Source organism: Puma concolor, chromosome B3 (genome assembly GCF_028749965.1).
Source record: "Puma concolor isolate L17-30 chromosome B3, mPumCon1.1.hap2, whole genome shotgun sequence".
Classification (NCBI taxonomy): Eukaryota; Metazoa; Chordata; class Mammalia; order Carnivora; family Felidae; genus Puma; species Puma concolor.
Window position 1 is genome coordinate 26,124,454 of NC_141672.1, and position 243,793 is coordinate 26,368,246.

General features: G+C 41.9%; 7 protein-coding genes, 1 non-coding gene and 3 pseudogenes across 16 annotated transcripts; 7 read left to right on the plus strand and 4 right to left on the minus strand.

The window, feature by feature from the left end:
- Positions 1 to 2,124: 2,124 nt before the first annotated feature.
- LOC147579808 (cytochrome c oxidase assembly protein COX19 pseudogene) lies at positions 2,125 to 2,393 on the minus strand (annotated as a pseudogene).
- Positions 2,394 to 7,803: 5,410 nt separating this feature from the next.
- Positions 7,804 to 118,763, plus strand: SPTLC2 (serine palmitoyltransferase long chain base subunit 2). 2 transcript variants are annotated; one of them, XM_086709146.1, is made up of 12 exons: positions 7,804 to 8,039; positions 36,151 to 36,345; positions 44,543 to 44,697; positions 46,149 to 46,297; positions 47,985 to 48,109; positions 53,484 to 53,577; positions 55,162 to 55,267; positions 56,497 to 56,716; positions 59,376 to 59,502; positions 104,375 to 104,510; positions 107,620 to 107,749; positions 112,627 to 118,763. In XM_086709146.1, the coding sequence occupies exons 1-12, from the start codon at positions 7,902 to 7,904 to the stop codon at positions 112,744 to 112,746; spliced, it is 1,695 nt and encodes a 564-aa protein (XP_086565272.1). In that variant the 5' UTR covers positions 7,804 to 7,901; the 3' UTR covers positions 112,747 to 118,763. The 2 variants fall into 2 exon arrangements, with proteins under 2 accessions (XP_086565272.1, XP_086565273.1); XM_086709147.1 differs by lacking the exon at positions 7,804 to 8,039 and adding an exon at positions 16,297 to 16,354.
- Positions 84,616 to 91,354, plus strand: LOC147579809 (ubiquitin carboxyl-terminal hydrolase isozyme L5 pseudogene; annotated as a pseudogene). Its single transcript, XR_015252140.1, has 2 exons — positions 84,616 to 88,382; positions 88,604 to 91,354. The product of XR_015252140.1 is annotated as a ubiquitin carboxyl-terminal hydrolase isozyme L5 pseudogene (transcript).
- Positions 118,764 to 119,368: 605 nt separating the features above from the next.
- LOC112856558 (U6 spliceosomal RNA) lies at positions 119,369 to 119,474 on the plus strand. Its single transcript, XR_003223130.1, has one exon. It is a non-coding gene; the product is annotated as a U6 spliceosomal RNA (small nuclear RNA).
- Positions 119,475 to 124,698: 5,224 nt separating this feature from the next.
- On the plus strand, positions 124,699 to 138,411 carry ISM2 (isthmin 2). 5 transcript variants are annotated; one of them, XM_086709148.1, is made up of 6 exons: positions 124,699 to 124,926; positions 131,534 to 131,776; positions 133,054 to 133,414; positions 135,090 to 135,230; positions 135,483 to 135,566; positions 136,747 to 138,411. In XM_086709148.1, the coding sequence occupies exons 1-6, from the start codon at positions 124,801 to 124,803 to the stop codon at positions 137,262 to 137,264; spliced, it is 1,473 nt and encodes a 490-aa protein (XP_086565274.1). In that variant the 5' UTR covers positions 124,699 to 124,800; the 3' UTR covers positions 137,265 to 138,411. The 5 variants fall into 5 exon arrangements, with proteins under 5 accessions (XP_086565274.1, XP_086565276.1, XP_086565277.1 ...); XM_086709152.1 differs by lacking the exon at positions 124,699 to 124,926 and adding an exon at positions 125,246 to 125,352; XM_086709153.1 differs by lacking the exon at positions 124,699 to 124,926 and adding an exon at positions 130,301 to 130,804.
- A 3,990-nt stretch (positions 138,412 to 142,401) lies between these two features.
- On the minus strand, positions 142,402 to 150,252 carry AHSA1 (activator of HSP90 ATPase activity 1). Its single transcript, XM_025919070.2, has 9 exons — positions 150,028 to 150,252; positions 148,483 to 148,673; positions 146,666 to 146,748; positions 146,152 to 146,269; positions 144,969 to 145,057; positions 144,029 to 144,157; positions 143,442 to 143,543; positions 142,909 to 142,960; positions 142,402 to 142,792 (listed from the first exon to the last, which is right to left on the minus strand). The coding sequence occupies exons 1-9, from the start codon at positions 150,105 to 150,107 to the stop codon at positions 142,620 to 142,622; spliced, it is 1,017 nt and encodes a 338-aa protein (XP_025774855.1). The 5' UTR covers positions 150,108 to 150,252; the 3' UTR covers positions 142,402 to 142,619.
- A 430-nt stretch (positions 150,253 to 150,682) lies between these two features.
- Positions 150,683 to 175,098, plus strand: VIPAS39 (VPS33B interacting protein, apical-basolateral polarity regulator, spe-39 homolog). Its single transcript, XM_025919469.2, has 20 exons — positions 150,683 to 150,815; positions 154,718 to 154,810; positions 155,916 to 156,018; positions 157,686 to 157,832; positions 158,667 to 158,705; positions 159,056 to 159,120; positions 159,848 to 159,904; positions 161,085 to 161,177; positions 161,820 to 161,853; positions 162,344 to 162,446; positions 164,127 to 164,154; positions 167,423 to 167,496; positions 169,197 to 169,272; positions 169,724 to 169,858; positions 170,532 to 170,573; positions 170,900 to 170,989; positions 172,044 to 172,130; positions 172,713 to 172,802; positions 173,202 to 173,306; positions 174,046 to 175,098. Exons 2-20 carry the CDS (start codon positions 154,718 to 154,720, stop codon positions 174,064 to 174,066), a joined length of 1,482 nt encoding a protein of 493 aa, XP_025775254.1. The 5' UTR covers positions 150,683 to 150,815; the 3' UTR covers positions 174,067 to 175,098.
- Positions 174,190 to 195,484, plus strand: NOXRED1 (NADP dependent oxidoreductase domain containing 1). 3 transcript variants are annotated; one of them, XM_025919963.2, is made up of 7 exons: positions 174,190 to 174,328; positions 178,368 to 178,539; positions 180,212 to 180,414; positions 184,792 to 184,972; positions 185,570 to 185,721; positions 186,384 to 186,606; positions 194,786 to 195,484. In XM_025919963.2, exons 1-7 carry the CDS (start codon positions 174,292 to 174,294, stop codon positions 194,961 to 194,963), a joined length of 1,146 nt encoding a protein of 381 aa, XP_025775748.1. In that variant the 5' UTR covers positions 174,190 to 174,291; the 3' UTR covers positions 194,964 to 195,484. The 3 variants fall into 3 exon arrangements, with proteins under 3 accessions (XP_025775748.1, XP_086565281.1, XP_086565282.1); XM_086709155.1 differs by lacking the exon at positions 174,190 to 174,328 and adding an exon at positions 175,253 to 177,840; XM_086709156.1 differs by lacking the exon at positions 174,190 to 174,328 and adding an exon at positions 175,253 to 177,836.
- A 900-nt stretch (positions 195,485 to 196,384) lies between these two features.
- Positions 196,385 to 208,478, minus strand: SAMD15 (sterile alpha motif domain containing 15). Its single transcript, XM_025919369.2, has 3 exons — positions 205,870 to 208,478; positions 204,788 to 204,886; positions 196,385 to 197,888 (listed from the first exon to the last, which is right to left on the minus strand). The coding sequence occupies exons 1-3, from the start codon at positions 207,901 to 207,903 to the stop codon at positions 197,652 to 197,654; spliced, it is 2,370 nt and encodes a 789-aa protein (XP_025775154.2). The 5' UTR covers positions 207,904 to 208,478; the 3' UTR covers positions 196,385 to 197,651.
- On the plus strand, positions 207,963 to 243,539 carry TMED8 (transmembrane p24 trafficking protein family member 8). Its single transcript, XM_025919031.2, has 6 exons — positions 207,963 to 208,336; positions 226,452 to 226,533; positions 232,696 to 232,825; positions 234,389 to 234,515; positions 234,743 to 235,048; positions 236,374 to 243,539. The coding sequence occupies exons 1-6, from the start codon at positions 208,252 to 208,254 to the stop codon at positions 236,589 to 236,591; spliced, it is 948 nt and encodes a 315-aa protein (XP_025774816.1). The 5' UTR covers positions 207,963 to 208,251; the 3' UTR covers positions 236,592 to 243,539.
- On the minus strand, positions 218,209 to 218,675 carry LOC112855385 (large ribosomal subunit protein eL37-like; annotated as a pseudogene).
- Positions 243,540 to 243,793: the final 254 nt, after the last annotated feature.

Consider the following 243,793-nt stretch of genomic DNA (forward strand, 5'->3'; position numbering starts at 1 on the left):
AATAAGATACCAACAACTTTAATCAGCTTAAATAAACATAAATCTGGAATGAATTTTGGAGGCTGGATTTGGGCAGGAGGGAAAGTCTAAAACTGGTATTTCTTAATAACATCTTCTAAAAATGTTGAGAATCTCCTAGGCATTCTTACCACCTCTTCTTGTTATCATCATATCCAATATGAGCAGTCTATCTGTTTTTTATGCCTGCCCAGCACCCTTTTTTCTGGAAACAGAACCCATCTTTTCTATTTGGGAAACCATTGGTCGGTCACCCATTCTCAGAGCCTGTAGAGCAGAACTGAGGGAATGGGTGGGCATAAGACTCAGGCCTGGCCAATCAATTCAACATCTGCCTGGGGCCTGTGACCTGAGGTGGGTCAATGGGAATTTAGCTAGGATTCTCACTGGGAGTCCAGAAAGGAAGCACTTTTTCTAGGCTGAGATTTTAAAACTGGTAGAATGCAAGTTTGCCAAGCCATAGACCATCCTTACTATCATAGGGTAACCCCTTCTGTGTGAATGAAGCCAACTCAGAGGGGTGCCAAGCCAAGGATAGAGTTGGATTCCTGATGACATCATTTGAGCACATGAATCCTGTCAGATCTATCCCTACTCTTTTTTGTTATGTAAGCCAATAAATCTCTATGCTTAATCCAATTTGAATTCAGTTTCAAAACTTCCAACTCAGGGGCGCCTGGGTGGGTCAGTGGGTTAAACGTCCAGCTTCAGCTCAGGTCATGATCTCATGGTTTGTGGGTTCGAGCTCCGCGTCGGACTTTGTGCTGACAGCTCTAAGCCTGGAGCCTGCTTCGGATTCTGTGTCTCCCTCTCTCTCTGCCCCTCCTCTGCTTGCTCTCTCTCTCTCTCTCTCTCTCTCTCTCTCTCTGTCAAAAATAAACATTAAAAAAAATTAAAAAAAAAAAAACAACCTTGCAACTCGAAGAGCTTTGACTAATACAACCACCCGTTATCATAATCGTTATCTTCAGCACCACCCCTTCTTCCTGGAGCCAGAAGCAAAAGTCCACTTCCTGAAGCAGAACATCAGATGATTGCGACAGTCAACTGAGTGAATACCCACAGGAAGTATGGAGTGGCAGTGTGGGGTGTGGTGGTTGAGTAGGAGGCTTCGAGGTGCTTCTAGGGCCGAGGAAACATACAGGCAGAGAGCAACCATTGAGACACAGGCTCTAGCTGCCTATGCCTGGAGCATGCATCAGTCTTATCTCCTAGCTCCAACTGCAAATGCCTGTTAGACACAGATTCGAGTCACTCTTCTGGGCTGCTTAGCAGGCAATCAGGAACCACCATTCCTGTTAAAACTTCATATTTGCAAGCAATCATTCCTTTAAACAGCCCAGGCCTCAGCAGAATAATGCAATTCTAGAATAACGCAATTCTAAACTCTTGTCCCAGGGCCTACTCAGTTTTGTGGATGCAAATATTGCCACTAAAAATGGTCCAAAAATGTTATCCAAGATTTTCCAGCAAAAGGAGGGCCAGAAACTCAGGGAGAGAGTCAGACTTTTTCACTCACTGTATCAGGAGTAGTAAAAAGGGAAATACCAAACCCATTTCTTGTAAATCAAGACCATAAGCTCTACAAGGGCAGAGACTATGTTTCTTTCTATCACTGTATTTTTTTTTCTCATTTCCAAGTTTATGCTCTATTTTTGTTTTTTAAAAAAGGAAATTGACATATGTATTTATGAGTACAAAAAGGAAACTGTTTTGCTAGGGAATGGTTTTCTGACAATATCTGAAGCCATGAACATTGAGCATATCACTATTGGGAAGCTATGCAGAGTATTACCATATGGAGTCACTGTTTCACGTGTCCCCTCGGTAAGCAGGTGTGATTCTCATTCTTAACTCCCACCTGCCATGGGTCTCCCTAGGAACTCTGCCACACACGATGTGAAGATAAAACCTGACACTCTTGGGGGAAAATGAGATCTAAAAGGAGCAATAATTTTTCAAAATAACCTGGTAAACGTCAGGATGAGATGTTTCCATCAAGGAGGGTGTTCTGGAAGCCCCTTTCTAAGTCACAGCACCTAACCATAAATTGTCAGGTGATGAGGTCCATACTGGACGACCCAGCAGCCAGCAGTCTTTTTCCCATCAAAACTTAGTCTTTGCCTTTGGTTTTCCATCGATCAAATCTTCTAATCTCAGTTTTTCCAGTGGTTCTTGTTCTGTCAGCTGCCTATCCATTCTGCATTCTAAATAGTCTTTTGGTTCATTTCTGCACAAAGCATTTTCAAATTTATTGTCACAGAGACACTTCCTGAATTTCTCTTTAAAGCTTTTACATTCACCGAAGTGATCCAGTGGGAAGCGGCCCCTGTCCAAGGCGGCGGCTAGAAGTTCTTGGACCCAAAATTCATGACTGTGGCTCTCACTGTATATATAATTTTTATTTTTTAAATTTAATTTATTTTTGAGAGACAGAGAGAGACAGAGAATGAGCAGGGGAGGGGCAGAGAGGAAGGGAGACACAGCATCTGAAGCAGGCTCCAGGCTCTTAGCTGTCGTCACAGAGCCCAACGCAGGGCTTGAACCCACAAACCGTGAGATCATGACCTGAGCCGAAGTCAGTTGCTTAACCGACTGAGCCACTCAGGCGCCCCTATATATATATAACTTTTAAAAGTAAGCTCTGCCTCCAACATGGGGCTTAAACTCACAACCCTAAGATCAAGAGTCACATGCTCTACCAACTGAGCCTGCAAGGCGCCCCTGTCATTGTATTTATAGGGGCGCCTATAGATGTAATAACATGATGTAATAACATGATGGTTAGAAAAAAGTATTTGTCAAATGACTTGTCAAATGACTTGTCAAATATAAAAATGAATGAACGAGCATGAAAAGTTTAGAAAGGAAAAACCAAATGATGATCCCAGGGTCAGAATCAGATAATACCTCCGAGGTGTCCAGCCCTAGTTTTTGTACCAAAGCAGAGAACAACTAAAGGGCCCCTTTTACCTTATGATTCTTCTGCAGTCTTTTTTTTTTTTTTTTTAATGTTTATTTATTTTTGAGAGAGAGAGAGAGGGGAGGCAGGGTAGAGAAAGAGGGAGACACAGAATCCGAAGCAGGCTCCAGGGTCTGTGCTGTTAGCACAGAGCCCGGAGTGGGGCTCGAACCCATGAACTTCTAGATCATGACCTGAGCCAAAGTCAGGTGTTTAACCAACTGAGGCACCCAGGTGCCCCTCTTCTGCAGTCTTAACTGATTTTCGTCATTTCTGCCTGCCCAGTGTTGGCTCCCGTTTTCAAGAGGTCCTCAATTTCCTTTTGGGAAATCACCTGTCTTCATTTTGTATCCTCTTGTGGGAAGGGTGAATTTTGGTAAGCAGCTCCCACCATGAAAGGTAAAGGAATCACATCCTTATGTTTGCCTCCCTTTCAGCCACTCTCTGTATGGACCAGTGTGACCTAAACTCAGCCCATCAGATGCTCTCTCCTAGGACTTTGACTCTTGGGCAAATGACTCAAGGATGAAAAAGCTGGTTGGAGATCATTTATCTTAGTGGTGATACCCTTACCAGACAGTCTCTGCCACAAACGCTTGCTGCCTAGCCCTATGGAGATTCCCCTTACTCCTGACTTTTTCCAAGCCCTGTCCTCCAGCCTTCAGCCATGCACTGAGCTGCTAATAACCTTCCACTGAATCCCCTTCTCAGTCAGCCAGTGTTAACTTGCATGCATGTGACCAAGACCCCTATCCTATTGTGTAGGCCGCCTGCTCCTCCAGCTAAATAGCCTGCCTTCTCTCACTTCACTTCTCTTTCTAGGCAGGCATTCTGCATGGCCATTTAAAAATGCCATACCCGGGCATTCAGTAGAACAAGTGACTCTTGATCTCAGGGTTGTGAGTTTGAGCCCCACACTGGGTGTAGAGCCTGCTTACACATACATACATACACACATACAAACAAATGCTATACCGGAAGCCTCCTCCTTCAATACTTCTTCCAAGTGATTGTTATCGGTTCTTTTCATTCCCAAGTTCTATCTCCTTGTAGCAGACAATGATAGGGTTGTCCTTTCTTCTCTGCACTGATTCTTCTTTCTCTGTAACTGGTTCCTCACCTCCAGCAGCTTGGACTTGTGCTTTGGCCACCATGTCTAATGTTTTTGGTCAAGCATTAGACATCTCACCCTAAGCTGGGCCAATTAGATTTCTCTTCCCTGGCATTTTATAAATTTGACCTAGGGAATTTGAAAGGGGTCGGTTGCTGAGAGCTAAGCCTCAGAAGTGGGTTGGTGCTAGGAGGAAGGTCTATAAGTTTCTGTTGTCCTGAGTCCCCACACTTCCCTATCATGAGGAGAATTCCAATAAATGTACCTTTCTTGACAAAGTTTTCTAATATTGACTTATATTAGCCTCAATCATAAGAATCTTAATACAGTCTCCATGTGATAGAAAGCTCCTTGGAGGCAGGGCCAGATTTTCATTCATTTGTCCATTTATTTATTATTCATCCGACATTTCTTGAGCATTTAGTATGTTCCAGGCACTGTACTGGGTGCTGGGAACCCAAAGGTGAGTTAAACAATCTCCTGTACTCAAGGAGCTTGCTCTATGTCTGGTTGGGGGTATAAATATATTTAATCAATCATTTATTCATTTAACAAATAATTCATTTATTAAAAAATGATTGCTAGCACTTACTATTATGTGACAGGCCCTGTAAGTAAATGCTTTTCTTATTTCATTCTCACAACAGAGTTATGCTTCATTTTACAGATGAAAGAACTGAGTCACAGAGATGTTAAGCAGCTTTGCTAAAGTCACAAGGCTTCTAAGTGCTGAACCTGGGTCTCCAATTCTGTGTGACTACGGAGCTCTTGCTTCTTCTTCTTCTTCTTCTTTTTATTTTATTTTATTTTTAATGTTTATTTATTTTTGAGACAGAGAGAGCATGCAAGCAGGGAAGGGACGGGGGTGGGGGGAGGGCAGAGGATCTGAAGCAGACTCTGTGCTGACAGCAGAGAGCCCAATGAGGGCATGAACTCATGAGCCATGAGATCATGATCTGAACCAAAGCTGGACACTTAACTGACTGAGCCACCCAGGTGTCCCTGGAGCTCTTGCTTCTAACCACTGTGTAATCTCCCTCTCAAAAAAAAAAAAAAAAAAAAAAATCCCAAAGAAGTAATGTGACACATGCTTACACAGGTGTGTATAAGTTCACAGTGAAGAAAGGGACTAATTTTGTGAGGAGTTTGGAGTTCAAGAAAGGTTTTACAGTTGATATGGTTTGAGCAATCTTGAAGGAAGGGTTGTAACTCTGGTGCCTAGCCCAGAACTTTGCATATGAACTCAGTAAAATGGTGATGAGGTGGCTTATGCATCTGGAAGGAGCTGTTTTTCTGTTTGCGTGGAGCCTGGGGTGTTTCCTACTGCCTTCTGAGGCATCCGTTTTGTGATTTAGCAATGGTGTGCAAGGTTATCAGATCATTTGCATATCATATCATTGATGCTCACAAAAGCCCTGCAAGGTAAGTATTACAGGTATTAATTTTGTAAGATGGGTGCGGAAACTAAGGATAATGTTGTATGACTCGTCCAAGACCACACATGGTGAGTAAGTGGCAGAACAAGACAAGGACCTGTGTCCTGCCCTCTGGAGAGAGGCACTAGCTAACAGGATTCCTCTAATCTAGCCGCATTCTTCACCATTATGCTCCAATTTTTAGTCTTTGTTCTTTCCAGCCTCTGCACCTGAGTTTTTGAAGGTTCTGTCTCCAGGGAACACTGTCCCCTTCCTTCTCATTCTCAGCTCTCCAAATCCTGCTCATCCTACATCGTCTTTCCAAGTCTTTTCCAATTTCATTCAACCCGATATCTAAGCTTCAGTTTAATCCTTTAGCCCTGCTTCCAACCAGATTCCTGCCCTGAAAACTTTCTATATGGGAAGACTAGACTTGTCACTGCGGTCCAGCTTTCTTCATCAGAACTCCAGCCTTCCATAGGACTTTTATTGCTGTTTGCTTTATCTATGTACATCTTTTCTCACTATAATGTAAGCTCCATGAGGTGCAAAACACATGCTTTTCTTCTTCTTTTTAAAAAATATTTATTTATTTTTGAGAGAAAGAGAGCACAAGCAAGGGAGAGGCAGAGAGAGAGAGAGGGAGACAGAGAATCTCGAGCAGGTTCCACACTGTCAGCACAGAGCCTGACATGGGGCTTGAATTCACCAACAATGAGATCATGACCTGAGCCGAGACCAGGAATCACACAGTCAACCAACTGAGCCACCCAGGGGTCCCCACATGCTTTTCTTTTAGCCTCATACTTCTGTCACAAACTTATATTCTTTGGGATCACAGTGTTTGTTAACTCAAAGAAGAAAACTCTCTGCCCATCTGCTGTTAGATTGTTCAGCTCCTAAACCACACAAAACTGATACCTTGTCTATCCCTTTTCTAAATATGGGGTAGGGGGGAGAATGCAGGGGCTCTCATAGGCCCATTCAGCAGTTAAAAATAACCAACACTGAATGAATTTTTACCCATGGCCATGTCTTATACAAAATACACTACATATATTAACTCAAATCCCCAGGACAACTATTATTGTCTTCACTGAACAGATGAAGATATATAGTGGTCACTCAGCTAGTAGTAAGTGGTGCAGCCAGGATTCAAACCCAGACCACCTCCAGAGTCCATGCTCTTGACTGTGACACGAAATTCTTTATGGGTAACCAAAAGTCTCTCTCTTTTTTTATGTTTATTTATTTTTGAGACCTAGAGAGAGCATGAGCAGGGGAGGTGCAGAGAGAGGATTCGAAGCGGGCTCTGCTCTGACAGCAGAGAACCCCATGGAGGGTTCAAACTCATAACTGTGAGATGATGACCTGAGCCAAAGTCAGAGGCTCAACTGACTGGGCCACCCAGGCTCCCCCAAAAGTCTCGTGTTATGATGTAGATCCATTTCGTTTCTAACCCCTACGGGAAGAGAGAACTAAAGGGGTGCGAAAATAATATTTATTATGCTCCTACTATGGGCCAGGCATTATGACAGGTGCATGATGTTTTATTAATATATTTCTTGCTGTGAGTCTATGAAACAAGTGTTAACTTTAAAGAATTTGGCTCCCAAAGTGGCTACTCAAGGTTTAGCTTTCAGTTCTTCAGGTTTCTTGGCTCTCAAATAAGTACCCTTTAAAGGAAATTGTACAGAAAATCCTGATTGGGGGCAGATGTGAAGGGCCAAGCGACGTTCGAATTACTAAGAAATATGTTATTGTAAGGTGCATATCGAGGAATGGTTAGAGAATGCTGAAAATGCTCTTCTACAGACACCTACATAGGAATTCGCAAATTAAATAAAGGATCCCTGTCTCGGGCTGGGATTCACATCGGAGAACTTCCCCGAAGGCAAGGGCAAAGAGGGCGCCACCTGTCCGGGAGAACCCAGGAACCCGCTCTGGACACTTGGGCTCAGCCCCCTTCCTTTTCTCACACTCTAATTGGCTACTTCTTCCTGGGCCCCGCCTCCTTTGCGTGGACCAAGAAGCCGCCAAAGCCTCCTCAGACCACCTCCTCGACACCAGCAAGCTGTTTTGCTGTCGCCCCCGTGATTGGCCAGACAGTAGCATGGGGTCTGCCTCCTCCTCCTCCTGATTGGTCATCAGTCCTTAGGCTTGTGACCCTCCTGTCCGGCCCCGCCCCGTTTCCCCTTGGCAGCAGGGCCTTGGGCGAACCACCTACTCCGCGGGAGTGGGCCCCGCCCCTATGTGACGGCCAGGCCGGTAATTGGCGGGGGCGTGCAACCATTTCCGGTTTCGAGGAGGTGGGTGGGGTGCGGAGCGGGACTGAAGCTGCTGCCGTCTCGGCCGCCGCCTACAGAGTCGCCTTGTGCCTGGTGCTACCGGGACGATGCGGCCGGGGCCCGGAGGCTGCTGCTACCGTCGCCCTGTGCGGGCGAACGGCTGCGTGGCGAACGGGGAAGTGCGGAACGGGTACGTGAGGAGCACCGCCGCTGCCGCCGCCGCCGCAGCCGCCGCCGCCGGCCAGGTACGGTGGGACTGGGCGGTCGGGCTGAACCGGAGGCAGTGGGCCGGGACCCCGCGAGCTGCGCCCGTGCCGAGTCAGCGGAGGCGGCGGCCGGGCAGGGCGAGGTCGCGGTGACCGTCCGCGGGGCCGGGAGCGGGCGCCGGGCACGGCTCAGGTGTGCTGGAAGCGGTGTCCCGGCGCTGACCGGGCCTGCCCGGAGCGGGAGGCTCAAGGGAGGCGTAGGGGCTCCCCCATCTCTCCGCGTCTGAGGTCTTCCTCTTTTCCTCCAGAGGTTTGGGTTCTGCTCAAAGCCACAGTGCCTTCCTCCGCCTGATTTGACCAGAAATTCGTGCCCCTCCTCCCCTGGGGAGGCAGGGAGTGACCCTGCGGACCCTGGGTGGATCCACTCCGGGGCTCTTGGTTTTTTCCCTGGAGGCTCCCTCCTCTTGTCCTCGAGGTGGTTGCTTCCTTTAAGAGTCCTGAGAAACACCCTCGGGGTCCTCAGGAGGCAGAGAAAGTTAGGAGGTGGTACCAGGCGGAAACACACCCAGTCTCTCCCTAACACATACCTACCCCTTCTGCAAGCAAGGCATTGGACCACAGATCTGACCGTGAACCGGGCCTGGTGCCTCACAAGCATTATGCTTCTACCCAGCCCTTGGTGAAACCCCATCCCGGGCTCTAGGTAGAGTTAGGTGGTCCCTGTGAGCAAGCGTGCTATCACAGAAGGGGCTGTTGAACGCAGGTGGTGACTTGTGATGCGTCTCTATACCAGTTAACCAAGGTTGAATCACCAACCAAGTTCAGGCAGTTCTGAAATATTTTGAAAAGTTGTGAATTGAAGACAATAATTGTTAACAGCCTTCCAATTCTCTGGATGACATATTCTCCTGAGTTGTGTTTTTAAACACGAGCTGTTTAAAAAGATTAAAGGACAGTGTTACTTGAAGAAAGTGTTGTGAGATTTACAATTGACTTTATTTTTTTTTTCAACGTTTTTTATTTATTTTTGGGACAGAGAGAGACAGAGCATGAACGGGGGAGGGTCAGAGAGAGAGGGAGACACAGAATCGGAAACAGACTCCAGGCTCCGAGCCATCAGCCCAGAGCCTGACGCGGGGCTCGAACTCACGGACCGCGAGATCGTGACCTGGCTGAAGTCGGACGCTTAACCGACTGCGCCACCCAGGCACCCCTGACTTTATTTTTTAAATTATTTTTAATGAAAAAAATTTAATGTTTATTTATTTTTGAGAGAGAGAGAGGGAAGGGGCAGAGAGAGAGGGAAACACAGAATCTGAAGCAGGCTCCAGGCTCTGAGCTGTCAGCACAGAATCCTTTGTGGGGCTGGAACTCACAAACCTCTAGATCATAACCTGAGCCAAAGTCGGAGCCACCCACGTGCCCCTGCAATTGACTTTAATACTTATAAATCCCAATCAGATATTAAGGAAAACTTTTTTTTCCCTCCCAAGGCCATCTGTTCCCAGTAGCAGTAGTGTGACTATTGTGATTTAATTTGGCTTTAATATATCTAGCAGCCCCCGCCCCCCCAAGTCAGTAGATGTGATATGGTAGATAGACCTGTTACTGTTTGGTGTGAAATAGAAAATAGAGCATTTCTCCAGGTCATGCTGACATAGTAAAATTATGAGAGTTGGGGGACAAATAAAAGACTTGACCTCCCTTGAAGTTGTAAGATGGAAGGCGCCATAATGCACAGATTCAAAAGATTTATTTTCGGGGCACCTGGGTGGCTCAGTCGGTGAAGCCTCCGACTTCGGCTCAGGTCATGATCTTGAGGCTCATGAGTTCGAGCCTCGCATCTGGCTCTGTGCTGACAGCTCGGAGCCTGCTTCAAATTCTGTGTCTCCCTCTCTCTCTGCCCTTCCCCTGCCCCTCTCTTCCTCTGTCCTTCAAAAATAAATACACCTTAAAATTTTTAAGAAAAAAAGATAAATAAAAACTATTAAAAAACAAAAGATTTATTTTCATTTTTAAAGAAATGTGTGAGAGAAGAAGTGGTAAGAATGCTCTCGTTATTAATGGTGTAAAGGGTTGTTTTTTTTAGTAACATAAATGGGTAATAAGAAACTTGTGGTATAGGGTACAGCATGGAAACCTAAGGGGTAGGAGTCAGAGAATACATTGCAGATGAATGAGTGGATTATGATTTTTAAGAAGGAAAAGGAAGACAAGAGAAAGGTGTTTGCACTTCAGGAAGTGTTTTGTGTTTAGCTGCTCTTTTCACCTAACAAAGGAGTTATGTTCTGATTTAATAGTAAATTTCTCCCTCCCATAATCTAGCAATTTAACATTTGTAGGCATGATATATATTTCTTTAATGTTTATATTTATTTTTGAGAGAGAGACAGAGCATGAGTAGGGGGAGGGGCAGAGAGAGAGAGGGAGACACAGAATCCAAAGCAGGCTCCAGTCTCCGAGCTGTCAGCACAGAGCTTGATGTGGGGCTCGAACTCACAAACCTCAAGATCATGCCCTGAGTCGAAGTCAGACGCTTAATCAACTGAGCCACCCAAGCGCCCTGGCATGATATTTTTTCAGAGACAGCTGATTAATAATAAGATGACACATCAAGTTGCTAAAGTGAAATTTAAAAATTTGTATGACTCTAATAGCTGGCTGACTTTTTCTAGTATATTGTAGAGAAAAATTCCACTCAAGGCACTGTGGTGGCATCTGGAAAAATGGTCTAGTAGAAGGCCTGAAAGAATTTTTAGGGCTCCACTGTCCCTTCTAGAAAACGGTTTGTCACAAGTCTTTTTAAAACAGAGACTTTAGAGATACAGCTTTGTACATGAATATGAGGAATATTGACCATGGGTTTGTTTTTCCTTAAGCCAAAGAGATTTTTGGTAACTTCATGGGAGCAAGAGTATCTTTAAAAATTTTTTAGTTGTTTTTGTTTTAATTAAAGTGATTAATTAAGTTAATCACTTTAAAGTGCTACATTAGTGCTCCAACCTCTATTTTTCCTCAGTTGCTGGAGAAATGTTCCCAATTATGCCGTAAAAATACACATAAGATATTAAGTCTGCAGGTTTGTGTCCTCTTTTAACTGAAATATAAATCGAGAGTTTTTAAACCCCGAGATATAGGTTTGTTTCCTCCCATATCCCAGCATTTGTCTTTGGATGAACAGGAGAGAAGTTAGAAACTTCTAGGGTCCTTTTACACTCTCAAGAGTTTCTGCATCTGATGGGATGGATATATATGCTTGCCCTTTGTTCTATTTGGGTTTAGAGTCTGAGTAAATAGATCCTGTGGTAGAATGGGCATATAAAACAATCAAACATTACTGTTTGTTTTTGTTTTCTGGGTCCCCCCCCCCCCCAGTTTCTTCTCATTGTAGTAAAATACACATAACATAAAATTTACCATCTTAACCATTTGTAAGTATACAGTTCGGTGGTATTATATACATTCATAATGTGCTACCACCACCACCATCCACTGCCATAACTGTTTCTTCTTCTTCTTCTTTTTTTTTTTTAATTTTAAACGTTTATTTATTTTTGAGACAGAGACAGAGCATGAACAGGGGAGGGTCAGAGAGAGAGGGAGACACAGAATCTGAAACGGGCTCCAGGCTCTGAGCCATCAGCCCAGAGCCCGACTCGGGGCTCGAACCCACAGACTGTGAGATCATGACCTGAGCCGAAGTCGGACGCTCAACCGACTGAGCCACCCAGGCGCCCCAACTTTTTCTTCTTGTAAAACAGAAACTCTGTCCCCATCAAACAGTAACTCCCCATTCCCTCCTCCACCTAGCCCACCCAGTCCGTGGCAACCACCATTCTACTTCTGTCTCTATGAATTTGCTGTAAGTACCTCATATAAATGGAATCGTACAATATTTTTCTTTTTATGACTGGCTTATTTCATTTAGCATAATGTCCTCATGGTTCATCCATGTAGCACTGTGTATCAGAATATCCTTCCTTTTAAAGGCTGAATAATATTCCATTGTATGTATAAACCACATTTTGCTTAGCCATTTATTTGTTTTTTTTTTCTTGTAGGAGTTTATTTTATTTTATTTTATTTTATTCTATTCTATTCTATTCTATTCTATTCTATTCTATTCTATTCTATTCTATTCTATTCTATTCTATTCTATTCTATTCTATTATTTTTCTGTATTTTTTATAATTTACACCCAAGTTAGTTAGCACATGGTGCAACAATGATTTCAGGAGCAGATTCCTTAAGCCCTTACCCATTTAGCCCATCTCCCCTCCAGCAACCCTCTGTTTGTTCTCTATATTTCAGAGTCTCCTATGTTTTGTCCCCCTCCCTGTTTTTGTATTAATTCTGCTTCCTTTGCCTTGTGTTCATCTGTTTTGTATCTTAAAGTCCTCATATGAGTAAAGTCATATGAGATTTGTCTTTCTCTGACTAATTTCACTTAACATCATACCCTCTAGTTCCATCCACCTAGTTGCAAATGGCAAGATTTCATCCTTTCTGATTGGCGAGTAATACTCCACTGTATATATATACCACATCTTTATCCATTCATCCATCGATGGACATTTGGGCTCTTTCCATACTTTGGCTATTGTTGATAGTGCTGCTATAAACATGGGGGTGCATGTGTCCCTTTGAAACAGCACACCTGTATTTCATGGATAAATGCCTAGTAGTGCAATTGCTGGGTTGTAGGGTAGTTCTATTTTTAGTTTTTTGAGGAACCTCCATTCTGTTTTCCAGAGTGGCTGCACCAGTTTGCATTCCCAGCCATTTGTTAATTGACACTTGGGTTGCTTCCAAGGTTTAGGTATTGTGAATAATGCTGCTTTGAATATGGGTATACAAATACCTCTTCAAGATCGAGCTTTCTGTCATCTTGGATATATATTCAGAAGTGGAATTGCTGTATCATATGATAATTCTATTTTGAAGTTTTTGAGGAAATGCCGTACTGTTTTCCACAGCAGCTATACCATTTTACATTCCCATCAACAGTGCACAAGGGTTCCAATTTCTTCACATCCTCGCTAACACTTGTTATATTCTCTCTCTCTTTTTTTTTTTTTTTTTTTTTGCATAGTAGCTGTGAGGTAATAGGGAAAAATGTGTCTATGTGTTTCTGCTCCCATATCCTGGCACAGAGCTCATGAAACTTGTGCAATTTCCTAAGTGATAATACTAGGAGCATCTTTTGTTCTAATATTTAGTCTTTGACCCTTATTCCTGACACAGAGTATCTAAATCCCTTGGAATTTCCCCAGTGATAGCAGTGTCTTTTGTTCTAATGAGGTGACTCTGTGTGGGTTCCCGGATGGGGGCTGCTCACCAGAAAGACCAAGCCAGGTGTCAGCTCCACCTCCATTCTCCACAGAGGAGCGAGAGGCTGGAAATGAAGTTAATGATTGCTGATGCGTGAAGCCTCTATAAAAATCCCCAAAGTACCAGGTTCAGGGAGCTTCCGGGTTGTTGAACATATGGAGATGCTAGGAGAGTGGCTCCCCTTCCCACACACGTTGCCCCTGTTCGTCTGTGTCCTTTATCGTATCTTTTTATAATAAACTGGGAAATAGTAAATAAACAGTTTTCCTGAGTTCTGTGAGCCATTCTAGCAAATTATCAACCAGAGGAGGAAGTGGTGAGAAACCTGATTTATAGCCGATGGGTCAGAAGCCATGGGACAACCTGGACTTGTGACAGGCATCTGAAGGGGGTGGGGCCTTCACCTGAGGGATCTGACACTATCTCCAGGAACAGAGTGTCAGAATTGGGTTAGATCGACACCAGCTGGTGTCACGGTGGAACACCTCCCCCCGCCCCAATCAGGTGTGAGAAGTGCTGTGAGCGTGGTAGCTCAGTGAGAGGAGAGGAGAGGAGAGGAGGAACATCTCAGGAGCACTGGGTTTTGCTCTTTACGGGAGCCCTGTGTAGACATGACTGCTTTTTAACGATGACAGTAGACATGGAGTTTTCACAAGGAAGAGGAGCAATAAAGCAGTAATTTTTCCTCCCTTACCATTCAGAGGGGTGAGAGGAGGGCCAGCCTTTATTTGAGGTGAAGGGTGGCAATTAGCACTAGGAAAACTTTGAAAGAGTTAGAATTGGGAGCTTTGGCAGAATTAGAGCTAGAAGGAACCTTTAGGGGTTTATGTAATTCAGTTCTTTTATCTCTTTGTAGGACTTTATTAAAAAGTAATCTTGATAGATGATTCTATTCTATTTTTAAAGACCCCTAGAGGATTTGCAGGAACTTTTCTTCAGCGTGTTGCAGCATTCAGTGATCTTAATTCCAAGAGTTTCTTACTGTGGGTTTAACGTTTGATCAAATAAATGCCGTATTTTGGTTGCACCTGAAATAGAATACTTGTTTTTACTTTTAGAGCTCCTGGTTTACAGCCTTTAAAAAAAAATCTCTTTCATTTCTTTAAGGAATGTTTGAGGTTTGGGCACACATTTTACCTTCCTTAACTAGTTAATAAGTATTGAAGGGAAAAAAAAATTACCTGCCTTTGAGACCATTTTGAACCTAACTTTCTAACCTGTAGAAGTAGTTTTAGAAGTAGTTTTAATGATATATTAGAATGATGACAGCCTTCTAGCTGCCAGAATAGGATTCTATCCTAAGGAGGACTTGGGGCACAAGTCATGTTCTTATTTAAATAATAAGACAAGCAAAGTAGAAAGAACAAAGGGCCAGTCTTGCTACTTAGGAGGCAAATGAATAACTAATGGAGGGTGGTTTACTAAATAGCTACTAGCTTTTGTTTCCACTGAAAGGAAACAGTAACTGTGAAAAGCAGTTAGTTTTAAGACAAGAGCTGGAGGAGTATCTGTTCACACTTGGCCATGATACCTGTTCACACTTCACAGGTCTCATGAGACATCCAAAGACCTCAAGGCGTTGAGCCAAAATAATGTTGTAACTACAGTTGTGGGACTAGATTTTTGTTGTGAATGCACTTCTTCCAAGGAGAAGAACATTTCAAATCTTCCTAGCTGGATCTGAAAGATTCCAGAGTCATTAATTCCACTCAGGAATTCTCTCGAATAAAACGTCTTGGGCAATGAAAGCAGTATTTAATACGTAAACCTCTGTATTCTTGAGACAGTATTTTAAAACTTGGATATTCAGGGAAAGCAGGCTTGCCCACTTTTTAGGGTTGGCCTAGGTGCCCTAGAAACTTTGTAGTGCTCTGGGGCAAGATAGTTAATTGGTTGAGATTCAATTAGATTCAGTTTTTGAAAGAAAGAAGTAGTGTTTTATTGGCAGAATAGGCAATTGAGAGGGATGGGTAGAGACTGTGTTTGCATTCTGAGTGGGTGTGCCTTACTTGATTAAATACGTGGTTTGTGGCCTCAGAAGTCCGTTGCCTTCTGAATAGCTTCTAAGAAGGCTTCCATAATATAATTTGTAGTTTGTGACTGATTAAGCAAGTAAGCCCTTTCTCTCAACCCATTTAATCTGAGAACATTTATGTTGATGTTTGCGGTCTTTAATGCTACCTTCAAGACCCATAATAAAGATTAAGGTTGCTATTTTTCCTCTTGAAAAAATTTTTGCTTCTGATTGTAGAAATAATACATGTGTACTGTAGGACCCAGAAGGATTGGGATAATCCCTGGTGTAGGGGTATTGATTTTTTTTAGTGTGGTCTGTTTTACCAGCCTGCTGCTTTCTGCTAATCTCTAAGTACAGTGAAATACGCAGTTGTACTGAGACTATGGGTATGGCCCAGCCTTACTCCAAATAACGCGTATTGAGGTTGGGGAAAGTATTCAACAAATTTGGTAATCTGGTAGGTTTAGAAAGTAAAGTACTGACTTCCCAAATTTGATGGTTTTGACTTATTCTAAATAAGCCTCCTGCTGTCTAATTAGTAAGCCTTCAGCAAACATCTGAGATCTTACTGCATAGTTCCCCTTATCCGTGGGGCATATTTTCTAAGATCCCTAGTCGATGCCTGAAACCACTGTATACAGTACATAGTATCAAACCCTGTATATGCTATTTTTTCCTCTACATACATTCCCATGATAAATGTTAATTTATAAATTAGGCACAGTAAGAGATTAACCACAATAAGTAATAATAAAATAGAAAATTATAATGATACGCTGTAATAAAAGTTATGTGAATGTGGTTTCTCTCTCTCAAAATACCTTATTGTACTGTACTCACTGTTGTGATGATGTGAGACGATAACATGCCTACAGGATGTGACCAAATGAGGTGAATGATGTAGGCATTGTGACACAGCATTAAGACTGGTGTTGACCTTCTGGTGATACATCAGAAGGAGGATCATCTTCCAGACTGTGGTTGACTGTGGGTTTGGAAAACATGGGTAAGGGGGACTTCTATATTTGCCTTGTGCCTGGGGTGTGGTAGGATCTTAGGGAATCTTAGTTGAAGGAATGAACTGGTGGTGGTTGAAGCCATGAGAATTGGTGAAACAGAAGAAGGCACTAAGCAAGAAGAGGAGGCACCTAGGAAGTAATATGGGGGAATCATAATGTTACTGGGAAAAGACACACACACTGCTGAAGAAGGCTGATTGTGCAAGAACAGAATCATTGGGAAGTGGCTTGAGAAAGCCCAAGGAGAGAGAGAGGCCATTTCATTAAGGAGGGTATGCAACGTGGTGGCGGTGGGAAAGCAAGGCTATAATTGTAACAGGCACCATTTACTGTGGCCAGGAACCTCCTCCAGCTTCTTCACGTATCTAGTCTTCACAAGGTCCTTTCTGGGTGTATATTATCCCTATTTTATAAATAAGACTGAATTCCAGATCATTTAAATAACCAGTCCAGTTAGTAAGTTGATAGAACCTGGTTTGTCTTCCTCTATTAAGCCACTGGATTTGGCAGTTTAGAAATTACTGGTAAGTTTTGAGGAGTTTAAATTAGATATGCCACAAGTTATGCCACGCTCTGAACATATATTCCCAGAAGTGTCCTCCTTTTTTCAGCAGGGGAATTTTGAAAAGTAGGGAGTCCACGTTTTTTTTTGTTTGTTTGTTTGTGTTTTTTTGCAATCAGGATAAATTCCCTCATTTGTGTCAATAGCATCCCCATATGGAATGACTGAAAAGTGCTTCCAAAGCTAGCTGTAAAGCAAACATATTTTGACATTACTGTTTTCCTGCCTCAAAAATGGAGACCCCCAAGTATGTATGCACGGGAGCGTTTTCAGTTAGTTCAGTGGCATCCTGTGCACGCGGGCAGCGAGGCTCTGCCCCGGAGTTACCGTGCTCACCTGCCGCCCACATCTCCTCTGTAGCGTTTCCCAGTCTCCAGGTCAGCGTGTCACGGCATCACAGACCCGCGTAACAGGAGAGCGGAGTACGAGGGTGGCTCTGCCACAGGTGACTGCACCTTCAATCTCGGCTCTCTTCCACCTCTGACACGTTCTGGGCCTGTGGCACCACACCCTCCGCTCTGGCTGTGTGGTGGACGCCGACTGAGAGGCAACCTGGTTCGCGTGCCTTTGCCTTCTCTGCGAATAATCTCGGATTATTCCGGTGGTCGCCTCTGTGCGACACGATCACGTTCCTTCCTCAGTCCTGACTGACACGGGGGTAGGCTCCTGTGCCACAATGAACCTAACAACACTCTCTCACGGGATTTAAAATTTCCATGGGGAGAGTTTGCCCTTAAGTAGAATAGTATCTGTGTTATATACTCTCCATCAGAGTTAACGTATCTGAAAACTTTTACAAATTTTTAGTTTTAACAAGTATTTCTTGAACGTTTGCATATTTTCAATAAAATTTAAAGTGGGCATATGTAGTGTTTCTCTTGTAAAGTCAGCATACGTTACATACAATTTTACATGCAAAATACTGGAATTGGAAAAACACCATACTTGGAAAGCATTAAACCAACACATTAAAGTATAAAGAAAATAATCTCCTGAAATTCTACAACCCAGAGATAACCACTGTAACATTTTCATGTATATCCTGCCAGATAGGTAGGTAGGTAGATAGATACACATACACACAAATATATAAATATATATATTTATTTATTAATAAGATTTTATTATAGATATTTATAAATTATAAATATTAAAATTATATTTTATTTTATTAATAATAAGATTAATATGTTTATTTATTACATATTTATAAATATATAAATATATATATGTAATAGGGAGGGGGTACAGTTTTATGTAAAAGACATTGCTTAATGTCATTAATATATTCTATCACCAGTCAGTAAGACAAACATCATTCTTTTAAGGGGTACAAAAATTTCCCAGTATGAATATATAGTGTAATTTATTTAACCAATCCCTGTGCATAATGTTTACACTTCCCCAGTATTTTCAATATGTCAACACTTTGTATATCTTCTCACACTTTTGAGTTTTTCATAGGGATAAATTCCTGGAAATGAGATTGCCCACTCAAAAAGTATATGTGTGGGACGCCTGGGTGGCTCAATTGGTTGAGCGTCCGACTCTTAATTTGGCTCAGGTCATGATCTCAAGGTCAGGGGATCCTGTCCCACGTGGGGCACAGACCACTTGAGATTCTCTCTCTTCCTCTCTCTCTGCCACTCTCCCGTGTGTGCTTGCGCTTTCTCTCTTAAGAAAAAAAGGGAGGTGCATGGGTGGCTCACTGGGTTAAGCTTCTGATTTCAGCTCAGGTCATGATCTTATGGTTCATGGGTTCAAGCCCCACATCAGACTCTGTGCTGATAGCTCAGAGCCTGGAGCCTGGTTCAGATTCTGTGTCTCCCCCTCTCTCTCCCTCTCCCCCGCTCATGTTCTATCTCTTTCTCTCAAAAATGAGTAAACATTAAAAAAATGTATATGTATGTATGTGTATATATATGATTCTGATCAGAATATCATTTTAAAATGAATTTAAAGGAAGCTGTAGAAATATTTTTTAAGCTTTCTGATTTCTAAAGTGCAATTGACTGCAATTTAAGTGATCCAAACCATATCTTTAAATGAGTAAAACTACTATCTCAAAATACAATGTAACACAGAATCATCTTGGGTTCCCAAAATGCATTGGTGAAAATGTGATACAAATGTCACTTTCCTCACCTGATCTTTAAGTCACTTTCAGGTACACAGTCCTACCTTCTGAGTATTTTGGGTTTTTTTTTCTTCTCTCTCTCTCCCTTCCTCTCTTCCTCATGCTTTCTTTCCTGACACATTGATTCTAAAATTCATGTGCAAAAGCAAAGGACCAGGAAGAGCCAAAGCAGTTTTGAAGAGAAATTAGGTAGGAGGAATCACCTTTATTAGATAATAAGACTTGCATAAACCTATAGTGATATTGGCAGTATGATTTTGATGGAACAGAATAGAAAACCCAGAAAGAGCACACTATGAATATGAAATTTGATTGATAATGATGGTGGCATTTCAAATCAGTGGGGAATGGACTAGTGCTGAGAGAGGTGATTTTCTGTATAGAAAAAGAAGGAAAAAAAAATCCCCACCTCACACCAATCTGTAAAATCAATTCCAGGTTGTTAGATACTCAAATATGAAAATTATATATATATAATTATTAGTTATATATATATAACTCTGGCATAGAGTTATTTACTCTATGTTAGATACTCAAATATGAAAATTATATATATATAATTATTAGTTATATATATATAACTCTGGCATATTTATGACCTTAAAGTATAGAGTGACTTTCCTAAAACTACCAAAGCACAAATTATAAAATAAAGGTTGATAAGTTTGATCGCTTAAAACCTTTACAGGGGCACCTGGGTGGCTCAGTTGGTTGAGCGTCTGACTCTTAATTTTGGCTCAGGTCAAGACTCAGTTGCTCAACTGACTGACCCACCCAGGCACCCCTAGGCAGTGGTTTTTTAGATATGGCTCTGTAAGTATAAGCAACCAAAAACAAATAAATTGGAGTAGATCAAAATTAACTTTTTCCCTCTTTGTACTTTTGTATTTCAAAGGACACTCTCCATAGAATGAAAAGATAATTCACAATATATTTGAAATCATATGTGGATAAGGGACTTGTTATATAGAATGCATAATGTACTCTTACAACTCAACAATAAAAAGACAACCCAATTTTAAAACAAAAGACTTGAGGGGCGCCTGGGTGGCTCAGTCGGCTAAGCGGCCGACTTCGGCTCAGGTCATGATCTTGTGGTCCTCGAGTTTGAGCCCCGCGTCGGGCTCTGTGCTGACAGCTCAGAGCCTGGAGCCTGTTTCGGATTCTGTGTCTCCTTCTCTCTGACCCTCCCCCGTTCATGCTTTGTCTCTGTCTCAAAAATAAATAAATGTTAAAAAAAAATGTTTTTAAATAAAAATAAAAATAAGAAAAATAAAATAAAAAATAAAACAAAGGACTTGAATAGACATTTCTCCAAAGAAAATATACAAATGACTAGTAAATCCACGAAAAGATGCTCTGCATCATTAGTCATTAGGGAAATGCAAGTCAAAACCACAGTGAGATGCTACTTCATATCCACTAGGATAGCTAAAACCCTTGTACGTTGCTGGTGTGATCACAAAATGATATAGACACTTTGGAAAACAGTTCCTAAAATGCTAAACATAAAGTTACCATATGATGCAGCATTTCTAGTCCCTGGAGAAATGAAACATACACACAAAAACTTCTACATAAATGCTCATGGCAACATTATTCCTAAGAGTCAAAAAGTGGAAACAATCCAAATGTCCATAAATTGATGAACAGATAAACAAAATACAGAATAATTTTACAGTGGAATATTATTTAGCAATAAAAAGGAAGTAATGATACATGTTAACGATGAAAGAAACATTATGCATATTATAAAAAGCCAGAAATCAAAGGCTTTATACTCTGTGGTTCCACTAACATGAAATGTCTAGGACAGGTAAATCCACAGAGACAGAAAGTAGACTAGGAGTTTGCCAGGGCCAGGGGTGGAGTTTGTTTTTGGGGCGATGAAACTGTTCTAAAGTTACGTTGTGATGATTGCACCATTATGTGAATATAATAAAAACCAATGAATTGTACACTTGGGAAGGGCGAATGTAATGATTTGTTAATTACATTTCAATAAAACTGTTGTAAGAAACAGGCCTTGTGCACAATATGACATCATAAACACAGTAACACCAGGGGTTAGTATCCAGGTGCAAAAGCCATATAAATTAGAGGCAAGTATGCACTCCAGCAGAAAAATGGGCCAAAGATAGGAACTGTCAATTCACAGAGAAAGGAACTTGATTGCAAAATAAATATATGAATATGCTCATCCTCACTAGTCCAAGTTATTGTAAATTAAAACAATGAAGTAACTGTTTCCATCTTTACCTTTCTGAAAGCTGTAAAAATAAAAGACCATATTAAATGTTGGCAATGTTATGTAGCAATGGGAATTTATATACAGGTGCTCTTAGTATAAATTGGTACAATTTTCTTGGAGAATAGTGGCAATTTCTAGAAAAGTTGAAATAATGACCACCCTATTAAGTTTTTATCTGGATATATACAATAGCTGAGATTTGCAAACATTTTTGTTCTAGCCTATACTAAGGATGAACATTTTTCTATCAACCTAATGCATGTATAATGTATGAGGTCTTGGGAATGAGGACCTCAACATATTACTTTTGGGGGGATCAGTTCAACCTGTAACATGCTGTTTTCCCAAGAAATTCTGCTCATGCCACAAGGAGACATGTTTAAGAATGTTTACTGTAGAAATGTAGTAACAAAAAAATGGAAGTAACCTAGTTTTTCATTAGTAGGAGAATGCCTACCCTCCTACAACAAACAAGCATAAAACCAGTATGGCATATTGGTAGAATGAATACTATACAGCAGTGAAGAGATGACTCCAGATCTGTATTATCAACATGGGCAAATCTCAGAAACATATTGTTAAACAAAAGCTGCAGAAAGATACATATGGTGTGATATGTATATAAGGATTAAAAACATGCAGGAGAATACTGTATTGCTTATGGCTGTGTCTACAGGGAAGGTTTCATTCATTCAGTCACTCATTCATTCATTTATAAAAGGAAAGGTATTTTTTTCATCTTTTTAAATAATTTGTTTATTTTTGAGAGAGTGCTTGCACGCGCATGGAGGAGGGGCAGAGAGAGGGAGAGCTAGAATCCCTAGCAGGCTCTTTGCTTTTAGTATCAGAGTCTGACGCAGGGCTTGAACCCACCAACGGGGAGTTCGTGACCTGAGCTGAGATCAGGATGTTTAACCAACTGAGCCACCCAGGCATCCCAGAAAGGTATTTTTTTTCATGCATGGTAATGATAAACACCAAAATGAGGGTAGTTTTTATACTTTTGGGGGAGAAAGGGAAGTTAACACTTCACTAGGACAAACTTCTTAAACGGACTGGGGGAATTGCTTAAACATAAGTCAGATCAACACTCCCCTGAGAGCTTCTTATCACTGACAACAAAAGACAGTTTCTGTTGGTTTGCAGGGCCCTGTGTCATCAGGTTCTCCCATACTTCTGACTTCATTCATATCCCGTCAGGTGACTGCACTCCAGCCGAGTGGGCCTTTCTGCTCTTCCCTGAACACATCAAGAAGCACCTCTGCCCTTCCCCCACCCTCCGCCGCGGGGCTTTTGCCCTCACAGTAGTAACTCCAGCCTGGAAAACTTCTCTTCATTAGTTTTCTCCCTGCCTCTGTGTACATTTTGCTTACCCCTTACCTGCTTCTGACAGGTTATCCTTGACCACCTTGTCTAAAATGCTTTCCTCTTCCCATGATTTTTTTTTTCCCCCTGGTTATAGAGCTTACAATTGCCTGGTATTTTAGTGTATATCTATTTGCTTATTTATTGTCTGCCTCTCCCATTGGAGTGTATGGTATTGTATTCCGCAGTGTTCAGATCATGCTTAGCTCATAGAGGCTCAGGAAGTATTAATGGAATAAATGAAAGAATTAATGATAGCTTTAATGTTTCATTTAATGGGAAAAAATAAGATCTAAAGCCTGTAAGCTAATTGTTAAGTTTTGATAAATCTATATGTTGAGTATCTTTTAATCTGCTTTTTGTATTAATTACAGTGTGCTATTTCATATATACTTGCTAGTTGACAAAAACCAGTTTCCCAAAATAATGTTGTAAATATACACAAGAAACAAGTTGTGGTATGTTTGCCGTTCAAGAAACTCGTAGCATAGTTTTGTTTCAGGTTTACAGGTGGTTAGACTCAGCAGGAGCTTACTGAATGTTCCTGGTAGTGGCAGTGACAGCCTGTGAGGAGGAGCGGGAAGAGGCCGATGACAGTCCGATGGTCTGGAAATGGCACAGACCCTAGTGTATTTTATCACCTTTCCATTAGTTCTTTCTAAGGGGCGGCGTGGCCAGAAGTGGGACTTCTGTAGCACCCCTTCCCATTGTCCTATGAGGGGTCTAAGCTGTGACGTGCTGGTTAGTGCTTCAAGGTAAGGGAAGCCTGTCAGCACGGACTTTTCTGCCATGTCTCCCGTTCTCACCTTGATTTGAAATGCCATGAAGCTGGGCTGAGACACCTGTGATCACCAATTAGACTGTAACAGAAGTACATGTTGGAGACCCCTGTTTATGTGCTAACAGCTAGGATCTTTATTGCCTCCTGCGCAGGCTTGGCTTGCATGTAGAAGCACAGGGAGCAGTTTATTTCTAGGACAGCTAAATTAGTGTGCTGGTTTCCTAAAAGCAGACGTTTTCTTAGCAGTGGAAGCTCATATAACTATTTATCTCAATCCAAGTATAGCTAAGTAATATGAGCAGCAAAATTATCTAATTACTGTATGAGTAGCAAAAAAGGAGCACAAATGGTGAGTTTTAAGTGAAATTCTAATATTAAGCCACTGATGATTTTAAAACAGACTAAGTTGTAGTATTTCTGAAATAATTAAAGGAAAATTTGATTCATAGAAAATCTGAGAAATATGACTAAGAAATGGCAATAAATTGAAAATGTAAAGACTTGGATTCTAATCGCAATTTAGAACTTAAGAATTACATTTTTGAATTCAGTTTCCTAGAATGTGTGTGACTGGACACATTGCTCAATCTCCTTTCCTTGGTGCTGTCATTTAGTCATGTGAAGAGGACTCAGAATCACTTGTAAAAGAAGGGCTTCTCACTGTGTTGGTGTATTTTTCATCCTGTGTATTTAAATATAAATCCCTTTTGACAGTACTCTTTAAAGTAGTTTCCTTATTCTCTTTAATCTCAAAAACCATATTGATCTTTGCATCCTTTTTTGCTAAAAAAAAAAAAAACCCTGAAGAGTCCTTGAATACAAGGATTATCTCTTTATTTGTGTCTTCAAATACAGAGTACAAACCTTGATACAGAGATTAAATATTTGTTGAGAAGAATGAGATGATAACGCTGATTTTGAGCTCCTTGGTAGAAAGGGGGCTCTGGGTTCCTAGGAGAGGCTTTGATGTCTGAAAGTTATTTGTGCAGTTTTGGGATGTTAAAAAATGAAACAGGAGGAATGTCCATTCCCGGGTACGTGAAATTAAGGAGAGAGGGAGAGGGTCAAGTTATAAGGGATTTCCCAGGGTTGGTAGTACCGAAGTGAAGAGAGGGAATGTGTAGACTATTGTATTCTCTGCTTTCTATTTCAGGCATGTCCACATTCTCTCCCTGCCCCGAGAAAAGCAGACATCTTTGATTGATTGCTGGACACTATATATAAAGGACCTGCAGAGACTCAAGTCTATGTTGTTTTCTCCTTTTGCTCTGAGCACCCGCAATCTAACCAGGGACTGAGATAGGTGGGACTGGGCTAAAACTTTGGGTAGATTCCATCTAAGGATGGGATCCACTGTGTTTGTTGCAAGCCCCTCCCTCTAGCATTGTAAGACTGTGGCTGATTTCAAGCCACTTTTCTAGTCTAGCTCTCTAGCTTCTCTAGCACGTGATAAGTGTCCTGTGCAGAAAACTGGCCGTAGGTCTGGGGCTCTGCTAGAATTCAGTCTGTCACACCATCCTATAGAGCTATCATAAGCTCCACTGGTTTTTCTTCCTCTTGGCAGAGTTCTTCTGCTTGTAGCAAGCCCATTTATGATCATTCGTGCTCACACTCTGCAAATAACACCAGGGAAGAAAATGACTAGCGATTTCAGCTCACTAAGGAAAGGTTCTTCTTCTCTGGAATTTTAGTTTATTTGCCCTCTTTGCTTTGCATGAGAGACAGTTCTTCAATGTCTTTAAAACTATTTCTTGTTTTGAGTAATCTGTGTAGTTTTATCTAGTTGTTCTGTGAAAGTGATGGTTTGTCTCTACCTATTAATTTTAACCTATAAGCAGAAGTCTCAGTATGGTTTTTTGTTTTTGTTGATGTAAATGGGACATCAAAATAAAGTTGTTCAAACAACTTTGATAGAGGGTGCCTGGGTGGCTCAGTCGGTTAAGGGTCCAATCAGGTCATGATCTCCCAGTTCACGGGTTCGAGCCCTGTGTTGGGCTCTCTGCTGTCAGCACAGAGCCTGGAGCTTGCTTTGGATTCTGTGTCTCCCTCTCTCTCTGCCCCTCCCCAACTTGTGCTCTCTCTCTCAAAAATAAATAAACATTAAAAAAAAGATAGAAATTCTCTTTGTAAAGTCTGAAGGTAGACAGGTAGCATTCAGTAGGGTATGAGCTATCTTTGTTTTGTAATCTTTTAGGATGTTTTTATTTTTATTTATTAAATTTCTTTTTGTAGTGTTTATTTTTGAGAGAGAGGGAAAAAAAAAACCCACAAGTGGGGAAAGGGTGGCAAGAGAGGAAACACAGAATCTGAAGCAGGCTCCAGGCCCGAGCTGTCACCACAGAACCCAAGGAGGGGGCTTGATCCCACGAACTGTGAGATTATGATGTGAGCCAAAGTCAGACGCTTAACCCAGGTGCTCCTGTTTATTTTTTGTTTGAGAGAGAGAGAGAGAGGGAGAGAGAGTACGGGAGCATGAGCTGGGGAGAGGGGCAGAGGCGGAGAGAGAGAGAGAATCTTAAGCAGGCTCCATGTTCAGAGCAGAGCCCAACGACGGGCTTGATCCCACTACCCTGGGATCATGACTGAAGCAGAAATCAAGAGTCAGAGGCTTAACTCACTGAGCCACCCAGGCACCAGGATGTTTTGTTGTTGTTGTTGTTGTTGTTGTTTTTTCAGCATCTCTGTCTTCAACCACATCCATCTACATTCCAGGCCACTGGCACTTCATTCTCTTTCTCTCCAGGAAAGAGAAGTGGAAGGAGAACAATTGTTTTAAAGGATGTAATCCGGCCCTGGTACCTGCCCCTTCTGTTCACTTCCTGTTGGCCAAAGTTCGTTACATGGCTACCCCTAGCTGCCAGGGAGATTGAGAAATGTAGACTGTAGCTGGGTGACCATGGACCCAGCTAAATCTGAGAGCTTCTATTACCAAAGGGGAGATAGGAATATCTACAGGGGGCCAGTTAGCAGTCTCTGTGATGCTATGGTGTGGGGAGAAGCTCTAACCAGAGTTTTCTTCTAAATAGTCCCATTTTCTTAAACTCTTGTACTAAATGATCTATTACTTCCTCTTTGATTTGTGATTTTTCAACCCTGAATGAGTCTTGTTTAATGTTTATGAGCATGTTCTCCATAGTTAGGCAAAGTTAGCAGACAAATCCTGTCTGAATTTTGATCTGTGGTCTTCAGTTGTCTTTTTTTAAAAATACTAGTTCTGATTTTTGTTTTTCCTTTTTTGGTCTGTCTTCAGGTGTGTTAATGAGAACCTGGAAAGGGTTTAGTTATAGGTGGCAATGAGACTCTCACGTCTTCAAAACAGGAAAGGTACTGCCTTATAATTTTGGACCAGATGTCCCTTATCCCAGATTAGAGTAAACAATATTCCAAATGCACAAAATTAACAGAGTTAGGAGCCCTTTTAAAAATTTTTACTGACGCTCTGAAAATCAGTAGGTGCCTAGTCAGTGTAAGTGTACAGAAGTTCTAAGACATTTTAACACAGAATATATACCTGTTAAATTTCTCTCAGTTGATAGCAGTGGAAACTGACTCTAGCTAACCAAAAAGGTGATTTACTGCAAGGATCATAGGCATGCAAAAAATAAATAAAAGGAGGGAGCAGGGTAGAACTGATGAACAACTCAGAAAAGTCAGACGGGAACTAGCACCTGGGACCTCAGCAGCAGGAGTTCACAGACCTTTTCTCCAGGATGTTGGAGATCCAGTGCCCTTCAGACTCTTTCCCTGTTGAAACCATAAATCCCTGTGAGAGAGTGTTGTTAGGTTCATTGTGGCACAGGAGCCTACCCCCGTGTCAGTCAGGACTGAGGAAGGAACGTGATCGTGTCGCACAGAGGCGACCACCGGAATAATCCGAGATTATTCGCAGAGAAGGCAAAGGCACGCGAACCAGGTTGCCTCTCAGTCGGCGTCCACCACACAGCCAGAGCGGAGGGTGTGGTGCCACAGGCCCAGAACGTGTCAGAGGTGGAAGAGAGCCGAGATTGAAGGTGCAGTCACCTGTGGCAGAGCCACCCTCGTACTCCGCTCTCCTGTTACGCGGGTCTGTGATGCCGTGACACGCTGACCTGGAGACTGGGAAACGCTACAGAGGAGATGTGGGCGGCAGGTGAGCACGGTAACTCCGGGGCAGAGCCTCGCTGCCCGCGTGCACAGGATGCCACTGAACTAACTGAAAACGCTCCCGTGCATACATACTTGGGGGTCTCCATTTTTGAGGCAGGAAAACAGTAATGTCAAAATATGTTTGCTTTACAGCTAGCTTTGGAAGCACTTTTCAGTCATTCCATATGGGGATGCTATTGACACAAATGAGGGAATTTATCCTGATTGCAAAAAAACACAAACAAACAAAAAAAAAATGTGGACTCCCTACTTTTCAAAATTCCCCTGCTGAAAAAAGGAGGATACTTCTGGAAATATATGTTCAGAGTGTGGAATAGTTTGTGTGACCAGTGCAAAGCTCCAAACTATTTTCGTTAGTATGTGTGGTATGCGGTAGGGAGAGGATAGTACATTTCAGTAGGATTCCAAGAAAGGGCCATTTCAGTAGAACTTTTTAAGGAACAACAGAGTATACCACTGGAAGTAAACAGGGTTCATTTAGCAGAAAAGGATGATAACAGTCCTTTGGTTGCCAAAGAATAATAGGTGTTCATAGTGGACATTGATTTCTTTTGTAATGTTCCAAAATGTATGCCGGGTGGGCAGGTTCTGTCATCGTGCTGTCACATTCAGTGGGGATATATCTATTGCTTATAAAATCATGCTTGTATGGTTTTGTATTCCTGTCAAATGTATGAATATACTTGCTTTTGTTTCCCAATAATTGCTTCCCCCTTTTTGTATCATTATGTAGTTATCTTGTGTTCTTTCATGGGATTCTCAAAACCTCTGCTCAGGATCATTCCTTGTAAGTCAGTTTACCCTGTAATCAAAACTTACCTTTTTCCTTTTCTGAAACTGAAAAGCCAGAATGCAGCACATTATCAAGGACTCTTTTGCTATAAAGACGTTATTAGGAAAACTGGCAAAATTTAAATAAAGTCTGTAGACTAGCTATTAGTACAGTACCCTATCGGTTTCCTGATTAGTAATTATTCTGTAGTTATGTAAGATAATATCTTTGTTTTTAAGAGAGACATGATGAATTATGGAGGTACATCATAACTGCAACTGACTCACCAATGGTTCTTGAAGAAAATTCTCCATCATTCTCTCTACACACCACACACACACACACAATTATTTTTTCCTGAGCCAATTGGAAGTAAGTTCTGTATATTATCTCCCCTTACTTTTTTTTTTTTTTTTCTTCAACGTTTATTCATTTTTGGGACAGGGAGAGACAGAGCATGAACGGGGGAGGGTCAGAGAGAGAGGGAGACAGAGAATCGGAAACAGGCTCCAGGCTCTGAGCCATCAGCCCAGAGCCTGACGCGGGGCTCGAACTCACGGACCGCAAGATTGTGACCTGGCTGAAGTCGGACGCCCAACCGACTGCGCCACCCAGGCACCCCTCCCCTTACTTTTTTCTTAATCAGTGTGGGCACCTGTAACAAAACACCATAGGAGTATGGATACCATATCTATCTTAAACAATAGATATTTGTCAGGGCACCTAGGTGGCTTGGTCGGGTGTCCAACTTCGGCTCAGGTCATGATCTCGCAGTCCATGGGTTCGGTCCCTGCGTCAGGCTCTGAGCTGTTAGCTCAGAGCCTGGAGCCTGCTTTGGATTCTGTCTCCCTCTCTCTCTGCCCCTCCCCGCTCACACTCTGTCTCTCTCTGAAAAATTAAAAAAAAAAATCAGAAAACAATAGATATTTGTCATGGTTCAGGAATTTCAAGATCAAGTTGCTGGCACATTCAGTTCTTGGTGAGGGCCCTTTTCCTGGCTTGTAGATGGCTGCTTTCTCATTGTGCATTCACAGGGTCATTCTTCAGTGGAGATCTCTGCTTCCAATACTTACAAGGGCATAATCACATCATGGGGTCCCACCCTCGTGACCTAATACAAACCTAATTATCTCCCAGAGGCCCCACTTTGAAATTCTGTCACACTGGAGGCTTAGAGCTTCAGTATATAAATGAGGTGGGAAAGAGGGGAGACAAACATTCAGCCTATAACAGTCTGCCTATGACCCCTCTAAAATCATGTTCTTGCATGCAAAATACATTCATTCTGCCCCAACAGCCTCAAAAGTCTTAACTCATTCCAGCATCAATTCTAAAGTCTATAATCCAAAGTCTCATCTAAATATCATCTACATCTGATATGGGTGAAACTCAAGACACAATTTATCCTGAGACAATCATCTTCAGCTGTGAGCTTGTAAAGCCATGTAAATTATGTGCTTCTAAAATGCTATGGTGGGGGCGCCTGGGTGGCGCAGTCGGTTGGGCGTCCGACTTCAGCCAGGTCACGATCTCGCGGTCCGTGAGTTCGAGCCCCGCGTCGGGCTCTGGGCTGATGGCTCGGAGCCTGGAGCTTGTTTCCGATTCTGTGTCTCCCTCTCTCTCTGCCCCTCTCCTGTTCATGCTCTGTCTCTCTCTGTCCCAAAAATAAATAAACGTTGAAAAAAAAAATTAAAATGCTATGGTGGGACACAGAGGATAGACATTCCTGTTCCAAAAGGGAGAAATCAGAATGAAGAAAGGAGTAATGGGTCCGAACCAAGTCCAAAATCTAGCAAGGCAGATTCCATGAGATTTTTAAGGCTCAAGAAAAATCCTCCTTGGTTTGATGCTATGCCCCCTGGACCCACTGGGGTTGGGGGGGGGCGGTCACTTTCCTCTACCTCTTATGCTTCAGGCTGCCTTTTGGAGTCACTCACCTAGTGAATCTTTTTTTTTTTTTTTTTTCTTTTTCTTTAAGTAGGCTTTATGCCCAGCACAAAGCTTGAACTCACAACCCTGAGATTAAGACCTGAGCTGAGATCAAGAGTCAGACACTTAACCAACTGAGAGGCGCCACCCCCCACCACCCCTTTTTAAGTAGGTTGCCTATTGGATCTGAAGTGATGGTCCCTCCTTGCCACCTTTGAAACTGAGGAGGGAACCCGACGGTCTCTGAATTGTCTTTGGAGTTATTCTTTTCTTGTCTTGAAAATAGCACATGATCACAGCCACATAACCCTATGGTCCAGTCCTCTAGGATCTAAGAATTCCTAACAGCCTGTAGCACATGGTTTCAAGCATCAAATGGTTCCACAAGGCTTGTTTTGAAATATACAGCAGTCTCCTGCTCTCTTCTACTCTTTTCTCCATCTTCTTTTTGGCATTGATCTCCACATTGCAACGTGCTTATGTTACTGCTTCTTGACTGTTCACATTGGACATTATTTATTGCCTTATTGCTATTAGAAGACTTGCAGTCCCTCTAGGAGAGGATCTTTGTTGGAAAGACTGCAGCAAGAAGTTTGGTGTGACTAGAAGGATAACTGGCATGTGTGGAGGGTGTTGGTGGCAGGGAGACCAGATGGGAAGAGGAGGGCATTGCAATAGTCCACCGAAGGAAGAGGCACTGAGGGCTTTTTAAAATTGAGGAGTAACATACATCTGTTAAGTGCATAAAGTATATCCTGCTCCCTGACTTTTTTAACCTGTGTGTATACTGTGTCTCCAGTACCTCTCTCAAATTGTAGAACATTTCCAGCCTCCTTAAAATGTCCTTGTGCCCCAAAAGAAGGTCTTGAACTAAGGCACAAAGATGCATTACTGGTTCTAGAATGAAGTTAGAAAATGAGGTGGTGCTAAAGATGACTCCAAACTTGGGAGACTGGGTAGACTGGGTGGTGATGCTGTCAACGAGGTGGTGGTTCAGGGGGAGATTCCAGTTTGCATTAAGGGAGGAGTTAAGAGGGTGAGAGTTCAGCCTTGGACTTGCTGAGTGGGGATGTCCAAGTGGAACTTGGTGGTGGGTGGAAGTGTAAATTTGGAGTACTGGGGAAAGTTTGGAACTGACATGTGGATTTGTGTATACTCATCAGCATTTGCGGTCTGAGAGCCAGCAAGAAGATGAGAATTCTCTAGAGATGCTATAGAGACCCAAGGTTATGATGAAAGGCATATGTTGCTTTTATTAATTCTGTTTTTATTAATAGTGCATAAAATCAGTGAGAAAAATTCAGTGTAAACTTTTTTTTTTAATTTTAATGTTTATTTATTTTTGAGGGAGAGAGAGAGACACACACACAGAGCACGAACAGGGGAGGGGCAGAGAGGCAGGCAGACACTGAATCCAAAGCAGGCTCCAGGCTCTGAGCTGTCAGCACAGAGCCTGACGTGGGGCTCGAACTCACAGACCGGGAGATCATGACCTGAGCCAAAGTCGGATGCCTAACTGACTGAACCACCCAGGTGCCCCTGGTGTAAACATTTTTAAAACAAAATGATACATAAAAATTCAGTAATGTGTACTCTTTGTTAAAAAAAAAAAATCACATCGGTTCAGAGGGTTATGAGTAGGAAGTATGCTCTCTTCCCACTCCAATTTCTTGTGTCTCCTTCCAGATGATTTTAGTGCATACATATTATGTTTATGGTTTATCTTGATTATTCCTTTCCACTATTGCTTTGGTTAGGAGTGGCAGCAGTTTAATAAATATGGCTGACAGCCTACAGGCATGTGAATAGTATGGCTTATTAGTTTGATTTTCCCACCCTCCCCTTGTCCTGTAATGTGTTTTATGATGATATGCTTATAATCTCGACTGGAAAAAATTTTTCTTCTTTTGCCTTTTTTTCTTTTGCATTTTCTTGGAAAAAGATGTTACTGTTCAGGCAAACATCTTAGTAGTCGTTGTAGTACTTAAATCTTCCCTTGATTAATAGTACTAACACTGTCACAACCTTGTCTGCTTAATGTGAGCAGACTAGTAACTTTTTTTAACCTGGAGGTAGTGATAAGCTAGTATTTTTCTTGATTGCCTTGTCGACAGTGTAATTCTCATTAGAATGAATGAAAGCCTTTTAAGAGTCCTCTTGCCTGGTGAATCCAGAGACTAAAATACACTGGAAAAGTTTGTAGCCCATGTTTTCTTTAGCATGGATTTGATCTCCAGTCTAGTTGAGACTAAAAGGTATTAGATGTCGTTTCGAGAAATGTCCTAATGTTAATTGTGCAATCACTGTAACTTGTTTAAACCCTTCTATTACAGGGTACTTATTGTTGAAAGAGCAAAGAGCATAATGTGTATTTTCATTCATTCAACAAACACTTGTAAGGTACCGCTTTCTGTAATACTAATAGTAATAAAAGGAAACATTGCTTAGTACTTACTATTTGTTAGCTCTTAATAAATACTATCCTGAGTGCTAGATGTTTAATAATGAGCAAAATAAACCTGGTGCTTTCCTTTATGGAACATTACACATGTATAAGATAGTAATACTGTCATTTTTATTTGAATCATGTCAAGAAAATTTAGCATCAGTAGTTGAATTGATTTTCTTCTGAGTTCTAAGACTTTGTCACCTTTATCAGAGGTTTGCATACCAGTTGGCCTGTACATTCTGATCCTGAATGATCAGAGTGACCTGTATTTTTTTTTTTAACTTTTTTTTTTTTTTTTTTTTTTTTTTGAGAGAGTGGGAGCGGGGCAGAGGTGGGGTGGAGACAGAGGATCCCAAGCGGGGTCCGCGCTGACAGCAGCGAGGCCCATGAGGGGCTCACAAACTTTAAGATCATGACCTGAGCTGAAGTTGAACACTCAACTGACTGAGCCACCTAGGCATCCCCAGAGTGACCCCCAGTGATTTGACTGAGGCTGTTTTCCAAGAGTTACTTAGTTGAATCTCAGTTCCTTAAAATGCAATTAAAGTGACACTGTGATTATAATTACAATATTTAAAATCAAACTAATGATTTAACTTACTACTTCCTAGACAGTCCAGCCAACAGTATGAATACACTGTGGGTAGTGCTGGTTTGGGTGTGTCTCAAATCAAGGCAGATATCTTTTAAAGAGATACACTCACAGCATTCCTGACATACACACCTGCCACACATTTGTTACTTAGGAGCTCTGAAAATTGTCTTTTTACTAGTATGTTCTATTGCGAGGAAATAGTTTAAACAATTTCAGAGTTAAGAGTTGGGTACTGGTATTAAACACAGTGTTCTTTTAGATATAGTTTTTTATTTTTTATATTTTATTTATTTACTTATTTATTTTTTTAAATGTTTATTTATTTTTGAGAGAGAGAGAGAGAGAGCACAAGCCAGGCAGGGGCAGAGAGAAAGAGAGGGACAGAGGACCCGAAGCAGACTCTGTGCTGACAGCAGAGAGCCTGATGCAGAGCTTGAACTCGTGAACTGTGAGATCATGACCTGAGCTGAAGTCAGACGCTTAACCAACTGAGCCACCCAGGTGCCCTAGATGCAGTTTTTAAAAGAGATGATCAGAATATTATTTTATTTTTGTTGTGTTTTTGATTTGTCCAGCTTAAAAAAGTTTTAAGTTTATTTATTTTGAGAGAGACAGAGACAACATGAGAGGGAGAGAGGGAGACAGAATCCCAAGCAGGCCCTGCACTGTCAGTGCAGAGCTCCATGCGAGGCTTGAACTCATGGAACCGTGAGATCATGACCTGAGCTGAAACCTAGTTGGACGCTTAACTGACTGAGCCACCCAGGTGCTCCTGTCCAGGTTTTTAAAAATGTTTATTTATCTTGAGAGAGAGAGAGAACGTGTGAATGGGGAAGGGGCAGAGAGAGAGGGAGAGAAAAAACTCCCAAGTAGGCTCTGAGCTATCACCTCTGAGCCCAGTGTGGGGCTCCATCTCACAACTTTGAGAAGAGGACCTGAGCTGAAACCAAGAGTAGGACACTCAGCTGACTAAGCCACCCAGGTGCCCCTGCTTTGCCCAGTTTAGTAACTTGTTTATATGTTATATTGTTAATTTTTAAACAATCTCCTGTCTTCAGTTATTGGCTCATTTCTAGCTATTCTATTCTAAACACATTGCAGCCTTGCTCCTGCATAAAACTTTCAGTAGTAAACATCCACACAAACTTCTACCCCTTTGGGGAAGAGATTGATGAAGATCTATATCAGTTTTACAATTAGTTTTCACAAGTTTCTTTAGGCCATCAAATGGAAGCAGTACCATCAGATTCTAAGTATCATGCCTATTTGAATGCTGTTCCTTTGTTAAGAACGAGTTTTTATTTTCCAGCTGTTCTAGCTTGCAGCATTCAGATAGCTTCCCCAAATTAATATTATCGGTATGAAATATTCTAAAATATATTTAACCCCTGGATCAAGTTGCCTGAGAGGCCAAGAAAGAATCTTTTATTCCTTTGGGACTTTTCATAACTCTAGTACAGTGCTCAATGGAAAATGTGTGACTGATAAATTGTGAATGACCATCCTCACTGTAATTGGCTGTTTCATAGTTAAGATTAAAGTTAACACACAGGGGTGCCTGGGTGGCTCAGGCAGTTTAGTGTACGACTCTTGATTTCAGCTTGGGTCATGATCTTACGGTTTGGTTTGTGAGCTCAAGCGTTCTCTCTCTGTCAAAATAAATAAACTTAAAAAAAAAAAAAGGTTAACACACAAACTCCTCCGATGAGATTTTTCTATAAAACAAGATTTCCATTAAGATTGACCAAAAAGTGGGGTGCCTGGGTGGCTCAGCCGGTTAAGTGTCTGACTTCGGCTCAGGTCATGATCTCACGGTTCATGGTTCAAGCCCCACGTCAGGCTCTGTGCTGACAGCTCAGAGCCTGGAGCCTGCTTCAGATTCTGTGTCTCCCTCTTTTGTGCCCCTTCCCTGCTCATACGCTGTCTCTGTCTGTCTCAAAAATAAACAAACATTAAAAGAAAATTAAAAAAAAAAAAAAAGATTGACCAAAAAGTAAAAAGCTTTGAGGCATGAGATCAAAAGTACAGTAGCTTGGTATTTTATATTAAAATTCAAGTGTCCCAAAGGATTAAACCAGGGATAATCTTAGAGTGGAAATGGGTACTTAGTTGAAGATGAAGGGGTCAGAATGATTTCATGACAGTTGCTGACCATTCTTAACTGTTTTTCCCTTGTGTTGCATTTCACTTTCTACTTCTGTACAGTGCTGGACCACTCTTATGTAAGCATTTTACTTTTGTGCATAATTTATTTGTGTTACCACAACAAAGGCTGTTAATAAACCACGTGTTTCCCATAGGAACCTAGTACTGGTCATTATTTGGAATACTATGGCTGGTGGCTTTAAGACTATACAGCAGTAAAACACTATAAATAGTTTATTCTAGGACTGATCTACTTTGACTGCTTCATTTGTAAGTTAATATACTATTTTTCAGGACAGGCTTTTTCTTTGTTGATTTATTTTTTAATTTGCTTTATTAGAACAAAGGAAATTATACATGCTCCAACCATAGCATTTTAGGATCTATTTCATAAAATCAAATAATGATAGAAATAAGCATTAAGCATTGTTCTTGGGCACTTCCTTCTCTCTTTGTTTTTCTTTGTTTGCTGTTTATCTAAAGTATATATAACTTACAATATTTCTGTTGAAAAAAATTATGCCCTGCTTAGATCTTAGTGGATTTATTTTTACTAGTAGAGAATTCTGAAGTTATGCAAGTCTGTAAGGACTTAGAACTTAATCTTTTTCTTACTGGGATTGAAATAAACATTTTTAAACTCCCTTTTAGGTCCATCATGTTACACAAAATGGAGGACTTTACAAAAAACCGTTTAATGAAGCTTTTGAAGAAACACCGATGCTGGTCGCTGTGCTTACTTATGTGGGGTATGGTGTACTCACTCTCTTTGGATATCTCCGAGATTTCTTGAGGCATTGGAGAATTGAAAAGTGTCATCATGCAACAGAAAGAAAAGAACAACAGGTAATTGTTAAGAGTCTTTGATTCTATAAATGGAAGCCTTTTATAGAGATCTTGGTATTTTCACTCATTATTTCTTTAGAGATCTGGGGACACGTTAAAATAAAAATATTCCAGATGAAGTTAAATGAAAGCATTTCACAAAGGAAGTGGAAAACAAGGTTAAGGCATGGAGAAATCAAGGTCTTTAAGATATTTCTAATTTAGTCATCACAAGAATTTATTCCTGTTTGATGGATGAGAAAGCTAAAATTCACAAGTTAAAATAACATTTCCTAAGACACTTCGTGTCAGAGCTGGTACACAGACACAGGTCTGTGAAGTGCCAGAAGCCATGTTCTTTCTGTTCGTGGTACTGTGCTGTATCCCAAGTTGTGGCTCCATTCGTCTGAGAAGATGAAGTTCTGGAGAACTCATGATGTGTTTTCTCATAGACACATTGTACATAGATGTTTGGCTCACAGATCAGCTCCTCTCCCCAAACAAGTCTGTAAACAGAATGTGGTTGAGCTCTGTTCATGGTAGAAAAACAATCTTGTTTGAGTAATTGTAAACAAAGATAATAATGGTGGTCTCTGGGAGGAAAGACCTCACTTCACTTTTCTCTCTATACTCCTTTGCACCTCTAGAGTTCTGTACAGTATGCATGTATTGCCGATTCTCAAAAATCAGCCAAATTAAGGTGAAAAATGCCTGGTATTTCTAAAAACAAACTTGTTTGTTCTTGGCATGTGAAGTATGCAGAGGTTGTCCTCTAACCCAAGGAATATTTAGATTAGAGATAGATTAGGTAGATAGATTAGATTTAGATTAGAGATAGATTATAGAAGGGCTTCAGAAATTAGATTTTTTTGGTCCATCATACTTCTCACTTTTGTGGGGTTTTAGAGGAGAGAGGCGGATGTGGTGGCAGCAAGGTCACCACTGAGAGAGGAGCCATTAGACACTGGGCATGGATGGTGGTCCCGTGGGGGGAGGGACGGGGGCATCCAGAAATGTGGGCAAAGAAGGGACGTCATCAGCTGCTAGAAAGCCAAAACCAGTCTGTATGGAATTGAGGATTCTGGTCCTGGGAGAACCCAGAACCCAGGCTGTCTTCTCTCTCATGTCAGTCATTCTGCATCCTCCCCAGCACCAGAACCACAAGTTGGCCATCCTTCACTGCGCTGAAAGGCCTACAGTTCACTTCATCAAGAAGGTATTTCTTGAATACCTAATGCAAGCAAAGCCCTGCACTCAGAAGTTTGGTCCAGTAGGCAAAACTCGTTGTATGGTATTGCTGTTACTTATTTATGGGCCAGTATCTTCCTATTAGACTGAGTTGATGGTGGTTGTCACTGATGGGAGCTAACGTTTGCTTCACATAGCCACATTCAAAAATCTTTGTCTACAGGGACCTCTCCTAGTGTGGACATACTTCAGAGACCTACTAACTAACATGTAGAGGTGGGTGTGGGGGTACTGGTTTTGATGTGGAGAGTATTCCAGGCTGAGGGGATGGGGTGGGCAAGGGTATGAGGAATGTTTGGGAGCAGCTGGGTTTTGGCTGTATGAGAGATTGTGGTTTGAATGTCAAGCTAAGAACTTTCTGGGCAGTGAGGAGTCTGGGCAGTTTTTGAGCAGGGGAGTGGCCGGAGAGTTTGCATAGCTGGTGTTGTGTCATGGTGTGATAAAGAATGAATGGGGTTGCATCAGAATTACTTTGTAAAAGAGTACATCACGTTTCGAACTTGTTCTGTGTTTCCAGAGGGTGAATTGACTCTTGAGTATTGGGGCTGCCTGTGTGTACTTGACCTTTGTGTTAAGGAGTCAGAACACATAGATTTTATTAAGTAGTTTCTAATTCTGTTGAGGAAACATAAACTCTTCAGATTTAACGGGTCTTTGCAAAGCACTATACACGTAAATAGTGTCTGAATTGTATGCAGATGTAGAACAAAAAAATAGCTGACTAGCATTGAATTAATCAGGAAATAATTGTAGGAGGAAGTAATAGGAAATATGTGGGACAGAGGGGGGACATTTGCTTTTACGGTTTAGAGGACTGTACTAATTTGTTTGAATTCTTTCAATAGGATTTTCACAGTAGATAACATTAACAGTTAAAACAGTTGAATTCTGCCATTTTCTTTTCTTTCTTTCTTTTTTTAATCTTTATTTATTTTTGAGAGAAAGACAGTGTGAGCAGGGGAGGAGCAGAGAGAGGGAGACACAGAATCCGAAGCAGGCTCCAGGCCCCGAGCTGTCAGCACAGAACCCAAGGTGGGGCTCTAACTCACGAACCGTGAGATCATGACCTGAGCTGAAGTCGGACACTTAACCGACTGAGCCACCCAGGCGCCCCGAATTCTGCCATTTTCTTATCAAAGTTTAGCTTTTAGAGGGAAAGGAAGATCATTCAGCCCTATGGTAGAGCATGTTTATTTTCTGATACTGGATTAGATGTAGTGAGAGGGATATGCAGAGTTTTAAGTGTTACATTGGAAGAAGTGAGGGAAAGTGCTTGGGATCATAAAATGCAAATCTAATGTTGCCACTTCCTCATTTCACTGAGTGAATGGTGTTTGTAACTGCCTCCTTACTTTCTTCCCCATTCCATTATAAAAGAGAGTCCATTTTAACTATTTATGCTAGTTCTTTATATGTTGCTTTGGGTAGAACTGAATCCCATGGCCCCAACTAATGAGTTAGCATGACTATGTTCTATTCTATGTAAATTGTAAAAAAAAAAAAAAAAAAAAAAAAATTCTTTGAATTCTTTACTGCTTGATCCTCTCCTATTAGTGTTATTTTGGAGGAGAATGTTGTTTTTCCCAGTCTGTAGTCTGTTTCTTTTTTATGTGAGATGAAGCTACTAGTCCTCTAGAAACATGTATGTGATTAGATATAGCAAAAGGTTGAATTTAAAACATTCCAGTATCTAGACAAGAAATACCTAAGAAATTTAAGGATCAAATCATGGTAGGTAGTTCCCATACAACTTACCAAACTTAATATTTTGCCTCTACGGTTTGTTTATGATCAAATATTCAAAAATGGGAAGGATAGGATATTGGGAAAGGACATTATTTATCCACATCCTGATATGTTTAATTTTCAAGATACAAAAGAAGAAAATTATTTGAAATAGATTAATAGAAATTCCTGGAAGTATTTTATTCTTGACCTTCCTCAAAAAGTAGTTTACTAAGAATATTCTGATGGTTGCCATTGTAGCAGTATCTTTGGAAACTATTAATGTCATATAGTTGCTTGATGTATTAAGCTGAGGGATTATCAGTTGGTTTGTCTTTTTTCGTTCTGTGGACTTACAAAGAGCTCTACTTTCCATTGTTTTGTGGTGTGTGTGGACCCCCGGACAGCAGTCATCTATTTTTTTTTAAATAGCCTCATTGAGATAAAATTTATATACCATAAAGGTCACCTGTTTAAAACATATAATTCAGTTAATTTTAGCATTACAGTTGACCCTTGAAAAATGTGGAGGTTAGGGGTGCCGACACCCTCCACATGCAGTTGAAAATTTATGTATACTTTTGACTCCCCCAAAACTTAACTAATACTCTTCAGTTGACCTGAAGTTTTGCTGATAACATAAACAGTCGATTAACACATATTTTGTAAGTTATATGTATCATACTGTATTCTTTTTTTTTTTTTAAGTTTATTTATTTATTTTGAGACAGAGTACCAGCAGGGGAGGGGCAGAGAGCAAGAGAAAAGAAAGAGGATGCCAAGCGGCAGTGCAGAGCCCAATGCAGGCTTGAACTCAAGAACCATGAGATGATGACCTGAGCCAAATCCAACAGTCGGACGGACATTCAAGTGACTGGGACACTCAACTGACTGAGCCACCCAGGCACCCCCACCTTTTATTTTCTTTTTTAAGTAATCTCTACACCCAAGGTGGGGCTTGAATTTACAACCCTGAGACCAAGATTACCTGCTCCACCAACTGAGCCAGCCAGGTGCCCCTTATATACTGTATTCTTACAGTAAAGTAAGCTAGAGAAAAAATATTAAGAAAATTATAAGGAAGAGAAAATACATTTATAATACTGTACTGTATTTATTAGAAAAAAATCTGCATGTAGATGGACCTGCAAAGTTCAAACCCCTATTGTTCAAGGGTCAAATGTATTTTCAGAAGTGTGCAGCCAGCACCATAATCTAGTTTTAGAACATTTTTATCATCTGAAAAAGAAACCCCATAGCTGTTAGCAGTCACTTATTACTCCCCCTTATCACCCTAGGCAACCACTGATCTACTTTCTGTTTCTAGATGTTTCATATGAATGGGATCATACAATGTGTGATTATTTGTGTCTGCCTTCTTTTACTTGGCGTAATGTTTTTTGAGGGTCATCCATGTTGTAGTATGCTTCAGTAATTCATTTCTTTTTATTGCTGAATCATCTTCCACTGTATAGAAGTCATCTATTTGTATTTACTCTAGGGATTTCTCACTAGTACCAAGCTGTATCCCAGATAAACCTTTTCAAAGAGTTTTGTAGTAGATTACCACCTTATCCTTTTGCACTAGTGACATTAGTAGGTTTGCAAAAGTTTCCCTGTCACCTTTTGGGCTTTTTGTTTGGAGCAACAGTGTAGCTTTTTAAAATTTAATTTTATTATTATTATTATTTTAATGTTTTATTTATTTTTGAGAGAGAGAGAGACAGCACGAGTGGGGGAGGAACAGAGAGAGGGAGACGCAGAATCTGAAGCAGGCTCCAGGCTCCAAGCACAGAGCCCGACTTGAGGCTCAAACTCATGAACATCAAGTTCAAACAGCGCATGAAGGCTGTTTGTACTTTACCATTGCCACTCACCTGCCAGTTAAGTATTTTTTGTCTGAGCAAGTATCCCTTTAGAGTACTTGTTATATTGTATTATAACTTCATTTGTGTGCCACTCCGCTCCACTAAGAGATCCTTAGGAGTGTAAAGGTTGTGTCTTACTCATTTTTATTCCTAATGCCTACCTTAGTGCCTGGAAAGGACAGCTCAGTAAACGTTTGTTCAGTGACTGAGCAAACAAGTATTAGGTTGGCCTGACTAAAGTCATTTCACAGTGACTAAATTAAGAAGGAGGAGGAAGAGGAGAGTGAGGATGTGGAGTGGGGATGGGGGACAGGCTGGGGGAGGGGGAGGGTAGGAGTAGTGGGGGTATTGTAGTTTGTGGAGAGAACTGTCTTGTTTTTTAATATATCCTGAGTCTGGCAGAAGTATTCAGCAAAAGGCATTGGAAGGAAGGAAGGAAGGAAGGAAGGAAGGAAGGAAGGAAGGAAGGAAGGAAGGAAGGAAGGAAGGGATAAGTCATCTATTTTAACCCTGTCTTAGAATATTTAAACTGTAGGAGATATTTTTGGGAACAGACACTCTTGTTGCCTAAACTGGAACCCTGAATAGTTACCCTGTTCCATCCCCATTCTTGCTTCATTGCTAAGCTGCAGGGAGTTTGGTTAGCGGCCTTTCAGTTCTTTTCACCGAACCTTCTAACTGTAGTCAAGCTTCTACCCTGGCCAGGAGTCCTTCTCTTCTGCCGTTCTGTCCCACCAGCTTTTGGTCTCTAACATCCCTCACTGTGGCAACTTTCCTGTCACTCTGTGTAAGTCTGTTCCTGTCTCAGGGACTGAGGTGTTGTCTCATCGGAACAATGAGGAGTGGTGAGCTCCTTGATCTTGACAGTCTCTGCCCTCCCAGCCACACCCTGGCTGCCCAGAGCTTTACTTCACTTGAGCCTGCAACCGTTTTGGGTTTGGTAACCTTTCCAATAAATGGGACCAGACTGTCTTAAGCGTTTTCTGATGTTTATATAGTAAAACAAAAATAGTGCTCTTTCTTCTAATAAAAATTTGTCTGTGATGGAGTATTTCTCTCAGGTGTTTGAGTTAATACTTTTAACATTAATGTGCAGTATTTAGAAAGGGTTTAAAGAAATGAGATCAAGAAGAGTTTGTACTGTTTACCCTATTTGATGTGAATGGACAAAGATTGGAAACAGCTCCCCCGTTCCCCCAATCCTACTTTGGGAAATAAATGCATGGTGAATGACAGCCAAGGGAAAGTCCCAAATTAGAATTTGGATGTCTTTGTTCCAGTTTTCATTCACTTAGTATTCTTGTTGGAAGAAGAGACTATCAAAAAGGATACATTATTTAAGTAGTAAATTTCCAATTATGATAGACACATTATTTATGGATATTTTCTCAAGGAAATGTAAATGTTAGGGCAATTGTGAAAGAGATGGTATCGGGTACTGCACATACCAGAGAGTACTTTCTGACTCTGCTCAGCTTTATTTAAGATTTTATCTACTGTGAGGCTTACTTATTAGTTACTTTATAGTCCAATGTCATAGAAGGTTAATTATAAAATTTTATGAAGAGTCTTTTTTAGCAATAAAAATCTTACACAATAAGGCTTAAGCTTTGCATGTTTCTAATTAGCTTATTTAACAGATTAATTTAGATTGACACCAAGTCCAGATCTCGGGGCTAGAAGTTCAACAGTTTGCTAACTGTAGTATAGTTTTCTTTTTATTTGGATTACCCCTTATCTTCAGGAGTCCAGTTGCTCTAATGTGGTCTGATCATGTGGTCATATCACATCAGTCATAACATTATGCATTCATTTTAGCTCCACCCAGACTATTTTTTTATAGACTTAATTTTTAGTGCATCTTATTTCAGGGAAGAAGGGAGGGCTTTAAGTCCCTCATCATGGGAATTCATCACGAGAATCTTTTTTTCAAACTCCCATCCAAGGAAAGAAACCTGAGATAGGTATCTTTCCATATAAGCAAACTTTTAGTCTTTCTTGCTTATCATTTTTCTTTGGATATATTTCACTTTGATTTTAAAAATATGCAGAGGGGGGCGCCTGGGTGGCGCAGTCGGTTAAGCGTCCGACTTCAGCCAGGTCACGATCTCGCGGTCCGTGAGTTCGAGCCCCGCGTCGGGCTCTGGGCTGATGGCTCAGAGCCTGGAGCCTGTTTCCGATTCTGTGTCTCCCTCTCTCTCTGCCCCTCCCCCATTCATGCTCTGTCTCTCTCTGTCCCAAAAATAAACGTTGAAAAAAAAAATTTAAAAAAAAATATGCAGAGGATGGAATTTTAATTTCAGAATTATTATTTTTTGTTTAAAACTGAAATTACAGTGGTTTTTTTTTTTTAAGTTTAATTTATTTTGAGAGACCGAGAGAGAGCATGAGTAGGGGAGGGGCAGAGAGAGAGAATCCCAAACAGGCTTCACGCTGTCAGCACAGAGCCAGACAAGGGGTTCAAATCCGTGAACAATGAGATCATGACCTGAGCCAAAACCAAGAGTTTTGAATGCTTAACCAACCAAGCCTCCCAGGTGCCCTTAAAATTACAGTGTTTTTATTAAAAAAAAATTTTTTTTTAATGTTTTTATTTATATTTGAGAGAAAGAGAGAGACAGAGACAGAATCAGAAGCAGGCTCCAGGCTCTGAGCTGTCAGCACAGAGCCCGACGCGGGGCTTGAACTGAACCGTGAGATCATGACCTGAGCCAAACTCGACTGAGCCGCCCAGGTGCCCCAAGACCTACTTTATTAAGTTAAGTTCTTTGACTCTACGTTCATGCAGTCAGATGATTATTTACAACAATTTCATATAGGTTAGCCATCAAAGCCAAGTGGTTTTTACCTGATTAAGAGTTGTTTTACCTTGAGGCGCCTGGGTGGCTTAGTGGTTTAGCATGGGACTCTTGGTTTCAGCTCAGGTCATGATCTCACGGTTTCGTGAGTTCGAGCCCGTGTGGGGCTCTGTGCTAGCAGTGCGGAGCTTGCTTGGGATTGTCTCTCTCTTCCTGTTTCTCTCTGCCCTTCCCCACTCTCTCTGTCTCTCTCAAATAAAAAAACTAAAAAAAAAAAGAGTTGTCCCCCCCCCCCCTTTTTTTAAAGTAATCTCCACACGTACATGGGACTCAAATTGCAACCCTGAAGTCGACAGTCTCATGCTCTACTAAGCCAACCAGGTGCCCCAGAGTTGTTTTAAAGTTTTAAAGTTGTTTTTAACATAGAGAATTGATGCCTTTGTGATTGTTTTCCTTATCAGCGAATTCAATATAATTGACCTCTCATTCTTAAGTGCTCTTACAACATGAAAAGGGAAGTTGTAAAAATTTTCTAAAGCAATTTAGTTAAATTCATGGTATTTCACCATTTGTTGGCAGGACTTTGTGTCATTGTATCAGGATTTCGAAAACTTCTATACAAGAAACCTCTACATGAGGATTAGAGACAACTGGAATCGACCGATCTGTAGTGTGCCTGGAGCCAGGGTGGACATCATGGAGAGGCAGTCTCATGATTATAACTGGTCCTTCAAGTGAGTCTCAGTTGGGAAATTATCTCTTGACAGCAACAAAAAGGAATTTCTTCACTTCAGAATTTATTCTATTGCAAATTGAGTATTCTGTTAAAACAAGAGTCAAAGCTGAGAGTACAGCACAACATAATTAGTTTCCTTGCATATAGTTCATCGTTATCCAGATTTTTAAATTATATTTTTCTGTTACATTTGATACTGTGTTGGATTATAACTGAAAACAAAGTTTGACTAATTGAAAAGAAAAACAAGAAGCCAAAGAAAAACTGTCCTTTCTGTTATGCCACTTACAAGAATCAAGTGTCTGAATATACTTCTAGATATTTTGATTTCTCGAATGGTTCCAGGATATATGCAATGCTTTTACTTAAATAGGCTGAATAGTTTAGAAAACTTTTCATATTCATAAAACTTTATTGTTTAGATCTCACAAGTATTGCATCGTTTGCATTGTTACTATTAAAAAAAGAAAAAGATAATACAGATAAATGAAACATTCCCCCATGACAACTAACCACTATCCCTTCTGCAAATCCACTTCCCCACAAATCTTCACTCCCCAGAGGTGACCACTGTTACCAGTTTGTTGTGTATGATTCCTCCAGATGTTTTCTGTGGGGTATGTATGTGGTGAATCCACTGGGGTTACGTACAGGTAATTTTTGATTTATAAAAATGGGGACCGTACTGTAGAAATCATTTTATACCTTGCTTTTTTCTTGCTAACATGTTGGTAATATCCTGCTTGTCTGTATCCACAGCCAGCTTAATGTTAGCAGTGGCTACTTAGCATCGTATAGTATAGATGTATATAGTGTATGGCAGGTTGGGCTGCACCATCCTTTGTTAAAAACCCCAAAATTTCAGAGTTCAAACAGCAGCAGTTTCTTGTCCACACTTCCCGTGCACCTTAGGTTGGTGGAGCCTCTGAACCATGTTATTCTCACTGGTGGGCCCAGGCTGATTGAGCTTCCATCATATGGAATGTCACTGGTCTGTGTGCCTGGAGAAGGGGCATGGTAGATAAATTGTGCAGTGACTCTGAAAGGATCTTTATGCAGCTATCCTTTCGTATCTGTGTGGAAATTGCTGAGTCAAAGAGTATGTACTTCTTTTAATGGAGAAGTCCTGCCAAACTGCCCTCCAAAAAAAGAAAAAAATTACTGACTGATATTCTTATCTACAGTATGTGAGACTGTCCTGGCCAACACTGGCTATGGTCAGTTTTTAAATCTTTATCATTATCTATACGTGAAAATTACTATTTTGTTTTAACTTTCATTTGCTTAATTTTAGTTTCTTAGTGAGTTTGAGCTTCCTTTCTACTAGGCCATATTCTCCCTATTTTCTGTATATGGTGCTTCCTTTTATATCATCAGTGTGTTTATTATTACGTGTACATATTTGATTTGCTCATGAGTTTCATGAACTTTTATGGTATTGAAATACAGGTACACAGGGAATATAATTAAAGGTGTTATAAACATGGGTTCCTACAACTATCTTGGATTTGCACGGAATACTGGATCATGTCAAGAAGCAGCTGCCAAAGTCCTAGAGGAGTATGGAGTTGGAGTGTGCAGCACTCGGCAGGAAATTGGTAAGTGCAGGCTCTGTTTGGCCAGCTAATGTTCTTAATTGTGCTACTCCGGAGGCAATAATGCTGATACAGAGCTAGAATAGTAAGCATCCAAATACATACTTTGCCATAGTTTCTGAAATAACGGATGATTTTAATGGGTTCAACACATGTTGAGACATATTTATCTTTTCCATTATATTATAATACAAAATATCTCTAGAAAAGTTCCATAAGTATTTGACTCATTTACAGCTTTAATGTTCACTTTGTTGGCTTTTACAAATGGTAGTGGTTAAGAGTGCTGTTTCCTAGGCCTGACCCTGTGGGCATATGAGGGTTATTTAATCTGTTTCCATGCTGGTAAGTGGGGGTAAGAATAATTACTACCTTATAGGGCTATTGAAGAATTAATTCATATAAAGCATTTTGTGACTTGGTAAATATTCAGTAAATGTTAACTTTTTGTTATTGTACCTTTACAAAATGTAAAGGTGAATATATTTATATAAATAAATTTCATTTTTGTTCATAGGACGATTTCAAATTCTTCTGTTTTGTTCCAGAGAACTGATAACTATAAAGGTTAAAAGGCAACTTCTGGATATTTATTACTATGAATCACCCTCAAACTTAGTAGATTAAAACAGTAATTCATCATTATTTCTCATAGGTCTAAAGATTGGCAAGTTTAGCTGGGTCATTTGTACTCAGGTCCGTAATGACATAGTTTAGGAAGCATGGTGCAATGACGATATATGGTAATCAGACCTTACATCTTTATGACACTTTGTAGTTTATAAATTTCTTGAGCCTTTTCTCTCTTTTGATCCTCACAACAATGTCATGAGGTAGATAGAGCAAATATTATTATTAGTATTTAGCAGATATGAAACTGAAGCCCAGGGAGGTTAAATGACTTGCTTAAAGCTTTGAGGACTTGTAGCATCTCAGTTCAGCAGTCTTTTTTTCATCATCTTTTCTGCATTGATCAGTCTTGTTCGGTCCTTACAGATTTGATTATTGACATAAAATCACAATACAAAGTGAGGGAGGATGTTTTTTAACTTGTCTTTTGCTACATAACAAATCATTCTAAAACCTAGCAACTTAAAACAGACACATTTATTTGCTTATAATTCTGCCATTTGGAGAAGCCTTGATATTTACCTTAGCTCCATGTGGTGTTGGGTGGGGCATTATGGCTGAGGATAGAGTATCCAGGGTGGTTTCACTTACATGTCTGATACCTCAGTTGGGTAGTGGGATCAGTCAAGGGCTGGCTGAGCCCTGCATTCCTCTTCCATAGTCACTTATCCTCCAGAGGCCCTCCTGCTCCCCGTGGCTTTTCTTTACAAGCTAGTTAGACTGTTTTGTGTGGCAGCTGACTTCAAAAGTATAAAAGCGGATGTTGCCAGGCCTCTCAAGGCCTAGACTTAGAACTATCATGTGTCAGCAGGAATGGGAGAAATTGTTGGCAATCTTCTTTACAGAAATTCCATCACAGGTGCTGAATCTGAAGGTATTCAGATCTGAAGTGGTATCGACCACGATGTCTTTCGTTAGCCATTTCTCTTCATACTACTCTTCCATAGAGCTTAGTCTGAAAAGGTTGTAACGTGAAGACTGTGATTTCTTTTTATAAAGTAATGAGTAACTCTTAAATTCAGGATTTGGCAGTGTTAACTTCACTAAGTTCTTCACACAGGAAACCTGGACAAGCATGAAGAACTAGAGAAGCTTGTGGCAAGTTTCTTGGGAGTAGAAGCTGCTATGGCATATGGCATGGGATTTGCAACAAATTCAATGAACATTCCTGCTCTTGTTGGCAAAGTAAGACTTGTCATTTATGAAAACTCTCTTGTATGTTGTAAAGCATTCAGAACAAGCCAAAGGCTGTTGTAAACTTCATACCAAACCTGGTCTGCTGAAAGATATATCTATCACAAATTTTTGAATAACAATATCACATGGAGACTTAGTGGAAGCTTTCTTGCTAGAACTCATGATTCTTTACTCTTCCATTAGAGGACTCTTGCCTTCGTCATTCATGTGGTTTTGAAAGGGATTCTGATAAAAACCTCATAAAATGCTAAAATTTTGAAAGAAACAATGTTTAATTTGGAAGGTTGTTTAACAGGTGGTTTTTCCTAAGTAGAAAAATTTGAAAATACATAGGTACCCTAATACTTGTTCTTATAATGCGTGTTGCTCAGAGATAATATAGGCAAATTATAGGTATATATGTAAAGTGAAGGTAATACTATAGGTTAAAAGTAAGAATATAAGTTAATAATAGTGAAAGTTTAAAGCACCTGGGTGGCTCAGTCAGTTAAGTGGCTAACTCTTGATTTCGGCTCAGGTCATGATCTCACAGTTCATGAGATCAAGCCTTCATCGGGCTCTGCACTGACAGTGTTGAGCCTCCTTGGGGTTCTCTTTCTCCCTCTCTGCCCTCCTGTGCTTGCACTCTCTCTCTGTCTCTCAAGATAAGTAAATAAACTTAAAAAAAGTAATAATGAAGGTTAAAAGTAGTAGTACTAATAAAAATAATAATTTAAGAACTGTGTATTTTTTGCTCCCTTGTGGGTAGAGTTTGTAAGGGGGCAGTTAAGGAGAGAAGAGATAAGAGACTTTGTAAATCACATTTTAGCAGACTGACACTGTCCACTTGAAAGGGCCCTTAAGGAATTTTATTTATTTTTTAAATTTTATTTTAAGTAGGCTCCACACTCAGTGTGGGGCTTGAACTCACAACCCTGAGATCAAGAATTGTATGCTCCACTGACTGAGCCAGCCAGGTGCCCCAGGTTTTTTAATATTGATATTTAGGAATTGTATATTGAAAAATTGGTAGATTACTGAGTTGAAAGACTTGGGTTTTTGTTTGGTTGCTTATATATTCAAATTTATTTATTTTTTTGTATATTCAAATTTAGCTCTATGACTGTGAGCATGTCACAGCCTTCCTTTTTTTTTTTTTTTTTTTCTTTTAAGTTTTATTTATTTAAGATATCTCTACACCCAAACCTGGGGCTCAAACCCATGACCTCCCAAAGTCAAGAATTGGCCTGCTCTTCTTTTTTTTTTTTTTTAATGTTTATTTATTTTTTGAGAGAGACAGTGTGAGTGGGAGAGAGGGAGGGAGACACTAGAATTGCCTGCTCTTCTGACTGAGCCAGCCAGGCACCCCGTCACAGACTTTCTGAGCCTCAGATTTTGCCTTGTAAAATGAGGTCCTTGGACTAGGTTAACTGTAAAGTCCTTTTCAGTTATATAATGTATGGTTTCTTTTTTTTTCTTTTTAATTTTTTTTTTAACGTTTATTTATTTTTGAGACAGGGAGAGACAGAGCATGAACGGGGGAGGGTCAGAGGGAGAGGGAGACACAGAATCTGAAACAGGCTCCAGGCTCTGAGCCGTCAGCACAGAGCCCGACGCGGGGCTCAAACTCACGGACCGCAAGATCATGACCTGAGCCGAAGTCGGACACTTAACTGACTGAGCCACCCAGGCGCCCCTATAATGTATGGTTTCAAGGAACACATGGAACAAATAGAGAACAAATACCAAGGGAGGAGGTTTAAACCCAATTATATTGATATTATATGATACTATATTAAATATAAATGGCTTATATATTCCAATTAGAAAAGAGAGGTTGGGGGCATCTGGGTGGCTCAGTCATTTAAGCATCTGACTTTGGCTCAGGTCATGATCTCACTATTCATGAGATCAAGCCCCACGTTGGGCTGTGCACTGATGGTGCAGAGCCGGCTTGGGTTTCTCTCTCTTTCCTTCTCTCTGCCCCTTCCCCCCACACGTGCTCTCTCTCTCAAAATAAATAAACCTAAAAAAATTATTTTTTCAAAAATAAAAAAGAGCTTGTCAGATTAGATAAAATTAAGTAGGTTTCTACCAAAAACCTACTTTAAAGACACAGGTTAAAAGTAAAAGGATGAAAGGAGATACAGCAAGCAAACAATAATTTGAAAAGAAAATTAGAGTGACTATATTAATATAAACAAAGATTTCAGAGCAAGGAATATTTCTCGGGGTAAAGTGGAACATTGTATAATGATACAGGAGTTAATTCATTAAAAAGATAACAATTTAAAATATATCGGTACCTAAGTAGAGCTTCAAAGTACATGAAGCAAAAATTGATGAAAGGAGAAATAGACAAATATATAATTGTTACTAGAGATCTCCATATCTTTCTCTGAATAATTGATAGAACTAGGCACAAAATCAGCAAGGTTAGAGAACACTTGAAAAACATTACCAACCAACTTGACCTAATTGACATTTATGAAACATTTTACCCAATAACAGCAAACATTTACCAAGATAGGCCATTTTCAGGGCCATTAAACAAGCCTTAACAAAATTTTAAAAATTTAAATTATTCAAAGTATGTTCTCTGATTCTAATGCAATTAAATTAGAAATCAGTAACATAAGGGGCACCTGGGTGGCATCCGTAAGTGTCAGACTTTGGCTCAGGTCATGATATCACGGTTTATGAGTTTGAGCCCCACATTGGGCTCCATGTTAACAGCTCAGAGCCTGGAGTCTGCTTCAGATTCTGTGTCTCCCTCTGCCCCTCCCCAACTCGTACGTGCCTGCTCTCTCTCTCAAAAACAAATAAAAAAAAAAAAAAGAAAGAAAAATCAGTAACACAGAGATACCTGGAAAATGCTCAAATATTTGAAAAACCATACTTCCAGATAACTCATGAGTCAAAGCAGAAAGGAAACATAGAAAATAATTTGAATGAAATGGAAGTGAAGCATATTATAATTTGTGAGACAAAGCTAAAGCAATTCTCAGGGAATATATAGTGTTAAGTGCTTGTATTAATAAAAGAAAAGTTTTGGGGTGCCTGGGTAGCTCATTTGGTTAAGCGTCCGACTCTTGATTTCAGCTCAGGTTGTGATCTCATGGTTCATGAGATGGAGCCCTGTGTTCCATGCTGACAGCTTGGAGCCTGCTTGGGATTTTTCTCTCTCCTTCTCTCTCAGTCCCTATCACCCCTCCCTTCAAAATGAAAAAAAATAAACATTAAAAAAAAAAGAAAAACATTTTTTTTGAAGGAGAGAGAGACAGAGAATGAGGAGGGGAGAGGCAGAGAGAGAGGGAGACACAGAGTCTGAAGCAGGCTCCAGGCTCTGAGCTGTCAGCACGGAGCCCGATGTGGGGCTCAAGCTCACGAACTGCAAGATCATGACCTGAGCCAAAGTCAGATGCTTAACCAACTGAGCCACCCAGCCACCCCAAAAAAGAAAAATTTTTATGGAAACCAATTTGACAATAAATTTTATATTAAAAAAAAGCCACATTTTGAATCAGCCATCTAAATAAGGACTTTGAAAAAGAAGAGCAAATTAAAGAGTCCCAAAGAGTCCAAACAGAGGAAAGATAAAATAAAGGTAAATTCAGAAATCAATGATTTAGAAAAGAGACAATGGGAAAAATGTGTGAAACCAAAGATGGTTCTTTGAGAAAATGAATAAAATTGATAACTCTCTAGCCAGACTGGTGAGGATAAAAAGAAGACACAAATTGCCAGTGGCAGGAATGACAGAGGGCACATCACTACACATCCCATAGACATTAAAAGGATAATAAGGACATTTTAAGAACTTTATGCCAGTAAATTCAACAACTTAGATACTGTGGACACATTCTTTGAAAGACCTAAATGTATGGTTCTTTGACTTCATCACGTTGATTATAATACATTCCTGTCCTGCATTTTAGCAGTATAAATCTTGAGATTCTTACTTGGAATTTCTCAGAATTTTTCACAGTAAAGAGTTAAATAATCTTGTTCTATTCTTCCCTGTATGTTCAGAAACTCTAATCATGTAGAATTAGAGATCTTATATACAGACACGGAAGGTCTTACCTTAAAGATTTATCTCTCAAATCAAGTATTTTAGTTGAAATGTTATTAAGTATCATTTAATCTATTAAAGGCAGGAACCAATACAGTTTTAATATTTCTTTGAGTCTGATACTAAATTCTATGTGAGGTTGTTGATTATTCAGCTTCAAGGAAGGGGGAAACCGTATACTGTAGAATAAGAGCATGTGTTCTGGTAGCAGAAGCTTTGTAATGAATCACTTAGCATGCTTGTGACCTTGGGCAAGGTTTGTTAACTTCTCTGAAAGGGAATTTCCTCATATGTAAAGTGGGGATAATAATAGTACCTGCCTCAGAGATTTTTTTAATGAGGATTAAAAGTAATAATGCCTTTAAAAGCCTTAACATAATGCCAGGAACCTATTAAGTACTTAGCTGTTAACTGCTGACATTTAATTTTATTTTATTTTTGAACTAAGGATGATAGTTCATGGTAGATTGATACACAGAAATGGTGAATAAGAATGTCTAAAAAGGAGGTAAGGGGCTCCTGGCTGGCTCAGTCGTGGAGCATGCAACTCTTGATCTTGGAGCTGTAACGAGCCCCACGTTGGGTACAGAGATTACTTAAAAATAAACTCTTAGGGCTCCTGGGTGGCTCAGTCGGTTAAGCGTCCGACTTCAGCTCAGGTCACGATCTCGCGGTCCGTGAGTTCGAGCCCCGCGTCATGCTCTGGGCTGATGGCCCAGAGCCTGGAGCCTGCTTCCGATTCTGTGTCTCCTTCTCTCTCTGCCCTTCCCCCGTTCATGCTGTGTCTCTCTCTGTCTCAAAAATAAATAAACGTTTAAAAAATAAATAAATAAATAAATAAACTCTTAAAAAAAATACGTAAAAAGGTAAATAACAAATCATATTGCAGATTTTGTCAGGAAAAAAAAAATGAGCTGAAAAGAGAAGAAAATAAAATTGTATGGAGGGAAAGGAGGAGGATCCTTTTAAGGTACAGTGGAATGCAAGAGTGGCAAGTAAAGGATTTGAAGACTTGCAGAAGAGAAATTCAGAGTTTGGATGTAAATAAAAGCTTGTTGTTGTATACCTGAATATTTAAGTCAGTCACAGGACTGAAGAAATGAAAAGGCTGGAATTCTGCATCTACTTCTAAGTTAATTTTGCAAAACAAAAATATGTATACTTTTCTTCTTCTTGAAATTGATAGTTTTGCTGTTGTACAAGCTTTCCTTAATAAGATAGCATTATTCATGATTTTAGCGTTTTATAATTTGTGTAACTACATCTTTCCTCCCAGCTTCTTACCTTCCTGTGCTTGTGGTTTTGCAGGGTTGCCTGATTTTGAGTGACGAACTAAACCATGCATCTCTGGTTCTAGGAGCCAGACTCTCGGGAGCAACCATTCGAATCTTCAAACACAACAGTGAGTTTGATGTGGAATCCACTTCAGACTTTAGTGTTTAATATTTTTTGGGTTAGTGGCAGTGGTACCATTAGTTACATTAATAATAGAAAATCTAAATGAAGCATGTTGCGACATTTAAAATGTCCTTCTGGTCCAGTCTTTTAAAAGTTATTCTTGGGGCACCTGGGTGGCTCAGTTGGTTAAGCGACTGCCTCTTGGGTTTGGCTCAGGTCATGATCAATAGTTTGTGAGTTCGAGCCCCTAATCAGGCTCTGTGCTGACAGAGTGGAGTCTACCTGGGACTCTCTCTCTCTCTTTCTCTGTCTCTGTCTCTCTCTTTCTCTCTCTCAAAAAAATAAATAAACTTTAAAAAGTTATTCTCTTCCTCATTAGAATAGAAATAGAGGCTAAAGGAAGCCTTTTGGTACAAAATACAAGATTCTCCTTTTATTTGGCTTTCAACTTTTTCTAAATAAATTTTTTCAATGTGTATTTATTTCTGAGAGAGAGAGACAGAGTGCAAGCAGGGGAGGAGCAGAGAGAGGGAGACACAGAATCCGAAGCAGGCTCCAGGCTTTGAGCTGTCAGCACAGAACCCAATGTGGGCCTTGAATCCATGAACAGTGAGATCATGACCTGAGCTGAAGTCGGCCACTTAACCAACTGAGCCACCCAGGTGCCCCGAGAGAGGCAGGGGAGGGCTTGTGGTGGGGGAGAGAATCTTAAGTGGGTTCCACACACAGCGTGGAGACTGATGCCTGACATGGGGCTCGAACCCCTGACCCTGGGATCATGACCTGAGCACAAACCAAGAGTCGGATGCTCAGCTGACCAAGGCACCCAGGTGTCCCCAGAGCATTTATCATTAACAGGAAAATTATGATCCTCATTAATGGTAGTACCAGCCCAGCTGTTTCTGGGCCTGTTAACCATCCTTAAGGACCAACAGAGCCATGAGAGCTAGATAATGTACAGACAGCTGATCAAGTCAAACAAAAGGCTAACTAATTGCCAAGCTTTCTTACCACATAGTCTCATGGATGCCACTGGCGTATTTTTAGCACACTACTAAGTTAAAGCTGTTTAACAAGCAGTTATTGAGTGTATCCTGGGTGAAAGGAAATGGAGCATGCGCATGAATTTTCCCTCCTATTTGCTTTTTAAGAGGTGCATGTATTTTTAATAGTTTATTTGCACTTTCTTGCTCAGTCTTTTATGTGTGTATTTCTGAATGACTCACTAGGATTAAAGATACAGTTGATTCTACGAATACAAAAAAAAAAAAAGCTAACTGAATGGTCAGGTATTTAACATGAAACATGAGCCATTTCACAAGCATGCTAACCAACTCTGAATCACCTATGCCACAGTTATTTGGTGGAGTTTTTGTGGTTTTGAACATTTATTACATTTCAGATTGTCATTCAAGCTAGCAGTAGCTCACCCATTTTGTCTTTTTCGGCTCAGTTCTGATTCCATAAGTTAATGTCCTTTGCTATTTGAGACACCCTTCCTGAATAAGAAACGTGTATTTGCATTTCTGAAATAAAGTTCAGAAAGAGGAAGGTACTTTGTGCTGAAATTCTTTTTTGTGTGATGTAGATATGCAAAGCCTAGAGAAGCTGCTGAAAGATGCCATTGTTTATGGTCAGCCTCGGACTCGAAGGCCCTGGAAGAAAATTCTAATCCTTGTGGAGGGAATATATAGGTAATCCTACTTTCCTATTCTTATCTTTTCTGATTTGGCTCCATGAAGTTACAGAATTTTTAAGCAGAAGGGAATGGTAATCTAGACCCCTCTGGAAACTAAGGAAACAATGTTTATGATTTGTTAAAATACCTGGAAGCAGGGGCGCCTGGGTGGCTCAGTCGGTTAAGCGGCCGACTTCGGCTCAGGTCATGATCTCGCGCTGCGAGTTCCAGCCCCGCGTCGGGCTCTGTGCTGACAGCTCAGAGCCTGGAGCCTGCTTCAGATTCCGTGTCTCCCTCTCTCTCTGGCCCTCCCCCGTTCATGCTCTGTCTCTCTCTGTCTCAAAAATAAATAAACGTTAAAAAAACCAAACAAACCTGGAAGCAGAGTTTGCACTAGAACAGAAGTCTTTTTCTCTGGCTTTTCTTTATTCTTTCTGTTGTGCTTCATAGTCTCCAGATCACCCCTCTGTTGGGGTCCTTTCTTTTTCTGCTGTTTATAGAGGGAATTTATACAGAGGGCCAAGAATTGGAATATATTTTCTAATATGTCAAAACAAATCATACATCATTTCATTTGAAGAAAGATTTTATTCTGGTTTATTTGCAGTCCTCGCACTTACTTTCTTACGTCCTATTTTTTTTTTAATTCTTTTATTTCATTTTATTCTGTTATTTTAATTACACATGCAACATAACACAAAATCTAATGTTGCCTGTAATTACAAGCATTGGAAGAATCTGGTGACCTTTATCCCTCTGTGGTAAATTAAGATCAGTTCTGTTCTGATGCTTGTTTTAAAAGATCCACTCTCCTTTCCCCTAGACATCTGCCTGGCCATGGCATCACCTAACTTTGCTAGTTTAAAATCACAGGCAGATGGGGCACCTGGGTGGCGCAGTCGGTTAAGCGTCCGACTTCAGCCAGGTCACGATCTCGCGGTCCGTGAGTTCGAGCCCCGCGTCAGGCTCTGGGCTGATGGCTCGGAGCCTGGAGCCTGTTTCCAATTCTGTGTCTCCCTCTCTCTCTGCCCCTCCCCCGTTCGTGCACTGTCTCTCTCTGTCCCAAAAATAAATAAAAAACGTTGAAAAAAATTAAAAAAAAATAAAATAAAATCACAGGCAGAGTTGTCAAACTATTTTAAAAAAGCAATAAACTGAAAAAATTAATAATAACAGTAAGTTGACAGACCAGCCCCTAATTTTGAGTTAAGAAGTCTCTGTATGTATTTTCTCCTGTCTTGCCAGCATGGAGGGATCTATTGTTCGCCTTCCTGAAGTGATTGCTCTTAAGAAGAAATACAAGGCATACTTGTATCTAGATGAAGCTCACAGCATTGGGGCTCTGGGACCTACAGGTCGAGGGGTGGTAGATTACTTTGGCCTGGATCCTGAGGATGTGGACGTTATGATGGGAACATTCACAAAGAGTTTTGGTGCTTCTGGAGGATACATTGGAGGCAAGAAGGTAAATGGGCCATGTGAATTGAGCAATTGAGGATAAAGGGACTGGTGATTAGACTTGGTAACTCACTTGTGACAGATAAGAATCTGGAACCCCGATGTGGAGACCCTGAATTTGTTTGTGGCTTAGGCTCACAGTGCCTTTGGGCTTCACAGTTCAGCTTAGGGAGTGACTGATAAACTAAAGGCGGGTTCTGTTCATTGTTTGTTGTTTTCTTATTTGAGCTTCGCTCTAAACTACACACTGGTCTGAGATACAGAACACCCTCTTGTATGAGAGAACACACAGTGGTGCTGCCTGTTTGCCACAGTCTTCTACTGGGTTTGAGTTGTGCCCACAGTTTCAAAAGTAGAGTTTATAATGAGAGCCAGTGGGAATAGAAGACCAGTTTCCCTCCCCTTGACCTCAAATGCATCTTGGGTGAGCATAGAGACAGGAAGAAAAAGATTATTTTGCCTGCTCTGGTGTACTACAAGGCATTGTATTTTTCAATTGAAAAATTATGTAATGAACTCTGAGGTTTTTGAGAATCAATGCGGTGTGATGGAAATGGCTGAATCATGAGACAGAGGCCTAGGTTTGAATATTTCCCTAACTTTGTGAGACCTTGGGCAAAGCATTTAACCTTCCCATTTCCTTATCACTAAAAACAGAGATAAATATGCCTAGTTTATAAGATTGTATAGTAAGGGTTGAAAAAATAATGTACGTCCATGTTACAACATGGATGAATTTGAAAGTTCATGTTAGTCAGTTTACATGAACTTAAAGAAGTCAGTCACAAAGGTCACATTGTATTATTGCTTTTATATGATATATCCAGAGCAGGCCGATTCAGAGACAGAATGTAGGTTCGTGGTTGCCAAGGGCTGAGGGGATGGGAGAAGCGGCAAGTGATTGCTGATGGGTATGAGGTTTCTTTCTGAGGTAATAAAATGTCCTAAAATTAGATAGTAGGGCCCGGCTCGCTCATTTGGTAGAGTATGTGATTCTTGATCTCAGGGTCATGAGTTCAAGCCCCATGCTGGGCATAGAGCCTACTTTAAAAAAATAAATAAAACAAGATTAGATAGTGATGAAAGTCGCACAGCTCTATGAGTATACTGAAAGCCACTGAATTGTATACTTTAGTAAAGTTAATTCCATCTCGGTAAAACTGTTATTTAAAAAAACTCTCCATGGTATTAGAAAAAAACACATCATTTGTTAGTATTTGTATGAGGTATGTGGTAGGAGCTCATACATATCTCTAATTCCTTTTTAAACCTTGACATTGGGAGGCTTAAAGCATGGACTTTCTCTTAATAATTGATTGCCTTTTAGAGAAAACTCATTATTAGTGGTTTTAGTCAAGGCTGATAGAGTTTTACCTCAAATTTTTGTTAATGGAACCAGGCTCACTTTGGAGAGTTTGATTGCTAAGATTTATTGCCAAACCAAAGGACTTGAAATCATACTCTGGGAGATCATTTAGGTATGGTATATCTTTGCTTTTGTGGGTTTTGAATAGTTTTTAGTGTTTTTGAAGTGAGACACTATTTTTGTAGTCCTATTCTGTGTGTCCTTTTTGGGTTCTGATACATGAGCTACTTTGCACATTTTATTTAAAGATTTAGTGAAGTTAAAAGGAGAGAATAGGGACATAGACCTGATTGTTTTGGACTCCTTGTAACTGGCATACAAAGTTTTTCTTCACTCAGTGAGATGGCTTTCCTGTTCTCATGAAAGACCCAGTGAATTTCTATTCTGCCATATTTATATTATTTTATAAATCTGTATCTGGAGGATATTTAGATTTTTTAATGTTGGGGGGGCAGAGAGACAAGGGGACAGAGAGGATCTGAAGCAGGCTCTGCTCTGACAGCAGAGAGCCTGGTGGGGTGCTTGAACTGAGGAACCATGAGATTATGACCTGAGGTGAAGTCGGACACTTAACCAACTGAGCCACCCGGGTGCCCCTAGAGGATATTTAATACCTTTAAAATTGATGCTAGAGAACGGTCTTACTCTTACTCAGAAGTGTAAGGATGGGCTTAGCAGACATAGGGTAGCATGTAGATGATATTTTTTGTAATACTTAAAAGTAAATTATTGTGGGGTGCCCAGGTGGCTCATTTGGTTAAGTGTCTGACTCTTGGTTTCGGCTCAGGTCATGATCTCATGGTTTGTGAGATTGAGCCCCAAGTCGCTGACAAGTGTGGAGCCTGCTTGGAATTCTCTCTCTCTCCCTCTCTCTCTGCCCCTCCCCTGCGTGTGTTCTCAAAATAAATAAATAAACTTAAAAAAAAAAAAGGAAATTATTGTATCTAAAAAGCAATCCATATGCCTTGTTTATTAACACAGCATTGCAGATACGTTTATAACATTAAGTGGTATGTTCTCCAAATTTAGAGAGCTTCTTTAAAACTAGTTTTTCTTTCTTTCGTGTTGTGGCACATTTAACAAACAAAACAAAGCCTGAGGCTGTTGCCATGTGTCAGATGCAGTTGTTGCTGGTGGTGTCCTTTGACCGATGATGCTGGTTGATCTTGAGTCTCAGATTAGTGTCCCCATCCCCATGCTCTTGAAGGGAGGAAGAGTGCTTTCACCTGGAAGGAAGGCAGTGATATCGCCCGAGGATTCAAGCTTTACCTCTAATGACTTGCTTCTGTGAACTCCACAGGAGCTGATAGACTATCTGCGAACACATTCCCATAGTGCAGTGTATGCCACGTCGCTGTCACCGCCTGTTGTGGAGCAGATTGTCACCTCTATGAAGTGCATCATGGGGCAGGATGGCACTACCCTCGGTAAGTGTGTTTTCTTGGAAAATTTCCTATGTTCAGTAAATGCTTAGCAACCAAACATGCTCTTTTCTTGAACTTTTTTCCTCAAATGAGGAGTCAGGTCTACTAATGGGCAGAACTGGCAGGTGTGTGAGGCCTCGGTTGCTATGGGCACTTTTCAGTGTGTTTGGTACACATATGCCATGACAACTAGCCTGGCTTGCTTCCAGTTGAATTTTCTTGTCTACAGATGGTGACACTTTAATCTTATGATCTTACCTATCTTCATAAGTCTTAGGTAATGAGCCCCAGAGTCTTTCTCAAATTGTACAGTTTTATATGAAGATGTAACTCACTGTGTGTAGTGAGAATCTGTTCCCAATGTATTTAAAGTCTGCTGTTTGCATATATTAGTGTCCTTGATTCAGTGCCTTTTAAAAGAGTTTCTAATTTAAGAGCGGATAATAAAAGTCATCCTGGATTTGTTTATTCTGTCTTTGGTGGGATTTGTAGTCCAAGCTAGGTGCCCTGACATAAACATACTAAAATGAACAATAAATAAAATGTAGTACTTTCTATTTGGCTTTTATTCTGCATCACTAGAGGGCAGTATTGACTGCAGAAAATGTAGAACAATTGGGATTTTTGTTTTGTTTTTTTCACTTCTGAACTATTTCCATTGTGTGTATGAGACATACGTTAGTTTTGGTTGTTGCTTTTTTAAGTGCGTCTAAAATGAGTCTTATTCTTATAAAAGATCCTGCATTATCAGCCTTGAGCTGTCTTCATTTATATAATATTTTGTGGTAAGATTTATTTGGTTTGCACTGAAAAACAGGAAGGAAGGAGTATGTCTGATTTTGATTAATGTAAGCCTGTTTTCTTAAATCAGAATTTTACCTTCATATTTTTTCTCACCTGTGATATATCCTTATTATCTCTAGTAAGAGATTTTTGTAAATGGATTTTGAAAGTGTTGGTCATTTTCAGTTTCATGAATTCATTCCTTGGGGAAGGAAATACTTCATTCATATTGTGAACACAGTATGGAGCCTTGTGAGTAACCCCCTGTTAACAGTATCTATGTTATCTCCTCTCCTTCCTTTATGGTGTTAATTACAAGTAGCATGTTCTGATCTGAGATATACATATATAGCTAGCAGTCATCTACCTCCTTCAGGTAGGTGCCATCAACCTTACTGATCCAGTATATGGACTGAGGTGACTGCAATGAAAGGCCAACAGCTATCAAAGTTAATTTTGGATAATTTTTTTTGCCTGTCCTAGAGCATGGATCTGTGTGATGTGTGACCTCTGGATAGATGACTTATCCATACCAAATAATGAAATCTAGGCTCTGCTGGCGGTGAGAAAATGAAATATGGTAATTAGCTATAGATAGACGTTGGGGTTAGCACTCATTTTCCAGTTTATTTCTCGCCTCTTTAACCACCCCCTATGCGTAGTGGTGTGAAATAAGAGCCGTCTTATTATGCTCACAGATTCTGCAGGTCAGGAATTCGGTCAGGGCACAGCAGGATGGCTTGTCTTTGCTCCGTAATATCCAAGGCTTGAGCTTGGAAGACCCAAACGGCTGGGGAAGACTCAGATGGCTGGGGGCTGGGATCATCTGGAGGCTTCTTCCCTCCCATGTCACTTGGGCCCAAGTGTCTTGAATTCTGGGCTCAGCTGAGACTGTTGACCAGAGCACCTTCACATTCCCTCCCCGCGAGGCTGGGCTCCTTATTGCACGGTGACTGGGAATCCAGAGGGATGCTTCAGAGCAGGCATTTCCAAAGGATGTGCTGTAACCCCATGACCTTTTCTGGTTTGTTGTTAACAAGCAGGTCACTAAGGCCAATCCAGATTGCAGGGCAGGGAAATCAGACACCGTCTCAAATGGGAAGTGGGTCCAAGAGTTTGTGGCCATTTTTACAACTTGCCACTACCAGCTTGTATACATTTTAAAAATTACTCTCTAAAACTTTTAATTAGTAGTGACAAGCTTCTTTTGGTTACATTATTTCTCTGCCAAAATAGAGGATAATAAAAATGAAACCAAAAGTAGAGATAAATTCCGTATCTCTTAAATCCAGCTACCCAGTCTTAATTAAATATGACCTGATTTCTTTTAGATTTGAGTGTGTAAGGTAATGTTTATTTTTATGGTATCACTGAATGCATCTTTTCGTTGTCCTTGCAGAAGGAAAAAAGTGTGACTCAAGCAGCAGCCCTTTGACTATGCCTTAAAGTGATTTTTAAAAAGAGGTATCTGCAAGTAATTGCCTGAGTGTGATTTTATAATAGAAGTGGCCTCCCTGAGTGAAACTTAATCTCTTATGTTCAAGACATTGAATTTCATTCATTCCACAAACACTGAGTATCTCACTACGTGTTAGGCTCTGTGAATCACAATCCACAGGAAATGGGCTTACAAGCAGATCATTTGAGTGGAGTATATACTTGGGCAGTATTGGAGATGCAGAGGACAGTGGCTTGTTGTGTTAGTCTTGGAGAGTACTATAACAGAAAAATTGAAGTTTTACTATTTTACCAAATATTTGAGCGCTTGCTGTGTGCTAGGTGCTGTTTCTAGGCACTCGTGATTCATCAGGAATGAAACACCCCCAAATTTTTGCCTAATGGGGTTTCTAGTGAGGGAAACAGATTATGGAGTATGCTAGAAAATGGTGAGTACTCCGGAGAATAAGTAGAGAAGTTTCGAGGGACCCAGTTTGCAATTTTAAATAAAGCTGTCATTGAGAAGACAAGATTTTATTTTATTATTTTTTTTTTTTTAATTTTTTTTTTTCAACGTTTTTTATTTATTTTTGGGACAGAGAGAGACAGAGCATGAACGGGGGAGGGGCAGAGAGAGAGGGAGACACAGAATCGGAAACAGGCTCCAGGCTCCGAGCCATCAGCCCAGAGCCTGACGCGGGGCTCGAACTCACGGACCGCGAGATCGTGACCTGGCTGAAGTCGGACGCTTAACCGACTACGCCACCCAGGCGCCCCGAGAAGACAAGATTTTAGCAAGAATTTGAGAGAAGTGAGGATTTGGCCCTGAAAAATCCAGGGATAAAAGAGCCTAGAGATGGAGGCAACTCTATGGTCAGGAAGACCAAGGAGTCCACTGTGGCCTGAGCATAATAGTACGGATAGAGGGGTTGCAGGTGAGGTGTGGAGGATGGCAGTTCTGATAGGAGGCGCACTTGTCTTGTTAAGGGTATTAGGGTGACACAAAAAAAACAGACACACTGTTTCTCTTGCCCTAGTATCAAATTCAGATTCTTGTCTAGTTTTGAGTTCAGATTCTTATGAATCTGTGGCCTCACTAATGTTGGCAGGCTTCTGGCATGCTTCAGGTAGGTTAAAAATGTTATTGGTCCTTCAGGGGCACCTGGGTGGCTCAGCTGGCTAAGTGTTTGACTTTGGCTCAGGTCATGATCTCATGGTTCATGGGTTCGAGCCCTGCATCGGGCTGTGTGTGCTGACAGCTTCGAGCCTGGAGCCTGCTTTGGATTCTGTCTCTCCCTCTCTCTCTGCCCCTCCCCTGCTTGTGCTCTGTCTCTATTCCTCTCTCTCTCTCAAGAATAAATAAGCATTAAAAAAATGTTATTGGTCCTTCAGATTTGATGAAAAGGTACAGAAAATAATGTACCCATGATCTAATATTTTAATGATGTTAATATTGCACCCCATTTATCCACTTTTTAAAAAGAAAAAGATAGCTAAAACTCCCTGTAATGTCCCTTCTTGTTTCTGTTTCTCTCACCCATTCCCCAGAGATAACCACTATTCTGAAATTATCTTTCTGTACTTTTATGCTTTTACTAGGAACATATCCATGTAATGTAAGTATCTCCCACTGTTTGAAGGCTCACTCTTTGCTGTGATGACTTCCAAAAATGCTTATGGAATTTAACTGTCTGAATCAAAACCCCCATCATGTGCACACCATCAAAGATGTTTTCACTTGTGCACAAGTCTGGGGAAGAGGCTGTGGAGTGCACTTCAGTTGTATTTCTCCTCTTTTCCTGATAGGACCCAGTCCCTTGTCCACTTGTGTTGTAAAATGTGTTGTGCAATATCTCTTACCTTCCTTATATTACTAGTGAAAATGTCCTGTGATATGCAGGAAAGCCTATGAAGGAAATAGGTGAGCACAAGAGGCCCACGGATGTCCCTGCATTTGAAGAAAACGTGGGAGTGCTCATGCTCCTGGAGACGAGTGAATGCCTAAGTAGAAATATAATAGACTCCATACTGGGCAGCATCACTGAATGATGCACGCTAGAGTACTTCAGTTGTTTGAGGGTTAAAATAGGTCATTGGTATTTTAGGTGCCTTCTATTTTATAGAAATTCTTGGTAGGCTGTTATGTAGATATTGAAGACTGTTTCAGTTTGGAGCTTTGGATGAGCCAGGAACATGTAATTTTTCTTATTTTTGAATGATGTAATATACAGACTCTGCCGCCTGAAAATTCACAGTGTGACACACTTAGGAACAGACTGGATTCCAGTAGTGAGGACTGTCTATGGTATTTTCTGTTTTTAAATGTTACATAAGTTGGTCATATGAGGGAAGTTTTTCTGCCATTTATTTTGTTTGCTTAATATTGTTTGCATTATTTCTGTTGAGTGTGAGGTTCTCATTCATTTGTTTTTGCCGTTACATGTTCCACGTAGTATTACCACAGCTTCTGTGTTCATCGCTCTATTGATGGACATTTAGGTTGTCAGCTCTTTTTCGCTGTTGTTACATGGTGCTGCAGCAACAGTGTGGCTGAGATTCTTTATCTTGCAGTGATATTGGTGGACATCCTCAGAGGCTGCCAAATTCTTTCAGAAGTCCTTACAGCAGTTCAGTCTCCCATTCTAGTATATGAAAGTTATCATGTGCCCATTTCCTTGTCTTTGTAGATACTGTCAGTCCCTTTAATCCTGCACATAGGATCTGTGTGAAACAGAATCTCATTGTAGTTTTTATTTCTATTTTCCTGATCATTTGTCCCATTGGCTGGGGGTTTTTGTTTGTTTGTTTTTGTTATTTTCTTAAGTTAGGTTCACGCCCAGTGTGGAGCCCAAGGTGGGGCTTGAACTTACAACCCTGAGATCAAAACCTGAGCTGAGATCAAGAGTTACTGAGCCACCCAGGCGCCCCTGGCTGTTTGTTTAGATGGGTATTTTTAAGAGTTCTTCATGTATTCTGGATAATAATTCTTTACCACTATTGTCTCTCAACCTGAGAGACATGGCTTTTCTTTAAATCTTCTTAATAATTTCACAAAACTTTCACAAAAGTTTTCATTCTTAATGTGATAGAATTTATGATTCTTTTCCCATGTGGACAATGTTTTTGTGCCTTAAACAATCTTTTCTTTAGTCTGAGTCAAATATATCTTCTGTAAGTGTTTATTGCTTTCTTCTGTTTTGTATTAATTTGTAGTATGTCTTTATGGTTATATATGTATGTGCATGGCTTATTTTAGGGGCATTTTTCAGTTTCATCTTGGGTTATCTAGGCTTTCTAGAACCATGCATTTTAATATTGTACTGTTTTTCACTTTTTATGTGTTGAAGAAGTTTATCTGGAAGGAATCAGATTTACATAAGAGCTGCACCAGTATTTCTTTCATTGAATTTCCACAGTGCTGTGAATTGGAAATGGGGAGAGCTAAAGATAACCCATATGTGAGCTGAAGACACTTTTACATCATGACAGTGAACTTGCAAAATGAAGAGCCTTTTCTCTACCTTGTGTCAGATATCTCATGTTTAACTTCTGTATAGGAAGGAGGGAGAAAAAGTCACGTAATGTAAGTGCTTGGTCCTGGCTTTGATTTTAGTTTTAGGGAATGTTGGACTAAGAAGCTGGTTTGCTTTCTTTTCATGCCTTACCCTCTAATTTTCTGATTTCTGTTATTGGATATAAAATATCAAGCATTATTTTGAATAAGTTCATTTTTGACATACTATTTTCTCCTTTTTATAAGATATGACAGTTCCTGTTTACTTGCACGTTTTCAATCTCTGTTGTGTAAAGTTATTTCACCATAACTAGTCCTTGCTGTAGGACCACTTCAAACAGGATGCTAACCCAATGGAGTTCTGTTGCAGATGGGGCTGAAGGCAGTGAAGTCACTGGGAACTTGATTCCCTCCCTCCCTCCCTCCCTCCCTCCCTTCCTTCCTTCCTTCCTTCCTTCCTTCCTTCCTTCTTTCTTTCTTTCTTTCTTTCTTTCTTTCTTTCTTTCTTTCTTTCTTTCTTTCTTTCCCTCTTTCTCTCTCTTTCTTCTTCCTCCCTCCCTTCCTTTTTCTTTCTTTCTTTCTTTCTTTCTTTCTTTCTTTCTTTCTTTTTCCTTTCTCTCTCTCTCTTTCTCTTTCTCTCTCTCATGTCAGTTTCAGATAATTCAAAGAATTATAGCTAGATGCTTTAAATAAGCTGCAGTTATTAGCATGGCATTTTTTTGTTTGTTTTGTTTTTGTGTTTACACTTGACCACTTGGAGTACCATATAATTGAATCTACCCTTATTACCACACACTCTACCCTATTTGGCACTCAGATTCACTTTTCTGAACATGCTGTATTTGATAGATGTGTTTTTTTTTTAATTTTTTTTTTCAACGTTTATTTATTTTTGGGACAGAGAGAGACAGAGCATGAACGGGGGAGGGGCAGAGAGAGAGGGAGACACAGAATCGGAAACAGGCTCCAGGCTCTGAGCCATCAGCCCAGAGCCTGACGCGGGGCTCGAACTCCCGGACCGCGAGATCGTGACCTGGCTGAAGTCGGACGCTTAACCGACTGCGCCACCCAGGTGCCCCGATAGATGTGTTTTAGTTTTCTGTTTTTAAGATCATGAATTTATTATATATCTTTTCTTTCTTTTTTTTTTAAAGTTTATTTTTGACAGAGAGAGAGAGAGAGAGAGACAGCGAGAGAGCATGAGTGGGGGAGGGGCAGAGAGAGGGAGACACAGAATCTGAAGCAGGCTCTAGGCTCTGAACTGTCAGCACAGAGCCCAATGCGGGGCTCGAACTCACGGACCATGAGATCATGACCTGAGCCAAAGCCAGACGCTCAACCGACTGAGCCACCCAGGCACCCTGATTATGTATCTTTTCTTTAAGATAATCTATTATTTGAGTTTTTAGCATTTTATATGTGGTCATAAATTTGAGGCTTTTATTCAAAATGTCAATTTTGAGACTGATTTAGGAAGTTCATGTATTACCTGTGCTAAGGTAGTTTTTATTTTCTTCTTTCTTGGCCAAGTATGGACCCCTGTTGATTTGCAGCACAAGTTTCTTGTTGCCATACAAAGATCATCTTTCTTATGTCTTTTATTTTTAAGTGTGCAGGTTTCATTTTTTGAAACTTTGCAGCTTCTGGAAGAAAATAGAAAATGTAGGGAGAAATTTGAGCATTTTTTTTCTTTTTAATTTACCTCCAAGTTAGTTAGCATATAGTGCAACAGTGATTTCAGGAGTAGATTCCCTAATGCCCCTTACCCATTTAGGCCATCCCCCCTCCCACAACTCCTCCAGTAACCCTCTGTTTGTTCTCCATTTTAAGAGTCTCTTATGTTTAGTCCCCCTCCCTGTTTTTATCTTATTTTTATTCCCTTCCCTTATGTTTGTCTGTTTTGTATCTTAAAGTCCTCATATGAGTGAAGTCATATGAGATTTGTCTTTCTCTGACTGATTTCGCTTAGCATAATACCCTTTAGTTCCATCCACGTAGTTGCAAATGGCAAGATTTCATTCTTTTTTTTTTATTTTTTATTTAAAAAAAATTTTTTTTTTCAACGTTTATTTATTTTTGGGACAGAGAGACAGAGCATGAACGGGGGAGGGGCAGAGAGAGAGGGAGACACAGAATCGGAAACAGGCTCCAGGCTCTGAGCCATCAGCCCAGAGCCCGACGCGGGGCTCGAACTCACGGACAGCGAGATCGTGACCTGGCTGAAGTCGGATGCTTAACCGACTGCGCCACCCAGGCGCCCCAAGATTTCATTCTTTTTGATTGCCAAGTAATACTCCATTGAATATGTATACACCACATCTTCTTTATCCATTCATCCATCGATGGACATTTGGGCTCTTTCCATACTTTGGCTGTTGTTGATAGTGCTGCTATAAACATTGGGGTGCACGTGCCCCTTTGAAATAGCACCCCTGTATCCCTTGGATAAATACCTAGTAGTGCAATTGCTGGGTCATAGGGTAGTTCTAATTTTAGTTTTTTGAGGATCCTCCATACTGTTTTCCAGAGTGGCTGCACCAACTTGCAATCCCACCAGCAGTGCAAAAGAGATCCTCTTTCTCTACATTCTCGCCGACATCTGTTGTTGCCTGAGTTGATAATGTTAGCCATTCTGACAGGCGTGAGGTGGTATCTCATTGTGATTTTGATTTGTATTTCCCTGATGATGAGTGATGATGAGTGTGTCGGTTGGCCATCTGGATGTGAAATTTGAGCATTCTAATCTTGCTCCGTGTTCTTGGCTTTTCCTGTTGGCTTTAAGAGACTGGGGCAGGGGAAGACAACTAAAAACTGTGGGGAAAAAAATCACAATAATTTGAAATATTATTCAAATATTTCAAAATTCCATGATGTAGAGCTAGCTATAGCCATACGGTAGAGTCAGTATCTCTGAGCATAGTATTTTTAAATCATTTTCTTATTTAAAACAATCACACAGAAAAGTTGGAAATAGGGGCGCCTGGGTGGCGCAGTCGGTTAAGCGTCCGACTTCAGCTCAGGTCATGATCTCGCGGTCCGTGAGTTCGAGCCCCGCGTCAGGCTCTGGGCTGATGGCTCAGAGCCTGGAGCCTGCTTCCGATTCTGTGTCTCCTTCTTTCTCTGCCCCTCTCCCCTTCATGCTCTGTCTCTCTCTGTCTCAAAAATAAATAAACGTTAAAAAAAAAAAAGAAAAGTTGGAAATAAAGCACAAAAGACTTTTTTTTCCTGAACCAGTTGAAAACAAGCTGCTGATGAGAAGCTTCATCATCCCAAATGCTTTAGTGAGTACTTCCTACATTTTCCTACATAACCACAGTACAACCATACAAAGCCAGAAATTGACACTGAAACAATTAACAATTAACTAAACAATATGGCATGATGTTATTTCAGTAACTAATACTGAAACGTTATTACTGTCTATTCCACAGACCCCTTTTAAGTTTGGCCAGTGTCCGAGTGATGCAGGTGTGGTTCAGAATCACGTGTTGCGTTTAATGGTCCCCGTCTCTAGTCTTCTTCCGCCACAGTTCCCACTCTTTCTTTGACTTCCATGACTTTGACACCACGAACGATTACAGGCCACTTATGCTATAGAATATTCCTCAGTTTGGGTTCACCCAGTGTTTTCCTCGTGATTAAGACTCAGGAATGTATCTCGAACAGGAACAGCACAGAAGTTACACTGCGGTTTTCTATCTTCAGGTTATTCAGGCCTGAAATCTTGGTCAACTTCCCCCATATCTAAGTCAGATTTTGTTGGTTCTCTCACTTCTGCTTACTCCCATTGCCACATTTCTATTTCAGGCCCTGATTACCTATTGCCCAAACTATTGCCCCAGCCTATAACTGCCTTTTTCTTGCTGCAATCTTTCCTGAACACGGCCACCTGTTGCTCTTCCCAACAGAGAGCTGTTTGTCAGCATCTGCTTAAAGATGCAGAAATAGAAAATAGCAGTCTTCAGTACCTACTAGTTGCTCACAGAATAAAGTCCAAATTCTTGATACGATGCTCAAGGTCCTCTACATTTAACAGTAGCTTAACCCATCTTTTTCTGTATCCTCTCATGTATCCTTATTTAAACCAGCTTGGTCCCTCTGCTGGAATGCTTATCCTCCTATCCCCCAAATTCTGTTCATTCTGCAGGACCAACTGAAAGGCTTTTTTACAACACCTTTGTGCTAATACCCTTTTTCTCTCAAAAGCCTTTTTTCACAGCTTTATAGTATCACAGACTTATAATTTTGTCTCACAGGGTTGGTGTTTAATGTTTGAACACAGTGTTTTGTCTAAAGTGTGTATGTAAGTCAGTTCATAGACTTAACTGCTAGATGTTAAAATTGGTGTCCAGTCCTAAAACACCAAATATGTGATGAAATCTCTAAACCTTACCGTTTCATTGTAATTTTGACTGTTTTAAGTATTTTAAAGTATTTTATGTTACTTGCTTTTGGGTTTTTTTCTTCATAACTGATTGTGTAGCTACAGTACAATTCCAATGAGCATATAAAGTTTATTATTGTCATATTCAGCGAGTCTAATAATTTTTGGTTTTGTCTCAGATGAATTAAGTTTCTGAGTGCTGTGTTAGTATTCACACTTTATTTTTTCCCTTTAGTTAATATTTTTGGTAATACAAGGATGAACTGTCATAGAATAATGCTGTTATAGAAAGACAGAAACTTTTCCAAAAATGAACGTTCAGTTATGGCAGTATTACTGGGTAGTAACTTGAAAAGCTTGTTGGTCAGGTGCTGGAGCTAGACCAGTAGTGTGGAGATTTCACTGTATAATGTATTGAAGTTCCCTAACCGTTGGCTGTAATGTTTCTGTATGTATGTCACCTCCCCTGTTAAGATCCTTGTCTTGTTCCTCCTTCGCACCTTAAATAGTGCCTGTATCAGGAACTTAGAGTCAATAATTGTTTGACTTGATTATTCTCATAATTGTTACCTATATCTTCCCAAAGTAGAATATAAACTCCACAAAATCATGGAGTTTTGGCCATCTTGTTCATTTTATTCTTTCTGTTTAGAACTGTGTTTGGCACATAGTAGGCATGCAGTAAATACTTGGGGGATGATTAAATGAATACTTTGGTGCCTTGAAGAGAGGCATTATTAAGAGTTAATGACCTACGATTCAGTCCCTTATATTCTTTGTGCTCTTAAATGCTGAGGACTTGATAAAGCTATGCACCTAAGAGGAAAAGATCATTCATTCACTCATATAGGATTATTCCTGAATTGAAGCCTCATGTATGTATACTGACCAATGTTCCTAGAATTATAGGATTTAGGAAGAAACGTACGAGAGACTTAAGATTAATAATTTGGTTTTTAAAATATAAATGTATCTTTGATTTGGTGTTGTTACTGATTTTCCCTTAGTGGGATAAATCCTCAAACTTTGATGATACAGGTGATTTGACCTTTGCTGTCCCTAACCAGGTCCACTTGTAACGTAGCAACCATTTGTAAGCTGGCTTTCTGAGCCTGAGAAACATTTGCTCCATTCTCACTGGCAGGTGTTGTATCTCATCAGTGATAAAGAAATGGAGCCTAAGAATTGTTGGAGAAATGTTATGAATCAGATTAGGATAGAGACACTGAACCTAGTTTCATATAAATAGGATTTATAGGTAACTATAAAACAGATAAGACTTGGATTATAATATAAATGCTTGTTTGTCATTAAATACTCTAGTTGAGCTTTAGGGTTGTCTCTGAACATCATTCTAAGCAAAGATATGACCTGCATCAGAATGTGGGACTTATGGCACTCGTTGTTTTCACAGGAGCTACTGTTCTCTCTCCAGTTATGTGCTTAGTATGATTTTTCTCCCTGCCCCTCCCCAAAGCCAGAGTTAGTGGATCTGAAATAGTTGTTTCATAATGATAACATGGGGGTGCCTGTGTGGCTCAGTTGGTTAAGCTTCCGACTCTTGATTTGGGCTCAGGTCATGATCTCATGGTGGTTTGTGAGATCGAGCCCTGTGTTGGGCTCTTCATTGACAGCATGGCGCCTGCTTGGGATTCTCTCTCCCTCTCTCTCTGCCCCTTCCCTGCTCACGAGCATGCTCACTCTCTCTCTCAAAATAAATAAACTTAAAAAAAAAAGATGATAATATGATGAGCTATGAAATAGTGAACAACTCTTCTTCATTTAAGATGAAATTGGGTGTCTGGGTGGCTCAGTCGGTTAAGCGTCCGACTTTGGCTCAGGTCATGATCTTGCTGTTCGTGAGTTCAAGCCCCACATTGGGCTCTGTGCTGACAGCTCAGAACCTGGAGCCTGCTTCAGATTCTGTGTCTCCCTCTCTCCCTGCCCTTCCCCTGTTCATGCTCTGTCTCTCTCACAAATAAACATTAAAAACAATTAAAAAAAGATGAAATCAAAACTAAAATGTGACTTGAATTGTTGGGTGTTAAAAAAAGAAATCACTTAGTTTTGACACTTGGAAGACTTTCTTTTGTTTCACACAAGTGTGGTGAAATAATCATAATACTATTGCTCTTAATTAATTTCTAGTTTATAGGATCAGTTACAGGTAAAGCATGGAAAGTTTAGCAGTGGTTATAAACCAAATGTGATAAAAAAAACCTCGGCATTGTAAACAGTAGCAGACGGAAGACAGGAGGTGTCGAAAGGGGTAAAGGAAGGTGAGGGACATGAAGGTGTATCAGCTTCTGTTATGTACTTGGTGGAGAGTCAGTAGATACTATTTTAAGTTAATAAAGTATTTTAAAGTAAAGGAATCATCTTCATATTTATGACGGTGCTAGCCACTAGAATTAAAAACAGTCATACAACAAAACTGGGCGGTGATTAGTAGCAGAAGCACGGCTGTCTTGGCACGCCGCCGCCGCCGCCGCCACCACCACCACCACCACCACCACCACCACCACCACCACCACCACCACCACCACCACCCTGCAGCGCTGCTGGAACCGAAGCAGGGGTGTGAGCGTGTTAATCAGCATTGTGGTGCTAGCTGCCAACAAGCTGGATGGAGAACCCGGCCCCGCTTCCTGGGATGGGAAGGGAGGTGGCTGGTTGGAGGTGGGCAGGGGGCACTTCTGTACTTTGTATTTAATATTCGGTACTACTAGACTTTTATCCTATGTGTATGTCACTTTTGTGAGTACAACTTTTTTGTTATTAGATGCCAGACTACATGGATAACCTACATGGAAATAAATCCTGCCTAAAATATGAAAGTAAGGCTTAAACGTACACAGATATTACATGGTTGATTGTTAAGAAATGTTCTCATCTTTTTTGTGGGAAGATGTATTGCTCTGTGGTGATAAGAGTGTGGAGCCTTCAGAGAAGCCGCAATGGCGCAGAGGAGGTTGAGATCCACCCACTCCCCTACTTTGTAAGCCCTCCTCTCCCTCCCTCCCTCCCTCCTTCCCTTTCTCCCCCTTTCTCCTTCCAGTTCCTCTCCTTTTCCCAAAGAAGAGAGGGTCATGTGACTGGATTGATGAGGAGCTGTTGAACCGAAGCCAGAGAAGAGTGGGTGGGAAGTGTGCGGGGAGGAGGGGGGCTCGTGCTTTGAGTGGACACACGGAGTTAGAACAGGCCGGCTAGAAAAACTGACAGCTAGGAAATTCTGACAGATTCCGCCAGACATTTGAAATTCTAACTTTTACTTAGCACACCTCCAATAATGGAAATTTAGCTGTAAGATCTATTCATGAGTCCAGGCAAAACATGACTGACCAAAAGCAACTAAAATTGTGCTTTTTCATTTTCCAGAGCTGTGCTTGGCTGTATTTTATTTCTGGCTAGAGATGTAGTTAATAACATGCGTAGCACCCAGCTTAGTGTCTGGCATCTAGTAGTAGCCTTTTGATAAATTTGCTGAATGAATGAATGCACACATCCATAACTATTAGAAAATGAGTGGGTTCTTAAAGTGTATTGCTTAAGTAGATGAATGTTAAACGGAATGGCCAAATCATGGAACAAATTAAATAGATAGGTACATTTTACTAGGTAAATTTAAAAACGATGACAAGTAATTTTCCAGAAAACTGCACTTTTTGTACTTCTTAGTTTTGAAAGAACTGAGCCTATTTAGGCGGTTATTGTATAGGAGAAAAAAGGAATACCTTGGGCAGATTGAGGTTTAATTAAAATTAGTTTGGGCTCATTTGAATTAATTCCTGTAATAGACTTGTTAATGAGGTGTTAAATGATCATCTTGAGAATCCCAGGAACTGTCAAAAGTTAATTTAGGGAGAACTGAGAAACTTAAAAAAATAATTTAAAAAAGCATTCCAGGAGTCCCATGCTGAGGAGGCTGAACTTTTAAAGAAAACAGAATCTTGGGGCACCGGGGTGGCTCAGTCAGTTAAGCATCTGACTTCGGGCTCAGGTCATGATCTCACAGTTCATGAGTTTGAGCCCCACATTGGGCTCTGTGCTGACAGCTCAGAACCTGGAGCCTGTTTTGGATTCTGTGTCTCCCTCTTTCTCTGCCCCTCTCCCACTCTTTGTCTCTCAAAAGTGAATACATGTTAAAAAAATATTTTAAAAGAAAAGAAAAGAAAACCGTCTTTTTGGGAGGAGAGGTAGGCATAAGGAGAATCTCCTGCTTTTCTGCAGGAGGCTGCAGCTTTTCCATCCATTTGTTACGTTACGTGGACAGGCTAAGCCTGGGCACCCTTCTGTAAGTGCTGAGCTTTCTGCGTGCAGGACTGTTTTTGGATTCCGCTTTTTTCGTTGTCATTATTTATCTGCTTTTACCTAAGTGTTTAATTCAATATTAGAAATTCATGTAAATAAAAATCAAGTTTTCTAATAAACAGTTTTCTTCTTAGTATAGCTTAGCAGTATATCTGACATCGCGAGTCAAACCAGATTACCTACTTTCTTATAACTGACTTCCTTGAATACCGTTAAAAAAGATACTGGCTTCGACATTTATAAAACATTTATCCAGCATCTACTGTGTATCCTGTGGTAGGTTTCAAACATGATACTTGCCTTTGAAAAATCTTACTGTCTAGTGCTAGGGATAGGATTCCAGAAAAGACCTGGTCTCAGAGCCACAGGTAAATTCTTCCTTTTTTCAGCTTCCTCTTTTCTCAGGTTCCTCCTTCTGCCTCCTCCCCCAAAAGCTCCTTCCTCACCATCATCCCCCCAAAATCTTTAAAATTTTTTTTTTTCCAACATTTATTTATTTTTCGGACAGAGAGAGAGACAGAGCATGAACGGGGGAGGGGCAGAGAGAGAGGGAGACACAGAATCGGAAACAGGCTCCAGGCTCTGAGCCATCAGCCCAGAGCCTGACGCGGGGCTCGAACTCACGGACCACGAGATCGTGACCTGGCTGAAGTCGGACGCCCAACCGACTGCGCCACCCAGGCGCCCCCCCCAAAATCTTAAACTTCCTTGAAGCTAGTTAATTATTTGAGGCAAACTCAGATTTTATTAATCTTATGTTCCTTTCATTTTTCTAAATGGATTTTTCCCTTTTTTTTTAATGTTTATTTTTAGAGTGTACTTAAGCAGGCGGAGGAGAGAGAGAGGGAGGGATGGGGAGAAACAGAGAGAGAGAGAGAGAGAGAGGGAGAGATTGAGAATCCCAAGTGGGTTTCGCACTGTCCACGCAGTGCCCACCGCAGGCTCACAAACTGTGAGATCGTGACCTGAGCCGAAATCAAGAGTCAAGACCCTTAACTGACAGAGCCACCCAGGTGGCCCATCTCAGTGGATTTTTTTCTATAGAAGCTTTCACTCTAGTAAATTACCAGCAATTAAAGAAAAAGAAAGATTTTCCTTTTGTAAATTAACTTCATCATTATGTAGCCTAAAGGGCTTTTTAACCAATAGCTTAAGCCTTCTAAAATCGGCAAGCGATATGACCACTTCAGGGGTGCCTGGGGCTCAGTTGGTTAAACATCCAACTTCGGCTCAAGTTATGATCTCACAGTTTGTGGGTTCAAGCCCCACGTTGGGCTCTGTGCTGACAGCTCAGAGCCTGGAGCCTGCTTTGGATTCTGTCCTTCTCTCTCTGCCACTCCCCTGCTTGTGCTCTCTTTCTTTCAAAAATAAACATTTAAAAAAAAAGTTAAAAAAAATCAGCAAGCAATATGACCGCTTCATAAGTGGAGAAATTTCAGCCCACAAATGATGCAAGTTTTCTCAATATCTTGTCTCTAAATTGAAAGAACGTGGCTTTCTTGAACTCCGTTTCTTCTGAAGTTGCATTAATGGTATTTAACATTTTATTAAAATAGACCTTTATAACCTCATTCTAATTTCCTGATTTCTGGTATGCTAGTATTCCAAAAAACAGCTAAATTTATTTGTGAGTGATTAGCCCTGCAAATGAAAGTCCTTTGGGGTATTTACCTACCTATTTCCTCTCCATGGATCAATAACCCCTTAAGCCTCCTTCTCTGTTTTAGGAATCTGTTCGGAATACTCCAGAGCTCTGTTGCACAGTCTGTTTCTTCTTCCACTCCCATCTCTTTCTTCCACATCCAAATGCTAATAAAAGTGTCTCACCACAAGAGTGGTCTCTCCCTTTGTGTCTTGCTTCAGAGTTTGTTTGAAACTAGCTATTAAGATGCCCACAGGCAGCAGGCTGGGAGCTAACCTTTGAACAAATGTAGACTTGTTCAGTTCGTAGAATATGGTTCTTAATGCAAAACATAAATAAGGAGTTGGAGGTTCCCATGGGACAGGAAAGGAGACTGCACTGGATGTTCCTCCTTTGGGAGATGTAGTAAGATGATATAAGGAAGCTAATTCTTAATTAAAGCACTGTGAGTCAGTACAGGGTCATTTTGTTTTTTAAGATGAAAGTGGGTGAATTACCTTAGTTTTATTACATAATCAAATTTATTTTAGGGGCGCCTGGATGGCTCAGTCAGTTAAGCGTCTGACTTTGGCTCAGGTCATGATCTTGCGGTTTGTGAGTTCGAGCCCCGTGTTGGGCTCTGTGCTGACGGCTCAGAGTCTGGAGCCTGCTTCAGATTCTGTGTCTCCCTTTCTCTCTGCCCCTCCCCTGCTCATGCTCTGTCTCTGTCTGTCAAATATAAATAATAAAACATTAAAAAAATTAAAAACAAGTTTATTTTGAAGATTTTTTCCCCACAGTTTGATTTATTCAGTTACTGTTTAGCTGAGCCTTATGACCATTCCTTAAGCCTGTTCTTATCATTTCTAATTTGTGAACCTTTATAACCCAGGCTCTGTTTTGTTTGTTGGAGAAGAACTTTCTAAACCTTAGCATGATTAGAATTGCTTCCCCCCTGCCCCCAGAATTATTTCTGAGGACTTTGTCTAGGAGACTTGATCCTAGTTTTTCACCAATTTTGCTACATATTTAAAAAAAAGGAGAGGGTGTATGGACTCTGTTCTCAATTAAGAACCAGATACCCTTCTGAAGCCTTGCCACATTTGAGAGCTTTTTGAAGAGGAATTGATTTAAGGAAACAAACAAAAAGTCACCTATGGTTTTTCTAATTATCTAAATATTTTAATCTGCCTGCCGTCTGCTCCGGTGGTGAAGTAAGGTTCAGAAGGACCTCATTAAGATACACTGTTGTAAGCCTCTGTTCTCAAGCTTTGTCCATGGACCCTGGGCATCAAAGGCACTTTTAGTGAAGTGGTTCTTAACTTGCTCACACAAAGGAAGGCTTTAAAGTTAGTAATAATGCTGATGTCAGGGTCCCTTGCAGACCCTGTGAGTATCTGGGGGTAAGACCCCTGCAGGGTGTTATTTAAAAGCACCTCGAAGTTGAGCACCAGTGTTGTAGAGCTTGTTAGAAATGAGGATTCTAGTCCATTCTACCAGCCCACTGAGTCTTGGTGGACAAGGCCCTAGAATGTGCATTAAAAAAAAAAATTTTTTTTAATGTTTATTTATTTTTGAGAGAGAGACAGAGTGTGAGCGGGCAGAGAGAGGCAGAGAGGGAGGGGGCAGAGAGAGAGGGAGGGCAGAGAGAGAGGGAGACACAGAATCTGAAGCAGGCTCCAGGCTCCCAGCTGTCAGCACAGAGCCCAACGTGGGGCTCAAACCCACAAATTGTGAGATCATGACCTGAGCCGAAGTCAGATGTTTAACCGACTGAGCCACCCAGGTGTCCCTAGAATGTTTATTTTAAAGAAAACCTCAGTTGGGGCGCCTGGGTGGCGCAGTCGGTTAAGCGTCCGACTTCAGCCAGGTCACGATCTCGCGGTCCGTGAGTTCGAGCCCCGCGTCGGGCTCTGGGCTGATGGCTCAGAGCCTGGAGCCTGTTTCCGATTCTGTGTCTCCCTCTCTCTCTGCCCCTCCCCCGTTCATGCTCTGTCTCTCTCTGTCCCAAAAATAAATAAACGTTGAAAAAAAAAATAAAATAAAGAAAACCTCAGTTAATAATGCAAACTAGTTTTTAAGGAATTTAAGGGTTATTTTTTTTTCTTTTTCTTCTCCCTTCCTCCCTTCCTCCTTCTTTCTTTCTTTCTTTCTTTCTTTCTTTCTTTCTTTCTCTCTCTCTCTCTCTCTCTCTCTCTCTCTCTCTCTCTTCTTTCTTCTGCTTATTTACTTCAAAGAGAACCAAGAGCTACTCTACTGGTAGGTGTCTGGAAGGCATGATATATGACCTCTTTCTTTTGAAAGAAAAATAAAGGGACATGTTGGCTTGTGGAACAGGAGTTTGGTGGTAAAACTGAGTTGCCAATTTTAATTGTTTTTGGAACTCTGGATGCCTTGATGCTTTCTTCTAAAGAGCTGATGATCCTTCCTGAATGAATCATTGACACAGGTGGAGAAGTCAAAAACCAACTAGGAAAGGAGAAAGAGAAGTAAGAATTCAGAGACCCGTGATCATGCTTCTTAACTCTGGTTGGAATTACTTTTGTTTCGCTCTTTTTTTTTAATGGCCTATTAATTCAGAATCAAATTTTTCTAGTACATAACCTACGAATGGCTTTCCCTGCTATAAACTTTAAAAAGTTCAATACTAATTAGCTTGTGAAACTTATTATTGCTTGTCTTCCACCCCTGGTAACTATTAATTTAATTCCAAGCCTAGCCTTACCAGCAAGTGTCTTATTTCCTGGCCCTCCTCATCTGAGGGTGGATGCTTGAGGGCAATACATCCCTTTAGTTCTGCCTAAATGTATTCCAGCCCCAAAGCATAGTCTTTGGACAAATTAAGACTTTCTGTCCTGACCGTGAGCTGGCACCCTTTAAACTCAGTTCCTTAATTTTTCGAAAGCACTTGGCCTCCTTTCTTCCTTTTGTTTAGGGCCCTCTGTTTCTGGCTGTGCAATAGCAACCATGCTTTTGAACTCTTGATTGCATTGAATCAACAACTTTAAGCGTTGGCCCCTGCAGCCTGGTGCACATCCTGTGGCAGTCCTCAGGAAATCCTAATTTTTGGCATTGAAACTAATTAAGAGATTAAACTACGGTTAGGGAGTGATAAGCAGTACTTGAGAGAGTAATTTACTGTGCAGTGCTTGGTGTTAGCAGAAGCTGCTCTAGTTGCGGATGAGAGAAAGAGCAACAATAATGTGGGAGAGTAGACTCAGATAACTCGGCTGCATTCTTGTAGGGAGACAAAACGCCAAAGTCCACTTTGGAACAGTAGTGTCCCTAGGGGAGGAAGAGGCAGGCTGTCTGCTTTGATGTTCATTAGTTTGACAGTTGCCCAAACTGAGCGCTTTGTTTGTTGCCAGTCTGGCAAAATAGAGGGGCTGCTTCTAGGAGATGGTGAAACTAGTTCCTACTCCTTTTGCTTCAGTGTTAAAGTTACTGAACTCTTGCTTTCTGGAAGTGCCTTATAAATATCTCTTTTATAAGACTGTTCGCTGGAGCACAAAAATAGCTTGTTAAGAGTGGGTTGGAGGTACATTTATTGTCCTATTCCTTATGTCTCTTATAAGGACCTTCAAACAGAAAGATTTTCTAGGGCAATTTAGCTGGTACTTAAGGGGAACATGGTATTCAAATCAGTCTGCCCTGCCGTTTAGCTAATATATCTTTTATTTTTGTCTTAAGTAATATTTCCGGATAAGATACTTTATCCTTCTTTCTCTGAAATCGTGAAAAACCTGAACTCATACATTCAAATTCCAACATAGTGTGGTTTTGCTAATGTTTTTTCTTTACATCCCATGGTCTCCTCTCTCTCTCACTCCTGTTTCCTGCTCTAGTCCTGTTTGGTACTTAAAGATATTTTTAGGTATAGTGATCTTAATTTCATTTACAGATTGAAATTTTCAGGTGTTCATGCAGAAGTTAAAGAACAAAGGATGACCTCATAGGTCAGTTGATTTGTGTGTTTAGGCATTCTTTTGTCCCTCCTTTCCAGTAAACCATGAGATCCTACTCCCCTGGTATATCCCGACTGGGTGCTTGTGACACATGTACAGTTTATTGATCTAGAAAGTTCTCTGATGAGTGGAAAGTGTTGTCTGCTGCCTTCTCCACCCACTTTAGAGCTGTCCATAGAAGGTGACCATTGGTAATTAAGAAAGATGAGTGAGGAGAGACTGCTGCTTCTTTAGGAAAGAAACTGGATGACTTTGTTAAGAATTCATCCCTGTTCTGCCCAGCCCCTACGTTAAGGTATCATCTACGTGTGAAATAATAAAAATAATAATATGGAGTGGAAGTTCCTTTGTAGTGTAACCTTGTTAATTCTCGGTATATTTCTGTTGGCAGGGAAATCAGCTTTGGTACTTAAGCACTCATAAGATTCTTAAGATAAACAAAAGTTTAAGAAATTTCAACAAGTACCAAGGGTTTGCCACTACTGACAGAAAGGCTTTCTGTTTTCCATTAATGGATCTTCACCTTTTCTGAACTTACCATTCAGTTTTAATTCGTTAGCATACCCTGATTCTTGGAGGAATGTGCAGAGAGTATGGCTGCAAGATTTTTTGCTCTAAGATGCTTGCTACTGTATGTGATTTTGAGTAATGTGTACCATTCAATGATTCCTAAAAAACACCCCATTAATGATAGGATGTTGTCTTCCCTAGAGACCTAGAGTGCTGTTTTTTGCCCATTGATAGAGAGCAAAGGAAGTACCTGGCTATTTTTATATTTGGTATGGGAAGGGGGGTTCTTCTCTCTCATAATCAAAACTATTTAGATGAAGTACAGTAATTATATGGGTTAGTACTCTTTCCAATTCTGTGCTTGTTCTTCAGATAGTGGTCGCAGTGGGGATGGTGACCATTTGGGGAGAGAAGTAGAAAGAAGATGGTAGAAAATGACTGGCTTTAACAGCAGTTGGAGATTATTTTTAACATCTAAGTAAGAGTGTGGCCATTATTCAAGAAAATGTTCTATTAAGTATCATCTTAGTCCCATTGGGCTTGGGATAAGTTGGTTAGATGAATAAATGGCCATTTCTTGGAGAGGATCTGAAGCTTTCTGAGGCATCAAAGCTGCAATCATCATCATAAAGCATTTGCTGGACTTTTCCTGTGCAGTGTTTTTATAGAGAGGAAGAGGGAGAGTGGGCAAGAGAGGTATTATAAGAAATTGGCTCACATAGTTGTGGAGGCTGACAAGTCTGCAGATCTGCATTTGGCAAGCTGGAGGCCCAGAAGAGCTGATGTAGTTCTAGTCCAAATGCCGTTAGTCTTGAGACCCAGGAAGAGCTGATGCTTCAATTCAAGTCTGAAGGCAGAAAAAACCTGATTTGCCAGCACGACAGGCAGGCAGGAGAAATTCCTTCTTATTCAGGAAGGCCCATTTATTCTTGTGAGGCCTTCAACCAACTGGATGAGGCCCACCCACATTAAGGAGGACAGCCTTTACTCAGTTATTCAAATGTTAATCTCATCCAAAATACCCTCACAAGCACACCCAAATTATGTCTGACCAAACATCAATTAGCCATCACAGCTTTCTTCTCTGTTGATTAGCACTCTCTCTCTTTTTTAAAAATGTTTATTTATTGAGAGAGAGAGAGAAAAAATGTGTGTGTGTGCAAGTGCACAAGCTGGGGGCGGGGGGAGACAGAGTGAGGGGGAGAGAGAATCCCAAGCAGGCTCCACATTGTCAGCAAGAGCCCAACAGGGGCTCGGACTCACGAACCGTGAGATCAAGACCTGAACTGAAATCAAGAGTCAGATGCTTAACTGACTCACCCACCCAGCACCCCAGCCCTCTTGTTTTTGAACACTAAAATTTGCCTGCAAAGTTTTCCAGGTTCACTAGAAGTAAATACGTGAATAAACTCTGTTCTAGGCCTGTCACTTTTGTCTCCCTCTGCAGTGGGCTTGGCAGTGAAGAACCGGCTTTGGGTTCTAAACTCTGGTTCTCTTCAAATGTAAACAGTTTTTATAATATTGTTTGTTAACTTTATATTTTAGTTTATTCATTGATTTTTAGTTGGTTTCATTAATAATGTTCAAACTCTGGGAAATTTGCTGTAAAGTAACATCAGTAACATGATGAGTATATGCAGCTCAGGGATCAGTCTGTTAAGGATCCAAAATACAGGATTTTTAATACCAATTTAAATGTATCCATCTATTCATTCTTTATTTTGTTTATAAAACTAATAACATGCTTATTTTCAAACCCAAATATTACAGAAAGTAAACAGTCCCTATGATCTTATGTCTTGGGATAACTCATGTCAGTTGTTTGGCATATAGTCTGCAGATTACTGATTTTACATGCCCTTCTATACAAATAGTAATTTTTATCACGGTTACTCCTTTTTAGCAATGGCGTGTAAATAAAACCACTTGATTAGAAAGAGTTTGACTGGTAGTCATGGGAAGGAAGAAAATGAGAATATTTATTGCTTTTTTAACCGTTGCTGGGGACAGTTTTGTTCTAGGATTATTACACTTTACTCCGTAATTTTGGCAAGAACAAAAAACAGATGAGTTCTGCTGGGATACCTCCTCTACCGTCTGTGTTTAATAGTACTTAAGTATTACAGAAGAGAAAGAAATCACATTGTGAGAGGGCTGTCAGCTTGTGAATTCTCCATAAATGGGGGCATTAACGCCTAAGCAAGTGCTAATATCCAAGTCGGCTTGAAGGTCAGAATCTTGTCCTTATGGTAAGCGGAATTGTCTGTATTGTTTCAGCATTTCTTGTGCATACACCTTCATCTGAGAGAGCACCCCACATAAGGCTAATGTATTACAATGTTAATTCTCTCTGAAGTGTTAAAAAAAATGAAACAAAATAAGCCATGTTACTGTCAGTTGTTAATAAGAGTTGGTGAGAGGTGAGTCTAGCCAATTGCTCTCCTCACCTTAGACCAGTGAGAATTGCCCTGGCAGAACACAGATACTCTTGTGCAGGAAGCTCTTTCTCTGTCTTGACTTGAGCATGTTGGTGTCTTCTTTTGCTGTTGTTATTTTGTATTTTTTTTTTTTTTTTTTTTTAGTTTTTTAAAATGTGCATCCAAATTAGTTAGCATATAGTGCAACAGTGATTTCAGGAGTAGATTCCTTAGTGCCCCTTACCCATTTAGCCCATCCCCCCTCCCACAACCCTCTAGTAACCCTCAGTTTGTTCTCCATATTTATGAGGCTCTTCTGTGTTGTCCCCCTCCCTGTTTTTATATTATTTTTGTTTCCCTTCCCTTATGTTCATCTGTTTTTGTCTCTTAAAGTCCTCATATGAGTAAAGTCATATGATTTTTATCTTTCTCTGACAAATTTCACTTAGCATAATACCCTCCAGTTCCATCCACATAGTTGCAAATGGCAAGATTTCATTCTTTTTGATCACTGAGTAATATTCCATTGTATGTATTTACCACATCTTCTTTATCCATTCATCCATCGATGGACATTTGGGCTCTTTCCATACTTTGGCTATTGTTGATAGTGCTGCTATAAACATGGGGGTGCATGTGTCCCTTTGAAACAGCACACCTGTATCCCTTGGATAAATGCCTAGTAGTGCGATTGCTGGGTCATAGGGTAGTTCTATTTTTAGTTTTTTGAGGAACCTCCATACTGTTTTCCAGAGTGGCCGCACCAGCTTGCATTCCCAGTGTATTTTGTATTCTGACAAACAGTTTTGACCTGTGTGTCATGACCGACAAATGTGTGCAAGTGATAGAGCTATCATGCAAATGAGGAATGGATTATGCCAGGTGTTCAAATGCACGTTTCATGGCTTCTGGATGTTTCTTCAAGGAAATGGTTGAGGACTCAGCCAGTAATGATCGGCAAAAAAAAGAAAAAAAATAGGATTAGTTAGTTAAGGCCTTTGATACTGTAAAGCATCACAGATGTCCCTGCAGCCTGCGAGTATTGACCAGTAATAGTGAGGATAGTAGAGGAAACAGTGGAGTTACCCGAAGCCTGCCATAATTACAGAGGATGCCAAGAAGCGGCTTCCTCTGTTCCTGTCTGAAAGTGCATCTCTGTAGGATTATGCTCAAACACATTTCCTTACAGATCCCACACCTCTCCTAAACGGGGTTATGTGTATGTCCAGATAATGCAGTCTGTGTACCTAGAATCTTTGCATTTCTAAGCTGAAAACAGTAAATTGAAATGAAAATAGGCCATGATAAGACTTTGCTTGGGAAAAGTTTTTTTGATCGATGCATGTGCTGCTTTCAGTTGAACTGGTTTGTTCTTCTGTATAGTTTAAACGATTGCGGGAGCACCTGGGTGGCTCAGTAGGTTGAGTGTCCAACTCTTGATTTCGGCTCAGGTCATGATCCAGGATCATGAGATCCATGCCCAGCGCGGAGCCTTCTTATGAGTTTCTCTTTCCCTCTCCCTCTGAGCCTTCCCAGCTTATGCACACCTGTGCATCTTCTCTCTCTCTCCCCCCCTCTCCCCCTCTCTCTCAAAAATAATTAAAATAAAAAAATAAAATGATTGCAAACAGACCTTCTTCGTATAGTTAATTTTTGCATGTTCTTGGATTTTGCATGTTTCATATATTTTTGGTTTTGCAAACACATTATCTATGGCACATTTGTTCTCATAATCCACCTCTGCAACTAAATGTATCATTTCCCCTAACTATGTGTTAGTTCCCTTCTCAGTGGAACTGCCATATGTGGACTTAGGCCAGAATTAAATGTTAGCAATTAAGGAAGTCTGCTTTTAAGGTAACAAAATATATTTCAAATTCAAATGGAGACTTTTTTGGTTATCTGAGCACCCTTGCTGCTGTACCTCACCCCTCTCCCATCTGCACAGTTAATTGAGAATATGTTGTTAAATTTATTTTAGTAGCAGATAAGAACTGTATCTTGTTACATTTTTATATTTTTTAGTCTTTTTAAGGCATATTATTCCTTTTATTGATATCATCCAGATGTTTGTTTAAAACATCCAGAGGGAGCTGCTTACTATCTCCTCTATTTGGTTTTGGCTTTTTAAAAATTTTGTGTTATGTTATGTTATGTTATGTTATGTTATGTTATGTTATGTTATGTTATTTTTTTAGTTTAAGCCACAGTAAGACCTCATTCACTCAGCAGTCAGTTTTTGACTACTGTGTGCCAGCTATGGAAAATGACATAGTATCTTCAAAAACTTCTTAATGCAAAACATTCAGGTTTTTGAATTCTCAAAATAAGCAACATTTTCCTAGTATTTCTTAATACCTCCTAACCCCTTGTGTGTTTTATTTTATTAATTTTTATTCTCTCGTTTTTGGTGTCTTATTAGGCTTTAGAGTTAGAAGAGTCAGTTGGCTTTTTCTCTTTTTGCTCAAGATATTTAATATCTCCTTATTAAGACAAAATATATATAGTCATCTATTCTGGCTTTTTTCTGATTGGAAGAAAGAATAATGCCTCAACACATTGTTATAGGTAAAATAATAAATTCTTATATAATTAATGAATTTTTAAGTACCAAATGTGAGGCATTTTATTAAGCACTTTACATGTATTATTTCACTTCATCCTTCAAACAGCCTTACAAAGTAGGTGAAATCATCATTATCAATTCCATTTTGCAGATGAGGAAACAAGCTCAGAGAGATTAAGTGACCTAGCCAAAACCTTACAGCTGGTAGATGATGGAGCCAGAATACAAACCCAGATAGCCTGACTTCAGAAGGGTATGTGCCACCAAAGAACCAAACTAAAGCTCATGAGTAAAATTTAGGAAGACAGTAGAATTACTAGTTCCTTTCTTTCTCAGACCTGCTTTTACTGCTTTGATGTATTACTTAAAAATGGTTGTCTGATGGTTTCAGGTTTTAAAATGTCCTCAGTGGGGGCACCTGGGTGGGTCAGTCAGTGAAGCATCTGACTCTTGATCTCCTCTGCGTCTTGATCTCAGGGTAATGAGGTCAAGTCCCTTGTTGGGGACTTTTAAGCCTGCTTAAAAATAAAATAAAATAAAATGTCCTTAGTGCAAGCATGTCTGTATGCCTCTTCTGAATTAGGTGGAAGAATCAGTTTAGCCCAGATAGGGACCAGGTCCCATCCCTGTTAAGGTGAGGAGTGGTTTTCAGAAAATAAGGGTGTCTGCTTGCCATCTTGAATACTCCCAACTGCAAAGGTAATTTGCTTCATCTGGATGGTAATTAATGGATAATGTGATGGCAGAGATTGTCTAAATTGGTGAGTAAGGGAACACTGGCTAAAACTAGCTTTGAAAAGTTGATAGTATAGTATGATGGTATGATAGTTGCGTATTTATAAGTTGTAAACCTTTATATGTTATGTGTTTATATGTTAGTAATGTCAGCTGTGTCCTATGTTATGTGTTAAGAGTATACTAAATTAAAAAGTGGGGAACTAGAAACAGTGAGGGAAAGCAAGAGGGTACTTTATTTCATCTTTAAAAGCTAAGGCTAAGCTAAAGCCAGATCATGTCATGTTGTGGAAGATGTAAATGGCATAATTTTAAGGGAAAAATACACAGGTGGCAGAGAATAATAAAGTGGACATGTATTCTGTTTACTATGTACTGAGCACTGCTCAAAATTTTTAAATTCTCAGAATATGTATTAGACATGATTTTCCTTCTTTTAGAAAATGAGACAGCCGAGAAGTTAAGTTGCTTACCCAAGGTCACAGAATTAACTAACTGGAAGAGCCAGAATTTGAACTTGGGTGTCCAGTGTGAGGATGCTTTTTGTGTATGAGCTATTTCATATTTCATTATTATTTGTATTTGTGTGTGTGTGTGTGTGTGTGTGTGTAATTGAATTAGGTAATTCTGTGGAATTCAAATTAGTTTGGACACATAAAAAAGGTTTCCATTTTCTCAATATTTCAACTTGAATGTTTGTATATTCTTGGTGGGGAGGTGCTGGGGGAGAAAACCTTATTTGCCCTCAGAGTTTGCAGTTTGTTTTGAGGACAGGAGGCCACACATCAAAGGTGTAAGAACAGAAACAGGGACTTATAAAAAGAGCAAATTAATGACATACAAAGTAGAGGCATGTCTTAAAGGGTACCAGGAATTTTTCCACGACCTAATTTTTTACTTCTATCCTTTGTCTTTCATAAGGCTATTGGTTCCTTTGAGGTTTTTCAAAAACTTAGAACTACATAAACATGGGTAAAAATAACAAAAACAAAATGAAAATGAGAAAACAAATTGCTTATATTTACTGATTTGTATGATTTTCACCTACTGGAAAAAAATTGTCCACAGGAATTTTTGTTAGTAGAGCTGTGTGTTTACCACCAAGCTAACAATGAGGAAAGATGTGTGGGCTTTGTTCAGAAGTTATCCCCCTAAGTCTCTTGTTTATGTAGAAAAAAGCGACTTTGGGATAAATTATTCCTCAACAAACGAACAAAAATTATTGCTTACACCTGACATATAGGCTGGAAGATTAGGGTGAAGTGGGAATGATTGACTGTGATACATGCCAGTTTCTTTTGGGGAGCAGTGAAAATGTTCTATAATTAATTACTGGTTACACAGTTGGTTACACAGTTCTATAGTTACACTAAAAAACTTGGAATTGAACACTTTAAATGGGAATGTGAATTATATCTCATTTAAAAAAATGACCTCAGGGCGCCTGGGTGGCTCAGTTGGTTAAGCAACTGATTTTAGCTCAAGTCATGATCACGAGCAGTTCATGAGTTTGAGCCCCGCATCAGGCTGTGTGCTGACAGCTCAGAGCCTGGAGCCTGCTTCAGATTCTGTGTCTCCCTCTCTCTATGCCTCTCCGCCACTTGCACTCTGTCTCTGTTTCTTAAAAAGGAATAAATGTTAAAAAAAAAACAACAAAAAACAAAAACCACTTGACCTCTAGTGAGTGAACATGGTGGTAAAATATACATAACATAAAAGGTAACATTTTAACTAATTTTAGGTGTACAATTCACTGGCATTAAATACATTATAGAATGTTGTGTAACAATTACCACTGTCCATTTCCAGAATCCTCTCATCATTCCAAACAGTAATTAACTTTTAATATGCCAATCCGAGTTTGGAAGCAGTAGTCTTGACCTACTTAATTTTAAACCTTTAGACTTTAAAAATACTTGCTTCCCCCATATTGAGTTTTGTTTCTCTAAAATTTTTAGCCTTTTCCATTTGTTTCCCCCTCAAACATGCTTTTTCTTTCATGTTCCTTCAGATAACGGCAAGTTGTCCAAATAAGAAACCCCTATTATATTTTCTCTGCTTCTTTATCCCATGTATTTAATCACCAGAGCCTTTAGATTGTGCCTCCTTAATATCTTTGAATCTGTCCACCACTCTATTGCCACTGTTATTTACTTAGACTTCTGTCTACTTTCACTTGGATTTAATAGTCCTAGAAGGATCAGTTGAGCAAAAATAATTTCCAAGAATTAAGATAAATAAACATGCTTATAATAAGGAATAGGAGACATCCATGCAGAGAGTTCAAGTGAAACGTGGTAAGTCTGATGCCTTTCCTGAGTACTCTAGTCCACATTGGTTCTTGCTATCCAAGATTCATTCATTCATCAAATATTTATTTTGTATCTTCTGTGTGCTTTAACAGTTTGTAACACTCTGTCCACCTTCAAAATACATGTCCTATCCACTTTTCATACCCATTGCTGTCACCCTAGTACAAGCCATCATCGCCTACGCCCCCTGTCTGCTTCTCTCTTCACCTGTTTAAATGCAGCACTTAGGTAACCTTGTTGAAACAGGAGATCTTATCAATCTTCTGTTTGAGAACCCTTGTGGGGCTTCTCCCACCTCTCAAAGTCAAAATCAGAGTCTTTCTTCAACGTTTATTTATTTTTGGGACAGAGAGAGACAGAGCATGAACGGGCGAGGGGCAGAGAGAGAGGGAGACACAGAATCGGAAACAGGCTCCAGGCTCTGAGCCATCAGCCCAGAGCCCGACGCGGGGCTCGAACTCACGGACCGCGAGATCGTGACCTGGCTGAAGTCGGACGCTTAACCGACTGCGCCACCCAGGCGCCCCAAAATCAGAGTCTTTCTTACAGTGAAGACCTGTGAGTCCCCTGTGGATTGGCCCTCTATAGATCGCCTGTATCACACGCTCCCTTTACTGGCTCAGTTCCAACCTTGCTGGTTCACTCCACCCTAGGAAATGCCACATGTGCTTTTGCTTCTGGGCCTTGGTGCTTTATGGAGATAGTGCTTGCTCATCCAGGTCATTTCTCAGACATCACTTGAGTGAGACATTTACCTTTTTTGTTGTCCATTTCCCACATTGGATGAACTTTGCTTCTTTTATTCCATGCAGTGTATCCAGGGCCTAGATGTCTGACAGACACACTAGACAGGTACTCAGCGTGTATTTATTTAATGTCTGCTTGCCTAGCACATAGTACGTTCTTCCTTTTCTGTGTAGCCTTCCTGGTGAGATTTTTGTCTTTCGTGTAGTGACTATGATGCTACTTTTGTATCTCCTCTATTTCTAGCAAATATATGCTGAAATAAATGACATCTTTATTATTTATTTTTATGTGCTAGATTTGTTTTTCTTCACAGTTTTGTGTCTTAAAAGTAGATGAGGCTTCAAAAATGTTAGTAGCCCCCCAAATCAACTTCTTTAATGTTTGCTTTTAAGTTTCTGTAAGAAATTCTGAAGCAGGCTGTCGGCGGAAGTAGGAGGAGTGACCTGGGTTGATGAACTCCGCAGCAGGGTTGCTGAGATCAACGAGCTCAGTGGCCAGTGGCAGCTGGTACCGGGTGGGATGAGGGGTGGGCAGAGCCTAGGTGGCAGCAGGGGTAGTGTGTGGCCTAGGCCATGACAGCCAATGCTGGGGAATGGTGCTTCATGGAAAACGACCCTGGTCTCTTCACTGAGCTCATTAAAGGATTTGGTTGCTGAGGAGCCCAAGTAGAAGAAATACGGAGTTTAGAGCCTAAGAATTTTGAAAAGTTAAAGCCAGTTCATGGGCTATTTTTGTTTGTTTGTTTGTTTTTCAAGTGGCAGCCAGGAAAAGAATCAGCACCCTCTGTATCTTTAGTTCAGGACTCCAGACTTGACATGATATTTTTTGCCAAGCAGATAATTAATAATGTTTGTGCTAGTCAAGCCACAGTAAGTGTGTTATTGAATTGTACCCATCAAGGTCTCCATTTAGAAGAGACATTGTCGGAGTTTAAAGAACGTTCGCAAAGCTTTGATGCAGCTATGAAAGATTTGCATTGAGCAATCCAGGTGTGATTCGACAAGTCCACAATAGCTTGTCCAGACAGCAGATGTTTGCATTTGATGCAAAGACATCAGCAAAAGAAGAAGATGCTTTTCACTCTGTCAGTTATGTTCCTGTGGACAGAAGATTGTATGAATTAGATGGATTAAGAGAAGGACCGACTGGTTTAGATGCATGAGATCAAGATGACAGCACAATGAAGCAGTCATAGAAAAACGGATACAAAAGCACAGTGAAATTTGATTTAACTTGATGGCCATTGTGTCTGACAGAAAAATGAGACATGAACAGATAGCAGTTACAAGACAACTTGCTGAGGAACTCTTGGATGCAGATCAGGATAATAATATGTTAAGTGCTGTTCAGTCAGAGGTTGCCAAAACTCAGATGCTTATTGAAGAAATAGTACAGAAACTAAAAAGATAAGAGATCAAAAATATCAGAGGGTAGCATAATTATCTGCCTTTCATTATGGAATTTTTAAAGATTTTAGCAGAACACTTAGCAGTTAATGCCACTAGTAGAAAAGGCAAAAGAAAAACAATGCAAAGAAAGCACTGGAAACAATGAAGAAGACGCTTTGGGATGTGTACGCATTTCTGCTTCTGCACTTATTTTCATGGAAACCATTAAGTATAAAGAGCTTTGAACAACATCCTAGTTGACTCACCTTGATAGCATGTCTATAGTTTGGCAGTAGTACCAATCTGTCTTTAACGCATGGATTCTTTCTCTGCTTGCAGCATACAGTATGCATGTAGTGCACAGTAAATAAAGGTCATTTGGGGCACCTGTGGCTCAGTCAGTTAAGCGGCCAACTTCGGCTCAGGTCACAATCTCACAGTCCGTGGGTTCCAGCCCCGCGTCAGGCTCTGTGCTGACAGCTCAGAGCCTGGAGCCTGCTTATGATTCTGTGTCTCACTCTCTCTCTGCCCCTCCCCTGCTCATGCTCTGTCTCTGTCTCAAAAAATAAATAAAACATTAAAAAAATTTTTTAAAAATAATAAAGGTCATTTAAGAGTGCTTGCCCACATTCCATTATTCGACATTGGATCTGAGAACTTCTGTTGGTTCTCTGGATGTATACTATCCTAATGAACCTAGAAATCACACAAATGATCATCTGTTCCTGTAGTTGTTATTTATAATTAATCTCTTAATCTTTTAGCTCACTTGCATGCTTAAAATTTATAAATGTCAGATCTTGATTAAACTGGATCTCTTGTTTCTCATCATTAATGAAAACAAAATCAGTATTTGTCTTTGATATCTAAACGTTTTGAGGATTTTGACACTGAATGCAGATTATTTGAAAAAGACAAAAATATGATTTCTAGTGATTTTTTTCATTGCTGCCAATAGAAAAAGTAATAAACATCGCAATTGTATTTTAGCAGACTTAAAAAAAAAAAAACAAAACCGAAATCCTGAAGCATATTCACAACTACTATATATGCACTGTTTCTTTCATTTGGTGACCTTAATATAAATTGGTCATTTTTCTCAAATCTGAGCACTTTTTAAAAAGTTTTTTTAATGTTTATTTGGGAGAGAGATTGAGAGAGAGAGAGAGAGAGAATATGACCAGGGGAGGAGCAGAAGAGAGGGAGACACAGAATCCAAAGCAGGCTCCAGGCTCTGAGCTGTCAGCACAGAGCCCAAGGAGGGGCTCAAACTCACGAACCGTGAGATCATGACCTAAGCCAAAGTCAGGCGCTTAATCGACTGAGCCACCCAGGTGCCCCATGAGCACTTTTGTTTTAATTGACTATATTGAATTTGATTAAGTGGTTCATCATTTACATGGAGTAAATAATTTGTATGAAACAAACTTACACATTCTTTTGAGACTTCTGTAAATGTACAAAAAAAAAATTTTTTTTTAAATAAGTAGCAGTTTTAATGGGGATTCAACATTCAGCTGTTTTCCTTTAGGCTCTTGAAAACCCCAGAGACTTAAGAATGTTTTTCATTACTGTTGATTATCAAATCTAAATGTTCACTTGCCAACCCACTTCCCCTTTCTTGGAAGAAGTAAAAGTTACTTTTAGACCTCTGATTTCCTGATTAAGTGGAGTCAGGAATCCCAGCAATTCTCCCTATTAAAGGATATGCTTGCACATGTAAGGAATGTTCTGTTTACCTAGGGTTTATTTAGTTCAGGAATATCTTAAACCCTGGGACAAGTCCAGCCTTCCCTAAACTGTCTGTCTACATCTACACCCTCTGCTCAGCTCTACCTTTTAAAATGGAAATCAAGCTGTACTCCTTTCCAAAAGAACCCATCCTTCTATTGTAATTTAGCAAAAGCATTAGTCCTAAGAAATTAATATTTTGCCATTGCCATATTTGATGGTCAGAATTTCAGATTTGAGTCTTAGAAAGCACAATCTCAAGAGAACCCATTTTTGTACATCGATAATATATTGTGCTTACTGAGAGATAGGCGTCATTTTAACTTTTCCTTTGCTAATCTGATTAGTTCTGTGCCCATCGCAGGCTGATAATCCCGGTGATAATGCCCTGCAGCTCTCCTAAAAGGCCTTCATCCAGTAGGGCAGTCGGAACCAGATTCGTGCACAATACTTGTGCCAACCTTTCATCAGCTACTCCCCCTTACGAACTATGTAGACAAAACACCTAATACTAAAACATCTAGGGAAAAATGACTTTGAGAATGAAAGCAGGGGGCGCCTGGGTGGCGCAGTCGGTTAAGCGTCCGACTTCAGCCAGGTTACGATCTCGCGGTCCGTGAGTTCGAGCCCCGCGTCGGGCTCTGGGCTGATGGCTCAGAGCCTGGAGCCTGTTTCCGATTCTGTGTCTCCCTCTCTCTCTGCCCCGCCCCTGCTCATGCTCGGTCTCTCTCTGTCCCAAAAATAAATAAACGTTGAAAAAAAAAAATTTTAAAAAGAGAATGAAAGCAGATTCACAGGTGGAAAATAAATATTTTTATGGCCAGATTTGTGCATTTGTTCATATCATTTAAAAGAGAAAGGAGGAATAAGAGGAAGGGCCAGCCCCTTTATGCTTTCATTTCCTGCCTTGGGGCAAGGGCTTTAACTCCAAAGTACGCTTTTCATAACACTTTCCCTGTCTTACAAATTCCTGGAACACCTAGCAAATTTCATTATTTTTCCAGGTTTGTCTTAACTAACAAAGGCTGACAGGAGACCGCCTGAGACCACCCTGCATATATTGCCATTTTTACAAAGTCCCAGTTTGCCATCTCACTAGCAACGTATGAGAGGTTTCATATTTTTGTCAGCATTTGCTAGAGCCTCTCCAACATATTTTAATGCATTTAAAGACACATTTTCGTTAAGGGAAATCGGAGAGGGAAGTGGAAAAAAGAAGAGACATTTATTGTTATGCAAATTAGGACCTGTATCATGTTGTATTTAATATGTTTATTCGTTTCTCCCTTTGCGTTGCCTTCTCAACCCAACTCAGTATTTTGAGAATATTTACTACATTCCATCCAAAGGAAAAAAAATGTACAGAAACAAACAGGAAGAAGACCTAAACAAATAGAAAGATTCCTGTGCTCATGGATTGGAGGACTTGGTATTGTTAAGACAACAGTACTTCCCAAGTTGATCTACAGATTCAACAATATCCCCATCAGAATCCCAGCTGCCTTTTTTGTAGAAGTTGGCAAGTGGATCCTCATATTCATTTGGAAATGCAAGAGACAAGATTTCCAGAATAGTCCAACTTGAAAAAGAACAAAGAGGAGTCACATGTCCCGAAGCTGTGGTATCAAGATAGTGTCAAACTGGCATAAGTATAGATAGACAGACCATGAAATACCAACCAGAGTCCAGAAGTAAACTTTTAATTTAGGATTAGTTGGTATTCAATAAGACAGTCCAATGGAAAAGAATAGTCTCTCTTAACAAATGATTCCGAGACAATTAGATATCCGCATACAAAAGAATGAAGTGGGACCCCTACCTCCCACCATGTACAAAAATAACTCAAAATGGATCAAAAGCCTAAGTGTAAGAGCCAAATTTACCAAACTCTTAGAAGAAAATGTAGATGTAAGTCTTCATGACTGTGGGATTAGGCAGTGCTTTCTTAGTTATGACACCAAAAGAATAAGCAACCAAAAAACATATATTGCACTTCATCAGAATTACAAGCTTTTGTTCTTTGAAAGACACCCCATCCAGAAAGTGAAAATACAACCCTCAGAATGGGAGGAAGTTTTGCAAATCATGTCTGATAAGACTCTAGTATCCAGAATATAGAAAGAACTTTTACAACTCAAACTAAACAACCCAATTAAAAATGTGCAAAGGATACAAATAGGTATTTCTCCAAAAAAGATAAATGGCCAATAAACACAGAAAAAAAGGTATTTAAACCTGTTAGACATTAGGGATTTGCAAATGAAAATCACAGGATACCACTGTACTCTCACTGGTATAGCTTAAATAAAAAAGTAATGTTGGTGAGGATCTAAGCAATTGGAATGGCGTGTTCCCATATCACTGGTGGGAATGTAAAATGTCCCAGCCACTTTAGAAAACAGTTCCAGTTCCTCAAAAAGCAGACACCAAAGAGTTACCACTTTACCCAGAAATTCTCTTCCTAGGTATATTCCCAATCAAATTGAAAACATACGCAGCATTATTCACAGTAGCCAAAAAGTAGAAACAACCAGTGTGCATCAACTGATGAGTAGATAAACAAAATGTAGTATATCCATTAAAAAAGAATGGATTAAAAAATAATTCTTAAAAAAGAATGAAGGACTGATACGTTATAACATGGATGAACCTTGAAAACATTAAGTGAAAGAAGATACAAAAGGCCACATAAAATATGATTCCATTTATATGAAATGTCCAGAATAGGCAAATCATAGAGACAGGAAGTAGATCAGTGGTTGCTCAGGGCAGTGGAGAGAGGGAAAGGAGTTTCTTTTGGGAGAGATGAATTACATACTAGTGATGGCTGCACAACTTTGAATATGCTAAAAACCATTGAGTTGTACATTTTTAAAAGGGTGAATGTTACAGGATGTGAATTATATCTTAATAAAAGGAGAACTGAAAAAGAGTAGAGTAATGGGGGAGTACAATTTATTATATAAACTGTAATAATTTGTAATAGTCAAAGTAATGGAATAGAAATAAAATTCCAGAAAGGTAAGAAAAGGGTCTGCTGAAAAGAAGCCCTACCTAATCATAAAGTATTGTGTTTTAATGTACTGCTAATCATTTAGCTCATATTTTACATTGGGTTTTCCCATGTGTGGTTTTACACTTTAAATATACCAGATTGCTCCACATTTATATCTTCCTCTACATAATTGGTAATATCGTAATTAAATCTAGGGGAGGTAAAAACATACCCAAGATCATATAGCTGATGTGTCTCCAACTCAAGTTTAAGGGTAAAGAGAAAAGAAACCCCTGGTTCCTATGAAGAAAGAACGTTAGGGCCAGTAGTGGCTCTCAACTAACCAGGAGCAGTGCTGCCTTCCTAAGACATATTTGGAAAAATCTAGGGGCATTTTTGGTTGTCACCGATTAGGCTATGGGGTGGTGGTATTGGCATTTATTGCCAAGGGGCCAATGATTCTAAGTGTTCTTCAGGACACTGGACAGCCTTGACAACCAAGAATTGTGTCCCATATGCCAATCGCAGTCTTACTGAGAAACACTGGCAGTGGTTGACTGAAATTTTGCAGGATGCCCCCTGTTGGAAGATAGAGCAGTGACTGAAATCTTAGAATGGAAATTTGGAAGTGTTACTAGACAAGAGAACTCGTTCCAATCTTAGATTTGTTTCCTTGCCGCTCAAAAGTCAATAGTGGAGAGACAGGTGATGTTGGGAAAGGAAAGGTTGCTTTATTCAGGAAGCGGGCAACATGGGAAGATGGTGGACTAATATCTCAGAGACCATCTGCCCCATCCAGGGGAAGCCAGAAGGTTTTAAAAGGGAATGCACAGGAAAAGGGAGGGGGATATATGCAAGAGAAGCAGGTGCCCAGGCAGCCACTCCTCTGTTGACATGAGTGTGAACAGAATTGCTGGCAGCAGCAATAACTGCTTTCAAATGTAGTCAGACCTTATCTTCTGAGAAAGTTTGGTCCTTCACTCCTCAAGGCCAGTGGTCTGCAAATCTCAGAGAAAGTCAGTCAGGTCTGCTACAGATCAAGGGACTTGGGTCAGAATAAGCTTGAAACAATTTAACCCTTAATACTGGTTGAAGTGCTATTATACGAAGGATGCGGGATGAAAGGAAATCTCTCGGCACCAACTCTTTCCCTAGGAACAGATGGATCAGGGCCCAAGAATCAAGGAGATGTGTGGCCTCCAGGGCTGGGTGGTGGAGGCAGGGTTAGTGTAAGGTTCTTAAGAGGCAGGTAAGTCTCCAAGGGAGGCTCCAGCAGGCACCATCAGTGACTTTAATTAAACAGTTACTCAGTTCTTTTTTTTACATTCCTGTTAACTACCATTCCCTTTTATGTCCTACTTAATACAGAAGCTAAACAGGATCTGTGAGCAGTGGTTGAGGGTACAGTCTTTGAAACTAGAAGAACCAGGGAGTTCAAATCCTGGTTCCTCCTCTTGGAGTTACTTAGCCTCTCCTGGCATTGGTTTACTTTCCCCAGCTGCAAAATAACTCTTAAATTTGCCAGTTTCTAAAAGGGAAAGGAGGGCAACCCTACTAAGTCTCTTCTTCTCTCAGAAATTATTGATGTGGTATAGGAAAGACACTGTGGTTTAAGTATCGTAGCCAAGGTTTACTTGTCTCTTTTGAAAGTGTCGTCATGATTGCATCTGAGATTTTCTACCGTGCAAATAATTTACAGTTCGTGGAACTGCTGTAATAGCAATAGTTAAGGCAAACCTGACTCCCTCTTCAGCTAAGCCCAAAATACTTCCAGCCAAGCAAGAGATTGAGCTGTTGTCCTAACATTACATTTAGATGTAGCACCACTCATATAAGAGAATGCCAAGTTCATTTACATTAATATAAATCAACATGTTCTTCCATTCACTTATGGGAGACTATACAGTAGTATCTTATTAGAAGATAAGGCTGGCTGGTAATGGACTTGGTAATATTTAGAGATATAGCAACTGAAATGAAATACAGTTTGGAAATTGCTTTACCAGCCAAAGGAAAGGGAAGAAGCCTTTAGTGAGCCTGGCACCCTGCTCGCTATACTACATACTTTCTGTGCCTTGAAGGGAATCAGTACTAAGAGCTTCCATAATCACTATGGGAATAGCCTTTGAAAACATAGTTTGCATGTGATCTCATTTACTTGATATAATACTTGTTTAAGAGATCTTTAAGATATAACCCCATTTTAGGGGCGCCTGGGTGGTGCAGTCGGTTAAGCATCCGACTTCAGCCAGGTCACAATCTCGCAGTCCGTGAGTTCGAGTCCCGCGCCAGGCTCGCGCCAGGCTCTGGGCTGATGGCTCAGAGCCTGGAGCCTGTTTCCGATTCTGTGTCTCCCTCTCTCTCTGCCCCTCCCCCGTTCATGCTCTGTCTCTCTCTGTCCCAAAAATAAATAAACGTTGAAAAAAAAAATTTTTTTAAATGGGGTTATATCTTTTAAATTTTTTTTTTCAACGTTTATTTATTTTTGGGACAGAGAGAGACAGAGCATGAACGGGGGAGGGGCAGAGAGAGAGGGAGACACAGAATCGGAAACAGGCTCCAGGCTCTGAGCCATCAGCCCAGAGCCTGACGCGGGGCTCGAACTCATGGACTGCGAGTCGTGACCTGGCTGAAGTCGGACGCTCAACCGACTGCGCCACCCAGGCGCCCCATTTTTTTTTTTTTAATTTTTTTTTTCAACATTTATTTATTTTTGGGACAGAGAGAGACAGAGCATGAACGGGGGAGGGGCAGAGAGAGAGGGAGACACAGAATCGGAAACATATAACCCCATTTTAGATTTGAGTGGAGACACGTTTAACATAGGCAAAGTAAGTACACAATGTGTGAGTTTATTCTACTTTTCTAAAATGCTTTTCAAGAGAAAAACCACTAGAGTGAAACATAGTTGCTTTTCACTTGGCAGTATAATCTAACCAAAGTAAAATATTAGAAAAAGTAACTTTCCAAATAGCAAAAATAAGCCATTTGGATAGATGATTAAACGAAAAGATTGATAGTTAAATTCAATTCTTAGACCTATAGTATTAAAGAGATTCTATGTGAACTGTCCACAATATAACATTTTTTATAGTTTAAATTAGAACAAGGTGATGGGTAGTATTTTTCCATATTTTATCCTGCCTTAATAACCCTTACCTTGTAGTTAAAGCTGAAAACCAATTGAACCCATTCTTGGGGCTGTTTTGTTTTGGGGACCCTCAATTAAGAAAACCCTTACCTACTTTGAGATTATGACCTTGAAGAAAAAGGGGGGAGGGAGAAGAAGTTCCTCAATTTCAAATTCTTCCAGCCCGTTATAATTAATTGGAAAGTGTAAGTCTGAAGAGTAGCAGTAATTTTATTTTATTTTTCCCAGGAAAGCAGATTATATCAGGATATCCAGGAAATCTAAGAAGATTAGGAACTGTGTAATGGAGTATGATGTGAGTTAGGGGATCAGATCTGGCTGAACATCATTTATATTTGTGTCCTTTATTTTGAAAGATTTCAGTTAACACCAGAGATGGTATTTTTGAAGTTGCAGACTCAAACACATTTTGTTGATTATGTTATAAGTTATATAAAAGCTCATCAGCTAAATTGACAATTATATTGCTATTTAAGCAGGTGAGTACATGCTATAATTTTTGAAGAATAAGTTCTGAGTAGTTAGCACTAATGCCATTTCAGACAAAATGCTCCCTTTTTTATCCCCTTACTCTATACATAGGTCTTGTCCTGTTGTTTTTGTAACCAGTCCTGAGACATCAGGAAATTTGTAGCTCATAGAACACTAGCTGTTCTGATTGATACCTGTCTGGGAGGGCTTACGAAATTTTATTTGAGTAATAATCCAGTAGTTCCTTCAAACATTAAGTTCACATGGCTGGCAATCGTGAGGAATCTGGATTAAGACTTGATAAAAATATTCCTTTTGGAGAACATCTGGAATGCATTTGGTACAACCTCACAATCTATTTGGCAGGGTTAATAATTATAGCTCCAAATCTAATCCTATCTTGTAATGGTGACTTGAAGTTATTAATACATAGTGGTTATCAATAGGTAGATAGTTGTGATGCCCCACCTTTTGAGGTTTTGTTTCCTTAAAAGACCTAAATCTAATGATGCCATCACAATCTATTGATCCTTCATTACTTCCTAAGCATAAAATTCATTGCAAAGAAGTTGAGGACTAAAAATGATGTATTAAAGTTATCTCTTACATTTTCTGAGAAATGAAATTATGTGCTCCTGTTTCCTTTTCTTTTTTTCATGCCAAACTGTAGATTTTATTAAGGAAGTTCTAAAAATGGTTTCATTTAACCATATTGAAGAACTCCAAACTCATGGCCACACAGCAAGGCTTAGCTGTAAAGTTAAAGAGAAATCAGTATTAAGGTTTTTTTTTTTTTTTTAATTGCTTTGATGCTTTTTATCATCCTTAAAAGTAAAGATTTATGTTTGCAAAGTAGAGAAGAATTCTGGCCTCTTCTATTACCATCTGTGTTCTTAAAAAGATAAAGACAGGGGCGCCTGGGTGGCGCAGTCGGTTAAGCGTCCGACTTCAGCCAGGTCACGATCTCGCGGTCCGGGAGTTCGAGCCCCGCGTCAGGCTCTGGGCTGACGGCTCGGAGCCTGGAGCCTGTTTCCGATTCTGTGTCTCCCTCTCTCTCTGCCCCTCCCCTGTTCATGCTCTGTCTCTCTCTGTCCCAAAAGTAAATAAGCGTTGAAAAAAAAAAAATTAAAAAAAAAAAAAAAGATAAAGACATTTTAAGAGTTAGATTTTTTAAGACAAGACTAAACCTTCTTTTTACACTTTACATTGTTTTAAATCCCTAACAGTTGGTCAGACTCTTGGTCTTGGGGTCATGAGTTTGAGCCCCACATTGGGTGTAGAGTTTATTTAAATTAAAAAAAAAAAAAAGAAAAAAGAAAAAGAAATGGTCTAAATCCCTCTTAGACCATTCTTCCAGCCTGTTATAACTTGTGGCAACTCTGTAGTAAGAAAACTTCTTAGAACTGAGCTAGCAGATTGGACTTAAGTAGCAGTTACACTTCTTGCATTAATGTTAACTAGTATTTTAGGTGATATTTAATTCAAAATAGGTAACTGTGTTGTCTTTAAAATTCAGCGTCCCGTCAAAAAAACGAATAACCACTTAACTACTTCCCAGTATATGTAAATGCCAGAGCTTACTGAATTGTGTGCTATTATTTGTTTATTTTTTCCTATTATTATCTTTGATATTATTAGGTTGTACCACAAGAAATTGCCATTTTTAGGTCACAAATAGTCAAATATTAGCAGTTCATGGTTCAGGCTGTGACTTTTGTAGCATAAATAGACCACTGAACTTGTATGATTTGCTGCCATTTGTGATTGAGTTGACTTCTTTCTTTAGCACTGGTCTTGACACTTCCTCTCGGTCTTTATTCCCCGTACTCACCAGCAGTGACTGCGGTCCGCTGCTCAGGGTGAGTTCATTGGAAGAACTATTTTTCACTTGTCTTGTACTTGCCCTGTGTCTCCCTAGGCTCCTGCACCCATTCACCCCTACCCATTCATTTGCCAGTAAGTGCTGTTTTAAAAATAGGACACAGATACTCTTACCCAGTAAAGGGCTGTGCTCTTTAAAGTTTGAAAAATACATAATTTCTTGATGTGGTGTAGAAGAAAAAACACTGACAGACCCAGAGAACGTTGATCTGCCTCCTACTGAAAGAAAGGCCTTAGAAAAAGTAATTTAACACCTGCGGGCAGTTTCTTTTTGTCAATAGTACATTCTTTTACTATACCCATCTAAAAGCAGTTGGGATCAAATGAAATGGAGCTGTTAATTTCTTCTTTTTTTAAAATTTATTTTTAAGGGGCGCCTGGGTGGCGCAGTCGGTTAAGCGTCCGACTTCAGCCAGGTCACGATCTCGCGGTCCGTGAGTTCGAGCCCCGCGTCAGGCTCTGGGCTGATGGCTCAGAGACTGGAGCCTGTTTCCAATTCTGTGTCTCCCTCTCTCTCTGCCCCTCTCCCATTCATGCTCTGTCTCTCTCTGTCCCAAAAATAAATAAACGTTGAAAAAAAAAAAAAATTAAAAAAAAAAAAAAATTTATTTTTAAATTGTATTTCAATTCTAGTGTGACTATGATACCTAGATATATATTTAGGAGAGAATTCTTTTTCATCTCAACTTTTAATAGCTGCCAAAATGAAGGTTGGTGATCTCTGATGTCCATTAGCACGTGAGTATACAAACAAAAAAATAGTGGTGTTATCTTTACAAAGGAACACGAGTCAGCAACAATGGGGCTATATAAGTTGGGGATCCTAAATGCCTACTCCCACTGTCTTCAGGTTGTGTGATGTGAGTGTCATTTTAGATGTATGTTCTCCTGGGACTCTTCTTGTCTGGGGGCAGATGGTGATGAATCATGCACCTGAGATTTTCACTTCCTTCTGTTAGAGAAAACTTGCTTAGAAAGATATAATAATTGAAAAAGTTAAGGTCTTCATCTCCTAAGATTTCTTCTCTTCCTTGATAATTTTTCTTTAAAAAAAATTTTTTTTAATTAATGTTTTTTATTTATTTTTGAGAGAGAGAGAGAGAGACAGAGTGTGAGCAGGGGGGAATGGCAGAGAGAGAGGGAGACACAAAATCTGAAGCAGGCTCCAGGCTCCGAGCTGACAGCACAGAGCCCGACGCAGGGCTCGAACTCACGAACCGTGAGATCATGACCTGAGCCGCAGTGGATGCTTAACCGACTGAGCCACCCAGGCGCCCCCTTTCCCTTGATAATTTTTCTTGATATTCTTGGAATGAGAAAAAAAAAAATTTTTTTAGGATGAAGTCTTGCCATTTGCAATGAAAAAAATTTTTTTCAGCTATTTGGTTTGTGATGAGAAAAAGGTAGCAAATTGCAAAATAATAAGGTGAATGCAGAAAAAAATAATGTATACTAATATGCAGGTGTATCACTCAATTTTTTAAAAACCATCTTTAGTGAGATATCACTTGTATACAATAAAATTCACCAGCTGTAAGTGTATAATTCCATGAGTGTTGACCAATGAATGTAGTCAGGCAATCACACCACAGTCGAGGAATAGGATGTTTTTGTCACTCCCCAGGAGTTCCCTCATACCCCTTTGCAGCCAGTCCTCTCTCCACTCCCTGGCAATCACTAACCTGTGTTCTGTCTCTATAATTATGTCTTTCTTAGAATTTCCTATATATGAATGCACTCAGTGTATAGTCTTTTGTGTCTGGCTTATTTCATGTAGCATAATGCTTTTTGAGATTCATCAGCATATTTCCTTTCTCCCTTTTATCGTGTTTTCCCCCCACTTTTCCGAATGTATGGCGCATATTTACAATAGCATTTTGTGCATCCTTGTCTGCTGGTACTCTTATTTATGGTCTATTGCTATTGATTGACTTACCTCCTGGTTGGTGGGTCATATTTTCCCGTTTCTTTGAATGGCTGGAATTTTTTATTGTATGCCAGATGTTGTAAATTTTACATTACCAGGGGCTGCACTTTGTTGTATTCCTTTAGGTAGTGTTGGACTTTGTTCTTGGAATTAGTTGGATCCTTTTGAGACTTGCTGTTAAGGTTTGTAAGGGTGGATCCACAGCAACTTTGAGTCTAGGGCTAATTTAGCTCCACGACTCGTGTGACTCTCCATTTTGGAAGGTGACAATACACACTGTTGCCAATTCCGTATGAGCTCTGGGAACTGTTGAGTCTGCTGCTTTCTGCTGGCTTTTTCCCCAGCCCCTGGTGGTTTCTTCTCAAGCACAAGCAGATGACACTCAGCCAGAGGCTCAAGGGGACCCTTCTGTAGACCCCCACACTTCTCTCTTTGTACACTTCTCCCTCCTTTCCTGTACGCTGCCCGGCAAATTCTAGCCACCTTAGCATCCCCAACTCTGATCGCTGGTGTCCCAACTGAGGAGACTAGGTTCCTGTCCCTGGGCAGCAGCCTGGGACCTGCCTCTAGGCAGTCAGGGGGCAATCCAGAGGCTTCTGTATTGTTTTCCTTCTCCCCAGCAGCATAGTCCTGCACTGCCTGTGGCCTGGTGTTTGAAAACCATTGTATATACATTTTGTTTTATGTGATTTGTCCAGTTTTCTGTTGTTAACGGCAGAAAGGTAAAACTGGTCCCGGGTATTTTACCATGGCCAGAAGTAGAAGTCTCTTTTTCTAAATGTAGAGTTAAGCGTGTATTGGTATTTCTAGGGAAAACTTGGGCACAGGGCTCCGAGATTCTCAATATACTTAAATGTAACATACTTTAATGTCTGCTTTAGTGTAGGACATATGTCATAACTTAAGTGATGTTCTTCAGTGTTCACATTAAGCGAGTCTAAGTTTGAGTGTTATTCTCTGGTTAACTTGAAATTATTTACACAAAGTATTAATTTTGGGTTATTTGTAGCAGACTTATCTAGAGTGGCTTTGCATCAGTGGATGGATATGTTAGCATTCTAAGCACGTTTGTTAACCATCTGTGTCTCTGATCAACTGATTAATTTATCTTTGGAGGTATATGACACTTGTACTTTAAAAAATACAAATTTGTTGGCTCCCTAATATATGTGAGAAGATGACTGCAACCCTTTCTTATTTGTGAGTATTTGTGGTTGGGAAGACCCTTAACCAGTGCTGAGCCCTTTGCGCGCTGATCTTTTGAATTTAGGCTTGCTCTCCATGATGTCTGTTCGTGGACGTCTGTTCATAGATTTACCTACCATAATGTCAAAACCCAGTTCAAATATTTAGTCCGCGGTTTGAGAAATGTTTGTTATAATCCATTCCTATGTAAGGAAGATGAACAGACTGGGATTAAAAATATGATTTTACATTATTACGGATATGCTATTGTTGTCTGATAGTAGTTTCGGGGAAATGGTAACATAAAACCAGACTCTTAAGAGGAAAGTTTGGGGCTCTAAATGGCTCCATCTCTGGTCTCGTGTGTAAAATTATTTGCAGCATAGTTCATTGGAATGAATATTGAAGTCAAGGGACCTAGATTCTTGTCTTGGCTGTGCCACCTGTTAATGTGTAACTGCAGGCCAGTCACCACCTTTGTGGGAGTCACCCAACCTGCAAAGTGAAGATAATAGTTAATATTGTACCTACTGTTAAGGGATAGAAGAATGTTAAATGAGATATATTGAAAATGTTTAATGATGCTAATGTGCCATGAAAATATTAATTGTTAAACTTCATTTTGTACATTATTACAAAATCTATCAACACCTACTGTGACAGAATACAAAGCAAGATTTGTTTGTATTTATATTTCATACAGTTTGTTATGTGAAAATATTTTATGTTAGGACAGAGGAACCAAACATAGGACTGATTGATAGAATGGAGATAGAGGAGATTGCTCTCTTTTTCCCCACTCCTTTTTCTTAGTGTTATTGTTTTCCTCCTCTTGATTTTCCAGGCAAAGAATGTATACAGCAGTTAGCCGAAAACACCAGGTATTTCAGAAGACGTCTGAAAGAGATGGGCTTCATCATCTATGGAAATGAAGATTCTCCAGTGGTGCCTTTGATGCTCTACATGCCAGCCAAAATTGGGTATGTTTTATTGCAGATTACAGATGGGTCTCTAATTAGACTTAAGGTTTCTGTGCTGTTAGACTCAGGCTTATGTATTTTGTCAGCAAAAATTGTCTTGGCTTCATTATATTAACCTACCTTCATTTGCTAGAAATTCCGTAAATAGTGGATTCCAATTTATGAAATAATGTTAACTTGTTAGTCTTTCATTAAACAAATATTGAGTTCAGTGCCCTCTTCTAGGAGATTGGCATAGATCAGTGAACAAAACACAAAAATAAAATCCCGGTCCTTGTGGAGCTTAATGTTCTAATGGGGCAGAAGTCAGACAAACGTAATAAATAAGTTATGTAATTTGTGAGAAGATGTTACATGTTATGGGGAAAAGTAGAGCAGGGCATGGGGGATGGGGAGAGTACCCTGTGGGTGGGCAGATGACAGTATTAACTTGGAATGGTCAGGGTGAGCCAGTGGAAAGGGAAGGTGACATGTGAGCTTGAAGGAGCTGAGTTAGCCACTTAGAGAAAGAAGTTCTCTGCAAATGCCATAGCACAAGAACATGCTTAGCCGATAGAGGGGTAGCAAGAAGGTGAGTGGAGCTGAAATGCAGTGCCCGGGGGGGAGTCGTGAGCCTTGAGGTCAGGGTGTGTTGTTGCAGATTACACCAGTTTCTTTGATTTGTGCAACTCGTGTATAATGGAAAGCCTTGCTCTGGAACCGCTTCCAGTGTGTTTGACAACAAGTCCAGGTATATAACAAAACCAGAAGACATTTGAAAAGTAATTTAAAAAAAAAAAAAAAAGGAAGGAAGAAAGAAAAGTAGTATGAAGTGAGCAAATATAGTTACTTGCAAAGTAGGCAAAACTGCATCAGAGATTAGAAAGGAGTTATCTGGGGCGCCTGGGTGGCTCAGTCGGTTAAGCGTCCTACTTCAGCTTGGGTCACGATCTCGCGGTCCGGGAGTTCGAGCCCCGCGTGGGGCTCTGGGCTGATGGCTCAGAGCCTGGAGCCTGCTTCCGATTCTGTGTCTCCCTCTGTCTCTGTCCCTCCCTCGTTCATGCTCTGTCTCTCTCTGTCTCAAAAATAAATAAACGTTAAAAAAAAATTTTTTTTAGAAAGGAGTTATCTACTTAGTATAGACTCGGGTTAAAAAAAAAGGCACATTTTTTCAGATTTGTGGGTTTTGACTGATCTTAAATATAAAACTGGATAAGGATCGTTTCTCAGGTTTAATTGAACTCATTAAAGAAGCAGATGTTTTTATTCATCTTTGAATCCCCAGTGCCCACCATGATCCCTGTCACTCAGAGGGCAATCAGTAAATGTTTATTAAAGTGGATATAGGAGGGAAAATTAAAGCGGAGAAGTATGGTGATTGCAAAGATAACGAGGAGGAAATTGGGGAAAAGTGCCCACTGAGGGAAAAAAAGTTCAGTTTTCAACAGGAAGTCCTATGCGCATTTGGCCTCATAGCCTTACAGGGATGGAGGAAATGAACCAAAGCAGAGGTGTAGATTTTCTCCCTCTTCTTTAAATGGAATTATCATAAATAAACAAAGAGTTGTGTGGTCTGAAGGACTTAGTCTAGAACTGTTTCTTTCTTTCCTTTTTTGAAAATGTTTATTTTGCGAGGGGGGGTTGCAGAGAGAGAGGGGCAGACAGAGAATCCCAAGCAGGCTCTGAGCCACCAGCACAGAGCCCGATGCAGGGCTCAAACCCATGAACTGTGAGATCATGACCTGAGCCGAAATCAAGAGTCGGACGCTTAACCAGCTGAGCCACCCAGGTGCCCCAGAACTGTTTTTTTAGAGAGGACTATGTCTGACCTATTCTACACAAGGGAAACCTGACTGTGCAAAATGATTAAGATTTAGAAAGGGTGAATAAAGCACTAGACCGTTTGGGAGGGTGACTGAAGATGCAGGGTGCTCGGGGTCAAAAGAAGTATAGAGGAAGTGGAGAGAGGGTGGCACTTACATAATTGGTTACTCATGTAACTAAAGTGTGGAGGATTTTTTATTCTCAAACAAATGCTTTAAAGAGCTAAGGGAATAGTCAAGAAGGAATAAGGTAGGTCAGCAAGAGGGAAAGACAAAAAACAACGTAATTAGCAAATAAGAACTTACATGAAAGTTAGAATTCTGTTATTTAGACAAGATATAGATGTGGAGTGAGGCCACGTGCCATCACTTTGGTTTAGGGTGGAGAGTTAAATAAGTTTTGTGTAGTCTGGGAAATCAGCTGAAGCCTGGGGATGAGTTTGCCTCACAGACACCAAAGGAAATCCTAAATTCCAAATCAGAAATACCTGGTCTCTGGGGCACCTGGCTAGCTCAGTCTGAAGAGTTGTACGACTCTTGATCTCAGGTGAGTTTGAGCCCCACGTTGGGTAGAGATTACTTAAATAGATAAATAAACTTAAAAAAAAAAAAAAGAAATACCTGGTCTGGAGGGCTAATACTAATCGGCCATTCTGCCAGCAGAAAGATGTCCATGTTACAGCAGATCTTCTGCATCCGTAATCTTAAGAATTCTTTAAATTTACTGCCAATTCTAATATTTCAAGGACAAGGTTTTAAAATTTTTAGTTTTTTTTAAATGTTTATTTATTTTTGGGAGCGGGGTGGGCAGAGACAGAAGGAGACACAGAATCCGAGGCAGCCTCCAGGCTCTGAGCTGTCCACACAGAGCCCAGAGCTTGCCTCGGATTCTGTGTCTCCCTCTCTCTCTGCCCCTCTCCTGCTCTTGCTCTGTCTCTTTCTCTCTCCCAAAAATAAATAAAATATTAAAAAAAATAAACTCAAGTTCATTTTGAAGCCTCTGAACCACTCTTATGTGTCAGGGACACTTTAAGGCTATAACTGCAAATCACTTTAGTCAAGCCCTATTAAAAATTGGTCTGTGACAACTATATTCTTTATCTTTGTGAAGGAAGCCATTTGGGAGAAGACCACTTTAGGACTGAATTAAAGAAGTCTGGCAATTTTAACTTGAAAAGAAGTTAGAGGAAATTTCTAATAGAAGTCTCCAATGCCTGTGTCACCTGAGTTTAAATCATTCAGGACCAAAGACCTTTGGACCGTAGTTTATTATTCTTCCTGATTCTTACCCTGCTTTCCCCTTGCAGCGCCTTTGGACGGGAGATGCTGAAGCGGAATATCGGGGTAGTTGTGGTGGGATTTCCTGCTACTCCGATTATTGAGTCCAGAGCCAGGTTTTGCCTGTCAGCAGCTCATACCAAAGAAATACTTGATACTGTAAGTAGACACTTTGACCTTGATATAAACATACCTACACTAAGCACACCTAGATATCAGATGAAATTAATCATCTGTTGGTTGATCTTGAAGTTCTTTGAGCACCTGAGGTATTGACTGGTAAAATGGAGGAGGGAGTATACAGTGCTGCTTCAAACACTGCAATTTACAAAATAAATCGCAAAGCCATTAGCAACACCCACTAGACCCATCAGAGCTCTGGGAACTTCTCGCTTTATCTTGTTCTATTCTGTCCCTTATTATGGCCACTATAACTGTGTAATTGTCCTTGCGCTATTTCTACTGCAAGCCTTTTTTTTTTCTTTAACTTTATTTATATTTTTAATCACATTCTAACACTGGGAAATTAGATTCAGTGTATTATTGATACTGTATCTTTTTCTTTATTTTGATGTGCCTTTCAAATTTTGTCCAATAGATTTTCCAATTTTTCAAAAATCTTACTGGTGAGTTTCTTCATTATTTCTTTTTTAACCCACTGATACCAACTTTTCTTCTATTCTCTTTTATTTGGGTGTTTAAAAGTTTGATGTGCCTTTAACAAAAGATCTGTGTCATTACAAGCAATGGCTACAGCAATACACTGTCTTCTAACAACAGCTTTGACTCCCAAAGACTATACACATTCATGAAAGAATTTAGATGTAGCCAAGATATTGAAGTAGATTTATGTTGCCAATAAATATGTTTGCCAGTTGAGAATTCTCACCCTTTCTGTAAGATCCGCTTAAGGAATTGTTTGATTTTGCCTCCTGTTTAGTTTTTCTTGAAGCATAAAGTGCATTTTTTGAAACCAAAGGTTTCTTGAAGTTGTTTTGTCCTAGGATATTTTATGGAGGTAAACATGAGCCTTATGAGGTACAAATGCATTTTGTGTGTAATGAGCCGTGTGACATGATTACATAGAAATGCCATAAAATTCACACACAGAAAAACCAAAACCAACCTCTAGAGCTAATAAACATAGCTAGCAGAGTTGCAGAGTAAACAATCAGCACAGGGGCGCCTGGGTGGCTCAGTTGGTTGAGCATCTGACTTCGGCTCAGGTCATGATCTCACAGCTCGTGAGTTCGAGCCCCGCGTCGGGCTCTGTGCTGACAGTTCGGAGCCTGGAGTCTGCTTCGGATTCTGTGTCTTCTTTTCTCTCTGCCCCTCCCCCTCTCATGCTGTCTCTGTCTCTCAAAAATAAATAAACATTAAAAAAATTTTAAAAATAAAATAAAAAAATAAACAATCAGCACAAAGTTAGGACGTTTCCCAATACTAGCAGTGAAGAAACAAAAAGGAAATTAAGAAAATTTCATTTATGCTAGCATTCAAAACAATAAAATACCCAGGAATAAATTTAACCAATGATATGAAAAACTTGTATACTGAAAACTCTAAAATGTGTAGATCTAATGCAGTCCCTGTCAAAATTCCAGTGGCTTTTTTTTTTAGCAGAAATGGAAAAGCTGATCCTCAAGTTCATAAGGAACCGTAAGGGGCCCCCGATAGCCAAAACAGTATGGAAATGGAAAATCTAAGTTGGAGGAGTCAAACTCCCCAGTTTTGAAACTTACTACAAAGTAATTAAATCAGTGGGGTGCTAGCTTAAGGATAGACATATAGACCAATGGTGGTGAGAGTCCATAAGCACACCCATACACCTATGGCCAATTGATTTTTCCACAGGAGAGCTCAGACTAGTTAATGGGGAAAGAATGTTCTCTTCAGCAAGTGGTACTGGACAACTGAATAACTATATGCAAAATGAAGTTGGCCCCTACAACATGGATGAACCTTGAAAACAGTATGCTAAGTAAAAGAAGCCAGGCACAAAAGACATTGTATGAAATGTACGGAACAGGCGAATCCATAGGGTCAGAAAATAGATTGGTGGTTTTCAGGGCCTGGGAGGAGGCAGGGATGAGGATGAGAGTGTGGGGTTTCTTTTTTGAGGTGATACTGCTTTAAGATTACAAGGTGATGAAAGTTGTACACCTCTGTGAATATACTAAGAAACACTGAATTGTACACTTTACAATTTGGGGTGCCTGGGTGACTCAGTAGGTTGAGCTCTTGATTTCAGCTTAGGTCATGATTCCAGGGTCATGGTGTCAAGCCCTGCTTTGGGCTCCATGCTGAGCGTGAAGCCTGCTTAAGGTTCTTCCACAGCCCCCCCCCCCCCCCCCCCCCCGCCAAATCTCCCTCCCTCTCTCCCTGTCTCCCTGCCCCTCCCGCACTCTCACACTCTCTTGCTGTCTCAAAAATAAAGATTAATCAATTAAAAATAAAAGGTGACTTATGGCATATGAATTGTATCTCAATAAAACTGTTACTTTTAAAAATGAGAAGGGCAAGGTTATCGATCATCTCTGGGGTACAGCTGTCCTAGAATATTCTCTTATTCAAGGACCAAACTCAATTCTGATTTACTCATCTTTTTTTCCTAAGAACCCATCTCACCCTGTCCAGAGGTTGAGTGTAGATTATTTAACAGATGGTGGAACTTGTAGCAGTTTCTTATTTCTAATCTAACCAGGTAACCTATATAATGGCAAACTAACAGTTTCTAGCTACAATTTTCTCTTTAATAAATAAATAAAACCAATTCATCTGAAATATTTGGTGTGGGATCAGAGGAAATCATGTAATCTAGATCCCTTTGGGATACTGTGGGGTTTTTTTTTTTCTTTCTATTCATTTTCTTTTTTACATCAATAAAAAAAATCAGGTCTTTCTGAAGTCAGAGGTCATAAATGTCCTTTCCTTTGTGATCTTCCATAAGTCATGTGTTGTTTTAAATTAATAAATCCTGTATCAGAGGTCAGGGGGATAAATGGTTAATGGGTTCTTCCAGCTGAAGTCACTCTTAATTTATTTACATATGGAACTTACGGTTAAACATTTTTTTGAAGATACCACTGTTCTGATAGCATTCTGAAGTGCAGCTCTTAATTTGCTTTCTATATTTTCCACATTTGCAGTGAAAAATTTTTTTTCTTCTACATAAATTAAGGAATACTATTTACCGGTGGGTTTTTTTCTCTCTACAAACACTGAGTTTTAAAAGTTAAATTTAAGAACAGGCAAATGTGTCTTTTACTAATAATCAGTTGATTCCCTTTTATGAAGTAGAAGGTATACATTTTCATATGAAATTATAACCGTAAGAGTGAACAGAAGATGTGTATGACATGATGGAAATTTAGAGAGTCACACTCAGCTACTACTGCCCACCTTTTCCATTTCTTAGTCTAATTAGGGTGTCCTAGACGGAGCCCTGTCTCCAAAGCTGGGGCCCTTCGCCCCAGGTTTGTTACTGGATCCACGGGGTAACATCCACAGGCGCTTGGGGAATGAATAATAGGGCCGGAGAGCTGCCATGCAAACTGCATTCTGTGACTTGCATGGGGCACTCTTAGTAAAAAGCCTTAGAACCTAGGATTACAAATTTTTGCTGTCTTTGGATTTCTTTGGGAAGTATCTGGGCTTAGAGTTTCTCTGCCCTTCTATTAGATTTTTTCTGAGAAATTGTGAACACATATCGCTTTCTTATATTGGATCCTCTAATCTGACTCTCTGGGCTGCTTTTTGGAAAGATTAAGTGTGTGAACTGACTGTGATTCGTGCACTTTGCCGTATACATGTTATACTTCAGCTGAGAGTTCATTTTTTAAAAAACATACACGTATAAAAAATAACAATTACCTCTACCAGATAGGACTGGTGTAGCAATCAGGAAGAGATTTTTTTGGGGTGCCTAGGTGGCTCAGCCCGTTAATCATCCAACTTTCGATTTTGGCTCAAGTCATGATCTCACTGTTGTGAGATTGAGCCCCGCATCGGGCTCTGCTCTGACCGTGCAAAGCCTGCTGGGGATTTTCTCTCCTTCTCTCTGCCCCTCCCCCGCTCACACATGCACTCTCAAAAAAAAAAAAGGCGGGGTGACAGGGAGAGACTTTTCATTTCATAACTTATCTTAGCATTTGAATTTCTTTGAAAAACAAAAGAGCAATTTTACAAGAAAGAAAGTTATACTGAGCTAGTTAGTTTTGATGGGAAGACAAGATGATCTCTCAAGATTAGGATTTTGGAGTTCAGACTCATACCTGAGTTTAAATCCTGGTTCTGTCTGTTCTTGCTCCCTCACTTACACCTTGTCCATTACCTACCCAGAGTCTCCTAACAGCTCCCCCTTTTTCTTTCTTTCTTTTTTATTTTTTTTATGTTTGTTTATTTTTGAGAGAGAGACAGAGGGAGGGGCAGAGGGAGAGAGAGAATCCAAAGCAGCCTCCAGGCTCTGAGCTGTCAGCACAGAGCCCAACACGGGGCTCAAACTCACAAACGGTGAGATCATGACCTGAGCCTAAGTCTGATGCTTAACCGACTGAGCCACCCAGGCGCCCCAGCTTCCTCTTTTTCTTACTAAGTCTGATCAGCAGTCCACCTTGGGTGCTCTCTTCATCTTGCATGTAGAAGGCATCTCAACACAGACCTCTCATCGGTTTTCTTGTATTTTAATAATAGAAACAACAAGTACTGGAATACGAGAGGAGAGAGGATAGTTGTAGCCAGGCTGACAAGTTCAGGGTGCATATTCCTTTTTCTACCAAGCATAATGTCCTTTGATGAATTATACCCTTTATCCTGCATAATTGCTATTCACAACCCATTATTCATGACCAGCCTGACATTCTTGCTCAAAAAGCAGCTCTTTCCACAGCTGTCCTATAGTCTGATCAGAGTAAATGCACTAGACACGAATGGTCTCATAAAGGATAATCTTGCCATGAGTGTTTTTAGAAAAATAAAGCACCAGGCATGCCTGCATCCTACTGGCTCTGACTAACCTCTGCTCTTACATATTTTAGGCTTTAAAAGAGATAGATGAAGTTGGGGACCTATTGCAACTGAAGTATTCGCGTCATCGGTTGGTACCTCTACTGGACAGGCCCTTTGACGAGACTACATATGAAGAAACAGAAGACTGAGCCTTTTTGGTGCTCCCTTGGAGGAACTCTTCCTACCAGGACAGTGTGTGGCTTTTCTGAGCCAGTTCCAGGAACCATACTTCTGTGGCCATCTCACGTGAAAGACATTTCCTCAACTACTGACGGTGGCCACCTCACTCTAAATGGCATTTTGTAAATAGTAAAAAACTGCTTCACATTCTTCCTTTGCTGCATTTCACCTTTCAAAAAAGAGGTGACCCGCTCTACTTTTTTGTCCATTAAAAATGTTTTATTTTATAACTCTTCTCCTTGTGAAATCACGCTGACCCTAGCCTGTCCCTGGCTAACCACGCAGGCCGTTACCCTCTCCCCGCCGCCTGCAGACTTGGCCATACAAAAGCTCCTGCTATCCCCCGCACTACAGCCTAGAGACTCACCCGGCCCTCCTTCCCAGGGAGCAAGTGCCTTCCGCTTACTTCCCATCCAGGTCTCAGAGGCCACCAACCTCAGAATCCTTATTTAACCTGTCAAGGATTCGACCAAAGTGTTCCTTTCATCTCAAGTTTAGCCGTTTAAGAAAAACCTAAACACTAACATCGCTAAAACCGCCCCTCATTATGTATCTCCCTCTGGCCAGCAGCCTCCCAAGGCTTGGTCTTGTTCCGTTTTGTTCTGGTCACCAGATGATTTCTTCCTTCACCATCAAATATTTCTTTGTAATGGTCACCGTCTGAGGGCTATGTCCACTTTCTTGGGTTTTCCCCAAGCTCTAAACTAACACTCCCACTTGCTATTTAAAACACTTAAATTGTTCAAAAAGTACCCACATCCCACCCTGGTCAGACCTGTTGTGGTGGAGCTGACTCACACCTCGCTGTGTGTTCTGTGTCTACAGCTGTTTGGCAGAGTGACCTGCCATCCTGCAGGGGTCAGAGGGCCGGGGCAGTGTGGAGAGAACGGATTACTCCCGGTGGAACATCTGTGGTTGATTCATACTGTTTACTTTTCTGCCTGGGTCTGGGTCCAGATTAGGATTTAAACTGATAAAGGAAAATGTTGGTAAATCCTCTACTCAGAAATCATTTGTCATGTTCCTCTTTAAGGATTAAAGTTATTAACTTACCCTTTTTAGAAGCTGACCCATTTAAATATTACTCTTCTGACTGCTAGTTCTCTTTTGTTATTCTTCATGTCCTAAGACAATTCTAATCTGGCATCTGGAGGTTAGGGTCTCTCTCTTTTTTCCTTTTTTTTTTTTTTCCTCTTGAGCAATCCTGAACACCTGTATCTCTTTGCTAAACTGGGATCCTCTATTTCGACTCTTTGCAGGTAAGGGGACTTCATTCAGAGAGCTTTATACTGCCTGACCAAAGAACAAATCTGAAAGCCACCGTGTTAAAGCTCTTACTTTTTTCTGTTCACCAAAGCTTAAGTGAAGAGGACTTTTGACTTTATTATATCCAAAATCAGCTTGTCTTTTAGTAGCCATCAAGTAATTATGGAGGAAGGATCAGGAACAGAATGGAAGAACACTGTGTGAAAGTAGTTTTGCACGTCTCTGTTTTTGAAATCACTCCTTGAACTGGTAAAAATACTCAGTCCAAATTCTCCTGGGTATCTTGTCATCAGCTGTGGTGTTTGTGCAGATACACGTAGGGGAGGACAGAAGCAATATGATTGTTGGGGAAGTTTTGTTTTCACGTCTTACGTTACCTTTGGTCACTCTCAACATCTTGAGAGCTTCAGCCTTTGAAATACTCCAAGGTTTTGTTTTACTTTTTTAAACAATAGAAAAGGTGAATGAAAGAAGCAAGTAGAAATGCAGGGACTATTTAGCATGTGTAAATGGAAGTAAAGAGATTGTGTCAACTAAGTAGTCCTGTAAAAATACATTGCTAACCTTTCCCCTACATCTAGTTCCTCACCACAGAACCCCACTAGAGCACCAGAGTTTGCACTGTAGTTACTATCAAATGTTGTAGGGTTTGCAAAAGTCACAAACTTTAAGCAATGAACTTACCTGCTACTCTTTTTACTTTGGCTTGCATGAAGTCACTGCAATTTAAAATGTCAGTATGGGCATTTAAATATATATATATCTATATATATCTATGTATATATATATATATAGATATATATATAGATAGATAGATACACACACACACACACATCACTTTGCTGGTGCAAAGTTATGTCAGGATAAATGTAGTTAAGTTACAAGTTTATTTTTGAAGAGACAAAGCTGTGAGGCAAAGCAGGATATCTGCTTTCTAGAGAACAAAATGTTACACTTGCTGGTTGTCTCTTCTTGGAAACTGTAATATAAATCTAGGGTCCAGTCATATCACAAGTATCATTATTTAACCAAGCATCTGGGGAAATACAGGTGTATATATAAATACAGTCATTGGGAATGAGTAGACATAGGTATTGTTTGATGCATGGTTTAACACAGCCTGATTCACAAATCTGATGGGATGCAAACAGGTAGCAGCTAACTATTACTGCCAAAGCTGAGAATCGGAGTCAATCAGTAGAGATGGGGCTAAGCTTACCACTTTTTCTCATCCCTCTTTCTATTTAGCATTGCCTTTATCCATTTCAGGTTTATAAGACCTTTTTTTGCAGATCACATCAGAAACCAGGAAATTTATACCTAGGAGACATCACAATCACAAAGAATGGATCAAGAGGCAGTGGCAGATTCTCCTCCTGCCTTTATTTTAAAAGCTTTACCCCAGAATATGGCATATGCTCTACAGCAAGTAAATATGCAAAGAGTATTTTCAGGACTGGGGTCTTTGGAGCACTTCAACTTTTTGCTTTGCTCTAGAAAATGTCTTCCCTTTAAAAAGCACCCTAGGAGCACCTGGGTGGCTCAGTTGGTTAAGTGTCCTACTCTTGATTTCAGCTCAGGTCATGATCTCATGATTTGTGAGTTCATGCCCTGAGTTCGGCTCGAGCTGACAACACAGAGACTGTTTGGGATTCTCTCTCTCTCTCTCTCTCTCTCTCTCTCTCTCTCTCCCTCCCCCACTCACATGCACACTCCTCATACTCTCTCAAACTTAAAAAAAATCATCCTAGTCTAGGGGCACCTGGGTGGCTCGCCTGGGTAAGCGTCCAACTCTTGATTTCATCTCAGGTCATGAGCCCCAGTATCATGGGATGGAGCCCCGCGTGGGGCTCTGTGCTGAGCGTGAAGCCTGCTCAAGATTCTTTCTCTTTCCCTCTGCCTCTCTCCCCATCTCGTGTGCGTGCTCTAAGAAATAAAAAAATAAATCATCTCCAGAACCCCCAAATACTGCTTGCTTGTTTGAAGAACTTGACATCTTAGTCCTGTAGTTACTATCTTAAGTTTTCATGATAGGGTGAGGACTTCAGAAGGTCACAGCATCCTTCTTCCTGATGCAGTCATGCAAGGTGAACAGAAATACCCTGTACAACTGCTAAGGGCTAGGTGTTTGCTCAGTGCCCTTTCAGAAGCCCAGGAATTGAATATTCTGCCAATGATTTTTCTCTGTAATCCCTCCCTCCTATATTTGGCCTTTCTTTCTCTACCTTCCGATTCTTGATTGTTAGCATTTCAAGTCCAGAGAAAACATACGTGGTGGTGCTGTGTTTGGAGGATCGCTAGGTCAGATACTCTTTTCTTGGGACACTCAGCCTTACCTTTCAGGGGAGATAGTGAGCTTCTTTGTGCCCTACTTGAGGGAACTTATATCTAAGTTTTTTATGACTATTACAGTCTAGCTGAACTTCCTAGTGTTTAATATGCTCTGCTTCATTTCTGTTAGTGAAAACCAGGAGAAAATGGCTTACGTGGAGAGATTTCCTGGCTTCTCAGGGAAGGGGGAAAAGCCACTACCTCCCTGTTTTTCCCCCCACCCCGCCCCCTTTCCTAATTGATAAGGCTCTGGCCCCAATCATACCAGATTGGGCAGCTTAGGCAGTGAAGAAAAAGAATTTGGGCAATTCTTGTTTTGTAAGAATTTGTCGGGATGTGGCAAAACCATCGACAGGAGATCAAATACAACTGACTGTGTCCTGGCTCTCTTGTGTGAAGAACGGCTGGGACTGAATTCCCAGGGTGTCTTTCCTTCCCTGGTGTTCTAGGTAAGCCACCATGGGCTTTAATCTCTGGTGGCTATAACCTGTGCGGTTAGAAAAGGGGAAAGAGTGTAGTGCTTTTCCTCTGTCTGCCTTCATGAAGTTCAGAACTGTTGACCGTCTCCCACAGGTAAAATCAGCATAGGCCGAAGGGGTCATGAAGCGGGGAGTCATGAAAATCAAAAGATTCTTCTTGGCTGTTGAGCAGCTATTTGCTTAAATGCAGCCCGAGAACATAAGATAAACTGCTACCTGCTTAACACGGAAGCTCAGTGCCCCTCAGGCATCTTAATCCATTAAGCCAGTTAATCAAAATCCCTTCCACGCGGAGAAAAGCATATCTATCTTCTCCTCAGCTTTGACCACAGGAAATGTAGTGTTTGGGCTCCTGCCCAATTCCTGTGTGCCCAGATAGCCTAATGAGAAAGTTGGCTTCCTGCCTTCTCATCCAGAAGAGACACCACGACCAGCCAATGATCCTTTTGCTTTTAATTTTATGGACAATGTTGCCCCTTCTGTCATCTCCAGTGACTTCTGTTTTCCAAGCACCTTTCACTATAGACTGAGTCTTTTTTAGGTGGAAACCAAAGGAGTTAGCTTGATACTTACTGAAGTTGTTTAGTCTTCTCTGGTGGGTCTGGCAGTCCACGCTTGGAGGTGGCTTGATGGGGTAGCTGTGGGCAAGGTCTTGTTTACTACACAGTGCACATGATAGATGGCCTTAAACTGTGATTCTTTGTGGTATGATGAGTTATTATAAACCGATCCTAAAGAATGCAATGGTTCTTAAACTGCAGTTACACGTTTTTATTGAAGCAATACCCAGAGCTCTGTTCTTTGGAGTGGTTGTGGGGACAAGAGCAATACCCTCATGTGCCAAGTGTCCTGCCTTGTTGCCATCTCCATGGATAAGTGGATCCCTCCATGCGTGAGGACCCTTGAGTCAATTCAGAGCCTGCGTTTTCTGACAATTCTCAGGTTTCTTGTGCAAAGCTTGGTCGCTTGGCCCAGGCCTTCAAAGGGAGTGTGGGACATATTCCTGACTGGGGTGGATGGTAACTTGTCTTCACCCTTAACATTAGGTCATGTTCCCTCAGTGATGTTAAACCAGTGGTTGGAGTGATAAAAAGCATCCTTGGGGCGCCTGGGTGGCGCAGTCGGTTGAGCGTCCGACTTCAGCCAGGTCACGATCTCGCGGTCCGGGAGTTCCAGCCCCGCGTCGGGCTCTGGGCTGATGGCTCAGAGCCTGGAGCTTGTTTCCGATTCTGTGTCTCCCTCTCTCTCTGCCCCTCCCCCGTTCATGCTCTGTCTCTCTCTGTCCCAAAAGAAATAAATAAACGTTGGAAAAAAAAAAAAAAAAAAAAAGCATCCTTGATGGTTCTTTACAGGATACTGGTGAAATCACCATGTCAATTCAGCCAGCATGTCCATACAGTCTTGATGATCCCTCTCTGTAGAAAGGTAGCAAACATTAAGAGAAGGGGGAAAGAGAATAAGAACAGAGAGATAGCTTATGGGGAGCTGAGAGCTTGTTTTGTTGGCCTTTGTTTTTTTTTGTTTTTTTTTTTCCATTGACCAATTTGCCTGTAAGCTGGACTTTGCAAGAGGTGCTGTGATAACCCCTCTCCATTGCTGGGATGCTTATCTAATCTGAGAAAGTGTGAGAGGGGGAAATGTAAATAAAAAATGTTAAATTCTAGTACTGTGTTAAAATGTCACTCTTCTCTCTTTCTCCCTTATCCCCATCTACCTTTTTTGCCAGACGATTTTTTTTTTTTTTTAACCTTGGATGACTGTGAAGCTATAAATAATGGGTTGGGTCAGGTGTATCAGTTATCAGTTTTGAGAGCACATGTTAAGAACTGAAGGGGGACTACTTGAAATGACTTAAGAATCATCCCATGCAAATAATATTGTTTTGCCCAAATAAACTATTCAGAAAGCTATCTCCGCCTTTATTCATTCAACCAGTAAATATGGAGTGTTATTTCCATGTCAGGCTCTGGCATTACCAGTACCAGCAGCAAACAAATAAGCATCCGGACACATACATCATTTTACAAACTGGTAAGTCTGTGAAGGAAAAGTAAAGAGCATGATAAAAACAGGTAACCAGTATGGTTTAGACAGAGGTGATACAGAAAACATTTCTAAGGCATGAGGGATCCAAAAGAAAGTGTGACTGATGCTCTGTGAGCAAAGGGAAGGATGCTGGGGTGCAGGGGTGGGGGGAGGTGGTGCTGATGAAGAGGGGGCAGAGGCTTGCTGCCCTGGGCTGTCAGGGTGCGGGGTTATCTTATGCATTGGGGAAAACCAGTGTGGAGTTGCAAGTGCTGAAAAAGATCACCACTAGAGTCCTTTTTTTTTTTTTTTTTTGTAGACATTGGCAAGTTGGTAAAATGCACATAGAAATGCAAACAACCAAACAATTTTGAAAAAGAATTTGTACTACCCGATTTCAAAACTTGCTACAGAGCTACAGTAACCAAGACTGCATTTGGCATTAGGATGGTCATATTGAACAAATAAGACAGAATAGAGTCCAAAAATAGTGCTCACTTCGGCAGCACGTATACTAAAACTGGACCGGTACAGAGAGCATTAGCACGCCTCTGCACAAGGATGACACACGGATTTGTGAAGACTTCCACATTTTTGAGTGATGTATAGAATTGTTCAATCACTATATTGAACACCTGAAACTAATACAACACTGTGTTAATTATACTGGAATTAAAATTTAAAACTTAATAAGAAAGTCCAGGAATAGACCTACACATATATGGTTAGTCGATTTTTGACAAAAGTGCCAAATTAATTCAATGCGGAAGGTACAGTTAGTCAACTAACGGTGCTGGAACAACTGAATATCTAGGGGGAATGACCTTCAACTCTTCCCTCACATATGCAACAGTTAAAGCAAAGATCTGAACATAAAACTATAAAACTTCCAAGAGAAAACAGAAAAATCTGTGACTTTGGATTAGGCAACGATTTCTTAGAACACAAAAAGCATGGCTCAGAAATACTGATAAGCTGGACTTATCCAAATGAAAACTTCAAGGGACGCCTGGGTGGCTTGGTTAAGCATCCAACTCTTGGTTTCAGCTCAGGTCATAATCTCATGGTTCGTCAGATTGAGCCCCATGTCGGGCTCTGGGCTGACAGCATGGAGCCTGCTTAGGATTCTCTCTCTCCCTCTTTCTCTGCCCCTCCTCTCTCTCTATCAAAATAAATAAATGAACTTAAAAAAATGAAAACTTCAAGTTTCCACGAAAGGAAAATGCAAACTCCAGACTGAGATAAAACATGCATAACACATATCCAATAAAGGCTTTCTATCCGGAAAAAAAACCCTTAAAACCCAATAAGGCAAGGCTATTCAATAAAAAATAGGCAAAAGATTTGATGGGGCGCCTGGGTGGCGCAGTCGGTTAAGCGTCCGACTTCAGCCAGGTCGCGATCTCGCGGTCCGTGAGTTCGAGCCCCGCGTCAGGCTCTGGGCTGATGGCTCGGAGCCTGGAGCCTGTTTCCGATTCTGTGTCTCCCTCTCTCTCTGCCCCTCCCCCGTTCATGCTCTGTCTCTCTCTGTCCCCAAAATAAATAAACGTTGAAAAAAAAATTAAAAAAAAAAAAAATAGGCAAAAGATTTGAACACTTTTTTTTTAAGATTTTATATTTTTTAAGTAATCTCCATGCCCAGCGTGGGGCTCAAACTCACAACCCCAAGATCAAGAGTCTCGTGCCTTCCAAACCTAGCCAGCCAGATGCCCCAAAGATTTGAACAGAATTGTCACAAAAGGAGATGTGCTAATGGCCAGAAAAGCACAGGGAAAATGTTCAACATCACTGGTTGTCAGGGAAATGCAAATTAAAACTACACTAAGATTCCACTACTCACCTACCCACTACAATGGCTGAGTTAAAAAAAAATTTTTTTAATGTTTATTATTTTTGAGAGACAGAGACAGAGTGCAAGCAGGGGAGGGGCAGAGAGAGAGCGAGACACAGAATCCAAAGCAGGCTCCAGGCTCTGAGCTGTCAGCACAGAGCCCGATGTGGGGCTCGAACTCACAGACTGCAAGATCATGACCTGAACTGAAGTAGGCCCTTAACCGACTGAGCCGCCCTGGTGACCCTAGAATGGCTGAGTTTAAAAAGAATTACAATACCAAGTGTTGACAAAGGTATGGGAATACAAAGTGTATGGCCATTTGAGAAAACAATTTGGCAGATTGGGGCAGTGATTTCATCCACCTAAGAGAAGCATGCCCACACTTGCACTTGAATATTCACAGCTGCTAGATTCACACCAGCCCCAAACTAGAAACAATCCAAATGCTGTCATTGTGAGTGGCAAGGACGTTGTAGTATTATGTTCATGGGATGGAATACTGCTCAGCAATGAAGAGGAACAAATCACTGATACCTACAACTGTATGGATGAGTCTTAACATGCTCAAATAAACCAAACACAAAAGAATTCATAAATATGATTCTATTAATACAAAAATCTAGAAAGGCAAAAGTAACCCATGGTGACAGAGAGGGGTAAGTGGTTGCCAGGGAGCTAAGATTGGGAAGGTAGGAATGAAGTGCATCCAACAGGATTTTCAAAAGATAATTTTGGGGCGCCTGGGTGGCTCAGTTGGTTAAGTGTCTGACTTCAGCTCAGGTCACGTCTCATGGTTCGTGGGTTCTGGCTCTACACTGGGCTCTGTGCTGACAGCTCAGAGCCTGGAGTCTTCGGATTCTGTGTCTCCCTCTCTCTCTGCCACTTCTCGGTTTGCGCTCTTTCTCAAAAATAAATAAACAATGTTTTTTAAAAAGATAATTTTCAAAAAAACAAAATGATTCTCTTACAGATATAAAAATGAACACGAGTTAAAGATTTTCTTTAACTCCTGAATGAGGAAACTGGTAAAGATATTATAAGCAATCAAAGGAGATACTGAAAAACAAGAACATTTATAGATCAAGAATATTGAAATGGATGTGCAAATGTAGGCAAAACTGGGGGCACCTGGGTGGCTCAGTCAGTTAAGTGTCTGACTTTGGCTCAGGTTATGATCTCACGGTCCATGGGTTCCAGCCCCGCATCGGGTTCTGTGCTAGCAGCTCGGAGCCTGGAGCCTGCTTCAGATTCTGTGTCTCCCTCTCTCTCTGCCCCTCCCCTGCTCGCGCTTCTGTCTCTCTCTCTCTCTCTCAAAAGTAAATAAAAATTAAGAAAAAAAAATTGTAGGCAAAACTGGTTTCTTCTATACTGGGAGGTCAAATGAACCTCAGAGGACAGGACATAACTTGCATTTCCATATGTAATAACTATTTTACTTTGTTATTCTTGCCTACAACCTATACAGGGCTGTAAAATAGCTCAAAGAATCAAAGAGTAGAATCAGATGAACTCAGAAGCATGTACTGTATGTAGACGATGCCTTGTTTTCCACTGAAGATAACCAAGAGCATTCATGAGGAGGCAGTGAAAACAGGAGAGGATATAATAGAACCAGTCAGGAGGCTACTACAGCTGTCCAGGTAAGGGGGAGAGGGGCCTGGAGCACAGTGGTAGTGACTGACTCAGACAGGTATGCACAAATGAATGAACTTGAGCTCTGACTTTGAGCTGGCAGAAGGTGTAAAAGTTTGATGAAAAGAGGGGCACCTGGGTGGCTCAGTTGGTTAAGCGTCCGACGTCAGCTCAGGTCATGATCTCTCAGTTCATGGGTTCGAACCCTGTGTGAGGCTCTAAGCTCAGAGCCTGGAGCCTGCTTCAGATTCCATGTCTCCCTGTCTCTCTGCCCCTCCCCTGCTTGTGCTCTGTCTCTGTCTCTCAAAAATGAATAAATGTTTAAAAACTGTTTTTTAAATGCTAAAGAACAAGGTAGTCTCACTTTTTGTCTAGAAAAAAAAAACACAACAGTATGACAAAGCAGGTGCTCAAATGCAGGTTTCTTTGGGCTAACAGTTGAATGTTTACCATGTACCAACCATCTTATTAGGTTGAACCTCATGAAATTGCCAATATTTGGCACTTTTGACCAAAAAATGGTAACTGCACCCTAATAAGAATCCTTAGCATAGATTCTTATTTACTTCTTACACCTGTGAGGTAGGTACCCCCCACCCCCCACTCCCCCACTTTTATAAATGACAAATTCACCAAGAGGTCAAAGAACTTGTCCAATAATATCAACTTCTTAGTAAATGGTAGGAGCCAGATTCAAACCTTGGTGGCCAACTCCAGACCCAGTGTAATCCCTGTGATGCACTACTATTCAAACCACTGCCTATCAACAATAGCCAAAGTATGGAAAGAGCCCAAATGTCCATCGATGGATGAATGGATAAAGAAGATGTGGTAAATATATACAATGGAGTATTACTCGGCAATCAAAAAGAATGAAATCTTGCCATTTGCAACTACGTGGATGGAACTGGAGGGTATTATGCTAAGTGAAATTCGTCAGAGAAAGACAAAAATCATATGACTTCACTCATATGAGGACTTTAAGAGACAAAACAGATGAGCATAAGGGAAGGGAAACAAAAGTAATATAAAAACAGGGAGGGGGACAAAACAGAAGAGACTCATAAATACGGAGAACAAACAGGGTTACTGGAGGGGTTGTGGGAGGGGGGATGGGCTAAATGGGTAAGGGGCACTAAGGAATCTACTCCTGAAATCATTGTTGCACTATATGCTAACTAATTTGGGTGTAAATTTAAAAAAAAATTAAAAACAAAACAAAACAAAACACTGCAGAGCCCTGGCCTGTGCCGCTGAGGATTGGAATGGTTTCTCAGAACTGTGCCCGGGCCCCTAACTTTTTCACTTTGGCTAAACCCAGATCCCAAGATTTACCCCTATGGCATATTTCCTGGCCATCCTCCCAGCACCTCCAGGGATTTGCTATTCCTGCCCTGAAACCAGGCAGCCTTTGTGGTCCCTGAATAGGCCTTCTTCCTAGTGTCTTCCCACAGCTCCTCACTGACCTGTCCAACCGCTCTGCCCCCGCCCTGCATCACTGCGCTCACATTCCCTCACAGCCCCCATCCAGGCCACTAAAATTGTCACTGCCCTTCAGGGTTCCTGATCTCTATCACGAGCTGAGGTTTTATTTCATGACCCGCATATGCTACACGTGAGGATCCCTGCACAAGAGTCTCGCTAGAGGGAGTGGGTGGTCCCATTGTTTTATCCGGGATAAAACTAGGTGACACCCAGTGGCCGGGCTAGATCTCCTGACCACTCCCTCAACGTGTCTAGCTGCTGTGCTCCTGGGCCTCTATCCTCACATCTGAATCTCAACTCTCTCTCGGTTTTTGTGCTCTGAGAACATCCTGAGGAAATCCGGTGCACAGTGGCAGGTGTTTTTCTGGGCTCCACCTCCAGCTGGGGAGCTCGGGGAGCCCTGGAGGAGTTACTTCCCGGCCTTCTTCCCTGAGCAAACCTACCTCGAGGCACAAACAAACATCTGCCCCAGGCCGGAGGGCTCTCACGCTGGGCTGCGGCGCGTTCCCCGCTCGCGGGGTCCTGGGGGTCCGTGTGTCCCCGCGCCGTCTGCGCGCCCGTGGGGAGGGCGACCCGCAGGAGTGGCAGTGCGGAGCCTGAGCGCGCCGTGCCGGCCGGTCGCGACGTCCCCCGAACAGGAATTCGCTCGGGGCTGCGACGGCACCAGCGGCGGGGACAGGGGGCGGGGAGGCGGCCAGATCAAAGAGAGCCGAGACTGTCCGGGCGCGTCGAGGAGCCGCCCCTCCGGGAAGGGCGGGCACATCCCGGGCGCTGACCCCAGAGCCGCGCGGCTCCCCCGCCCCGCGCGTCCCTGCGACCGCCGGTCTCCCCCACCTCCCGCCCCCGCCCCTCGCCCCCCGCGGCCGGCGCGCTCCCGCCCTTGGAGGAGGCGAGGCCCGGCGCGAACGGACGCGCGGGAGCGGCTCCGGAGGCGTGGAGGTTCGGCGCGGAGCAGCGCCGGCAGGGAGACGATGCCTCGACTGCCCGGCCGCGCGGGGCTCCTCCTCGGCGTGGTGCTGCTGGCGGCGCTGCTGGCCGCGGGCCGGGCTCTACCCCTGAGGAAGCCGCGGCCCCGGAGCCCCGCGAGGCTGGCGGAGGTGAGCGGCGGGGAGAGGGGTCGGCGCGGGGCCCGGGGCGCGAGCGGGGACCTCCGAGGGCGGGCGCGGGGCGGGGACCAGGTGCGGCGGACTCCCCCCCACCCCCCAAACCCCCGCTCCGACCGCGTGGCTGGCCGGCCGAAGACAGACTGCGCTAGTGGGCAGAGGGCCGGGCGCGGACCTCCCCCCACACGTCCCGGAACGGCCCGGCCTCTCCCACCTGCGGCCGCCTCGCCCTGAGCGAACCTCTCCTGCAAGCCCCCTGTCCGGGGGGGCGCGTTCCGAGAGGAGTCGGGACGGTGGGAGGGGAACGCGACGCTGCGCGGAGTTGCTGAGGTTCAACCCGCCGAATAACCGCCGGTGCAGCCTCAAATCAAACCTGCAAAAGATTGGAGTCCCTTTGGGTGTGAATTGAGACGAGATGAGGTAGTGAGTGGGGTCTTTCAACTTGCTGGAGAGTAATATCAGCCAGGGACCTTGATATTACTATGTAATTGGAAGAGAAGAAGTCGCTAAGACGTCGCGGGGTGGGGGTGGGGGGGCACTTTCTGGGTGGTCCGTGAATGGGCTTTGGGGATGCGACCGAAAACCGAGGAGCGAGTCGGAGAAGAGTAGTTTAGACGCGAAGAGGAACCACGGTCTGTCGACACCTGTCTCCCTTCACCAGGGGTCCACAGTCCAGCCATTACTGCGTGGATTGTCCCCTTGGGGACAAAACCCTCCCGACTTGTTCCAGGGTTTGCGGGCTGGTGTGGTAGGGGGTCCTGGCTCCTTCCAGGCTCCGAGCTGTTCTAGGAGGAGGAGGCCAGAGTAGTTCTTTCCATTTTCCAGACGAAGGCACTGAGAGGCCCCGCCGGGTGCGTGCAGGAGACCGGTGGGTGAGCGGCACCAGAGCTTGGGCTGCTAGCGGTGTCTAGGCTGCTGAGGCCCTCCAGAGGCGGCCGGGAGCACCGCCTGCATTTGAGGTCTCTGTGGACTGGTGTTTTATCCACGCTTTTTTTTCAACGCTGCCTTTCTAAGGAGCCTTTTAGACATTTCCCCCCCCTAAATGCCTCTCCCACTGAAATTGGGATATACCATTTCATGAATATACTGTTTATGTATCATGGCACTTGGGTATGTTACAAACCATTGTAATATCTAAGATTTTTTTGCCTCCTGTTGAGACTACATCCTGTAGACCAGAGTTTCTCATCCTCCACAGTCCTGTCATTTGGGGTTGTATAATTCTTTGTTGTGCCTTGTGGGACATTTAACAGCATCCTTGGCCTTAACCTGTTAGGTGTTTGTAGCACCCACGGCCGGACAGAGCCAGACATTGCCCTGTGTTTCCTGAGGGACACCCCTCTCCCCCACCGTTACTGACAACCACTGCTGTAGACAAATCCAGAGGAAGTGAACATCCCCTGGCCAGTCCCACCTCTTAGGTGGAGGTGGCAGTGGTCATAAAGTTAATTGAATTGGCATTTTTTCCTACTCATTTTGACATATTTTCTATTTTAGTACTTACTGCCTTGTATTGTGATTATTTTTGATATATTTGCCAGATCTTCCCCCAAGACCAGTCTAGAGGATAGGTTATTTCAGAGCCAAAGTCATACCCCCAGCTCCAGTATAGGGCCTGGTGGAACCCTCAAACATATGTTAAATTAGTGCCATGAATGAAAAACAGAGCTTAGAGCTCAGGTCCTGGGGTTCTGGTCTCAGTGGGTCATTAACTCAGGTATGACTCACCTCAGATGATTTCCTGACATTTAAAATAAGGGGCTAAGTCATCTCTGTGATCCCGTCCAGTTCAAATGCTGCTTCAGAAGTCCATGTGATGTGTGTTAAAGCTGTTATGTAATCAAGGTGGTAGTTAAGACATTATGTTGACATAATGCAGACTGCTCTTCTAGGGCCTTAGGTGATATGTCAGAAATAAATGACAACTCCAGAGACTTTTACGATGAAGCTGAAGAACATACGGCCCCTCGGTGTTGTTCCCATGGGTGTTGGATGGGTGTTAGTCTCATTTTCCAGATGAAAAAAATCAAGGCACAGAGACATTAAGCCTGACTGAGACTGGGAGCCAGGTCTGTCATTTCAAGAGCTAGACCCGGGACCTCAGGGTCCATCGTTGTATATCATGCCCCAGCCTGCTCATTGTAAGTCTTGAAAGGTCTTGAAATCATTGGCATCGTGAAGAAAATGTGCCACCCTCTCTCTGGTCAGGCCTGTTGCTGAGCTTCAGTTTACTCCCACAGTCAAATGGGAATAAGAGAACTCATTCTGTCGGATGGCCTGCTGGGTGAGAAAGCACTGGACATACACATGTGTGGCATTGTCGTTACAAGAGTTTGTTGGGTGAGGCGCCTGGGTGGCTTAGTCGGGTAAGCATCTGACTCTTGATTTCGGCTCAGGTCATGATCTCACAGTTCGTGACTTTGAGCCTCGCATCGGGCTCTGCACTCACAGTGTGGAGCCTGCTTGAGATTCTGTCTCTCTCTTTGCCTTTCCCTCACCCATGCTCACTCTTTCTCTCTCTCTGCTCTCTCTGTACATTAAAAAGAGATTCAAACTCATAACATAGTTAAAAAAAAAACAACACAAGGGTTTGTTGGGCACCAGACAGGCAAAGAAAGAATGACAGAACTCTGCCTTGGGTGTCTTCTGTTCTGGATAGGATCCAAACACCACCCAAACAGCCACAGTGCCTAGCATTTTGTGGTCCTTGTCTTGTTTTCCTTGTTTTAGGGACAAGGAAACAGACAGTGGGTCTAATAACTAAGCCTCAGGTCTGCAGCTAGTGAGTGGCTCTCAGGCAGAGCTGAGTTTGAAGCCGAGCTTCGATATTATTACAACCTTGGACTTTATGTAAATCCCTTACCCTCTCTGAGCCTCCATAGCCTCATCATTAACATAGAGACAGTCACATTCACCCCTTGGGGTGCTAGTGTTCATGCAGTCACTCAGCAGTGATTTATTGAGCTCTTCCCATGTACCAGGCACAGGATACTGCGTGAAACAAGCAGACAAAGTCCGACCTGCACTCTAGCTGGGGTGGCTGGGGTGACAGAAGGCACATCCAGGGCCTACCTCAGGCCTGGTAGAGAAGATGTGCTCAGACAGTACTCACGGGTCAGGGCTCAGGGGGCTCTGCCCGTATCTCTGCCTTACTCCCTGTTGCTAGTGTCCAGTTGCTTGAGGGCTGTCACTGGCACGAGGGCCTGTTTTCAGCTGTACATGACCGATCTGAAGTGCCCAGGGAACAAATCCTCTCCTCCACCCAGAAAACCATAATCAGTGACTGGTGAGGTTTGCAGGTATGTAGCCCAGCTCACTACTTCTGGAGAAATAACTGAGGCACCAGTAGGATTGAGCTCCACTTGTCCACCATGGTCACTAACTTGATGGAGCATTCTTTATTAGCTGCCTCCCACCCGTGACCCACTCCCCCACTCCCTGCTGGTGTCTCCTGGGATCACCTTCCAAAGGAATGCCCTTGAATTCTGGTGTCAGCATTGGCTTCTGAAGAAACCCAAACGAAGACCCATGGCCCCATTCCACTCCTGAGAGTTCTGGGGCCTGAAGCACAGAGCAGGGGCTCTAAGCAGCTCTAGAGAAGGGTGGCTGTGACGTGTGGCTGTGGTAGTTAGCCAGGAGTTTCTATGGCCTAGAGGTTGGAGAGGGCTGGAAATGAATATTCTGAGCCCTGCTGGATGCTAGCTCTCTCCCATCATTGTTCTCATTTTACACATAAGGATGCTCACAGAGGTTCTGTCCCGTCAGTGTCCCACAGGTCAGAAACCAGACTATTCAGGGATTCAGATCTAAGCAGCCTGACTTTAGAGAAAGGTTTCTTTCCTTTTTTTTTTTTTTTTTAAAGTTTATTTATTTATTTAAGTAATCTCTACGCTCAGCATTGGGGCTCAAACTCACAACCCCAAGATCAAGAGTCACATGCTCTACCAACCGAACCAGCCAGGCGCCCCCTAGAGCAGGGTTTCTTAATTGCAGCACTGTTTTAAAAAAAAAAACTTAAAAAAAAATTTTTTTTTTAATGTTTATTTATTTTTGAGAGAGAAAGAGAGACACAGAGTGCAAGCAGGGGAGGGTCAGAGAGAGAGGGAGGCACAGAATCCAAAGCAGGTTCCAGGCTCTGAGCTGTCAGCACAGAGCCCAGCGTGGGGCTTGAACCCATGAACCGTGAGATCATGACCTGAGCTGAAGTCGGCACTTAACCAACTGAACCACCCTGGCACACATAAAAAAAAATTTTTTTTAATTTATTTATTTTGAGGAGAGAGAGAGCGCGCGCGCGCGAGTATAAGTGGGGGAGGGGCAGAGAGAGAGAGAGAGAGAGAGAGAGAGAGAGAGAGAGAGAGAGAGAGAGACACAGAATCTGAAACAGGCTCCAGGCTCCAAGCTGTCAGCACAGAGCCCATCGCAGGGCTGTAACTCAGGAACAATGAGATCATGACCTAGGCCGAAGTCCACGCTTGATTGGCTGAGCCACACAGGTGCCCCTTGATTGCAGCACTGTTGACATTCTGGACTGGATGATTTTTGTGAGGGCTGTCCTATGTGTTGTAGGATCTCCCACATGGTGCCAGTAGAACCCCTCTCCAAGTGACAACCACAAATGTCTCCAGACATTGCCAAGTGTTCTCAGATGAGAACCATTGCTTAACTACCCACTCACAAGGCGGTGATATCCACATCAGCCAGAAAGGCTGCAGCCCCTGAACTCCTGCAGTCCTGAGGCTGCGGACAGAGGAGCTACTGAGCCAAGGCACCGGGACAGTTAGGGCTTTGGTGGCATAGTGAGTGGGAGCTGCCAGGAAAGCAGCATATGGGGATGTCCCAGGCCTCCAAGACTGGTCAGTGAAGGAGCTGAGTTGTTCTTACTCATCTGTCCATCCTCTCTGCTCGTCTGGCCTGGCTGTTGAGACCAGAGCACTTTGACTCAGTAACAGAGTAACAGTAACTCCAGGGCCAGGCTCAGATGGGCCATGGTGATTAGTGCAGGAGCCTTGGAACCAGGTGTTTGGGCAACACCAAAGGAGGGGGTTAAAGGGGAGAGGCCAAAGGTTCTGACTCTCTTTTTCAACCCAAGGAAAGAAAGTCATAGTGAGAAATTAGACTGAATGAGCCCCTGATTTGTGAAATAGACTCTCCACACTCTTGCCTGTAGTGTCACAGCAAATCAGTTAAGAGTGTGAGCTCTCAGGTGCCTGGCTGGCTAGGTTGGTAGAGTGTGTGACTCGATCTCAGTGTTGTGGGTTCAAGTCCCACGTTGGATGTAGAGATTACTTAATAAAATCTTAAAAAGAGAGAGAGAGAGAGAGAGAGAGAGAGAGAGAGAGAGAATGGGCTCTGGACCCAGGCTGTCTGTTTCAAACCCTAGGCTCTGCCACTAAATGTCTGTGTGACCTGAGGCAAGTTACTTGCCCTCTCTGTGCTTTAGTTTCCATTGTCAAAATGGGGATGACAGCTAGCACCTACCTCTGAGGGTTGTTGGGAGAATGAAATGAATGATTAAGTGTTTAGAACAGTGCCTGGCACACACATGCTGTGGAAGTGTTTGATAAATAAATTTCCGACAATCCTTCCAAGTAGGAATTATCCTCATTTTGCAGATCAAGTTGAATGAGCTAGTAAGAGGCAGAGCTAGGATTTGAACCCAAGCTGATCTGACTGTCCAGACCTGTGTTTTTTCACATGGCTTTAGGTATGAGATGGGAAGTGGGGCCAAGTCTGTGGCCTGGGTGGGACATGCTTTACATCATAAGGCAGCTCTGGACAGTGCCCCCTCTGTCCTGTTGTAGAGACCTGAGCAATGGCTGTAGCCTGGAAGTAGGTGGATGGCCACCCCAGTGTCCCACTGTCTGAGCAGGTGAGGGCTGCTGCTGGAGTCAGAGACAACCAGGGTCTTTCACTTACTATCTGAGCCGAGGCAGGGACTGTCACGGTGTGGACCCCATGGGCACTGGCTGGTGGAGGGAATTACCTGGCAGACAGACAGCTGCGATGGCACCTGAACTAGGAAAAGGCGCTGGGTCCCAGACGGGCAGGAGGAGGAAGGTAGCAGTGGTCAGAGATGCTAAGGAACACAGCCCTCACGTGGACAGCTTGGGAGGGTCAGTGACAGGGGAGCCTGCTGGGGGAAGGCCCAGGTCTGCCACTACCCTCCTTGTCAGCCTTTCTGGGCCTTCCTGCCCTGACTTTTGAGACCCGCCATCTGTTCCTGGGCAAGAGCCCTGGGGGATTCTGAGGCATGTGGTCTGTGAACTGCACTTGGAAACACTGCCTTAAACAACATGCTTCCCTCTATGGACCTCAGTTTCTTCATCTGTAAAATGAGGAGGTTGGCTTATGTTTCTTCCACATGTAGCAACCTGATTTAGCCCCCGTTATGCCTCATGTTGGCACCATTTGTCCAAGCACTCTGTGCACATGGCCTCATTTACTCTCTGAGGCGTTAAAACATGTATGTTTGGATCCATGGTCACAGGGTGAATTTGTGGCCTGGTCAGACCCCAAGACTCCTGCGTTGCCTACTTTGGGTCCATTTGGGGTAAGCCCTGACCCCAATCACCCCCTCCGCCCCTTCTCTCTCCTTCAGGTCTCAGCCTCCCCAGATCCCAGCTCTCCTAGGGAAGAGGAGAGGACCCCCCCGCTCCCCAGAACCCGCCTCCAGGCAGGGCCACGCCAACATAGGCGCCGGGCTCTCAGTGAGCCAGCAGCCCTGAGCCTGGACAAGGCGTCCATGCCAAGGACCCTGGAGGACACTCCCTTGCTGCTGGAGCTGCAGAAGCTGCCAGGATTGGCCAACACAGATTTGACTGCCCCAAACCCCAATATCCAGGTGAGAGCTACAGGAGGGCATAGGCCCAGTGGACACCTAGAGAGGAACTGGGCTGACCGGCTCCATCCTGAGGTCAGGCGTCCCCATCCTGTATTCCTTGGAGGGCGGGGGTTCTTTTGGGGTCACAGAGTAGTGGGGGCTGCTCCTCTACTTCCCAGCTGCGGGCCGAGCAGGGCATGTGGTCCTCTGAGCCTGTGTTTTCCAGTCCATAGCAAAGGAGAAACAGCACCAGCCTGGTAGGGCTGTCATGAAGACCCAAGGAGTGGGGAAGCTTTGTGGATGGCAGGGCCTTCTAGGGAAATGGGGAAGGGGCGACTTGTGGCCCCTACCCAGGCCCAACCCTTCCTGCAGGGTTGGTTGAGTGCAGAATGGGGTGGGCTCGTGGTAGGGGGCTGCCCGCCAGAGGGGCTTTATGGAGCCAGTGGGATTCCAGTTTACATTCTCCACTGCCAGTCCTCAATCCCTGATGATAAGAGTCCTGCATTTTGTGCAGCACCTACAGTTTGCAAAACACTTTCATCAAAAGAGAAAAGGCAACGGGGAAGTGTAGAAACTAACATTCTAAACTTGTTTAAGAGTTTGTGTGTATGCGTGTGCACGCGCGTGCATGTGTAAAACCTGGAAGTTTAATTATCAAAATGTTATTTGTCAGAGATGGAGTGGGGGCGATTTTAATTTTTTTCATTATATTTTGCTGGTTTTCCCCCAAATTGTGTTCGGCGATCTTGTATTATTTTATAATAGCCAAAAACAATGTTTCAAAATTCACTTTCATGTAAATGATTTCATGTTACTTATTTCCCATCCACAATGTGGTGAATGAGAGCCCCCCCCCCCCCCGCCCCACCCAGGGCTGCTGTGGGACTTTGCTCTCTTTGCTATCATTTTCCAGCCCTACAACGAGACCCAAGGCTGTTAGTGGCCCCTAATTCTGGGCAGCCTGCAGCAGAGTTCACAGCCAGCTTCTCTTAAACTAGTGGGTCTCTACCCTTGGCACATGTTAGAGCCACCATACCTAGCCCCACCTCAGATAATTAAATTCATGTCTAGGGTTAGGTCAAGGAGTCTGGAATATCCAGGGGATTCTGATGCACAGCCAAGTCTTAAATTGTGACCCCGTGTGCCCTGGGAGGCCAGGAAGGTTGGCCAAGAGAATGAGCTGGTTTGGAGGAAAGGTTGGTCCTCTGCCCCTGCCCCCACACTTGTCATCTCTCCTCTCCTTGGAGCCTTGCTCTGAGCACTCCTTCACTGGCTGGCCTGTGTCTGACCCTCTGCAGGTGACCATCGAGGTGGTGGAGGATCCCCAGGCGGAGGTGGAGATGGACCTATTGGCTGAGCCCAGCAGTCGCTGGCCCCAGGGTGCCTCTAGCTGGCTGTCCGCCAAGGAGCTCTTCTGGCCCCTATTCTGGAGCTACCTGGAGGGCGAGGAGGGGAGGACCAATCTCAAGGGCAGAGCCCCAGGGGAAGAAGTGGAGGAGGAGGATTACCCTGCAGAGTATAGTGAGAGTGAGGACCAGGAGGACAACGAGGAGGAAGAGGAGGAGGAAGAGGAGCCTGGGTTCAGTGGGGCCACAGGCAGCTGGGAGCAGGGCTGGCTGGCCCCTGGGGACTGGGCCTTCAAGGAGCCAGACGGCTATGGTGAGCATCCCCACCTTGGCATCCCCGGCTGCTGCTTCTGGAAGTTCTGAGAGTAACTGGGGCTAAAGGGAGGTCTGAGAGCTTCACCGAGCAGGGGCAGCTATGAAGGCCAGAAGCTTAGGCCTGTACAAACACCATCATCTGCTAAATAGCAACATTACCCATAGCTTGCAAAATCTGTTTTTCCCCCAAACATTTGACCTTCACAACAGCCCTGAGACCCCCTAAGCAAATCGACGTTTGTTAATTTTACATATATTCATAGTTGTCACTTTCCAACAAATTGGGAAATATGGTAAACCCCACCACTCATAACTGACCTCATGTTCAGATTGTGTGGGCTTGAATCCTGGCTCTGCTGCTTACCAGCTGAGTGACCTTGGGCAAGTTACTTAACCTCTCTATGCCTAATTTACTTCCTCTCTAAAATGGAGAATGGCACAACCCTTAACTACATAAGATTGGGCGTAGAGGGTATTGAGTTAATACATTTAAAGTGCCAGCATGTAGTAAACTAAGTATTGGCTGTTTTTATTATTTTTATTAGAAAACAACATAGCACAGACTATCAGGAAATACCACCTAACACCTGGCCAGCTCCCATGACAGCCATTCTTGTTGTCGTTCAGGTTTTCCTGGGTACAGACGTGTTTCATGGACAGTTACAGCCATTCTCCCTAGAGCCCTGGTATTTCATCCTTGGACAGTGGTGCCATCATTAAGACTAAGGCATAGCAGGCTTTCCCTGGTTCACCAAAATGATGTAAATTGGCAGTTTTCATGCCTTTCAGCTTTTCTTCCATTAATTTTCCTTAAACTCTTGGTGCTCACCTGCTCCGGCCTGCCTGGGAAGTGAGGAGAGAGCTGGGTATGTCAGTACTTTGGGGGTTCCACAGAGCCCCCTGGGTCTCAGCCCTGCAACAGCCAGAGAGAGATCTGAGGGTGCAGTCATGGTGTATTTCAGGTTCCTCAGACCAGGTCTTGGTCCCTATCATGGAAAGTCAGGACTTTCCTTCATGTCCCCAGTGCTGGGGAAGTGTTGTCAGCCTTGGTTTTAATTGACATAAAAATTATAGGTCAGAGGAGCGCCTGGGTGGCTCGGTTGGTTGAACATCTGACTTCGTCTCAGGTGATGATCTCTCTGTTTGTGAGTTCGAGCCCTGCATCGGGCTTGCTGCTGTCAGTGCAGAGCCCACTTCGGATCCTCTGTCCACCCCCCCTTCTCTGTCCATCCCCTGCTCTCTCTCTCTCTCTCTCTCTCTCTCTCTCTCTCTCTCTCTCTCTCGAAAATAAATAAACATTAAAAAATTACAAAAAAAAAAAACCCTCTAGGTCAGAGACGTAGGAGTACTTGCCCAGGGTCACATTGACAGTGGTCAGGTAGCTTCCAGCCCCAGATATCTTTTTCTCTTCATCGCTGTGTTGGCACAGAGTGGGTGGCTGGGATTGTTGCTGTGTCTGTAGAGCCACCTGATGATTTACATGGGTGTCCACCATGCAAGGGTCCCCGGCTGAGGGACAGGTGGGGGCTGAAGTCCAGCCCGTGCTTCGTCCACTAGGCTGGGAGCCCTGGCACGGATGGCACCCTCCTGAGGAAGGGGTACCCTTAGCTAATCTGCACCAATGCGCCCTGTGGGCTGTGCTCACTCACCCCTGGCTCCCTGCCTTGACCCAGACTATGAGCTTCAAGAGGAGTGGAGCCCCTGGTCTCCCTGCAGTGGGAGCTGCGGCAGCGGCAGCCAGAGGAGGACTCGGCCCTGCGGCTACGCCTGCACTGCCACCGAGTCCCGTGCCTGCGACCTGCCCCTTTGTCCTGGTGAGACGAACCCCAGCTCCTACACAGGCAGAGGCTTACACTCTGGGCTTGGCCCCCTGGGAATGTGGGCCTTGTTTGAGGGTGGGGCCTGGAGAAGGGATGCAGGAAGCTTATAGACACGGTGGTTCTGCCTCGTCCCAGGCCTAGTCCAGATGCTGTGGGCACCGAGAGCCTAATGAGGGCTGGGCTTCCCCACTGGGAGCACAGAGGTGCCCTGGGGCCCCACCAGCCTGGCCTCCTCTCTTCCTAAAGGCACCGAGGACAAGGACCCCTCGGGCTTCCCCGGTGAGGGGTGGCCGCCCCTGGCCCACAATGCTACGGACATGCTCAACCCAGGTCAGTGGGGAGCTAGGCCCTGCTCCTGGGGGCTTGGGGAGAGCCTCTCTCGGGAGGGTGGAGCATCACTGCACAGGAGGAATCTCACCCCCATCCACTGAGGCAGAGTACATGTTCCAGCTGGAAGATTAGTCTCCCCAGCAAAGAGGCCCTGTCATTTCTGAGTCCCTGTCATTTCTAGCCAGGCCATTGGCCTTTCCCAACCTGATATTCCTGCTGGGAAGACCGTCCTGATGGGAGCCACTGAGGTTGGAGATCCACCTGGTGGGGCATATTCTCCCTGGCTGCGGGAAGGGATGGCGACATTCTGGCTTCCATTCCCGGGTGCTCTTGGAGGCTCCTGGGTAGGCTCTGTGTGGGAAGGGATGCCGTCAGAAACAGTTTAGGGGCCAGAATTCCAGAACTGCTCCTTCCAGCAGTTTGGAGCAGACGGTACTTTCACTGGACATTCTGCATCTCTGTCTCTTGGTGTCACTTGCCCCTCACAAGGAGGTAGGCAGCTGCCAACAGGCCCCCTCGCGGGTGGGACCTATGCTCAATACTGTGAAGCTCCCTGAGCTGGCGTGGTGGGCCTGGCACCGTGCAGGGCAGGGGTTCCCAGAAGACTAAGGCCCGGGATCTGCCTTCAAAGAGCTCGGGTGTTAGGGGGAGAGACACACACGACCAACTTGAGCACAATGCTGCAGAGTGTGCCCCAAAGTTCTGGAGCGAGGAGGAAGGAGCCATTCCTTCTGCGTGGCCAGAGTCAGCGGCCACATTCCCAAGGTAGAGAGAAGGGAGGAAGACAGCATAGATGGAGGGGGTCACAGCGGGCGGAGGTGAGAGTGGGCCAACACGCTTTTTTACCAGTTGCTTAAAACAGCGGTTCCTGTGCCCGACCACCCCAGCTCCTTCCCCAAGACCCCAGATCTTCCCCACCATCCAGCACATAAAGGGACAGCACCTGGCACTTCAGACAGCCTCCAGGCTCCTCCTCCAGCCCCTTGGCCAACATCCATTCTGAGCCGTAGCCTCTGGCTCCAGGTTTCCTGGGTGGTTGTGTGGTAGCCCTTATCTGGCAACAGAGGAGGCCAAGCTGGGCTGCACTCAGCTCCGCTGCGGGGCCTTCTCTCTCCAGGCATTGGCCCTTGATCAGCCCCCACCCCACCGCGGGGCTGACTGGCTCCCCTCCCCTCTGCAGATGTGGATAGCTGTGAGAAGTGGCTGAACTGCAAGAGTGACTTCCTAGCCAAGTACCTGAGTCAGGTGCTGCAGGACCTGCCCAGCTGCCCATGCGCGTACCCGCTGGAGGCCGTGTACAGCGCGGTGAGCCTGCAGGATGAGCACCGGGGCCGAAGCTTCCAGTGGAGGGATGCCAGCGGGCCTCGAGAGCACCTGGACGTGTACCAGCCCACGGCGCGCTTCTGCCTGCGCTCGCTGCTGTCCGTGGAGAGCAGCACCCTGGCCGCCCAGCACTGCTGCTACGATGCGGGCAGCCGGCTGCTGACTCGGGGCAAGGGCGCCGGTGCGCCTGACCTCGTCAGCACTGACTTCTCGCCCGAGCTGCACTTCAAGGTGGACACGCTGCCCTGGATCCTCTGTAAGGGGGACTGGAGCCGCTACCACGCTGTGCGGCCTCCCAACAATGGCCGGGCCTGCGCCGACAACCCTCCCGAGGACGAGTACCTGGCCCAGTTGCAGGAGGCCAAGCAGTACTAACCAGGGGGCTGCTGTTCTGGAGAAGATTCCCCTGCACACCCCTCACCCTGCCTCTGCCCAGACCCCGTGAGGCCGGCCGGCCTGGTGCCGCGGGCCCTCTGCTTGTGAACCCAAGGCAGGTCAGCACCCCAGGTGTCGGTGTGGGGCTGCGGACAGGTCGAGGGGTGTACAGGGCCCAGGCTGAGGGAGGGAGCTCAGCCCCCAAGGTCTCTGGGTGATGGGGGAGGGGGGAAGTGTGTGTCTGTGGGGGCTGCCCTCTCCTGCCCCCTGGGAGGTGCTGTCCCAGCCCGGCCACTCATTTTCCTCCCTCTCCCTCTGAGCTGGGCTCTTCCACCCTGGCTGTGGGCACACGTCGTGATTCCCAGGGCCTGTGGTGCCACAGCTGCATTTTGTCAGGCTGGCAGCCAGCCTAGCAGCCAGCCCTCTTTATCTCTGATTGGTTGCGGGAGGCCCTCTTGCCCCACCCCTGCTGGGAGCCACCACAGACCCACACCGGGGCCCTAACAGGTTCTCCTCAACTCCGAGCTGCTTTTCAGTGGACACTACTTTGGTTAGGGCTGAAGTCAACCCGTGGGGCCCAGCGTGGACAGACAGGCTGAGGTGGCCGAGACAGGGCCGGCTCCTGGCTGGGAATGGGTCAACCAATTCAGGTCCCTTTCTTTGTCCAGCAATCTCTGCTCTGTCCAGGTTGTAGGGATGTGCAGAACTGGATGGCACTGCCCTGAATGGACACAGCTGTCAGGTCTGGGTGGGCTCAGAACAGCTCAGGAGGATGTGCACCATGGTGAGCTGGTACACCAGTTCTCGGCTCGGGGTTGGCAGCAGGGAAGCCCAGATTTGGGCAGTTTCTGTGGTGTTTGTAAAGGCTCCCGCCATGGCCCACTTGGTGCTCCCGAGGTGATGTCATTGAACGCACTGAGCTCAGAGCTGGGAAGAGATGCACATAATTGGCTCACCTAGCAAACCTGGTGCTTCTTCCCTGCCCTCCTCACTCCCAAAATCTTACTTCCTTGCCTTGTGTGGGGTTGAAGGGCTGAAGTCCCCACCATCCTGTTCACAAAAGCTCCAAAAGGTGGGAACTTCAGCCCCTAGACCGCCGCCCTGAAGCTCTTTGTGATCCTCAGCAATAAAGCACTTTATTTTCAAATTCTGTCTGATGAAGAATTTGGAGCCTCACCAGAGGTGTAGGGAGCCCTGTGTACAGCCCAAGCCAAGCCCCCATGGTCATGTTTGTGACTCCTTAACCTAGCCGGGCAGGCAGAGCTCCTGGGATACAGAGTTTAGATGTAGATGTGAGTTATCCCTACTCATACTTGTACAGGGTTTCCTAGGAGGTACGGACCTCAGAGCACATTTACTAGTTCTTGGGGAACAGGAAGACTTCCAAGGCAGAGGTCAATTAGCATGCACTCCAGAGGAAGTGGCCCTATTTCCCCAAGTACCTTGCTGCAAGTATGGGCAGAGTTGCCCAAAGGACTACCCCTATAAGATGACAGAAGTGGACCCGTACCCTGCCTTGATTGCTACCCTTAACAGACACTGCACTGTCACTACTGGCATCTGGGGAAGGACAGAGACACATCAGGAAGTAGGATGAGGCAAGGTATGTCCAGAGCCACCACCTGGAGACGCTCAGAGAACCAGATATTTCCATAACCATCACACCTAGAGGTAAGTTTATTAGTCTGGTCCTGGGCCACAGTCTAAAAATACTCTGGTGCAACTAAAATATTACAGGGCCAGAGAGGGCAGGATCTCATCACCAGATGGGATCCAAGTTCCCTCCCATTCTGTTGTCTGGGAAACTCAACATTAGTACAGGCATAATTTAATTATCTGTTAGCAGAAACTGTGCGTGTGTGTGTGTGTGTGTATTTATTTTGAGAGAGAGAACACTAGTGGAGAAGGGACAGAGAGAGGAAGAGAATCCCAAGCAGGCTCCACACTGCCAGCGCAGAGCCCCGACTTGGGGCTCAATCTCACAAATCGTGAGATTATGACCTGAGCTGAAATCAAGAGTCAGACACTTAACTGACTAAGCCATTCAGGTGCCCCGGCAGAAACTTTTTTTTTATAAGATAAAAATGTCCTAGAGTCCTTTTTCACAGGAATCTGCTAATTCGCCTCCTTTCTAATATAACTCACCTTAACACTTGAACACACTGTCTAAATTTAATCTATACCTAGTGGTTGTCTATTACCCAAAAACTGAGTTTAGCCAGCCACATTTTTGATCTGTAAGTGACATGGGAAATTGCTACCATCTCAGACCACAGATGACAGAAGATAAAGGCGGTTTGGAAAGGAGTCTTGAAGAGGTTGGAGAGCAGGTCAGCTATAAAATAGTGTTTATTCAAACTCTACAAAGGAGAAAGAGGCACTGTGCAGGTGACTTTGGGCTCAGGGAATAGGTGTGTGTGAGGAGAAACAGTGATGGAGAGGTCACTGATCCTGTTAAAGGGAGGATTTTAGGAGCGGCCAGGACCAGAATCAGGCGGGGGCCCTCCCCCGTTTGGGTCCAGTGTTAGTGAGGTAACTGTCTTGCCTAGCTGTTCTTACTTTTCCAAACACCAGCCCTCGTGGCTGCACACCCAGCACAAACACCACCACGATTTCTAGTTTAGCTGCCTGTCATCAGGATGGCTTGCCCAATTTGTCTCCATCTGGTGTACCTCATAAAGGGTCCTAGGCTAGGCAAGACTGGTCAGATCGAATTCTTACTAGGGTTTAAAGCAACATAGTACGTCCCTTCCAGATCCTGCTGACTTCCTTTGTTGGAAGATAGAATGTTTTCAGAGCCTTTGTCCTATTGTTCATGAGAAGGTCCCAAATGTGTTTCTTTGGCTCCTCCATTACAATTAGATTTTAACAGGTGGGGGTGCTTCTCAAAATGTGTCCTGACATCAGTATCACTTGGGGTATTTATGAAAATGTAAGTTCATGGGCCACACCCCACGCCAAGTAAGAATCTTTTAGGGGTGGAGTCCACATTTTCTGAATTTAACAGATTCCCCCAGATGATTCTTAGGTGAATCCTTGGCCTATGATTTGCAATTTAGCCAGCTAACTAGCTTTTCAAAATATTCTTGCTCAAGGGAGAACATTTGGGCCCTTGAGTCTGGAAGTCAGTAGGTACCATTACCTATGCTTCTATATTCGTCATCTCTAATGCTCTCATAAGGTACCTGTTATAACCATTATACAGGTGGGAAAATTTGCCCCATTTGTTAGAAGTGGTATGATTCAACCCAAGTCCAACCAAGTCCACAGTTTTGTATTTAGCTCGATCTGCGTTTTAGGCTCAAAAATGCTAGCAGCAAGGGGCACCTGGGTGGCTCAGTCGGGTAAGCATCCGACCCTTGATCTCAGCTCGGGTCTTGATCTCAGGGTTGTGAGTTCAAGCACCATATTTGGCACCACGCTGGGCATGGAGCCTACTTAAAATGCTAGCAGTAAAATGGCAGTGGTAAAAATGGGAACAGCTATCATTAGTACTGGGGATGTCAACTGTTACTGAGCAGGTCACAGGAGAGTTCATTTGCCTGGTGCTTTGGTTTTTTTAAGGTGTTTATAATCTCTACTTCAGATTTTTTTTTTAAATTTTTTTTTTTTTAACGTTTATTTTTGAGACAGAGAGAGACAGAGCATGAACGGGGGGGGGGATGGTCAGAGAGAGGGAGACACAGAATCTGAAACAGGCTCCAGGCTCTGAGCTGTCAGCACAGAGCCCGACGCGGGGCTCAAACTCACGGACTGCGAGATCATGACCTGAGCCCAAGTCGGACGCTTAACCGACCGAGCCACCCAGGCGCCCCCAGATTTCTTTTAAAGAACTCTAGAATTGGTTAACTCTCCAGCCAGGCATGAAAGGGCTCCTGTTTTGTCACTGGTCTCTGTGTGAGGAAGAGGAGGAGTCTGTTAGGAAGGGTCCCTAGATTTGATTCAAGCTACAGTCCAGGTTCTCTATCAAAAGACTTTTTTTTGGACCCCCAAGAGGCAGATCTAATGCCAAATTAGATGCTAATTAGTCCACCATTCCTATGAGTAATTCAAGCCAAAAGTGGCTCTTGGGGGTCTAAATTATCCAGATCAGTACTGGTCTTTTGCTTTAACTACAATGTTTTGGCCAAGTCACCTTGGTAGGATTAGCCTGCAGGCCTCACTGCCACCTAATAAAACAAGCAAAAATAGATGAAGGAAATAGCTGTGCCTGCAGGAGGTAGCATGTCTGGATTAGAAGGCCCTGACTCATACTGGGACACAGGGCACCAGGGCAGGGCTTGTGTGGGAAAGCAGCCCTCCCTGTTCAGGTAGTTACTTCTGCCACGTGGTGGCCTGAACTCCAGTTGAACATACCCCCGCCCTGTGGTCAGTGCTCAGTAAACTTGTTTAACGGAACCAGGTACTTAAAAAATACTTGACCAGGATATTCGTATCTTCCTCTTTCTGGGAGTACTAAGAGGCCTGGCATTTTTTTACTCCAGGAGGGATGCCTACCACACTAGAAATACAGCAGCCTCTTTAAGCAGATGAACCTAGCAACAGGGCAGTAGACATAGTGGTTTAGACTGGAGCACTGGCTCTGCAAGTTCCAGTCCTTCTCAACTCTTGCAAAGGATCAGCTGTAGGATCTGGGAGGTTACTGAAGAAAAGCAAGACTTAGATTTTTCTAAGACAGAAATGCAGGTAGTAGCTTTTTCATAAGGCTATTATGGGGGTTAAACGAGCTAATGCAAGGGGGCTACTTAGTCTCCAGTACATAGAACTGCTCAGTAAGCAGAAGCTCTGAACCTGAGGTCCACAGTCCCCCCTGCCACAGGGCAGGGGATCTTCCCATGTATCAAACCAGCACCTGGTGCTCGTCTCTTCTTGCAAAGAGGCCACACAGAGAGGCAAGCCTAGGGTGCAGTTTCTTGGCACCGTTTACTCCCGAGAACCCTGCCTTGTCTTCTCGCAGTGAGGGGAGCAGCTCTGTGCCAGTCTGCAGAAAGGAGACTAGCTCAGGAATGCGGTGAGGTGGTTTCTTTCCTACCTCCTAATTACCTGCCCTTACCCAGAATGGTTTTCCCTTTAATTCAGTGTCTTCAAGGGAACTCATTAATACCAGCCACCCAAGCAACACAGGTTTCCAGATATGCACGTTTTTTAAATTACGTTTATTTAGCGTATGTACACATAAAAGAGAAATCACCCTCTGATCCCACCCAGCAGAAAACATGCACAAACCCAAGATATACGTGGAGGGAAGGGGCCCCAGCCCCAAGTTAGTGGTTGGGATGGTGCAATCCTGTGAGTCCCAAGCCCCAGTCAGGAGAGGGCTGGACTGAAGCACTGGGCAGCCCCTTGCTGCCAGCCCTAAAATAAGCGTGCGCCGTAGCCAAAGGTCTGTTTGATGCCCTCAAAGTAGTACCGCTGCCAACCCTGCCTCGTCCTCTCTTCCTCGGGGGCAGGGATGCCTCTGCCTTCCATGCACAGCTCAGTCTCTCCATTCTTGTCTATGAAGGTCAAGGTGATGGTGGCAAAATGCCCTGGGGAGAGGCAGAGGGGAGGGGGGTTTAAGATCCAGGGTTTCCGTCAGGGTTGGAGACTAAGGGGGAAAGAAAGAGTTCTGGGGTAATGGCACTAAGCAACTATGCATACTTACCTTCTGGCCAAGATTTAAACCTCCACTTCATCACAATAAGTTTCTCAGGGACCTAAAATAACCAGAGAGATCAGTGTGTACCGTAGACTCCAATGCGCCAGATCCTGGCTGGGACCAGCTGTCTGTCTTTCGTTCGGCCTACGGTCTGTGCAATTCTACACCTCAGGGGCACAGAGTGGACCGTGGAGTTGGTAGCATCTGCACCAACACAGGCTACAGCCTCTCCTCTCACTCCCAAGTCCAGTCCGGTCAACTGTGCCCAGGTGACAGTTCAGCGCTACAAATGGAAAGTTACCAGCCGCCAATATACATGACCTCTCTTCCATGTTTGATTTCTTCAGGGAGAACTAATTTAACTCTGAGGAGAAAAATTCTAGGAAAGCAAGAGAATTCAACTGCAACATTCTTTTGAAAATACAAAAATGAGGTTTTACTAACCAGAGAGATTGAATTTTACCTACAGAGCTGAAAAAAGGAATGTTTTTCTTCTGACCTGAGACTATATCCTGGGTCTGGGGCTAGCAGGCACTCACCATATCAGTGAATTCCCCAGAGACGTTGCCATCTACCAGGTGAAACTTCCCACCTTTGTCTGCTTCTAACATTGCAGGAGCATGGGTAAAGGCCTGAACGAGCTGTGGGGGGGGGGGGAAAAAAAGAGGTAGGGAAGATTGTCCCTCTCAGTGGGACCTAGGGACAAAAGCCAGGTGATACTTGCACACCTTAGCTCTCATTTCCAAAGGCACCACTCTGTCCAATGACTGGCTTCTGTTATGTCCCACTACAAAGGGACAGCCACTACTCAGGGCTTTGACTTGAGTAACTCTTTGTAAATCCATGATGCCAATACTTCAGATCCATTCACTTTTCCAACAAGAATGCTTCCAGTGGTGCCCACTTAAACCACCCCAAAACACTATACGGGAGGACAGAGAGCAAGTCCACTTTGAGGAGTAGAGTGAACACAGAAGGGTTTTTTCTTTGTCGCTACTTGTACGAGGAAATCCTCAAGGCACCACTTTTTAGTACCTGCTCTGCATGCAGAGGGTATGTGCCTACAACATCCCAAGTCACCTGAGTAGCAAATGCCCGGAGGCCTGACAGACAAGATTATACTTACCTCTTGGGTGGTAAAGACTCTATACAGCTCCTCTGGTGATGTCAGGAAGGTTTCTCTAAGGGTGATCTTACAAGTGGGGATTTTGACACCAACAGGTCTGGCCTGGGTTTTTGAAGGAGCAGACTTAGCCTGTGGAAGCGGCAGCGAGAAAGGTTTAGAGGGTGGGAAGCCTCCATTAACGTGGCTTCCAGGACAGGCCTGTCACTCATTCTCACAAACTTCTTCGCCTCCAGTGCTAATTGTTCCAGGAGGCTGGATGGACGTTTCAGTCATTAGGGGAACCTTCCCAGAATGTTCTCAGTTCCCACCGAAAACAACACTCCCAGTGGAGGACAGATCCTCACTGGAAACCCCACTGACCAAAGGACCTGGCAAACCACTGGGCATTTCTGAAGCACTCAGTGTAATTCTCCAGGAAAAATTCTGTGCTCAAAGAGCTGGAAGCAGCCACCTCCCCTCGGGAATCTCCTTAACTGTGCTGGCAGAAGGGCAGCAGGGCTGCAAACCAAGTGCTGAGCCTGAACTGTACAAGTTCTAGCTCCACAAAAACTAGCTGCTCACCCTGCAAATGTGGTGAAATTGATCAATTTCCTAATAGGTGAATGTCGTGATCTAAGCCCGGTACCTTCGTGACCCCTCTAGTGTCAAAGTACGAAATATCAACACCCCACTTAGAAAGAATACTGAAAACATAGATAGCTGAAGACCATCCTGTGTTCACAACCTAACCGGTGTTAAATGCAATCAAGAGAAACTCTGAAGCCCCTGCTGGCTTCCATTTGCTCTAGGGGTTTGTTATAAATGATTAAAAACCCAGTTAAAGAGGGACAAACAACTACACATTGTGGACCCTGTAAAAAGCACCATGGGCAGATCACAGGCTGCCGTGGCTTGGAGGTTAGGGTCAGAGAAAGAGCACATGGAAATACCACTTATTTACCTTGCGCTCCTCCGTTTTCAGTGCTGGCTGCCCGGCTGGGTCTACTGACTCTCCGTTCATTGTAGGCAAGATCATGCCCTGCGTGAACTCTGAAAAAATAAAATCCCCACTCCTGGAAGTTATTTCCTAGTAGCTGAGATTTGGGGCTTCTTTAGAGTTTGACAAACATGGACGTCTTACCCCCAAATGAAGTAATGACAAAGAAAGAAAGAGTCTACTTACTTTAGGTCTTTACCTTTGCACTATGCCAGACAGGTATCTGAGTGTATGCTACAGAACACAGAATGTTAACTAGGATGATTCTAAATCTCGCTCCATTAGAAGCAATACAACTTGTTAAATGTACATGAGGTCTCCTATGGATGGTAGCCAACGAATGTAGTGGCACTTTCAAGGAATTCAAGAGCAGGGCAAGATACCCACAGATGCATACTTAGTCCCCCTTCTCCACTCTGCCTTACCTCAGTAGAATAGCCACGCCTAGTGCACCAGAGCACTCGTTCTCACCAGAAGAGGTATCACCTCATATGCTGGTGCCCTTTGACAGTCATTTTATGTACTCCCAACACCAAGATCAGAACACACTGGCAGAACTGGAATTCTAGGGGAGAGCTGAGCTGACCGCTATCCTAATGACCCCCTAAGTGTCCCTGGAGAATGCATGTCAAAGATAGTCCAGGACTGTGCTCAAGCAGTCCAGGGATGCCAAGTCTTTAGATCGCACCGTTCAACAGAAATGTAATGACAGCCTCAAATATAATCTTAAGTTTTCTAGTAGCCACAGTAAAGTGTTAAAACAGAGAAGTGAAATTAGTTTTAGTAACACGTTTAACCCAATACATCCAAACTATCGTATCAATATAAAAAGCTATTAGTAATTTCACATTCCTTTTCTGGTACCAAGTTTTCAAAACCCACCGTGTTTTCTACTCATGGCACAGCTCGACTTGGGACTATCTGCGTTTCAAGTGCTCATCAGTCAACATATCAGATAATCCATCTCTATATCTTTCCCTTATTCAGAGTTTATAGATTGATTTTGAGGTGAAATAAGCCCCCTCCCCCACAAATCTTTTACCCATCTGGCAAAGAAAGGACTGTCAGGACCCTTAAGCAGAGTCTGATGGTCGGGGGTGGGAGGGAACTACCTCCTCAAGGCATACGTTAACTACTCAAGGGATACCTGTTTTGAGGGTGCTGATGTAAATTCCCATTGCTTCTCTTAGGAGTTTCACCCCTTCTTCCTTCATTAAGGCCACGAGATTTGTGTCAGGCTCATCTTTGGCAAGGCTCACACTAATCTGAGTGAAAGATCAGAAGTAGGTGGTAAATAACTTGAGGGGAACCCACGACATGGAATGTGGGTGCTGAGCAATCAGATAGCTGCTGACATTTCCAAAGGAAACGTGTGAGGGTTGGGGTATTTTTCCAATCCCCATGAGTGTTCCTTCTTGCATTCTGCCAAAGCCAAGGTAGCTAACATTAGAACCCAAGTTACTAGCTAAAGCGGAGTAATTAAACAAGCACAAGCTGTGCTAGAAGCTCTCAATGGCACCACAGACCTAGGAAATCATCTACAAACTGAGGTTCTGAATGCTTGGGCCAGGCCTGGGCTTTAATCTTGAACGGGAAGTCATTTTTCTCATCTGAGAATAGAGAATGTGGAAGACTCAGATGAGGAATTAGGAAGCACAAACCTCTACTTCATCCACACTGTTTTCATCAGACAAATTGGGGATCTCCACATGTCCCTTGTACTGTACTCCAGACTTAGAGGTACCTGTCAAAAGCAATGCAACATCATTAGTCTCCCCCTTTGCAGGAAAAGGCTGCTCTAGAGTCCTAGCTACTCTTCTGCTTGCACTTTTTTTTTTTTTTGCTTGCACTTCTTTTGAACTACTGAACTGACCCTCTTTATTCTGAGATAAAGCCAGACGCAACCAACCCTCCCCGCTTCTCCCCTAGAAGAAATGTCTTTCCTCATTAGATCTGTTGAGGCCAACTGCCTCATATTACTGTATGGGACTAAGAGCTGTGTGGATGTGGCACTGGCAGGAATTCTGCCAGGGAGAACTTAGGTCAACAATCAATGCAGTCAGTTCTGCTAGAACGCTTGTTTTGAAAATACAAATTTATTCCGATGTGACTGACATCTTAGGGGTCAATCTGATCACAGCATGAATTTCACATTTGCTAACACAGGATTTCTTTCACGAGAAACACTAGGTGAACACACACCCACACAAAACCACACCCAGCTGAAATGAGCTGCACAGGAATACACAAAACACACACATCTCAAACATTTATCTGCCAGCAGCCTCAGTTCCCCATGTGCTATGAGCCACACCACCCACACTGGTGTTACAACTTCTGATTTCAGCTGACCCTCCTTCCACCAATCGACAATAACCCACATGCTGCAACCCTTCTGATGCCCACTTTCACAAGTGAACTTCAGGTCTTTTTCAAGGTAAAGCACCATGTTTACTGTATTATTTACGTACTTCTTCCCATATAACATGTGTGGACTGTGCTATCAATTTTTATGTTCCTAAATTTTAAAAATGTGTCACCAATGAAGGTTTTTGGGTGTTGTGTCGTGTCCCTAACCCTATCCTCCCCATAAGCCCTGTGGTTTTGGTTGAGCAATTTTGCACAGTATGGGGATTTTTAGGAACACACGGGTGACGTTACAGCAGAACTGACTGTATTTCAAAATGAACCAACAAGATGATTATTGATCTTCACTTCTCCTGACCTCAGTTTCTCAATCTATAAAAAAAGGACTGGGCAAGATGATACCCAAGGTTCCTTTCAGACTACTATAGTTTTTTTTAAAAAAAGTTACGAACAGATAGATCTACTCTTTTCCTATTTATTACCATTTACTTGAAAAATGCTCATCGAGGCACAAATCTAATGTATGCTTTGCCCCACACATGTATTCCTTTAGCTTTAGTGCCTTTTAAAATTGTCAGGACCATCCAGCTAGGGCACATACATGGCTCCAATTCTTTGCCAATACCACCACAGAAGGGACACAAAAACTGGAGGATAAAACCACCCCAAATTATAGTCACACAGAAACTTCGTTAGCAGGGTAGTCTAAACTGGTAGATTCACACTGGAGAAAGTAAAAAAAAAAAAAAAAAAAAAAAAATCAAGACCAAAAAAACCCTCCCCTTCCCACCTTTAAGTCAATCATCCAAGAGACAAAAGTTAGCTAGTCTGAGGAAACGTTACCTGACATAAAATGTCCTAACATGTGGCCCAAAGATTCAGTGGCCCAGCTGCTTCACTGGTGGCGGCTTATGAGGCCCACAGAGAGGAAATGCATTTAGTGTCCCACATCAGCAGGGAAATTTTGGCACCCAATACTGATTTCTATAAAAGTAAAGAGCCCTGTGTCCCCTGAAGAGTTCCTAACCTTCCCAAAACTGTTCTCCCGGCTCCTTAATAGGTCAACCAAAATGCAGTTAGCCTTTGTTCTAATGGCCCAGCACAGACTTACCTGTCCAGTTTAGTTTGATGCTCCATTCATAAAAGAAGATAAGTTTGCCTTTGCGATTGTTAATGGATGCCTCTCCATCAAGCTTATTCACTTCTGTCACCTCACACTTGCCTTCCTCATTTTGCACCCGCACTGCCAGGAACAGCGTTTTCAGCTTATCCGTGGACCAGTTTGAAGCATCCCTCTCTGTCCTGCAAAACAGAAATAAAACTATGGACTAGCAGCCAAATGGAAGACACACTGCTTGCTCTGTGCGAGAGAATCCAAGGCTAAAAGAGACCTGACAAATACTCTGAAAAGACCAGTCCCACTCCCGTACATCCACAAACATCTTATCCTCTTTTAAGACGATAAGGAGTCCCATACTGTCAAGAAAGATAACTGCTGTGTGGAATGGTTACAAATCAAATGGAAAATTATACTTTCCTTTCTCAGCATGATGGTGCTAAAGTCAGTATTTGACACTTGAACATGGCGCCCCCGTTTGACCAAATGGAAAACTGTGACCATCTTGCTGAGGTCAGGAGCCTAAGAGTGGGCCCTAGAATGCAGTATTTAGCTAACAAGTCCAGTAAGTAAGAAAGCAATAATCTTGACCTCATTAGCACAGTGTTCTGACCTGTCAAATTCAGGCTGTGCTATAAATTCCCTACACATTCTGTGTCCTCTAAACGTCTAGGAAAACAATGTTAAATCCAGGGCTTCAAACCAAATTAGATCAAAGCACTATGTATGTTAAAAGGAGAGGAGATAGGTTGAAATATAGAGAAGAAAAATCACTATCTGCCTCCCAACATACTAACTAGCAGAGAACCCAGCAGCAAAAAGGGCTGCAACAAAGTAAAAATGAAAGCAACGGGAACAAAGTTCAGTGGAGTTAAAAGATAAAGAAATAGTACTTTTAGGACATTTCATAAATGAGAGTAAGCTTCTAAAAGTGGTTAAGTTATAAAACCGTGATTGCCCGGCAACCGGGGTAGTCCTGGGAGTTACAACACAACCAAATGAATAGTTCCGGGTGAGAGGCCATGGCATCTTCAGCATCACTGTGCTCTTGAGCACCCACCGAACACGTTCCAAACCTTTGTCCTCTGGACTGAGGCAGTGGTTCTCTACGACTGACTCTGAATCTCACCCGTAAGCCGCAAAATAAGAATTCCAGCCCACTAGCCCCGAGCCTAACACAGCGATCTCCCAACACAATCCACGCCGATTTGGGTCTCACGGACTCCTCCGGCCACGTGTGGGAAGCATGTCCTTGCTCAGGCTGGATGCATCGGCCACAGGGGTTATGTTCTCGTATCTCTGAAACCCCTCCTCTGGGCGCAGCCCTCCACGTCGCCCTCTTGCCCTCTAAACACTGAAACAGAGGCAGGTGGAGGTGTGTGGAGAGACCTGGGACTACGGACCCCTGCCACAGGAAGAACCCACCCCCATCTCCGGGCAGTGCTGTATCGGCTCTAGTTTTGTTCCGCCCGAGGTTCCAGGGACCCGCACCCCTGGCCGGGCCGTAGCGTTCCCGCGGCCTGGCCCGCTGGCCCTCACCAGTGCCAGTTGTTGACGTTGGTGGCGTCCGCCCGCTCCTCCACGATCCAGCGTGGGTCGCCCTCACCCCACTTGGCCATCAGCTTTCCTGTCGCGCCGCCACCAGCTTCCGAGCAGCCACAGCCACAGCCTCAGGACTGCCTGGTCCCAGCCGCCCGGCAGCGCCTGGAAACTACTAGAAGCGGCCGCAGAACCTCCTGGCTTGCTTTTCCCTCCACCCCCCGCCCCTCCCCGCCTTAACTTCCGGCTCCTCCTCGCTTCCACCGGGTACTTCCGTTCCACCTCCTCGGACTTTAGTTTATGTGTGTTCTAGAGTTCCTTCAAGCTCCGTTGGGCTATCCCTAAATGGGCCGGAAAAGCAACCGCTCACACGACCATTTATCACCGTTAAGGCCACAAAGAACACGTCTCATTGTTTCCCTAGTCTCTGCATTGGCCCTGCCGAGCCTCATGGGAATTGTAGTCTTGTTTAGTAACCCGCTGGATAACCGCGGAAGGTCGCGCTAAAAGTAAAGGAAACTACTTAGGCACGGAACCCCAGAAGTTCTGGGAGTTGTAGTCAAGAAGCCCTGTGGCACCTCCGGACAGCGCTTAAAGGCAAAGGCGGGAAAACTACAACTTCCAGCATGCTCTGCGGCCTCTTTCTTGACCCACGTTCCCCCCGCCGCCCCACCCAGCGACTGTTCGCTTCCGCCCATTTTCTATGCAGCTTAGCCTGACTAGAAAGGGTGGTCCAGCGGCGGAAGAGTCTGACGCTGCCCTGAAAGGGTGGGCTCGGTGTGGAAGAGGTGAGGGTGTCCCAATCCGTTTGGGCCGCGTATCTGGTTGAGTCCGACCTCGCCGCAGACATATCCTTTTCCTCTTACTCTCTGAGGTGTCCCTAGACCCCCCCGCCAGGCCCGACTCCTCCAGTCGGAGCGACCGAGTACGCTACGAGCCCGAGTACACTCGAGGTTGGGGCTGTGAGTGAGCCTCGACATTTGATTTTGAAAGAGCATTTACTCTGCCAGCGATCCGCCGGACTCTGGCGACTGCAGTAGGTCCATGGCTTCCTGGACTTTTCGCCTGTAGAGTCTTCCTAGGTTAACCCACATTCCCCGGTCTCCGTTAATAGCCTCACATGTGGAAGCCTGGCTCAGAAGATAATTGAATCTGAGTGTAACTTCTCGGTAGCTGGTTTCTGAAGTGTCCTGAGGCTGGGAGCGTGTTGGTTGTGGATTTTTTTTTTTTTTCCTGATGCCTGTTGTCCTTCCTTTGTCCTGTACCTCGGATTTGCTTCCCTGTCTTGTGGGCTCTCAGTACAGGTGACGATAGGGACAAGCCTCTGCTGTATTTGAAATCATGTTGAAGCACTTTTTCCAGTCACTCTTAAAATTGTACCTGGTTGCTGCAACTTGTAGAGCCATTAAATCTTTATCATTATCTCTTTACTTGGCAAGTAAATTTACGTTCTGATTTGGCTAGAAGTACAAATTGGTGGCAAGTATCTCCTGCGGTTGCATGGTTAAAAACGATTCCAGAAATTCTCTGGTGGATTATCGGGTGTGTTAGACACATTCTATGCTTATCTGTAGATATTTCCAGATATTTATTTACTGCCCTTGTTTTCCCTAGAGTAAAACAGAAGGACCATACATGTCAGAGTGGAAGTGATTCAGGAGCTAGAAAACCTAGATTATAGGAGCAATTAGCAAAGTGGTTTTGGTACCTGATTCTTTTGTGCCTCATCTTCCTCATCAGTGAAATAGAGATGGAATCTGCCAGACCTACCTTACAGAGCTGTTGTGAGGATGAGAGTGCTCTATTAAGTTGGCAATCTGTGCCAGGGACATTTACATACTCTATGTACGTCTTCAGTGTTGGTGATAGCCACTCTCAGCATTTTTGTGTCAGATTAATTTTTTTAATCTTTAGGATTGCTTGAAAGTATTTTCTGTCTAGCTTTTTCTAAGCTGCCATGATGCTTTACTAATAAAAATTAACACTGAGCATTAATTTTGTATCAGACACTAGGTGCTCCACATGTATGATCTAGTTTAAGCTTCACAACAATTTTATAAGGTAAGGGGTCTATTGTTATGCCCATTTTACAGATGAGGAAACTAAGATGGAAAGGTGTCAGTAAAATATCCTACACTAAAAAGAACTGATCTTTAGTATTTACTTTCTGCTAGGTGTTCCCTGAGTCCTATTTCTTCTTCACTGCAATCTTGTGAGGTAGGATATCATTTTCTCCAAGGCTTAGAAGTAAAATTATTTACCCAGTTTCCTCAGAATTGGGAGACCAAGATTTGAATTCAAAGCTGCCTACTATAAAGTCTGTGCTTGTACCACCATGAAGGATGATTTCATTGTATCTGTCGACTTTTTTATTTGGCTTTAAATATACAAAAGGATTTTTAAGTTACATCTGGGTTCAGTAGAAATTGATTAGTGATGTCTGCCATGGGAAGGGATCAGACATTAGAAAATTCCCACCATACCTTTGCAATCCCTATATCCTCTGAAAACACAAGAGTCAGGAAGTGAGAGTACACATGATTTCCTGGCTTATAGTGGTTTGACTTACGATTTTTCAGCTTTATGATGGTGCAAAAGTGATGCACATCCAGGAGAAGCCGTAGGGTGAGTTTTGAATATGGATCTTTTCCCGGGCTGGCAATATACAGCATTGCACTGTTGTGATGCTTGGCAGTGACAGTGAGCTACGGCACCCAGTCAGCCACATCACAAGAGTGAACAACTGGTACATTTAAACTATTCTGCACCCACACAGCCATTCTGTTTTTTCACTTTCAGTACAGTAGTCAATAAATTACATGAGATATTCAACACTTTATTATAAAATAGGCCTTGCGTTAAATGATCTTGCCCGACTGCAGGCTAATATAAGTGTTCTAAGCACATTGAAGGTAGGCTAGGCTAAGCCATGATGTTCAGTGTTTTCCACTCACGATATTTTCTTATGCTTGGTTTATCAGGATGTTAACCTCATTGTAAGTTAAGGAATATCTGTAGAGTATGTTAAGGGCCATCAGAAGCTTCAACAGGGCTGCCGTGATGAGTGTATGTCAAGCTTCTGTTGTGAAAGGTACCGTTGAGAGAAAAGGAAAAGCAAATGAATTCTTTAGAATTTAACCCTGTGTAGCCTTTGGAGTTCTTTTTGTTGCTTTGGGAGTTTTGGTTACTCCGTCCTAGTGTTTTTTGTTTTTTAATATTTATTTATTTTGAGAGAGCATGTGTGAGCAGTCTGGAAGGGCAGAGAGGAGAGAGAGAATCCTAATCTGGCTCCTTGCTGTTAGTGCTGAGCCCGACATGGGATTCAATCCCAGAAACTGTGAGATCCTGACCCAGGCTGAAATCAAGAGTCAGACCCTTAACTGACTTAGCCACCCAGGCACCCCACTGTTTCTTAGTTTAAATCAGTTTTCACTCTGTCCAGTTGGCATTGATAATTTTTTTCAGAGTGAAATCTAATTTTAGAATAGTGATGGGAGGGACTTGTGGTATTTTGACTCTTTATATATATATATATTTTCTTTTCTTGGCCATGCTCTCAGTTCCCAGAATTCGGCCAATACTTATTCGTAAATTAATCATAATTTGAAGATACAGGCAGGATAATTCTACTTCATTTAATCTTTGCTTTCTTTCTTCTGACATTTAGCAAGCATGTATGAGAACAAGAGCCATTTTTATTCACTGTGGTATTCTCAGAGCCTGGAATAGTGCCTCAAAGATGGCACTCAGTATTAGATAAATGTTGAATACATGAATGCAATTTTTATCTGTTTTGTTGATGCTTTTTCTTCAATTTAATTTTTTAAATATTTATTTTTGAGAGAGGGGGGAGGGTGTGAGCAGGGGAGGAGCAGAGAGAGAGGGAGACAGAGAATCCAAGCAGGCTCCTCACTGTCAGTGCAGAGCCTGATGTGAGGCTTGAATTCATGAACTGTGAGATCATGACCTGAGCCGAAGTTGGATGGTTAACCAACTGAGCCACCCAGGTGCCCTGGTTTTGTTGATACTTTGATCTTGTGTATTCAGCAAAATTTGGGATGCATTCTTATAACACTTGCCTGTCTTGTGCTGTTACCTTTATACATATCTATGCTGAATACCCCAGCTTTCTTGCTTCAGAAGAGGGGCTGTGTCTTGTACTTTTTTTTTTAATGTTTATTTTTGAGAGAGAGACAGAGACAGAGAGAGACAGAGTGTGAGTGGGAGGGGGGCAGAGAGAGAGGGAGACACAGAATCCGAAGCAGGCTCCAGGCTCTGAGCTGTCAGCACAGAGCCCAACGTGGGGCTTGAACTCGCGTACCACGAGATCATGACCTGAGCTGAAGTTGGCCGCTTAACCTACTGAGCCACCCAGGTGCCCCTGTCTTGCATTTTTTACATATCCCTCACAGCTCCTGAGAGAGTGCCTTGAACAAAGTAGGTAGTCTAGGAATGAAGAGTACTCGTGGGTAATTAGAGGATCAAAAGTATGATTTGATCAGTTGGAGACGCAAGGATCTGATTTTATGTGGCAGATTCAATATTTGCTCTATCTAATTCTTTGAAATGTCCCCAAATTACTGGGGTGGGGGGTGGGAGGGAGAGTTTGTAGTGAAGGAAATTAAAGTTTTTGGAGCTCTGTGGGAAGTGATCCAGGAAACGACATGTATCTGTCTTACTCTTACTCCAGATGAATCGGACAAAAGGTGATGAGGAGGAGTATTGGAATAGCTCCAAGTTCAAGGCTTTCACCTTTGATGATGAAGATGATGAACTGTCACAGGTGGGTTTTCTTGAGCAATTGCTGCAGGTCACACCTCCTCCACAGTGCCACTCTAAAATTCCTTCCCCTTGTGTCCTTGGTAAGCTAGCTTTTGACTGTGTCTCCATTAGGCTCAGAAGTGTTTGGGGTCAGACCTTTAGAAAAATCCTCATAGAAAAGAGGTTTCAAAACAGAGCCAGAAAGATTGTAAAAATCAACTCTCCACCCTTCTTACTTTTGTTCTTAAGGTAACTTATTCCTTTCAGTTTTTTTTTTCCCTCAGAACCCCAAGTCTTTTATCATATGATGTAATTGTTATTTTTGAACAATGAATTGGATTGGAAGTTGTCTTTATTGCATCTATTTTACAAATGGGGAAACATTTATTTTGGAGAGATGGACAGACTCACTCAGGTTTACACAGTAAGTCATTGCCAGGAATATGATTAGCACTTTTTTTTTTTAAGAGGTTTTTTTTTTTTTTTTTAATGTTTTACTTATTTTTGAGGGGAGCGGGAGCAGACAAAGAGGCAGATAGATCTGAAGCAGGCTTCACATTGACAGCAGCGAGCCCAATGCAGGGCTCGAACCCATGAACCGTGAGATCGTGACCTGACTGAAGTCGGATGCTCAACCAACTGAGCCACCCAGGCGCCTCAAGAGTTGTTTGTTTGTTTGTTTGTTTGTTTTTTAAGTTTATTTATTTATTTTGAGAGAGAGAGGTTGAGAGAGCATACGCATGCACTCTAGGGCAAGGCAGAAAGAAGGAGAGAGAGAATCCCAAGCAAACTCCACATTGTCAGTGCAAAGCCTGATATGGGGCTGGATCCCATGAACTGTGAGATCATGACCTGTGCTGAAATCAAGAGTCAGAACTGACTGAGCCGCCCAGGTGCCCCTATTATTAGAACCTAAAAGCAGCTTTGATTCCTTTTAACTCTTGCCACTGGACTGCAGTGTTGGCTAAAGAACAATTTGTTTTCTTGGCAAGTATCTGGCAGGCTAGATTGCAAAGGGTGAAAATGTTTGCCATCTTTAAGTGTCAATTGCTCAGCCACCTTGATTGTCAAAGAGATAGGTGGGAAATACTGCTTACCTGAGTGCCCTGCCTTATGTCCCTCCGCAGTTAAAGGAATCCAAGAGAGCAGTAAATAGTCTTCGAGACTTCGTGGATGATGATGATGACGATGACCTGGAGAGAGTCAGCTGGAGTGGGGAGCCAGTGGGAAGTAAGTAGAAGAGGCTATAGGAGGGGATTGATATTCAGGGTTCTTGTCACTAATGAGGGCTCCATTTGCTTGTCTTCTCAGTGTTTTGTCAGGAAGGGGAATGAGGGTAGACTATTTTCAGATGAGCATACATTTGGAAATTTAACCTCAGAAGATACTTGAGGAAATAACAGTAGTTCCCATGTGGCTGTCTAGTCTGCTGTCTTAGGGTTAATGCTTGGCTGGGTATTTCGGACTCACTTGGGGTGCTTGTTAAAATTAAATTCCTAGGCTTCACTCCAGAGACTTTGATTCAGTATGTCTCGGGGGTGAGGGTCTTAATTTATGATAGGTACTGTAAGTGCTTCCAATATGCAGTCATATTTGGGACTATTGGCTTAATTGCTCCTAACTGGCTGGTAGGACTGACTTCCTTAGCCACCAAGTCTCATCGTCTAGCTGTTATATAATACCACTTAACGCTTTTGCAGAGTCCATCTGATTTTTGAGAATGTTAAAATTTTTTTAATGTAGGAATATCATCACACTTTAAAAATATAGTATTTTAGGCAATCAATGAAAAGTTTCCCTCCAACACTATCGTGCATTTACTGTTCTCAGTCCCTGCTATCCCAAAACACTGCTGTGGTTTGCTTCCTGTGTGTTCAACTAAAGATTCTTTTTACGTTTGGAAATGCATATAGGAATATGTATATTCTTATCCCCTCTTTTACACCAGTGGTAGCATGCTTTATACCCTGCTCTTTTCAATTGACAATATAGTTTGGAGATCTTTCCATATCAGTACGTAAAAAAGTTTCTCATTCTCTATTTTTTAAAATTATTTTATTTTATTTTTCAGAGAGAGAGAAGCAGAGCACAAGCAGGGGAGGGGCAGAGAGAGAGGGAGACGAATCTGAAACAGGCTCCAGGCTGTCAGTACAGAGCCCGATGTGGAGCTCGAACTCATGAGCTGTGAGATCATGACCTGAGCTGAAGTCGGACACTTAACCGACTGAACCACCCAGGCGCCCCACTCTCATTCTCTCTTTTAAAACAACAGCATCGATTATGTTGTATGGGTTTACCATAATTTGTTTAAACAGTCCACTTTTGATGAACTTTAGATTGTTCCCAATCTTTTGTTAATACTGCTATCAATAACCTTGTTTTCTGCCCATATATGAGTATATGAAAGATCAGTTCTTGAGTGGAATCACTGGCAGAGGGTATTTGCATCTGTATGGGTTAGATATTGCCAAATTCTTCTCCACAGGGACTGTACCAGTGTGCCCCCATCAGCGATGTTTGAGTGTTCCTGTTTCCCCACAGCTTTGCCAACACAGGGTATTATTGAACTCTAGATCTTTGCCAGTTTTACAGGAGCCAATGGTATCTCAGTGCACTTTTACTTTGTGTAATTCTTTTATTAAAAGTAAGGTTGAGCATCTTTTCGTATGTTTAATAGCCACTTGAATTTCCTTTTCTGTGATCCATTTGTTAATTTCCTTTGCTCCTTTTTCTGTTGATGAGTCGATTTGAATTTATTTTTTCTCTCTACTTCAATTTTTTAAGTCCATGTCAATAACAGACCGGGGCCTCTGGTGAAAAACTTTTAGTATTTATCAGAATGCTATATATCAAGGATTATTGTATATGAGAATCACTGATTTAGTTCTATCTCACAGGTATCTCATGGTCCATCAAAGAGACTGCTGGTAACAGTGGGTCAAACCAGGAGGGGCGTGAACAGCTCAAGAGCCGAAACAGCTTCTCCTCCTATGCACAATTACCCAAACCTACTTCTACCTACTCCCTGAGCAGCTTTTTTAGAGGTAAAGAGATTGTTAAAGGGGTAGGGGGGCCCTCCTTTTCTCTTTCCAAAAAAAAAAAAAAAGCACTCAGTTTATAATTTTCATTTACTCTGGAAGAAAAAGATTATTGAAGGATAAAGAATTATCTTTGGAACTGGCAGTTAGGGATTAGAAGTCAGAGAAGAGAGACATTCAGAGGGATTTGGCAGGAACATGATGAACAAAACTGACATTAGTTCTGTGGCAGGTGCTGAAGAAATTTACCCAGGTCAGGATTCCTGCCTACCCCTGTGCATTGCTGTAGGGAACCCTTGTTTACTACTGGTGGGGATATAAAATGGCGTAGCCACTGCGGAAGACAGTATGGCAGTTGCTTAAAAAAGTAAGCCAGACATACAAGGACAAATATTGTATGATTCCATTTCTATAAGATACCTACAATATTTAGATTCATAAAGACAGTAAAATAGTGGTGACCGGGACTGGAGGTTAGGAGAAATGGGGAGTTATTGTTTAATGGGTACAGAATCTTAGTTTGGGATGATGAGAAAGTCCTAGAGATGGATAGTGGTGATGGTTGTACAGTGTGAATGTACTCAGTGCCACCAAACTGTACATTTAAGAATGGTAAAAAACGTTTATGTCATGTATATTTTACCACAAGTAAAAAAATTTTTTTTCCCTGACTTTGTTTTTCATGGCACCTCAAATTTCTGAAGTTGAATGGAGGTTTGTTTTAAGCCTTGAGTTCCCACATTGCATAAAAAAGGTTCTATACATACTGCATCCTTAACCAAGTGAAATGCTTCTGACTGGAACTATTGACCTCTCCCCTTACATGTTCTTTACTTCCAGGGAGAACTAGACCTGGAAGTTTCCAGTCTCTTTCGGATGGTAAGCATTGACCCTCTGCTCTGGAGTACTATGGGAGAAGTTACTGATATGTGGTACACTCTGCAGGGTCATGGAGATAGGTGGTAATTAGATGAAATGTTTTCTGAGTCTACCACCATTATTAGAGAAATTTTCTGATTTTGAGTAAGGAGGTCAAGATCATTCTGGCTATAGGGGCAAGGGGTGACTTCTAGGGGCGCTGTTTCTGGGGAGGAGCTGAGATCTACTTTGGGCCATAAAGATGCCTTGGGACCTCACGAGTCAACAAAATGCATGTGAGAAGGAAGCAGTAGAGGACAGGAGTGACATGAAGATGGTGTCTTTCTGAATCAGCTGCCTATTTTTTCCAGCTCTGTCGGACACACCTGCCAAAAGCTATGCTCCAGAGCTGGGCAGACCTAAGGGGGAGTACAGGGTGAGTTATATCTTGCACTGGTGTGACACTTCACACAGTGCAGAGCGCTTTGACATACGTTATCTTGCTTGATCTTCCTAACTTTTTGACCAGCTAATACCTTAACTTTTATGTAGAGAAGAAAACTGGATTTCTAAATATCAGGGCTTGCCTTGAGTCTCACAGCTATTAAATGGTGGAACTGGGACTCCGTTTATTTTCTGATTCTGTCCTAGCGCACTTCCCTTACCCATTATACTGCCTTTTGAAGGCTGTATTTTGAAACTTTTGATCATCGCTGTGGTCTGGAAGCTTTGTGGAGCTCATATTCCCAAGAAGCACATAACAAAGTAAATTGATTCATAAGGAAGGAAGTATATCATAAGATCCAGAAGAGAAACATGTCTCCTTCTTTTCCTTCTGTCTGCATAACCGTCAGTTAGAATCCCAAAATGTGACTAATTGTATCTAGGGGGTGACATCCTGAACCAGTAGGCATAGGGTTATGGTTTTGTCAGTTGGTTCTTTCCCTTTTTGATCCATCTCTTCTTGCCTGTATTGTCCCTGTTGTAATTTCTTCAGACACTCAGAACAAGACCATTCTTGTTCTTCATTTTTTTTCATCCATTCCCTCCCACAAAATATTTCCCCATTAGGGAATAAAGATAAGAGTTTTAAGTGAGGAGCTGGCACACTGATAATGCTGATCCCTTAACCTCTTGAGATTCGTGTGTTGCTGATATTCTAGGATTATAGCAATGACTGGAGCCCCAGTGACACAGTGCGACGCCTTCGGAAGGGCAAGGTAAGGCCACTGGAGAGAGAATTCTTGTGGGAAAAGAGCACCATGGCTGGGAGAAAACATTTTCAAAATACATATGTTATAAAGGATTTTTTTTATCAAGAATATATAAAGAACAATGATTATCTTCAATAAGAAGATAAACAACTCAGTAAAAAACTTGGTGCAAGATGTAACCAGTTACGTCAAAAAAAGATACGTGAATAGCCAAAGAGCACTTGAAAAGTTCTTTCACATTAACAGTTATCAAGAAAATGTGAATTAAAACTGTGAAATACTACTGTATAGCCACTAGAATGGCTAAACTTAAAAGTATTGATCATACCAAGCATTGGGACGCTGTGGAGGAGCCAGAACTCTGGTACACTGAGAGCAAGAAGGGAAAATGTTAAAACTACTCTGGAAAATAGTCTGGCACCTTCTTATGAAGTTAAACATACACTTAACTTCATTGCTAGATATTTACAATCCAAGAGGAATGAAAACTTATGTTCAAAGACTTATACACAAATTTTTGTAACAGCTTCATTTATAATAGCCCCCAAAGTGGAAATAACCCAAATATCCTTCAGGAGATAAATGGATAAATGGTGATATGTCCATACAATGGCAAACTGTTTACCAGTAAGTAGGAATAAATTAGTGGTACTCACCACAATGTATTGATTCATCTCAGAAATGTGATCTTGAAGGGCACCTGGCTGGCTCAGTCAGTAGAGTATGTGTCTCTAGATCTCAGGGTCATGAGTTCAAGTCATGTGGGTGTGGAGCCTACTAAAAACAAAACAAACAAACAAAAAAAGTGAAATTGAGTAAAAGAAGCCAAATGTGAAAGAGTACATATTGTATGGTTCTGTTTCTGAAATCCTAGAAAAGGGAAAACTTTGGTGATTAAAAACAGGTGAATGGTTGCGAGGGGCTAGAGATTGGGTGCGGGGGAGTTGACATCAAAGCTGACAAGGGAACTTTTTGGGGTGATGGAGTTGTTCTGTATCTTGATTATGGTAGTATATGAACTTGTCAAACTCACTGAATATTACAGTTGAATAGGGTAGACTTTATTGTATGTAAATTATACCTCCTTAAAAAGAGAACAGGTGATCTCTCTACCCATTGACTTTGGCAGGACTTTATCAGGACATCAGGACTTTCTTGCACGCTAATTCTGTTCTTATTTTGCCAGGCCTGCTCACTAGAAAGATTCCGCTCCTTACAGGACAAGCTACAACTCCTAGAGGAAGCAGTAAGCATGCATGATGGAAATGTCATTACTGCAGTAAGTTGTGGGTTTTGTTTGTTGTTTGTTTAATTGTTGTTTTCAGTAGTTTCTCAGAGTCCATTCAGAATAGGACTTTAACATTTTAGGTTAAATGTCTAGAAAAGATCCTAGATTTCTCTTATTTATTTGTTTGTTTATTTTAAGAGAGAGAAAGGGAGAGCAAGAGCATGGAAGGGGCAGAGAGGGGGAGAGACACAATCCCGAGCAGGCTTTGTGCTGTGGGCACAAAGCTTGATGCGGCACTTGAACTCACAAACCATGAACTAAAACCAAGAGTCAGATGCTTAACTGAGCCACCCAAGCGCCCCCTCGATTCCTCTTAAAGTGTAGGATTCTCAGTAATACATGCTCTGAGGCTCGGCTGGCAGGACTTGCATTGTATGTGGAACTCTTGATTATAATCAGGAAATAGCAGGTTGGCTTCTAAAAAGTAATCTGAGAGAGAAGACGTATGAGAGCAGTCTCTCAGAGGGGGTGTCTCTTGCCAGTGTGGGAATGGGCAGGTGGACTTCTCTTAGACATCTGCCAAGATGCCTAATGTGTCGCTGACATCATTTCTAGACATCAGGAGCTCAGGGCAGGGCTTTGCGTTTGAAAGGTTACACAGAGTAATTTATTCTTTGTTCTCCTTTCCTCTAGGTTCTGATCTTCCTGAAGAGGACACTGAGCAAAGGTGAGCATGGGTTGAGAGAAATCTTCAGTCGACAAGATACCTGCTACATTTGAAGGGAGAATGTCATTGTGGCTTTTATCAGAATTCACCATCATCAGGTCTGTTTCTGAGACAGCTGGGATGGCCTAAGACTTCAGAGTATCCATCTCATCTCTTGAGGGCAGTTTTTCATCCTGTAGGGTGATAAGTCTGTTAACTTCAAAGTGTCCCTATTCGCTAGACAGACAGATGGCTGTGTTGATTTGAGGACTTCAGAGTCCATGCTAGGTGCCTGCTGGTTGAGTTGGTGAAGGCTGACTGAATGGCTAAGAGTTGCCCTGGACCATGGAGTGCATTGGTGGTGGATTGAGCCAGAGGAATGGGTACCATAAAAAACTGTTCCTTGCTTGTGATTGGCTCTGAGATGTTTGGAATGTATGAGGAGGGAGACCAATTTCACACCTGAGTAATAGGCTTTAATTTCCCCACCTAACTATTTCCTGCCTGCCAGAGATCCTCTTCCGAGAGCTGGAGGTGCGACAGGTTGCTTTGAGACATCTCATTCACTTCCTTAAAGAAATAGGGGATCAAAAGTTGCTTTTAGACCTCTTCAGGTAAGAACTGATCATCTTGTCTATGAAGTTTACTGAGTCTTTATTCAAAGCACGCTGGAGAATACAAAGACAAAAGACATTGTCCTCTTTTTGTTATTAGATAAGATACTGAAACGGTGATGGGATAACTAATAATGCACCTCAGCCTATGATAAAGTGACAGTATAGCAGGTGGTTAAGAAGGAGGCCCTGGAGTCAAACATACCTACATTGAATACTGGCAACACCACTTAGTTCATAGAGTGACCTTGAGCAAGTTGCCCAACCTTTCCAAGCATTAGTTCCAAACCTGTACAATGGAAATGATGATTTGTACCCGGCAGGTCATTATGAAGATTAAAAGAGTTAGTGTGGGAAAAGCACTTAGCTTAATACATAGTCTGTATTAATATTTTTAAGCATTTTGTTATAAAAGACTCAGAATAAAGGTATCTTTTATTGCTTGGTCCCCAATGATGCCAGTGGGAAGTACGGTGGAAGAGCAAAAGAAGAAAATAACAATCTTTAGTCAGGATACCCAGGAAAGCCGCATGGAGGTGTTTAGGAATTGAGACTAAGTAGGATTCTAATAGGTAGAGAGGCAAGAGGTAGGCATATGTGCTGGTGGTCAGGGGCAGGAGAATATCTTCTACCATGTTTTCCTTCCTTCCCTATCTCATTCTAATCAGTAGAGACTTTCCTGCCCTTAGCTTAAAATGTATATTATGTCTTGTCTTCAATGTCAGGAAAGGGGTTAGAACCTTTGTTTAGGCTGATAATGTGGCCCATGGTAACTCCAATTATCTAGTGACTCCAGCACAGTGATGAGCTGCCCCAAGACTATGGTGGGAAAAGCAGATCACCTAGTCAGGGCCAAGATTACAGATGTTAGCCAGGAATTTGCAGAAGACATGTTCATTGAGGCAGGCTGTTCTCTCCCTCCTTCCCTCCCTCCTTCTCTCCCTCCCTTCCTTCCCTCCCTCCCTTCCTTCCCTCCCTCCCTCCCTTCCTTCCTTCCTTCCTTCCTTCCTTCCTTCCTTCCTTCCTTCCTTCCCTCCTTCCTTCCTTCCCTCCTTCCTTCCTTCCTTCCTTCCTTCCTTCCTTCCTTCCTTCCTTCCTTCCTTCCCTCCCTCCCTCCCTCCCTCCCTCCCTCCCTCCCGATCAACGAGGCTTTATTAGGCATCACCTCTAGGCCAAAGCAGTGACGTTAGTTACAGTGGTTCATTCAGAATAAGAAAGAATTAGAAGACAATGTCCTTGTTCTCCAAGGTCTTACCACCTTTGGGATAGACAAAACCCATTCTACACTACGTGAAAACAACAGAATAATATAGAAAATCTGTTTCCAAGATTGTTCTGACAGAGAAGAGGGCTTTAATCTTTCCAAAAAACCCTGTAAGATTACTGTGGGCTAAGGTTTTGTGGAGGCTCTGAGCCTATCAGACCTGTTAACATTACAAAGTTATTACTGTCCTGCAATGCCTTCTTGTCCTTGCTTCTTTCTCAGCTAGAGCGATCAGGGGAACAATCATACCTGATCCACCATGTGTTTTGAAGAGGTTGCTCATAGAAATTTTAAGAGGAGGGCTTATTTCATTTATGGAGGCAAATGAGTTTGAATAGCAGCCATCCTATTTTGTGAGGTTATACTGCCACACATCAATAGATAAAAATGCCCTGCTCCCTTCTGCTTCTTCCCAGGTTCCTAGATAGAACAGAAGAGCTTGCGGTAAGTGTGGCCTTTGTTTCAGTTGGGGACCTGTTTAACAGAAATCTAAGGCAAAACCCAGCCTCCAAGATCCCAGAAATCTAAGCCAAAACCCAGCCTCCGAGATCCCAGACTAGTTAACAGTTTCCTTCCTTTGGTATTGATTGCATCCGGACGAGAAAGGCACTGGGAAGCCTGAAAACCAAATCCAAATGATGTTCTGTTTCTTTTTATATGCTCTTTTGATTGGGCGTGTCAATAAATACTTTTTTGAATAAATGAATAAAAAACTGGCCTGGTCAATTTGTAATTTGTTTTTTAGTTCTTAGTTGTTTTCAGTTCCTGGTTTGTAGGAGCTTTTGGGTTTTGGCTTCTAATACTAGAAAATGTTGGAGAGTTAAGAGGGATTAGAAAGCAGATATAGGTCAAGAAGGAAGATAGGTCAAGCCGGGCTGCACCCAATACACATTTTGGCTGAGGGCTGAATGGCCAAGTGTGTAAACTGATTTTTGGCAGATTTTCACCATTACAGAATAAACTCCTGAAATACCAGAATAAATCTGAAATTGTACCAAAAATTTCATTATTTTATTAAAAATGTAGAGATACACTTTTAAAAGTTTGCCATTGTAGTGCAGGGGTAAGAATTCCTCAGCATATCCATGGCAGGATTGTCCCTTCAGTCACTACACCACACGTTTGTGGTGTTATCAGTGCTCACATTCAGCTGGCACGCTTAATAATCTTGCTAACCTTCTTCACACCGCAGAATAAAATTGAGGAAAATGTTTTTTCAGTCACATTTTGTAAAAGGAACTTTTACTTAATATTCAAGGCATGGAACAATCACAAAAATCCTTTATCTTAATCTACTGAAAGTGATTGGCAGTCTGTAGCAATCATTTTGAAAAGCTTTTTGTTTACATTTTTAATCTCCATAGATTTGTTGTGGTTTTTTTTTTAATGTTCATTTTTTTTTTTTTTTTTTTTGAGAGAGAGAGAGAGAGAGAGAGTGTGAGCAGGGGAGGGGCAGAGAGAGGGAGATACAGAATCTGAAGCAGGCTCCAGGCTCTGAGTGTCAGCACAGAGCCCAACATGGGGCTCGAACTCATGAGCCATGAAATCATGAGGTGAGCCAAAGTCGTATGCTTAACCGACTGCGCCACTGAAGCGCCCCTAATCTCCATAGATTGGAAGCTGTAAGGAATTTTCTTCATACAGCATTCTTATAAAGTTTGTTGTTTTGAAGTTTGATTAGTGAAAATAGATGTGTTTGGGTAACGCATTTTCTTCTAAAACTTTATTTTCTTCCTATTCTCTATTATATTTGAATTGAAGATTCAGATTTACATGCATGCGGTTGTATATAAATTTGGAGTTTTCCAACCTTACGAACTTGAGAATTGACAAAGCTGATGATAGTCTCCTTTCAGTTTCTCCTCACAGAGTGGGAAGTTTACCTAAGTAGGACTTTCCTGAAAGACTTAAGGCCAAATGGAATTGAACAATAAAAATAAACCATAGCTCTCAAAGATTGCTTTCTTTAATACTAGGAATGATTCTATACCAAACATTTTATGAAGATTAGATTATGATATAATTTCTATTCTATTTTATGTTATCATTTACATTTTTATATACTTGTTCCTAAAAGGATATACTGTCCTTCTTAAAGCCAGTTCATTCTCTTAATATTCATATTAACTGTCAATCTGTTTATTTATTTATGAAAGATTGTATTTTTAAGTAATCTCTACACCCAACGTAGGGCTTGAACTCACAACCCCAAGATCAAGAGTTGCATGCGCTACCAACTGAGCCAGACAGGTGCCCCTAATCTATTTTTTTTTTTTTATTTTTGGAAAGTTTTTAATAATTGTGCATAAAATCTCAACTTTTATAACCATCATAAATTATTGCATCAATTAGCTCTTGTAATAATAAATAGGGACTAACTTTTTAATTATTTTTAATTTTTAATGTTTACTTTAGAGAGAGCACAAATGTGCTCACGTGCAAGTGGGGGAGGGACAGAGACAGAGGGAGACAGAGGATCCAAAGTGGGCTCTGTGCTGACAGCAGAGAGCCCCAGAACCTGACGCTGGGCTTAAACTCAGGAAATGTGAGATCATGACCTGAGCTGAAGTTGGACACTTAACCGACTGAGCCACCCAGGCGTCCCAAATAGGGATTTAATCTTCAGTTCCTTTTTCAGAATTCCAAAATAGAAAGCACATAAGGAGATTGTCTTTCAGAGTTATATGTATGACTTATGGTATTTGAATGTGAGTCTTCACGTGTCAACAGTGAATCAGATGACTTGCCTTACTTGTGTTACTGATGTCAATTATTAGGTGTTTACAGGATAATGCTACCATTGATTGAATATAAGGTCAAGGATGCCAAAAATAATGTTGAAGTAAGCATTTAGCTCTTTGGCCTTTTGAAAGACTAAGGCTGAAGCAAAAGCTGGTTTTAGTTAAATAGGCTAAAGCCAAACTTTGGAGTAAAGCTGGGTGCTCAGCTACTCAGTGCTTCATTGTAGGCCAGCGCTGTCCAAATAGAGCTTCCTACGATGATGGCAGCATTCTGTATCTGTGCTACTGGATATGGTAGCCACTAGTCCACATGTAGCTTTTGTACACTTAAAAAAATGACTACTGTAACTAAGGATCTGAATTGTTTAATTTAACTTAAATCATTTAAATGTAAATGTAAACCAGATATGGGTAGTGGTTACTGTATTAGATATTGCAGTTATAAATAAACCAAAGAGTGATTTTGAAGATTTTTTTTTTTGAAGTTATCTGTATAACCCTGAGATCAAGAGTCGCATACACTGGGGTGCCTGGGTGGCTCAGTCAGTTAAGTGTCCGACTTCAGCTCAGGTCACGGTCTCGTGGTTCGTGGGTTCAGGCCCCACGTTGGGTTCTGTGCTAATAGCTCAGAGCCTGGAGCCTGCTTGGGATTCTGTGTCTCCCCCTCTCTCTGTTCCTCCCCCGCTCATACACTCACTCTCTCTCTCTCTCTCAAAAATAAATGAACATTAAAAAAAAAAACCAAAGTCACATGCACTACTTACTGAGCCAGCCAGGTGCCCCTGAAGAGCAATTTTGAATCACTGTTTATCCTCTCCACACCCACACACCCATCCACACCCAGAGGAATCTCTGATAATGAAGAATTTAGTTTTTAAGGATGGAAGATCTAGTTACATAGCTAACTCAGCCTTCTAAGGAGACAAAATAACTCAAAGCCTGCCTTTTTTTTTTTTTTTTTTTAATTGTAGTTGTCTCATTATCAAGAGCACTTGAACATTCAGGACCCCGAGAAACGAAAAGAATTTCTTAAGACCTGCATTGGGTAAGTATGGGGGAGAAATGTTTTTAAGCATAAATCTTAGAGAAGCGAAGAGACTAAGGAGTGGATAGGTAGTTGAAGGGAAAGCCTAATAGTGGGTCATATAAGCATCATTAAAGATGGTCTCATTCAGTGAAGTGATTCCAAAATTAATTGCCCAGTAGAGTTTTCACTGATGGGTAGTAAATTGAGAAAAATAAAGGCAATAAAAAGAGGATTTTTTCTATCGCTAAATTTATTTTATTTGAAGACTGCCTTTTATTCTGGAATTTTTTTTTTCCTTCCTCTCCTTCCTTTTTTTGGTGACAAAATGCATTGGAATTTTTTTAAATGACCTCATATATTAAAAAGTCGGCAACACTTTACCTTCCATATTATTTTCAGTGTTACTGGTCCTTGAGACCCCAAAGCACAAGAACCACTGATTCAGCCTAGGTATTTATCCAGGATGTAAGTCCCTGTAAAAACCAGTCCCACATATTATTCTTCCAGTGATGAGCACTCACTGCTCTTGGAAGTAGCTTATTTTATTGTTGAATAACCTTCATTATCGTAAAATGCTTTGTTATCTTGGGCTGAAACTTGCTTCCCTCTATCTTTCAAGACAGGTATAGGGTCTTCCCGGTAGGCCTTACTCCAGGTTCAGTGTTCATGGTTGCTTTAGTCCCTAATGGGACGTGAGTGCCCAGTTTCACATTTAGAAATTTGTCTTTGTCTGTGCAATCCTTAATGTGAACATTATCAAATACTGAGCTATGTCATAGTGGCCTCTGGTGAACCAAGAGAAAAGTTGGAATAGTGAAGGAACTGAAACCTATTGCTGTCTCTCTTTATCTCTTGCAAAAATTGGCTGTGGCTCATGCTTCTCTGGGATAGTGTAATTGAGTTTCAGAATTCTTCCAGGAGTGAGTGGAGTATGGGACTAAGACAGCACTTTCTAAAGGAGAGATCTGTGAACCGGAAGCTTAAAATCTGGCTTCTATTCCTGGCCTTACCTCTTGACTTACCATGTATGACTTTTAGGCAAGACGCTGTTTGTCTCTTAACATTTTCACATGTAAGATGAAAGGTGGGGACCCTTGATCAAGTTTGTGTAGATCTGTGAGATCTTTTATCAATCTATAAACGTACCACCATGCCTTGTAATTTAATTGTACCTTATTTCTCTGCAGTAAGAAACCACAGCACTTCACTGGGTTGTGGGTGATAGGCAGTTGGCTAAGCTCACTCACTCAGTATCTCATTTGTCACCAGCTCCCACAGTGAGAGGATTCTAACTAATTCCTCAGCCAAACTACTGATGACTACATACATCTTGTGGACTTTGAGGATCCTTCCTTCCTTTTTTTTTTTTTTTTTTTAAAGATTTTATTTTTCTTCAAGTAATCTCTCCACCCAACATGGAGCTTGAACTCATAACCCTGAGATTAATAAGAGTCTCACGCTCTACCAACTGAGCCAGCCAGGTACTGATCAGGATCCCTCCTGAAGTGGCAAAACCTTAAATACAAAATCCTAGTCAAAGGTCTATTCTGTTTTCTGCTTTCTCTCTCTCTGCCTTTCAGGGATGGTCTAAAGGTGCATTGGGATCAGATTTGTGAAGCGCTGTGAGCCTCTTGTGCTTAGAGTGGTGTTTTGGTTTAGTTGGGTTTGTTTCTTGTTTTAGTAGAAAAAGAGGCGCTAACCTTCTGGCTCTCTACCAGTTTGCCATTTTCAGCAGAAGATTCTGCACATATTCAAGACCATTACACCCTCCTGGAACGTCAGATCATTATTGAGGTTAGACTCCTTATCTCTACATTTTCTGCTTCAATGCCGGTGCTCAGTGTCATTCAGCATCTAGGAGACTTCTGTGCTCTGTCATATATGTCATTTCCTGTTACACTCTGCGAGAGCCTTTCATTTCCTCTTTACGTGATCGCCCTTTTCCCTCCATTGTTCTCAGGCATCCTTTTCCTTCTCACTTGCTCTTAACCTGGAAGTATTTTCTCTTCCTCCTAGAACTCCCATTTCATCCTTACTTCTCCAGTCTTCCTCCATTCAACATGGCTCTGTCATCATTTTATGGTTTTTAAACTCCCTTGGGATATCCTGGGCAGTTTCTTTTTCTCATCTTTGCCTCTTTCCTAGGATAGGAAACAAAACTGCTGTAGTATTTAATGTTTTTTTCCTACCTCTACTCTGTGGACATTGTTGTTTTTTTTTTTTCACTTGTTTCACTCCACCACAGGCAAATGATCGGCATCTAGAATCAGCAGGACAGACTGAGATCTTCCGGAAGCACCCCCGCAAAGCTTCTATCCTCAACATGCCATTAGTGACCACGCTTTTCTACTCCTGCTTCTATCATTACACGGAGGCTGAGGTATAGGCAAAATGTGAAAGAAAGACCGCATACACTCGCACTGCACAAGAGGAATATACTTTGAAGCCAGTTATTTCCTTGTGTTCTTAACAATGGGTGTGTATAGTTTTTGGAAGTCCACCTGGAAGCTTTCCTGGCCCTCAGAAAGGATAAGGAACAATGGATAAGGAACTTCATGTTATTTGACTTTCTATGCTCAGAAGGGGTGGGCCAAGTGGGAAAAAGAGGTTTGTAAGGGCTTGTGTGGCTTCCGGTGAGCTGGCATGCTAGCATAGCACATTCTGTCTCACCAGTGCTGGTCCCACAGCAGTCCCTGTTCAAAGGTCCATAATTTCAAATGGATTTGCATGGTACAGAGAAGAGCAGCAGGGTGTTAAGTATTTGTGAGTACTCTAAAAAATTTTGTTTTTTGAAGAGATTTGAGTTTAATGGTAGTAGGTGGGAATGATCATAATAGTCACAAGATTAACATTAAAATTGGGAAATATATGTATTAATCCAGTTTCAGTCAGCCAAGTTGTGATATCCTATTAGACCTGGTGGAGTTTTTCTCTTAAATTATTTTCTGTGTTTAAATGGCTACAGAGTGAAATGTAGTAAAAAGAAAATGTTAGATTAGGTGGTATTTGAGAAAGTCAATAACACTAAAATTCCTTCCCTACTTTCATCCTAGGGGACGTTCAGCAGTCCAGTCAACCTGAAGAAGACATTTAAGGTAGATATAAATTGGTCACTGTTGGGTAAGATAGTATCAAGATAACTATGTGGAGTGGATATTGCTTTGTAACCCTGCACAAGAAGTCCCTTAATATTCACAGTTAAAGGTGGAAAGGACTGAGTTTGTGGAAGTGAAGAAAGACTGCAACCGAATGGCTTACGGTGGTGCTGGGGCTTGGGAGTGAGGAGGTTCTTGATGACTTGAGAGATTTGTGCATTTTAAGGGGCAGAATCAACCCCAGGGGATATTTTTGCCTGTCTTTTCTAGAATTCTCCCTGGTGCATTTCTACTTACCCTTAATTCCTCTGGTCTCTGTTTTTTAGATCCCAGATAAACAGTATGTGCTGACGGCCCTGGCTGCTCGTGCCAAGCTTCGGGCCTGGCATGATGTAGATGCCCTCTTTACCACAAAGGTGGGTGCCCTGGAATTGTGTGGTGCTGCTGGGGCCTCGGAGTTACCGTCTTGTGACCTCATGCCTCATGGGAATCTCGAGTTCTAGTTACTGGTTTACATTTTTCCTCCAACCTTTTATTTGTCAAACTGAAGGAAAAATTGAAAGAATAGTATGATAAACACAAATAGTCTTTACTTATTTCACTAGTTTATTAACATTTTGCCATATCTACTTTCTCTTTTTTTGCTGAACCATTTAAAAGTGAATTGCAGACATCGTGACACTTTTCCCTTGAATACTTAAGCATTTATTTCATTTATAACCACAATATTATCAATTTCAGGGTATTTAATGTTAATATATTTTTAAAATTTATTTATTTTGAGAGAGGGGGAGGCAAAACGCAAGTGGGGGAGGGTCATAGAAAGAGAGGGAGAGAGAGAATTCCAAGCAGGCTCTGACAGGGGGCTTGATCACATGAACTGTGAGATCATGACCTGAGCTGAACTCAAGAGTTGTATGCTTAACTGACTGAGCCACCCAGGCCCTTAACATTAATATAATATCATATGTATAGTCTATATTCAAATTGACTCTTTAAAACTTTATGTTTTTGTGTTTGCTGTCAGGATCCAATCAAGGATCTTACATTACTTTGGTTGTCTCTATTTGTTTATATTTTAAATATCCTTTTTTCTACTATAGGTTTGAGAATTTTCTGTTTCTTCCCTTTATTAGGTGGTTCTTACTTGTTTTTTTGTTTTTAAGATTTTATTTTTAAGTAATCTTCACACCCAGCCTGGGGCTCAGACTCACAACCCCTGAGATCAAGAGTAGCATGCTTCACCAACTGAGCCAGCCAGCCTCCCCGCTGTATATATGCGTACACACACACACACACACACACACACACACACACACACACACACACACGTATTATATGAGAGCATATAAACCTCCCATCCATCCACACTCCCTACCGTGTTATTCTAGTCTGACCATAAAATGAATGGTTACAAAGTGTGTTGAGTCTTTCTTGTCTAGCTACTGCTGCCTCATCTTCCCTTTTCAGAACTGGCTGGGCTACACCAAGAAGAGAGCGCCCATTGGCTTCCATCGAGTTGTAGAAATTTTGCACAAGAATAGTGCCCCTGTCCAGGTAATGGCCTTCTAAAGAGAGTTGGGATCCTCTAGGAGACCTAACTTTTAGCCTCTTACTGGTCAATGATGGGAGACTTGATCTGCTCTGGTCTTATCTTAAAGCCAATATAGTAGCTGCAGTGGATCTTGATATAGAAAAGGTCAGGTAGGGAAGTTGTCCTCTGCCCTTTAGAAGGAATCCCAGACTGCCCCCCTCTGAGGAGCATCTACTGTGTTTAGTCCGTGTGGAGCACTGACATATTACTCAAATGATACAAAAGGAGAGCTCAGTGACAAAGGACATCAAGTAGCACTGAGCACAGCACCGGATCAGATCTAGAACACACCTGTTGCTGGCATGGATGTCTAATTATAGGGTAAGGCAGAGTGTGCTCTTCCTGTCTCTCCTGGGCCAGCATGGAAGTACCGCATAGAGTCTACCTCACTCCCTATTGCAGAACTAGTCTTATGGTTGATGGTGGGAATTGTAGACATCAGATATGGAACTCATGCCTTCCTCAGGATTTTTTTTTGTGTAGCTTTTAGAACTCTTTGTTTTATGAGTCTGGGAGTCATTAATCAGAAGTACCTCTTCCTATAGATATTACAAGAGTATGTTAATCTGGTGGAAGATGCGGACACAAAGTTGAACTTAGCCACCAAATTCAAGTGCCATGATGTCGTCATTGATGTGAGTCCCTAAGAAAGGAGAAGCCTGAGTTAGACCCTCAGTGGAGAGTGGGGGATTATGATCTTCTCTGTCTAGATCCTATGGTACTTCTTTCAATTTTGGCTTTAACAGACAAGATGATCTGGCAAGAGTTAGTTTGGAGACCTGTTCTCCTGTATTATTTTCCCAGCCCTTTGACCTCTTTTTTTATAAATTTGTTGCATTCAGAGAATTCATAGAACTGAATCCAGCCACATGAGCTCTTCAGTAAGAAATTCTGTAGGTGCCTGACCCCACTGTCCTCCCACTGTAGCCTCTCAGTCTCTCCTTGAACCTTGGCCCAGTGTTGGGAGTGGCAGGAAGAAAAAGGCCCTTGTAGAGAAGGCTCATTGGAAGTTTTATTGCTGTGTGTTGGTACAGACTTGCCGGGACCTGAAGGATCGTCAGCAGTTGCTAGCATACAGGAGCAAAGTGGATAAAGGATCTGCAGAGGAGGAGAAGATTGATGCCATTCTGAATAGCTCGGTAAGCAGCTACAGTTTACCTCCTGCAAGCAGTCTCAGGAGATGATCCCCAAAGTATCATCAAGTATATATTCCTAAGGCCAAGATGGGGTCACAGTTAGCTGAGCATCATAGATATAAGAATCTGTGAGCCTAAGGGTCTGAAGCGCTGCTTTGAAAGGCAGAAATTACTCCTGAGATGTGGGATGATCCAGGGGTAATCTGGGGACCTTGGGCAGAGATTTCACATAGTACCTTGATAATCGTTAAACACATCAGGTAGGAGGTACATGCCCAGGGACAATGGGAATGACTGCTGCAGACGCAGAATATCCAGATGGTAGTTTTCTGGGGCCAGGTATGATCTACTGGTTGGAAGTAAGTGGCTTTTAGCTATTTGGGCAACACAACTGACTCATCTCTCATAGCATGAAATTACTGAGCTTTTTGTTAACATAGAGCTTAGCTCCCTGTTAGATATTTGGGAGCCTACCATGGAGTCATCTAAAGCTAGTGAATCTTGGTCCTGAGGAGGGCAGAGCCAGAATAAATGCCCTAAATCAGGCTTGTAAGATACAGAATGGGTATTTAATTCATCTCTGAATAAGCAAACTCCCCTACATATTAGAAAAACATTTTTCAACTTCCCCCTCCATTCTCCTTATTCTTACTTTACCTAGCTGTGAGCCTTGTTTTATTGTATTCCCCTGCCTGTCTGTAGGGGTCAGTGGAAACTGATCATTGTTTGTTCTTTTCCACAGCAAATTCGATGGAAGAATTAAGTGGCATTAGCTACCCTGAAACCTGCCTCATTTCTTCCTTTCCTGCCTATAGTAGAGAGTGCTCTTTGTTGGGAGAATTACAGTATCACATCGCTTTGGACCCATCATCAACAGGCAATGTCTGCTACTCTTAGGACAGAAACCAGCGTCTGGGCACAGACAGCTTCAGACTGATCTTCTGTCCAAGAATCATCATCTAAGGGCCAAGATCTAAAGCTCTGACTCATGAGAAAGATTCTCTCCACCTGGTGCTCAAGTGAAGGTGGGAATAATTTCTAGATTGGGCCCATATTGGGCAAGATCTCTCTTGGTCTGGGAAAATGACTGCTCTAGAAAAGAAGTCTCCTAGACTAAGAGGTCAGGGATCATAGGATGGCCACTCCATCCCTCTCAGCTAATTATGACCCTGGATTTGGTGCTGGACATTGGCAGTTCTGCTCTGAATGAAGTCAGAATAGAACCAAAATGGCTCTCTCTCAAGGGACCTCAGGAAGGGGTGCCAGTATAGCCAGGAGCTGTTGGAGGTGCCCTCACACCAGACTGCACAGAGTCCTCCACATAATGACAGAGAGTGCCCAGACGTCGTGTTTCTTCAGCCAGTGTCCTTCTGCTGCCCCAGTCTAGCCTCTGTTCGAGACTTGTGGTTCCTCTTTCACCTGCACACCAAGATGGCCTTGTGTGGGAGATAAGGACATCCCTGTTATCTACTTCTGTTTCCTCTACTTCTCCCACCCCAGACCCGTAACTTTATATGGAGCTAAGATTCAGCAGTGCTGGAGAGCTCTTCCTTTATGCACAAATCTCATTATTTCACTAGGAGCTTTCAGAAGGTCCACCAGGGCTAAACTCAGCAGCATTTCAGACGGTTAGGATATTAATTAAGATGGAGGTTTTAGTTTCACGCTTGGTTTTCAAGAGGGTATTCTGGAGTGCTAGCCTCCTGCTCTGTACCAATAGAAGCCTCTCTTCTCTATAACTGAATTGGGTTTCCCCGACATGCCTAGACTCCTAATAAAGCTATTTCTTCCTTGGTGCCTTCTCTTTTCCCTCCCAATTGTTTTGTGCAGAACAATGAAATAATTGCCTTGTCTCTTGGGACCACTACAAACCTGCCTCAGTGACCGCATTCAGTAGTCTGTCAACACACGTCAGGTCATGGAGTAATAGTGCTTATGGCAAAGTACAGCCGTGTGGTTAACAGAGCACTGTACCTGGAAACAAAAGACCTGGCCTCTTGTCCCAGCTCTGCTGCTGACAAGCTGTGTGATGTTGGGTGAATCCCTTTCTCTCTGGACTCACTATCTTAACCTGTCATAGGGGGGCATGTTTCTCTTGGAACTTGTAGAAGTCTATGCTCCTGTGACTGTGCGGAGCAGGTGAAGGGGTAGAAAGAAGAGATGTTGTATAGAGGCACAGAGCATGCTTAAATGCATGTGGTTCTCAACTGGGAGAATTTGGGCCCCAGGAGACTGTCCAAATCTGGAGAAGCTTTGTTGCTACAACTGGTGAATGCTACTGGCATCAAGTGGGTAGAAGCAAGGGATGCTGCTAAATATCCTACCATGTAGGACAGCCCCCGCCAACAAAGAATTATCCTGCCCAGAATGTCAGTAATGCAAATGCTGACAAACCCTGCTTTTGGGGGATTAGACTCTATCTCTTGCTCCTCCACTTTGAGATCCCCTTTGCAATTCCAGGTAACCTCATAGTTCCTTCCCTAACCATCTGTCTTGCTGTTCAAGAAACAGGATTTGCTAAATTGTGCTCAAGTTATTTGCCGATAACAAACCGCATTAACCTTATTAACTAGTATATCAGGGTTCATTTAGAGAAGCAGAATGTCTAGGAGCATATAGTCTGTCTATATGTGGGATTCATTACAGGGATCTGACTTTACTCAAGTATGGCCATTGGTTAAACAGGCTCTAGAAGGTTGTCTTCGTATCTGGTGGTAGAGGTGGATGTCCATAGGGCAGGCATTGGGGAAGGGAAGATGAATAAAATGTGAGGGAAAGCAAGGACAACATGGAGGCCATGAGGCTGGACAGGAACCTGTGTCAGCTGTCACCGCCTCCAATGTTGAGGATGTGGGTGTCCTGCAGGCAAAACTAGCTGGTGGTCTTTGTCACGAAACTGAACACAAACCTGGCCCAGGAGTGTGAGAAGCTGTAAGAGGATCCAGGGGAAAGTGTAGTGATCATGGGTCCAGCTGCTGCTCCGCATCAACACAGTCGCCAGCAAAGTACCTGCCCAGGCCTTGTAAGCAAGCAACACAAGCTGGCTGCTGCTTCAGCCTTCCAGATCCTGTGCAAAAGTCTTGTGGCACACCCTAACTGGAAACATTGAGGGAAGGGAATTCTGGGAAATGTAGTTCAGCTTCGCCAAACTTGACATGTTACCAAGCCACAACCACTGGATCCACATTTTTGAGGATGTATTAGTGAAGGATGGGCCTAGGATCCACGCCTGTACAGGTTAACCAGTGCTGAGTGGGGAGGTTTTGAACTTGTCTTTCCTTTGGAACAATAAATATCACTTGCAACATTAGGATGACCTACTCGCTGTTTTGATCAAAGGAAGTATTTCTCAGACTTGACGAGAATTTCCATACTCTTCACTTCAAGTGCTGAGATTGTGAGTGACATAGGAGCCCTTCTATGCAAAGGATTAGAGAAGCCAGCCACGAGAGGTCACATATTGTATGGCTCTAGTCACATGAAATAGCGAAAAAAGGTAAATCCACAGAGACAAAAAGATTTGCGGTGCCAGGGGCTGAGGAGGGTGGCGAGCAAGTGGGGGGTAACTGCTTAATGGGTACAGGGTTTCCTTTCACTGGGAGGATAAAAATATTTTAGAACTAGAGGTTCCAGAGCATGTACAACACTGCAAATGTACTGAATTGTTCACTTCCAAATGGCTGTGTTATGTGAGTTTTACCTCAATTTCTTTTAATTTAAAAAGTAGATTTGAGGGGTGCCTGGCTGGCTCAGTCCATGCAGCATGAGACTTTTGATCATGAGTTCGAGTCCCACGTTGGGTATAGAGATTACTTTTTAAAAAGTGGATTAGAGAATTGAATAGTTTTGATTTCTGGTCTCAATTTTGCCATTGCTATAAAATAGAGTTCTGAATATCACTGATTGTTTTCCCACCATTACTGAAGTATAATTGACAAATAAAAATTGTATATGTTCAAGGTATACAGCATGATGATTTGCTATATATATTGTGAAATGATTACCAGAGTCCAATTAATTAACACATCTGTCATCTCATATAGTTCCCTTTTGTGTGTGTGGTGAGAACATTTAAGATCTATTCTTAGCAAATTTCAAGTATATGATCTAGTATAATTAACTATAGTCACTATGGGGTACATTATATCCCAAGAATTTACTTGTCTTATTCTTCAGTAGCTTGAATACAAAAAGAAGAGGTATGAAAAATAACACCTTGAGTAGTGCTGGGATCTGTATGATATTCCAGTCTGGGAAAAATCTAGATGTCCAGAACCTTCTGTTAGGAAAGGGAGAATCCCATACTGCCCTGGTGTAGTGCTCCTAGGAGTAGCAAAAAGAATTCCTGTCCTCATGAGGCAAGTCCAGAAAACCTCTGGGTGGGGCTGGCCCCTTTAAGGCTCAGAGACTGAAGTAATCTGGTAGCTAAGGAGTCATAATGACAACTTTCTTGGGTAATTCTCCCTAGAAATGTAGTTCTTACTCTCCACGACCAGAAGTACCTAGGAGTAAAGCCACCTTCTCCTCATTTTGGTTGGTGAGAGAGATATGTAAATGGGCTTACATATCTCTGGCTTCATTTTCTAAAACTCTAGATGTCCTTGGCCTAGAAAAGAGACCATGTTAAATTTGGGCCCTTTCCTATCCTGTGGGGAACACAGAGTTGAGTGAAAGGGAAGAATTCCTTTGAAGTGGTGTGTACATGTTCAGTCCTATTTCTAAAATCTTGGAGGGAATAGAAGGGACAAGGCCCTGGCCCACAACCACCTGTGAAACCCACTGCTAAAGTAAATGCATCTGCTGAAAAACGTGGCTGTAGCCTATGTAGATGACCATCACTTTGGATTTTTGTTCAGGTTTTTCATGAATCCAGATATTCCTGATCCGCGAGCAGTCAGAGCTTAGGAATCCTCCAGGACTCACGCTGCAAGTACAGAATCTGAGAGGAGAGAGGTGCTGAAGCCCACCATCACAAGAGCTTGTGACTGGGGCACACACCTTCCTGCGTAGACTCCCTTGTCTTCTAAGAGAGGGAGCCAAACTGATTGGTATCTATCACTGCAGGAGATGGTGGCTTGGAAATGGACTTGCTTGAGGACCTTGAATCCCTGCAGTTTGAGTATGGGATTCAAGAGGAAGACTGCAGCTGGCTGTATTTGCAGGGCCGTTCTCGAGGGCTGGTGATCAAGGCCTGTGCCCATGCAACTTTCTTCTGCAAGCTACTCTGTAATTTGAGGTAAGCTAGGTCTCCAAGGTCAGGCAGATGGAGAAGAATCCCACTGCAGAGAATCCAAACGACTTAAACTTTTTATATTGGAGGATAGACTTGGCAGGGGGAGTGTCTTCCTACCTTTTCCAACCCACAGTCAATCACTCCTGGTCTGAAAGCACCAGGAAATGCATACCAGAATCCCTTGGCTGTGGTTACATAACAAAGCATGGCTTGTGATTACCTTTTGGTGGGTAGATTGGTTAAATGATCATCAGTTCATTCATTCATCCATTCATCCCTCATTGGGACCACCAACTTGGCTTCTACAGCTACCACATCTAGCTATTCTCTGGCTATTGGCCGAAAATTTGGGGGCTAAGCTAATAGTGGAATTCTCCCTAACAGGAAAACCACCTGAAACTTTGGGGGTCCTTTTGGCCAGGTTACTTACATGAATACAGTATTCCAGGAATACTCTCAATCTAGTCCTGACCTCTCGTGTCTTTGTACAACGCGGCTTCAGACACTTAAACAAGAAGTGTATGAGAGCAAGGTACTTAAGACAAGACTCCTGGATTCTATAACTCTAGGTTACTCCTTAACATTGGTAGCTCCCCTGCCACCAGACTACTTTCTCGGAAATTAGATCAACTCCTAGATGGTGGGACCAGATCTAAATTGAGCATGTTACAGATACAGCAGAAACTCAAAGAGGTAGTCTGCTTAATGAGTTTGCTGATTGGTTGACTGATAAGAATACATAAACCTTTTGGTTGCATCCCAGATGAGTGGTGAGAAATCAAAATATGAAACTTCCGGAGGCATTTTCTATTTGGGAGGATTGGACACAGAGGAAATGCTTTCCTTTCAACTTAGAAAACCTAAATAGAATGTGGCTTATGATGTATATATGGAAACTCCAGAGCTTAAGACCAATTTTTACAGAAATATAGAACAAATATAAGATAGTATAACAACAGAAAACAATGCCTTATATATTCAGAGGTTAGACTTTGTTCACCTTGGGCCAAGGAAACACATCCAGAACCAGTAAGTGAGCCTCTGGAAAGAGTGGCCTCAAACCCTTGGTCCTCAGTTTCTCAGGTCTGTTTTCCCTTATACACCACTTTTATAAATCATGTTTGAAAAAAGCTAAGTTATCTGGTTCCCCAGATCTATGCAAAAGCGAAATAGCAAACTATAAAGAGTAGGCGTAGGGTGAGAAAAGGTATGCTTATCATGATGTCAACGAAAATTGACAGCTGTCTGCATAGGAAACAGTGAAGGAACTGGCCCACAGTGTTCCAGGATGATGTATAAACAGTTGGCTGTTCACAATGATAGTCCTGAGTCAAACAGTTCAATATTCAGATCTTGTGTCTAAGGCAGGGAAATGCACAGTGCATGTAACAACAACAACAACAACAACAACAACAAATGTTCATTTAAAAATGTTTTAAACAAGTTTCGGTCCCTTGAAGGGGTATGCTTTTCTTTCTGGAAAATTCACTCAGGAGAAACCTTTCATTCCCTAGCGATACTGGAAAGTGGCACTTGATTGGAATGCCTTATCTCTGGAGTACTAAAGGTGCCACCAGGCTGCCATATGAGGAAGTTAAAGCAGAGAACACCAGAGGTTGACAGTTAAGAGCTACAGGCATATATTCATTTATGTGTCTGTGTGTTCCTTCTCCAGAGAATCATTACGTGAGAAGCACACTTCCAGGTGTCTCTTGACTGGATTGCTTGCTGACACTCCCGATGATGATGATGATGAGTTAAAGGTGGGCATCATTGGAGGTGGCCACCTTGGGAAGCAGCTGGCTCGTGCACTGCTTCAGCTTGTCCCCATCCCTGCTGAGAACCTGAGGATTTCCACTCGCAGGCCAGAGGCCCTGGGTGAGGAGCAGTGTGTGGTAGCTCTTTAGGTGTTGATGAGGCCATTTTGAAGAGGTTCCTTGAAGGAGGAACCCCTGCACGCAACACGCTGAGTTCTCTGCCTGCTAGCCCTGAGAAAAGCTAGGAAGATGTGTGTGTGTGTGTGTGTGTGTGTGTGTGTGTGTGTGTGTGTGTGTGTGTGTGTGTGTTTTAAAGGTTTTATTTTTAAGTAACTTCTGCACCCAATGTGGGACTTGAACTCACAATCCTGAGATCAAGAGTCTCAAGCTCCACCAACTGACCCAGCCAGGGGCCCATGGAAAGATGGGTTTTAACTTGTTCCTTAAAACAACTTTCTTCTCATGCTTCTGTTTCTCTTCAGATCAAATAAATCTTTTGCTTTTTACTGGAACTAAAAAAAAAGAGGAAAACTTTCTTCTCCCTGTAAATGTTTTATATCCATCTCTCCTCCCTGTGCCCTTGGTGATAAAATAGCTTTCTGAGTCTTTGATACAGAAAAGTTTTCTAAAGAGAGTTCAGATCTTCTCATTGGACCAGTTAGAGTCTGTTGGGTATTAACCAGTTCCAAACATTTGGCCTTGTGTTTTTAAAAATAACAATTACTAAGTTTGAAAAAAATGTTTTATAATAATTTTACTTACTAGTCTATGATGATAGAGGTCAGAAGAGTGGTTGCTTCTGGGGAGACTGACAGAGGAGGGACCCAAAGGAACTTTTTGGGGAGATGAAAATGTTCAATATCTTGAGAAAGGTATGAGTTACATGGGTGTATGCATTTGTCAAAAATGATAAGACTAGATACTTCAGATGTGTGTGTGCCCTGTATATAAGTTATACTTCAGTAATAAAAGTATAACATAATTTTATGTATATTATAGGAAATTTAGAATATTCTATAATGAAGTAAATAATAACTATAATCCCCTTACCAGGGTTACCATTTCCTTCCTATATTTCTCTGCTCATATCAGATTATATCAGTAATTGATACTGTACAAAGTTGTTTGCATTCTGCATTTTTCACTTAATTTATCATAAGCATATTCTCCTATTACTTAACATTCTTCAAAATAATGATTTTAAGGCTATCTAGTATCCCAAAATATGGCTGTATGGTAATTTATGTTGTATTTGGTTGGATTTCCTTGCACATAATTTAAAAAATAAAATTACTAGGTCAGAGAATAAGTACATCTTTATTAAGATATAATTTGTGTATAATAAATTGCACATTTTCAAAGTGTACAGTTTGATGTTTTGACACATCTGTGTTTTGACACATCTTTGTACACCTGTGAAACCATCAACACAATTAAGGTAATGAACTTATTCATCACTCCCAAAACTTTCCTTGTAATTTCTCTCTCTACCTCCTTGCAGCTCCCCATGAAACCACTGATCTGAATTCTGTCACCATCAATTAGTTTGCATTTTCTAGAATTTTATATAAATGGAATAATACAATTTGTACTTTTACATTCTGACTTCTTTCACTCTGCATAATTATTTTGAGACATACCCATGTTGTTTCACATATTGATATTCTTTTTATTTCTGAGTAGTACTTCATGGCATGAGTATTCCATAGTTTATCTGTTCAGCTGGTGGTGGACATCCAGGTGTTTCCTGGTTTTAGCTATTATACATAAGGCTACTATGTACATTTGTGTACAGATATTAGTGTGGACAAATGCTTCAATTTTTCATAGGTAAATTCCTGGAAGTGAAATGGCTAGATCGTATGGTACGTTGTTTAGTTTTTTAAAGAAACTTCTAATATAGTTTTTCAAATTGACTTCCAAAAAGGGATGTATGCTTTCACCAGAATTGTGTAAGAACACCCATTTCACTAAAGTGGGTGGTGGGCATTGAGGAGGGCACTTGTTGGGATGAGCACTGGGTGTTGTATGTAAGCCAATTTGACAATAAATGATATTTAAAAAAAAAGAACACCCATTTCACTATACTCTTGTCAGTTCTGGGAATCCTTTTTTTTTTTAATAATCATTTAAATATGACTAAAATTTTTCTTGTTTAATATATTCTTCATTGATCACTAGAAGAACTGAATTTTTTTTTCAGGTTATAAAGGTGATTTATTTATATTTTTTTCAATATATGAAGTTTATTGTCAAATTGGTTTCCATACAACACCCAGTGCTCATCCCAAGAGGTGCCCTCCTCAATACCCATCACCCACCCTCCCCTCCCACCCCCCATCAACCCTCAGTTTGTTCTCAGTTTTGTTTTTTTTTAATTTTTTTTTCAACGTTTTTTATTTATTTTTGGGACAGAGAGAGACAGAGCATGAACGGGCGAGGGGCAGAGAGAGAGGGAGACACAGAATCGGAAACAGGCTCCAGGCTCTGAGCCATCAGCCCAGAGCCCGACGCGGGGCTCGAACTCACGGACCGCGAGATCGTGACCTGGCTGAAGTCGGACGCTTAACCGACTGCGCCACCCAGGCGCCCCAGTTTGTTCTCAGTTTTTAAGAGTCTCTTAATGCTTTGGCTCTCTTCCACTCTAACCTCTTTTTTTTTTTTTTCCTTCCCCTCCCCCATGGGTTTCTGTTAAGTTTCTCAGGATCCACATAAGAGTGAAACCATATGTTATCTGTCTTTCTCTGTATGGCTTATTTCACTTAGCATAACACTCTCCAAGAAGAACTGAATATTTTTTTATAGGTTTATTGCTATTTCATCTTTTTTGAGTTCTTTTTGTTCAACTTTTGTGTGGAATGCTGAACATTTTTTTCTAATTTTTTTCTTATTAGTTTGCAAGCATTCTTTCTGTATTAAAGAAACTTGAAAAAAATCTTACACCCAAGACAAATCCCTTAAATCTTATCAATAGGACTAGTATATGTGATATTTCAATAAGGTACATATATTCCTTGGAAAGCACTATATTTTTTAATAATAAAATTGCAGTTTTTAAAATTAATTAACTAATTAATTTAAGAGCATGAGCAGGGGAGGTGCAGAGAGAGAGAGAGAGAGAGAGAGAGAGAGAGACAATCCCAAACAGGCTCTGCACTACCAGCGCAGAGCTCGATGCCAGGCTCAACCTCATGAACCATGAGATCATGACCTGAACTGAAATCAAGAGTCAGATGCTGAGCCACCCAGGTGCCCCTGAAATTGTAGTTTTAGAATATCACTGCATGTTGTGTCAGGAAGCAGGAACTCAAAATGCTTAGCATCAGAGTCTGTACACTTTTGAGAGCAAAACATGAAAGAAGAATGGCTGTGCATGTTTTCTTTTTTTATGTTAGAGCATGAGCAGGGGAGGGAGGGAGGAAGAGAGGGAGGGAGGGAGGGAGAGAGAGAGAGAGAGAGAGAGAGAGAGAGAGAGAGAGAGAATCTCAAGCAGGCTCCATGTTCAGCATGGAGCCTGATGCGGAGCTTAATCCCATGACCCTGGCATCATGATCTGAGCTGAAATCAAGAGTCAGACACTCAACTGACTGAGCCACCCAGGTGCCCTTGTGTATATTTTTTAAACTTCCTCTTTGTCCTGTCCATCTTCTAGGTTTACAAGTGCCCAGATAACAATAGCATCACATGTATCATGTACTCTTGGTAGTGAAAATAAAAACTCACCCCTCCAATGTCTATAATATTCTGTTTTCCAATAGCAATTAAAACATGCTGCCTTATGTGAGTTTACATTTTTACTTTTGAAATCCATATTGAAAAAGTACAAATGATTAACTATCAGTGACTGATAATACTGAAAATACATGAGCTACCACATTTCTCTCAACATTTAAAAGTATCTTGTTAACAGTCAGTTGTGTCTACTTTACTGAAACCATAAGTATATCTTTCCAGACTCCTCCCAGCCTCTGCCCTATACTCTTCCACTCTCTTAGCCATTCCTACCTGAGAGCTCAAGCCAGTTAGCTGTGTAACTCTAGGCAAGCCAAATGATTTCTTGAAACCTCAGTTTCCTCATTTGTAATATAGGAATAATACCAATCTCTGTCTCAGAAGGTCCTTGTGAGGATTCCCTTACAATGTACGTAGAGTACTTTGTACACTATCTGGCATGTGGTAAGCCTTCAGTAAATTAGAGCAAGAAGGCTTCTTCCAGATTTTTTCTTTCTCAAAAATAAACAAACCTGAAAAATTCTAGCATTAGGTCTAAAAGAAGATAAGGATGAATTGTAATCTCAAGCACTGTTGCAGTGGTGCTAGCTGCTTTGATAATGGGGTTAGGGCATTACCTGTGTCTTCTAGAAGATGTGAGGGGAATTCTTTGATTTATGTGTCGACAGGACTTGAGATGAAGTAATTGTCATCCTCTCCCCATAGTTGATGTTTAGCTCAAACTCATTTGTACTATGATCTTTCTTTCTTCCTTTATCCCTCCCAGATGAGTTCCAGAAACTGGGAATCCAGTGCTTTTACCATAACCCTTATCTGGTGAACTGGGCCAACTTGATATTCCTCTGCTGCCTGCCATCTCAGCTGCCTACTATCTGTCTGGAAATTCAAGCCCGCCTGGAAAAAGGTTGCATTGTGTACAGCTTCGCAGCTGCTATCCCAATAGCCAGGTATCCTGTTAGGGAGAGCACGGAACTGGCAGAACCATATCCCCTCATATCTGGCTTCTACCCCCCACCTCCACCCTGGCCCCCTACTTCATGGAGTTGGTCATTCCCGGTAATAAGGTAGAAGCAGCTTCTCCTGCCACACCCAGCCAGCCTTTCTAATTGTGTCTTCCCCACTTTTCCACAAACAGCACTTGTGGGTGGAACATTTTCTTTGATGTGCAAATGTTTAGAACTGCAATGGCGCATTGCTTCCCACTACTTGAGGCTGACTAGCGTTCCCCTTATGCATTAATGGGAAGGGAAACCACCAGTGACCGACATGAAAAATGATTCACAGCATGTGTCAAATAGTATTTTTGTGCCCCTATTGTCTAGCCTGGTGTTTGGCATGAGACAACATTCACTAAGTGTTAGTGGTTGAAAGAGTCCAACTAATAAGCAGTGCCCTCAGTGCTGCCTCCACCCATGTTTGCCCCTGAGCGGTGTTGTGCAGGGGAGGATGTTGTTGGGGTTGGATATGATCCAATGCAATGGATCCTGTGGTGGTTTATGATAGTCCTGGCCCAGCACTCCATGTCTTGGGGGATTTCCTTTCAGGTTGAAACTCCTGCTGAACCACACCAATATCTTGCGGCCTCAGTATCAGTGTGTTGAAGATTTTGTCAACATCTGGGGGGCCAATAAGGAGATCACAGCTGCTCTCCAAGATCCTGCGACCCTTCAGGCTACCTGCCCCTACAGTTCTGCTGGTAAAGGCTTGCTGTGTGTTTGGCACTCTTTTGAAAGTTACTTCCTCTCGGCCTGGTACTATTTTATAATCCCTGTGTGTGTGTGTGTGTGTGTGTGTGTGTGTGTGTGTGTGTGTGTGTCTGTCTGTCTGTCTGTCTGTCTTGGGTTATGTGTGTAGGGGGAGTACAAGCTGGATACATTCTCAGCTGTTTAGTTTTGAATGGGAACAGCTTTGGTAACAAAAAGCAGCCTCCATTAAGGAAAGCAGACAAGTCTGAGTATTTGGACCTGTTAAGGCTGAGCCAGAAACAGCCAGAGGGGAGAGCCTATTTAAACAGGAGGATGTGCTGTCTGGCATTAAATGGCATTTCCCTGCTCTAATCTTGCATTTTTCCTTAGTTTCTTCTCCTTATTGGGAGGATCATTCTAGAGATTTCTAGAGATGCTTTTGCCATTAGCAATGTCTACATTAGTCATACCTGTCCTCCTGTGGTGCGGTTGATACATGATTTGTTATAAAGGGCACAATCAGGGCTCTTGGCCCAGAAAGAGGAGTGTTTGCTTATCTTGAGGTTCATATGACCCACCTGTCTTGGAAAAAAGGTGACTGTTCTTTGTCCTGTGTTCCCGGCAAACCTTTTTGGTGGTGCTGACTGGTATTTCCCTTCCCATTAATGTGTAGGGGGAATAATCCTCAATATCAAGTGGTTGGAGGGAGTGTTCTACGCCATCCTAAACATCTGCACCGCAAAGGACATGCCCCACTTACAAGTGCTGCAACATCTGAATGAACTGTTCCTCTCTGTGCACTTTGAAGACTGTGAGAAGGATGGAGCATCTTGCCCCAAATTTCAATTAGGTGATTTTGTCAACCAAGTCTATACCAAGAACCTATCTCAGAAAAGGTAAGGCATCAGACAGCTGGCTATTCTAATTTCTCCCACACATCTTAGCAGATGCTTTTTCCTTTCACGTGATCTTTAAAATTTTATAAAAATAATACATTCTTGTGAAAAATCCAACTAGTGGAAAAGCGAAAGCTCTCCTTTGCTCCTCAAATACCGTTTCATAGACTTTACCTCCAGTGAGTTTTATATTTTTGTCTTTTAATCTATGTATTTACAAACATTTATATTATCATGATATTTTAATGTGTATGCATATCTATATCTGTACATTTTTGAAACATGGGGACTATATATGCTGATTTTTCATTTACTATGTTGTGGATGCCATTCTACGTCAGTACAATCAAATGTACTCTATTTATAAACAATGCATAGGGATCCATTGGGTATATTATTTCATTGAATTTATTCATCTTATTTATTCTTGATGGTAATGTAGTTTCTCCCTGCCTCAAAATCTGAATAAGGGTCTGCATATGAACATTTTTATACATAGCTTGCACACTTGTACCAATATTTCTGTTGGATGAATATCTAGAATATTCTAGAAGAATATTTCTGGGTTAGAGGGTATATACATTTTATGTTTGATAGGTATTCCCAAATTGCTTATCAAAAACGTGGTGCTTAGAGCACCTGGGTGGCTCAGTCGGTTAAGTGTCTGACTCTTGATTTTGACTCAGGTCATGATCTTAAGGTTGTTGGGATTGAGCCCCATGTTGGGCTCTGCACTGACAGCGTGGAGGCTGCTTAGGATTCTCTCTCTGCCCCTCCCCTACTCGCATGCCTGCACGCACACACTTTCTCTCTCTCTAAATAAATAAACTTAAAAAAAAATTCTTTAAAAAATGTGGTGCTTATTTACATTTCCACCAGTGTGTATGAGTGTGCCATTTCTCCATAGCTTGATAGCTATAAGAATCAATCTTTTTAATCTTTGATAATCTAATAGGGAAAAACTGTCGCCCTTATTACCAGTGACTTCCATGCCACTAAATTCATTTGGCAATTTTTTTTAAGTATTTTTTTAAACATTTATTTATTTTGAGAGAGAGAGAGAGAGAGAGAGAGCAAGCAGGGGAGGGGCAGAGAGGGAGAGGGAGACACAGAATCCGAAGCGGGGTCCAGGCTCTGAGCTGTCAGCACAGAGCCTGATGTGGGGCTCCAACCCATGAACTGTGAGATCATGACCTGAGCTGAAGTCGGAAGCTTAACCGACTGAGCCACCCAGGTGCCCGAACAATTTATTTATTATTATTTTTTTAACATTTATTTATTTTTGAGAGACAGAGAGAAGCAGAGCATGAGTCGGGGAGGGGGAGAGAGAGAGAGAGATACAGAATCTGAAGCAGGCTCCAGGCTCTGAGCCATTTGTTAGCACAGAGCCCGACATAGGGCTCAAACTCACGAACTGCAAGACCATGACCTGAGCTGAAGTCGGACGCTCAACCGACTGAGCCACCCAGGTGCCCCTCATTTGGCAATTTTTAATCCTCCTCTTCCTTGACTATTGAACCTGGAACTCTTGAATCCTTCTTGAAGCAATCTCTTTTCTTGGCTTTCATGATACCCTTAGGTTCTTCTCATTTTCTTCCTGTCTCTCTAGCCCCTCCTTTGCCAGCTCCTCTTTTGCCTCATCTTTATGTCTGGGAGTTTTCAGGGCTCTGTCCTAGGCCTTCTTTATTGCCATTCTACACTTTGTTCATGGGTGATCATTTCCAGTTCAGGGACTTAGGTTGCCATCTTTGCACTGACAGCAAATGACTCTTTCTCTAGCCTAGAGTCAACTCTATACCCAAGTTAAGTTTGTAGTCACCATCTCCCCTCAAACTCAACATGTCCAGAAGCATACCTGCTCTCATACCTGCTCTGCTGGTGTTTCTTACCTAATTACATGCTCTTTTGCCAAGTTGTTTAAACAGAAGCCTGGAAGTAATCCTTGATTGTCTCCCATCTCTCGAATTCTAATTAATCACCAAAGGCCAGTGAAGCACTTCTAGTTTGGGGATTTCCCTTCACCCTTAGCCTGGGATTCCTTTTTCTCTCTTACATTGTATCTCTTTTTCCTGGATCCATCTTCCTCTGGTATGGTTTACTCTTTCATAGTGGTGGATCATATCTTCTTTCGGTAGCTTCTTTTGAAAACAATGTAATTATAGAGACTGTATCTGAAAATGTTTTTATTCTAACCTAATATTTTTTTTATTTTTTTATTTTATTTTTTTTATATAAAAAAATTTTTTTTTCAACGTTTTTTATTTATTTTTGGGACAGAGAGAGACAGAGCATGAACGGGGGAGGGCCAGAAGAGAGGGAGACACAGCATCGGAAACAGGCTCCAGGCTCCGAGCCATCAGCCCAGAGCCTGACGCAGGGCTCGAACTCACGGACCGAGAGATTGTGACCTGGCTGAAGTCGGACGCTTAACCGACTGCGCCACCCAGGCGCCCCTCTAACCTAATATTTATGAGAACATAGCCAGGTGTAGAATTCTAAGTTAGAAGTAATTTTGCCTCAGAGTTTTAAAGGCATTGCTTCATTGTCTCACAGAGTTGCTGGGTTTTTTTTTTTTTTTTTTTAATTTTTAAATGTTTTTACTCATTTTTTGAGAGAGAGAGGGAGACAGGCACGAGTAGGAGAGGGGCAGAGAGAGAGATAGAATCTGAAGCAGGCTCCAGGCTCTGAGCTGTCAGCACAGAACCTGACAAGGGGCTCAAACCCACGAACTGTGAGATCATGACCTGAGCTGAAGTTGGACGCTTAACTGACTGAGCCACCCAGGCGCCCCAGACAGAGTTGCTGTTGAGAAGTACAATGCCATTCTAATTCTTGAATTCAAACTTTTTTTGAAATCTGTTCCTTTTCTCCCTGGAAGCTTTTAGGATCTTTTGACCTCAGTATCCTTGAAATTTTATGATGGGTGATGAATTTGGGTCTATTTTATTTTATTTTATTTTATTTTATTTTTGATGTAGGTCTATTTTAACTCACTGTGCTGGGCACATGGTGAGCCTTTCTCCTTTCCCCCTTAATTAAAAAAATGTTTGTGAAATATAACACTTATGCAGAAAAGTGCATATTCCATTAATTCCTAAATAATGCAGTTTAATGAACTATTTGTAAAGGAAATATGCATGTAACTGGTACCCATAAAAGAAACAGAACATTCAGCAGTCCTTTTTAACCTGAGTGTCAAATTCTCTACTTTTCTCCAGTTAGGTCTTTGATAATTTCCTCCCCTTTCCTGTTTTGTCTCTTCTCTTTAGTCCAATGTTGAACCTCCTGGACTGAAACTCTGATTTTCTTTATCTTTCCTATTTTTAAATTATTTATTATTATTATTATTATTATTGTTGTTGTTGTTGTTGTTGTTATTATTTTTAGGAAGATGGGGAGGGACAAAGAGGGAGAATCTCAAGCAGGTTCCATGCTTAGTATGGAGCCCAACATGGGGCTCGATCCCACGACCACAAGATCATGACCTGAGCTGAAATCAAGTGTCAGATGCTTAACTGACTGAGCCACCCAGGTGCCCCTATCTTTTCTATTTTTAATATCTTTGTCTATTTCTATTTTCTGAGAGATTTCAACTATACTGTTTTTGCTATCATATTTTGAGCATATTTTAATTTTTGGTATATTCTGAATATTTTCAAAATTTTTAAGTCTCAAAATATTCCTTTTTATGTAGCATCCTGTTGTCATTTCACTATGCAATACCATCTCTTATCCCTTTGAGAATGTAAATGAATTTTTTTTCTTCTGTGAGGAATCTGTACTGATCACTTGTTTTGGTTTCTATCATGGATTTGAGAAGCTTTATTCGAGTACGTATATGGAGAGCTTTGCTCATATTTAAGGTCCGGTTACTAAAAAGTTGATTGGAAACTCTGTTACTGTAGTCATTACTACAGAGTGATTTGGTCAGCTATTTCCTTGGGAAACACTGAATATTGGTTTAAGTCTTTGGGACCCAACTGGGGGAAAGAAAGCTATGCATGTGTATAAGAAGAGGGGTCATCTTATTGCTTATATTTTTTTACTTTATATCCCTTCTATTCAGCAAATCCTTGCCCGTAACAGTGCCTATTGTCTCCTTGTCCAGAGACTCCCTATTTTTTTTTAAAGTCTTATATATTTAAGTAATCTTTACGCCCAATGTGGGTCTCAAACTCATGACCCCTGAGATCAAGAGTTGCCCACTCCACCGACTGAGCCAGCCAGGTGCCCCCCATGACCCTCTATTTAACTCTTCTAGAGAATAAATCTTCTGTTGGGGAGGAGGAGGGACAGTCTCCTAACTGTGCAGCATTGGGTAGTGTGCTGTGAGGGTCTCTCTCTTTTTCAAGATTTTCAGTCCATCATCCTATTTTGAGTCCCATCTCATCTCCACTTCTGATGTACTGGGTCCCACTACATCTTGAGTCTTTTGTGGGTTCTATGATGTAAATGGACTGTGTCTTGGTTCTCCCTGTTGCTGACTTCGATTCAGCTCAGTGTTATTATTTGTCCATATTTTTTCCAGCTTCCAAGTTGTTGCTCTTGTGTTCTCTCTCGTTCTCATTATATATTCTTTGCCTATTCGTTTCTCTTTTGTTTGCTTTTATATATTGTTTCAGAGAAGGTTTTCAGTAGGAATACATTATGTGTATTGGAAATAATTTCCATATTTTTCTTTCTTTTTGGTACCTTTTGCTGCTCAGAGATTCTCATTTTTGTAGTCAAAAGTGTCAAATCACTGCTTTATGGCTTTGGGGTTTTAAACCATATTTATAAAGACCATCTTCATCCTAAGATATTCTATATTTTTTTCTAGTATTTTATTTTTAAAATATTTAAATCTTTAAGCAGTTTTGGATTTTTAGTATCTTGTATTCATTTTGGAAAGCCAATTGTCCTACATTATTTATAGAGTGGCCATTCCTTTTCCTACCAATTTGAAATATGATTTTTATTATTTAATAAAATGCAGGATATTTATGGGTATATTTCTGGACTGTATTCTGAACTGTGGGCCTATTTTCTATTCCTATGCTATGATTTTTTTTTGTCATCAACTTTATTTTTATTTATTTTTAATTTACATCCAAGTTTGCATATAGTGCAATAATGATTTCAGGAATAGAATCCAGTGATTCATCCCCTACCTATAATAGCCAGTGTTCATTCCAACAAGTGCCCTCCTTAATGCCCCTTGCCCATTTAGTCTTTCCCTCCACCCACAACCCCTCTGGCAACCCTCGGTTTTTTTTTCTGAATTTAAGTCTTTTATGTTTTGTCTCCCTTCCTGTTTTTATATTATTTTTGCTTCCCTTCCCTTATGTTCATCTATTTTGTATCTTAAATTCCACATATGAGTGAAGTCATATATTTGTCTTTCTCTAATTTCACTTAGCATAATACCCTCTAGTTTCATCCATGTTGTTGCAAATGGCAAGATTTCATTGTTTTTGATTGCCAAGTAATATTCCATTGTGTGTGTGTGTGTGTGTGTGTGTGTACGTACTTCTTTATCCATTCATCAGTTGATGGACATTTGGGCTCTTCCATACTTTGGCTATTGTCGATAGTGCTGCTATAAACATTGGGGTCCACGTGCCTCTTCAGAACAGCACACCTATATCCTTTGGATAAATACCTAGTAGTGCAATTGCTGGGTCATAGGGTAGTTCTATTTTTAATTTTTTGAGGAACCTCCATACTGTTTTCCAGAGTGGCCCAGTTTGCATTCCCACCAGCAGTGCAATAGGGTTCCTCTTTCTCCGCATCCTCATCAACATCTGTTGTTGCCTGAGTTGTTAATGTTAGCCATTCTGACAGGTGTGAGGTAGTATCTCATTGTGGTTTTAATTTGAATTTCCCTGATGATGAGTGATTTTGAACATTTTTTCATGTGTCTGTTAGCCATCTGGATGTCTTCTTTGGAAAAGTGTCTATTCATATCTTTTGCCCATTTCTTCACTGGATTATTTATTTTTTGGGTGTTGAGTTTGATAAGTTCTTTATAGATTTTGGATAGTAACCCTTCATCTGATAGGTCATTTGCAAATATCTTCTCCCATTCTGTCGGTTGCCTTGTAGTTTTGCTGATTGTTTCCTTTGCCATGCCAAAGCTCCCATGCTATGATTAATTGCTGTAATGTGTTTCTATATTTTTGTACCTGATAGGGCAAGTCCTCTTCATTATTATTTTCCAAAAAAATTTTTAATGTTTATTTATTTAGAGAGAGATAGAGAATGAACAGGGGAGGGGCAGAGAGAGAGAGAGGGAAACACAGACTTTGAAGCAGGCTTCAAGCTCTAAGCTGTCAGCACAGAGCCTGACACAGGGCTCAGACTCACGAACTGCGAGATCATGACCTGAGCCGAAGTTGAACGCTCAACTGTCTAAGTCACCCAGGTACCCCTATTATTTTCCAAAACCTTATGCATTTATTTTTCATGTGAATTTTTAAAAAATGACTTTAAAAATTAGAAAAGTAACAAATGTTTATAGTAAATAGGATATCAACTAAAATATACCAAACAGAAAGTGAAAGTACCTCCCTTAAATCCCATTTTCAAGAGGTAACTACTCTCAATATTTGCTGTGACAAATGAACTTGAAAATAGGCTATGTTTTTAATGTTAAATTACTGAGTAGGATGTTTTCTCTTGGCTTCTGGCACTATTTATAAAGTTGTAAGATTCCTTCTTAAATGAAGGAGTGGTAGAATATCATCATTTTGTAAACTCTAATGAAATAATCTAGGCAACTATAGGTGAAAAGTTGATGGGGGAGCTTTATAATGAATAGATCAGACTGAATCCATTAATCAGTCTTAACACTGCAGAAAGAGAGACAATGTATTTCTGGATAAAAATAGATACAGATGAAATACTCTTACAAAAAACCCCAGAATTTGATCAAGTATAGATATAAATTCAAGAGACAGGAAAATGTTAAATGACCATGAGATATTATCAGCAAAATCTAGAATATGGGAAATTTTAGAGGATAAACAACCTAATTTCTTCAACAAAAAAACTGCAAGGAAAAAAAAGAGGAAGGGGAACTTATAGATAAAAAAAAAGACTTGAAAGTCCCTATACATGTGTTGATCTATATACCTTAATAAGTTGAAGAGGATATCTTTTTTCTTTTTAATTTTTTTTTTAACGTTTATTTATTTTTGAGACAGAGAGAGACAGAGCATGAATGGGGGAGGGTCAGAGAGAGAGGGAGACACAGAATCGGAAACAGGCTCCAGGCTCTGAGCTGTCAGCACAGAGCCTGACGCGGGGCTCGAACTCACGGATCACGGACCGTGAGATCGTGACCTGAGCTGAAGCCGGTGCTCAACCGACTGAGCCACCCAGGCGCCCCTCTTTTTTTCTTTTAATGCTTTTTATTAATTTTTGATAGAGACAGAGTGTCAGCTGGGGAGGGGCAGAGAGAGAGGGAGACACAGAATCTGAAGCAGGCTTCAGGCTCCAAGCTGTCAGCACAGACCCCGATCATGAACCCGTGAGATCATGACCTGAGCTGAAGTTGGACGCTTAACAACTGAGCCACCCAGGCACCCCATTTGTTGAAGAAGATATCTTTAAAAAAATTTTTTTTTTTAGTATTTATTTTTGAGACAGAGTGCAGGTGGGGGAGGGGCAGAGAGAGAGAGAGAGAGAGAGGGAGAGAGAGAAGGAGACACAGAATCCGAAACAGGCTCCAGGCTCTGAGCTGTCAGCACAGAGCCTGAGGCAGGGCTTAAACTCACCGACCATGAGATCATGACCTGAGCCAAAGTAAGCCGCTTAACCGACTGAACCACCCAGGCACCCCTGTTGAAGAGAACAGCTAAAAAGAAATGAGATCTTTTGTATTCCTAATGTCCATGATCCTCTTACATATTCTATTTCTAAATTCAAGGGAAATATACTGAAAAGAACATCAATGTCATTATTATAATCATTCTTTAATTAATTATGAATTCCTGCACACTTAGAAAAATGTGCATAAGTACAAAAATCATAAGTACAATTCAATCCACATAGTGAATAGTTCTAGCTGAATGTTTAACTATGAATTTTAATTAGTTTGATATAAAAATAAAGTACCTTATTTCCTGTTCTGTTTAACAGCCAAATCAGATGTACTGAACAGATGTTAAAAAGTAACAGTATTTTTTTTTCACTCCAGGCCTTTCCCCTGGTTTGATCTGACTGCTGTGCAACTCAAGGAAACTCCCTTTAGTCAGCAGCTCTCAACCAGTACTGCTCTCCAGGACCACCTTACCCTTCTATACTGTGATTCATTTGGCATCTCCCTAACCAAAAAACAGCAGCCAGTGGTCTCCAGAGGCTCTCCCTCCCAATAAGAGAAGAGACCTCAGGAATCAGGATTTTTTTCCCTTCCACAATGGTTGTACCCTGATTATCACAATTCACATTAGGAATCATGTGATTACATTGTGTTTGCCACATGTTGGGCATTAAGGAATTAGAAAATTATACTGATGTTCTTTAAAATATAGAATAAAACAATAAGTCTTTTACATCAGTATATTTGGGTATGTCTGGCTTTTGGAAGCAACCAAAAGAAACTATATAACCTGACACACTTAAGTAAGCCGCTTCCCTAGGAAAGCCGGGTTAATATAAATTATTTTACTTCTAAAAGCTAAATTATTAGCTGTTTAGACAGTATATATTGCAGCTTGTTCTCCTGTAGCAGTGAGTAGCTGACAAACGATACAGCTTGCTTTTCCTACCATTTTGGATAAAGAAGTAAAATGTGTGGTAAACAATCTTAATTGAATTATGACTCATTTCATGCTTATTTCAGCTATATATGACTGTTCTGGAATTATCTTATTTAAAGCTGTTCCCATTTAAACCATTTTATTTTTTATTTGTATTTACTTTTTTAATGTTTTATTTATCCTTGAGAGAGAGAGAGAGAGAGAGAGAGAGAGAGGAGCATGAGCAAGGGAGGGGCACTGTGAGAGAGGGACACAGAATCCAAAGCAGACCCCAGGCTCTGAGCTGTCAGCACAGAGCCCGACGTGGGGCTCGAACTCACGAGCCGTGAGATCGTGACCTGAGCTGAAGACAGATACTTAACCGACTGAGCCACCCAGGCGCCCCCATTTAAACCATTTTAAACCACAAAACCATTTTTATAAATGGCTGGCATTTATATTACATGGCTAAAAATAATTTTGCAAAATATAGATCTTATTCCTACACTGCAAAGTTACTGCCTTTACATTTTGCAAATACTTTATGTCAGTTATAATAGAGTAGAAAACAATAGCAGTGACCATCAGGTTGAGAAAGGAGGACACTGACTATGCTCTGTCATTGAACAGGACAATTGTTTGCTAAACGCTAAAGTGCTTTTGAACAAAACCATTCACTATACTTGTAAACCACCATTGTGTTAGATTAATCATTTACATTTTCTCTTTTGCATAATTGTGAGCCAGGCAAACTCAATGGTATGGTGTAGAATGGTTTGAGATAAAATTTCATTGATCCAATGTGGGAAAAAAGTAGGTGCATCATCAAATATTAACAGTTGGTACGAATGCTAACTTGAGGTACTGTTCCTTTTCTCAGTACAAAAAAAAAAAAGAAATTGATTCCTTTGACTATTCATTCAGGTGTAGGGAACTGGACAGGGTACATCATTGCCTTTCTGGATTATGGTAGCTCTTTAGTGGCTTTTAGGACTAAGAAGTGAGTCTGGGAAGAGAAAGAACAGTTAAGCCTGTAAACTAGAGAGGAACTGGAGTCATTCAAGCAACACGAACTATTTTATCTTTTTTTTTGAGCAGTCAGTTATGGGTAGACTCTGAATTCATTCATTCATTCATTCTTTCATTCAATTTCTTTCTTTCTCTGTTTCTTTCTTTCTTCTTCTTTCTTCTTTCCTTCCTTTTTTTCTCTTTCCTTTTTCTTTCTCTTTTTCTTTCTCTCCTTTCTCTCTTTCTTTCTTTCTTTCCTTTCCTTTACTTTCCTTCCCTTTCCTTTCCTTCCTTTCTGTAAACCTTACCCCCAATGTGGGGCTCAAACTCATAACCCTGAGATCAAGAGTTGCATTCTCTACTGACTGAGCCAGCCAGGCACACCCTGAATTTTATTTTATAAAGGTCTGGAAAGTACCACATAAAAGAGCCTGGTAAACAAACTCCAGTCCGTATTCCATAGTCCAGTGGTACTCCTATAAGCCATGTTGTTTGTAAGGATAAATATAAATTTTAAAAAATATTAAAATTTTTTTCTCTGATGCAAAAAATGAAAGAACTCCCCTCCTCCCTTTCCTTACAACATTTCCTTTACAAAACATGTAATTTAAATCATTTTTCTGTTTTTGACATGTACATAAATCCTCTAAAAAGTTGAGTAAGTCACCTACCAGTTTTACATCCCAAGACTGTCTGTTTGGGGGGCTTTGGGGCCATCTCTTTGAAATGTGAGCATTAAGGAGGATGGCACCTTATCTCTTGGGCCTAAGTGCCTGGCTCCAATAGTAACTTCATGTTTGTCATAAAGATATGAGAAGTTTTCTTTTTCTTTTGGATACAGACAATTAACATGTAAGTAATGGATTCTGTCTGGCTGGCTATATAAAAGGGTGAGATCTCAACTTTGCAGTCTTCTTTAGCAGCTTGCTTGTGATATACATCACTGACTGATTTAATGCTGATTCAATAATACAACTGTTTCTTTTTCTGCATTTGTCGAGAAGATTAGGTTGGCAGGAGATTTTACTTTTAATTCCATTTCCCTAACATGTTCCTATACCAGATACATTACTGAAATTTATCAGGAATCCTTATAATTACCCAGAAAGAGAAATATTGATATCTTTGTTTAAACACGGAGCTAAATTGAAACCCAAATAAAAGGAAGGTGCTGCGAGGTGCTGACAGAACTAGGGGTGGAGCCAGGAGTTCTAACTCTGATCCTTAATGAAGAAGATAAAAAGAGAACCCAAAAGACCATACTTCTTCCCCCAAGTAGTTTAGTTTGATCTTTCAGGTAAGTGAAATGGCTCTTCCCTACGGTTCAGTGTAATACAATGCTTCATTCTTTTCAGGGGCAGTTACTTTTGGAGCATAGTCCTGTAATCCTGCTGCTTGCACAAATTCAGATAAGGTCAAGGAATCAGATTTTACCCCAGTATGACCTTTTTGCTCTAAAAATAAGCCTATATTGTCCCTGTAGGGAAGGGTGATGGTGCGTCTGAATAATGGCTCTTCAATTCCCAGTAGCTCCCGTGTATGCCGAGAAATTACCTAAAATACAAGAACAATTTTTTAATGGGGTTAACTGAAAATATAAATTAAAGAAGCTTTATTTATTTTCCTAGGCCTTTTGAATGGTAACCTTTTAAGTTATTTCTAAGGGAAAATAAAATAATGAAATAACACATGGAAATGCTTACTAGCCTGGCCTCAAAATAAAGTCCTTATAAGAAACATCAAATGATTTATTACCTTTTTATAAGTTCCATTTAAAGGTGTTTCTAGGCTCTTGGCAATGGCTTGCCATGGATGGGTTCATTTCTTTCTTTTGGCTGAGCAATCTGATCAGCCATATGAGCAGATAATATGTTCAGATTAAGAGCCATGACTGTCTCTGGGAAGGTTAATAAATAACTTGTCTATAAGGGGCTCAGTTAATTTGCAATTAAGAAAAAAATAATAACTCAAATAGTTACTTAATTTGTTTGACTAAAAACAAATCTCAAACACTAAAAAGCAGACATTAAAGTTCCAGCTGTTTTATTAGAATTAGAGATCCAAATTACTACAGGTGGCTCTTAAGAATTCTCATTTGTAATTGATGCTGCTACACCGAGCACCTTGTTAGGTCAGCACCTCACCCTGAGTGCCCCTGACCAGAGCAGGTTCATTCACAAACTCACTGAGGTTAACAGATGGTGCCCCCAGGAGGGACCCTGTAATCATAGACAGATTTATTCACTATTAACCAAAAGAACTATGTGCCTACTGCAGGCTGAGAGAGCCCAATACTGTTTAATATTCTAATGCAGAAATTAAAAGTGTTACAAAGCTACTGGTTAGATGTGGAATCAGGAAATAAAATCTAACCATCTCTCATCTAATTCTATGTCTGAAGTTCATCAATGGACCATGAGGGACCTTTGATGGGCTATAAATTAATATAAAACTGTGAGTTCTTTCATTAGTTCTGATAAATGATAAGCAGCAGATCTTATTTTTGCCAAAGACTTAGAGCAATTTATTAGTAACTTACTTAAGTTAGTAAGGATTACAGGAATACAGATATTTATGAAGATTATAAGAGTTTCCTAAGGATTCTTAATTCTGCGTTCTAGGATGGAGCCTCATGCTCAATACAAATGGTCTCATGCAGAATCTGTAATAGTTCTAGTTTTCAAGAGGATTCTATTATTACTATATCATCATTGTATTCTGTGTTGATTATGGTTTTTAAAGGCTGCTATTCTTTTATTTGTAAGCTACGGATAGTTTTGCTTCATCATTAACAATATAATACATACTGTTTGTGGTTACCTTATGTATGTAACTATGCACGTTTACATAATTGGAACCTATAATTAAACCTAAAGATGTCGGGGTGCCTGGGTGGCTCAGTCATTTAAGTGTCAGACTTCGGCTCAGGTCATGATCTGGTGATCCGTGAGTTCGAGCCCCGCATCTGGCTCTGTGCTGACAGCTTAGAGCCTGGAGCCTGCTTCCGATTCTGTGTCTCCCTCTCTCTCTGCCCCTCCCCAGCTTGCGCTCTCTCACTTTCAAAAATAAATAAACATTACAAAAATTTTTAAAAAACCCTAAAGATGTCATCATTATGGTTCAAATATGAATTATCTATACCACCATTATTAAAACAGATTGTATAGTCTCCTTAAAATCTGCTTGTTGATTCATATAATAATGTTGATTAAACTTTTTTTTAAGGTTATTTATTTATTTTGAGAGAGAGGGTGGGGGGGGGTGGTGCAGGGGAGGTAAGGATCAGAGTGGGAGAGAGAATCCCAAGCAGGCTTCATGCTGTCAGCACAGAGCCTGATGGGGGGCTTGAACCCACAAACCATGAGATCATGACCTGAGCCAAAATCAAGAGTCAGACACTTAACTGACTGAGGCTTCCATGTGCCCCAACAATGTGGATTAATCTTAAATGCATTTTGCTAAGGGAAAGAAGCCAGACTCAAAGGCTATATATTATTTGATTCCATTTATATGACATTCTGGAAAAGGCAAAACTATAGGGACTAAAAACAGATTAGTGGTTGCCAGGGATTGGGGTGAGGGGATAGGCTGACTTCCAAAGGGACACAAGGGGGACAGAATTGTTCTTTATGGTTCTGTGTGGTGGATACATGATGCTGTGCATTTGTCAAAACCCACAGAACTACAGACTGCAAGGAGTGACTTTACTATATGCAAATTTAAAAAACAATTTTTTTTTTAACGTTTATTTTATTTTTGGGACAGAGAGACAGCATGAACGGGGGAGGGGCAGAGAGAGAGGACACAGAATCGGAAGCAGGCTCCAGGCTCTGAGCCATCAGCCCAGAGCCCGACGCGGGGCTCGGACTCACGGACCGTGAGATAGTGACCTGAGCCAAAGTCGGACGCTCAACCGACTGAGCCACCCAGGCGCCCCAATTTTTAAAAAGCCAGGACGTCTCAGGAACCCATATAGAATATAGGCTGTGGACAAATGAATATAATTATATTACAAAGTAAGACATAGTCTCACTGAAGGAGGTAGGGAAGAAAGTTATTTAGCTGACCTAAATAACTTTGAAAAACAGTGCTTTGTCTAGGTGGTGTAAGGCTAAAGACAAGAACAACTGTAGACAAACACTGTACTCTGTTGGTAATTTGTTTCTCATATACATATTTATAGATAAAGAGAATCAGGTTTCTCCTATCAGAGAAAGAAGTTATAAAGAAGCAAAGTAGGGTAGGGAATCGGAAGGATGGGAAGGCTAGAATGAACCCAGTGGTGCTGGACTAGAGTCAGAGATAACAGGATGAACTCATGCTTACAGAAATAAATAGAAATTTGTATCTACATGAGATTTGCATATCTACGTATGTTTCCTACATCTTTCTGCTCAGAGTGCCTAGAAGTAATGATACTCCCATAGCAACAAGCACAACTGGTGCTACATCGTGGTTTCTAAATTCCATTCCCTGATAAAAGCAACCAGGGCTCCTGGGAGACATGGCTGCTTCCAGAGCTGCAGCAAGGAAAGTAAAAAATGAGTCTGAAGTGATGTGTAGTGCCAGAAAGTACTAGAAAAAAATAAGGGGAGCATTGTCCAAAGGACACATGGGCCAAACTGAAAGAACTCCCAAATGGGAGAGAAGGGACAATTAAACATAGAATCGCTTACAAAGCATTCCAGTTAAACATGGAAGGAATGAGGGAAATAGAAAACCATCATCAGAACAACACAGTACTAACTGTTGCAGGCAAGAGTTTAGCATCCATCATGGATGCTAAAATTAGTGGGCCAGACTTTAAGGAGAAACCAATTTGCATAGCCTCAAAGTATCTTCTCCAGCATATTTATTACTGTGGTCGTTTTACTATATGTCCAGAAGCTCTGGTACTCCTCCCTCCAGGAGGTGGATCTTAATTTCTGTGTCTCTGAGTGTAGGCCAGACCTACTCACTCACTCCTAGTGAATAGAATATGAAAAGGGAAACACAATAACTTTATAATGAAGAAACCTGGCAGATGCCACCTTAATCAGGTGATAAGGTTCACATTTCCAGTAATATAGCCCATTGATATCATGTACTCCCTGATGAGATGAAAAGGGCTCATCACCTCTGTGATCTCTTGTTTCATGGGAAACATTAGACAAACCATAATTGAGGGAAGTCTTCAAAATACCTGGCCACTATTTTTCAAAGTGTCAAGGTCGTGAAGACAAAGATCAAGAAACTGTCACATAGGAGTGCCTGGGTGGCTCAGTCAATTAAGCATCCAACTTTGGCTCAGGTCATGATCTCATGATTCATGGGTTCGAGCCCTGCATCAGGCTCCACACTGGCATGGGATTCTCTCTCTCTCCCTCTCTCTCTGCCCCTGACCGACTTGCGCTTCTCTCGCTCTCAAAATAATTAAATAAAAAACTTTATGAACAACAACAAAAAAGAAACTGTCACATATTGGAGGAGACCAAAGAAACAATAACAACTAAAGGCAAAGTGGTATCCCCAGTTGGATACTGGAATAAAAGAAGGACATCAGTGGAGAAATATAAGAAATCTGAATAAAGTCTATAATTTACTTAGGAATACTGTACCAGTGGTAATTTCTTTGTTTTGATAAATGCCCCCATGGTTACATAAGATGTTAACATTAGGGAATGCTGCGTTAAGAGTACATAGGTACTAGGGGCGCCTGGGTGGCGCAGTCGGTTGAGCGTCCGACTTCAGCCAGGTCACGATCTCGCGGTCCGTGAGTTCGAGCCCCGCATCAGGCTCTGGGCTGATGGCTCAGAGCCTGGAGCTTGTTTCCGATTCTGTGTCTCCCTCTCTCTCTGCCCCTCCCCCGTTCATGCTCTGTCTCTCTCTGTCCCAAAAATAAAGAAACGTTGAAAAAAAAAATTAAAAAAAAAAAGAGTACATAGGAACTTTGTACCATCTTCGCAACTCTTCTATAAAACTAAAATTATCTGAAAATTGAAAGTTAAAGAAAAATATTTTGTCTTGTGAGAATTTGCTCACATATTATTAATCTGTGCTTTTCAAATAGTTTGAAACAAGGCAAGTGTAGTAAAATTGCTGGGATATAAAGCTTATGAGTTTATATTCTATAATATAAAATCATGCATACAAAAGGAATAAGCAATTCACCTATGTTCTTCCCCAAATATTTCCCAAGAGTTCTTTTGTTCACTTGATGGAGTGAACAGTTAAAAATATTTTGAGAATTGGGGCACCTGGGCAGCTCAGTCATTTGAGTGTCTAACTCTTGATTTAGGCTCAGGTCATGATCTTGCAGTTGTGAGATTGAGTCCTGCATCAAGCTCTGAGCTGGGTGTGGAGCTTGCTTGAGATTCTCTCTCTCCCTTTCCCAGTGTCCCTTTCCCCTGTGTGTGCATGCGTGCTCTCAAAAATTTTTTTGCTTTGAGATTCTCTAAGAGACAAAGCTGAAGCAGGTGTAATGCTATCTTGTTTAGCTTGTCCCTAGAATAAATACGATTGACTTCCTTTCCCCTTTTTACCAAGCTAATGCATCACTACAAATGGGAATGATAGGATAGTGGTTTTAAGAGATCCTTTGGCCAGGTTCAAAGAAGAATTAGTGCTTCGTCCCTTCTGTACTCCCCATCAGTCTCACCCACCCCACTAGCTCTTTTGTCATCTTCTCAGTACGTTGGAGAAACAGCAAAGAGAATGGTGAGTTCTTTCTACAGGTGAGGCATGAATAATTGCATAATTAAGGAAGTTGAAGAGAATAGAAACTGGCCATATGTTAACTGCAAGGCTTGTAAATGGGATGCACCATTCAAATGGGGTTCAGTTTCTTATCAGCATGCCTAGAATTTTGCACTCTCAAGCCACCAGCTCTTTTCCCAGTCCTGCTATTCTGCCCAAGTCCATGAATGATGATACAGGAGAGGTATCATGGAAAAGAGCATTACACTATGTAAGTTTTGTTGTGGGATGAATTTTGGATGTACTAGGTGCTGTAATTACAATGGTAGAACTAAAAGTGCTTATTTATCAGTAAAAAAGGTATCTATAGCATGCTTAAGTGTGGGGGAATGTGATAAAAAAAGATGTGACTGCTGATTGACCTATGAGCTGGACCTGGGCACCCAGAGGCTCCTTACCCCCTTCCCTGTCCTTGGAATGTGGGCTCCACTTGCCTTTCCCGCTTCCTGAGGCTGCTCTAAGGACATGGCCTTGGAAAGGTGATGTGGTGTTGAAAACACTTGCACAGTATACATGACTGACCCCTGTTAGGGCTTCTTTATAAACTTTTGAGATTTAGAGGACAGGCATGGAAATCATTCATCTTGTTGCCACCCAGGAAAAACCTCATATGTAAATTCTCTTTGTTATTATTAAAACTGCCACCTACCAACCTGGAGTGGCCTACATGTTTCTTCAGTCTCTCCCTGCCCTCTGAGTACAGGGGCCAATTTCAGACGACACAAGAGAGCTCCCAAAAGGGTTGAGAACCAACATTAAGTTCATGTGTGATCTCTAAAAAGTTACCTGTGTCATAGTGTATAATTAGCTTTTTTAAGTGGACCTATGTGTCAAGCAAAGCTTATCTAAGATACCTTTAAATGTCTTAATTTTTATTACTCTAGTGACCTCAAGGAGGGGGTCACACTTTGGTGACTTTGATAAATATTCTGAAGTTTGCTTATTCAAAGTTCTTGAGGTATAAGGATAGACCACTGGATTCATCATTTGAGGATTTCAATTTTTTTAAAAAATGTTTTACTTATTTATTTTGAGAGAGAACAAGCATGAGCAGAGGAGGGGCAGAGAGAAAGGGGGAGAGAGAGAATCCCAAGCTGTCAGTGCAGAGCCCAACAAGGAGCTTGATCTGACGAACCATGATATCATAACCTGAGCTGAAATCAAGAGTCAGACCCTTAACTGACTGAGCCACCCAGGCACCCCAATTTTTCTTTAACTGAGCTTTATACCCAATATGGGTCTTGAACTCACAACTGAGAGATAAAGAATTGCATGCTCTACTGACTGGGCCAGCCAGGTGTCCCTACTCCTGCAAGACCAGAAAAGGATAATTAGAATTTTTCTTATTGCATTGTTGATACTGTATTTTTGGAATCAAAATGTCAAAGAAGTAAAATGAACTGGCAGACTCTGAAAAATGTTTTCTCATAAGAAGCTGAAATTCTTGGTATTTAAACATTTCAGGAATTTGAATTACAAGTTACTAATTTGCTAATTCTGTTCCTTATTTTTATTTAGAAAATCCAGTACACTATTAATGTAAGTTGAAATTAGAGCTCATACACATAGTTGTATCATCTTTGAACATAAAAAGAGTAAGATATTTATCTGGTGGTACTTGGTAGCTATGTGAGGGTATGACTGGAAATACCAACTTGTAATAAGTGGTCTTTTTCTACAATACAGTGCTCTATAGGGAAACATTAAACACAACTCACCTTCATGTCCTCAAAATCTGTTATCCCCATCTGAGGGAGGTTTGAGCAGTTTACATGAATGAGTTTTCGGCCACTGATGAAGTTTGTGGTAAAACACTCCTGTTAGTATAACAAGAACATCACTCAAATGATTTATGGCAAATAGCAGGAAGTTGGGAAGGAGAAGAAAGAATTGGGGGAAGAGAAGGAAGGGAGAGACAAATCATGTTTGTTTCTGGTTCAATACAGAGAAAAAATTTTAATTAAATTTTAAAGCAAATTGAAATTTAATAATAATCCTAATAATCCCACATTTTTTTCCACCTGAGCTCTTGATTAAATTTCACATTGCTCATATATATATATATATATATATATATATATATATATTTTTTTTTTTTTTTTTTTTTTTTTTTTTTTTTTTTTTTGCATGATACAACCAATGCTTCTTTCATTGCTTAATTACATTTCTCAGTACTGGGGTGCAAAAGATTACAGATCTTATGTTGTTTTGTGGCAGCCTAAGAACATAGCTGGCATCAACGAAATAAGATTTTCTCTTATCTTTTTTTCCCAGCTTCCTTTTTTAACATTTTATTTTTATTTTTTATTGAAGTATAGTTGGCATTAACTCTCTTTTTAATAGAACTACTCTTGATGAACTATTTACATTAATACTGTTAGGTGCTCATGATACAGATGACATTTTTGGGGCAGACACTTAAGATTAGTAGTACAAGTTAAGGGAGCTAACACTAAACTGGACAAAGTACCAAAAGTCTACCTTGGACAAAATCTGTCAAAAAAGAAAGATACTTATCTATGAAAAGAGGCCTATATAATTTTTTTAGTCTTTATTCAAGAATTACAAAGAAGTATACTTACTGTGATAAATAGGGAAACAAATGTGACCCTCCCTTCCTCTATCAAAATACAAAATACATCAGTAGAAAGGCCAAAATTAAAATCCAAGTTACCTCTACCATAGTCCAGGACTTTTCTATGCTCCTTCTAGGGAAGAAGAAGCAAGAGCTCAGGTAAGGGTAAGAGGAATAAGAGAAAGATGAAAGAATGTGATCTTTAAAAACATTATTTTTGTATACCTTGTACTGAGGAAAGCCTAGCTTGCTAATCCACTCTGCAACTTTCTCTGGGCTCCATTTAAGATACTCAAATTGTAGCTCTATACTTTCTTTTGGCGAGGTTTCTTCATCTTTGTGTGCCAGTTCCTTCAACTCTGGGGACAAATCTTCAACTATTTCACCAAAAGGCTCCCCCAAATCCCTCTGATAATCTGAGACATATGCGTAGAAGTCACTACTGGTATCAGTAATCTCAAACAGTCCATTATGTTCTTTGGAGAACTCATAACTTGTACTTATTGAGTCTATTTCACTTATTGTGGGAGACCCAAACATAGAATCTCTTTTAGCTTTCTTGGTTTCTTTTACCGACCACGTTCTTGTTTGATAGTCAGAGTACTCTAGCTGATCCTTGTCTACAGACTGCTTAAATTTAACTAGTTCTGGCCAATCTTCCTTGGAAAATTCTACATGTGTCTCTTTTCTTAGTGGTAGTTTGGCTTTATCAGGTAACTCTAGATCTTTCTCTGTAGCTTCCTCTGTTTGTGTCTTCTCTTGAACCTCTGGTTTGGTCTTCTGTGGCAGCACTTGACCTGTTTCCTCAGTTGATTTTCTTGGTTCTTCCTTTGGAAACTTTGGTTTAGTCTGTTCTGGTGGCTCTAGACCTTTCTTCTCTGTTGACTCTCTTACTGTCTCCTCTGATTTGATCTTCTGTGGTGGTGCTAGTCCTATCTCCTCAGTAGATTTTCTCTGCTTATCATTTTGACCTGATGATTTAGTGTCCTCTAGTGGTTCTAAAACTTTCTTCACAGTTGATTCTCTCAGTATCTCTTCTTGAACTTCTGGTTTTGTCTTTCCTGATGGCTCTAGACCTGTTTCCTTGATTGATTTTCTTGATTTTTCCTCAGGAAATTCTGATTTGGTCACTTCTAGTGGCTCTAGAACTTTCTCCTCAGTTGATTTCCTTTGTGTCTCTTCACTAGACTTAGTTGGTATCTGGTCTAGAAACTTTGATTTAGTTTGCTGAGGTGGCTCTGTCTGTTTCTCCTCAGTTGATTTTCTTCCGTCCTCCTCTGGAATCTCTGATTTAGTCTCTTCTGGGGGCTGTGGACCTGCCTCCTCAGTAGAATTTCTTAGTTTCTCCTTTGGAAACTCTGCTTTAGTCTGTTGAGGTGGGTCTGTCTCTTTCTCCTCAGTTGCTTTTCTTTGTATTTCCTGTGGAGCCTCGGTTTTAGTCTCTTCTGTGGGCTCCAGACCTGACTCTTCAGTTTCTCTTGGTTTCCCTCCTGGCAACTCTGGTTTCGCCTGCTCAGATGGTTCGGTCCTTTCCTCCCTAGGTGACTCTCTCTGTGCTTCCTTTGGAATCTCTGGTGTGGTCACTTCTGGCGGTTGTAGATCTGCCTCTTCAATTGATTTTCCTGGTTTCTCACTCGGAAATTCAGGTTTGGTCTGCTCTGAAGTTTCTAGACCTGTTTCTTCATATTGTGCTCTAAGTGAACCCTCCAGAACTTCCAATTTGGTCTCTTCTGGTAACTCTAAATTAGTCTCACTAATTGAGGCCCCTTTGGTCTCCTTTGGTAGCTCCAGATCTGTTTCCTCAGCCAACTCTATGAGTACATCCTCTCTAAGATCTAGTTTGGTCTCCTCTGGTGACTCTAAGCCTGGTTCTTCCTTATCATGCATAAGGACATCCAAATCCTGGAAGAGCTCTTCCATCTCTCTGAGTGTTTCTGACTGTGCCTCCCGGGACATCCCTGGTTCAGTCTTGCTAGAAAGGTCTATCTCTGACTCCCTGGGAATCTCTTCCTCAGACATGCTGGTCGGTTTTAGGTGTAGGTATACATTCTCTGGCGCCCCCAATTTGAGGTCCTCTTCCTCCGCCTCTGGTTGTGGCTCCTGGTCAATCTGTAGCTCCAGGCCTACTTCTGCCGTGGTGTCAACTTCGCCATCTTGAGCCATTTTAAGTGACCTAGGCAGTTTGAGGTCCTCATACTCCAGGTCTCCTTCATCCGAGCCTGAATCGTAATATTCTGGGACTTCAGCCATGACGCACATTGGCCGACGCGCTCATGCCTCCTAGCAACCCCAACTTCCGATAGCGTCTCTATGGATACCATGATTTCCGGTCGGGTCTTCCTGAATCTTCCCAAGGTTTTGCTTGTTCTGTCTAGCCCTGACTAAAAACCTGCGTTCAAAAGCACGCAGTCACCCTCCCCGCGTCCGCGTCGCCAGCCTCCGCTGCCCAAAGCCCCTGCGGCCCCTCGGGGCCGGCACTCGGCCCCTTCCGGCCCGCGGGCCCAACTCGGCTCCTCCCGGAGCGCCGCCGCCGTGCTCGCTCGGCCTTCGGCTGTTTCCGGAGCCACTCGCTGGTGGCGGCGGAGGCGCTCGCGGCGCTGGCTGCAGATGTCGGAGCGGCAGGCAGCCGGGGGGCCGGCGGGCCGCGCCGGGGAGAGCCCGGGAGTGGAGGGGAGCCAGGCGGCCGCCTCAGGTACGCAAGCCGGGGGCCGGCGGGTGGGTCCGTCCGGCCTCGGGGCCCGGCGCGTCGTGCGACCCTCGGGCCGCGCCCTGCCCCGCTCTGTCCCGCGCCCCGCGGCGGAGCGGACCCGCCCGGGCAGCCCCTTGCCGCGCAGAGCCCCCGCCTTCGCTGCCCCTGGCCGCGCCCCTGCCCCCATCCCCGCCGCCCAGCCTGGGGCTGCGCTCGAGCTTGTTCGCTACTCCTCTTTCGAAATGGCGTGGTTCCTGCCCCGCTTCCGTCCTCCCATCGGCCCAGCTGGCGGTGACGGGGCTGCTCTGCCCGCGGCGCCTCTTGAGCTCGCCCGCCGGTTCCTCCTCGGCCGCGGACCCCAGCCCCTCTGGCCTCGCTGCCCCCTGCTTGTGGCTCCGCACCCCGCTCCCCACCTGTCCGCGCGCTCTCTGCCCGCGTCCGCCTGGGGAGCCTCGCCTTCCGCTGGCCTGAGCCCCGCTTGGTCCTGGCCGCTGCACGCGGGCCCCCGCGCCTCGCCGCCCCTCTCCGTCGCTCAAAGTGCGGGAGACGAGAGCCGGGCGGGAGCCGGTAGGCTCCGGGTCTTCTGAGTGAACGTCATGGCCAGAGCCAAGGCAGGACGTAGGGGCTGACTTAGGGACTTTGGCGACCTCCCTCATTCGCCGGCACCCTCCTCTTCTGGTTCGGGAGACCGTCCCCGTTTCTACCCACGCCAGTTCCTCGGCAAGGGTTCGCTATCCCAGGGGCGAAGGGTGCATCTGGCGCACTTCACCTTTCGGGCCTCCTTATGCTTACCACACCAGGAGGTTCAAAGGGTAGGGGGAGACAACTGGTCTTGCTAAGTGGCAAGTATAAATTAAAATAGGCACCATAAATTGTAGCGGTAGAGGTGGCGCCTGGGTCGGAGTCTGAATCTTCAGTTTACTGATTTGACCTTGGGCAAGTCACTTCTCCCTATCTCCGTTTTGTCATCTCAAATGTGGGTGCTGCTGTTACCTGTCTAATAAGACTGTCTGCTGGGGAAATTACATGAGCCAGTGAGAGCGAGGCACTGGTGCCTAGCTCCTGGTACATAACCATACTGGTGGTATTCGTTATTACGAGAATAAGGTGCTGTGGGAGGTGTTCCTGGATGTGTGTCTTCCAGCACGGTTTTTCTCGTCTTTTACTTCTATCCCAAATCTCTCCCATCTTCTAATGCTACTTCAGTGGAACACACACACACACACACCTTTGAGTCACCCAGCTTTTCCCCATGACTTTATGTTCTCTTTAAAATATCTAACAATTTTTGTCTTTTCTTCCTTCATGTGAACTTTTATGCTTTGTAGTATATTCAAAATTAATGGCATGTATTTAACATTATAGCAATAAAAATTTTAAGCATAATTTCTAAGAGACTCAGCAAATGAACACTCAGAAGTCTCATAAACATCTGTCCCTTGCATATGTCAATAGTTATAAGTTGAGGATTTTTTCTTTTCTTTTCAACTTCCCTTTTAGCTCCTTGTGTGCTTATGGCAAACAAACCCAAACATTTTATTTATTTATTTATTTTTATTTTTTTATTTTTTTAGCGTTTATTTATTTTTGAGACAGAGAGAGACAAAGCATGAACGGGGGAGGGTCAGAGAGAGGGAGACACAGAATCTGAAACAGGCTTCAGGCTCTGAGCTGTCAGCACAGAGCCCGACGCGGGGCTCGAACTCATGGACCACGAGATCATGACCTGGGCCGAAGTCGGCCACTTAACCGACTGAGCCACCCAGGTGCCCCTAAACCCAAACATTTTAAATAGAAAAGTCTTAAGAATAGTCCAGGACTATGTTGGAGGATGGTGGTTTTGCCTCTGAGTGAGTCTCCTCTCCCCCTCACCCTTTTTAATTGGTTCCTGAATTCTCTTTTTGTTCCCAGGACATTGATAAAATACTTCTGGTTAGTTTCTTCCTCTTGTCCTTAACAGGGTGAGTGTTGGTTTCTTCTTCTGTCATGTAGGGGTTTGTTACTGTGGCCCAGAGCAAGTTCTTCCCCTTGAGGTAGGATTTGTTGCTCTTAAAATAATAGTAATGGTAACTTACGTTAATTGAATGCTTACTCTGTGCCAGAAAGTGGAAAAAGATTTACTTGTATTATCTGATTTAATCCTGTGAAGAGTCATTTTCTCCCCATTTGATTTATTTAATTAATTTATTTGAGAGAGAGAGAGGACGCGCACAAGGGAGAGGGGCAGAGGGAGAGAGAGAGAGAATCTTAAGCAGCCTCCATGCTCAGCACTGAGCCTGACATGGGACTCAATCCCACGACCTGAGCCTAAATCAAGCATCAGACACTCAACTGCCTGAGCCACCCAGGCGCCCCCTCCCCATTTTATAGGGGAACAAACTATAGCTGAGAGAGGTTAACTTACTGTCCAGGTTAACTGTGGAGATTTTACTGCCTATAGGAAATTGTCACCTTGTTGTGATGAAGTTTATAATCATTTGTTTTTATTGGCTGTTGAGCCAGTATTGGTGTTCCAGAGCAGATTATGGTCTTTGCCCTCAAGGTGTTTTTAGTTTGGTAAGACAAGAGTACCACTGGAAAAAACATCAGCAATTCAAAACATATAATTGAATGTGATACTACAGTTCTTTATGCACTTACCCCAAGAAATCTGCTTGAGGGAAGGGAAGAATCTGTCTTGTCTCTTTATCTCCTATAGCCCTTGATGTGTCCTAGAGGTTCTACAAATATTTGCTGGATTGTGAGACAGAGTCTCAACACAGAGATTTGGTGGAGCACCAAATGCATATAAAGAATTAGGGTTGAGATATTCAAGAACGTTCCTTGGGTTAAAGCAGTGGTTCTCCAGGCGCCTGGGTAGCTCATTCGGTTAAGCGCCTGACTTCGGCTCAAGTCATGACCTCGCAGTCTGTGAGTTCGAGCCCTGCATCGCGCTCTCTGCTGACAGCTCAGAGCTTGGAGTCTGCTTCAGATTCTGTGTCTCCTTCTCTCTCTCTCTCTCTGCCCCTCCCCTACTCATGTTCGCTCGCTCTCCCTCTCTCTCTCTCTTTCTCAAAAATAAATAAACATAAAAAGAAAGAAAGACAAGCAGTGGTTCTCAAACAGGACTGATTTTGCCTGGGGATGCTCAGGGGATGTTTTGGTTGTCGATACTAGGGTTGGGGAGGAGTAGGAGGGCTATGACTGATACCTAGTGGGTAGAGGCCAGGGGTGCTGCTAAACACCCTGCAATGCACGGGACAGCCCCCACAATGAAGAATTATCTGGCCCCAAATGTCAGCACTGCTCCTTTGAGAAACCTTGAGTTAGCATGCAGCTGGGTTTCCAAAGCAGTGTGGAAATCATGTATCTGGCTTGGCTCAGTGTTGTATAACCTGGGGAATGAAGTTAAAAAACTGCTTCAAATTAAGAGTTTGGATTGGATCCTTATGCCACCTTCCTCTGGAAAATGATCCAATAAGTAAGCAGTGGAAGCCTAAGAAAGGATGAAATTGAAAGATTTCTGCCATCCTCTCTTAGAGGGAAAACAGCAATTAAGAAATGAGTTTGGACATTCAGTTGTTACTGAATTAAAGGTTTTGATTTTTTGGTGTATCTTATTCCTTGAAAGCAGGAATCTACAATTATCCATCGTAACTATAACTTGTTTTTTAATAATATTCTCTGCAGAAAGTACCTTTTGAGTGTCTTCATGTTAGCTCAAGTTTTAGTGATGAAGTAAGAAAACTGTTTATTTTTTCTGAACTCAGCTCTGCAGTGGCCACAGCGTTCTTATTGTTTTGCGAACTGTAATTGTTTTTAATAATCTTTTATTTGGGGCACCTGGGTCCTTTAGTCCCCAAGAGGAGAGGGCTACTGCTCTTTATATAGTGTAACTCTCTGAGGTATACATATTGCATCACTTAAGAACAGACTTTTTTTTTTTTTTAATTTATTGAGCTTTGTGGAAAATAAAGGGCAAATCTGTTATGACCTTGAAGTTAGCAGCAGTACTTGGTTTGGTGTATATGACCCTGAGACCTATCGAGGTACTGAGATGCTAAGGACTATAAACAGGTCATGTGAACTTGTTCATGATTCTTATGTAGGTCTTTGAGCAGTGCAGTTTTTCTGCAGGGATGGAAATGTTGCCTACTGTGGCTATTTCAATTTACATTGGAATTGAAAAATTGGTGGCTGCCATATTGCATAGAGCAAAAGAGTGGAAATTTATGCCAAAGAGCCCTTATAGTGTTTTGGTTTTCTATTGCAGTTTTATATCAAAATGGAATAAATTTGTCTGCCTGTGGTAATTTTTTTTTTCTGATAGTAGTTGTGTTTTTGTGTTGAGATAGCCAATTAGTCCTGTCGTAATTCATTCCATAACCCAAAGTTTGTAATATGAATGACCACTTAAGAGCTTATTTCGCTCATAAGGACTGACAAAAAATTGGACCACATGGTCTCTGGATTTGGTTGGAATGTAAATTCAGCCGGTTTCTTTTTATTTAAGCCTCTTGAGTCTTTAACCACATAACCTGCTTTTGGTTCCTCTGCCCTTGAATCTAAAAGGCCAGGCTAATTATGCCTTTGCAGCCTGTTTAGTGAAGGGGAAGTCCTATGAGACCTGTTCTAAAGAACTCTGACCTGATATTCAAATGCTTTAGGAAAAAAACACTTTTTTGGTTCTCTTTGTAGAGAAAGTACAAAGTACACCATAAATTTAAATCTGAAACATGATCAGAATGTTTGAAACCATATTCTGGTAACAGGAAGAAAATTAGTATTTTAAATATTGTCAAATATAAAAGAAATCATAGGAAAGTTTTTTTCCCTCTTTACCTTGCTTTAGGGGCTATCAATTATAAATTTAATTATTCCTGAGCTTCCATTTTCCTTTCTCTGCCCATTATTTCCAAGACTTCGGCTGTGCAGGTATCACAGTCATGGTTTTTGCCATGTTAGAGAATACATTCCAAAATTATTTGGTTATTATTTTTTCTGTAAATGACATTAAAATTTTTGTTTCATTCTAAATGGTATCTGTGCTGTTACTATTTTGATGTATCAACTTTTCCTAATGTGTGTTGAAATAAATATATAGCCATTAACACTCCCCCCCCCCCCCCCCCCCATATTCCCATATACCATCTAAATTTGCAAAAGCTGTCCTGGTTTCTCTGGTCTCTTCGAGGAATGCTTGTAGAATTTGTCTATATTTGGCTGGCATATTAAAAGCTATCCTATAGGAAAACATGGCTTTTTCTTCTTTATAGTGGTCTAAATTTCATTAAATAAATTTAGGAAACTTGAAAAGCTGTGTTTGTAATTGTTTTCTCTCTCTATAGCAGGACTGCATCTTCCACACTTGATACTTCTGGAAATAAACTTAAGTATTTCTTTCTCCTTTTCTTACTTCCTAGCTCTCTGAATCTAGTTACACGTTGTTTTACCAGTAGCTCTTACATAATTTAGCATGTACCTTTAACCTTAAAAATCAAGAGCACTATCTCTTTTCACTTTTTTCTCCTGCATACACTGAGCTATTAAGATGCTCTGAGAAGTGGCTCTTAGCATATGAAAAATGCTCAACCTAATTTATGATAAGGGACATGGAAATCATAAAACTCTGGGCAACTTGGTGTCTCACTGTTGTGCAGGAACAAATACTTTTGTGCGTTGCTGTTAGGAGTGTAAATTGACACAAATGCTGTGGAGGGCAATTTGCCAATATCCATCAAAATTATAGTATATGCCCTCATTTATCCATTCCTTCCAGGAATTTATCCTCTAGATTTTTCTTGTGCCTGTTTAATGACACAGACATAAGGTTATTATATATAGGATGGTTTGTAATGGCGAAAGGTTAGAAAGGACATTGATGTCCATCAGTAGGGAACTGGTTAAATAAATTATGGAATATCCAGCCAATGAAATATTAATCAGCTGTAGAGGAAAATGAGAAAGCTTTGAATATATAGTTACGGAAAGCTCTCTGAGATATAAATGGAAAAAGCAAAGTATGTTTAATATCCTCATTATTTGTATAAAAAAGAATATATATGCACACACTTAATGTGTGTATAGTATCTCTGGGAGACTGTATAAAACCTAATAACATTGGTTGCTTTGGGAGTTGGGGACTGAGATGAGTGGAAATTTCCCCTGTATACTTTCACGCTTTTTGAATTTTGAATAATGTGGCTATATTACCTATTCAGAAAAAATACACGCAGATGGGTCATGAGATTTTTTCACTGTTCTTATATTGTAAGAGACATCTCTATTACCTTTGTGCTCATCAGGAATTGACCCTTTCTGGGCCTTTTTCTCTCTGATGAATTTTTTATGAAATACAGGTTATAAGTCTCCTTAGGGATTAATTTTTTGTTACTCTGTCCACTACTGCCTTTCATTATTTTTGTGGTAATTTCATTTACACCCAAGGATAAATCAAAGGGGGATAGAACCACTGCTTAGATCAGCTGATACTGTTAGCCAGTGACAGAAAGAAGGCAGACTTTTAAAATTTCTGTTTGGTTTCCATTTTATTCAGTAAGGTATTTTCAAACTGAAAAAGGTAAAGAGGCAATGTTGCTTTCTGTTTTGAGTAATGGCAGACTAGGTAATCGGATCAGTTCTCCCATTGGGGACAATTAGAAAATAATTGTCAACATATAAATATTTGCTTGAAGATCCTGGGGAGCTAGCTAGATAATGAAGAATTACTAGGCTGTAATCAATGTGAGGGCAGAAGTATAAAGATAGAAGTTCAAGGATGAGAGTCCATTTTGGGGGTCCTTTCTCCTCTGGTGGCATGTGCTGGATTCTTGAGTGGGGAGGCTTGTCAAGGTTGTGAATGTGCTTCTCTGGACTAAAGCAACAAGCATTAATGTTCAGGACCAAGTGGGGGGAACCCTGGTGAATCCCGTTTTCTCTAGGTTGGGACTATGAAAGGCCACGTTCTGGAAGTAGGGGTAAATCAGAAGTACACCGTTGCAGGGATTACAGCTCACCTTCGGAAAAATCTAAGTTCATGAAATTGGGTTAAGGTACCCTCAGGCTGCTAATGCCTCCAGGTATGTGGAAGAAGCAAAGCCACATCTCCGAAGGCTCATTTAGATTAGGCTTCAGATGATTTCTTCAAACAATTTTGTGAGAACAGTTTTCTGGCACATATCATAAATGACCAGATTCCTGAGAAGAGATAACATGAACAAAAATCAAAAGAAACAACAGACAGTAAAAATCGATCCCAAGGGGCACCAGACTGAAACATAATTATATTTATTATGTTTGAGATCAAAGACAAGTTTCAGAAATTTGGCAAAGAACTGAACTTTATAAAAACAGAACCAAATAGAAATTGTATAATTGAAACATACAGATGAAAATTTAAAACTCCATTGATAGGTTTAGCAAAAAGTTACTACACCTGAAGAGAGAATAGTGAACTTGGTCATAAAAAGAGAAGAAAATATCCAGAAGGAAATATGTAAAAATGCAACCATGGAAAATTCAGTAAAGAGGTAAAAGACATAGAAGGTATGGTGAGAAGGTCTAACGTTTGTATAATTGGAGTCCCAGAAGGTGGGGAGAGCCAGAATGGACAGAAGCAATGTTTGATGAGATAATAGCTCTGAATTTTCCAAAGCTAACAGAATGCACAGATTTAAGAAGTCCTGTGTATCCCAAGCAGGATAAGTACAATGAAATCTACAGTAGGTATACATTAAGTTAAACTTGCTATAAAACCAAAGCAGAGAGAAAAAAGTAGCCAGAGAAAAATTACAGTTTGCTTTCAAAAGAATAGTAATTAGACTGACAGCTGACTTCTGCACAGGGCAGTAGAAGCTAGATTATTGAAAGAAGATACCAATATAGATTTTTTTTTCAGGAAAATAGTCTTTTTTTTTTTTTTTAATTTTAGAGAGAGCGTGTGAGTGGGGGAAAGGGGGCAGAGGGAGAGAGAGAGAGAGAGAGAGAGAGAGAGAGAATCTTAAGCAGGTTCCACACTCAGTGCAGACCCTGATTTGGGGCTCGATCCCACAACTCTGGAATCATGACTTGAGCTGAAATCAAGAGTCAGATGCTTAACTGACTGAGACACCCCGGCATCCCCAGGAAAATAGTCTTTGAGAATGAAGGTAGGGTGCCTGAGTGGCTTAGTTGGATAAGCATCTGACTTTGGCTCAGGTCATGATCTTACAGTTCATGCGTTTGAGTCCCATGCTTGGTGAACTTGTACCCCATGTTGGGTGAGCTTGAGCCCCACTTTGGGTAAGCCCTGCCTCTCTCTCTCTCTCTCTCTCTCTCTCTCTCTCTCTCTCTCTCTCTGCCCCTCACTCACTTGCACCCTCTCTCTCTCTCAAAAAAAAAGTACTCATCAAAAAAAAAAAAAAAAAAGGAATGAAGGTAAAAGAAAGATATTTTCAGATAATCAGATACAGGATTTGTCACCCTGCAGACACACTTAAGGAACAATTGAATTCTTCAGGCAGAATAAAAATGATCCCAGATGAAAGGAAAATCACAATTTCATCTCACTCATTAATATAGATGCAAAAAGTCATGAGCAAAATATTAGCAGACTAAATCCAGCAATATATATGACCCAGTTGGGTTTTTTTCAGGAATGCAAAGTCATTTTAACATTCTTTAAAAGTAAGTGTAAATCATCATTTTAATATATTAGGGGATAAAAATGATCAGCTTAATGCAGAAAAAAGTGTTTGATGAAATTTACCCTCCACTTATGATTCAAAACTCTTAGCAAACTAAAAGAAAACTTCCTTAATTGGATAAAGCATGTCTCTACAAAAACCCTATAAGCAGCATCAAACTTAATGGTGAGATTTGAAAGTTTTCCTCTTGAGATTGGGAATAAGACAGGGTACCCACTTTCACCACTTTTATTGGATATTCTAGCTAATACAGTTTGACAAGAAAAAAAAATATATGAGGATTAGAAAGGAACCCTGTTAAATCTGTTGTTTGCAGATGATGGCTATGTACATGGAAAATCCAGAAGAATCTACACATAAATTATTAGAATAAGTTTAGCTAGATTACTGGGTATAGAGTCAGTATGCAAAATTTCCTTGCACTTACATATACAAACATACATCAGAGATATTGCAGTTTCAGTTCCAGACCACTGAAGTAAAGCAAATATCGCAATAAAGCATCTGAAATGAAGTTTTTTTTGTTTCTCAGTGTATATAAAAGTTATGTTTACACTATAGTCTATTAAATGTGCAATCGCAGCCATGTCTTAAAAAAGTAATACCTTAAATTTTAAAAAATATTGCTAAAAAATGCTAACCATCATCTGAGCTTTCAACAGAGGTGTAATCCCTGATCATGGATCACTGTAACAAATATAGTAACGAAGAAGTTTGAAATATTGCAAGAATTATCAAAATGTGACACAGACGTGAAGTGAGCAAATACTGTTGGAAAATGGTGCTGATAAACTTGCTTGGCACAGGGTTGCCATGAGCCTTCAGTTTGTCAAAAATGCAGTAACTGGGGCGTCTGGGTGGCCCAGTCGGTTAAGTATCTGACTTCCACTCAGGTCATGATCTCGCGGTTTTTGGGTTCAAACCCCGCATTGGGCTCTGAACTGACAGTGTGGAACCTACTTGGGATTCTCTCTCTTTCCCTCCTTCTCTGCCCCTCTCCCACTCATGCTTTCTCTCTCTCTCAAAAATAAAGTTAAAAAATTGCAATATGTGCAAAGTGCAATAAAGTGAAGCACAATCAAATGAAGTATGCCTATCAAATGCCTATCAAATGAAGTTAAAAATATATAAAAGTACTATTTACCATAGATTAAAGAAAGTTCAAATACCTGGAAATAAATCTCACAAAATATGTGCAAAGACTTTGTGCAGAAGATTATAGTACATTGTTATTATTTTATTTTTGAAACCAGAACACCTATTGTGTGACTAAATGTTGAAATCCTTGAGATGAACTGGATGCCACATTAGCTGCCCTCTTGGGTTTAGGTGTTGTTCCTTTACAGAATCCTGGCCTGAACCTGCAGCATAGTTTTTAGGTGCCTCGTTCAGCTGGCCCAGTATTATTTTGTCTTTTAGTCTTGGCACTCCAGTTATACTTTCTCTTCCGCTTGGCAGGATAGACACATTTGCTGCAGATTGACTTCCAAAGGTGGTAGGCCTTAGAGCCACAGTGGCGCCACAACGTGTGTCTTATTGTGATGCTTTCCAAATGATGATGTCACCTTTGTCATCTCATTTCTGTGGCTGAAACCCCATAATTATTGAGAGAAATGAAATAATAAATAAATGGAAAGATGTATCATATTCCTATATTGAAAGACTCAATATTGTAAAGATGTCAGTTCTCCCCAACTTGATATATAAATAAAATACAATCCCAGTAAAAATCCCAGTGGGGTTTTGATGGGTTTTTTTGCATGGAATTTGACAAGCTAGTTCTAAAAAGTATATATAGGAATGAAAGGCCATAAATAGCGTATATAAAAATACTCTGAGTAAGAACAAGATGGAAAGATTTGCTCTATCAGGGTATCAAGATTTATTTTAAAGCTTTTACAAAATAGTTTACTAGGTCCTAGGAATTGAATAAAAGCCTAGAAACAAAATCTTTGATTTGCAACCAAGATTGTACTGCAGAATAGTGAGGAAAGAATGGTAAATGTTGCTGGGACTATTGAATATCCTAAGAGAAAGGAAAGAAGGGAAAGAAAAGAAACTTGATCCTTACCTCACACAGCACACACACAAAAAATCAACTCCAGTTGGATTTTGCACACCAACATGTGAAAAGCGATACAATATGCTCCTAAAAGATAATATAGAAGAATATATTGTTCTCAGCATAGGGAAAGACATCTCAAACAGGACACATGAAGGGCTAATAAAGGAAAAGAGTGATATATTTTGACTACACATTAAAATGAAGAACTTTGGTTCACCAAAGGATACCATTAAGAGTGAAAAGGTGTATCACAGAGTGGAAGCAGGTATTTGTAACACATGTAATTAACAAAAAGTTTGTATTTAGAACTCTTATAAGTAAATAAAAAGACAATCCAGCTTTCAGCTTTTGGGTTGGAGGTGGCCAAGGTGTAATTTTCTGTAGCTGTCCTTAATCCAAGGTCATCTGACTCCAGCTGCTTCCACCATGCCACCTAAATTTGACCCCAGCGAGATCAAAGTCATGTACCTGAGGTGCACCAGTGAGGAGGTTGGTGCTACATCTTCCCTGGCCCCAAGATTGGCTTCCTAAATCTTTCTCCTAAAAAGGCTGATAATGACGTAGCCAAAGCAACCAGTGATTGGAAGGGTCTGAGGATTACAATGAAAATGACCAAGATGGATAGGCCCAGATTGAGGTGGTACTTTCTGTGTCTGCCCTCATTATTGAAGCCCTCAAGGAACTGCCAAGATATAAAAAGAAACAGAAGAATATTAAGCACAATGGAAATATCAGTTTTGATGAGATTGTCGTCATTGCTGGACAGAGGAGGCACCCATCTTTTAGTTAGAGAACTGTCTGGAACCATTAAAGAGATCCTAGGGACCACCAGACTGTGAGCTGTGATGTTGATGGCCGTCACCCTCATGGCATTATAGATGACATCAACAGTGGTACAGTGGAATGCTCAGCTAGTTGAGAACTACAAAGGAAAATATTTCAATAAAGGATCGTTTTGTTAAAAAAAAAACAACCCAACAGTAAAATAGGGAAGAGACTTGAACAGGCATTTTATAAAAGAGGATTTCCAAATGGCCGAGAAACATGATAAGTCATCAGTGATATGCAAACTAAATGAGCATACACCAATCAGAATGGCCCAAATAAAAACTATTACTATGACCAAGTATTGCAGAGGCTACAGAATAATGGGAATATTCTTCAATACCAGCACGAGTACATATTTGGTACAACCCCTTTGGAAAATAGTTTGGCATTGTCTATAAAAGTTTATTCAGATTTCTATTACTCAACCATTCCATTTCTGGTTTATTACAAAATAAATGTATGCACGTGTGTACCAAGAGACATGAACAAGAATATTCATAGCAGCATTATTCATAATAGCTAAAAACTTAGAAAGAACCCAGACTTCATCAATGGTATATTAGCATTAATCATAATGGCCCAAAACATAGAACCCAAATTTCATCAATGGTATATTAATGAATTATGGTATATTCATGGAATATTATATAGCAATGAAGATGAACAAACTTACCCACGACAACATAGTTAAGTCTTTCTCTTTTTTTTTCTTATGTTTTTGATGCTTATTTTTGAGAGAGACAGAACAGGAACAGGGGAGGGGCAGACAGAGAGCATCCAAAGTAGGCTCTAGGCTCTGAGCTGTCAGCACAGAACCCAATGCAGGGCTCGAATCCACGAACCATGAGATCATTCCAAGCTGAAGTTGGCTGCTTAACCGACTCAGGTGCCCCTCTTTTTTTTTTTAAGTTTATTTACTTTGAGAGAGAGAGAGAGAGAGTGGGAGCATGAGCAGGGGAGGGGCAGAAAGAGAAGAGGAGAGAGAGAGAGAGAGAGAGAGAGTGAGAATCCCAAGCAGGCTCTTGTGGGCAGCATAGAGCCTGATGTGGGGCTCCAACTTACAAATCATGAGATCATGACCTGAGCCAAACCAAGAGTCGGACACTTAACCGAATGAGCCACTCAGGTGCCCCCATAGTTAAGTCCTTCAGACATAACGTTGAGTGAAAGAGGCTTGTTTTAAAATATTCTGCATTGTTTCCCTTTACATGGAAATTATTCCCCTTTACATTCAGGCAGAATGAAGTAACACTAGGAATACATATTTAGGTGGTCTGGCTGTAAAGAAAAGCAGGGAAATGATTCTGTAAGTTAGGACAATGGTTATGGAAGAAGGGAGCAGGTGATGTTTGGGAGGATCATGAGTGGGGCTTCAGGAGTGCTAGGATTGATCTGTTTCTTGCCTAGGTAGTAGTTTGCATGTTTCCTTTATAATAATTTATTGAGCTGCACATTTTTGTGTACTTTTCTCTATGTTTTATTTCACAATAAAGATTTGAAGAGGTGTCAGTGTATAATCTAGTTATTAAGAATGCTAGCTTTGGACGTGTACTGCCTGAACTCCTGTCACTTCTATTCCTATTTGCTGGTCATCTTGGGCAAGTTAACTTGATTTTGTTGAGCCTCAATTTCTTGAGTGATAAAAAGGAAGTAATGTTAGTATCAACTTCAGTGAGATTAAGTGAGAATTCAAAAAAATGCTGCCTGCAAAATGCTTAGAAAGTAATTGGCATATAGTAAAGATCACTAAGTCTTGGCTGTAATAATAAAGATAATCAGAATGAAGATAGGATGTCTGTCTACTTTAAGTTCAGATTTCTGGACCTACGCAAATACTATCTAGGTATTTTGGTCAGAGTTCTTGGTTACAAGCAGTACAAACTAATTTTGGCTGCTTTAAGCAGAAAGTGGCTTATTGCAAGGATACAGGAGGCCCATCATATTGTTGGAAAACTGAGGAGTAGGCCAATCCAGAGGCTAAGCAGCAAGAACAATTTGGTTAGGGCTCTCTGGCTGCCACTAGATGAATTCTCTTTTGTGCCACTCCTAGTTCAAATTCTTGGTGGGAATATTTTAGGTCATGTGCCTGTTCCCTAATTTCCTGGGGGCTGGAAAAAGAAGAATCTTCCATTCTGACTTCCATTGTTCACTGTTTACAAAGTCCATCCCCTCCAGGAGAAAGTTGGATATTTGAAAGCCAAAAGATTGACAGATGACTACCACATCTGGGGTCCCGAAAGAATCTGCAAATGTAATTGTGTGCTATCTTTGAGGAATGTCAGGGACTAGAAATGAACCTATATATCAGTTATCCAAAGGGAAGAACAGATTAGAATCCAGTAGACCATTGTTTAGACCAGTAGACCATGGTTTAATGTAGACCATTAAACTTGATGCACCTTCTCAGCAAAGTTCTAGAATATGTCACAGATGGTTTGTGAACATATAGTGAAAGGTGGGGTGGGGGCGGGGAAAATGGGTGATGGGCATTGAGGAGGGAATTTGCTGGATGAGCAATGGGTGTTTTATGTAAGTGATGAATTATGGGAATCTACTCTGAAGCCAAGAGCATGCATATATATATATATAAAGAAAATCAGCATCACCAGCATGGGCATCCTGAAAACAAACTTGACCACCTAATGATTTTCTAAGAGAGTCGTCTCTACTCTTTCTCAGCTATCACTATTAGGTCCTCATTATCTCTCGTGAACTGGGGAAAGGCCTCCCATCTGATCTGGCAAAATCCATCTTACCAACAGCTGCTATAGAATTCTACCAAAAAATATAAATTTGATCATGTCATTTCCTAGCTTAAATTTAAGCTTAAAATTCTTGATCATCTGTGGGATGAGGGCCCTTCACAGTCTGCCCTGCTAGACCAAACGCTTCATGAGGGCCAGAACTGTGTCTGCTTTAGTGCATCATCTCGAGTATCTGGTGTGGGGCCAGCCACTTGTTAGGAATTCATTAAATAATGAGTTAAATTGGCGGGACACGCTGAACTTGCTGTACACACCGAACTGTCATGGTGTTTCCTTTGTTTATTTTACTAATGTTTATTCTTTTTATTTCTGTGAAGTGCTTCTAAATATTTCCTTAAAATTTTTTTGTGTACAATACAGTATTGTTAATTATTGGCACAATATTGTACAGCAGATCTCTGGAACTTATTCATCTTATATACTTAAGACTTTATACCCATTGACTAGCAACTCCCCATTTCCCTCTCCTCCCATGCCCTGACAAACATCATTCTACTCTCTGGTTTTGTGAGTTTGGCTATTTTAGATACCTCATATAAGTGGAATTGTGCAATATGTATCCTTCTGTGACTGGCTTACTTAGCATAATGTTCTTAAGGTTCATCCATGTAATCACATGTTGCAGAATTTCCTTCTCTTTAAAGAATATTATAATATTCCATTGTGTGTGTGTATACCACATTTTTTTAAACTGCCACATTTTTAAGGAGGCTCCATGCCCAATGTGGGGCTTGAACTCATGACCCCGAGATTAAGAGTCGTGTGCTCTACTGGCTGAGCCAGCCAGGCACCCCTGCCACATTTTCTTTACCCATTCATCTGTCAATGAACAGTTAAGTTGTTACCACATTTTGGCTATTGTGACTAGTGTCACACTGAAACATTGGAGTTCTAATCTCTTCGAGATCCTGATTTAAATTTTTTTGGATGAATACCTAGAAATGGGATTGGTAGATGATATGGTAATTCTATTTTTAATTTTTTGAGGAATCTTTATACTACTGTTGTCCATAGTGACTTCACCATTTTACATTCTCATGTAGATTCAAGGGTTCCAATTTCTACACATCCTCTCCAATGCTTATCTTGCTGTGTTTTTGTTTTTGTTTTTGTTTTTTAATAATAGCTATCCTAACAGGGTAAGGTGATACTTCATTTTTTGTGGTTTTGATTTGCATTTCCTGATGATTAGTGATGCTGAGCATCTTTTCATATACTTGTTGGGCATCTAGATGTCTTTTTTGGAGAAATGTGTATTTCAGTCTTTAGCCCATTTTTAAATTGGGTTATTGGATTGTTAGTGGATTGTTATTTGGATTGTTCCTATTGAGTTGTAGGAGTTTAAAAATTTTTTTTAATGTTTATTTTTGAGAGAGAGAGACAGAGTGCGAGCGGGGAAGGGGCAGACACACACACACACACACACACACACACACACACACACACACACACACAGAATCTGAAGCAGACTCCAGGCTCCCAGCTGTCAGCACAGAGCCCGACACGGAGCTCGAACTCACGAACTGCAAGATCATGACCTGAGCTGAAGTCAGATCCTCAACCGACTGAGCCACCCAGGTGCCCCAAGTCCCTTACTTTAAATGGAACAAAGAGGAACAACAGAACAAGGCCAGTGTGGTCAGAGGTTGTTTGAGGGATGATTCAAAGAACTGGAAATGGTCAGCCTGAGGAGGAATTTGCAGGAAAGATGATAGCAGGCTGTAAATATTTGAAAGGATATTGCGAGGAAGGATAGAAGGGCAGGGCTTAGTAGGAAACAGATTTTACTTAGGTCAACATAGGGGAGAACTTTGTATTCTCATTGTCTCTGTGAAAAGGGCCTCTTCACAGAACTGGGAAACATGTGACAATTGTCTGAGACTCAGTTCCTTTGTTGGGAGGTTTAAAGAAAGCTTAGTCCTTCTGAGTTTCTACTTTACTCTCACACTGACTGCCTCTCACTGCACTTCTGACACCAGAGGTGGGTGTTTTTCCCTCACACCAAACAATTCTGTGACACCATCTAGGTGTCCTACAATTTAACTGAATTATGACACTCTACCTGGATATATAGTGTTACGTCCCACAGATTAAGGGCTTGGTCCCATTAAACTGTTCCTCAGCCAACTTTAGATGCCAGTCTCAAGTAGTAGGTCTCAGGTTACCCACAATTGCCTGCTGACTTGGCTATAAATTGGAGGTTCCCATAACCTCCCCCTCCTTGGATTTGATGATTTGCTAGAGCAGCTCAGAGAACTCAGGGAGATACTTACATTTACCAGTTGATTAAAGGATATGAGAAAGGATACAGATGAATAGTCAGGTGAAGAGATACAGAGGGTGAGGTCCAGGAGGATCCTGAGTGCAGGAGCTTCTGTCCCCTGGGAGTTGGGGTACGTCACCCTTCCAAGATATGGATGTGTTCGCCAACCTAGAAGCTCTCCAAACCCTGTACTTTGGGGGTTTTTGTGGAGGTTGTATCACGTCAGTATGATCAACCATTAACTTCATTGCTAGCCCCTCTCCCCTCGCTGGAGAATGGGGCTGGGGTCACAATTCCAAGCCTCTGATCTATGGCTTGGTCTCTCTGGTGAGCAGCCCCCATCCAGGCGTCCACCCAGAGTCACCTCATTAGAACATAAGACACTACTAACACCTAGTAAATGCCAAGGGATTTATGAACTCTGTGTCAGGAACTAGAATCAAAGACCAAGTATTAGAACAAAACATGCTCCTACTGCTCTTTTCACTTAGGAAATCATCAGGATTTTTGGAGTTCTGTGCCAGGAACCGGGGGCAGAGACTAATGTATGTATTTTCTGTTACGTCCCAAGAAGAAAATTGGGTGGCATAAGCTCTAAAGTCTTTCTATCTATGAGAGTGTGAGTTGACAGAAAGAAAAATAGATCTTTTCACATACAAAAAAATGAGGTTGGATTTAAGTTGTATCAGAAGGATTTGTCCATCATTTGCACTTTTATGTTGTTACCAAACTCTGAAATTTGCAGTTTTTGACATTTACTTCATTAAGTTGTATTTTGTACTGAGAAGTGGACTTTGGGTTTCAGTTTCTTTCAGTCTTAACTAAAGGAGGTTAAACCAGGGATTATCTAAATATGCTGAACCATTTTCTGAGTGCTCAAGGAAAGTCTAGATGAATAAACCATAAGACTTAGTAGCACCTAAAGGTTAGGAGCATGACTGCCCACATTTGAATCTGTCTGTACCCTAGTGTTCTTACTTGTAAAATGGCAATGATACCAGTCCTAGGCTTGTGACCTGGGGGACATGGCCTTCATTATGCATTTCACCTGTATGCTCCTTGAGGTTACCTAACAGTTCTCCAGTAAGTCATTGGTGAGTGAGTGAGTAAGTGAAAGAAATTATAAAAATCCTTTCCCTCTGATATGTGGTGGGAGCCTACCGAATGTGGAGATGACCCTCCATCCTTTGGCTCTGATTCCAGTTCATTTCATCCTAAATCTCACTCTGCCTTCTGTATTTTACCTAATTTAACCATATGCTTTCTGAGAAGTGTGATTCTTAAATTAGAATGAATTTTGTGGGGACTTGTTTTGGAAAGGGTTTTATTCTTTCATGAATGGGTTATGATGGTCTGAGAATACTTGGATGTGAGGACTTGAATAATTTATGCACTGGGCCTCTCAGAAATTGATGCCCAGGATATTTTTGTAAAGAGAAGGTTGGTTGAAACTGCCAGATTTTTTTAAAGGTACAAGATAATTATGATTGTGCCTCTTCTCAAATATTGAATATTTCTTTCCATGATTTTCTAGAGAATGAAGATCTAGAAAACACCAAGGTGACCTCTCTAGTGGCTTCTGCCTCTGATCCAGAGTCCCATTCCTCACCCTACAGGTAGGGACAGCAACTGCTTGGCTCCTAGAGGTTTATCTCCTGAGATAAGGGATTAATGAGATGTGGATGGCAACTTTGAGGGGGACAGCAAGTTGGAGTGAAGAGTATGGATGGTTTGGTGACTAATTAGCCCTTAAGTGTGTTTAGGGGCAGTGTCAGATCTTTTTCAGATTATGAAATTTTCTTCACTCCCAGAGAACGAAATTGTAACAAAAAGTGTAGTCTTTTTTATCTTCTCTTGAAGCCCAGGTTGAAATGTTAAAACATTAGACATGGATCCCAGGTAGACTTTCAAGACAATGTGTGTTTGGTTTTTACCCATAAGATACACAGCCACACACACACACACACACACACACACACACACACACACTTTTGGAGGGGTTTTTGTCTAATGTAATTTTTAGATTAAACCAGTGTGAGAACCTTCAATATTGTTATTCTTTTTTTAAAAATTTTTTAAAATATTTATTTTTGAGAGAGAGAGACAGAATGTGAGTGGGGGAGGGGCAGAGAGAGAGGGAGACATAGAATCCGAAGCAGGCTCCAGGCTCTGAGCTGTCAGCACAGAGCCCGACACGAGGCTCAAACTTACAAACTGTGAGATCGTGACCTGAGCCAAAGTTGGACTCTTTACTGACTGAGCCACCCAGGTGCCCCTCAGATTGTTCTTAATTTCCTGCTCCATCCGTTTCATCTATCTACTGTCATTAATATCAGAGTATATAGCAGAAAGGAAACAGTTGTACTGAGCTCTAGAATAAGTGGAAACCCAAAAAATTAATGGAATAATTAATGAAAAACTGTATTTTGGAGAACCCTGAGCAAATGGATATTATAGCCCAACTGATCTGCTCATGGCACAGTACTGTTGAGTAGAACCAGTGTGGTCTCAATGCCCCACACAAAGTTGATGGCTGGGCGTAGGGAGGAATGTCAAGATATTTAAACAATCTGTTATTCCTTTTTTTAAAATCTTTTTTTAAATGTTTATTTTTGGGAGAGATAGAGTTTGAGAGAATGTGAGTGGGGAAGGGGCAGAGAGAGAGGGGGATAGAGGATCCGAAGCGGGCTCTGCACCCACAATAGAGAGCCTGATGTGGGGCTTGAACTCATGAATTGAGTTCATGATGTGAGCCGAAGTTGGAGGCTTAACCGACTGAGCCACCCAGGTGCTACTGTTACTTCCTTTTTTAAAAACATTATTTTATTTTATTTTTAAGTAAACTCTATGCCCATTGTGGGGCTAGAACTCACAACCCTGAGATCAAGAGTTGCATGCTCCACCAACTAAGTCAGCCAGGTGCCCCAGTTTGTTATTTCTTGAGTAGAATTTCTTCCTTCTTACTTTTGCATATGAAATAAAGCTTTTTCCCCCAGAATTCAGATGATGGGAGATAATAATGTTTAATATAATAATTATGGTAATATAGTTAGTGATAATAATATAATAGCCATGCTTCATTGAATATTCTCCATAATAATGATAATAAAATAGTTACTTTTTACAGAATGTTTCTTAAAAAAGTTTTTTTTAATCTTTAGTTTAGAGAGAGAGTGCAGGCAGGAGAGAGAGGCAGAGGGAGAGAATTTTAAGCAAGCTCCATGCTCAGTGTGGAGCCTGATGCAGGGCTTGATCCCACAACCCTGGGATCATGACCTGAGCTGAAATCAAGAGTCAGACAGCTGCTCAACCCATTGAGCCACCCAGACGCCCCTTTTACAGAATGTTTCTATTTGCTCAGCACTATACTAGGTGCGAAAATGCATTCTACCGTTTAATCCTCCTAACAGCCCTACTGAAACAGGTGTTTCTTTTCCAATGAGGAAAACAAACGGTGAATTTAAAAATTTGCCCAAGTTCACACAGCTCTAGGTTTATTCTCTAAAGCTCGTTCTGGTAAGTAGCATTAGAAGGGTTTTGAGTTCTATGCTTAGAGCTACTAGGTTATTTATAGAACAGTCCCTTTAGAAGACCAAGCCTCCCCAAGGCTGTGTTGATTTGAGACAATTCCTGTTCTCCTCAAATCCCAGGAGGGAGCGCCTTTTCCTTCTTGCTGCCACCAGCCTTTTTCTGGATGTTGATCTGAGGGATGTTTGGGGGCTGGCTTTTGACACGGACTGATGTTTCCTCCTAAGAATAAAGTTTTGAGTGAAGAATCTACAACATTCTTAGAAAAAAGGAGATTGAATTTTAAAGCTCTGTTTCTAAAATCTAGTGTGTGAAGAAAGAAGTCCAGTCCAAATGACGCTTGAAGTGCAGTGTTTATGTTTTGTGTATATTAGAAATGGAAGGGCCCAACTCTCTCTTGCCAGTGAGGCTGGCAGGCTGGTCAGGCTGTCCCCTCCCTTGGGATGGCCTCCCTGCTCTGGGTCAGCACAAACCAGAAGGCTTACAGTGGGAGTTTTTCCTTTATGTGATTTATCATTGGCATCAAGTGATTTGCAATTTATCTTTCCCCAAATACCCTTCATTGATTCTTCAGAGCATGAAATGCTAATGTGAACATTAAACTCATGTGGCTGTTGCATGTCCTGTTTAAAATAGTTTATTTGTTGGTGTGCCTGGGTACCTCAGTTGGTTAAGCGGCTAACTTTGGTTCAGGTCATGATCTAGCCATTTGTGGGTTCGAGCCCCGCTTTGGGCTCTGTGCTGACATCTTGGAGCCTGGAGCCTGCTTTGGATTCTGGGTCTCCCTCTGTCTGTGCCCCTCCCCCACTTGCGCTCTGTTTCTCTGTCTCTCTCAAAAATAAATAAACATTAAAAAATTTAAAAAGAACTATTCTCTAAAATAGTTTATTTATTTTTAAAAGATTTTTAAAATTTATTTTGAGAGAGAGCGTGGGAGGGGAAGAGAGAGAAGGAGAGAGAGAATCCCAAGCAGGCTCCACACCATCAGTGTGGAGCCTGATGTGGGGCTCAGACTCATGAACCATGAAATCATGACCTGAGCCAAAATCAAAGGTTGGATGCTCAACTGACTGAGCCGTCTAGGCACCCCTAAAACTTTTTTAATAAGCAGAACAATATTTATACAAAGTAGCATACACAAAGGCAAAGAGGAGACTTAATTTTAGATGCCTTGTACAGTAAGGTCAGGCTAATGGTCAGATTAACTTGTATTCTCACATGCCAGTATTTCTCTTTTGCTCCTAAACAAAAATTAATATATTCATTTATTTATTCAACAAATATTTTGGGACCGTCTACTATTTATTCATTCAACAGATATTTGTTGAGAGCCTGCTACTTACCTGGCAGTGTTCTAGGCAATGGAGATACAACAGTCCAAGTCCCTGGTCTCGTGGCGTTTATATTCTAGTGGGAAGGGCAGACAGAAAGCAAGCATACATACTATTTCATAGACTCTAAGTTGCCATCACCTGTAAGATGTACTGTTATTTAATGAACTACCAAGAAGGGGAAAAATGTCCCAGGCAGAGAGTCTAGTAATAGACACTCCCTCCCACCCCCACCCGCTCCCATCCTTCATAGAGCTAGGACACCAAAAGCGTGAACCTTCAGTGAAAAGGTAAACAAGAAAAAAGATCCCTCCACACAGAGAAGGACCGCAAGGAAAGTTGAATGTTTCCATCTTGGCTCTGTGTAAGGGGAGGAGAAAAAGATCTCCCCTGAGAATATGAACCATGAGTCTGTAGTCACCAGTTTGTGGTCTAAATTCACCGTGCCATTGGAGTTTGAACAAAACCCTCACACAGAACTTATTCAAGTTGTCTCAGTTGGAAGCCCTCCTGAATACTGGCAGAAGCAAAGGCAAATCTCCTGGGCAAAGACTGTGTCAGTCCAGGCCCCGGGCAGTTGTAAGACACCACCAGTTTTTAGGACATCCTGCATTTCATTTGTGTTAAAATCTGAAAACAAATATACACCTTGCAGTCAACAAGATACAAGACATAATATGTCAGGCAGTAGTGAGTGCAGTGAAGACAGGTGAACAGGGTAAGGCTAGAAGGACTGATGGGGCTAGGGCAGGGTGAACCATTCAACATGCGGCTATCTGGGGAGCCTCCCTAGAAGTGATAGCTGAGCAGAAGCCTGAAGGAAGCCCTCAGGTAACTGGCAGCAGGATATTCTAGGCTGAGGTGACAGTGGGTGCAAAACCCTCGAATGCTTGAGGTGTTTGAGGACCCTCAGAGATTCAAGAGGCCATTGTGACTGCAACGGACTGGGCACGACGACATGAGGTCATTTTAGGAGATGAGGGTTCCATGTGATGGGCCTGGCAGTAGATGCCATGCATGCCGGGAACAGGGCCCATCCCTGCCATCAGGCTCACTTAACTAATGGAAGACACAGATAGGGATAAAGAGTGTCAAGAAACAAAAGCAGACTGCAATTTCTGGGCTTAAGAGAAAAAATAGGCTTGCAGCCTAGACTAATTTACATTTTACACAGGATTACCCAAGCAAAACCATAAAAATCAACAGTATCCCATACCTTTGGTTTTTATAGTGACTACCTCTTGTTTGTCCTGAGGTAGGTTGGGGTGACTTGTATACTCCAAAAGATGGCTCTATTTTATCTGAAAAGAGGTAATTTGTAAACTAGGAGTGCTTTTTCTTGTTTATAATTTAAAAAAGAAGAGAGAAAGAAACTAATGAACACCAAATAAGTCCTGTTTCCCCATATTGTCTCTGGTACTGTTTTCCAGTCATTTTCTCAGTGGGGAAATGATGCTTGAAAGCAGTGGTTCTCAAACCTTTACACAATTCAAAGTTATTGAGAATCCCAAAGAATTTTTCCTGTGGTTTATCTCTATCAATGTTTACTATATTAGAAATTAAAACTGAAAAATTAAAAAATAGTTACTGATTTAAAAATGAAAATAATGAACTCATTGCACGTAAACATAAATAATATGTTTTTAATGGAAAACAACTGTTTTCCAAAGCAGAAATAATTTAGTGAGAAGAGAGATGTTGTAACTCTTTTTCATGTCTGGCTTCACAAAGACAGTTGGATTCTTAGATCTGCTTCTGCGTACATTCTGTTGCAACATCTCGTGTCCTATACTGGAAAACTCTAATGTATTCTCTTGAGAAGATGGAAATCAAAAAAGGCAATCACGTTTTAGAATTATTATAAAAAAAGTCTGAAGAGCCCCAGCGGTCCTCGCACTGAACTCTGATGACTGCTGCTCTAAAGAATCCCATGCCACCTTTTGTTGACAACAGATTTCCAAGAGACCTGGGGTATTGTGCCATTGCCCTGGCACCTAGCTCACTTTGTGGTCTTTCCAGAAGCCAGGGGAAAGGGAAGAGAGCCGAAATTATTCCTCTGCTTCTTTAAAAGTATTCAAATTGTCAGGCCTTAAGTCATTGGGATAATAGATTAACGTGCTTAAAAAGGGAAAGAAAATGATGACCTTCTTTTTTTTTTTTTTTTTTTTTAATTTTTTTTTTTTTTTCAACGTTTATTTATTTTTGGGACAGAGAGAGACAGAGCATGAACGGGGGAGGGGCAGAGAGAGAGGGAGACACAGAATCGGAAACAGGCTCCAGGCTCTGATCCATCAGCCCAGGGCCTGACGCGGGCCTCGAACTCAAGGACCGCGAGATCGTGACCTGGTTGAAGTCGGACGCTTAACCGACTGCGCCACCCAGGCGCCCCAGATGACCTTCTTTTATTAGCCAGTGTGATCTGGAGGATGGTGTGAGGTGGAAAGGCTGAAAGACTGCTCCCAAGCCTGACTGGAGAGGGATTGCCTTGCTAATCAGTTTGCGCCCCCTGTGTTTTGGTGATTGATTTCTGGCCCTGGCGAGGCCTCCTCTGTTTGCTTCTAACAGAAGTTTTATGTGTAGAACAGAACTGGGATTCTGACTTTTGTTGAAATCCTGTGTGGAGCAGATGGTGTGGGTCCCAGAGAACAAAATTCAGACGACTGACCTGCGTGTTTGCCATGGTTCTCAGAACCTGGGGCCTGGCTTCATCAGTCCTGGGCCGTCACACGCTGTCACCGCTTTATTGTGGGCCAAGTCAGCCCGGGGCAGTGGTCAGCTAAACTGACAGTGGACCCAAATGCCAGAGGAAAGCAGAGGTTGGGAGATGTCCCTTGAAGGTTGTTTTATTTCTAAGTTTCTCCAAGACTACTGTGCCCTTTGAAAGAGTCCTTGAATTGACATGCTGTCTTCTTCTGAGAGGCCACAGACGGTATCTCGAGCGAGTGAGGATGCCACCGAAGATCTGCGAAAGACAGCTGGTGCCTTGGAGGCGCAGGCCTTGGTGGAGCAGGAATCGCTGCCTGCAGACCAGGCCCAGGTCCTCAACAAGGTAGGGAGGGCAATGTCCCAGTCTCTTCGGGAGGAGCGGTGTGTGGCACCAGAGTCTAGATGTGTGTGGATGGGTTGGACCTAGAAAGCATTGGGGCGTCTCAGTTTTATTTATTTGGAGAATGGTCATGTGTGTCACCCTCAGGGCCCATCACTGAACTAGCAGCTACTCAAGAAATGAAGTGTTAGAATGGATGCTCATGTGGCGTCTGACATCCTCTGGATGTGAAGAGCCTTCAACCATGGGATCGTGTTTTAGCTTCAGTTTTTTTGTGGTAGATCTACTCAGGATTTATGGTCAAGGTTCCATAGAAGTGGTGTAGATAGCAGTAATCTCCCTGCCATGGAGGAAGGAGTTGTTTGTATTATTACTAACACATATATTATAATAACTAATGGTATTATGGTCAATAAAGACAATGCCAAACATTATCATTACATTTGCTTTACGAAGCATTTTTATCCACAATACTTCATTTGCTTCTGAAAACAAACCTATGAGACAGGTACCATGATGTTCCCATTTTACAGATGAGGGAACTGAAGCCAAGATCTGTTGGTGACTTTACTAATGCTGTGCTGCTAATATGTTGCAAACTAAATCCTTTGTTTAGCCTTGTGGAAAAGGAAAGACTCATGTAAGCAGGTTAGCCAAAGTCTGATTCACCTCATTTGGCAATAGAGGTAATATCTTCAGAAAGAGATATTATGAGAATATAGTCTGGGATGAATTCAAAATTTCTTTCTTGCAAATATAATCCTGGTTTCTTAACTGGATAGCCATCTCACTGGTATGCTGTCCCGTGTGGCCAGTGGGTGTACATTTCTTGAGTTGCCTGCTGACTGCTTGGAGAAGGATCAAGAAGTTATGGCATAAAAACAAGAAATGGGAGCACTGATCTGAGTGGTTTCATGTGAAACCCGCTAGAGAGAGACTGCAGCCTCCTGCCATGGGTTAGCGAGGGCTTCGAATTTCAAGGGATGCTTGTACTCTTCCGTGGAGGTTAGATATCTGGCAGCAAATGGACTGTTTAAATACATTAAAACAGGTGAAATGACAATTATTTACAGAACACTGTTAGTGGATGTGACAGCCAGTGGCATGGGACATCCGGATGTGCCGTGGATAAGCCAGGGACAGAAAATATAAACCACAGGCTCTCTCTGCAGTGCTTTGGTGACTTGATTGACAGGGATCTGGAGGTAGCCTGGGAGTGGGGATTTTAGCGGGAGGCTGTGTGGCAGAGTCAGAGCCGGGCTAAACCCCGGATGCAAGCGCTGTCATGAGAGGGGCCACAGGGAGGTGCTGTGCAGGTCACGGTGTGGCACAGAAACACTATTGGTGCAGAAGTCAGTAGCAAGCTTGGAGGAAATTCACGGGCAAGGATTTTATAAAGGGTCTGGAGTGGGAGAGCTGCAAAAGGGAGGAGGGAACATAGCACATCAGGCTTTGAGCTGATGGAAAGTAGAGGCAATAGGTCAGGGGTGGGCAGCCCCCTTGGGAAGGAGGCTAATTGGAATCTGCCATGCTAGTAAGTGCTCTAATCAGATTTCCATTGTGCAGATGGCCAAGTACCAAGTTCCACAAAGGTCCGGGGACATCGTTATGATCCAGTCTGAGCACACAGGAGCTATAGATATCCTTTCAGCTGATTTGGAATCTGCAGATCTCCTGGGGGATCACAGGAAAGGTGAGACCTTTGGGGGTATGGAAGGTAGTTTCTTTGTTCCCCATGGGTGGTTAAATAAAGACAGGCAGACAGATGGAAGGAAACTAAGAAGGTGACTTGTGAAAGGCAGTCAAAGAAGCCAGGAAGTAGAAAGAATGTCTTTGACTATGACACCTTGCCTAAGCAAAATGCCAGATTTGGCTGTATTTTCTCTTGGTTTCTCAGTAGTAAGCTGCTTGTCCTTTTAGTGTCCCCACCTCTGATGGCTCCTCCGTGCATCTGGACCTTTACCAAGATGAAGGAATTCAAAAGCAAGCTGGGCAAAGAGAAGAACAGCCGTCTGGTGGTGAAGCGGGGTGAGGTGGTGACCATCCGGGTACCTACCCATCCAGAGGGGAAGCGTGTTTGCTGGGAGTTTGCGACTGATGACTATGACATTGGCTTTGGAGTTTATTTTGACTGGACCCCTGTAACCAGCACTGACATAACTGTGCAGGTCAGTGATTCCAGTGAGGATGAGGATGAAGATGAAGAAGAGGAGGAAGAGATTGAAGGTAAATTTAATTTTAGCATAATTTGCAATTTGCTTCTTCTGGCTCAACCCAGTTTCTAATGACCACTTCCCGTATTATACCAGTCCTTCCCTTCCTTAGAATGCAGGCGAGGAATCCTGCTTTCAGCACTGTAAGCTAAACTGAGTGGTACAGGCCAAAGTCTGACCCTCAAAGAACATTCTGGTGGGGTTGGTATTGGTGCCTTAGTGGAAAGCTTCTTTTGCTTTTAATCAGTATCCAGCTGTTTCCCCAACATCTCCTTGGGGAAAGGGATGGGATGGGCAGGAAAGGGGTGGGTCAGTGCTGCAGTATATAGATCATGTATAAACCGAGATTATTTTATATTTCTCTCACAGTTTGGGATATTTGCCATTGTTCTTAGTCTGGAACCAAACTGGGTGATTGCACATTGCTGACTGTACTCCTCTCCAACCTGTCACAGTTGGCCGACTACTGTTTACTTCCTTCATTTCATGCCCAGAGCAGGTTTTTTTAACCTAAATAATCTTTATTGAGATATAATTGATGTATAACATCATATTAGTTTGAAATGTACCAGGTAGTGACTTAATATCTGTAAATATTGCAAAATAGGCCCAGAGTAGTTTTAAACATAGTTTCTGTGCTCTATTCCAGTTGTTATTTGCAATGCCTACTCAGGATGACTCAGAGGCTTTTTTTTTTTTTTTTTTTACAATAGTATGAGTAGGTTCTAAGTAGGTTCCAAGCATCTTGATTTTTCTATATAATCTTAAAAATCAATCCCTTGCTTCTTCGTGGAAAGGCAAGTCTGCAGGGAAATCTTCAGGTTTTTAGGCAGTGGGGGGAACCTTGTGTCTTACTTTGCTGTTCTTTAGGAGGCCAAGTAGAAGTTCTGGGTCACTCTGTTCAGTGTGTTTGTATTTCCTACCTCCATTAGCTGTTTCTTTCTCCTGTTGAATGAAGAGATGTCAGAATCTTCCCTTCGAAATATTTTCTCCCCCTTGGAGATGTCCAGACACTTCCAGAACTAGGTGGGCTGTATAAGGCTAAATCATTGTTTCTCAGTGGAGACATTATTGGCATTTGGGGTGGAATGCTTCTTTGCTGGGCAGGTACTATCCTGATGTTAAGTGCTCCTGGACACTCGGGCACTAAATGCAGTATCACCCACTAGTTTCTCTGATGGCCAAAAGGTCAGCAGACATCTCCAAATTCCCGTAGGAGGGTAAGAGCATTCCCCCGGCTAAACGCCACTAAGTCACCTGGTCCATTCTTTTCTCTTGAGGTCGGATTACTCAGTCTCTGAAGTCATATCCCAACACTGTGCCATTTTGCTTATGCAGACCCTGTCCCAGTTGGAGACGTAGAGAGAGGCTCCAGGAGCTCCCTTCGAGGTCGCTATGGGGAAGTCATGCCCGTGTACCGGCGAGACAGCCACCGGGACGTGCAGGCTGGCAGCCACGACTACCCTGGCGAGGGCATCTACCTGCTCAAGTTCGACAACTCCTACTCCCTGCTCCGCAACAAGACTCTCTACTTCCACATCTACTACACTAGCTGAAGGCCCGCCGGGACAGGAGGCAGGCGGGTATTTGCTGGCTGGAGCAGGCTGCCAGCTGGTGCCTCTCGTTTTGGATAGGCAAGAGCTAAAAGTTGAGCGTGAGGCTCCTGACCCTCACGTCCTGCCTGGCATGCCTGACTGTTGACCCCATGTAGCTTTTCCCCCTTCTCGGCTTCTGCAGGTGGTGGTGTAGTGCTCCTGTTCTGTGGTCCTTGACTCACGCTCCTCTTGCTTCAGACTCCGGCCACGTCCCTCCGTGAAGGAGCCCATTGGGCAAAAGCCTAAAGGGTAGTTGGGTGTTGTCTTTTAAAAATAGGCTTGTTTTGGTACGAGGTATTATTCCAGTTGCTGCTCTCTCCTCTCTCACAGCCTATATTGCAGATGTGTTTAGTGGCACCCAGTCTTCATCTTTTGAAAGTGCTGGAAGAGGAAAAGCACATTGTCCATGAAGGAACCCAGTGTTTTGGATGGAGAAAGCTCTGTCCAGCCTCTCACCACTGCCATATTCCCGCCTGCTGGTTCTTCTTGGTCTGTAGCACAGGCCGGGAGCCCTCACTGCCTTTGGAGGGGTGTTAGTAGTCCAGATTGTTCGACTCCGCCTCGTGCCCTCCTCTTGCCTTTCCCACACCTGTGTCCTTGCCCTCACGGCAAGAACGTCCATGCAGTCTAAGTGACGATCACGTAGTCTAAGATCCAGAGGGGAGAAACTGCCTCCATCACTTCCTGCTTCAAGAGGTAGTGTCCCTTAGCAAGGGTGCTGGCAATTGAAGGGGAAAGGGTGGAAATTAGGTACTAGATTGATCTCAGAATCCACATCTTTGCAAGTCAAATGTTACTGAATTATTATTTTTTGTATAATCAAAGAAGGGGTATAATCTGAGAGACAAGGTTAAAAAACAAAAACCACTCCAGATTCCCCACCATTCTTTTTTATCTCGAGGGTAGGAGTGTTATTTAGTAATTTTTCTTCAGAAACAATCTGACTTCAAGTTTCTGGATTTAGGTTTCTTGCATTGAGGGTTTAAAGCTTTCGGTGTTCGAAGTCTCTTAGAAAAGGTGGTAATGAAACTTCACTGTTGCTGCTGATGGGATTTGTCTTTACCAGGCCAAAGCTTGCGTTTTCCGGGTCACAGCCTTCCCACTGTATTAGTCATGAGGCCCAGGAGTGCCACGGGAGGATAGGGGAGCTTCAGTCAGTAGCCAAAACGGTGGGGTGGCTGGGCCTCGGGCAGAGAGGGGACCACTGTGGTTGTCTGTACCTCCTTGTTTCTTATTCCTTGTGTTGAGTCTGTTACTGCCTTAGAATTTTGAGGAATGATTCAATTTATTTATTACTTTATTTATTTTTTGGCACATTTCATTTTTGCCTCTGAGATACTTTCCATCTGTTTCTTAGAAGGCTTCTGTCTGCTCTGAGCCATTTAGGCCTCCTCTTCTGTGGAGTGAGATGATGATTTTAGGAGAAGCTGGGAAGTGATAATTCCCTTCCTGCAGGTCAGTCCTAGGATGCTTTGGGAGGACTCTGCCCTTCTGGGGTGGACGATGCCACCCTCCCCCAGGATTCCCTGTGAGGAATTCCAGGCCGTGAGGGGCCCTGCCCATTCACCCAGGATTGAGTGCAGGGGAGTTGACTTGCCAATCAAGGATATCCTATGATTCTGGGATTTCGAAGTCCTTTGCCTGCTCTGAGGAGTCCTCTTCCTCATGATGTTTCCTTTGGCTCATCCCTTTCTTATGCAGGTGTCTGACACCAAACCTGTCCTCCCTACGGGAGCAGGAACTCGATCAGGGCTCCTCACGGTAGCACCTGTGTCACCAACAAAGGGCCGTACAGCCTGTACCTTCTCTTCCCCTGGGAGCGAAGCCCCAAGGAGGGTAGGATGTTGTGGACCGAGCAGCATCACACCACCATTGTTTTATATTTCAGTGCGTTTTGTAGAGGATTACACTGGCCAGCGTTTATCTACCTTGTAAGAAATTAGAAATGATTTTAGGGACTATCTGTTAGGGCAGCGAAAAGCGAACTCGCTGCACATCATCTAATCATGAGATAAACGGAGCGAGCACTCTTTCAGCATGAAGTTGAATCCTGCCTTAGCTAATTGAGTCTAATCTTTATAAAATAAGTTTCTACTGAGCTGTTCTCCAGTCAGCTAAAGCCTTGCTTATTTATTTTTCCTGTTTATTATTAACTTCTGGCTTTCTCTTAAAATGGAGCTGCCAGGCCCTAGCAAGCTCCCTGGGACAACAAACACTCTTTATTTTTGCCATGAGCATCTCTGTACTTACTTTCTTTGGCATCCTGGTTCTGGTGCATCAGGGAAGCCTGAGGGATCTGTTCCTGTCACCTCCATGTGCCTCTTTTTGTCTGGTCACTTTTGAAATCCTGGACATTGTTACATTTCACGCTGCACTGGCGTTTCTTTGTTCCATTAGCACAAAATGGCTAAAAAGGTATTTTTGCTGTCTAACCATTTACTCTTCTCCTATTAAATTTCTGCAATCATTGAACTGTAGGGACCAAATATTATTTGTGGAAGCACATGTAATTACTGAGAATTTCATAGCCCAGTGAATCCTCAGAGATCATCCTTTCCTTAATCTCTCCCTGTCCAAATTCTTAAAAGCAAACAATGAAATCAAAGTCCTCTGCTTCCCCTGTCACCCTATTCTCTAGAGCACAAATAAATACTAACAAACAGAATTCTGACAATGCTTTGTAGTGGGAGAGAGAAATTCTCTACACACAGTAGCTGACTTCTTAAATTTCTTCAGTCTGTTTAGCTTGGCCACTCTGTTGAGAGATGGGGCTTTTAGAAAGGAGGACATGTTTAAAGTGTTAATTTTTTCTAACACTTTTTGATAAAGAATTTTCAGCAAGCAGAGGACTTAAAAGTAGAGTAAGTGTAACTGTGATGCTGCTCTGGAAAGACTTTATTCTAATCTGTTGCTTTATGACAGGTCCTCAGGACTCCAGAGTTAAAACTCAATCCTCAGACAATGTATAGCTTTATAATGGGAGTAGGTAACAACCTGAAATAAGGCCATTCATGTATTTTTAAAATATTTTTTTATCTGTTATTTAGGAAGGGAAACCTCAGACTTTTTAAAAGTACATATTGCCCCCTACTATGTGTATATGAAAGAGTTAAATCTGAGAGTTCTCTGTCTTATGTTAATCAGTAGGACTCAACATTATTGCAAAACTTACCAGTTATAGAAAATACCTGAGTTTTGATGTTTTTGATGGGCCCTATCCAGTTCCTCTTTGGAACAATTAGGCGAAAACCCAAATCCTAAAGTCTGTATCTTTATATTTATTTTTTAAGACCACTTTTCTGCAAAATGTTGCCTTTTAACCCCAAAGTATATGATTCTAAGGCATGGAGTTGAGTGACTCTAACATTTACATAAAAGATGATTGTTTTAGTGGAGGGAGGGGGAGAGGCGTGAATGAGTTTTGTGCAGCTTGGGGACTACCTTTTAAAACTGATAGTAAGGAAGAAAAAGAGAGTAAAATGAGGGGAAGAGAGATAAGCTATCAAATGCATCCCAGAGTTTTGCTCATATCCCAATTTTGTTTAGTTCTTTAGTCTGTATTTCATTAGTTGGAACTGTTGTTGAAGTCAGAAGCCTTGCTGGTCCTCATTATGGTTGTTGGAGAAACCTCCAAACCCCTTTTGCTGTCTTTCCCAACAGGATAGACTCCTTCTGAGTAGGTCTTCTCTACCAAGTGTAATCCCCTGACCCGAGGCTGGATTTCATGTCCGTGTTCTCTGGGCCATGGAGAAGGATGGTGAAACTAGAAAGGGGCTGGGAGGAGGTGCAGCTGTGTCTCGGCAGCCCCCGTTGGTTTTGACTTGGCGAAGAAAGGGATGAAATCAGTTAATTTTGACCAACATCACAGAAGGGCCTCAGGCCACAGGCATATGTTTGTGAACCAGCTATGCCCCTGCAGGCTGACCTCCCTGTGAGGTGTAGGAATCACCATCTTCTTTAACCTGTGTGGAATGGTCACACACATAGCAGTAAGTGGGACAGTTCTCTCTTTAAAGAGCTTCCATTTGGAATTTCTCCTGGGTCTAAAAGGTCCACATCAGCATCTTTAACTAGTCTCTTTCCACCTGGCCGAAAGGGTAGAACTCCTGGAAACCTGAATTTGCTGGAAAAGGAAAAAGCACCATCCCTATAGAATCTCAGTGGTTGAAGAGAGTTGGAAGGTGAGTTTCTGTCTGAAGGAAGGTAATTTCATTTCTTTTATCGTGAGGGGCCGCACATTAAGGGATTAATGCTCTTTAGAGAGCAAGTCATTGTTTGAATTGTGTTTGTGCTCAGGAAGCCACGATGCATGATTCTCTGGGAAGTAAGTAGGAAATGGGTATCTAGAACCAATCACAAGCTGGGTGCTCTCCAGTAACCCAGTGTGTGGTGAGCCTCTTTACAGCCAAAGTCCCAGTCTTCATGCATGGAATCCATTCCTAGGCCCTCATTTCCACACACCTGAGAGATAAAGAGGGACTAGGCTCCCTCCATTTCTCTATGATATCTTGATTATTTATGATATTGTTTAGCACTGGCAGTATGGTATCCAAGGCCTCTGTTTATCCGATTAATCATCTAGTGTGAGTTGAGTGGATAAGGCAGTCAGCCTTGGTTGGAAGTAGGACTGGGGAAGGATTATGACTTATAGTCCCATATTGGGATAGCTGAGTTACTGGTGTATGACTATACAATCATCAGTTGGAACTCTTGTTAACCTTACCAAGTGAATGAAGAGGATATGCCAATGGGATACTGATGAAGACAAGTTAATTGAGTCGAGTAATAACTAGAGCAAGCCCTCCTTCTCTGGGAACTATGTGTGTCACAGGTTATAAATGCAATTGTAGTGTGAGTTTGCAGCTCCTCCGTGTTCTCAGAAGGAGAGGAACCCCCTGGAAGTTGGGTCCTGGTGGGCAGTTTTCTGGAGATGGGGGAGGCATCCAGGAGAAAACTGCTTTGGCTTAGTTGGTACCTGGTGATGGTCGGTGTTACCCCTTTGCTCTGTCTAACCCATCTAGCATCTGTGAGCACTTCTTTGACCTCTACCCACTTATTTAGATTCTGAGGTTAGGGCAGGATTTGGGACCCAGAGGGTGAGAGAAGTTTTGCTAAGTATTATGTGACCAGATTTCATTGCTCCTGCCTGAACCATGAAGGCCACACAAACCCGTGCTGTTTGAATTGCTTGTCACTAAGCTAAGAAAACCCAGTGGCCCAAGGCCTGATGGGGTTCATTTATAAATAGTCCTTCACAAACGAAGTCCACATGTAAGATGCTGGCTTTGAAATTATTTGTGGTTCTGGTCACTGGTTTGAACTCATGATCTGATTACCATTATACATACTTTGATTTCTTTTAGGTCCCAGGCATGTGGACCGGGTTAATTTCATGGCTCTTCCTTACTCTAAGATGTGAGGAGAAAGTGCCCCAGAAATACAGATATAGAGCCTTCCTTATTAGATTCCACAGTTTTCTGTCACTTAAAGTACTTATCTAAGGGTAAAATAATATATGTGAAATGACTTCCAGGGGACAAAGTGCATTTTCTAAAAGTTCTGATATAGGGTCATGAACAAGTCTGAAGTTTAGGTTTGGGATATTCTAGCATATAGGGTTCCAGAAGAGCCCTTAGCCAACAGTTTAAAGAGTTCTCTTCCTGAACTCACTTCTTCACTCAGGTTTGAAATATCTCTGTGTAAAATGTTCCTTGTTATTGTTATTGTTGATTTTTAGGTTCAGGCTGACAGTTGTCTGGAAAACATTATCTTAATTCCTTCTCTCACGTCCTAAGTAGTACATTGTACTAAGAAATTACATGTTAAAAACTCTACTGACCTCCATTTCTGAGATTATTGTCCCATAAATGAAGTTGTTTTAATTTAACCAAGTTGAATTATGTCCATTTAGCCATGTTCAAGAGCAAGTGTGAAGTCTAGAGAAAGCAGTCCTGGGGCGCCTGGGTGGCGCAGTCGGTTAAGCGTCCGACTTCAGCCAGGTCACGATCTCGCGGTCCGTGAGTTCGAGCCCCGCGTCGGGCTCTGGGCTGATGGCTCAGAGCCTGGAGCCTGTTTCCGATTCTGTGTCTCCCTCTCTGTCTGCCCCTTCCCTGTTCATGCTCTGTCTCTCTCTGTCCCAAAAATAAATAAACGTTGAAAAAAAAAAAATTAAAAAAAAAAAAAAGAAAGCAGTCCTGTAACCCATGGACTCTGGTGTGCCCATTTGCCCTTAATAATGGGAAACATTTTGAAATTCTCAGAAGAAAGTTGCTTTGTAATCAAAGGGATGGATTATGAGAAAGCCAGACTTTGGGGAAGGATAACTGGGATAGAGGGAGGTGCTTGCAGATTTCCTAAACTACTTTATGCCATTTAACTTATATTTCTGAAAGGCCTGCTTTGGTGCTGTGCACTGATATCTGTCCATTGAATGAAAGATGATGATGCTTTCTTGGCAAATTGGCAACCACAAAGGCGTCCTTTCCTTATTCTATATCATGCTTTGACGCTGATGTTACAAAAGGGGTCTGAAAGGGAAACAGTCTTTTCTTTAAAGTATAAAAGTAGCCCAACCAATCATTTATTGCAGTCATCTTGTTTTACATGTTCTGTATCATGAGAAATGCTGTCAACAGATCCTATGATTTCTAAGAGCTCTGTACCAAATTGTTACTCAATCGTTGTGTCCTGCTGAGTGGTTTTTCCTTTAAAATACCTTCTCTTACCACCCTGTGGCACTGAATTTGTTGCTGTGATACACAGATGATCCTGAGCTGTGGTTCTTTAAATAGCTCAGTTCTTGTGTTTTTATATTCCGTAACTGTTTTGTGAAGCTTTTGTGCATTCTTTGTCTTCTCTTCCAAGTTTTGAAATCTGTCCTAAATAAACTTTTTCACTATGCACCTGAAACGTTTGACTTATATCTTAATGAACCTGATTTACATTTGACATTTTTTATTCATCTCTGTATTCCTCCTGGAAGAAAGGTATTCTGTAAATCTGTGTAATTCTGTAATCTCTTGATTATAAAAATTAAGAAAAATTAACAATTAAGAAAAGATTGAGAAAGATTAATGATAGATCTTTCAGCCGTGTTTAAATTCATGGCAGAGTATTACGAACTGGGGACTGGGTTTGGCCCGAGGGCAGAACAGGTGGGCGCG

Excerpts from the sequence above, each read along its gene's own strand:
- SPTLC2 (XM_086709146.1), top strand. The coding sequence starts at position 7,902 with ATGCGGCCGGGGCCCGGAGGCTGCTGCTACCGTCGCCCTGTGCGGGCG. Across the intron at positions 53,578-55,161 it reads TCGAATCTTCAAACACAACA|ATATGCAAAGCCTAGAGAAG; the intron begins GTGAGTTTGATG and ends TGTGTGATGTAG. Across the intron at positions 55,268-56,496 it reads CTTGTGGAGGGAATATATAG|CATGGAGGGATCTATTGTTC; the intron begins GTAATCCTACTT and ends CTGTCTTGCCAG.
- ISM2 (XM_086709148.1), top strand. The coding sequence starts at position 124,801 with ATGCCTCGACTGCCCGGCCGCGCGGGGCTCCTCCTCGGCGTGGTGCTG. Across the intron at positions 124,927-131,533 it reads GCCCCGCGAGGCTGGCGGAG|GTCTCAGCCTCCCCAGATCC; the intron begins GTGAGCGGCGGG and ends TCTCTCCTTCAG. Across the intron at positions 135,231-135,482 it reads CGACCTGCCCCTTTGTCCTG|GCACCGAGGACAAGGACCCC; the intron begins GTGAGACGAACC and ends CTCTTCCTAAAG.
- AHSA1 (XM_025919070.2), bottom strand. The coding sequence starts at position 150,107 with ATGGCCAAGTGGGGTGAGGGCGACCCACGCTGGATCGTGGAGGAGCGG. Across the intron at positions 148,674-150,027 it reads AACGTCAACAACTGGCACTG|GACAGAGAGGGATGCTTCAA; the intron begins GTGAGGGCCAGC and ends TCTGTTTTGCAG. Across the intron at positions 142,793-142,908 it reads GTTTAAATCTTGGCCAGAAG|GGCATTTTGCCACCATCACC; the intron begins GTAAGTATGCAT and ends GCCTCTCCCCAG.
- VIPAS39 (XM_025919469.2), top strand. The coding sequence starts at position 154,718 with ATGAATCGGACAAAAGGTGATGAGGAGGAGTATTGGAATAGCTCCAAG. Across the intron at positions 159,121-159,847 it reads GACCTAAGGGGGAGTACAGG|GATTATAGCAATGACTGGAG; the intron begins GTGAGTTATATC and ends CTGATATTCTAG. Across the intron at positions 167,497-169,196 it reads TTTCTTAAGACCTGCATTGG|TTTGCCATTTTCAGCAGAAG; the intron begins GTAAGTATGGGG and ends GCTCTCTACCAG.
- NOXRED1 (XM_025919963.2), top strand. The coding sequence starts at position 174,292 with ATGAGAAAGATTCTCTCCACCTGGTGCTCAAGTGAAG. Across the intron at positions 174,329-178,367 it reads CACCTGGTGCTCAAGTGAAG|GAGATGGTGGCTTGGAAATG; the intron begins GTGGGAATAATT and ends CTATCACTGCAG. Across the intron at positions 184,973-185,569 it reads GCTGCTATCCCAATAGCCAG|GTTGAAACTCCTGCTGAACC; the intron begins GTATCCTGTTAG and ends ATTTCCTTTCAG.
- SAMD15 (XM_025919369.2), bottom strand. The coding sequence starts at position 207,903 with ATGTGCGTCATGGCTGAAGTCCCAGAATATTACGATTCAGGCTCGGAT. Across the intron at positions 204,887-205,869 it reads TAGGCTTTCCTCAGTACAAG|GAGTGTTTTACCACAAACTT; the intron begins GTATACAAAAAT and ends TTATACTAACAG. Across the intron at positions 197,889-204,787 it reads CAGATTTTGAGGACATGAAG|GTAATTTCTCGGCATACACG; the intron begins GTGAGTTGTGTT and ends CTTGTATTTTAG.
- TMED8 (XM_025919031.2), top strand. The coding sequence starts at position 208,252 with ATGTCGGAGCGGCAGGCAGCCGGGGGGCCGGCGGGCCGCGCCGGGGAG. Across the intron at positions 232,826-234,388 it reads AGGCCCAGGTCCTCAACAAG|ATGGCCAAGTACCAAGTTCC; the intron begins GTAGGGAGGGCA and ends TCCATTGTGCAG. Across the intron at positions 235,049-236,373 it reads AGAGGAGGAAGAGATTGAAG|ACCCTGTCCCAGTTGGAGAC; the intron begins GTAAATTTAATT and ends TTGCTTATGCAG.